The following is a 288,358-nucleotide window of genomic DNA, read 5'->3' as shown; positions in this document are numbered from 1 at the left end:
CCTTCCTTCACAGTCCTCAGAAGGAACCTAACCCTAAACCTTGCTAGCACCTTGATTTTGAACTTCTAACCTCTGGAACTGTGAGATAATAAATTTATGTTATTTAAGCCACCAGTTTGTAGTACTCTGTTACAATAGCCCTAGCAAACTAATACATCTAACGAAAACTTTGGAAGTATAGCTCAATATGATAAAGTTGTAGTAATAGACTAAAATTAATAACTAGCTTTCTGACTGAACCTAATGTTCTTAATATTTGCCTGCAAAACCTTTTTAGATGAAAAAATAATGATTAATTATAAATACTAGTATACTCTTAAGATATTTTTTATCTATACTTTTACTTATGTGATTCCCCCTTCCTGAAATGCTCCCACTGTTCTTCCACTTATTAAAATCCTATTGTCCTTTCGTTAGAGCAGGTTTGTAGTATTTCCAATCTATAAGGAATGCTAAAACACCATAGAGGCACTAAAATTATCTCTGGTAGAATACTGTATTGGGAAGAAGTATTTTGATAAACAGCTTAGAATAAGCATTATACTCTTAGAAGAATAGAAACTTGCCAAGCTCCAAAGGAAGATGGATCCAAGTGCTGAACTTTTAGATTACTGAGTGGGGTCTGAGCTGGAGAAGAGTTCATTGGATTATGAGTTACTTGAGGGCAGGGACTAATTCTTAGTCTTCGTTACAACTCTGTTTTATGGTGCTTTGTAGTTTCATGATGATAAGGAAGAAAAAGTGTGATGAAGTAAATAGAGCCACAGCACATTATTCAATATGACATTTAGGGTACGATTTAGACATGGTACTTGATCTTCAGTACCAGAGCATGTGGATATACTCTGGGGTATGCAGCAAATGGAAAGCTTACAAGTAGACTTTCATTTCCAGAAGGAGAAGGAACATGTCTGTTTTATTGTATCATTCTCAGCATCTTGAACAGGACTATGTACAATTTATGGGCAGTATTAAAGCGCTTTCATAAATGAATGTTAGCCACACAACATACCTTTGCTCCAAAGAAACTGTGATTGCTCCATCAGTGGTTTCCAAATTTTGGATATCACAGACTGGTAAAATTTCAGAACTACTTTTGGGTCAATCACAATATTGTCAACTTCTTAATTGGCAAGAGAAAAATGTTAAGAAATATGACTACCATTATCTTTGAAAGATGTTTTAATGCAAAAGTAATATAAAGGATATGTATCCCAGAATAAATGACAATCCTTTAAACTTAAATGCATATAATTTCATTTAACAAAAACTCACTACAGAAGCTGATGAGATGTCTTCAAGTGGTAATAATACCCTATCTCTAGTTTAAGCAAAGGTTAAAGAAATGAAACATGATGTAAAATCTTCAAACTGGAATGGAAATAAGCAGGTTCTGAAGCTTTGGGGCTACTGGGTTCTAGCATTGGAAACAAGCAGTGACTTCAGGCAATTCAAATGGTATAAGTAAATGAGAATTAAAAGTGCCCTACTTATTTCTGAGGATGTTAGCCAGACATACTTTATGAAACATAACACTTCAGAACTACAGTCAGAAGTTATAACAGCTGGAGCCAAAAATTTAGGGACCAGGTCAAGGCCTGCTCAGAGGTAGATTTTTGTTATTCCTGAGGAAAGAGAGCCCTGGTTTACCAACACAAAACCATGCTCTAAACTAGAAAACCTAGGATAGGTGAGAGGTGGTGTCAATGCCAAAACTGTTAGAGAAAGATTAACTCAGCAAAAGAGGGAAAATAAGACCTGTAATGATGAAAAAAAATCAAAAGTGCAAGGAAAACTGTTACTGTGAAAGAACAACCACAAACTCAACAAATTGAACAATTTACTTCCAAAGAAACTGAAATAATAGCACAATCAGTGTTTGATATCTTCAAAGTGATAATGGAAAGAATAGCACCAATAAAAGAAAAAATGAAACAAAAATAGAAAGAAGTGAAATAAATAGATGGATAATTTAAAAAGAACCGATCAGATATTCCAGAAGTTAAAAAAAAAAAAACATAGCCACTGTATTTTCTTTTAAATGGAAAAATATTGGAGAATCAACTCAGAACACAGCACAGGTAAATAAAGGGATGAAAATATAAGAGAAATTAAGATATGTGAGTGGATGGATTGAGAATTTCCTTTACACATTAATAGAAGCTCTAGAAATATAGACTAGAGAAAGTAACTGAGAATTTCCCAGAATTAAAATAAATAAAAAGCATGAATCCTTATATTGCATTTTTAATAGCTGCAATAAAGTTTCTTGCCCTATAACTGTTTCCAACCCCATTAATAGGGGGAATCTATGGTCCCTCCCCTTAAAACTGGGTGGGCCTTTGTGACTCTTCCTTGGTTAGAAGAGTGCAGTAGAAGTAGAGCTATGTGACTTCTGAGAACACGTCATAAAAGGCAATCATTTGCCACCTAATTCTCTCTCGAGATGTTTGCCCTTGAAATACAGTCATCACGCTGTGAGTTGGCCATGGAGAGACCAATATATGAAGTGGAATCCAGGCCCCCAGACTTAAGCCCCATCTGAGCTCCCAGCTGACTGCTAGTACCAACTGGCCAGCCACATGAGTAAACCATTCTGGACTCAGTTCCCTCATTGCTCAGTTAAGCTACCCTAGCTAACACTATATGGAGCAGAGATAAACCCTCCCCACCAAGCCCAAGCTACAGATTTGTGAGCAAAACGTTGTTGTTTCAAGCCACTAAGTGTTGAGCGGGTTGTTATGCAGCAACAGATAACTGCAACACATGCAACACAGATAATTTACGACCTGCAAACCTCCACTGAGAAAACTATTAAAGGACACATTGAGAAAGAAGAAAAATCAATCAAGACGAAAAGGGGGGATGCAAGGAGAAATGATAAGCAAAGAAGTTGGTATCATTTTCTGGTAAAGCTAATTAACTATTGACCAAAAAATTTAATGCCATCTGTTTATGTTGAGAAACAAAAATAGAAAACTACAGTGAAAGCAATGTAAAAGATACATTGTGGATGGTTAGAGTGCTAAAGTTCTTATTTTATTGAATAGTTCTAGAAAATACAAAGTTAAGTGTATAGGACAATATGTGAGTCAGCGAGATCTCTTATTCAATGCTGGTGGGAATGTAACTCAATACGACCACTTGAAAAACAATCTGGCAGTATTTTATGAAACTGTAGAACCACTCTAGAAAACAATTTGGTATAATCTTGTAGAATTAAACATGCTTATCTTACAATGCAGCACTTCTGCTCCTGAGTATATTTCAGGTAAATTCTATCTATGCTGCAAGAAATATGTGTTAGAATGTTCATAGCAGCCATGTCTGTAATAGCAAAACACTAGAAACAACTCAGATGTCCATGGGTAAATACGTTATAGTTTATTCTTATAGCAATGAAAATGAATGAACCTCAGCTCCCTGTACAACCTGTAATTAATATTAGTAACATAATGTTGAACAGAAAAAAGTAAGTCCCTTTTAATGCCCTCTTTATAAAATATGTTGCTCCTTTTATATGATTTCCTTTCTATAAAGCTCTCTTTCTGTATAAAGTCCAAGAAAATGCAAAACTAAAACATGTAACATTTAATTATGCATACATTTGTGATAAAATTATTTTCAATGTTTTTAAATATAATTATAAAATATATTTGTATACTTTTTAAAAGTAAAGAATGATAAATATAGACTTCAAGATAATAGCTACCTAGGGGGTTTGGTGGAGGAGAGGCAGGCAGGGAGATTGTATTAGTTCGTTTTCATGCTGCTGATAAAGATGTACCCAAGACTGGGTAATTTATAAAGAAACAGAGGTTTAATGGATTCACAGTTCTACGTGGCTGGGAAGACCTCACAATCATGGGAGAAGGTGAAAGCCACGTCTCATGTGGCGGCAGGCAAGAGAGAATAAGAGCCAAGCGAAAAGGGAAAACTCTTATAAAATTATCGGATCTCATGAGACTTATTCACTATCACAAAATAGTATGGGGGAAACCGCACCAATGATTCAATTATCTCCCACTGGATCCCTCCCACAACACATGGGAATTATGGGAGTACAATTCAAGATGAGATTTGAGGGGGGACACAGCCAAACCATATCAGAGATGAAATAAAGGAAGAATTTATAGGTAGATATAAATTATTGGTGCTTTTTAATTCTTGGCTTGAGTGGGTATTCATCATAACTTTTGTCGGGCAGTAAGTGAATATAAATTTTCAAAATAAGATAAAAGCAAAAGTAAATAATACAGATTATCCATGAACAAATGTTAACAATGTGTTATGATTAATTCAATTTTGTTTACCTGTGATGTAAATATAATATAATATGTAGATAAAAATCACTAAAGGAATAGCTTCCAAACTACCAGGAAAAAAGTAAAAGTTAAGTGGGAAAAGGCACCGCAAAAATTTATTCCTTTGTTTTTTTCTGGTATATTTCCCTTTTCACTGCAGATTAGAGAAATTTTCTTCATGCACTAGTTACTGGACACCACTGACCTACACTGAGCCTTACCAAGTAGTCAAAGGGTTCAAATCTTATCACTGGACTTTACATATTGTCTTTGGAATTAGGGCAAATGATTTTTATTTGTCTTGTCTGAGTCTGTATTCTTGAAAATGAAAATCTAGTGACCATAAGTATTAATGCTATTGCACTTAACAAACACATGGCTTAAGATGCGTGTTAGCAGAAACCAGTCTTAAGATGTCACTCAACAAAAACATTTCCAGAAGCTTAGCACTTAATTGGCCTTATTAACACCATCTGCTCTTCGTCTTGCTTGTAGAAAAGTGTTTTCATCAGATAGCAACAAGTTGAAAACACGGCAGATCACCACACTTTGCTTTGAATTTAACACTACATTTTGCCTGCCTCTTATCACAGTTTTAAATCATCACATTAAATAAGTGAGTCAAATCATAGCACTTACATGTTCGACTCTGGTTTCCTCTGTGATCCCTTGAGCATGTGTGTATGTCCAGAAGTCCTTTTCTCTTCAGACCTACATCTGTCAGACTGCTTAGCCAGACATTTGGGGAAATCCTGTCTAGTGACGATATTCAAGAAAACCTTATTCACGTAATCCACTTTTTTTTTTTTTTTTTTTTTTCATTCTACAACCCTGGATGCTCTAACACATCAGGCATAGAAAAGTTAGATCTGGGAACATGCAGAAATTAAAATCAGATACTGGGTAATAATTTGAACTAAAAATTATTCCTATTATAAAGGCATCCTTCTGAGAGCCTTTTGACAACTAAGCACTAATGATAAGAGAGTTTACTGTTTAGATTTACTACTCTAAATGTCTACTTTAATATTATTAATTTAACCATTGGTTATTTTGAAGATATTTATATGCTAAACTAAAGAAATATAGTTGATCATTACAATGTTCATTTCAGAAGTGGACTTAAAATTTAGGGGAAGTTAAAATTAAGTTTTCACTTCTTTAAATTTACATATACATCACTTTTTACATGGAAAAATTTAACATTAAAAAAATGATAATCTGCCAAAGTAGCTATTTAGCCAAAGCAAACATAACAGTAATTAAGGAAGAAAATATAAAAAGCAGTTTCCTTTCATAGGCATCTTGGCTGTTGGTATAATTTTTTATATTACACCAAATTAATACTTTTTATTTAAAAAATAAAATAATAAATAGGAAAATAAGACTATCCAGACGGGCGCGGTGGCTCAAGCCTGTAATCCCAGCACTTTAGGAGGCCGAGACAGGCGGATCACGAGGTCAGGAGAGCGAGACGATCCTGGCTAACCCGGTGAAACTCCGTCTCTACTAAAAATACAAAAAACTAGCCGGGGGAGGTGGAGGGCGCCTGTAGTCCCAGCTACTCGGGAGGCTGAGATAGGAGAATGGCGTGAACCCGGGAGGCGTAGCTTGCAGTGAGCTGAGATCCGGCCACTGCACCACAGCCTGGGCGACGGAGTGAGACTCCGTCTCAAAAAAAATAAAAATAAAAAAGACTATCCTCAGAGTTCTATCCAGAACATAAAAGACTCTGCCAGGTGAAAACAGCACAAACTAGTTTTACAAAGATGTAAATTTAAGTTTATTCTCTTTTTTCGTAAGAAAAGCGCACGCGCGCGCACACACACTCACCTGGAGTTTACAATATACTACAGAATCAAACATGGCAATAAAATATAGCATTTTTGTAGACTTATAAAGCCAGAAGGTTTTAATAAATGGTTAAAAGCTCCTTTGTTTCTGATTTATAAATGTTAATAATTATTCCTGCCTCCTGAAGTTGTTGTGTTAACTACAGGAGATACTTGTGAAAGATCTGGCACATAATAAACAGCAGCCATTATTATTTTAAAGCATGCATTTAAAAATCATAAATAAAGATTGTAAACAAATGGCCTATTTCAGGAGATTTTCTCTAATACCTGTTTTAATAACTAACAATATTGGCAATTATCACGAAACACCTTGTTAGTCTTATTACACTTTCTGGCAAAACCTTATTAAGACTTACTGAAAAGGGTTCATATTACTAGAACTTCATTATCACCTAGACAAAAATAATATAGTACATTTATTAGCCCTGTAAACAGTAAATACACAACTATTTTAAACCAATTACATTCACACATTTTAGGTTACATCATTCTTAATTTTAAAATTTGTCTATAAAAATATGTAATCTACTAATCAAAAAATTTCTTACTCATGACAATTAATACAGTATAACATTTCATCTCATATTTAACAGTTTGTATAAAATTACATTATAAGCACAGAAAATAAATATTTGAAAGGTACATGTGGTTTACTGAAATGAAAAAAATTTATATTAATACATTATCAAGATAAACTAATATCCGTTAAAACCAATCTCAACATCATCTATATAGTACTCCTGCCAAAAATGTTTAATGTGAATCTAACCATAAGAAGAAAAAAAAAAACACGTTAATTGAAATTGAAGGACAGCCTAGAAAACAATTGGCCTAGACTCTTCTATGAAATCTATGTCATGACAGACAAAAATGGATGAGCAAGTGTTCCAGATTAGAGAAGACTAACAAGACTTGATAACTAAATGCAAGAGAAGATCTGTGATTGGATCCTGAATCAGAGGCGAAAATGAACCATATACATGGGATATTACTGGGACAATTGGTAGAATTTGAAAATTGACTGTATATTAGATAATAATAATGGATTTGTGTTAAATTTAAGTGTCATAATTAGATTGTTATTATGTAGAATGTCCTTGTTCTTGATAGATACATGCAGAAGCATTAATATGTCTGGAACTAATTTTAAAAATGGACTGGCCGGCCAGGCACAGTGGCTCACACTTGTAATCCCAGCACTTTGGGAGGCCAAAGTGGGCAGATCACCTGAGGTCAGGAGCTCGAGACCAGCCTGGCCAACATGATGACACCCCATCTCTACTAAAAATACAAAAAATTAGCCTGGTATGGTGGCACACACCTGTAATCCCAGCTATGCAAGAGGCTGAGGCAGGAGAGTCACTTGAACCAAGGAGGCAGAGGTTGTGGTGAGCTGAGATTGCCCCACTGCACTTCAGCCTAGGTGACGTGGTGAGACTCCATCTCAAAAAAAAAAAAAAGAAAAAAAAAAAAAGGACCAGTCAAAGGAAAAACTATAAATCTATAAATATCCAGAGAGAAACAATTATGTCAAAATGGTAACAATTTTTGACTCTGTGTGAGTAATACATGGTTGTTCATTGCACTAACCTTTCAACCGTTCTTTAAGTTTAAAAATATAAAATTGATAGTAAGAAATCTAAACTACATAATTTTTAAAGCATACTGTATCTAACAATAAGTGAGCATTCCGTCCTGCTTTCTCATCCATGCCCTCTATCGATATGCACTCTAGAGGTACCAGTTGTCTGTTGGTGAAATTGCCCTGTCATTGCTCTAGGTCTCCAGTGTCATGCAGAAACCACTCACACAGTAAATCCACTGTAACCATTGACACATTCACTGTCATAAGATGGCGTGCATTCTGAAGTGCACATGATTTATTTAGTTCAGACCATCTGCATGCATGCTTTTTTTGTCTTTGAGTATTCAAACCAGAATTTGTATGTTATTCTAATTAAAATAAAAATTATATAAAGCTCATGGAGAGGGATTTTATTTAAAATAAAAAATTCTCTGTTTCTCACTTTTCTACCTGTAAGTTAAGAGAAAATCCTGCCTCACAGGATTGCTGTCAGGATTAAGTGAACAAATGTATGAAAACATTAAGCCCAGAATCCAGCATTCAATAAATTTATTGATATTCAATAAATTGTAGCAATTATTATTACCCTAACCTTAATTTAAGAAGAAGATTCTTATCTGTTTTTTTGGTGAGGAAAATAGCCAGGTACTATATGTAAGAATATATAATTAAGCTCAAATTTGTCATTTCTTGTGATAAAAAGTGTGAAAAGCCTTATAAAATGTTCTACTCTGAGCAAAATAGCCTCTATTATAGATGTAACCTGGTCAATCGAAGGCTAGTATTATGGAAATTCACAGATAATATTAAAGTATTATAATTCATTATATCTAAAGTCTTTAGTCCTTAGAGAATCTATGTTAGAGAAGTTTTCCTGTATCCTATAGGGGTAGTATGCAATGATTCTTTTTCCTTTTTATGCCTCTAGCACTAGTAGATGCAAATCAATAAATGTTTCCATACTGATGTAAAGATGGAAGAACAAACAAGTTTGTAAGCTTATGAAAATGATCATGGAGAGAGGAAAAATTGATAATGTAGGTGTCTTAGTTCATTTTTTTGTGCTGCTATAACATAATACCTGAGACTGAGTAATTTATAATAAACAGAATTCATTGGCTCACAGTTCTGGAGGTTTGGAAGTCCAATATCAAGGTACCAGCATCCGGCAAGGGCCTCCTTGCAGCATCATTCCATGGTGGAAGATGGAAAGAGGGCGAGAAAGAACAAGAGGGGTCCAAACACACTGTTTAAATTTTTTATTTTACTTCAAAAGTTTTGGGGGTACAGGTGGTTTTTGGTTACATGCGTAAGTTCTTTAGTGGTGATTTCTGAGATTTTGGTTCACCCATCACCTAAGCAGTGTACACTGTGCCTGACATGTAGCCTCTTTTTCTCACCCCCTTTCACCCACCCCGACAAGTCCCCAAAGTCCATTCGATCATTCTTATACCTCTGTATCCTCATAGCTTAGGTTATAAGCTAAGCTTATAAGTGAGAACAAATGATCATTGGTTTTCCATTCCTGAGTTACTTCACCTAGAATAATGGCCTCCAATTCCATCCAAGTTGCTGCAAATGCCATCATTTTATTCCATTTTGTGGCTGATTAGCATTCCATGGTGTACACATACCACATTTAGGTTGGTTCCATATTTTTGCAATTGCAAATTGTATTGCAAATTGTGCTGCTATCAACATGGGTGTGCATGTGTCTTTTTCATATAATGACTTCTTTTCCTCTGGGTAGATGCTCAGCAGTGGGATTCCTGGATCAAATGGTAGTTCTACAAGGAATCTCCATACTGTTTTCCATAGTGGTTGTACTAGTTTACATTCCCACCAGCAGTGTAAAAGTGTTCCTGTTCACCATATCCATGTCCACATCTTTTATTTTTTGATATTTTAAATGATGGCCATTCTTGCAGGAGTAAGGTGGTATCTCATTGTAGTTTTGATTTGTATTTCCCTGATGACTAGTGATGTTGAGCATTTTTTCATGTTTGTTGGCTGTATATCTTCTTTTGAGAATTGTCTGTTCATGTCCTTTGTGCAATTTTTGATGAGACTATTTGTTTTTTCTTGCTGATTTCTTTGAGTTTCTTGTAGATTTTCGATATTAGTTCTTTGTCAGATGCATAGTTTGAGAATATTTTCTCCCATTCTGTGGGTTGCCTGTTTATTCTGCTGACAATTTATTTTGTTGTGCAGAAGTTTTTGATTTCGTTGCATCTCATTTATTTATTTTTATTATTGTTGCATTTGCTTTGGGGTTCTTAGTCATGAATTCTTTGCCTAAGCCAATGTCTGGAAGAATTTTTCTGATGTTATCTTCCAGAATTTTTGTGGTTTCAGATCTTAGATTTAAGTCTTTGATACATCTTGAGTTAATTTTTGTATAAGGTGGGAGATGAGGATCCAGTTTCATTCTTCTGCATGTGGCTTTCCAGTTATCCCAGTACCACTGGTTAAAACAGGGTATCCTTCCCCAACTTTATGTTTTTGTATGCTTTGTGAAAGATCAATTGGATGTAAGTATTTGGTTTTATTTCCAGGTTCTCTATTCTGTTTCATTGGTCTATGTGACTATTTTCTATACTAGTACCATGTTGTTTTGGTAATGACATGCTCCCAGATTTGTTCTTTTTGCTTAGTCTTGCTTTGGCTGTGTGGGCTCTTTTTTCATTCCACATGAATTGTAGGAGTGTTTCTTCTTTTTCTGTGAAGAATGGTGGTAGTATTTTGATGGGAATTGTATTGAATTTGTAGATTGCTTTTGGCAGTATGGTCATATTTACAATATTGATTCTACCCATCCATGAACACGGGATGTGTTTCTATTTGTTTGGGTCATCTATGATTTCTTTCAGCAGTTTTGTAGTTTTCCTTGTAGAGATCTTTCACCTCACCAGTTAAGTATATTCCTAAGTTGTTGTTGTTGTTGTTGTTTGCAGCTATTATAAAAGGGATTGAGTTCTTGATTTGATTCTCAGTTTGGTCATTCTTGGTGTATAGCAGAGCTACAGATTTATGTACATTGATTTTCTATCCTGAAACTTTACTGAATTCATTTATCAGATCTGGGAGCTTTTTGGATGAGTCTTTAGGGTTTTCTAAGTTTATGACCATATCATTGGGGAACAGCAACAGTTTGACTTCTTTTCCAATTTGGATGCCCTTGATTTCTTTCTCTTGTCTGATTGCTCTGGCTAGGATTCCCAATACTGTGTTGAATAGAAGTGGTGAAAGTGGTCATCTTTGTCTTGTTCCAGTTCTCAGGGGAATACTTTCAACTTCCCCCCCCTTCAGTATGATGCTGGCTGTGGGTTTGTCATAGATGGCTTTCATTACTTTGAGATATGAACCTTTTATGCCAATTTTGTTGAGGGTTTTTATCACAAAGCGATGCTGGATTTTGTCAAATGCTTTTTCTGCATCTATCGAAATGATTATATGATTTTCGTTTTTAATTCTGTTTATGTAATGTATCACATTTACTGATTTGCATATGCTAAACCATCCCTGCATCCCTGGTATGTAACACACTTGATCATGATGTATTATCTTTTTGATATGCTGTTGGGTTCAGTTAGCTAGTATTTTGTTGAGAATTTTCGCATCTATGTTCATCAAGGATATTGGTCTGTCATTCTTCTTTTTTGTTATGTCCTTTCTTGGTTTTAGTATTAGGGTAACACTGGCTTCATAGAATGATTTAGGAAGTATTCCCTCTTTCCCTATCTTTTGAAATAGTTTCATTAGGATTGGTACCAATTCTTCTTTCAATGTCTGATAGAATTCAGCTGCAACCCCATCTGGTCCTAGACTTTTTTTGTAGGCAATTTTTTTTATTACTGATTCAATCTCACTGCTTGTTATTGGTATGTTCAGAGTTTCTATTTCTTTCTGATATAACCTAGAAGGATTGTATATTTCCAGGAATTTATTCATCTCCTGTATATTTTCTAGTTTATATGCATAAAGGTGTTTATAGTATCCTTGAATGATCTTTTGTATTTCTGTGGTATCAGTTGTAAGATCTCCCATTTCATTTCTAATTGAGCTTATTTGGATCTTCTCTCTTCTTTCTCTTCTTTTCTTGATTAATCTCACTAATGGTCTATCAATTTTGTTTATCTTTTCAAAGAATAAGTTTTTGTTTCATTTATCTTTTGAATTTTTTGTTTTAATTTCATTTGGTTCTGTTCTGATCTTTGTTATTTATTTTTTCTGCTGGATTTGGGATTAGTTCATGTTTCTCTAGTTCCTTGAGAGCTAGGTAATTTAGGTTGACATTAGGTTGTCTATTTGTGCTCTTTCAGACTTTTCGATGTAGGTATTTAATGCTATAACTCCCCTCTTAGCACTGCTTTTGATGTATTCCAGAGGTTTTGGTAAGTGTATCACTATTATCATTCATTTCACAGAATTTTTAAATTTCCATCTTGATTTCATTGTCAACCCAAAGACCATTCAAGAGCAGATTATTTAATTTCCATGTACTTGTGTAGTTTTGAAGGTTCATTTTGGAGTTAATTTCCAGTTTTAGTTCATTGTGGTCTGAGAAAATACTTGATATGATTTTCACTTTCTTAAATTTATTGAGACTTGTTTTGTGGCCTATCGTATAGTCTATCTTGAAGAATGTTCCATGTACTGATGAGAAGAATGTATATTCTGCAGTTGTTGGTCAGAATGTTCTATAAATGTCTGTTAAGTCCATTTGTTCTAGCGTATAGTTTGAGTCCACTGTTTCTTTGTTGACTTTCTGTCTTGATGAACTGTCTAGTGCTGTCAGTGGAGTATTGAAGTCTCCCACTGTTATTGTCAAACTTGTCCTTTTGTAACAGCACCACACCCACCTGTGAGAGTGGGGCCCTTGTGGCCTAGTCACCTTCTAAATGTTCCACCTCTATGTACTGCTACAATGGCGTTAGATTTCAATATGAGTTTTTGAAGAGACAAACATTCAAACCATAGCAGTAGGAAAGAGAGGGAATACTTGTTAGAGATGTACTTTAGTAAACAAGAAAGATTGAGATTGGCCTGTGACAGGCACCCAGATTGTTCATCTAAAAATAACACTCCTTTCAGTGAGATCACTTCAGAGATGTTGGAGGTTTGAGGAGATAAGAGAAGGTGCAAAACTGTCATTTAAGAGAGTGGGAAAGTAAATGGACTAGAAGAATACAGGACAATTCTCAAAAGTCATTAAGGGCCCACATGAGGATAATGAACATTAATTTACATTGATACCAATAAGCACAACTATGTGTTCTTTCACAGCTATGTTTGGTTATGCAGATGCAGACATTCACCAGGCAATAACTGAATTAATTAGGGTTGTGGTTTTGCCAAGGCAATATGATGAGGTAAGAGAGAAAGGCAAAGGATTTGAGGATGAAATAAAGTGAGTGATTATAGCGTTTGACTATTGAATTTAAACTGAGGAAGGAGGGAAAAGTGGTCAACAGGAAGAGGTGAGATAGCTAAAAAAAAAAAAAAAAAAAAAAAAAAAACCGGGTAGGATCAGTAGACTGTAGGTTCTAGCCAGATCCAAGGCTTGTTAGAGTCACAATATAGACAGACGAGTTAGAAAAGTACTTGTTGCCCATGGCTTATGCCTGTAGTCCCAGCACTTTGGGAGGCTAAGACAGGTGGACTGCTTGAGCCCAGTAGTTTGAGATCAGCCTAAGCAACATGGAAAAGCTCTGTGTCCACAAAAAATACAAAAATTAGCTGGGCATGGTGGTAATTCCAGCTACTTGGGAGGCTGAGGCGAGAGGATCCAATGAGCCCAGGAGGTTGAGTCTGCAGTGAGCCGTGATCAGGACACTGCACTCCAGCCTGAGCAACAGAGAAAGAGCTTGTCAGAAGGAAAAAAAGAAAGAGGGAAAGAGAGGAGAAAGGAGAGAGAAAGAAAAAAAAGAGAGAAATAAAGGAAAGAAAGAAAGAAAGAAAGAAAGAAAGAAAGAAAGAAAGAAAGAAAGAAGAGAAGAGAGAAGAGAGAGAAAGAGAGAAAGAGAGAAAGAGGAAGGAAGGAAGGAAGGAAGGAAGGAAGGAAGGAAGGAAGGAAGGAAGGAAGGAAGGAAGGAAGGAGGGAGGGAGGGAGGGAGGGAGGGAGGGAGGGAGGGAAGGAAGGAAGGAAGGGAAGAAGGAAGGGATGGAGGAAGGGAAGGGGGAAGGAAGGAAAAGGAAAGAAAGAAAGAAGGAAAGAAAGAAAGAAAGAAAGAAAGAAAGAAAGAAGAAAGAAAGAAAGAAAGAAAGAAAGAAAGAAAGAAAGAAAGAAAGAAAGAAAGAAAGAAAGAAAGAAAGAAAGAAAGAAAGAAAGAGAGAGAGAGAGGGAGGGAGGGAGGGAGGGAGAGAGGGAAGGAAGGGAGGGAGAGAGGGAAGGAAAGGAGGGAAAGAAGGGAGGAAGGAAGGAAGGAAGGAAGGAAGGAAGGAAGGAAGGAAGGAAGGAAGGAAGGAAGGAAGGAAGGAAGGAAAAGAAAGAAAAGTGGTGGTCAGAGAATAGTATGCAGCAAATTGAGATTATGAAACTGTTGCAATTATTGGCAATGAGAAGATCTAGGATATAATTACAAGAATGATGAGCTAAGGTATGGTGGAAGACAAGATTATTGGAGAAGAGATATCCAAGGAACTAAATGACCAGGTTTTTGGAAGGATCTTCCATGTGTTTATTAACATTACCAAGAATTAAGACAGGAGTAGTAAACAGTGGGTCAGGAAATAGAACCAAGAAATGAAGGACAAGGGAGGGGAAAATGAGGAGATGTTGGTCAAAAGGGTACAAACTTGAAGTTATAAGATCGGCAATTTCTGGAGGTCTAATGTACAACACTGTAACTATAGTTAGTAGTAATGTATTGTATACTTGAAATTTGCTAAGAGAGCAGATATTGAATATTCTCAACATACAAAACTACAAATATGTGAAGTGATGGATATGTTAACTAGTTTGATTGTGGTAATAATTTTATAATGTATATGTGTCTCAAAACATCATATTGCACACTTTGAATATACATTTTTATTTGCCAATTATACCTAATAAGGCTGAATAAAAAAAGAAAAAGAAAAGAAATGAAGGACAGTAACCCAGGGGGCTAGTAGACAGAAGCAATAATGGAGACAGTGTATAATATAGTCTGATGACCTGAGCCTCACATCTGAGTATTTTTTTTTAGGGAGAAGGAAGTAAGAAGGCTCTGAAAGTGGTGACAAGGAGCAAGGAGGACACATACTCCCACCTGGCCCCAATTGTATGGAAGAAGAAATATCTTACCACTTGATAGTGTAGGAGTAGGCTCAGGAGAGAGCTATGTTTCAATTAGAGCAAGTGAGGGGAACCTTTAGAGAGGGTTGAAGATATAGAGCAGTTTGTTGATGCTGGATCATGAGTTGCAAAGGACACAGTGTTAAAGGTTTTGGAAATTAGGGAGGGGTGGGAAAAACAAATAAAATAGGAGATATGCACCGCGTAGAAATTAGAATGGGAAATGAATGGGAAAGAGAGTATTGTGCTATTTGCAGATTTAATCTCAGACTAATTCAAGTGGGCTGAAGGCAGAGACTAGTGGTAAGGCTGTAAGCGTTGAGGAACAAGGAATAGTGGTGTTCCAGGAATTCCTGTTGATCCTACAGAAGGAGGCAAAGACATCTAGGAAGGCAGAGTCTTCATCAGGCTCAAGGAGTCCCCTCTTGGTCCTGACAACAGCAATTAGATCCAATGTACTTGGATGAGTCTTGACTCATGCCAGGAGAGAAGTCTTTCTACAAGTCTATGGGGCTCTCACTTGACCCTCAGCTGATGAAGGCAAGCTGATCAGGGGAGGCCAGATCTTCCTCCAACTATGTAACAACTTCCTTCTAGCCTCTGTTGATGGAGTTGAAAAGGCCTAAAGAGGCTGGAAGTAGGTCTCTGCATTAGGGCGTATGTCCAAAATTAACCCTGGAGTCAAGTTCCATGAAGAAACCCCAATGACATTTTGATTAGAATTGCATTCTATTTATAGAATGGCTTGAAGACAATACTAGGTGCTCAATAAATGCTGTCTGAATGAATAAGTGAAATATGAATGATAGCCTTCATTTCTACCTCCCAGGAGTGTTAGCATATTTACACCATCAGATATTTCAGTGCTTTCCCAAAAGCTACACCTCTGTCGTTACCATCCTTGGGGTCTCTTTCTCTCTCCCTGGAGGACTCAGAGATTGGTGAGCAGGTGGACAGCCCTTCATTTAACCAAACCTATCTCTCCTTTAAGTATAACGTAACTCTGAGAGGAGAGGAAAGGAGATTTTTGAGATTTCCCAGTCCTTTTTCATGAGAAAGTTAGATAGTAGTCACTGCCCTTCCTGCTTTATTTGTTCATCACTATCCTCAGTCAGGAACTTAAGAACCAAGCTGTCCATCAAGTTTTTGCTCACTAGGGAAGATACATAACTTATACTGCATCCCATGTCTTTGCTGTCTGAGTTCCTGGGTTTGTGAACAAGCCCATTAGCCAGAATTTTGTAGAACACCAGGCCACAGGCAATGCCTGTAGCAGAAGGCAGTGACATGTAGCACTCCAGATGCTGAGAAGCCTTCCTGGTACACTGGGAGTAACTTCCTGAACTGTTCAATCTCTCCTCACTGACCCCAACTGCTTTCTTGTCCATTTATCTCCTATAGCCTTCCCCATTTATCTCCATTAACCCTTGCCCACTTGTATAAAATGAATACTAATTCATACATCTATTTTTCTGATCATGTTATTCCTGTTGCCTAAAGACCAAGTGGCACAGTACAATTATGGCTACTATTACATGTATATCAGATAGGCTTTGTCATAAAATTAGTGTGATTATAATATTAAACTTCATGTATAACTAGACTTTGCTATATGTCTGATTTAATCATGTCAAACATTAGATAGAATAGTAATAAAACTGTTACTTCTGGCATGCTGGGCAAACCCCTCTTCAGCAAGCTCGTGATATAGTTTGGTTTGGTCTCTCCACCCAAATCTCATCTCGAATTGTAATCCCCACATGTCAGAGGAGGGGCCGGGTGGGAGGTGATTGAATCATGGGGACGGACTTTCCCCTTGCTGTTCTCATGATAGTGAGTTCTCACAAAAACTGGTTGTTTGGTAAGTATGTGGTCTTTCCTCTTCTCTCTCTCTCTCTTGCTTCACCATAGGAAGACGTGCCTTGCTTCCCCTTTGCCTTCCACCATGACTGTGAGTTTCCTGAGGCCTTCCCAGCCATATGGAACTGTGAATCAATTAAACCTCTTTTCTTCATAAATTACCCAGTTTCAGGTAGTTTTTAACAGCAGTGTGAAAACGGACTAATACACTCTGTTTCCCAAGTGTTTTTCCTCATTTCCTTAAAGTATAGCACTGTCAAATAACTAATAAAAAATAGCTATTCTTTGGTAACAGAAATATTGCTATCATCAACAATGTTCAATGTGTATATCCATAACCCAGAAGAACTGAATCTGCATAAGGCTCTGCTCTGCTGCCCTAATTAAATCACCTTATTAACTCATTTCCAATAAGTATGTATGTATGTATGTATTTATTTTGAGACAGAGTCTCAGTCTGTCACCCAGGCTGGAGTGCAGTGGCAAGAGCTCAGCCCACTGCATCCTCTGCCTCCCAAGTTCAAGCAACTCTCATGCCTTAGCCTCCCGAGTACCTGGGACTACAGGCCTATGCCACCACACCCTACTAATTTTTGTATTTTTAGTGGAGACAGGGTTTTGCCATGCTGCCCAGGCTAGTCTCAAACTCCTGGACTCAGGCAATCTGCCTGCCTTGGCCTCCCAAAGTGCTGGGATTACAGGTATAAGCCATTGCACCTGGCCTCATTTTCAATAAGTTTTTATTCACTGTCTACTATGTTGTGTCAATCACAATGGTATTTTTACCCTAGGTATATTTACCTGAGAGTCACATTAGATCATGAAGTTTTCAGGTTTTTTTCTCTTTTCAAAAATATAACTTCTGGGCTGGGCATGGTGGCTCACACTTGTAATTCCAGCACTTTGGGAGGCCAAGGCAGGTGGATCACTTGAGGTCAGGAGTTCGAGACCAGCCTGGCCAACACAGTAAAACCCTGTCTATACCAAAAATACAAAAATTAGCTGGGTGTGGTGGCAGGTGCCTGTAGTCCCAGCTGCTTAGGAAGCTAAGGCAGGGGAATCGCTTGAACCCAGGAGGTACAGGTTACAGTGAGCCGATATCGCACCACTGCACTCCAGCCTGGGCAACAGAGTGAGACTCTGCCTCAAAAAAAAAAAAAAAAATATATATATATATATATATATATATATACACACACACACATAAAAAATATACATATATAACTTCTTATAAAACTGTTGTATTTTGATAACACTACTGTGTAATGATAAATGTGATACACATAAAAGCCAATTTTGAAGAAAAAAAAGAAGATGGTACACTTTAGTGCATTTCTCACTAACATTTAACTCTCAACAATCACTGCTCAATCTAACCTTCATTTGCCCAGACTGGATTAGAATGCTCCTTTTTAACTCAATCCCCTTAGGTTAACTTTTTATACTATTTGATTTATGTGCTTTTGCTTTTGCCATCGTTAACCTAAATAATTCAAAAACTCTTGAATAAATGAGGACTAAGTCAGATAACTATTTCAATTAACTCACCTTTCAGTTCTTAAAAATTATATTTTGGCCAGGCGCGGTGTGGCTCACGCCTGTAATCCCAACACTTGGGGAGGCCGAGGCGGGCGGATCACAAGATCAGGAGTTTGAGACCAGCCTGACCAACATGGTGAAATCTCGTCTCTACTAAAAATACAAAAATTAGCCGGGTGTGGTGCCATGTGCCTGTAATCCCAGCTACTCGGGAGGCCAAGGCAGGAGAATCACTTGAACCCAGGAGACAGAGGTTGCAGTGAGCCAAGATCTCGTCACTGCACTCCAGCCTGGGCAACAGAAGGAGATTCCGTCTCAAAAAAAAATTATATTTTAAGTGACTGTGAAAAGTTTCTCAGATCATTCACAGATACACACACACATAGACATATATGTATACATGTACATTCATAATTGGCAAAACAAAAAAATATAATTTAGATTAAGCTTATTTTCTACTATAAAGTCTGGTATGAAGAATTTTATATTCTATTACAAATGTTTAAGGTTAAATTTTTTATGCCATTAACACAGGTGGAATGTTTTTCCTTTTTAAGAGAAAAGGAGATTAAAATCTTTGCTATTTTCTAATTGCTTAACTGAAAAAAAATCAAGAGAATACCTATTATTATGCCACTTTGCAGGATTTATTTTCCAAAGTTTAAGGCTTTAATTTAAAAAGACAATATTACATGTTGTTGTCAATTCCCTTCATATTTCAAGAAAGGATGAATCTTTATTAAAGTTGAAGAGCATTGCATTGCATTAATTATTTTGAAACAACAGCAATTTCCAATTCACTTCAATAAAATTTAACTTCCTCATAAAATGTCAGTGGATACCCATTTCTTCAATATTGTTCATATCAATTGTTTTTAAATGTTTAAAACATCAATAACTACTAAATATAAACTCTACTTCTGAAATAGAAATTCAGTTTTCATGAAGTAAAAATTTAAGCAATCATTAAGTGTGTTGACATGTAAATCAATGTTCAAATGTCATGTTTTGAAACTGTTACAAAAGAACAAATTCCTTCGTTTTAAACAATTTTAGTGAGGACATAGTTGAAAACCAAAACTTCTCAATTGCAATAACTTAGATTTTAATTTCAAAATAATAATCTTTAAAAGTCTAACAGTCAGAGAAAGGGTTAAATTTATTTTTCATCATTTTGCATTATGTATAATTAAACAAAAGCAAATTTGTATGCCTTAGGTGTTAGGTTGACATTTCCACTTCTGACTCTGTTTATATTAGACGCATTCCTTTAAGCTACTTCAAATATTTTTGGAACAAAGCAAAACACAAAACAAACAAATGCATTATGTTTGTTGACATTTCTTTTTCTAGCATATCTGAATATCTGTGTGATCTCTAGGATTGATGATAAAAATCAAACACTATACAGTATTATTTACTGTATCTTTCATGTAAGTGAGTTGTAAGAAGGTGAAATTATACTTTGTTTTGTATTCAATAGAAGCAGTAAGATACTGAGTTATTGCCATAAGCAGTCTTACAGATAGGTTCCAGAAATAACCAAAAGATCATTAGAAGATGTAACAAGCTTTCTGTCACTTGTATTTTATTATTCCTTGTGATAATACGAGCTTTAAAAACGCTTTAAGTTCTTACCAAGGCATCCTCAACTTAGGTGTGACTGAACAAAATACCAAAAGAGGCCAGCTCTTCCTCCAAGTTATCTCTCCCATGTACCCAGTCCCACTCTACCCTACCCTACCACCATTCCTAGAAGCTTTCACTTACTCAACCTACCACCCCATTCTCAATGCATTCCCAGGATTCTGCAACCACTAAAATCCAAAGGATAATTTCAAAACTGAGGTAGATATGGTTGGTTGCCTAACATTTCCCTAATTTTTCATTGTTTATATAACAATTTAAGGAACCTTGAATTATTTCTAGCAGTAGCATTTCAGAGAAGGTGGATTTTCCCTCCAGATGAGGAAATGAACCATAATTGGTCTAAATGAAGAGTGTAATCTCATCCTGCTTTGTTAATGGCTAATATGACTTAGTTTTGCCTAATTTTGACCAATGAGATATAAGGGGAAGTCTGCTGAGTAGATTTCTAGGAGGGTCTTACTCAAAGTAAAATAATCCCTTCTTTCTGCTTTGAATATATAAGGATGCAACAATCTTGTCACTGTGAGGTGATAAGTCTAGAACAATAAGCCAACAGTCTGATGAAGGCAGAGAAGAGGGTACCTGGCCCATCTGGAACCATCTACTTGCAGATTACTTGTTTTCTGAGATATTTGGATGTCTTTGTGGATTATGTAATTAATGATTGGATAATCTGTTACCTGTAGAAAATCTTGTTAACTAATTTTCAGAAAAGTAAAAGTTGATAGTTTCCCCATTCCATTCAACTTCAAGCACTATCTAACGCCTTTTAGTGATATCCCTTTTGGGATGAGCGTAGTGGCTGACACCTGTAATCTCAGCATTTGGGGAGGCTGAGGGGGGCACTGATTGCTTGAGCTCAGGAGTTCGAGACCAGCCTGGGCAACATGGCAAGATCTGTCTCTACAAAAAAAAAAAAAAAAAAAAAAAGGCCAGGTGCAGTGGCTCATGTCTGTAATCCCAGCACTTTGGGAGGCTGAGGTGAGTAGATCATTTGAGGCCAGGAGTTTGAGACCAGCCTGGCCAACATGGTGAAACCCCATCTCTACTAAAAATACAAAAAAAAAAAAAAAAAAAAAAAATTAGCCAGGTGGTAGTGGCGCATGCCTGCAATCCCAGCTACTTAGGAGGCTGAAGCAGGAGAATCACTTGAGCCTGGGAGGCAGAGGTTGCAGTGAGCCAATATTGTGCCACTGCACTCCAGTCTAGGTGACAGAGTGACAGAGCGAGACCTGTCTCAAAAAAAAAAAAAAGAAAGATACCCCTTTAGAAGATAAATGTTTTTCTCTTCCATCATTTATTCTGTCTTATGCTGTATAGCTATTCTAAAATTTTATTACTATACAAGAAGCTTTATGAAATTATAAAGAATTAGGTTTGCAAAAAGTCCCCATTTTATGTACCTTGTTCCCATCTTTATGATGTGTCAACTTTTAACACATACGATTTCCTCCCAAATCCCACCATCAACATTAGAATGTGTTTTCAGGAGAGGATGTTAGAGAGTTATATCCTTAGTATGATTTTAAAATCAAGATGCTAGAATGTCCTTAGGCAGTGATTTTTTAATATATATATACATATCACCTGCATCAGAGTTACCTGCAAGGGCTTCTTAAAAATGCAGAATCCTCAGTCCCATCCCAGAACTGGTGAAACTGGAGTCTCTAAAGGTAGGACCCAGGAATCTGCATCGTAATAAGCTCCCTCATTAAGGATTGAGAGCCACAGGCTTAAGGTGACTTATTTTGTATAGAGTTGGTTGGAGGTAAAGGAGACTTTGAGGTAGGATAAGTCAGATCCTTAAATCATCCTGAAGAAGTGGGACAGCTGGGGACTCTCTTGGCCATTTGCCATGTTACAACGCTTCCTTGTCAGTGAACATACAAACTTCTAAACTTTGATCAGGCACAGTGAGGCTTCCCCTTCTAATGAAATCACTTATGTAATTGATAGCAATAACAAAGTCCATAGACTACTAATGTTTTTGGCTTACACTGAGTTATCTCTGATAGAAAATCTCTGCTAAAAACTGGCTTTTAATATCCCCATGTGAGAAAGTAAAAGTATTAATCAACGATCATCATTGTCCATCACCTTGAGTATTAAAGGAGATCAGACCCATTAAGGAATGGAAACAATGACCAATTTCTGGATATTGCATTCCACCCAGATAAACCCCTTTTTATTTTCCCTTCCTTAACGAAGATAGCTGGAGTGGAATAGAGGGCAGGGGATCTCTACTTCCTGTTTGGACCTTTGAAATCATTCAAATATTTAGGAAAGACACTACACTACCAGTGGTTTGAGTAATTAGTATAAGTGACATTTCATTATTTATCAATATTATTTTGAGTAGAGAATAAAGAGACTTTGCTGAAAAGTATTTCTTACTGACATCTGAACTTTCCATTCAATGGTTTATAAAATGATCTATTATTTCCAGGATCTCGTAAGGAAAGGGAGTTTCCCAGATCACTAGCCAAGAATTCCCCTAAAACTGATGACCATCAATGAATTTGATTGTGTTTCACCTGAGACTTAACAGGTACTTGAATACTTAATCAGCTTACCTCCATTGTTCTGCCCCACCTGAATCTTCAGAAGATTCAGGAGCTAAAAAGAAGGCCTCTCAAAAATAAGAGACCCCTGTCCCCCAGAGATTGGTGGAAGACAAAGGGCAGACATGTATGATGAGTTACAGATATTGCAGATGCAAGTGCCCAGATGAGAACAGACTTATCTATCACATGAAAGAAACGGGCGGGGGTAATTGACCTCGTCAAAATAGCAAGAGCATGTCCTTCTCAAGTCCAGCTCAGCCAAAAAGTACTAGGCAGGAAGTTGCCCAGTGTGGACAAGTCTTCCAATTTTTTTTTTTTTTTTTTTTTTTGTGAGACGGAGTCTCACTCTGTCGCCCAGGCTGGACTGCAGTGGCGCAATCTCGGCTCACTGCAAGCTCCGCCTCCCGGGTTCACGCCATTCTCCTGCCTCAGCCTCCCGAGTAGCTGGGACTATAGGCGCCTGCCACTTCGCCCAGCTAGTTTTTTTGTGTGTGTTTTTCAGTAGAGACGGGGTTTCACCGTGTTAGCCAGGATGATCTCGATCTCCTGACCTCGTGATCCGCCCGTCTCGGCCTCCTAAAGTCCTGGGATTACAGGCTTGAGCCACCGCGCCCGGCCCCAATTTTTTAAAAGAAGCTAGAAAGCTGAATGTTTACATGAAAGCTCCCAATTTCTAAATGTTGTTTCAGAAAAATTTTAGACACTGTGTGAGCCAACAAAACACATCTTCAAGGTTGAATTTGGCCTGCAAGCACACACTTGCAACCACAGAGGTTTGCCCTCAAAGGTAAAATAGAAAAGTTAAAAGACTATTAAGGTTTCCAAGTTAACTGGGGAGGACAGGGTTAAGTATATTTTGAAAATTATTAAATTTTTCTCTGCCTTTCTGAGTGCATGACATTGGCCCCATTCTACTTGAAACATTGAAACATCCATTGGCTTGGGGAAACAAATTAGGAATTTTTCACTAAAGAGAAAGACTAAGATAATATTTAGCTTCTGATGTTTGAAAGTTATTTTCTTCTGTGTACTATGTCAGCAAGCAGGAAGTAGCCATAAGTGGATCTGGGAACCAGATAATAGTACTATTTTCCAAATAGTTGAGATTCCCATAGGTAAATTTAAAGGATCCACAAAGAATTCAGCATGTTCTTCCACTCGATGATATTTTTTCTATAAAATAGAACTCTCTTCTAATGCAGAAAAGCCTGAATAATTACTTGATGTCATGCCAAATATGTAACAGCAGGACAACGTTAGTCAGACAGGGAGTAGGTATGGAGAGAGCCAAGCAAAATGTCTATTCCTGGAATCAGCAATTCAGGAGTTAAAAGTTCAAAGTGAACAGTTGTCTAGAAATGGGAAGTCATGTCAGAGTCTAGACAAGGTACTTGCAGCACAGTCACTACAGAACAAGGTAGATTGGGATTGCCAGGTCTCAAAAGTCAATGGGGCTAAGATTTTGAACTTCCCTGTTCAATATGGTAGTCTCCAGTCACACGTGGCTAGTGAGAACTTGAAATGCGTCTTGTTTGAATTGAGATGTATTATAAGTGTAAAATATACAATGGATTTAGAGGACATTATTTTAAAAGAATATAAAATGTCTCATTAAAATTTTAAATTTTGATTACATGTTGAAATGATAGCATTTTAGATACATTGGGTTAAATAAAATATATTCCTAAAATTTATTGCACCTAATTCTTTTTACATTTTTAATGTGGCTACTAGAAAATTTAAAAAGAGCATATGTATCTCATATTATATTTCCAGTGGTCCAGGACATAAGCTATTAAGCTAAGAGGAAAATCAGGACCCCAGGAACATTCTGATGGCCAAGCATGCAGTTCACATTCTTCTGCACTTCCTGATGAAGTCAGGGAATGAGGAATGGGATGTGGTAGGGCAGCTTTAGGTCTGCACACATGAAAAAGGAAGTTAGAGAAATAGAGAACTCTGGTAATAACCAGACCTGCTGATGTTTGCCAAAATGAGAGAGCTAAGATAATAAAGATGTTCTTTAAAAATTGTTTTATCTAAAGCGAGATGAAAAGAAATGTAAACACATAAGTATAACCAGATACCTGTTTCACCAGTCTTGTACACTACCAAATCATTATTAGAACTAACCAATGCCAAGGCTTCCATACTTTATTTGTTCCCAGCTTATTCCTGGCTTCAAGATTTCTAACCACGCTTCTTCAAAGTTAAAAAACTGTTGTAGCCAGACCTCAGCTAGGATTTTTGTTCACCCAGATCTTCATGCCAACATGAAGCACCTGACTCTTTCCTACTGTATGCTATCAAAGAGTCAATATTTCCTTTAGAATAAAATCCAGACGTTTTCACCATAGTTTATATAATCTAGACCCTGTCTAGCTCTACCACCTCGATGTTCACCACTTGCACATTAGACCACTGACGTACTGGAATGAATGCATAATCATTCCCATTCAGGAATTTTGCCCTTCCTTTTTCCTCTACCTGAACTACACATTTGTCAAATCCTTGTGTGGTTTCCTCCTTATTTAAAGAGACTTTCCCTAGTCATTCTTTATGATCCTGCCCCCAATGTCACTTTCTATCTCATTGTGCTATTTTATTTTCTTCATAGCAATTACTGCTCCCTGAAATTGCCTTATTTTGTCCTTATTTATTACTAGTCTTCCCCACCCCCTGCTTTCCCCAAATGTGAGGAACCTGTTCACTGTTGTATCTTTATTGCAGGGTCATCGCAGACAGTTGTATTGATTGTGCATTGCACAATTGTATCATAGTCTATGTGTATATATACATGGTGGCCTGCTCTCTAGGTGCCTGGCACATATAGGTGCTCAATAAAAATCCAGTAAGTGAATGAAAAGCTGCCTTTGTCAAGTTTCCCCAGTCTTCCTTCAGCTCCTTTTGTTCATTTGTGACCCAAGAGGATAAGATTGAAATATTGATATAGAAAAAAACATGTTCTAGTATAGGTAAAATTCTTTACAAGTCTTTTTCAAATCAACAAATTCTCTGGCATCTATGTTACATTTGACCCTGTTTATTCTCCTTTGGAAAAGCCCACCCTTCAGATATTACTCCCAACCTAATCCAAGACACTTATGCTTCTCATTTTCTTACCGAAAATTTCATCTCTTTATAGTTGTTCTCCTTGCTAAGAGCCACAAGATCTTGGCAGATTTGAACTCATAGTACTCATTATAGATATCATTCATTTGGGAATTTTTTATTAGTTGACATACGAAATTTCTTCTACTTTTGTATTTATTCCTATCTAGCACTTATATTTATATCTAACTTTTTATAGTGTGCCCCTGCCTGCACTTCAACTATATGTTGTTGAGGAGACACACTGATATTTCTACTTTTAATTCTCTAGACAACTGTCAAGTGTCCAGTCTATAACAGGTCCTCAATGTCAAATGCTAATTTGAGATGATTCACTTTTTTAAGTAGCTGAATTTCTGATTCAGAATGAAATCTTTAAAAGGAACCAGGCTCCCTTTCTCAAGATATATCAATGAAAAACACTTAAAAGTATATATCCAGCTGTTAACATTGTTTATTGAGATATTATTAGATTATGGTGGGTTTTTTCCTTCTAAAGTTTCTGAAATTTTCTGATTTTTCTCACTGAGTATTAAAATTTTAATTGGAAAAATAATGGAAGTACATTGTGCTTTTGAAGGCAATACAACAATTAAATATGCCATAAATACGTTTTGAAGACATAAGTTCTGGTCAGGACTCGGGAGACTCTCTTCTCGAGTCCAGGCCCTCCCTCTTGTTGCCTAGGAAGGTAGTGCCTGCCAGAGCTTGCCAGAGGGAAAGAGAATTGGCAGGTGGTGCCAGAAGTCTAGAACCAGGAGCAATTATGGTAAGTCAGAGCAGACGTTGGCAGAGAGAGGTTAAAGAGACAGTTGGAAGTTGGAAACAAGGAGACCATTTTATTTCACTTAATCCATTTTATTTCATTTGAATTTTTTTACTTAGCATTTATCATACCAGCCACTTTCAAATTCATGATCTCACTTTAATCCTTTTATCACTTTGTGGAAGGTATTTATACACTAGTTTTCAGATGGGGCAAATAGCGTTCTCAGAAATGTAAATAATTACGTTAGTTCTCACAGTTAGTAGGTGGCAGAGACAAGATTCAAACTTCACAGTAATTCCCTGCAAGACTCAAGTAAGAGAAGATTGGTGGTTCAGAATTGAGACCACAACTGCTCAGTTTCTAGACTGATGCTTCTTGGAAAAATCCTGTTGCACTTGAACTTGCCTGGCTAGGTTCAGATGTTTTAAAGAAGCTTATCAAACCAGACGTTAATTAGGATCCCAAAATCTGGTCAGACACTAGCAAGAAAGTGGGAGATATATTTTAGGGATTCCTGGGATTCAGACTTCACAGACCTTGCTCAATCGCATTTATTAATATTTGCCCAAATCCTAGGATGGGAAATGAGAGAATGAGGAGCACACTGATTTGCAACTTTCAATCTCTGCTGACCTAACATTGTGTAATAAACTGGTCAAAAGTTTAGTCTTTGGAATAGAGCAATCACACATAAATTCTCAGTTCTGTTTTTTCCTGCCTGGGTGACACTGAGGCCAAGCACTTAACTTCTCTGAGACTTCATTTCCTTAATGCTGAAATGAACATGGCAGTGTAGGTATCCCTTTGATATACTGATCTACTTTTCTTTGGATAAATACCCAGTAGTGGGATTGCTGGATCATACGGTAGTTCTATTTTTAGTTTTTTGAGAAATCTTCATGCTGTTTTCCATAATGGCTATACTAATTTACATTACCAATACTGTATGAATTCCTTTTTCTCCATATCCTCACCAGCATCTGTCTTTTTGTTAGAAGCATTCTAACTGGGATACAATATCTCTGTGGTTTTGTTGATTTATATTTCCCTGATGATTAGTAATGTTGAACATTTTTTCATATAGCTGTTGGTCATTTGTATGTCTTGAGAAATATGTATTCACATCCTTTGCCCAATTTTTAATGGGGTTATTTGGGGGTTTTTTTGGTTTTTTTTGTTTTGTTTTTTTTGTTTTTTTTTTTTGCAGTTAAGTTTCTTGTATATACTGGATATTATTCCCTTGTCAAATGAGCAGCTTGCAAATATTTTCTCCTATTCAACAGGTTGTCTCTTCACTGTGTTGATTGTTTTATTTGCTGTGCAAATGCTTTTTGGTTTAATACAGTCACCATATTAGTTCATTCTCACACTGCAATAAAGAAATACCTGAGGCTGGGCAATTTATAAAGAAAGGAGGTTTAATTGGCTCACGGTTCTGCAGGATATACAGGATTCATAGTGGCTTCTGGAGAGGTCTCAGGAAACTTTTACTCACAGCAGAAGGCAAAGCAGGAGTAGTGTCTTACATGCCCGAAGCAGGTGGAAGAGGGAGAGGTGGTAAGAACTACACACTTTTAAACCACCAGATCTGTGACAACTCACTCACTATCATAAGAACAGCACCAAAAGCGAAATCGCCCCCATAATCCAGTCACCTCCCACTAGGCTCCCCCTCCGACGTTGAGGATTACAATTTGACATGAGATTTGAGTGGCCACACAGACCCAAACCATATCAGTCCATTTGTCTGTCTTTGCTTTTGTTGCCTCTGCCTTTGAGGTCTTTGCCATAAAATCTTTGCCTAGATCAATGTCTTGGAGTGTTTCTCCTATGTTTTCTTCCAGTCATTTTATAGTTTCAGGTCCTATATTAAAGTCTTTGATCTATTTTGAGTTGATTTTTATATATAGTGAAAGGGGTATAGTTTCATTTTTATGCATATGGATATAGAGTTTTCCCAATACCATTTATTAAAAAGACTTCTCTTTCATTAAATGATGTTCTGGGTGCCTTTGTCAAAAGTTAGTTGGCTGTAAACCAGGCTTGGTGGCTCAGACCTGTAATCCCAGTTAATTGGAAGGCTGAAGTGGGAGGATCACTTGAGCCCAGGAGTTCAAGGCTGCAGTGAGCTATGACTGTGCCACTGCAGTTCAACCTAGGTGACAGAGAAAGACTCCATCTCTAAAAACAAACAAACAAACAAACAAACACATCAAAAACTTTTTAAAATCAGCTAGCAGTAAATATATGGATTTATTTCTGGGTTTTCTATTCTCTTCCATTGGTCTATGTGTCTGTTTTTATGACAATACCATGCTGTTTTGGTTATTATAACCTTATAATATATTTTGAAGTCAGGTAGTGTGATGCCTCCAGCTTTGTTCTTTTTGCTCAGGATTGCTTTGGCTATTTGGGCTCTTTTTTGGTTCAGTACAAACTTTAGGATTGTTTTTTCTATTTCTGTGAAGAATGTTGTTGGTATCTCCACAGGGATTGTATTGAATCTGTAGATTGCCCTGGGTAGTACGGTCATTTTAACAATGTTAATTCTTCCAATCCATAAGCATGGGATGTTTTTCCATTTGTTTGTGTCCTCTTCAATTTCTTTCATCAGTATTTTGTAGCTTTCCTTACAGAGGTCATTCACCTCCTTGGTTAAACTTACTTCTAGAATTTTTTTATAGCTATTGCAAATGGAATTGCCTTCTTGATTTATTTTTCACCTACTTTAATATAGGTGTATAGAAGTGTCACTGATTTTTGTATGTTGATTTTGTATCCTGCAACTTTAGTGAATTTGTTTATCAGATCTAAGAGTTACTTGGTGGAGTTTTTAGATTTTTTTAAATATAAGATCATGTCATCTGCAAAGAGGGACAATTTGACTTCCTCTTTTCCAATTTGGATGCCTTTTACTTCTTGAAATAGCATTTCAACAGATAAGAGAGGCATTTACAGATGTTTTCTTTCACCAAAAAGTGTGGCATAAATAATTTTTCATGAAATATTAAAACTGTTTATTATGTAGCATTTCTCAGCAACAGAACAACAACAGAAGAAGGTCTCTTTCATGTTAGCTTAAAAGAAACTTACTACACTGTGTTTTACAGATATATAACTATGCATTTAGAAAGGGTCTACCTGGGTGGCAATTCTTTTTTGCTAATAGACTCACCAGGGGGCTGTCCTATGCTTTTACAAGCTCCAGAGCAGGTTGGCTGCAGAGCTGACCACTTTCCCGTCTACTCCTCAAGGGTCTCTGCTGCCACTCATGCCTGCAGCTTCTCATCATTTCTACCATTTCTAACCTCTGCTACTTCTGCAATTATACCACTTCCTTTACTAACCACTCCTCTTTCTTCTTCTGTTTTCCAGTTCCTTTCACTTATTCCCTGCTTCATGGATTTAACAAACAAAAGTTAGCAAGATGATTTTTATGAATAGTATTAACTAATTAAGGCATTGTTTTGTTTTGGTTAACACAACCATCATAATACAGAGGGCCTCTGCCTTTCTTAACCTCAAACTGAAGTGTCTGAAGCCTTTCTCTGCAATATTTATTTCATTTAATTATGAGTCCAGACTTGTTCTTGAAGATTCAGAGTTGTTAAAAATGGATGCTGGGTAGGCAAGAATTTACAGTAATTCTATCAGAATAACAAAATAATTCCAGATCTGCTTTAAAAAAAGAAAAGAATTGCACAAGTCTTATGAAAAAGTCAATGGTCACTCCCCCAGTATTAATTTGTTTAAAAATATATGTAAAAATAATGCACAAAATATGATTCAGAAGCATAACAGGCATACATTATAAGCGTAACTCCATCTTTTCATCCCTGAATCAGCATTAAAAAAAAATTGTTCATTGATTAGTACAGGCCAACAAGAATAAAGGACAGTTTAATTTTTAAAAAATCAATTCATTAAAAATATGTTAACTTTCATCTGTAATTTGGTAAAATAAACTAAAATTAGACTTGAATTTATCATAACAATTAGCTAAGTGGCACTAACAGGTATTCACTGAGGTATCATACATACAATTCTTTTTGTTTGTTTGTTTGGTGTTTTTTTATTTTTGTTTTCTGAGACAGAGTTTTGCTTTTGTTGCCCAGGATAGAGTGCAAAGGTGTGATCTCGGCTCACTGCAACCTCCACCTCCCAGGTTCAATCAATTATCCTGCCTCAGCCTCTTGAGAGGCTGAGATTACAGGCGTGCGCCACCACGCCCAGCTATTTTTTTGTATTTTTAGTAGAGACGGGGTTTCACCATGTTGGCCAGGCTGGTCTCAAATTCCTGATCTCAGGTGATCCACCTGCCTTGGCCTCCCAAAGCGCTGGGATTACAGGTGTGAGCCCCCGCCCCTGCCTAGTAATGGATTCTTTAGAATAATATACATATCTGGTCACTGAAGAAAACATCTAAATCAAGCATCATTAACTTGAATTAAATGTACACCAAAACTCCTTTATCATAGTTCATTATTACCTAACATAGATTTTATAGTAATACAAGGAGTCAAACTCTCATGAAAATTAAAATAATTTATAAATAAAGGTTGTAACAACTAAGACACCCTATAACGAAGCCCCACAACAGCAATAAGTGCTGTTATCCCGCAACAGCATTACAATAGGGAACATTTTTATTTCTAAAAAAATATACTGTGTAGTCGGGCACAGTGGTGCATGCCTGTAGTCCCAGATGCTTGGGAGGCTGAGGCTGGAGGATCATTTGAGCCCAGGAAATCCAAGGCCATAGTGCACTATGAGCCTGCCTGTGTAACAGTCACTATTCTCCAGCCTAGGGAACTTGGTGAGACCCACCCTCCTCACCCCTTCCCCTGTATCTAAAAAAGGAAAAATACTGTAATGTTATATGATTCTATGTTTCTGACACTAGCATGGATATTATTGTAAGAGTACCTACCAAAAAAATAATTAAACATGACTCCAGATTGAACTTTATTGATCTATGTCCTCAGTTCTTAGTATAGTGCCCAGCTTAACAAGTAGTTGGTGAATTTGTTGCCAAATGGTTTAATTATAAGTGTTACTCATATGGCCAGATGCCAAATAAAAGCTAAAACAAGACAATTATTTTTTGCCTTTTCCTTTCAATCAGATCTTCACATTTAAAAGAACTTACTTAAATGAATTCATCAAATCTATATTCGTGTTAATAATATCTTTGAATAATTAAGATGTAAGCATTTCAAATAATTGCATTTATAAATACTGCACAATCCTGTCTGAATTTTTGCAAATGCTTTCCAATTGGTACTTATTTTCTTATATCCCACAGCTAATCCATTTTTTAAATTCTGTCAGTTCTACATTCAAAACATATCCAAATGCTTACCCCTTTCTACTACACCTCTGCTACTCCAAAGGCCTTTGCCTCTCACCTGGGCTACCACAGTTAACTTCCTAACCATCCTCTTTATTTTTCTTCACAGCTCCTGGTTTCCACCCTTGTCCCCTAAACACAGCAGAAAGAATGATTTTTCTAAAATGTTAGTCATATCAAAGCTCAAAACTATCTACTGGCATCCCATCTCACTGAGAATAAATCTAAAGACATACAAGCCCCAAGTAGTTCTTCCCTTGGCTACAAATCTGACCTCATCTCTTACCGCTTTTCTCCTAGCTAATTTCACAGACACCTTGCATCTCTTAAGCATCTCAGAGCCTTTGCACTCACTGCCTATGACACTCTTCCCTACATATCTGCATGGTTCACTGACCCTCATTTTTCATTGAGAATTCTGATGAATGTTATCTCCTCTAAGGAGCCTTCTCTCACCAGTCTACCTAAAATAGCTCTCCTTTTTCTTCCCTACCTCTTCTCCTGATCTGCTCTTTCTTTTGTAGACCTTATCACCACCAGACATGTATTTATGTGATGGTTGATTCGTTTTATTTGTCTCCCTCCCCCTCGTATAATGTAAGTTCCAAAGAAAGGGATTTTCTGTTTGATTTGCTTTTCAAGAAACTTCATTCTTCCAGAAGCAAAACAGCCTTCTTGCTATTCTACAACATGCAAAGCTCCAACCCACCTTGGCCTAACCCTTGTTTTTCCTCTGTTTGGAAACTTTTGCCCAGACATTCACATGGCTCACTCTTTATTTCATTCATGTGTCTCCTCAAATGCTATCCGCACAAACAGGCCTTGCCCTGACACCAACAGCCATCATTAACCATCCTCTTTATTTTTCTTCACAGCACTTACTGCACTTCTATATTTGATATTTATTTATTCTTTTATGTATTGGCTGTTTCTACCTACTAGAATATAAACTGTTGTTCACCATGGCATCCTTAGCATTTAAAATGGTTCCCCAATAAATATTTGTCAGGTGTTCAATAAACGTTTGTCAAATAAATAAATAAATACGAGAAATACTTTGAAATTTTTGGAGTCATAGGTATAATGCTTAGTTATCATAAGTTTTTATAGATTCTCAAGATGAACGCCCATTAGAACTTTGTTTTATTTTGAACTACAAAATAGTTACAATAACTCTCCACTTGCATACAATTAAAGCAATTGCAAAGTAAAATAAGAAAAATATTCCATAAGAGTATAGAAAAATGATGTTCATCAATATGACCTTTGGTTCCAGAATAGCCCAAAGACAAACTGAAAAGTAAATGAAATTTGTCATCTTTCTTCCATCTCCTCTGCAAAAACCTATCCTCCTGCCTTTGGCTCACCCCACTTCCCTTATGTCCCTTCTCTATCAATTGAATCAAGTGATCAATTGAATCTCTTTTTTACAAGTATATATTGTAGTGAGTATCTCACAACTAATCAATATCTATTAATAACCAGAAAATTAGTCTTAATAGATCCTTCTTCTCACATATATTCATTTAACTACTTTTATTGAAGGATGACATGGTCCCATTAAAAGATATTTTTAAATACAATTGCTAACCTTGAGGAAAATTGTATTAATTCAAGAAAATGTATTTTTCTGGCCAATTTAATGTATAGTACAGATAAACTAACAGCCTCTAAAGAGTAGAATAGTCCATAAATTAAATGAACAACTGATTAGATTTGTTTGTCAACTTAGGTAATATTTGTCAATTAATTGAAGTCAAACATTTATTATTGTTCTCACAACAAGCAAAACATCAAGAAAAATGGTAACTGGGTACTGCTTTCAATTTCAGCTTGTTTCCAGATATATTACCTCTTTTGATCCTCATGACCTGTGATGCAGGTAAGAGAGACATTATTATAGCAAGAAGTAGACATTGTGGAGCTAAGTTTCAAGACCTCTGATTTACCTGAGACTCCTGGGAGAGACCTAGTCATGTGTTGCTGTATTGTTCTTCCTAACGAGATCTCTGTGTAATTGCCATATTTTAGAAATTCTTTCCCGGCCACCTAGTTGAAAATAAGTGATGTTTCAAGAGATCCCTGATAAATGACCTGTTGGGTGAGGTGGGTGCAGAAAAACCCTTAAGGCAGAGGAAACACCATACTGGGTACTAAAGACAAGAGATTATCTGAACTAAGAGAAGACCAGCATTAAAAGTGAGGGCTGTATGCAGGACCCTCACTGGAGGAGGAGACAGATGTCAGATCATGGAAGGGCTGAACAGTAATGTTAAGAATTTGGGACTTTTATGAAAACCATTTTAAGATTGTATTTTAAAAAGATCATTCTAACTCCAGTGTGGGAAGAAAGTATACTTTTGGCCCAATTCTAAATTTGATTACATGTGAAATGCTTTCAGAGATTAATGGAAAGTGAATCTAAGGATCTAGGACACAATGTATTATTTTATATTTTTACTTATTTTTCTGCTAAAAAAAAATGTATATTTTCTTTATTTTAAAACATGGGATTGTTCTAGTTGTTCCTACCTTTAAAAAATATCTAGAAATATGGAGCAAATTTTATTATGATTAATTTTTTTAATTAATACAAAATATACCGCAAAACCCAGGCAACCTAACGCATGTGAAAATTTTTTTTGAAAGTATTAGAAGTACAACAATTGTCCCTTCTATGCTTAGCAAGCTCATAACAACAATAATAATAATTTTTATTATTATTATTTTAATTGAGACAGGAGCTCACTCTGTCACCTGGGCAGGAGTGCAGTGTCGAGATCATGGCTCACTGCAGTCTCCACCTCCTGGCTCAAGCAATCCTCCCACCTCAGCCTCCCAGTAGCTGGGACTACAGATGCACATCACCACACCTGGCTAATGATTGCATTTTTTTGTAGAGATGGGGTTTTGCCATGTTGTCCAGGTTGGTCTCAAACTCCTGGGCTCAAGCAATCTGCCCACCTTGGCCTCCCAAAGTGTTGGGATTACAGGTGTGAGCCACCATACCTGACCAAAAATCATTATTAATAACATTCAAAATTAATAAAGCTGAGATGGAATAAATATAGAAACAGTGTTAGTGGTATTGCTCATTTGGAGAACAATATGGTGCTAGGTAACAAGAGTTATATAAATGTTTATATCCTTTGATTCAATAATCCTACTTTTGCAAAAAAAAAAAAAGACAATTTAAAAGAATAAAAATCTTTTCATAAAACAATGTTCATGGAGGTTTTATCTAAAACAGTGATAGTTGATAGTGACTATTATCATCCTAAGGCAATAAGTCACATACTTGATAATAGTTATTAGAATATAACATTTGTCAGGAAAGGTTCTAGAGCCTGATGTTCTTTTCTGGTATTCTAGGCTTCAAGGTAGAATGCCTTCCTTGGGCAGTCTAGAATCTGTGTGAAAGTTCTTGGTACCTGGAAAAATAGAATAATGGGAAAATGAATTGTCTCTTATTGTATGTGTGCAAACTCTTAGATTAGGTTTGAATTAGGGTTACTTTCTGGTTACAGTATTGCTAGGCTGTACTTTACATTTTACTTTTGTAAAACTGCTTTTGGAAGGGCAAGTGATAAGTAAATCAAATGTATTACTGACAAACCTCAGAAAATAGTGGAGCTGAAAACCTACTTTATAATTCTTTGTACTCTTATACTTTGAAATACAATTCCATACTTAAGTAGTAAGGTTTATAAAAAAAGATAGATTTGTTCACTTTAAATGAATATATGTACAAAATACACAATAAGAAAAATTAAAAGGCAGATAATAAATTGGGAAAATATGTTTATTAATAATAATGTTATTTATTGTTTGTTATTATAAACAAAAGGTTAATATTCTTAACATGCAAATTGTTCTTATAAATAATTAAGAGATAGATGGCTGCCACAATAGAAAAAAATGTAAATGACGTGAACAAAATCAGAAGATGAAATGCAAATGGACAGTAAGTGTAAGAAAAGATATTCAGGGGCGGAGCAAGATGGCCGAATAGGAACAGCTCCAGTCTCCAGCTCCCAGCGTGAGCGACACAGAAGACAGGTGATTTCTGCATTATCAACTGAGGTACTGGGTTCATCTCACTGGGGAGTGCCGGACAATCAGTGCTGGTCAGCTGTTGCAGCACGACTACCGAGAGCTGAAGCAGGGCAAGGCATCCCTCACCTGGGAAGCGCAAGGGGGATGGGAATCCCTTTTCCTAGCCAGGGGAACTGAGACACACAACACCTGGAAAATAGGGTAACGCCCACCCCAATACTGCACTTTAAGCAAACGCGCACACCAGGAGATTATATCCCACACCTGGCCAGGAGGGTCCCACGCCCACGGAGCCTCCCTCATTGCTAGCACAGCAGTCTGTGATCTAAACGCAAGGCAGCAGCCAGGCTGGGGGAGGGGCGCCTGCCATTGCTGAGGCTTAAGTAAGTAAACAAAGCCCTGGGAAGATCGAACAGGGTGGAGCTCACAGTAGCTCAAGGAGGCCTGCCAGTCTCTGTAGACTCCACCTCTGGGGATAGGGCACAGCTAAACAACAACAACAACAACAAAAAGCAGCAGAAACCTCTGCAGACGCAAGCAACTCTGTCTGACAGCTTTGAAGAGAGCGGTGGATCTCCCAACATGGAGGCTGAGATCTGAGAACGGACAGACTGCCTGCTCAAGGGGGTCCCTGACCCCTGAGTAGCCTAACTGGGAGACATCCTCCACTAGGGGCAGACTGACACCCCACACCTCACAGGGTGGAGTATACCCCTGAGAGGAAGCTTCCAAAGCAAGAATCAGACAGGTACACTCACTGTACAGCAGTATTCTATCTTCTGCAGCCTCTGCTGCTGACACCCAGGCAAACAAGGCCTGGAGTGGACCTCAAGCAATCTCCAACAGACCTACAGCTGAGGGTCCTGACTGTTAGAAGGAAAACTAACAAACAGGAAGGACACCCACACCAAAACCCCATCAGTACGTCACCATCATCAAAGACCAGAGGCAGATAATACCACAAAGATGGGGAAAAAGCAGGGCAGAAAAGCTGGAAATTCAAAAAATCAGAGCACATCTCCCCCTCCAAAGGAACACAGCTCATCGCCAGCAACGGATCAACGCTGGACGGAGAATGACTTTGATGAGATGAGAGAAGAAGGCTTCAGTCCATCAAACTTCTCAGAGCTAAAGGAGGAATTACGTACCCAGCACAAAGAAACTAAAAATCTTGAAAAAAGAGCAGAAGAATTGATAACCAGAATAATTAATGCAGAGAAGGCCATAAACGAACGGACAGAGATGAAAACCATGACACGAGAAATACGTGACAAATGCACAAGCTTCAGTAACCGACTCGATCAACTGGAAGAAAGATTATCAGCGATTGAGATCAAATGAATGAAATGAAGCGAGGAGAGAAATCTAAAGAAAAAAGAAGAAAAAGAAATGAACAAAGCCTGCAAGAAGTATGGGATTATGTAAAAAGAGCAAATCTACGTCTGATTGGGGTGCCTGAAAGTGAGGGGGAAAATGGAACCAAGTTGGAAAACACTCTTCAGTATATCATCCAGGAGAACTTCCCCAACCTAGTAGGGCAGGCCAATATTCAAATTCAGGAAATACAGAGAATGCCACAAAGATACTCCTCAAGAAGAGCAACAACAAGACACATAATTGTCAGATTCACCAAAGTTGAAATGAAGGAAAAAATCTTCAGGGCAGCCAGAGAGAAAGGTCGGGTTACCCACAAAGGAAAGCCCATCAGACTAACAGCAGATCTCTTGGCACAAACTCAACAAGCCAGAAGAGAGTGGGGGCCAATATTCAACATTCTTAAAGAAAAGAATTTTCAACCCAGAATTTCATATCCAGCCAAACTAAGTTTCATCAGTGAAGGAGAAATAAAATTCTTTACAGATAAGCAAATGCTTAGAGATTTTGTCACCACCAGGCCTGCCTTACAAGAGACCCTAAAGGAAGCACTAAACATGGAAAGGAACAACTGGCAGCAGCCATTGCAAAAACATGCCAAAATGTAAAGATCATCGAGGCTAGGAAGAAACTGCATCAACTAATGAGCAAAATAACCAGTTAATATCATAATGGCAGGATCAAGCTCACACATAACAATATTAACCTTAAATGTAAATGGACTAAATGCTCCAATTGAAAGACACAGACTGGCAAACTGAATAAAGAGTCAAGACCCATCATGAATCAAGAGTCAAGACCCATCAGTCTGCTGTATTCAGGAGACCCATCTCACATGCAGAGACATACATAGGCTCAAAATAAAGGGATGGAGGAAGGTCTACCAAGCAAATGGAAAACAAAAAAAAGCAGGGGTTGCAATACTAGTCTCTGATAAAACAGACTTTAAACCATCAAAGATCAAAAGAGACAAAAAAGGCCATTACATAATGGTAAAGGGATCAATTCATCAGGAAGAGCTAACTATCCTAAATATATATGTGCCCAATACAGGAGCACCCAGATTCATAAAGCAAGTCCTTAGAGACTTACAAAGAGACTTAGACTCCCATACAATAATAATGGGAGACTTCAACACCCCACTGTCAACATTAGACAGATCAACGAGACAGAAAGTTAACAAGGATATCCAGGAATTGAACTCATCTCTGCAGCAAGCAGACCTAATAGACATCTATAGAACTCTCCACCCCAAATCAACAGAATATACATTCTTCTCAGCACCACATCACACTTATTCCAAAATTGACCACATAATTGGAAGTAAAGCACTCCTCAGCAAATGTACAAGAACAGAAATTATAACAAACCATCTCTCAGACGACAGTGCAATCAAACTAGAACTCAGGAGTAAGAAACTCAATCAAAACCGCTCAACTACATGGAAACTGAATAACCTGTTCTTGAATGACTACTGGCTACACAACGAAATGAAGGCAGAAATAAAGATGTTCTTTGAAACCAATGAGAACAAAGATACAACATACCAGAATCTCTGGGACACATTTAAAGCAGTGTGTAGAGGGAAATTTATAGCACTAAATGCCCACAAGAGAAAGCAGGAAAGATCTAAAATTGACACTCTAACGTCACAATTAAAAGAACTAGAGAAGCAAGAGCAAACGCATTCAAAAGCTAGCAGAAGGCAAGAAATAACTAAGATCAGAGCAGAACTGAAGGATATAGAGACACAAAAAACCCTCCAAAAAATCAATGATTCCAGGAGTTGGTTTTTTGAAAAGATCAACAAAACTGATAGACTGCTAGCAAGACTAATAAAGAAGAAAAGAGAGAAGAATCAAATAGATGCAATAAAAAATGATAAAGGGGATATCACCACCAACCCCACAGAAATACAAACTATCATCAGAGAATACTATAAACACCTCTACGCAAATAAACTAGAAAATCTAGAAGAAATGGATAATTTCCTGGACACTTACACTCTCCCAAGACTAAACCAGGAAGAAGCTGAATCTCTGAATATACCAATAGCAGGCTCTGAAATTGAGGCAATAATTAATAGCCTACCAACCAAAAAAAGTCCAGGACCAGATGTATTCACAGCCGAATTGTACCAGGGGTACAAGGAGGAGCTGGAACCATTCCTTCTGAAACTATTCCAATCAATAGAAAAAGAAGGAATCCTCCCTAACTCATTTTATGAGGCCAACATCATCCTGATACCAAAGCCTGGCAGAGACACAACAAAAAAAGAGAATTTTAGACCAATATCCCTGATGAACATCGATGCAAAAATCCTCAATAAAATACTGGCAAACCGGATTCAGCAGCACATCAAAAACCTTATCCACCATGATCAAGTGGACTTCATCCCTGGGATGCAAGGCTGGTTCAACATACGCAAATCAATAAACGTAATCCAGCATATAAACAGAATGAAAGACAAAAACCACATGATTATTTCAATAGATGCAGAAAAGGCCTTTGACAAAATTCAACAGCCCTTCATGCTAAAAACTCTCAATAAATTCGGTATTGATGGAACGTATCTCAAAATCATAAGAGCTATTTATGACAAACCCACAGCCAATATCATACTGAATGGGCAAAAACTGGAAAAATTCCCTTTGAAAACTGGCACAAGACAGGGATGCCCTCTCTCACCACTCCTATTTCCACATAGTGTTGGAAGTTCTGGCTAGGGCAATCAGGCAAGAGAAAGAAATCAAGTGTATTCAGTTAAGAAAAGAAGAAGTCAAATTGTCCCTCTTTGCAGATGACATGATTGTATATTTAGAAAACCCCATTGTCTCAGCCCAAAATTTCCTTAAACTGATAAGAAACTTCAGCAAAGTCTCAGGATACAAAATTAATGTGCAAAAATCACAAGCGTTCTTATACACCAGTAACAGACAGAGAGCCAAATCATGAATGAACTTCCATTCACAATTGCTTCAAAGAGAATAAAATACCTAGGAATCCAACTTACAAAGGATGTAAAGGACCTCTCCAAGGAGAACTACAAACCACTGCTCAGTGAAATAAAAGAGGACATAAACAAATGGAAGAACATACCATGCTCATGGATAGGAAGAATCAATATCGTGAAAATGGCCATACTGCCCAAGGTAATTTATAGATTCAATCCATCCCCATCAAGCTACCAATGAGTTTCTTCACAGAATTGGAAAAAACTGCTTTAAAGTTCATATGAAACCAAAAAAGACCCCGCATCTGCAAGACAAACCTAAGTCAAAAGAACAAAGCTGGAGGCATCATGCTACCTGACTTCAAACTATACTACAAGGCTACAGTAACCAAAACAGCATGGTACTGGTACCAAAACAGAGATATAGACCAATGGAACAGAACAGAGTCCTCAGAAATAATACCACACATCTACAGCCATCTGATCTTTGACAAACCTGAGAAAAACAAGAAATGGGGAAAGGATTCCCTATTTAATAAATGGTGCTGGGATAATTGGCTAGCCGTAAGTAGAAAGCTGAAACTGGATCCTTTCCTTACTCCTTATACAAAAATTAATTCAAGATGGATTAGAGACTTAAATGTTAGACCTAATACCATAAAAACCCTAGAAGAAAACCTAGGTAATACCATTCAGGACATAGGCATGGACAAAGACTTCATGTCTAAAACACCAAAAGCAATGGCAACAAAAGCCAAAATTGACAAATGGGATCTCATTAAACTAAAGAGCTTCTGCACGGCAAAAGAAACTACCATCAGAGTGAAAAGGCAACCTACAGAATGGGAGAAAATTTTTGCAATCTACTTATCAGACAAAAGGCTAATATCCAGAACCTACAAAGAACTCAAACAAATTTACAAGAAAAAAACAAACAACCCCATCAAAAAGTGGGCAAAGGATATGAACAGACATTTCTCGAAAGAGGACATTCATATAGCCAACAGACACATGAAAAAATGCTCATCATCACTGGCCATCAGAGAAATGCAAATCAAAACCACAATGAGATACCATCTCACACCAGTTAGAATGGCGATCATTAAAAAGTCAGGAAACAACAGGTGCTGGAGAGGATGTGGAGAAATAGGAACACTTTTACACTGTTGGTAGGATTGTAAACTAGTTCAACCATTATGGAAAACAGTATGGCGATTCCTCAAGGATCTAGAACTAGAAGTACCATATGACCCAGCCATCCCATTACTGGGTGTGTACCCAAAGGATTATAAATCATGCTGGTATGAAGACACATGCACACGTATGTTTATTGCGGCACTATTCACAATAGCAATGACTTGGAATCAACCCAAATGTCCATCAGTGACAGACTGGATTAAGAAAATGTGGCACATATACACCATGGAATACTATGCAGCCATAAAAAAGGATGAGTTTGTGTCCTTTGTAGGGACATGGATGCAGCTGGAAACCATCATTCTCAGCAAACTATGGCAAGAACAGAAACCCAAACACCGTATGTTCTCACTCATAGGTGGGAACTGAACAATGAGATCACTTGGACTCGGTAAGGGGAACATCACACACTGGGGCCTATCACGGGGAGGGGGGAGGGGGGAGGGATGGCACTGGGAGTTATACCTGATGTAAATGACGAGTTGATGGGTACTGACGAGTTGATGGGTGCAGCACACCAACATGGCACAAGTATACATATGTAACAAACCTGCACGTTATGCACATGTACCCTAGAACTTAAAGTATAATTTAAAAAAATAAATAAATAAAAAATAAAAAAATAAAAAAGAAAGAAAGAAAGAAAAAAGATATTCAACTTAATAATAAAGAAAACAAAGAAAAATGTTTTGGCTCATCAAAGCTGGAAAGGATTGGTAACAATGATGTTGTGTGTTACAAATGGACATTCTCGGGGGGCATTCCAAGATGGCTGACTAGGAATAGCTCTGGTCTGCAGCTCCCAGTGTGATCAACACAGAAGACGAGTGATTTCTACATTTCCAACTGAGGTACCTGGTTCATCTCATTAGGACTGGTTGGACAGTGGGTGCAGCCCACAGAGGGTGAGCTAAAGCAGGGCGGGGCGTTGCCTCACCCAGGAAGCACAAGGGGTTGGCTGATTTCCCTTTCCTAGCCAAGGGAAGCCGTGGCAGTCTACCTGGAAAAATGGGACACTTCCGCCCAAATACTGTGTTGTTCCCAAGGTCTTAGCAACTGCCAGACAAGGTGATTCTCTCCCGTGCCTGGCTTGGCAGCTCCCATGCCCATGGAGCCTTGCTTACTGCTAGCACAGCAGTCTGAAATCGATCTGCAAGATGGCAGCCTGGGTGGGGGAGGGGCATCCACCATTGCTGAGGCTTGAGTAGGTAAACCAAGTGGCAGGGAAGCTTGAACTGGGCAGAGCCCACGGCAGCTCAACAAGGCCTAGTGCCTCTAGACTCCACCTCTGTGGGCAGGGCATAGCTGAACAAAAGGCAGCAGACAACTTCTGCAGACTTAAACGTCCCTGTCTGACAGCTCTGAAGAGAACAGTGGTTCTCCCAGCACCGTGTTTGAGCTTAGAGAATGGACAGATGCCTCCTCAAGTGGGTCCCTGATCCCCGTTTAGCCTAACTGGGAGACACCTCCCAGTAGGGGCCAACAGACACCTCATATAGGCAGCTGCCCCTCTGGGATGAAGCTTCCAGAGGAAGGAACAGGCAGCAATATTTGCTGTTCTGCAGCCTCCGCTGGTGATACCCGAGCAAAGAGGTCTGGAGAGGACCCCCAGCAAACTCTAACAGACCTGCAGCTGAGGGACCTGACTGTTAGGAGGAAAACTAACAAATAGAAAGGAATAGGGTCAACATTAACAAAAAGGACATCTACACCAAAACCCCATCTGTAGGTCACCAATATCAACGACCAAAGGTAGATAAAACCACAAAGATGGGGAGAAACCAGAGCCGAAAAGCTGAAAATTCTAAAAATCAGAGTGCCTCTTCTCCTCCAAAGGATCGCAGCTCTTCACCAGCAATGGAACAAAGCTGGACAGAGAATGACTTTGACAAGTTTACAGAAGTAGGTTTCAGAAGGTCGGTAATAACAAACTTCTCCAAATTAAAGGAGGATGTTCGAACCCATTGCAGGAAGCTAAAAATCTTGCAAAAAGATTAGACTAATGGCTAACTAGAAAAAAACAGTGTAGAGAAAGACCTTAAATGACCCATTGGAGCTGAAAACCATGGCACAAGAACTTTGTGATGCATGCACAAGCTTCAATAGCCGATTCGATCAATGGAAGAAAGGGTATCAGTGATTGAAGATCAAATTAATGAAATAAAGCAAGAAAACAAAGAGGAAAAAGGGTAAAAAGCAACAAATAAAGCCTCCAAGAAATATGGGACTATGTGAAAGACCAAATCTAACTTTGATTGGTGTACCTGAAAGTGATGGGGAGAATGGAACCAGGTTGGAAAACACTCTTCAGGATATTATCCAGGAGAATTTCCCCAACCTAGCAAGGTTTCTTAGGCCAACATTCAAATTCAGCAAATACAGAGAACACCACAAAGATACGCCTCAAGAAGAGCAACCCCAAGACACATAACTGTCAGATTCACCAAGGTTGAAATGAAGGAAAAAGTGTTAAGGGCAGCCAGACAGAAAGGTTGAGTTATCCACAAAGGAAAGCCCATCAGACTAACAGCGGATCTCTCAGCAGAAACCCTACAAGCCAGAAGAGAGTGGGGGCCAATATTCAACATTCTTAAAGAAAAGAATTTTAAACCCAGAATTTCATATCCAGCCAAACTAAGCTTCATAAGTGAAGGAGAAATAAAATCCTTCACAGACAAGCAAATACTGAGAGAATTTGTCACCACCAGGCCTTCCTTATAAGAGTTCCTGAAGGAAGCACTAAACATGGAAAGAAACAACTGGCACCAGCCACTGCAAAAACAGGCCAAATTGTAAAGACCATTGATGCTATGAAGAACTGCATCAATTAACGGGCAAAATAACCAGCCAACATCATAATGACAGGATCAAATTCACACATAACAATATTAACCTTACATGTAAATGGGCTAAATGCCCCAATTAAAAGACACAGATTGGCAAATTGGATAAAAAGTCAAGACCCATCAGTTTGCTGTATTCAGGAGACCCATCTCATGTGCAAAGATGCACATAGCCTCAAAATAAAGGGATGGAGGAAGAACTACCAAGCAAATGGAAAGCAAACAAAAGCAGGGGTTGCAATCCTAGTCTCTGATAAATCAGACTTTAAACCAACAAAGATCAAAAGAGACAAAGTAAGCCATTACATAATGGTAAAGGGATCAATTCAACAACAAGAGTTAACTGTCCTAAATATACATGCACCCAATACAGGAGCACCCAGATTCATAAAACCAGTCTTTAGATACCTACAAAGAGACTTAGACTTCTATACAATAATAATGGGAGACTTTAACATCCCTCTGTCAATATTAGACAGATCAACCAGACAGAAGGTTAACAAGAATATCCAGGACCTGAACTCAGCTCTGCAACAAGCAGACTTAACAGACATCTATAGAACTCTCCACCCCAAATCAACAGAATGTGCATTCTTCTCAGCACCACATCACACTTATTCTAATATTGACCACATAATTGGAAGTAAAGCACTCCTCAGCAAATGTAAAAGAACAGAAATCACAACAAACTGTCTTTCAGACCACAGTGCAATCACATTAGAACTCAGCATTAAGAAACTCACTCAAAACCACACAACTACAAGGAAACTGAACAACTTGCTCCTGAATGACTATTGGGTACATAACAAAATGAAGGCAGAAATGAAGATGTTCTCTGAAACCAATGAGAACAAAAACACAACATACCAGAGTCTCTGGGACACATTTAAAGCAGTGTGTAGAGGGAAATTTATAGCACTACATGTCCACAAGAGAAAGCAGGAAAGATCTAAAATCAACACCCTAACATCACAATTAAAAGAACTAGAGAAGCAAGAGCAAACAAATTCAAAAGCTAGCAGAAGGCAAGAAATAACAAAGATGAGGGCAGAACCGAAAGAGATAGAGACACAAAACCCTTCAAAAAATCAACGAATCTAGAAGCTGGTTTTTTGAAAAGATCAACAAAATTGATAGACCACTAGAAAGACTAATAAAGAAGAAAAGAGAGAAGAATCAAATAGACACAATAAAAAATGATAAAGGGGATATCACCACTGATCCCACAGAAACACAAACTACCATCAGAGAATAATATAAACACATCTACACAAATAAACTACAAAATCTAGAAGAAATGGATAAATTCCTGGACACAAACACCCTCCCAAGACTAAACCAGGAAGTTGAATCTCTGAGTAGACCAATAACAGGCTCTGAAATTGAGGCAATAATTAATAGCCTAACAACCAAAAAAAGTCCAGGACCAGATGGATTCATAGCCAAATTGTACCAGAGGTACAAAGAGGAGCTGGTACCATTCCTTCTGAAACTATTCCAATCAATAGAAAAAGAGGGAATCCTCCCTAAATCATTTTATGAGGCCAACATCATCCTAATGCCAAAGCCTGGCAGAGACACAACAAAAAAAGAGAATTTTAGACCAATATCCCTGATAAACATCGATGCGAAAATGATCAATAAAATACTGGCAAAACGAATCCAGCAGCACATCAAAAAGCTTATCCACCATGATCAAGTGGGCCTCATCCCTGGGATGCAAGGCTGGTTCAACATACGCAAATCAATAAACATAACCCAGCATATAAACAGAATGAAAGACAAAAACCACATGATTATCTCAATAGATGCAGAAAAGGCCTTTGACAAAATTCAACACCCCTTCATGCTAAAATCTCTCAATAAACTAGGTGTTGATGAAACATATCTCAAAATAATAAGAGCTATTTATGACAAACCCACAGCCAATATCATACTGAATGGGCAAATACTGGAAGCATTCCCTTTGAAAACTGGCACAAGACAGGGATGGCCTCTCCCACCACTCCTATTCCATATAGTGTTGGAAGTTCTGGCCAGGACAATCAGGCAAGTGAAAGAAATAAAGGGTATTCAATTAGGAAATGAGCAAGACAAATTGTCCCTGTTTGCAGATGACATGATTGTATCTTTAGAAAACCCCATCATCTCAGCCCAAAATCTCCTTAAGCTGATAAACAACTTCAGCAAAGTGTCAGGATACAAAATCAATGTGCAAAAATCACAAGCATTCCTATACACCAATAACAGACAAACAGAGAGCCAAATCATGAGTGAAATCCCATTCACAATTGCTTCAAAGAGAATAAAATACCTAGGAATCCAACTTTACAAGGGATGTGAAGGATCTCTTCAAGGAGAACTACAAACCACTGCTCATCGAAATAAGAGGACACGAATGAATGGAATAATATTCCATGCTCATGGATAGGAAGAATCAATATTGTGAAAGTAGCCACACTGCCCAAGGTAATTTATAGATTCAATGCCATCCCCATCAAGCTACCAATGACTTTCTTCACTGAGTTGGAAAAAACTACTTTAAAGTTTATATGGAACCAAAAAAGAGCCCGCATTGCCAAGACAATCCTAAGCAAAAAGAACTCAGAGCTGAAGGCACCATGCTACCTGATTTCAAACTATACTCCAAGGCTACAATAACCAAAACAGCATAGTATTGGTACCAAAACAGAGATATAGACCAATGGAACAGAACAGAGTCCTCAGAAATAATACCACACATCTACAGCCATCTGATCTTTGACAAACCTGAGAAAAACAAGAAATGGGTAAAGGATTCCCTATTTAATAAATGGTGCTGGGAAAACTGGCTAGCCATATGTAGGAAGCTGAAACTGGATCCCTTCCTTACACCTTATACAAAAATTAATTCAAGATGGATTGAAGACTTAAATGTTAGACCTAAAACCATAAATTACCCTAGAAGAAAACCTAGGCAGTACCATTCAGGACATAGGCATGGGCAAGAACTTCATGACTAAAACACCAAAAGCAATGGCAACAAAAGCCAAAATTGACAAATGGGATCTCATTAAACTAAAGAGCTTCTGCACGGCAAAAGAAACTACCATCAGAGTGAATAGGCAACCTACAGAATGGGAGAAAATTTTTGCAATCTACCCATCTGACAAAGGGCTAATATCCAGAATCTACAAAGAACTCAAACAAATTTACAAGAAAAAACAATCCCATCAAAAAGTGGGCAAAGGATATGAACAGACACTTTTCAAAAGAAGACATCCATGCAGCCAAAGACATGAAAAAATGCTCATCATCACTGGCCATCAGAGAAATGCAAATCAAAACCACAATGAGATACCATCTCACACCAGTTAGAAGGGCAATCATTAAAAAGTCAGGAAACAACAGATGCTGGAGAGGATGGGGAGAAATACGAACACTTTTACACTGTTGGTGGGGGTGTAAATTAGTTCAACCATTGTGGAAGACTGTGTGGCAATTCCTCAAGGATCTGGAACTAGAATTACCATTTGACCCAGCAAACCCATTACTGGATATATACCCAAAGGATTATAAATCATGCACATGTATGTTTATTGCGGCACTATTCACAATAGCAAAGACTTGGAACCAACCCAAATGTCCATCAATGATAGACTGGATTAAGAAAATGTGGCACACATACACCATAGAATACTATGCAGCCGTAAAAGGGATGATTTCATGTACTTTGCAGGGACATGGATTAAGCTGGAAACCATCATTTTGAGCAAACTATCACAAGGACAGAGAACCAAACACTGCATGTTCTCACTCCTAGGTGGGAACTGAACAATGAGATCACTTGGACACAGGGAAGGGAACATCATACCGGGGCCTGTTGTGGGGTGGAGGGCTAGGGGAGGGATAGCATTAGGAGAAATACCTAATGTAAATGATGAGTTGATGGGTGCAAGAAGCCAACATGGCACATGTATTCCTATGTATCAAACCTGCACATTTGCACATGTACCTTAGAACTTAAAGTATAATAATAAAAAAAATAGGCCTGGCTAATATACCCCATGAGAAATATAATGCTTCAGAAATACAGCTGTCAATCCCTATTTCATCAGATGTTTACAGGGTGCCTTACAGTTTTAAAATATTCTCATAAAATTATTATATTCTGAGTTTTTCACAATAAAATAATGTAGATGAGAAAAAAAGAAATGGACGTTCTCTTGTACTTGGGATTGTACATTGATATCATGTTTCTGGAGGACAATTCAAAAATATATACCAAAAGTATATAGTACTCAATACTAATACAATTTCTTTTTAAATATTTTCTCTCCTTTTTTCATTATTTCGATTAAAAAAAAATCTCTGTTAGGGTGAGCCATTTCTTTAATAAGATTGCCTTCGCTGTACTGTAAGGGATAGGCACATGCAGCTCCTGGTGCAGCCAGAGAGCTAAGTGCGGAGCCACCTGCCTAACCACCAGTTGAACTGATCTGAGACCCCAAGGAACGCCAGTGGACTGTTCCACTTTCCAGGAGTAGGGGGGATTTTCTTAGAAATGTAACTTATTTAGTCCCAAATTCAATAAAAGAACTTCAATGTTCCCAATCCAATCAACACAACAAATTACAATAAACAAATATGCGTAATAATATAAGTGAATCTGAGGTAGAATTTTGAACTTGAGCTTCTCTTTCTCTCTCCAATAGGAACTCACTTCGGAGAATGGTTTAATCCAGGAGTGTCTAATCTTTTGGCTTCCCTGGGCCACGTTAGAAGAATTGTTTTGGGCAACACTTGAAATACACTAAGGATAGCGGATGAAGTTTAAAAAAAAAATCGCAAAAAAAAAAAAAAAAAAAAAAAAAAAACTCATAATGTTTTAAGGAAATTTACGAACTTGTGTTGGGCCACATCCAAAGTCGTCCTGGGCTGCATGGGCCCGCGGGCCGTCGGTGGACAAGCTTCGCTTAATCCGAAGTATCCCTCGCAGGTAAGAGGCTCACTGTTTGTTTCACACTACTTAATAATTAGGTAATTCTGTAACAGCACCAAGACTCCAACCTCTGCCTCCCAGGTTCAAGCGATTCTCCTGTCTCAGCCTCCCAAGTAGGTGGGATACAGGCACACGCCACCACGCCCGGCTCATGTTTGTATTTTTAGTAGAGACGGGGTTTCACCATGTTGGCCATGCTGGTCTCGAGCTCCGGACCTCAGACGATCTGCCCGCGTCGGCCTCCCAAAGTGTTGGATTACAGGCGTGAGCCACCGCGCCCGGCCAGTGTATTGTTTTCAATGACGGTCACTCATTAAGTGTGTAATTAAATTCAGCTAAATGTAATTTAATTTTTTATAATGTTCAATGTTTAACATAAACAGAAAAAACGAATCGAGGTGCCCAGATTTCGGGTCATTGTAGTTGAAGCCAGCTCAGATGGAAAGCTGAGGTTTTTACAAAGAACACAGGAGAAATGTAGGTTTGCGAGGGAGAAATGAACACGTTTTATTTCTCACAGTATTCATATTTAGAAAAGTAATGGTTGAACTCCACTTAATTTGTACCAATTATGTAAAAAGTAAAACGGATTCGTTGTAGTTTGAGTATCTTAATACGCATACGATTTCTTTTTAAATATTTTCCCTCCTTTTTCATTACTTACATTAAAAGAAAAAGTCTGTTTTAGGGCGAGCCAGGTCTTTAAATAACGAGATTGTCTTCGCTTGACTGTAATCTACAGCCCCTCGCCCTTCCTCCCTAATGCACGGCACAGGCACAGGAAGCCCTGGTGCCGCCGGGGAGCCACCTGCAGAGGCAGTAGTTGAGCTGGGACTTTACATGCCTTATCTCATTTACTTTTTGTTTGTTTTTTGAGACGGAGTCGCACTCTGTCACCCAGGCTGGAGTGCAGTGGCGTGATCTCGGCCGACTGCAACCTCGACCCCCGAGGATCAAGCGATTCTCCTGCTTCAGCCTCCCGAGTAGCTGGGATTATGGGCGCGCACCACCATGCCCGCCTAATTTTTGTATTTTTAGTAGAGATGGGGTTTTACCATGTTGGTCAGGCTGGTCTCGAACTCCTGAACTCAGGTGATCTGCCTGCCTTAGCATCTCAAAGGGCTGGGATTACAGGCGTGATTTACTTTTTTACTCATGTACTTTTCACTGGAAAACCGAAGGACATTTTATTTCGGGAAATCAATTTGCTCAAAGATAACAGAACTAGTCGAAGTTAGAGCATGTGAGCCCAGATGGGACTCCTAAATCCATACTTCTTCTGCAGTCCCAAGCTGCTTCTAAAGTAAAGCACTTTGCTAGTTATTTAGGTCACCTCCCTCACTTTCAGTTGAAACCATTTAACCAGAAAGATAACACTTAAAATGGTCACCTTACTAGTTTGTGGTAGAACCAAAATGAAAAGGTTGACTTTGGGATTCAGGCTGCTTTCTCACTGTAGTGATTATGCCATTTTGTCTTTGGCTTTTAACCAATGTAGAATTAAAGATGCGAAAAATATTTTTAAAATTCTTTTTTTAAAAGCAGCTAAGGGCTTAAGAATATTAGTCCTCATTTTTGATAGCACATATAATAAGCAATTACCTATAATGTTATAGCATATGTACTACTTCTGTGATAACTTGGGTGTAAATCGCCGTACAGAGCCTGGGCTTTTTGTTTCACATGATGGTGAATTAGGTCTTGCACAGCCTATTTTTACTTTCTCATAAATTCTGTGTGACTTAGGCCAATTATTTTCAAATAGTTTATTCATCAGTGAAATAGGTACAATGTTATAACGCCTTAGTCACAGCATATTCATTTCTTAGTAAAGCCAATGATGTTTCTTAGATTCTAATATGGGTAACATGGAAAGTTTCAGAAAATTTTGTGAAAAGTTAACTAGTAATCTTTATGTTTTGGAGGAAGGCACAAATTAAAGAGGGAAAACATTTTTTTAAATGTTCAATTGGTATCTAAGGATTTTTAAAAATACTATTGGTAATGGGAGATCCTATCTCTACAAAAACAATTTTTTAAAAATAAGCCGGGCCTGGTGGCGCATGCCTGTGGTCCCAGCTACTTGGGAGGCTGAGGCAGGGGGATTCCTTGAACACAGGAGGCTGAGGCTGCAGTGAGCCATGATCGCACCACTGCACTCCAGCCTGGGCAACAGAGCAAGACCCTGTCTCTTAAAAAAATAAAATAAAATAAAACTATTGTTTTTCATTGCAAAATATTTACATCAGTCCTATGAGGTAGCGTTTTAAAACTGCACACTGGATTATTTTGGGTAATGTGCCTACTATCAGAGTCAGAATTGAAATTTCCCAATAATAACAAATATTTATTTAGAATTAATTATGTGCCAGGTGCTGTGGTAAAACTTTACAAGAATTATCTCCTTTAATTCTTACCCTTAGTCATATGAGTTAGCCACAACTATAATTTCCTTTTAAAAATGTTTATTTTATTCATTTATCTTTTTAGAGATGGGGTCTTTCTGTTGCCCAGGGTGGAATGCAGTGGCAAGATCATATTCTTGAACTCCTGGACTCAAGCAATCCCCCCACCTCAGCCTCCCAAGTAGCTAAGACTACAGGTATGTGCCACCAAGCCCAGCTAGTTTTTTTTTTTTTTTTTTTTTTTTTGAGACAGGATCTGACTATATTGCCCAGGCTCATCTTGAACTCCTGGCCTCAAGCAATCTTCCCACCTTGGTCCCCACAAAGTGCTGGGATTATAGGCATGAGGCCACCACTCCTGATCCACAACTATAATTTCTAATTTATAGGTGAGGGAACTGGGATTTAGAAAGTTAAGTGACATCCACATTCTTAACCATTATGTGCATTATCTCCCAAGTATCTCTGAGTAAGTGAAAAGGTAAAATTTTCAGGTCCTCCTCTCGGTACTCTTATCTGATACTTTCAGGTAGCCTAACACCCAGTAAAAGTGACGTGTCTAATCCAGAAGTACTGGTTTTGGAGTAGGCAACATATATAAAAAGGCAAATATCCATGTGAGGTGCCATCCCAGGGTATCACAATCCTTGGATTTACCTTATCTTTAATAGTGCCTGAAGGGGTTCTTTTAACTTCAACTTTTGTAATAAAATACAATGATTTAATTGGGAATTACTGAACTCCATAGTAAACTCTATGATTAAAAAAATAGTTAATATTGTGTATATATAAATATGCAAAGTACAAGTAATACAGAGTGTGGTTTCCATGTTAATCTCAATTACTTCTCACTGGGGAACTGGTGAAGGCTTCATCAAAGGTGATTAAGAGCAATAATACTGTTCTAATACTGTCCAGATCTTTCTTTCTTTTCATCCAGATTATTCTGTAAGGTCTGTTGATAGTGTGTGTGCATGTGTATGTGTGGGTGTGTGTGTGATTCATGTCAATCTATATTTGACGCTAGTTTATATTGGTTTCTTATGTCAAGAGTAGCAAACTAATAGGAAAGAACTTTAATTCTGCTTATAATTGTTCTAAGTTCATTTATCAATTGACAATTAGCAGAAGAGGAAGTGTCAGATTGGGGAAGAGAGCATTGAATATTTTATGCCTAAGGGGCCAAACTGAGATGGTGGTGGGAAGAGGAAGTGGGGCTGGTAAGTAGTTAGGTTAGTCATGAAGGCACACAGTAACTGGAGGAAGGAGGAAGTAACAGAGTGGAGAAAGGGAGAGTGCTGGAGGTAAACTGCCTTTTTCACTATTTGGTCTATAACCAGCCTTGCTCTTTTTGCCTGAAATGTTTGCAACCTTTCTGTTTTAGCTTTCTACATAAATGATTTTTTAAATGAAAACTTGTAATTTTTTCCTTATTATCAATGTGATTTATATTTATTACAGAGAAGTTAGAAAATGCAAATAGTAAAAAAAGAGAAAAATAAACTAAAACACTCATTATGATTTAATAACATTAAAATTAAAGTTAACATAATAACTTAAAATTACTCAGAGACAACTCATTTTACAGTAGGATGTCTACCCTTCTAGCACAAGTAGGTTTCTGATTAAGCGCTGATACTTGTGACTACCATCTCAAGTCATATCAATTACTTATTTAAATCTACATTTTCAATATTTGTTTTTCATGAAATTCTCTATTTTACATAGAAATGAAATTTCAAATTAACAATAGCAAAGCTTACACATAAAAATAATATAATATTTTAGGTGTAAAATTTGCTTCTATTTGACCTATTCCTGCAATATTGTATTTCTTCTTCCATATAAATCCTGCCACTTCATGTTTTTTAAAAATCTTGTTGATTTTACCCATATAAATTACTTATTTTGCACGTTACCTTTAAAACTTAAAGGTTTAAATTGTTAAAAGTATTGAAAAGATAAAGGTAATAGTTAAATATGTTGACTTATAAAATAGGAACTTCTGGCCGGGCGCGGTGGCTGAGGCCTGCAATCCTAACACTTTGGGAGGCCAAGGCGGTGGACCACCTGATGTTAGGAGTCCGAGACCAGCCTGGCCAACACGGTGGAACCCCATCTCTACTAAAAATTCAAAAATTAGCCAGGTGTGGTGGCGGGCACCTGTAATCCCAGCTAATCAGGAGGCTGAGGCAAGAGAATTGCTTGAACCCGGAAGACTGAGGTTCCAGTGAGCTGAGATCGCACCACTTGACTCCGGCCTGGGCGAAACAAGCAAGAGTCCATCTTAAAATAAATAAATAATAAATAGAAACTTCTTTGCATAACAAAAACTCAAAGAATGTAAACTCAGAGACTATGTAGAGAATGTGGACCTATTTGGGTTTAGTTAGAAAACAAATTTTGAACAATGTCTATTAATTCCATAACCAAAACATTTGAACAATTAATTATCAGTTCAATTTGAAATTAGGTAATGTGATTTTCCACAGAAAGGTATTTCCATAGGATATTAATAGAGGTTATGTGATAACAGGATTTCATGACAAAAAATAGGCTAAACAAAATTTAACAGATTTTTTCATTGAGGAACGTTTCATTGAGGAACGTTAATATGTTGATATGCATGATAAATCTTCAAATGGAAGAATATGGCCAAAGAATTCTTTATTTCTGGATCATTTTTCAACTCTAATGTTCTGTGAGATAATTTGGGAAATAGTGGTATAGTGACTCGGTCTAGTTAAATCATCTTAAAGTAGATTTGGTACACACAGTATCGTGTTGTCAATTTGTTTGTAAAAAAGTCAGTGATTTTCCAAAAAGTGTAATGTAAGTCCTATCTCATTTTACAGTCCACGGGTTTTATCCCTATGCTTTATTCCAATCTATAGGTTATTTCTTGCCCTGATAGTATATGAGAGGAAAATAAAAACCAGAAACCTTACATTTTTAATGAAATATGAACATTTTGTGGGGAGGGGAGTGTCATTCATTCGAAACACATTTATAGAGTGCCTAGCCAAGCACTGTGTTGCTGCTGAAACTACAAGAATAGTTAGGGGAATGGATTTTTTTTAAGTGTAAAATATATTAATATATTTAATATATTAAGTCCTACACAAACTAAGGAACAAGTGAAGAAAGTCTCCAGTTATTACTTCTTATAAAAGTCTGCATATTTTATCCCACTAGGATCAATTTTCCAGTTAGAATTTAGATTATATTTGATAATTAATTCAAGAAATGCTGGATTATTTGGTCTATAATTGTGATTATAACTAAATTTATATTTTCTCTTTATAACATTTTTTTCATATTTTTTAAAGCTTTGAAATCCTTAGTCATTAAACAATTTGATATAAATCTCTTATATTTTCTTCTAGATGTGTACTGCTGATTTTTAACTCTAACTCTTTAAAGTGCTTGGGATTTGGTAGATGATGAGACACTAAATAGGTTTTCCCAAATGTTCAGTCAGTTTTCACAGCACCATTTATTGAATAATTTTCCATCCCACCATCTTTCTTTATGAGAATTTATTTATTTATTTATTTATTTATTTATTTATTTGAGACGGAGTCTAGTTCTGTCGCCCAGGCTGGAGTGCAATGGTGCGATCTTGGCTCACCGCAAGCTCCGCCTCCCGGGTTCACGCCATTCTCCTGCTTCGGCCTCTACAGGTGCCCGCTACCACTCCCGCCTTTTTTTTTTTTTTTTTTTTTTTTAAGTAGAGACGGGGTTTCACCATGTTAGCCAGGATGGTCTCGATCTCCTGACCTCGTGATCCGCCCGCCTTGGCCTCCCAAAGTGCTGGGATTGCAGGCGTGAGCTACCGAGCCCGGCCGGGAGATTTTATATGAGATGAATGTTGAACACCTTTTGGGCATCTGTTGAAATGCTCGTATGTGTTTCCTGATTTCACTGACTGATATGATGTATTTATATTATCGTAATGGGTTCACAAGTTCGCAATTATGTTATGAACTTAATTATTATGGTATATTCCTTAAGTTACTGTTGAATTGAAATTTTTAGTATTTAATTGAAGATTTTCTTTAGTTTTCATTTTAATAATTTTTTGGTTACATTTTAGTCTCAGAATTCTATTAGGCTAATAAAATGAATTGGATAATTTTTAATGACGTTTAACTTCTGAATAGCTTATAAAGCATGGGAAAATGCCATTCCATAAAAGTTTGATGAAATGATCTGTCTGGACTTAGCAATATTTCAGAGTAATTCTTTAATAATATTGAAAGTGTGTATCTTTTAGTTGGTTGTTCTTGATCAACTATAAAAAGTTTGGATAAAAGAAAGTATGAGGAAGAGAAATTAATTACTTTCAAACCCATCTTTCAGAGAGAACATTTTGGTGTATTTCTTTCTAACCGATTTTTTAAATAACAAAATTGGCACTATGATGTATTTTTTTTCTGATTTTCTATACCATATGTGCTTTTACTCCTATAATCCAATATCATTTAAAACATACATATATTTAAAAACAAGCATTCAATTGGTAGACATTTAAGTTTTTATTTCTGTGCAATTAGAAGTAGTACATCATTTTCCTATGAGTCCCTCCAAAATATTTTAAGTCTGTTCACATCCGAGGTTTATTAACTTACCTGAATAACCTATAATTTTTAATGATGGATTAATTTTGCTTTTACATTTAAAATTTAGAATTTCATCTGCGCTTCACTTTAGTGGATGTAATGTGAGATTGCAGTTTTGCATTCATTTATTTGTTCAATGATTCATTCAGTGGATATTTATTAAGTACATACTCTATTATGTGCTGATAAACCAAACAGTCCTTGCTCTAGTGGAATTTACAGTTTAGGGAGTGAAGATAGACATAAATCAAATAATCACACCAATAATGTACAACTATAAACTGAGATAAGTGCCCAAAATGAAAGGAAATGTGGGTTCCTTGGCAGCAGGGAGCATGATACCATTTAAAGTATTAGAAAGAGGGGCAGAGTGGCTGGTGTTGGACTGCAAGGTGGAGATAACTGAGAGACGAGACTGGGGAAGCAGGCAAGGATACACCATGCAGAGCCTTGTGACTTATTAAGAATTTTAATCTTTATCTTAAGAGTAATGAGAACTATTTAAAGATTTTAACAGCAGGCTTACATCATCAAATTTATGTTTGGAAAAGATCACTATGGAAGCAGAAGAAAGAGTTGGGGGGATGAGTGTCTTTGTGGATGGCAGAAGCCTGTAAGCTATTATAGTAACACAGGCAAGAAATGATGGTAGCCATTTCTGGCTATGAATAATAATTGATGACTAAGTTGGTGTTGCTGGAGACAGAGAGAAGTAGGCGGATTTGATGGATATTTACAAAACAAAATGAGTAAGATTTGGTGATTGATTGAATGGTCGGGGGACAAGGGAGAGAGGTATTAAGGAAGACCTCTAGATTCCTGGCTTGAACAAAACTGGATTCACAAAAAGCCATTTCCCAATATCGTTTGTTAAATAGGCTGTCATTCATCCTTGGCTTATGACATACTGAAGTTTCTTCCAACTATCTCTACATTTCTATGGCAAATATGTTGCAACCATTTTAGTTTTACAATGTATTTCAATATTTAGAGAGACGAATACACTCCACCAAAACTCTTCTTTTTAAAAATATCTTTGTTGGCTGGGCATTGTGGCTCATGCCTGTAATCCTAGCACTTTGGGAGGCTGAGACAGGAGGACTGCTTGAGGCCAGGAGTTCAAGACAAGCTTGGGCAACACAGTAAGACCTGTATCCACTAAAAAAAAAAAACTATCCGGGGGTGGCGTTATGTACCTGTAGTCCAAGCTATTCAGGAGGCAGAGGCAGGAAGATTGCTTGAGCTCAAGATTTCAAGGTTGCAGTGAGCTATGATCATGCCACTGCACTTCAGCATGGGCAACAGAGCAAGACCTTGCCTCTAAAACAAACAAACAAAATATTTGTCTGTTTCCACCTATTATTCCATATGAAGTTTAGAATCTTTTTTCAATTGCTAAGAAAAAACCCTAGAAATTGAGAAGTTCTCTTTTAATTTTTATAGCTCTCAGTATAAAGTTTTATTCATTTCTTTATATAGATATCACATATTTCTTGTTAAAATCAATTTTTTTTTTTTTTTTTTTAAGATGGAGCAATCTCAGCTCACTGCCTCCCAGATTCAAGCAATTATCATGCCTCAGCCTCCTGAGTAGCTGGGATTACAGATGTGTGCCACTACGCCCAGCTAATTTTTGTATTTTTAGTAGAGACAGGGTTTCACCATGTTGGCCAGGCTGGTCTAGAACGCTGACCTCAAGTGATCCACCTGCCTCGGCCTCCCAAAGTGCTGGGATTACAGGTGTGAACCACGATGCCAGGCCTCTTTTAAGAATTATTCTACGTATTTTGTTGTTACTGTTATTGTAAATGCAATGAATTTAGTTTATTTTAATGCAATAAGGTGACAAGATTGTGGAAGCTTGTTGAAGAAAGCTACAATGATGCTATCTCAGATATAAAACTTTTGGTAATTAAAGGGATCCTTCTTTGTCTGAGCCCAAATAGCTAACATGATTATATTTTCTGTTTGATGTTGCAAGCAAGATATCTGAATGCACTGAACTTGAGACTGTAGAGAAAAAAATAAGAGAATGGATGAGTCTGTGAAGGAACTATAGTTATTAATATCAATACCAGTACCTGGGGAGTGGGTAGATGTTACTTGGAGTGTGCATTCATGTCCCGTATCAGAACTGTCCTGTGCTAAATGGAATCACAGAATTTGAAGAACAGCTGAGCTATTTGGTAGAAATAAAATCTGAATTTCAAAAAACATTCACTAGTTTTCATTAGCATGAATTATGCTTTAAGTTTCTGCAGCTGACTTTAGAGAGATGTGTTTGAATTTTGTAAGCATCTGCCTTGTCAACATGGCTGTACTTCAAGAGGAATTGATTGAGCTGAAAGCAAACCCACAGAACCTCTAGGATTTTTTTTAATGAATATATACATCGTATATTGCTATTCTGAAATTTCTGGCTCTGTAGTCAAATTCTTGCAACATTAGAGTCTTCCAACTCTTTTAATGTATATTTTCTTTCCTGAAACTATGGAAATAAAATCTAAGGACCACTTTCAATAATGTAAACCTGGACTGGGAATTGAGATAGGCCCTGTCTATATTCAGTTCCCCCTGCCTTTTTATTTTTTTTTTTAAGTTTCTTTGAAATAGAATTCACATACCATACAATTCACCCATTTAAAGTGTACAATTCAGTGGTTTTTAAGTGTATTCACAGATATGTGCAATCATCACTACAGTCAATTTTAGAGCATTTTCATTACCTCAGAAAGAAACTCTATGCCCTTTAGCTATTCCCCTGCCCACCCATGCTCCCACCCTCAGCTTTAAACAGCCAGTAATCTACTTTCTGTCTGCATAATTTCCATATTCCATTCATTTGAATGCAATCATATAGCATATGGTCTTTTGTGACTAGCTTCCTTCACTTAACATAATGATTTCAGGATCCACTCATGTTGCAGCATGTATCAGTACTTCATTCTTTTATATGGCCACATAATATACCATTATATGGATGCCATATTTTGTTTATGCATTTGTCAGTTGATGGACATTTGGGTTGTTCCCACCTTTTGGTGATTCTGAATAATGCTTCTATAAACAAATGTGTACAAGTTTATGTGTGGACATACGTTTTCATTTCTCTTGAGTATACACCTAGAAATAGAATTGCTGGGTCATATAGTAACTAGATGTTTAATCACTTGAGGACCTGCCAGACTGTTTTCCAACGTGGCGCACCATTTTACACTCCTATCAGAATGCATAAGGATTGCAGTTTTCCTCTATATCTTTGCCAATAATTGTTGTTGTCTGACTTTTAAATTCTGGCTATCATAGAACCAAACCTTGTAAGTGAAGAATGAAAGCCTTGTAGTTTCTTTATTTGCTTTTCTCTGGTGATGTTAAGCATCTTTTCATGTACTTATTGGCAATTTGCATTTCTTCTTTGGAGAAATGTCTATTTAGATTCATTGCCCACTTTAAGTGGGGTTTTTATTGCGTTTAAGAGTTCGTTATATATTATAGACATAGATCCCTTATCAGATACATGATTTGTAAATATCTTTCCTATTCTGTGGATTTTTTTTACTTTATTGATGGTGTCTCTTGAACCACTAAGGTTTTCAATTTTGATGAAGTCCAATTTACGGTGTTTTTGTTTGTTTGCTTCTGGGGGCTTGTGTTTTTGGTGTCATAGCTAAGAATCCTGTCAAATCCAAGGTTATATAAATTTATCCTTATGTTTTTTTCTGAGAGTTTTATAGTTTTTCTCTTACATTTAGGTCATTGATCCATTTTGAGCTAATTTTTGCAAAATGGTGTGAGGTAAGGATCCTAGTCTTTTGCATGTGGCTACCCAGTTGTCTCAGCACCATTGGTTGAACAATAGCCTTTGGTTCTTGAACAAAGTTTGATCTGTTATATACCAGTATTCTCGCTGACTTCAAAATTACTTGAAGGCTAGTACTTGGCCCATAATTTTACATCTTTTTATAAATAAAACTCATTAAACTAATGTGACACTACTTTGTAATACTGTAAAACTAAACACTTTTTCTGGTTGTTGAGATATGCTCTCACTCTGTCACCCAGGCTGGACTGCAGTGGTGCCATCATGACTCACTGCAGCCTTTACCTCCCAGGCTCAAGCGATCCTCCCACTTCAGCCTCTCAAGTAGCTAGGACAAAAGGTTCACACCACCACACCTGGCCAATTAAAAAAAAAATTTATTTTAGAGATGGGGGTCTCACTATGTTGCCCAGTCTGGTCTTGAACTGCTGGACTCAAGCAATCCTCCCATCTCAGCCTTCCAAATTGCTGGGATTACAGGCATGAGCCACTGTCCTTAGCCAAAAACTAAATACTTTTGAATAGCTAATAGGTTATAATTCTACTATTGTTGTAATTTAAAATGTATGTGGCCCACATACATATGGATTTCTGATAGTTGTGATTCACTACTGGAAAACATGCAAACCTCTGAAATATGGTATAATCTTCACTTCCACCCTGTCATGCTAGTTTCTATCTTGCCACTAGGTGACATGAACAATCAAGACTATATTAATCTTGATTTAAAGGAACCAAAATGTGTGGTGATGGTAGGAACCAATGGTGAGTGGATAGATATTATGAGAAGATTGGTAGTAAGATAAATATGTTAAGAAGGAGTGATGAAAGTGAAGCAGCAAGAATGGTTAGCAAGCATGGGTTGCATTGGAGTTGCACCTCGGGGCGAGAACAGACAAACTACTTGGAAAGTTTGCTGTAAGCTTTCTAGATGTGGGTTGAAAGTATTATTAAGTTGAAAGTATTATTGTCAAGGAGAATTTGCTACTAAAAATAAATTATTAAATCACTTGACTGATTACATTAACTTTCTCTTTGATTCACCTTTCTCCACCCTCTCTTACATCCCATCCTTCCTTCAATCAGTTGCCCAAGCTTCTGTTTTAATTGAAATTACAAAAGCAATATATAGCCACCTCAAGAGTCCGGATGAGAAAGTATTATGTCAATGAATATGAACATTTTTACAGCTCAATACATGTTTCTAAATTGTATGAAATTTCCAAGTTCACCACACCTTATCCCTTTTGTGGGGTAATGTTATAGGTACTTTTTTTTATTGTTAATTGTAGAGCTATTCTAAAATGCAAATTTTATCATGATATTATCCTGTATATAAAGTTCTTTCATATTTATTTGTTGAGTGTGGGATAATATCTGCCTCCCAGGTTCAAGCAATTCTCATTCCTCAGCCTCCCAAGTAGCTGGGATTATAGGCATGCTCCACCACACTTGGCTAATTATTGTATTGTTAGTAGAGATGGGGTTTCACCTTGTTGCCCAGGCTGGTCTCAAACTCGTGACCTCAAGTGATCTACCCACCTCGGCCTCCCAAAGTGCTGAAATTATAGGTATGAGCCACCACGCCCCACCTAAGAATGTTATCTGTCAATGTGTATATGCTAATTCAAAATTCCTTTAAGAAGCTCATACTCTGATACTCTTAGAATATAGCAATATTCAAAAAAAAAATAGGGAATTAGAGACTTACTTATATTCAGAGGCATACTAAACTCCTATCAGTGAATATAATAGCTACATTGTAGTCAGAATAGTTTTCAAACCAGTTTTCTGGTTAGCATCGCTTAAAAGGCCAGATTTCACAACTATGATGTTTTATAGCAATATTGTGTACAGAATGAAAATCCAAAAGATTTAATGTAAACACAAAATTAAACTTAAGCATGATCATTTCTAAGCTCCTAGCCAAAATGGACATTCAAAAGTTTTTACAGAAATTCTGAAAGATGTGCAATATGTTCTTTAAATTAAAAATACTTTTCCATCTATATTGTCGACTACTACTATAGCTCTTCTAAATTCATAATGTAAGCTATTTTCCCATACATCAAGCAAAAGTTACATCATTTGGCTAGTTATGATTATAAGGAATCATCTGACTGTATTGGAGAAAGCTGATGAATGTTGATGTTAGAATTAGGAAGAAGGCAATGCTGAGTGTTAATTGTACAGTTTTTGTAGAGTCAATTATAGGTGCTTTAGAAGCAGTACAGAATTCGACAGTGTAAGATGGAAAGAAGCTGATAAATCAGAAACATTACTATTAAATTTTGGTTTTGGTGCTTTTTAAAAGAGAAAATAAAATATTTCAAATGTCTAAAGAAAAATGTTAAAAGCAGTATTCATGTGTAGGTACCAATTCCTGACTAAACTTTTATATTTAATTTTTTAGCAAAAGAGAAATTATTTACTCAAACCTCCTGATTTTGTTCACTGAAAGTCACTTTTTTGATGCTTTTCCTAATCTGTCACCATTCCTTACTCTGGAATAAGACATGAGCTATTTTCTTACCAGCCTTTGTTTGGTTTTTGAGTTTATTGAGTTTATTGTTAGTCAGAATCTTCCTTTTTTTTTTTTTTTTTTTTGAGATGGAGTCTCTCTCTGTTGCCCAGGCTGGAGTGCAGTGGAGTGATCTCGGCTCACTGCGAGCTCCACCTTCTTGGTTCACGCCATTCTCCTGCCTCAGCCTCCCTAGTAGCTGGTACTACAGGCACCCACCACCACGCCCGGCTAAATTTTTTGTATTTTTATTAGAGACGGGGTTTCACTGTGTTAGCCAGGATGGTCTCGATCTCCTGACCTCATGATGTGCCTGCCTCGGCCTCCCAAAGTGCTGGGATTACAGGCGTAAGCCACTGTGCCGGCCAGAATCTTTTAGATTGTTAAATGAAAACTAGATAAAACAGGAATACCTATACTATATATCATAGATTCTGAAATGTTGACTTTGGTGACAAAGTTACTAGTTTTTATTGGACTTTGACATGAGTTAACCCATTATTATGCTTATCAATAAGGAATAGTTCATGGTAAAGCTATTGCCACTTCATTAATTTAATTTTTTAAAGTTCATAATAGCTATTTTTCATGGGTGAAAACATTTAAAAGCTTAGGCTGTTTATCCAATTCTAATAGCCCACATTCATCACAACTGGTGTGTAAAGGAAACAAATAATTAGAAGTAGTAACACTGGTTGCATTGAGGTTTCTTTGGTATTACAATGTCTCTAGGCCGGAGGCCTTTGCTCAGGCCTGTAATCCCAGCACTTTCCCAGACCAAGGCAGGGGAGATCCTGCAACTGCACTCCAGCCTGGGTGACATAGTAAGACTGTTTTAAACAAAAAAAATGTCTCTAGGACTGATGAGCTGTACATCTTGGATATGATCACTGTGATTAACTGACTTGACGCCAGATGCCAATATATAAAATGCCAGGATAATATAGCATTATAAAAGAATATACCCTTCAAGAAGTTTACAGTCTACTTTCTAGTACTCAAAATCAAATAATTTGCTTTTTTTTTGGCTGGAGATTGGAGTTTTATTATAACTCAAATCAGTCTCCTCGACCATTTGGGGATCAGTTTTTGAGGATAATTTGGTGGGTGGGGGAAGGCAAGTGAATCGAGTGCTGATTGGTTGGGTTAGAGATGAAATCATAGGGAACTGAAGCTGTCCTCTTGCTCTCAGTTCCTGGGTGGAGGGCCACAAGATCAGATGAGCCAGTTTATTGATCTGGGTGGTGCCAGCTGATCCATCAAGTGCAGGGTCTGCAGAATATCTTAAGCACTGATCTTAGAAGCAGTTTCAGGAGGGTCAGAATCTTGTGGCCTCCAGCTGCATGACTATTAAACTATAATTTCTATTCTTGTGCCTGATTTGTTAGTCCTACAAAGGCAGTCTAGTCCCATAAATGATTTGCTTCTATGAATCACTTTCTTGAAATTACTGGTTGCATATTGAATTTGTATGACTGTTCATATATCAATGAAATTAAATTTTTCAACAAAATTTAAGAAGTTTGTCTACTTAATAATGAAGATATGCTCCATGTCCTATGGAGATAGTGCTTAAGAAGTATATTTTTGGAAGGAATAAACACATGAATAAAAGTATACATGGTATGTTTCCACAAACCTTGAAACGAGTAAGGGGCTAGACTAGCTAATTCATTTGGTTATTTAACTAAACATGTTTGGGTCTTTACATTTTTTATTTTGATGCAGTTAGCTAACGCTCAGCTCTTAATAGTTTTACTTCAAATAATAAAGAGATCAAATCTATTCATTCAATATGCACCCATTCTATCAGGCATTTTAAAGTTCTTAGACAAAATTAAATAAACTGACACAATCACTTAGCTACTAGATTCCTCCAAACATCTCTCACAAAACAGATATTACTTTATTTGTTGTGTTAATAAACAGTGGTGGAAACAATTCTGTTCTCTAATTTTAAACTGAAAAATATTGTCCTTATTACTTCGCTATAATAATTTTTATTAAATTTTATCCCTTGTTTCTTAGATTAAATGCACATAAATTTGATGTACAATCTAGATATTTGTACCAACTTTATAGTTTTAAAATGTGTCTATTTATGGCCTAATTTCAACTTTAAGTGAAAATGGAATTATTAGGAAATATTCACTGTTACATTTGGCTAGCAATTCATCATGGCACTAAGGTACTGTTTTCCATGGTTTTTCCATCTTGGGTTATAATACTGAGACATTTCACTTGTATATTTCCACATTTGATTTTTCTTCCAATTTATTTCCTGCAAGGTAATTCTGAGTCATAATTGTCACTCTATCCTTATTTGATACATTGGTCACCTTTCTCTCCTTATGACTGTCTTTTTGGTAAACCCAAAAAGTGAGCAGGGGCCATATAGTTAAATTCAAAACAGGAAGTCATATGATGTTCCTTTATACTCCTACCTTTCATGATTGACTTGGCTCCCTCTGCTGGTTAGTAATATAATTCCTTTCTTAGTTCAATAGGGTATGTATTACATTGATGAAATATTTGGGGTGAATAAGCTTGGAGTTAGAGCTTCTTATATGTTGATTCTCTAGCAAATTTTGTGTTTAGCTAAGGTTTTAATCAACCTAGGCCTTACTTATGTATAATGGAAAGGGACTTCGCATCACATGCCTGAAAAACAAAATTTTTATTAATGCCCTTTTAAATAGACTTGCCAATATCACAATACTGAAATCTCCAAATAGCAAATAAGGTGAAAGAGTAATGAAATATTTAAATTATATTAAAATATTTCAGTATAATATAATCCTTATCTTATTTGCTTTCTGGTTAGATACTTTTCATTCTACTTATGCAATATAATGCCTCCTTTTTAAATTCTATACACAATTCCTTTCTTCCTAAGTTTCCCCCTTTTAAATCCTGTACACAAGTGTAAGTACATTTATTTAAGTACATAGAATCTTAAGTATATAAAATGAGTTGGATGGCAAATGAGAGTTACCTATTTAAGAAATTATTTACTTTGGCTAGAGAGAAAACACTTATTAAAGGTTTGTTTTTTGGAGGGAGAAAGGAGTTTCCACCATTTTCAGAGAGTACATTTGTTCCTATGATAATTACTCTGTGAAAGATAGAAATCTGCTTTGCTTTGACTTATTAATAAACACTTGTTTTAAGATTGAAGGGAAGGTGGGAAGAAATAGAAACAAACATATATTTTGCCCCATGTTTATTATTGTGCTGTACTGGACATTTTAGATTGGAAAATGTGCTAAAACAGATCAATAATTGTCACAGATCTACACACAACAAATGTAGGTCCACTAGGAAAATAATTCCTCCTCACAACTTTAACCATATTTGACATTTCTACTAACAACATACTTTATTTCCTACCCTTTGCCTTAAGATTACCTTTCTGAAACCAGTATCAGATCTCTAAAATATCCTAGTACTTCTTCTAAAATCCTTCACTAGTTCATAGGCAGTCAGATCTTTCTAACATTCCTTTTTTCCCCATTTTCTAAGGAAAATCTGAAGAGTAGACTTTTAAAAACAAAAATGGACACAATTTGTGGCCTGTAACCCACAATAGGGAATATATTTTACAAGGTAACCTAGCATACATACACATGAATAAATGTTTACTTAAAAACACATACCTTTACCATCTGTGATGTACTCTTCTATTTTCTATTCTTTTCTATATCTTAAATTAAAAATGCTAGTCATAATGCAATAAATTAATTTCATGATCCATAGTGGTACTATAATCCACAGATGCTTTGACTACAAGCTAACCTACTCAAGAATGCTGTTAAAATGAGCACCATAAGTCTATCTTCATACTTATTTTAGATGCTTTAAGTTTTTTAATAGATTTTGTATTCTTTCTTCATAAACAGTCATTTTTTAAATGATGTTTTTCCAGATTAGTTCAGCATTAAAATACTTGACTAGTTTAACTCCGGTTCACATGCAGAGTATGTGTAGGTTCCAGGAAGATTAGGCTTTCATGAAACTTTATAGTCTTAAATAATTTTACATTAAATATTTCAGAAGTGCATTTTTTGAGGCCCTTCCCTCTGTGTAATTATGCATTACCCAGTGAAGTAGTATAACATGGAACTGGTCACTTTGATTTAGGAACATAAGGCATAGATACATAAAAACATAAACAATAAGGCCAGGCACGGTGGCTCGTGCCTGTAATCCCAGCATTTTGGGCGGCCAAAGCGGGCAGATCACGAGGTCAGGAGATCTAGACCATCCTGGCTAACACGGTGAAACTCCGTCTTTACTAAAAGTACAAAAAATTAGCCGGGCGTGGTGGCGGGTGCCTATAGTCCCAGCTACTAGGGAGGCTGAGGCAGGAGCATGGCGTGAACCTGGGAGGCAGAGCTTGCAGCGAGCTGGGATCGCGCCACTGCACTCCAGTCTGGGAGACGGAGTGAGACTCCATCTCAAAAAATAAATAAACAAACAAATAAATAATAAACAATATAGGGGTGTCATAGGATTATAAATAGATGGCATGGATAATAAAATCTACAAGTTTAGAGAAAATTTGTAATTATAGGTGAGAAGTATTAATGAAAGGACAAAGCTTGTTCTTAAAGGACTAGAATAGGCCAAGATGAAAAAAGGTATCCATGGGAAAAGAACTATTCATTTCTATAATTTTAACAAAATAGATAAACTATGTTGAATAAACTCCATAAATACTATTTCCAAATTTGATTAAGATATTTACTTTGAAAACCTGAAACAGGAACATATTTACAGTATTAAGTGATTTGATAATTTTGTAGCTCTGCCCTAAAAATCAATATCCTTAATTAACTCTTCACCAGTTTGTCATCCATCATCCTAAAAGCAATTTGATTATTCTAAATGTGAAATAATTTTGGTAGCGTCTAAAGTAATCTATAAAACATACATACACTACCAGTTTTTTTTTCTACCTTTAACAAATTTGTTCCCATAAGAGACATTTTTATCACTAACAAAGGATAACTGGCAGGCATGAAATAGTGAAAAGAAAATGATCTTCTAAAATTTTTCATTTCTATCATTTTATAGCAAATTGCATTTATCTTAAAGATAAATATTCTTCAATAAAAATAACAATTCATAATTTTTCAGTTGTAGAAATTCCTGGAGATGACATTTGGTACAGACAGTTTATACTTGAAATCCATTTAAAATTTTTAATCAAATCTTCTGCAATTCATTGATCAAGAATACATATGAGACTATCCAGGAATATTCCTAGCAAAGAAAACTGAGTCATGTAACTCAGTTCTTGAAGCAAGGAGGCAATTTAAAGTCAGAATAAAGGGTTATTGGACTGTCCTCAATGGACAAGTCAAGGATGTAAGTCACCTGATTTGGAACATAAAAGACTTAAAAATGTAAGAGCGAAACAAATGGATGATATTGGGAGAAATAATTATTAAGAAAAAAAAAAACCCAAGACAATGAAATGAAGAAAACACTAATATTAGATTAACAGATTCTATGTAAGATCTCTACTTGGATACTTAAATTTATGCAAGCAAAATACCATTTGATTTAATAGTGAAATACTATGATATACATTGAAACAATTTCTTTGATTCTGTAATCTGGAAAAAAAATGGTACAAACTATATACAAGTTAAAGCCCTCAAGGCAGTGTTGTGCTTTCATTCACTACCATGTATGAGATGCCTAGCATAAAGCTAATTAGCACCTAATAAGTCCTCAATAAGAAGGGGAATAAACTAAAAAAACTTTAAAATTTTAAATGAAGTGGCGCAGTAATGCCAAGACTTTCCAAAGTAGATTGACCGTAGCAGCTGCAGTTACCTGGACATGCAAAATTACTAGTTTACCAGTAACATTTAAGAAAGCAGACAGGAAGATAATTGTGCTTCTGTTAGTGAACTGAAATAATAGTATTTTGAAACTGAGTGAAAAACACACTCTGAGCCATCTGTATTAACTTAAAGCTGTTCTGAAGATTAATGGGAAAAATAGTAATGAACAGACTATTGGATTTACTAAACAATGTTTAATTAATTGTATTAATGGTTATAAAATATCTATCAAGGCTATCTTTTCTTGTCCAAAAATTCAATACATGAAATAGGAAAATTTGTAATACCATAGCCGAAGCCTTACTGCATAGCTTCTAGCTTACTGATATATTTGCCTATTTTAATTTAAAAAGCCTATTTTTCCAGCCACTAGGAAATAAAATTTCCCACGTTTTATATACTCAAAAATCATGATTAAGTATATCTAATGCTACCCGAAGTGTAAGCAAACAGCAAACTAAATGGTGAATTAAAATATCCACACTAAGCCTGACCTCAGCTTTCACTGAATCTTTTCTTCAGAAGAAAACTAAAAATAAATCTCACTAGCATTTGCTTTGCTTGACAGCATCACTGAGTAGCAACCAAAGTAGCCATATGTGATCCTTTATGTAAGGCCTCCTAGCCTCAGAAACACACACCTTTTGAATTACCGTGCCTGGTACCCATTTGTGCCCGATAAATACTTGCTGAATGAACTTTTCCAATAGTGCTGGATTTGGTCTGAGCCAACGAAATTCTCACTTTTAATGTATTTTGCAAGACAGAGGACAAGATGAAGAATGCAGTTTGAGACTCAGAAGAGCAAAGATAATCGGCCCACTATGGATATGATCATTTGATGCACTATCCTCGGACATGCCTATTTACAGAAGCCTAAAAACAAATTTTATCCCGCGTTTGTGGGTTTCTGGTGTTGTGGAGGGCTTTCCAATGTTTAGAAGCAATATCTTTTTATAGAATTCTGTAATAAACTTTAAAAAAATCTTTTATAAAGCTCTCTGTAGCATATAAGTACATATTAAAGACAGAAATGGGGGAGTGTCAAGGCCCTTATAATCGTCATTCATTCATTAACCACATACTACGCATCTACAGTGTGGCATTCTAGGCGCTGGCCGTAACACCAGTGCAGAAAAACACAACCTCTTGTCCTCTTAGAGCTTACATTCCCCTGGGGAAGGAGAGAGAAGATAAACAAGTATGGATATGTAGACTGTCCAAAGGATAAAATGAGAAGGGGGCTAGGGCTCAGTTTAAAAGTGGCCGCGGAAGCACCGAGTGACACTTGAGCAAAATCCTGAAGGTGAAGGAGCAAGCCCTATGGACGCTCAGGGAAGAGCCTGGCAGAGGGAACGACGAGGGCAGGCCCGCCCCCACCCCCAAAGGCGCGCGGGGACTTCAGCCGCGGTCAAGGATTTGGCTCACTCCCCTCAAGAAGGGAAGCCATTCGCGGGGCCTAAAGAAAAGGAGTGACAGGATCTTGGCCCCCCCGCCCCAGACAAAAGGAATAATCTAAGCAAGTTTTCCTACTTACTTTAGCGCACTGGTACACACACAAATACACAATACAATTCATATAACAAGAATTTCGTCCCGGTTGAATAAAAATCCGCTTACCTACTGCACTTTTTACCGAAAATAGCCCCCTTTTAATTTACAAAAACTTAATAGAGAACTGTGGAACGATGGAGTTACTTCTTGTTTTACAATTTAAAAACTACAACAAGCATAGTACTGTACGTATAATCACATTTTGTATTCCAGCCTTGTCCAGCGCCTCAGTGTTCCAAACCTAAAGAGGAAAACGATGTTTGAAATTAGCTGGCCGCAGGCCCGCGGGTCGCCCGCAGTCGCCGGTGGCTGAGTCGGGGCCGGCAGTTCTCCCCGCGCGGTCGGCTCCACCCACACCTAGAAGGGGGCGCCGGGGCTGCTGCGGGCCACCTTCTCGCTAGCGCAGCGTCGCCTACAGGCCTTTATCCCGACGGTTAGAGAAGAACCCAAACCTCTGCTGACAAAAAGCAAGAGCAGCGGAGATCGCCTGTTTCCAGAAATAAACGCATCACAAACACGATTCCAATTCAATCCAGCCGAGAGTCGTCTTCACCTCCAAGGGTTGCGTTCTTACTCCGCAGAAACAATACGCAGTCGGGCGTAAGGTCCCGGCTCTCAAAAGGAAAGGTGTACGATCCATCCATCCACCCAGCTGCAGGGACACCATTTAAAACGGGCATTATCGCCGTCGAATCGCGGGCGTCCTCTGTGGGGCCGCCCAGAGATCGGCTCCCTAAAGCTAACGACGACCTGGGACAGCCAGCGCGGCCGCCGTGAGCGACCTGCGAGCCCCTCCGGACTTCAGTGCTCCCCACGCTCACGACCACTACCGAACTCGGGCCCCGCTCCCGTCGGCCTCCAGGAAAATAAAGACAGAGGAGAGCCGGCCCGCCTGTGTCGCAGGGAAAACGTCGCTCTGAAGCATCGACAATACTCGCAACATCCACAGCCGCCCTGAGGGGAAGGGCGTAGAGGAGAGCTGCCGCCGCCCGGCTGCTGGCCCCGGCTGGGCCCGGGTGCGGCGAGGCGAAGCGCGGCGAGACGAGGCGCGGCGTGGCGCGGCGCGGCGCGGCCGAAGACGCGAGCCCAAGTGGCGGCGGCGGCGGCGGCGGTGGCGGAAGTGGAGTGGGGAAGAGGGGGTGGTTGTTAGTGTTTGGCGCCGGCGGAGGGAGTCATTCCTGCAGCTGCACTTCCGGTCGGCATTTTGTTCTGAGAGGGAGAGACGGAACGAGAGAGAGACACACACAGGGCTCCTTCCCCCCGCCCTCCCCCCCCTCCCTCCGTCGGTACCGACTCACCCGACACCACCAAGCCGCAGGGAGGGACGCCCCCGCCGACAGGAGGATTGGTTCCCGGGCCCGCGGCGATGCCCCCCCGGTAGCTCGGGCCCCTGGTCGGGTGTTTGTGAGTGTTTCTATGTGGGAGAAGGAGGAGGAGGAGGAAGAAGAAGCAACGATTTGTCTTCTCGGCTGGTCTCCCCCCGGCTCTACATGTTCCCCGCACTGAGGAGACGGAAGAGGAGCCGTAGCCACCCCCCCTCCCGGCCCGGATTATAGTCTCTCGCCACAGCGGCCTCGGCCTCCCCTTGGATTCAGACGCCGATTCGCCCAGGTAAATTCCTGCTCTTTATTTCGGCGGCGGCGGCGGCGGCGGCGCCAGGTCCTCAGCGTCTCTCCTCCTCGCTCCCCTCCCCGCCGTTTCCTTAGCGGCCCCAGGTCTCTTCCACAGGCGAGTCTAGAGTTCGTTCCTCTCTGGTGGCAGCCGCCTTGGGTGGCGGTGGTTTTGTACCCTCTCCCGGCCGGCTCCGGTGGCGGGGACTGGGCTCCTGCTGGGCGGCCGGGGAGGCGTAGGCCCGGCGGAGAGTGCAGGCCGCGGGCCAGCGGAATCTACTTGAGCTCGGGGATTAGGAGAGCTCCGGGCTGAGCGGAGCGACTGCTGGTCGGTGACAGGCCTCGCCCGGGAGAGGAGCCGTAGCTAGTGAGCAGGCGGAAACAATACAACTAACAGCAAATGTGCCCTGATCGTCCCCATATTTACAACTTTCCCGGTCCGGGAGTGGGGAACGTCCCAGTGAAACAAACAACCCCCCTTCTTCCCCCTGTGACCCCATGAAGGGAGGAAGTAGTTTCAGTTAGTGAGACAAACGTAAATACTCAGACGCGGATCCAGTGGTAATTCTTTCTCTTTCTAAAACTTGTTTGGACGTTGGAAAGTTCATAAAGACTCATTTTCTTTTTTAAAGAATTAAATCGTCCACATGAATATTTAATACAGAAAACCACACTGTGGCAGACACTGCACATCTCCCCCTCCCCAAGAGCTTTTATCTTGTTGTTTGACAGTGTGTTGTCGCACATGGACTTTTTATTCAAAGACAAGTATAAAGTACTTGACAGGTTTACTCTGCCACTTTCTATTTGTATGCGTTATGTAAGGGCAGTTGTAAAAGACTATACATAAAAACCTCAGGTACTTCCTGACCAAAAAGTGTAGGAGCATACAAAGAATTCTAAGTGTTCTGAGAATTGTACTGAGATACGGGTAAAACCAATTTTCTTTTCTTTTCTTTTTCAAAAAAAGAAGAAGTTAAGTTATACTTAAAATCCTTGGGAGGTTAAAAAATTGTAGAAGGTGCCATCCTTTCATGTCAGGGCAGTTCTTCTTGAGGTCCCAGGATTGTCATTGGCTGTTTGTGCCATGATGTTTGACTGTGTAATGAGAGAGGTGTCATTTTAATAGGTCAAATGTATCTGTAAATGCTGGAGAAAAATATCAGTTCTAACTTGACAAGTTCTAGTTCATGAGTAAGTTAAGTGTTTCGAGCTTGTTTATGGAGGCATTCGTAATGTAGGTTGGTATAAGGGGGAAACACCAATTTAAAATTCCTCAGTCAGGCAAATTGCTAGAAAAATGTACCTGGGTTACACGTTTTGATACTTTGTTTCATATTCGCTGAAGGAAAACTTTCATTGGTTAAAATGAAGCAGCCCTGCTTGGCGAAATCCCTTGTTTTACTAGTGTATGTTACATTGGTTCAAATTTTTTGTGTCATTAAATTATTGTCACTGTAGAATAAGTTATTTTGTGGAGGTTATTTTTGAGTTTAGTGTCCTGCTTACAATAAATTGTTTCACATTTCCTGCAAACGTACGGATAAATGTTTAAAAGAATGAAGTTAATATAGCTGTCACGTACTAGGCATGTTTTTAATGCTATAAATCCGTGTAGTAGTCAGTAGCGTGTCCGTGATTTGTATTGGTCAGGGAGCAGTTTGAATTTTAAAAAGCCTGAAGCTCCTGCTGAGCCCCAATCCCGGCCTCCCTCCCTCCCACTAATCTCCCATTCCTGTCTTTGTGCTGCCTGCTCCTGTTAGACACTGTTTGCTACGGGGCCTCAGGCCTACTGCGGGTGGGGGGTGTACGAGTGGGGGGCATGCCAGGGAGGGAAAGCAGACGGGAGGAACACTTCACATCTTAAGAAAGCAGAGGGTTTGCTTTTTTCGGGATGGGGGTGGTAAGGGCTTCATTATAAATGTTTAAAAGGCCCTCATATATTCATGTGATTGTCTCTACAACTTTTATTTAATTAAAATACTAAGATGTATATCAAGGGATAAACATATGTTTACTAAAGATAATGGAAAGAGGAGTTCTGCTTGCTTAGTTTTCATGAACTGAAGCAACTTATTTTTGGAGGTTGTCTTATGCAGATGTTTGAGTAAGTGTGTTAGAGATGGGTTTATGTGATTGATTCTTTTTTTCTTGAGACTTTGCAATTAAGTTATAGTGAATTAGTTCTTCCCAACTTATTTTCCCAATTCTACATATTTAGTAATTTGTGAGTAACATAGGTTGTGTGATAGCTTTCATTATGATAGCGTAAACGTTTCTTTAAATTTAAAAAAGTGTTTTGTTTGGTCCAAACCAATTAAATACGTCATTTTTAAAGGAGAAAACATTGTGTAAAAATCAAATTGTAAAATTTAAACTTGAACTTTAAATCTCTGATAACCTAGTTGGAGAGAATAGTTTGTTTCCTTAAAGAGTGTAGTCTGTTCTGCTTCCCCTCTGTTGGTTGGAATATTCACCAGTGGCTAATCATCTATTTCCATTAAAAAAAAAAAAAAATTAAAATTCGGTGAAAGGAAAAATCAGAAGTGTTCCAGTAATCTTATAATCCTAATTATATTATTTGGAGAAATATTTTCTAATACACCTAAAGAAAATTTCAACAGTGTCGCTTATGGTTTCTCTTGACTCGGAAGAGTTGTCAATAACTTTTGTTACTTGAAAAGAGATTTCAAGTAAATAATGAAAGTAAATTACAGTTGAACATTAAATAGATAATTTTCAATGTTTGAGAAGTGTATATAGGATGCTTCCTTTTAAAGTCATTCAACAACTTGTTTACTGAAGTTATTTGAGAACATTTTTGAACCTGTTGTAGAGATCATTATAATATTTTCTGCTTTTAAGCAAAAGTTACACATTACTTGAAAAAAGAAAAACTGTCTACTTGGGATTCTTTTTAGGGATGAAAAGTGAAAGTTTTTACTGTGGCAGTAAACTTGGTTCTTCATAGTAATCATTATTAAATTTCAAAAATATGAGCAAAGCTATACCAATACAAAATTTTCTTTACTTGCAGCCAGACTACCCCACTGAAAAATGTATTTTCTAAGGCTTCTTCAACTAATTGCAGATTTAATTTTTTGGTACCAATCCATCATCAAACTGTCATAGAAATATTTGAACATATCTGTGTTACATGTTTGATATACCCCATTGTGATATTTTTACTTTCTCAAAATAAGGTGTAGTAATTGATAATATAAGAGTAAATAAAAACCAGGAGTTTTGAGTTTTGAGTTTTATTTAATTTCATTTAATCCTCCTTTCTGGTGCTTATTAGGAAAAGCATAATTTGGAAGAAATTCTAAAATTTTAAATTAAGATTTCAGTTTTATGTGAAGTGATTAGGGAGTCTGAGGTAAACAATAATTCCTTTTAGAGAAATGTAACTTTAATTCTGTTTATCACATTTGCTTGCCATAAAAATGAATGGGAAATAACTAAGTAGGAACCTTTATAGAAGCCTGACAATTAACTGTTCAGTTGAACATGCTTATTTTAATATCCTGAGCATACTAGGTTAGGTTTGGTGGTAATTTATGGTCTTATATAGCCTTTAAAAATTATTTTAAGATGGACTTTTTAGGCACAGTTTTTTCTTTTTTCAGCAGTTGTCATTTATAATAATTCTTTGTATTTTAAAACTAGTCCTTTTTCAAGATGATCTGAGTTCATTTAAAAATATTCTGATATCCCTGTGAGAGAAGTGACCAGCATGATTTCCGTTTAATGATGAAATACTTGACACTTAATAGACCATATGATTTGTGTAGATTCATGTAGTAAGTCAGCAGGAGAATAAGGGATTCCCTGACACTAGTGTTTTCTTAGATTACGTTGCTTTAAGAAATGTGTGAGCTCTGGTCTTGAAGCTAGGTATTGCTCAGCGCTGACACTGATACCATTTGTGACTTTTTCAATTATCTAAGTTCAAAGTGCATTTTCCTCTTCTTTTAAAGAGATGATACCTGTTTCTTGGTTGTATTTTCCTGGTGTGAAAATAGAGTGGGATTTTAGTGTTTCTGGTTGATTTAAAAAGAATTTTAAACTCCATGTCTCTTAAGGCCATCATTGTAATTTTAAAGAGTATTTTATGTGCGTAGAATATTTCACCCAAATAAATTAATAAAAGTAATTTTAGATAGATGTGTGTAATTTTTTTTTTTTTTGGTGTAAATCTGGAGTCAATTTTATTGAATTGAGTTTTGTCAAATTGCATTATGTTTTAAGACATATTTTTTTTCTATTCCCAAAGTTGTATCATTAGGAGAGATCATTTCTTGATGTAGCATTGCCAGCTAAGATTTTGTCACATAAGATTTTGAGGACTTACTATTTGCCAGGAGTTAAGTCTGCCCCCATAATATCTCATTTAATCTTTTAACAAGCCCAAAAGTAGAAACAATAATTATCTACAATTTACAGATGAGGAAACTGAGGCTGGAAAGGTTTAGAAAACTGCCCATGGTCCTATAATTAGTAAATGATCAGTCTGATTTACATTTGTTCTTATGGATTCAGGATTCTATATATCTAGTTTCAGTGAAATTTTAATATTATCCTTTGGGTATTGGTTGATTTGATACTTGCCAGTCATTTAGTCAAGAAAATTGTGTATTTCAGGCAAAGAAGCTGAAATAGAATTCAGGCTATATATTCTGTATATATAATACTTTTAAAAATCAGTAAGTCTTTACCATCTAATATTTAAAACAATTTTTGGTAAGCAGTCTGAAGCTTTTAGTTCGTTTAAGTATTTTATATTGAGTTGAAGTTGTTTGTCAAAGCATCTGTTGTTAGAAAGACAAAATTCAGCTTTAGAGTCATTTCATTCATAGAAATGTATATGACCAATTGTAGGATAGTAGCTGAATCTATAAATTAGTATGACTGATCATTTTGTAAAGTTTCAGTATTTTTATAGCCAGAGAATGTTGATCGTTACAGTCTTCAACTTGGGAGGTTGTGCACTTATTCCAGAACTGTTGCCATTACATACAACCTTATAGGAATTCCTTTAACGCATTTGAAATAGTCTTTTTCTCATCTTTATGACAAATCTTTATTTTCTGGAGTGAATTTGAGTTTTAGATACTGTACAGCATCACTTGAAACTTAGTTTAGGAAACTAAGATTTAGTAAGGGTTTTTTTGTGTGTCTGGCTCTATGTTGAGCGCTTTATGTTTGTAATATGTAATATTATTGAATGTTTCCATGTGCCAGAAACTGTGCCAGGGAAAAAGTTTTTAGTTCCTCAAGGTATTGAAAAGTTGAATATGAAGTTGAAGTTAGTTGTATGAGAAAACTGAGATATGGAATGATTACGTGACTACCCCAAGGTCACACAACTAGTAAGTTAAAGAAAGTGGAGAAAGGATTTCAGAGTTTATACTTTACCCGTAAGCCTTAACCACGATACTGTGTGTCATGATTTGAACCACCCAACTACTCAGTGAAGTGAGTGATACTGTTCTCTTTTTACAGAGGAAATTGAGGTTCATCATGTTTAAGAAACTTGTTCAGGGTAGCAAATCTAGCAAGTGTTAGAAGTAGGATTCCAGCTAAAATATATCTAATTCTAAAACCTCTATTTTTTACATTCTACCACCCTGGCTCTTCAAAATTTATAACACAATTTTTGGTGAAAGGGTAGTCTTGGTTATGAAGTTAGTGACACTGTTTTTCTTGTGGGGCTTACAAGAGTAATTCTAAAATGTTTTGGTCAGTTATAGCTGATTCATTATTTGATTATAGTCTTTTTTTTTTTAACCACCTTGTTACTTTATGTATAGTAGACAAAATGTTTGTCTATTCAAATATGCATATAAATAGGATACTGATTTTTAAATACATGTACTGTGGAATATATTGAACATAGGCATCTGTGGAATAGGTTGCTTTAGAAAATTTGGCAAAAGCTATTCTCAGGCTATAAAAATACTGAAATTTAAGAAAATGATCAGTCATGCTAATTTATACATTAACTGTATTTTTATGATTTTATTGTGACTCTTGTTACTTTTAATAATAATGTTAAGCATTACAAAAATTCCCAAGAATGCATTAAATTTTGCGAAATAATTCATGTAGGTAAATTGCTTTGCCATCTTACATGTGTAACATATCTCTTAACGTGGATATACCAAATTCCTTTAGAGTTGTCTTTTGTACGTATTTGCCGTTTGGCAGAAAAGAAAAACTTTTTCAGAAATTAGCAATATTAATTTATTAAAATAATTATATATGTACTTTTATCCTGAGAAATTCAGAAGCTGTGACATAATTTTAAAATGCTGGATTTCCTTTTGTTAGAATTAACATATTTGGGTCACTTATGCAGATGAAATGCATGGTTATTTTTATATGAGCACTATTGAAAAATACTATTCTAGATACATTAAAACTAGTAATGTCTAAAACACTAATAAATTATTAAATTCTGACTATAATTTACTTTTAAAATATTAGTCTTTATGATTGATATTTATGATATTTAATTTGGTATTTGTAAAGCACAAATGTCCTTTAATCCTGGCAAGGAAATACATTACAGAGTTTTCTCGACACTGCTACTTGTCAACCCTTTCAGTATTTTAAAACCTGCCTTTAGTTGTCTTTATTTGAATCAGATTGTGGGTTGCCAGTTTCCAGCTAAAGACATTGATCATCTGAGTGTATGCTCTGTGTAATTTGGTGTTTTTTATGGTAATGACCAAGTTGAAATTTTACATGGTGTTAAGTTGGGCATAACATCATTTATTATTTATTTATTTTTTATTAATACTATTCTTTGAAATTGATGTACATGAAAAAAATGTCTTCCTAGGATTCTGCTTATACCTCAGAAAGCTCTAAGATTGAAAGTTGAAATGTCATGACCTGAAAACTACTGATTCTTTCCCCTTTAAGAAAAGAATTCGGAAACTAATATTTATTCCATAAGCTTACCTTCAAGTTATCCTGAAAGACACACGTGACATATGCTTTTATTTAACTCTACTAATCTTTTTACTATTTTCTCTTTCCCTTTTCCTATGTATCTCTTCCTTTAACTATCAGTGTCCATTTCATCTCCCCCAAAGCAAATTTTTACATACTGTGGCTAATACAGGTATTTGTTGTTAATGTGGATGGTCTTGTAATGTGTTACTTTCTCTGATGAAACCCAGAGCAGTTTCAGAGGCCTCAAATTCCAAGATCTGCATAAGTTCAAAATAGATTACTGGTGGAAAAGCATTGACATTAGCCATGAAAATATCTATTTGTGTATTTTTCCCACTTTTCTTGTATAGACATACATTACTTTTCAGAATTTCAGCTCAAGGACCAGAAATTTTTTCTAAGGAGAAAAAACACTGCCTTTGCAAAAGTTTCCCTGATCATTCCATTTCATAGCATTTGTACAGTTTTTTACTTGTATCTCTTGATAAAATAATTTGTTCCTATATTTGTCAGCCATACTAAACCATCAGCTCTGTGAAAACAAAGAGATTTTGTATTATCTTCATCTGTATGTCTATAACATCATCACAGTGGTGCTCCTGTTTTAGGTATTCAATATATATTTGTTGTTTAGTTAGAATTGAGTCATATGGTGTTTCTTAAAGGTATGTTTTTAAATCTAAGGTTAGTGAATGGCAAGTATATTTCTCTTAATTTCAAAATATAATTTTCTTAGGTAGAACTGTGTCCTTGAGGGCTTCTTGCTTTGGGGGTAGGAATATTTTATTTACATATATCCCTAACAGTATATACATAACTTTATAAACATGAAGAAAAATTTAAAGCAGCATTCCTTTTTAAGCTGTTAGGGAGGATCGTGAAGTACAGGAAGAGTTTTTTGTTCTGTTCTGTTCTGATTTTCTGAACTGAAAAAAGAGTTTTTTGTTAAGTTCAGTATCCAGTAAGATACTGGAATATTGCAAGAGGTGAAGTATCTAAATACTTTCTTGTTTTAATCTTTGGATTTATTTTAGTTTTTATTTTCTTTGCCAATTTAAGTATTATATATAATCAGATAAGTTAACTAATGAGAAATACGTTACAGCACGTAAAAAATGCTATTCAGGGTCAGCAAAGCCTGAGTCCTGTCCTCTCACTCTCCTCCCCGGACAGCATGAGCTTCACCACTCGCTCCACCTTCTCCATCAACTACTGGTTCCTGGGCTCCGTCCAGCCACCCAACTATGGCGCCTGACCGGTCAGCAGTGCAGCCAGCGTCTATGCAGGTGCCAGGGGCTCTGGTTCCCAGATCTCCGTGTCCTGTTCCACCAGCTTCCGCAGCAGCTTGGGGTCCAGGGGCCTGGCCAAGTGGATGGCCCGGAGTCTGGCAGGAATGGGAGGCATCCAGAACAAAGAGACCCTCCAAAGCCTGAATCTGGCCTCCTACCTGGACAGAGTGAGAAGCCTGGAGACCAAGAACCAGAGACTGGAGAGCAACATCTGGGAGCACCTGGATAAGAAGGGACCCCAGGTCAGAGACTGGGGCCCATTATTTCAAGACCATCAAGGATCTGAGGGCTCGGATCTTTACAAATACTGTGGACAATGCCTGCATTGTTCTGCAGATTGACAATGCCCATCTTGCTTTCGAGTCAAGTATGAGACAGAGCTGGCCATGTGCCAGTCTATAGAGAATGACATCCATGGGCTCTGCAAGGTCATTGGTGACACCAGTGTCACTTGACCATAGCTGGAGACAGACATCGAGGCTCTCAGGGAGGAGCTGCTCCTCATGAAGGAGAACCATGAAGAGGAAGTAAAAGGCCTACAAGCCTAGCTTGCCAGCTCTAGGTTGACCGTGAAGGTAGATGCCCCCAAATCTCAGGACCTCGCCAAGATCATGGCAGACATCCAGGCCCAAAACGACGAGCTAGTTCAGAAGAACCAAGAGGAGCTAGATAAGTACTGGTCTCAACAGATTGAGAAGAGCACCACAGTGGTCACCACTCAGCCCGCAGAGGTTGGAGCTGCTGAGATGACACTCACGGAGCTGAGACATATGGTCCAGTCATTGGAGATCCACCTGGATTCGATGAGAAATCTGAAGGCCAGCTCCTGGAGAACAGCCCGAGGGAGGTGGAGACCTGCTATGTCCTGCAGATAGAGCAGCTCAACAGAATCCTGCTGCACCTGGAGTCAGGGCTGGCACAGACCCAGGCAGAGGGGCAGCACCCGACGCAGGAGTACGAGGCCCTGCTGAACACTGAGGTCAAGCTGGAGGCTGAGAGTGCCACCTACCACTGCCTGCTTGAAGAAGGCAAGGACTTCAATCTTGGTGATGCCCTGGACAGCAGCAACTTGATGCAAACTATCCAAAAGACCACCACCCGCTGGATAGTGGACGGCAGAGTGGTGTCTGAGACCAGTGACACCAGAGTTCTGAGACATTAAGCCAGCAGAAGCAGGGTACCCTTTGGGGAGCAGGAGGCCAATAAAACATTCAGAGGTCATTGGGGAGAAAAATGCTATTCAGTTAAAATACTGATCTGATGACTGAATTTTTTTTTAATATGTTAGGTGTGTTGAGGTATAATTTATACAGTAAAACTCAGTCTTTTAGGTGTACAGTTTGGTGAGTTTTGACAAACATACACCATCTTAACACCACCACCACAATCAGAGTATTTCTGTTACCCCAGAAGTTCCCATGTGTCCCTTTGTAATCAGTTTCCTGCCCCTACTGCAGCCCAAGGCAACTAGATCTGGTTTCTGTCTCTGTAGTTTTTCCTTTTCTAGAACATAAAAATGGAATTATATATAGCCCTTTATGTCTTTTTTTTAATTTAGCAGAAATCTTCTGAGATTCATTCATGTTCTGTGTATCAGTAGTTTGTCAATGACTGAAGTTTAAAATTGTTGACTTTGGTGATGCTCTTATGAAACAGTATTATCAAAAAGTAGTACTTTGAACAGTTGTAGATATTTCTCTCAGATTTTGGCAGCTGCCTTATTGAACATTTTAGTTGCTCGTTTTTACCCCTCGCCTCCCAAATTTTACTTGCCTGTTTTTACCGCTCACCCCCAAATCTAGTCTAATTGACATCATTATATGGCATTTATTTATATTATTAAATGCTGTTTAATGCTCTACCCGGCAGGTGAAACAGACCTACTCTCTTTTTCATCATAATTAAAATAGGTAGCATCTTGCATTTTGAACATGTAGCACGTAGAAACTAGAATAAAAAATGAGAGATGGTGCAATAACACCAAAAACTTGAGTTTACATTTGCTTTAGGTTTAGTGTTTGTAAGTTTGTACTAAAAATAGAGCATAGATTATAGTGAATAACAGTCACAGCCTCTCTTCCAATGATTAAAGTTAGAAAAGCAGTGCTCTTTTATGAAACTTGGGGACAGATAATGAGAAAAGAATCATTTTCTGGACATTTTATTCGACCACCTTTCCCCCAACCCCTTCCTTTTTAAAACAGCTTCATCTCTGGGATATTCTCTTCTTCTTGTTTCCTTATGTCTTTGACCTCCCATTTGTTAAGTCTTTTGCTAGGTCTTGGTCCTCTATCTACCTCTTTAAATATTTGTATTCTCCAGGAGGTGCTTCAGACTTATTTCTGTTCTCCCTTCCTGTTGATCTTATTTATTCACATGATTTGTTACATGCTACCTGTATAATGACGACTCACAAATCTATCTCAGAATGTATTTCTCTTCTGAGCCAGATTCAGCTGTCTACCAGGTACCTCCTGATGTCCCACAAATAACAGAAATTCCAAAGTATGTAAGTCTGAACTCATTCCTTAATTCTTCCTTACTCTGACCTGTCACCCAGAGAAATAAAACTATTCTTAAAAAATACATGAAGTAGGTTAATGTTTTGACTATCAACTCATTTGCGTAAAGTAGAAATTCGGGATAATCCTTGACACTTCTTTACCATACTTCCAGTTCAGTTGTTCACCCAGTTCTGACATTTGTAACACTTCCCTGAATATCACTTGAATCTACCCTTCCCCCAATGTTTTGATTCTGTGAGTGGGCCTGAACATACAGTTTTGTCAGATTTAATAACTTCCAGTATTTTAAGAAAGATTTAGAGGTAATTGTGAAAGTAATATGTATTTACTGTTGGATACTTTTTGCTTCTATGCTTGGGCTCTGGTATTTAAAATTAAGGTGTAATCTTTAGTAACAGTGACACTATATAGCCTAAATGTTACTGTGTTCTGTTATGTCTAAAATTTAGGGCTTTTGACTTACAGCCCAGTTTATCAGCCGGAAGACTTGAACTCGTTTTTTATCTTTCCATTCTTGCTTTTAGAATACTGCATTTCATGGAGGTGTATATTCATTTCAAGACTTTGTGTTTATGTGTTTTGGAGCAGGGTAGAGGAGAAAATGGAAATGTATAAGGAAAGTTAAAGGAAAGGCTTTTGAATTGACTATCCTATACTGTGGAAACAAGTTTACTTAAATAACATTTTCACTTTTATTGCAAACAACAGAAAACTAAAGAAATGCTGTGGGATATGATAGCATTCAGGTGCTAGGCATGCACATATTTTTAATGACAGGAATTAGATATGTTGTAACAGTATTACTTGTTTCTGAGTTTGGAAATTAATGTTCATGGTTTTGTATAACCTTATGATATTTCTTCCTTAAAATAAGAAATTACCCCTGTAGCCCACAGTTTGAGCCAAAAGGTCTGCTTGAAATTATTAGTTTAAATAATCCTGAGCGCATCTTTTGTAAAGGACATTTAAAAATGTAATGCTGCTTTGAAAAACAAAGCAAGCATTTCTTCGTTGTATCTAGAGTTTATAACTAAAGAAACTATGTGCTATATTTTGCTCTAGTGCCAAGTACCATATTTTGGAATGAATAGAATCAATCTAAAGGCAGTTTCCAAAGACTGAAGGGAGACCCAGTTTGGTAGTCATTGGATCCCTTTGGTGGCTTGCACATAGTAAGCACTCAACAAACAATTGTTGAATAAATGAATTTGAATATATTTCAATGTGGGGATATAGGACTAATTAGAGTGACAGAAGATGGGTGGGACTTGCCAAATACTGAGCAAGTTTTACAGAGGAAAGAAAACATGAAACCCAGAAATGGTGGACAACATTAACAGCAAAGAATTGGTGTAATTTAGTTAACTATTTTTATCTGGACAATAAGGTTTGTTTAATTGAATAAGAGAAAGATCTATATATGAAAGTGTTTTGAGTTCCTTCTACTTTTATTTCCACTCTGGCTCTATTTCTGGACCCCCATGTTCACTGCTAAAGAAGCAATTGTAGGCTTGGGGCTAAAGTGATCTGCGTAATCCAGATACTCATATTAAGAACTGGGAGGTGTTGTTGGGAAAGAGGTTTTTCTTACAGTTCTTCCATCTTTCCAGTTACTCATGTTTCTTGGTATGTGTCAGGGTGCCACTGCACTGTCCTCTTTGTTCATATGCGGGTGTCTAAAAACTAGACCTTAAAATCACATATAATTTGTAATAAGCTTATAACTGTCCCAGGATGAAGTTCAGTATCTGAATCTCTAATAATTAGTTACCTAGCTGTTGAGCCACATTGCCATCTACTCTGATTATCATATGGTTCTTATGATTCTGATATTTTAAACTGGAAGATAAACACCACAGTTTTAGTGTGTCTCATAAAAATTTTATAATCCAGTAACAATCCATTCCTTTAGTTTTCTTGGAAACCAAAACTACATATAGTTTTCTGATAAGTTTAAACTGTGGAATTTAGAACTTAAAAATTTTCAAGAGCTTCAAAGTTGAAGACTTCTCTTAATTTTTTTTCAATTGTAGAACCAATGTGAAAAAACAAACTACATGCTATTTGGGAAATGGGAAAAGTATCAAATTTTATGTTTTTCCTACTAAGTTTCCTATTAAGTTTTTACATAAAAATATGTATAATGAATGTAATTATGGTTAAATACATATATTCATGCTATAAATTTATTCCTCTTTTAACATTGGATCATGAAGATTTTACTGGTTTTCTTATAGTGTTTTGTAATTCTTCTTTTTTTTTTTTTTGAGACAGAGTCTCGCTCTGTCGCCCAGGCTGGAGTGCAGTGGCCGGATCTCAGCTCACTGCAATCTCCGCCTCCCAGGTTTACGCCATTCTCCTGCCTCAGCCTCCTGAGTAGCTGGGACTACAGGCGCCCGCCACCTCGCCCAGCTAGTTTTTTGTATTTTTTTAGTAGAGTCGGGGGTTTCACCGTGTTAGCCAGAATGGTCTCGATCTCCTGACCTCGTGATCCGCCCGTCTTGGCCTCCCAAAGTGCTGGGATTACAGGCTTGAGCAACTGCGCCTGGCCATGTTTGTAATTCTTTAAAATGTTGCCCAGTATTTTGTCAGTGGATGAACCATAATTTAGTCATTCTATTCTTGCATACTTTTTGCTTTTACTTTTTTTCTATATAAATGATGAGTCAGTGAACATCTTTATATGTACAGGATTTTCCCCCTGTAGGGGCTTTATTTACTTAGAGTAGAATCTCTTAAGTGGGAGTAATGCTGTAAGTGGAAGTTGGGCCAAAAGATTTGAACATTTTTATGGCCCTTAATATATATTTCCAAAACTGCTTTTATTCTGCTATAATCTTTATTTTCATTCACATATTAATTCAGTAGATTCATTGTATTTTTCATATAGAACACTTCCTATGAATATAATTAAATCATTTAAGTGCTCCCTTTTCCCACTATTGTGCTTATGGTCCCTTTACTATATTTTTTAACCTCTTGATGATAAACAATTGTGACTTTTCAAACTGTGTATATCATTTCGAGGTATTATGTAGTAAAATTAGCATGGGATCTAAACTGCTATTAGCCAAGTGATGTTTAGGCCAATTCTTAACCCAAGTCCATGTCTTCAACTGTAAACTGAAGAGGTTCTCAGCTTTTGAGATTTCATGGAGTAGTCAGAACAAAGCAAGAAAGTGCTTTCTGCAGAAATAAAGTGGTAAGGATATTGTAGATTGGCACGTAGTGAAAAGAAAAGTCAGTGTCTAGGTAAGACCCATTACTTAGTCTTAATATTTGAAATATGAAATACCTAGTGTGATGTGAACATGGTCATGATCTCATACTCATTCTCTTGTTCGTCAAACACTGAGTGATTCCTATGTCTTTTCTCTGGAACTATTAGACATTGCAGATGGTGAAATAAAAGACTTCAGCCCACCCATTTTATATGGTTTATAGACAGGTAAACAGAGATTATGTTACAATATCTAAGTGCTATGATCAAGATAAACAAGGTGCAATTGGAGCACTGGTGGTAGGGGTGGTCACCTAATTTAGACTAGTGAGGCAGTAAGTCAGGAGCCCTCCTAGGTGTGATGGTTAGTAGGTATGCAAACTAAGTTTTGAAGGCTGTTAGTCATACTGGAGAATCTGGGCCAACAATTTGATTTTTGGAAACTGATGATGGCTTAGATTATTAGAACATAGGCTGGAAAAGGGGCATGCCAAAAAGGTTTGAAACTACAGAGAGGGGCAGGCTACAGATTATGAAGGAATGGATATGCCTTACTAAGAATTCTGTGTTTTATTTTAAAGACAAGAAACCAGGAAGTTATTCAGTAATGGAGTACATTTTATGCATATGTAAAAAAATTTTTGGATGGTAGGCAGGAAAAGGGAAGCTCAGGAAGCCAGTAGGAGTTGAGGTCCTCAATTAAGGTAGGGAGAGTGTAGCGAAGGAAACCCATAACAAATACTAAGGAGTTAGTCTGGTTATAGTTTAGTGATTCTGTGTGGGTAGATTGGGTAAGAGAGAATGAAAACTGTCAAAGATACATCCTTGATTCCCAAGTTTCATAATTTGGGCATATGAGAGTAGAATATAAGTTAATTCAATTTTGGCTGCCTGTGAGTAAAAATATAGTCTACCAAAGCCTGTATCACCTTTCACACTTTAGAAGGAATGGATATTGAAAAATTTAGTGGCTTGGTCAAATTGTACTAATGATTATTTGGAAATTACTTTTACAGCTGACCTAGAAGATCTCTCCAGTGTTAAATCAGGGTTAAAAGTAGCGTGGTAGATTATAATCTTACTTGATTAAAGTACTAGAAGATAATACTATTTCTTTTTAAGGCTTTGTTTTCCAGTATATTGACTATATTATTGTGAGCTTAGAATAACATAATGAATGTTCTTTAATAACTATTTTCTATTGTGCAAAGCTCTCTTAGGGCCTTTCTGGTGTATTTGTTTATCCAGCCTCATCTGAAGACTGCCCCTTCAGTTAGTTTTATACTAAATCCATACATATACTATAATGAAATCTTGTAGTGAGAACTATGTTACTTTGTTCATGAGGGGATTATCTTTACAAATATAATTAAAGGGCTGCTTTTAAAATAAATCTTAAAATGGCAGTAGCTTTTCAGAATTGTTATATGCAGGAACAGTTATAAAGCAGTCAAACTGATGTATCCAAAATAACTGACCAGGTGACATACTGCTAAAATGAAAATTAGTACTTTCCAAGGTTCTAAGTATACTTAAACAAATGTACTTCATTTTGTTTTTTGGCTTAAGAGGTAGCATATCAAAATCACCTAGGTGTTTTTTTTCAAACTTTAATCCTCTTTTGGAGATGAAAGATATTTTTAAGTTTCTCTTTTAGCTGTGTTCCCTTAGACTTCTCAATCATTCAGTAAGAATTAATTGAATAACTGCAATGTACTCAGCAATGAATATTAGATCTTCGATGTGGACTTTCTTTTGAGTCTTCTTCCCGAATTTTACATGGCTACCTAAAAGATCCCTCTCTTTTTTGTATTCTATAAAAACATCATCTGTGAGGCATAAAGGAGCAAGGAATCATGTGAGCAGAGTTAGTGAATTAGATTTTTTTTTTAAAGATGATAGAATGGTGAGATGTGTTTAGTTCTGAAGAATGGAGGAGGAGTTGCTGGATACTAGAGAGGACATAGAATTGAGGAAAGAAGTTAGGGTAGGAGATAGTATAAATGAATTTGGTAGAAAAAATTCAGTACAACCTAGCAGTACTTCAAGTAAAATTAGAAATTGTGAACTGACTGACCTATCTGTTCCAAAAGGTGCCTTATATTTTAAAAGTTTGCTCAAAAGTCATATTGAATCTTGTATATGTTAGAAATACACTACTTAAAAATATAAACCATCACTGTATGTTTATACTAAGTCCTCAGCAAATATTTCTTCTTTATTAGTTCATAGCTGCCTTTCTACTGATTTGATGGAAAATATATCCTTCTCAAATATATTTCCAAATGAAAATCTGCTAATTTGTGACATTTCTAATGGATTATTAGGAAGGAAGGTATTTGATAAGAAGCAAAGAAAAAGTAATCAAATTAGCTCAAGTTCATCTGATATTGAAATATGATAAGTATTCCATACTAATACAACTTAGCTATATATCCCAGATAAAGTGAAGTATCCCAAAAAATAACTGTACTTATATGAGAAGTTTGATTTAACTTTTGCCTAATATCTAAAGTTAATTATGTCTTCAACGGTATTGTACTATACTGTCTGTATGTACTTTCAAAAATACATGTATACGTATAATACATTCATATATATAAATATATCCTATGCACTTTGATAACTCTGTTTTGATGACTTGTTTTGTATTTTCCTACCTTGCACCTTTTAATCAAAACATTTACCTCCTTTTTTGTCCATCTATCCAAATCATACTTTCTTTCTATCATGATCTTATGTTTTTTCCTCCCACTGGGGGGAGGTGGCATGTCTCTATCCTGTGGATTATTTTCAAGCTTAAAATTCTTTCCACCTTTTCTCCTACCCCAGTTCACGTGATCTTTTCCTCTTCTAGCAGTACACTGTGTGTGGGAGTTATAGGAATTATATGTTAACTTGTCACATTTTCTTACTGTATATCAAGCTAAAGTTTGTTTTATTTTCACCTTATTTGTCTTCTCAATCAGATTATAAACTCTTAGAGGACACAATCTGCCTGTGGTGCTTGGTGTCTTATCTGCAACAGACTTGTAGCAAGCGTTTGCTGATAACTGGTGTAGCTCTTCTGGACTGGTTTGAAGAGGTTTGAAAAATACCTCACACTCTTACAAACTAAAATTCACCCTTTTAAAGTGTAAAACTGAGAGATTTTTAGTATATTCAAAAAGTTATGCATTCATCATTACTTTCTAGTTTCAGAGCATTTTCATCACCCCTCAAAAAACATTTCGATTAGTGGTCACACCCTGTTGTCTCCAGTCAGTCCTTGGCAAACATTAATTTACCTTCTGTTGCTATGAATTTCTGTATTCGTATAAGTGGAATTAAATAATGTGCCCTTTTGTGTCTGGCTTCTTTTACTTGCTCATCTATGTTGCAGCATGTATCAGTACTTCATTTCTTTTTAGGACTGAATATACTCCATTGTATGGATATACCACATTTTACTTTTGCTTTGACACTTGATGGACACATGGATTGTTTTCAACTTTTGGCTATTATGAATAATGCTGTTATAAACATTCATTTGGAAATTTCTGTAACAATATGTTTTTACTTCTCCCAAGTAGGTACATAGGAGTAAAATTTTTAGGTCATATGGTAACTATGTTTAACTCTGAGGAGCTGTCAGACTGTTTTCCAAAGAGGCGCATGATTTTACATTTGTAGTAGCAATGTATGAAGGTTAGACTGTCTTTACATCCTCACCAACACTTGTTATTGTCTGTCTGATTGTATTGGTCCTAGAGGGTGTGAAGTGGTATCTCTGTGTGGCTTTGATTTGCATTTTCCTAATGACTGATGATATTAAATACCCTTTTATGTGCTTATTGGTCATTTATGTATCTTCTTTGGAGCAACATTCATCCAAATCTTTTGCCCATTTTTAAACTGGGTTATCTGCCTTTTTATTGTTGAATTGTAAGTTGTTAGACATATTCTAGATACAAGTTCCTTATCAGATATGTGATTTGCAAATATTTGCTCCCATTCTGTGGATTGTCTTTTCACTTTCTTGATAGTGTCCTTTAAAGCACATACATTTTTAATTTTAAAGATCTCTGTTGTTTTCCTTTGGTTTTTTATGCTTTGGGTGTCATAAGAAACCATCGCCTAATCCAAGGACAGGAAAAGTTACACCTATATTTACTTTTAGCACTTACATTTAATACTCTGATCCATTTTGAGTCAATTTTTTGCATAAGGTATGAGGTAGGGATCCAGCTTCGTTATTATGCATGTGTCTATCCAATTGTCCATTACTGTTTGTTGAAAAGACTATCCTTTCCCATTGAATGTCTTGGCATCCCTTTCAAAAATCAGTTGAATGTAAATTTAAGAGTTTATTTTTGGCTCTCAATTTTATTCCATCAGTCCATATGTCTATCCTTATGCCAGTACTACACTGTCTTGATTACTGTGGCTTTGTAGTAAGGTTTGAAAGTGGGACGTGTGAGTTCTCCAACTTTGTTCTTTTTCAAGATTGTTTTGACTATTCTGGATCTCTCATTTTCATATGATGTTTGTCATTTTCTGCAAAATAAGCAGCTGCAATTTTGATAGGGGTTGTATTAAATCTATAGATGAGTTTGGGGAGTATTGCCTTTACAATAATATTAAGTCTTAACAATCCAAGGGCATGGGAAAACATTCCATTTTTTTAATGCCCTAATGTCCTTTAGTGTTTTGTTTGTTTGTTTTGAGACAACTCACTCTATTGCCCAAGCTGGAGAGCAGTGGCATGATCTTGGCTCACTGTAACCTCCGCCTCCCTGGTTCAAGCGATTATTGTTCCTCAGCCTTTGAGTAGCTGGGATTGCAGTCCTGTGCCACCATGCCTGGCTAGTTTTGGTATTTTTAGTAGAGGCAGGGTTTCACCATTTTGGCCAGGCTGGTCTCGAACTCCTGGCCTCAAGTGATCCGCTTGCCTTAGCCTCCCAAAGTGCTGGGATTACAGGCTTGACCCACCACAGCTGGTCAGTGTTCTATAGATTTAAATGTAAAAATACTGCATTTCTTTTGTTAAATTTGTTCGTATGCATTGTATTCTTTTTAATACTTTTGTAAATGGAATTGCCTATTTTTTTTCTCTCTCTTTTCCTTTTTTTTTTTTTGAGACAGAGTCTTGCACTGTCGCCTGGAGTGAAGTGCAATGGCACGATCTTGGCTCACTGCAACCTCCGCCTCCCAGGTTCCAGTGATTCTCCTGCCTTAGCCTCTCAAGTAGCTGGAATTACAGGCATACACCAGCACACCTGGCTAATTTTTTGGTTTTTTTAAGTAGAGATGGGGTTTCACTATGTTGGCCAGACTGGTCTTGAACTCCTGACTTCGTGATCCACCTGCCTCGGCCTCCCAAAGTGCTGGGATCACAAGCGTGAGCCACTGCGCCCGGCCTGGAATTGCTTTCTTAATTTTACTTTCCAGATTGTTCACTGCTAGGGTATGGAAGTGCAGTTGATTTTTACACATTAATCTTGTATCCTGCAACCTTGCTGAACTTATTAATTCTAACTCATGCTCTTCTTTGACAGTTTATGTTCTTCAGTTTGGTTCATCGTGCCCTCCTCGAGTTTTCCAAATACATGTCAACAGTGTTATAAGAAAGAAATTTCTTTTTTTTTTTTGAGACGGAGTCTGGCTCTGTCGCCCAGGCTGGAGTGCAGTGGCCGGATCTCAGCTCACTGCAAGCTCCGCCTCCCAGGTTCACGCCATTCTCCGGCCTCAGCCTCCCGAGTAGCTGGGACTACAGGCGCCCGCCACCTCGCCCGGCTAGTTTTTTGTATTTCTTAGTAGAGACGGGGTTTCACCGTGTTAGCCAGGATGGTCTCGATCTCCTGACCTCGTGATCCGCCCGTCTCGGCCTCGCAAAGTGCTGGGATTACAGGCTTGAGCCACCACGCCCGGCCAAGAAAGAAATTTCTTATTTGCTCATCCCTGCTTTTTTTGTGACTTAAACAAAGTTGTGCACATATAAAAAGTAAGATTAGACAACTCAGAAGAAAAACTATGTCCACTAAAAACTATGTCAACATTTTCATTTACTTCTCTGGCTGTAGCATAGGATTAAAAATTTGAGAACTGTGGTTCAGTAGTGAAAGCAATAAACTTTACCTATAGTGAGGCATCTTCAGTATTTGTTGCAGAAATAAATAAATGCCTGCTAACAATGTGTACATAGGGATGCAAAATAAATTCTATTGGTCAGTAATTTCTGAAGCCTTTACTCCACTAGTCAGTAAGTGATTTTCAGTAGTGCATCTGGAAAGCTTGAGTCATACAGGGGGAAAAAAAAAAAAAGCAGGGAGGGAAGAAACAAGATAAAGTAAGATTAATAATTTGAATTTTGTTAATAGAGATAATATAATGATTTAAATAAACTTATTGATTAGGAACAAGAGAGGAAAAAATGGTAACAGATTACAGTATTATTCCTCAGGTTCCAGCTTCTGAGTTTTTTAATGTCAGAATCAAACCTAAAATGTCAAATATACATATAAAAAGATGCCCAAACTTACTAGCAGTTAGAGAAATAAAGAGTAAAAATCTGACTAGCTTATGTATTTTGTTGATCAATAAGGATAAATAAATGAAGTGTTGAAATTATGCTTGTTTAATAAGTTGTATCCTCTATTATCATTAATATTGTTCCTATCACTGACCTTTAGGTATTAAAATAGATATCGAGAAGGGTAGTGTAATCCTGCCTTTAAGAAAAAAATTCATCAAATGCCTTATGTCTTATTCATCGTCATATTTAATACTCTTGAAGAAACCCATGAGATAGATATTTTTGAGACAATTGAGGCTTAGGAAGTTAAATAATTTGCCTGAGCTTACACAGCTTGAAACAAGAGGAAGAAGAAATCAAACCTATGTTTTTCTGATTCTTTTTTTTTTTTTTTTTTTTTTTTGAGATGAAGTTTCGCTCTTGTTGCCCAGGCTGGAGTGCAATGGCGCAATCTCTGCTCACCGCAATCTCTGCCTCCCAGGTTCAAGTGATTCTTCTGCTTCAGCCTCCTGAATAGCTGGGATTACAGACATGCGCCATCACGCCCAGCCAGTTTTGTATTTTTAGCAGAGATGGAGTTTCTCCATGTTGGTCAGGCTGGTCTCAAACTCTCGACCTCAGGTGATCCGCCCACCTCAGCCTCCCAAAGTGCTGGGTACAGGCGTGAGCCACCACACTTGGCCTGTTTTTCTGATTCTAAAACTTAGTCTTAAACTTTTCTTTTTAATTTAGTCGTGAACTTTTAATTGGTGTACTATATTGCTTATCCACTACATTTTAACTTATTCTAGGTGGATTATATAATAAATAATATTCCTTGGATTTTTAAATTGTATTAAATAAGATTTAAAGCAGAATTTTAAAACTGGATTTTGATTTTATTTCAGAAAACTCTCAAGTCTTTTCTTTGGGAAATCAAACAAAACATTTGCCCTTTGTTGTAATGCTGCTGTATTTCCCAATTGTGATTTCCAGAATGTCTTTGATTCTCACTTTGGGAAATGGGGTCTTGAAACTCATGAAATCTGACTTTGGGTTCAGAAACAAGTAGATTCAGTGAAAGAGACAGTCATGGGAGAACCCCTTAAATAGTTTTAGGACAAAAAGTTACAGTTTAAAGAGACGGATGGGTCAATGTTGAAGAAAACTTAATAACTCTTAAGTTTTCTCTATGTTGAAGACTCGTGTTTTGCATTAAGTCTTGCCTGCATTAAAAAAAAAGTGTAATGTGATTGTCTTATGTACTTAAAAATTAATATGTATTGTATCTTTAATTGAATCTCTGTGGAATTTTTATATCATTTGCTGTCTTTATTTTATACCTTTCTTTGGGAATCTCATATTTGGTGCAGACTGTTGTATTGAGTTTGGTTTGTTGACCTGGTGAGCAGTAGGATTTTGTAAAAGGAAATTCAGCTTAAAGCATTCAGAACTTTGGCTGTTACGCCCTTTCAAAAGTGAAGTTTTAAATAGGTTTAAAATAACTGACTGCCTCCAAAGGATTGCTTTCTAAATTTGGTGTTAGAGACATGCTTGCCTCTTTTGTATTTTAGCCCCAAAGTGAATTATTGAAGCTTTTCTGCTTGAGTTGGTGACTATTACTTCTTAAGTACATGTATATACACAGAGTTAAAAACCTGCTAGTACTCAAAAATCAGTCCTGTGTTGTATAGAGATTTGCCTGCTGATGGATCAGGTGTTGTTTTCAGTATACTGTTCTTGGACTTTATGATAGACTAGGGGTACTTAATGCCTGAGTCGATAATCAAATTATCACTTCTTACAGTTTGTTTATAGAATCTAGAAGGAGTTAAACAGTCTTTTCTGTTCCTTCCTTATGATTTAGAAAATAGAAAAAATCTTCACTAAAGCCTTTAATTGCCTTATTCTTAGTGATGATGATGATGATGATGATTATATTAATAGCAATAATGGCCAATATTTATCATGAGCTCACTATTTTGAATATTTGGCATTATTTAGTCTTCACTACAGTTCTTAAGGTATAATCAGACCTTCATATTTGGGAGTCACACATTTGCAGATTCAACCAAGCACAGATTGGAAATATTCAGGAAAAGAAACCAATATAAAAACAATACAAAAAATTTTAAAGTGCAGTATAAAAACTAGCATTTACGTTGTATTTGGTATTATAAGTATTCTATTGATGATGTAAAGTATACAGGAAGATGTGCATTTTATACGCAAATGCTACACCATTTTAAATTAGAGACTTTAGCATCCATGAATTTCGTATCTGCAGCGATCCTGGAGCCAATCCCCCCAGGTTACCAAGGGGGACTGTCTAGCTATAATATTATCTCCACTTTACAAATTAGGAAACTGATGCTTACAAAGAACGTGACTTGCTCAAGGGATGAGAGAAGGAAGTCCCACGAGCAATTCAAAGTCAGCATAATTAGAATGAATGTGTGCTCTCCTTAAGTTGAGTTAGACTCCTGACCTCCTTGAGGTCAGGGACTTAATATGTTTACTTCTTTAATTCTAATTCTAGTACCAAGCACAGCACCCAGCCAGCATATGCTCGGGTTTGTTGTTTTTTTGTTTTTTTGTTTTAATAAAGAAATGAAGTTGTGAGAGGCTGATTCATTAGCTTTAGCTGTAAGTCTTCTGGAGGGACCCCATACCAATTTCATTTACATTGCATGATTTTTTTTTTCCTTTGCCTTGGAATACCACTTGGCAGGGAGCCTAGTAAGTTTCTGTTCATTCTTCAAGTTCCAACATAATGCCATCTTTTCTTTGATGCCTTCCTTGTCTCTTTTAGGCAGAATTTATTGTTCCCTTTTCTACCTCCACTCCTTTTTTTCCCCAGCCTTTATTTTAGATTCCAGGGGGTACATGTGCAGGTTTGTTATATGGGCAAATTGTGAGTCACAGGGGGTTTGTTTTAAATATTATTTTGTGACCCAGGTAATAAGCATAGTACCTGACAGGTGGTTTTTGATCTGCACCCTTCTCCCACACTCAAGTAGGCTTTGGTGTCTCTTGTTTCCTTCTTTGTGTCCATCTGTACTCTTATGTTTAGCTCCCACTTACAAGAGATAACATGCAGTATTTGATTTTTTTGTTCCTGTATTTGCTTAAGATAATGGCCTCCAGCTGCCTCCATGTTGCTGCAAAGGACATGGTTTCATCCTTTTTTTTATGGCTACATAGTATTCCATGGTGTATATGTACCATATTTTCTTTATCCAGTCTACTGTTGGTGGGCATCTAGGTTGATTCCATGTCTTTGCTATTGTGAATACTGCTGTAGTGAACATACACATCCATGTGTCTTTATGGTAGAATGATTTATATTCCTTTGGGTGTATATTCAGCAGTGGGATTGCTGGGTTGCATGGTTGTTCTGAGTCCTTTTTTTTTTTTTTTTTTTTTTTGAGTTGGAGATTTGCTCTCGTTGCCCAAACTGGAGTGCAACGGTGCGATCTTGGCTCACTGCAACTTCTAACTCCTGGGTTCAAGCGATTGTCCTGCTTCAACCTCCCAAATAGCAGGGATTACAGGCGTGTGCCACCACAGCCAACTAATTTTGTATTTTTAGTAGAGATGGGGTTTCACCATATTGGTCAAGCTGGTCTCGAACTCCTGACCTCAAGTGATCAACCTGCCTCTGCCTCCGCCTCCCAAAGGGCTGGGATTACAGGGGTGAGTCACCACACCTGGCCCATTCTAAGTTCTTTGAGAAATTGCTGAACTGTTTTCCACAGTGGCTGAACTAGTTTACATTCCCACCAGCAGTGTATAAGCATTCCCTTTTCTCTATTGCCTCACTAGCATCTGTTATTTTTTTGACTTTTTAGGCTAGCCATTCTGACTGGTGTGCAGTGGTATCTCATTGTGGTTTTGATTTGCATTTCTCTAATGATTAGTGATGTTGAACATTTTTTGATATGCTTATTGGTGTTATGTATGTTTTCTTTTGAGAAGTGTCTGTTCAAGTCCTTTGCTAGGTTTTTTTTTTTTTTATTTTTTAATAGAGTTGTTTTCTGCTTGTTACTTTGTTTAGGTTCCTTACAGATTCTGGATATTAGACCTTTGTTGGATGCATTGTTTGCACATATTTTCTTCCGTTCTGTAGGTTGTCTGTTCACTATGTTGATAGTTTCTTTTGCTGTACCGAACCTCTTTAGTTTAATTAGATCCAACTTGCCAATTTTTGTTTTTGTTGCAATTGCTTTTGAAGTCTTCATCATGAAATCTTTGCCAGGGCTGATGTCCAGAAGAGTTTTCCTAGGTTTTCTTCTAGGGTTTTTTTTTTTTTTTTTTTTTTTGAGAGGGAGTCTCGCGCTGTCGCCCAGACTGGAGTGCAGTGGCCGGATCTCAGCTCACTGCAAGCTCCGCCTCCCGGGTTTGCGCCATTCTCCCGCCTCAGCCTCTCGAGTAGCTGGGACTACAGGCGCCGCCACCTCGCCCGGCTAGTTTTTTGTATTTTTTAGTAGAGACGGAGTTTCACTGTGTTAGCCAGGATGGTCTCGATCTCCTGACCTCGTGATCCGCCCGTCTCGGCCTCCCAAAGTGCTGGGATTACAGGCTTGAGCCACCGCGCCCGGCCTCTTCTAGGGTTTTTATAGTTTAAATTTTAACTTTCAGTCTTTAATCCATCTTGGGTTGATTTTTGCATGTGGTGAAAGGAAGAGGTCCAGTTTCAATCTTGTGCATATGGTTAGCCAGTTATTATTGAATAGAGAGTCCTTTCCGCATTGCTTGTTATTTTCAGCTTTGTCAGAGATTAGATGTTTTAGGTGTGTGGCTTTATTTCCGGGCTCTCTAACCTGTTCCATTTGTCTCTGTATCGGTTTTTGTACCAGTACTGTGCTGTTTTGGTTACTGTAGCCTTTTAGTGTAGTTTGAAGTTGGATGGTGTGATGCCTCTGGCTTTGTTCTTTTTACTTAGGATTTCTTTGGCTATTCGGACTCTTTTTTGGTTCCATGTGAATTTTAGAAGTTTTTTTTTTTTTTTTTTTTTTTTTCCTAGTTCTGTGAAAACTGTCACTGGTAGTTTGATAAGAATAGCAATGAATCTGTAAATTGCTTTGGGCAGTATAGCCATTTTAACAATATTGATTCTATCCATGATCACAGAATGTTTTTCCATCTGTTTTTGGAAACCAATTTCTTTCAGCAGTGTTTTCTAATTCTTGTTGTAGAGATCTTTCACATCCCTGGTTAACTGTATTCCTAGGTATCTTATTCCTTTGTGGCTATTGCTAATGGGATTACATTCTTGATTTGACTCTCAACTTGGACATTATTGGTTTATAGAAATGCTGTTTATTTTTGCACGTTCGTTTTGTGTCCTGAAACTGTGCTGACGTTGTTTTTCAGATCTAGGAGTTCTTGAGTAGAGACTGTGGGGTTTTCTAGGAATAGAATCATTATCATCTATGAGGAAAGATAGTTTGACTTTCTCTCTTCCTATTCAGATGCCTTTTATTTCTTTATCTTGCCTGATTGCTTTGGCTAGGGCTTCCAGTACTATGTTGAATAGGAATAGTGAGAGAGGGCGTCCTTGTCTTGTTCCAGTTCTCAAGGGGAATGCTCCCAGCTTTTGCTCATTCAGTGTAACGTTGGCTGTGGGTTTGTTGTAGGTAGCTCTTACTATTTTGTCCCTCTTTTTCACCTTTAATGTATTAGTAATACCTATTATTATTATCATATTGTAATTATCTACTTCTTCTAGCCTGGGAACTCTTTATAGATCAGGGAGGGGTCAGTGGTAGGCTTTATCTAACTCATCTCAGTTATTGTCAGTATCAAGTATGATTTCTGGCACTTGGTAGGTGCTCACTAAATGTTTGGGCTGAATGAATTCATATAAACAAGCTAAAAATAGACTTGTAGATAAATGGTGGAGAACGTTAAACGTTGTCTTCTCTGAATTACTGTCATTTGCTTTGTAATTTTAGGCTACTTCTTAGTTTATGAACACTATTTCTCAAGGCTGCATTCTTTAAGAAATACTAATATTTGAGGAGATACTGCACCATCCAAAGATTGCCACTAGTATTTTCTAAGATGTTTTCTGACATCCTTATCCTTTAGGGAAAAAAATGTAAGAATGGAGGAAAGAACCTATTCAGTGAAAGATGTGATCATAAATAAGCAGACAGATTTATAGGAATAAACAGGTTTTTAAGAATTTGAATATACAAAGGAATATATTAAATTAAATTCTAGAGTCCTAAAGTAGAGTGTAGGCCAGAATTATATGTGCTGTTACACAAACCACATACTGTATAGGATTGTTTATGAGGTTCAGTTGAGGTAATATAAATAGAAGTGCTTGTAAATAGGATGTTTCTGCAAGATGAATTTTGTTAAATATGTAGCGTACTGTAAATAAAGTGATTCTTAAGAGTTCTTAAAAACTGGGCTGGGCACGTTGGCTCACACCTCTAATCCCAGCACTTTGGGAGGCCAAGGTGGGCTGATCACAAGCTCAGGAGTTCGAGCCCAGCCTGGCCAGCATGGTGAAACCCCATCTCTACTAAAAATTCAAAAAATTAACCAGGTGTGGTGGCGTGCGCCTGTAATCCCAGCTACTCGGGAGACTGAGGCAGGAGAATTGCTTGAAACCAGGAGGCGGAGTTTGCAGTGAGTCGAGCTTGTGCCATTGCACTGCAGCCTGGGTGATAAGAGCAAGACCCTCTCAAAAACAAACAAAAAAACTGTTAGTTATATATTGCCATGGAACAAATTACACCAAAATTTAGCAGTTTGGAGCAATGAATATTTATTATCTTACTATTCCTATGGGCCAGGAATATGGGTACAGCTTAGTTGAATGCCCTTTTACTCGTGGTATCTCAGGAGGCTATAGTCTTCTTACAGTTAGGGTCAGTGGAGGCTGCAGTCATCACAAGGTTTGACTGCCAGAGAATCTGTTCCAAGCTTAATCACTTGACTCTTAGTGAGCCATAGGTTGCCTATAGCTGTTGACTGGATACTTCAGTTTCTTGCCACCTGGGTCTCACCTTAAAGCAGCTCACAACATGGCAGCTGACTTCCCTTAAAGTGACTAAGAGAGGGTACCACAAGAGAAGCCAGTCTTTTTGTAACCCAATCTCAGAAGTGACATGCCAACACTTTTGCCATATTCTGTATTTGTTAGAAGGAAACACACAATAGGAGAGAATTACACAAGGTGGATGGCGTAATTGAAGGCTGTCTTAAAGGCTGCCTACCACAGTGCATTTAGTATGAAATTAGTATGAGAATTCCAGTGATGCAAAAGTGAAAAAATTCAACAAAAACAAGTACAGGAAGCAAGTTGAGGTTTGTTTGTCTGTTTTACAACTTTTAATGCATGGAGAGTAAATTGGCCAAAAAAATATTAGTCAAGAACAGAAATACGTAGCTTGTCAGCAGTTAGTTGGAAAGGGGTAATAAGCAATGAATTTGAATAATTTACTGAGATAATATTACTGTAATGTGTGTGTTTATGGAATCAGTTCATCTCTTCCTATATATTTCTCGTTTCTGTGTTGGTTCTGATGCAGGAGTTTTTTCCTGTTTGAGTGAGATCCACTAGTGGAGGATTGTTATTTGATGATTTAGGACTTGGGATTGAGCAGAAAACACTACTGTTTGCTTGTAAGATCAGAATTGGTCTTTTGAATATGGAATATACTACCTTCTTAAATTTAGTTTTACATGTGTAAGTGAGGCAGTTTCCCCTGTGCAGTTTTTCCTTGCACTTCTCCTTCTTGAACCAGTCTTAATAAGGAATGTGTGTGGCATGTACCAAAAACTTCAAAACTTTAAGATAGAGAAAATATTCTGAAGATGCCTATTCATAAATTATTTATTGGTTTAATTTATTTTCAATGAAAATTTCAGTGAGCTGTTAGGTAGGTGCAATATTTCTGAAATTTATCTAAAAAATAAAGTCAAAGAAAATTCTGAAAACTAAGTTAATGGGGAAGGAAAAACAGACATGGCTTACTACATATTAAAATGTCATTTCAAGCAGTAGTATCCAAAACATCAATATATCATGGTAAATCAGTGGATGAGAGCAACCCGAAAATAAAACCCTACCATTTCTGGGAATGAAATATATAATCGTTGTCTAATATAGCTAATATGTAATATGTAGTATATAACGTGTAATGAATATACATAAGATGCATAAAGGAATTCTTCATTTTTAGACCTCCCACAACAATTTTAAATAGTGACAGTGATACGAATAATATTACAATTATTTTGGGACTCTGTTTTAACATTAATTTTAACAAGAATGTATTTTGTGGTAAGTATAATCTTGGTTGCTGGGATTACATAATTTATCATCTTGTTAAAATCATTTTGTTGCCTTTATTAGTCTTTTCATTAAGAATATGTCCTTTTTTCTATCAAACTACTAATGCCTTTTAGAAGTTATTTCTGCTAACAGGACAGATTTTGTTTTACTTATTGCTTAAGATTGTTAATGAAACAATCTTTGCAAAACGAAGTGAAGTGAAAATTTAATCAAATGTATAGACTGTTCTAACTACCTTGATCAAGTAAAACAATTTACTTGACTTTGTTGCAATCTAAGCTTTCATTTTGTCAAAGTCTAGTTATCTTATTAAATCTTCAGCAGAAGATATAATTAATACTTAGTGATTTCTAAATCTGAATATTGGAGAAAAGGGCACCAAATTGAAGAATGCTAGATTTTTAATATTTTCTAGAACTTTAATCTATATGTTCCTCAAGGGGAATTGTTGTTGTTAAGCACTGTCTTGATGTGGGAAAACAGATCCGCAAGAAATACGAGTTTCTTCCTCCCAGCCCCTGAAGATACACTACAGTGTAACCTCAGACTTGACTGAATTTTTCAGTGTAGTGCTGTCTTTGCACAGGTGTATTTCTTTGCACAGGTGGTGACTAGTAGAATGTGGATTCCACTTCTGAGCCCATCATACTTGTTTGGTTTTTCCAGGTGAATATATAGCCAAGTTTTAAAAGCAATGCTCTGAGATTCTTACTCCACATCTTGCTAAATGGCGATTGTGAACCAGTAGATCTGGAGTAGGGTCTGAGAGTCTGCATTTCTAACAAACCCAAAGGTGATGTTATGCTCAGCAAGGTTCTAGACTGCTAAATTTCCTGTATAGACTTAGTTGTTGTGATGTCTTTATTCAAAAAGAACTGCTTTGTTCTTGGTCTTACAATTGTATAAGATATTTTGTTAGGTGAGTCCCGTATATTTTTTCTCACTTAATCTTCACAACACCCCTGCAAGACTGTAATACATGTTCGTTATGGAAAATTCAGATAAGCAAAAAGAAGAAAAATAAAAGTTATGTAGACCCTAGAAATAAGATAATATTTAATTATAAGTTTAAGACTCCAAGTGAAGATTAAAGCTCTAAAAGGAACTAAAGTTATAGCTTCAGGAGTATTATATGCATTTTCCCACCTTAAGTAAAGAAAGCAAAACATTGTGGGAGTAATATGACTGAAACTAAAATGTATTTACTTAGAAGAACCAGAAGAAAATATCAGAGCATACAGTAGTTGCGTTAGGGTTACAGGATTATAACAGGCACTTTCTCCTTTTATCTGCAGTCCAAAATATTTATAATGTGCATATGTTACCTTTACACTACAAATTTAAAAACCTTAGTCTTCTCAGAAATGCCACTGAGGAAAAGGTCTGAAAGGTCATAATAACTAGATAAATACTTTACAATTTAAACGAAAATCATCAAGATGGGCAAAGAATAATTCATACAAGTGAAAAATGGTAAATGAACAACTGGAAAGAATAAATCAAATACAACTTTAGTAAAATAGTAAATGGCTTTACACAGTAGTTAAAAAAAAAAAAAATGTAGCCAAGTAGGTATCTGTTTTTCCCGAAAAGAAGTATTTTAGAGCTAACAACCAATGCTGACAAGGCACAGCAAAACCAATATATTTGTTCATTTCTGGTAGTAGTATGCATCCTTTTGAAAGGTAATGCGGTTAACACAAAGATTCATAAATATTTAATGGCAATCGAATACAAAAATATACACACTCCATCTGTCACTATGTAACATGCTTACATGCTGAAAGACAATCTTTTGGGAAAAAAACTTTTTTGAGGATAAAGAGATGAGATTACAGAGTGCTTTAGTGTTTGCTTAAACATTCTTTAAGTCTTTTTTAACTTAAAAAAAGCAAATAATCAAAGTTGACTTTACATATGATAGCCCTCTGACTTCAAGTAAGTGAACCACATTTTGCATATTATGGATGTTTATGCTTTTTTGTTTGTTTTTAGCCCTCTTTGGACTAATTCTATAGAATTTTCCTAAATTAGAAACAAGTCTTGAGATTTGGTTTTAACTTTCCTAGTACTGAAGTCAACCACTTATTCAAAATTTATTGAATTCACCTGTATGTGATACAATATCTTGTTATGATACAGGGAATATAGAATTGGGACCACAAGGAAATTATGATTTTAAGAAATAGAAGGACTTAAAGATATTATTTCAGAAATGACTGGAGAACTTTAGGCATTAAAAGAAATCTGTAAGTTGTGGTTTCAGTTTCTTCTCTTCAGTGTCCAAAATTGTATCCAAAATAGCACAGCCACTGCCAAACATGTGCATTAGATCTTGGAAAGCGAAAAGAGAAATGGTCTGTACCAGTAAGCCACGGTAGTAAAAAGTTTCAGCAGAGACTTTCAGAAGTAATTGGTCAGGTGCAGGTTCTATAGAAACTTGAAGTCTTAACTAAGGAACAAGGTAAAGGAACATATAACATATACCATGTTACATGAATGTAACATTTAATATTGTAAATACTTCACAGAGCTATTATTTTATGTATATCTTCTTCTGAAATGATGTGTCTCCACTTGAACCTTGTTGACTGTCTTTCCGGACTTCTTAAAACTGAAACCAAACAGCATACCCTTATTATCTAGTTTAGTATTTCCCAGCCACATGTTGGGTGAAAGCTGTTGGCATTTTGGACAAGACACTTCTTGTGCTGGACTGCCCTGTGATTTTGTGTGCCACTCATTACTGCCAGTTGCAACCCTCAAGAATGAGTACTAGAAACGCCCTCACATGGGATTGGTGAGCAAGTACCTTCTGTTGAGAATTGGTCTAGTCCCTTGAAGAATGCTAGTTAGCTCTTTCTAAAATAGGTTAATTTCATGTCATAGTGGTTAGGTAAAAGCTTCACATTGGACATGAATAAAAAGGATTAGAGTTTAGTATATTCAGGAAACTAATATAAGATATTTGAATCTTACTTTGTTCCAAGATTGATGAAATTCAGGAGAGGACTTGCTACGGTGTTTTTGGAGGGTAATTTTGCACTACTGTTTGAATCAAAATTTTAAATTGCACATTTCTCATTAACCCCACTTCTAGGAATCAAGCCTATAGAAATCTTGGAGGGCATGAAAATTTATTTGCCAGGATGTTCATTTGCAGTATTATTGGTAATCGCAAAAATAATAAAAGCTAGGAAAAAAAAGAACGAAATAACCAACAACAATAAAACCCCACCTACCTAAAAGAATATTATAAATAGAGAAAAAGTCAAATGGGCATATAGTACATGTTATACATCTATTATTTAAAAGGAACTGGGACTCTATGTCCTGAATAAATTTTTGACAAACAATGTATTATTACAGGAAAAAAAAGAACAGTATGGGCCATGCACGGTGGCTCACGCCTGTGATCCCAGCATTTTGGGAGGCCGAGGCGGACAGATCACAAGGTCAATAGATTGAGACCATCCTGGCCAATGTGGTGAAACCCCGTCTGTACTAAAAATACAAAAATTAACTGGGCGTGGTGGTATACGCCTGTAGTCCCAGCTACTCAGGAGGCTGAGACAGGAGAATCACTTGAACCTGGGAGGCGGAGGTTGCAGTGAGCAGAGATCGCGCCACTGCATTCCAGAGTGAGTCTCTGTCTGGAAAAAAAAAAAAAAAAGAACAGTATGATTAGTATCATCTTCAGTTTTGAAATAACATGTGTGTGTATGGATAAGTAAGGTCTGGAAGGTGACTTCTTATATTGTTTTAAAAAATAAATGAAAAAGTATAACCAAGGCTTTCAAAGGTTGAAAAAGGGAATAATACTTCCTTTGTTTTTCTAGAACATGATTGGTCCTCCCATCATTTTCCTTCATTTCTTCCTTTAGACTGCACAATTGCACTTGTAGTAAACCCTACCTCTTGAATCCCTACCGAAAGATATTTTGAAAAGGATCTAGTAAATAATGGGGCGATAAGCAGCACTATCATCATGGGCACCTTAGGCTCAGAATTTGTCATGTTTTAACTGTTTCTCTGTCTTTGCTCCCATGTCATCTTCAGTTGTTGGGTCCAACTTGCACATCTTTTCCATATACCTTTATTGTTCTTCCTGTATTTATCCTAGTTCACTTCATACCTAGATTATTAGAGTAGCCTGTGAAGCTGGTCTCTTTTCAGCTTAAGTATTTCCAGCTGTGGAGAGTATACCTCAATGAAAGTATTGCTTTAGCAATTTGTACCTCTTTACTCTATAAATTATGTTTTATCTTACCTTTTTTTTTAGTGGTGGAGTAAGAAGGTAAAGAGAGATATAGGAGCTGATACTACTGTGTTTCAGTACTGGTGATCTATTGCTAAATGATTATGTAAGCTTGCACACTGACCCAACCCTTCTAGAAGGGAGAGTGTTAACAAAACTAGCGAGAGAGATTGTAGCCAAGAGTTAAAATGGATATATTTATGGGAGAAGCCTGCATAGTGAATTGTGTTTTAGGGTAGGAATTCTGTAATGAGTAAGCATGTCTGCCCTTTTTCTAATATCTGTTAAGTTTGGGGTTATTTTATTCCATGTCTTTTATCTTACCTTTTAGAAATTCTCAGTTGAATTAAGAAGAGAAAAGATCATTTAAAAAAATATATCTAGACTAGCATTGTATGAATGAAGACTGCAGAAATCTGTAGAAACCTGCTAGAAATTGGTCAGTTAGTAAGGTATCCCCTTGATAGCAATTTCCCATATGGAGGATGTAGTAGGGAGGTCATAGCATCTGGAGAGGTTTTTCCTAAGTGACAGTCATCACATTCTGAGATGGCATCCCACTTATTACCTTTCTCCCCTTGAGAATCAGTTTTAATGAGTCATTATTACTAAGGGAATGTGTTTTTATTTCTCATGTGCAGGGGCAGAAAACTAATTTGGAGTAGTTACCTTAGAGAAAGTGAGTTGGCAGTAGCAGTGATTATTTCCTTCACTCCCATGCCCAAATCTTTCATACTCTTTAAGGCTGAAAACTGCCACTTCCTCTAGGATACATTCCCTGATTTCCTGCTGGCCTTTCCTATTTAGAAATAATTTGTCCCTCTTCTGATCTTACTTGAATCATATTTATGACCCTTGTTATTTTCTACATTGTACTATAAATTATGTGTATGCTTATAAAAAATATATATTCTATACTAGAAACTCTTCCTAGGCCTCTTGTATTCTCACAGTACTCAATACAACATCTTGCACATAATATAGAGGCTCAGCAAATATTTCCTGATCATATTGTTAATTGTGAAGTTTGCTAGGCAAATTTAGTGAACCTCAAATGTCATTGCTCTTCTACCCCTTTAAAATGTCTTTTACCACAGAGGAAAATTAGCAAAAAATTATAAAGCTGATATCCAGTAACTGAAATTAGGAAAGCAATGTATTGAAGAAGGAGCTAGTATAAATCTGGAAGTGAGTAGAGATGTAGATAAGCAGTGAATGTTACAAAACCTTGTAAGTAATGCAAAGAGTTTGACCTTTTTCTGTACTTGAAGAGAGCCATTTGAAGACTTTTAAGAGGGGAGTCATTTGATCAAATTCGTGTTTTAAATAGTCTGATACAATGAGGAAGCTAACTGTACAGACAGTAGCACTAGAAGATGGGAACCCAGTTAGGTTATTACAAGAATCTAGGAAAGAATAAATCCTAAGATCTTACAACAGATGGAGTATAGTAGGATAAAAGAGAATGGATTTAAGAAATAGATAAAATTGATAGGCTTGGTGCCTTATTTGATGTGGAGTAAGGCATATGGAAGCATCTTGACGAGGCTTTAGAGATTGGATGAAGTGCTGACACATAAGTTGGAGAAGGAATATAGGGAAGAGGGAGAATAGCAGCAACTTTAGTGGCTGAGATGAGTTTTGAACATGGTGATATTGAATTGTCTGTAGGAGAGCCAGTTGAAGATGTCCAGCAGTCAGTTGGTTATATAAGACTCAGGTTTACGGAGAGATCAAGTCTTAGAATCATCAGCATATAGATTCAAAGTAAGAATGGCTAGAGCTTGTCCTAGAGAACATGTATGACTGATTTTTATTTTTTTATTTTTTGAGACAGATTCTCACTCTGTCGCCCAGGCTGGAGTGCAGTGGTGTGGTCTCCGCTCACTGCAAGCTCCGCCTCCCAGGTTTACGCCATTCTCCTGCCTCAGCCTCCCCAGTAGCTGGGACTGCAGGCGCCCACCACCACGCCCAGCTAAATTTTTTGTATTTTTAGTAGAGACGGGGTTTCACTGTGTTAGTCAGGATGGTCTCGATATCTTGACCTCGTGATCCGCCCGCCTCGGCCTCCCAAAGTGTTGAGATTACAGGTGTTAGCCACCACGCTCGCCTGTTTTTTTTTTGTTTTTTTTTTTTTTGAGACAGAGTTTCGCTCTTGTTGCCCAGACTGGAGTACACTGGCGCGATCTCGGCTCTCTGCAACCTCCGCCTCCCAAATTCAAGCAATTCTCCTGCCTCTGCCTCCCAAGTAGCTGGGATTATGGGTATGTGCCACTACCCCCAGCTAATTTTGTGTTTTTAGTAGAGACGGGGTTTCTCCATGTTAGTCAGGCTGGTCTCAAACTCCTGACCTCAGGTGATCCACCCTCCTCGGCCTCCAAAGTACTGGGATTACAGACGTGAGCCACCACGCCCATCGTATTGTTGATTTTTAAAACCTTTTCTTCACTGTTTTCTCTGATGTTTCCTTTAGCCAAGTATTTGTTATGGTTTACTTTCTGTTATTGTTTTTTTATTATAGAAACAGTGTCTTTCAACCTGAATTTAATCGTGGGGGGAAGTAAAGCAATCCAAATTGAGGAACACTGTGAAAAACAATTGGCATTAAAATATCTTCAACAATGTCTATCTTGAAATATTAAAAATATAGGTTGTGGAATTGTTCAACGTTAAAGGAGACTAAAAGAGACATGATAACCAAATGCAACCTCATTTGATTGATTGATTCCAGATAATCTTTTTAGAGGAAATTATTGGAATAATTGGAGAAATTTGAATATGGATTGTATTCTAGATAATAGTAACAATATTAAAGTCTGATAATTTATTGTTGTATAGGAGAATGTCCTTTTACGTAGGGTAAAGTGCCATAATGCAACAACTCCAGTGGTTCAGCACACACAAAAAAAGTACATGTAAAGTGATAAAGCAAATGTGGTTTGCATTGTAAGTACATCTTATTATGTAAATATGTATTTTTATAAAAGTGCCTAGGTTTCTTATTTCCTTCTTTTTCTCTTTCTTTTTTTTTTTTTTTTTTTTTTTTTTTTTTTTTTTTTTTTTTTTTGAGACAGACTGTCTTGCTCTGTCTCCCAGGCTGACATGCAGTGGCATGATTACAGCTTACTGCATCTTCTACTCCCTGGGCTCAAGCCATCCACGCGTCTCAGCCTCCTGAATAGTTGGGACTACAGATGTATGCCAGCAGAGCTGACTAATTTTTCTGTAGAGAAACTCCCAGTTTTTCTGGTCTTGAACTCCTGAGCTCAAGCAGTCCTTCTGCCTCAGCCTCCCAAAGTGCTGGAATTTCAGGTGTGAGCCACTGTACCCAGCCTGGTTTTCTTAATCTATTTTTGCATATGGTAGTATATTAGAGGTTGAATACAATTGTGTTTATTACATGTTTGTGCTTTTCTCCTTTAATTATGGGAAATTGTTAAGACAAAATAGCATTCACTGTATAGCAGCTGGTTTCTCCTGGGGTTCTTCTCTTTGCAGGCAAACTTACTAAGTAAATGGACCAGAATAAATTATTTGTATAATCTATTATTAATAAACTCTGTATTAGAATAGGATATAATCTCAGTTATTTAATACAACTAGGGTTTATTCTTGCTCACATTACCTATCCAACAGTTTGTCAGGGAATAGATCTGCTCCATACAGTAGCTCAAGAAATCACACTGATGGAATTTCTGACAGCGTATATCTGTACACCTGGAACATTAGGCCTCCACGGTGACCACCACATGGAAATAAAGCGCTACAGGGTCTTCTGTTGGCTGTTAAATATTTCAGCCATGAAATGACACCCAGGTCATTCAGTCACTCACAGCCTAGTAACCAGAACTAGTTACCTTACCCTGCTGGAAAGTGTCTGGGACATGTGGGAAGCACATGGTTGTTTGGTGAACAGTAAGTGTCTCTGTCACATATTGTAATTCATCTCAAGAAATATGTGTAGTCTTTACCTATGGCAAAGTTTTTGTGTGCCAGACGCCTGACCGGGAAACAAGGTATTTTCGTTTAAAAATAAACAAATAATCCTCAACTTTTTTTCTAACATACCAAATTGATCCATATGCATGATGAAAAACCTCTGATATTGAACATAGAGATTCTTATTAATTGTGGTGTTCACAGGATTAGAATTTAAGTGCACAAAAAGTAAAGAAATATGTATAGTCTTTAAAAGTATGGATAATGGCCATTGTTGCCATAATTCTGCTTATTAAGTTGTACTAAAAAAGTGTTACAGGCTGAGTATCCCTAATCCAAAAATCTGAAATCCAAAATGATCCAAAATACAAAACTTTTTGAGTGCCTACACGGTGCCACAAGTAGAAAATTCCACACCCGACCTCATGACAGGTTGCAGTCAAAACTTTGTTTAACGCACAAAAGTATTATAAGTATTGTATAAAATTAACTCTGGGATTTGTGTATGGGGCGTATATGAAACATACATGAATTTTGTGTTTAGACTTGGTTCCCATCTACAACATACCTCATTATGTATATGTAGATGTCCCAAAATTTGAAAATCCGAAATTTGAAACACTTCTGGTTCCAAGCATTGACACTCAACCTGAATCACTTTTAGTGACAAACAGTGGCTTTCCTCATATATTGACTATTTCTCACATAATCCGTTTTTATTTATTACTTTCAAAACTATATAATAAATGCAAACTGATTTTGAGAGAAGTTTAGTGATTTGCCCAGAGTTACAGAGGCTATCACTTGGAGAGCTTGTAGAGTTTTGAGATTTTGCTTTGCCATTTAAATTTAATGATAACTACATTTAAATACTATTTTAACCTAAAACTTTTGTTTAGATTTTTAAAAAGTTTTTTCTCAGATTTTAATTTTTTTCTTAAAATTTACATTATTTACATTAAAAAATAGCATTACATACTGTTTTTCAGAATGAAGTCTATTAGCCCTGTATATAATCATTCTTTTATTCTTGGGCACTTAATTAGTTAGACATTACTCAAAGGTATAAATTCTAACGTATTTCTAAACAAATGTCCAAAATGTCTTATATTATAGTTTATCTTAAACACATTTGAAATGTCTACATATAATAGATTGATGAAATCTATATAAACTTTAGTAACGTTTATGTCTCTAAGATATGGCACTACAATTAATTTCTAATATTAAAAATTTTAATAGAATCACAAACAACAGAAAACATTTTAAATTGTATTTAATTTTAGGATGTTTATTTTAAATCTAGTTATAAACAAAGTCAGTTAACCAGATTCTTCAGTTGACTTGATCCCTGTACCAACCCTTCCTGCACACTTCTTTTTATTGAATTAGGTAAATTGTAAACCAAAATCTCTTACTAGATGAAGTTCTCGGGTCAGTACAGGTTCAACAGTCTGTTATGCCCCTGTAATTCCTGATTGGAGTTTTGTTCTCAAAATCGTACTCTTATGAACAAACACCAAAGCTATATCATAACTATAGAATGAAGGGGAGAGAGTTACATTTTAATATTTAAAATGTTTAAAGCTTTACATGTTTGAAGCAGGTTTATTAGCTTAGGAGTTTTAACTTTTGTTCAATTATAGTCAAAAGATAGCTTTCATGTTTAAGTAATCTCTGACCTTTGTTTTGACATATAAAGATGTTATAAATTTTATCATAGTGATACATTGTAACACATGCCCAAGTATCTCCAAAACTGACTTCATCTTTTGTGGAAGTGATGCTACAAGTGACTTCATCTTTTGTGGAAGTGATCCTAAACATACCAGGAAGTCTTAGGCATTTGTATCAAACTGCCTAATAACCCAGCTGTTAGCTTATAAGTCAGTGAAATTATATTTTATCATTTATTATCATTGATAAAACACAAACTAAAAGGAAATACGTCTGAAGTCCATTTCTTTAATTCATCATTATCTCCAGTGGAAAAATATAAGAGGAACAGCATCACTCAGTTGGAAATGAACCATGTTTGTCATTTCATTTGTGGTAGTTGTCCATTCTTTCTCCAAAAAGCTATTTCTTGAAGAAAGGGAAAGTTAGTGAAATTTGTTTTCTCATTATATTTTACCCAAATTTGAAGTTTCCTAATAAAAGTAGGTAATTGCCTTTTGGCAAGTTTTCTCTTTATTACAAGTTCATGTAGGTGTTTGAGTTTGTTTTTCTTATTCATAAGTTAGGCAGAAGATAACCCCAATTTTCACAGTTATTTACTAACTCATTGCTTTAGTTTGAAAGAAACTGACAATTTTTTTTCTGAAACTTTTTAACAATACAATTAATTAAGCACCTGACTAAAATAAAGTATTCCTTTGGGTTTTTGAATTGGACATGCCAGGTTAATATCAGTTGTTTCACTAAAACCACAGAAGTGCCCTCAATTTTTACACCATTTTGTTTTTTAAGTGAATTTTACCAATCATTTACATTTTAATACAGGATAACCAGGTTTTTATGCTGCTAAGGACATTTTTGTAAAAATTATTCCCCCCAAAAATTATTTTAATAAAAGAGAGGACATTTTAATACCAAAAGGTAAAGTAGGAAAGGTGTATCTTCAGAATGAAAGACTGCCCTTCCATGTATTTCAGTTGACATTATTATGCTGATATAGTATGTCTCCCATTATCTTTATTTCTCTCCTACCTCTCTTTGTTTTAAGAGATAGGGTCTCATGAAACTGCCCAGGCTGGCCTTGAACTCCAAGACTTGAGTGATCCTTCCACCTCATCCTCCCTAGTGACTGGGACTGCAGGCATGTACCACTGCACCCAGTATTACTTTTTTTCTCTTTACCATGTGCTTCTGTGAACTTTATTTTAATCCTTACTTAAAAAGCGTGATTTTGAACACATCCTGTGATGGTTACAGTGCTTATTGCAATATTGCAATAGAAAAGGAGCTTTCAATTTTGTAGGCAAAGTTTTTGTGTGCCAGATGCCTGACTGAGAAACAAGATATTTTCATTTAAAAATAAGCAAATAATCCTCAACTTTTTTTCTAACGTAGCAAATTGATCCATATGCGTGATGAAAAACCTCTGATATTGAGCATAGAGATTCTTATTAATTGTGGTGTTCACAGGATTAGAATTTAAGTACATAAATAGGTATCTGCAGCTATCAATACCAGCTGACTCAGTAAGCTAAATACAGACTTTAATAGAACTATCTTGGATGCCTTTTAAAATATCTTTTAAACTTGTTGTCAGGTATTCTTTTTTATCCTGTGATTTCTAAAATGGGTTGTAACATTTGAGACTCACTGAAGTTTCTTTTGTATGTTTAGCGGTAATACTATTTTGCCATTTTCAGGATAGAAATACTCATTTTTTAAGCTATTACAGTAGGCAGCTTTTTTGTAAGGCGATATGAATATCAGAAAAATATAACTACATGTTATACTTCTGATTTCATGGGATTAAAAAAAGAAAAGCCTTCTCAAGTGACACAAATGTATGTGTTTTCACAGACCAAGAAAGCATAAATTGATGATGACAGAACTTGCAGTGCATTAAAATTTGTGTCACTTGAGAAGCACTTGTTACAAGCATCCTATCAATTTGTATATTTCAACAAATAGCCATTTTAAAGAAAAACGTAAGTAATAGTACACTGATGATACTCAGATATGGTGAAATCATACAGGTAGACCTTGAATGAGTAATGAGCATATTGCTTTAGGACAAATGTGACTCTCAACTTTTGATATTTGACTGTAAGTTTAAAGTTGATGCTTTAATTTTTTAATAGGTCAAACTTGGGAATCTAATGACTGATACTATTTTTGATAAGAAAGCACTAATATAGAACAAGAAACAATGTTCTGAAATGAATATTAATCAGACTTCCACTTTTTGTTCATACCTATTTCAAAGAGTGTACGTGGTGTATTATGTTCTTTGCTACTAGTTGCTATTAAAATGGAATCGTTTTATAAATATCTTTCAGCAAAGAAAAATGTTGTCTGCTGCTGTGATTACCCACCACTGACTACTGTGTTCCTCTTCTCAATAGCTGGACCACCTTGTATACTTTACGTGGCATCTTTAACCTGTGTCTGGCACCTTACATATCTTCTTTGTTCCTTAATTTTTTTTTTTCCAAAGACTGCCTGGACTTACTCTCTCATTCTCTCCTCTCTATTGCTACTATAGTTGTCACTTTCTTCTACATTCTTATTCTCTGCTTTGGCTGCTGTAATTATCTTTTGCTTTTGGTATTTTGATCTTGTCATTCAGGACCATACTATAAATTACATTTTACCACGGGTTAGGTTTACCTATCTTTAAAAAAATTTTCAGATTACCTTATTCTCTCCTCAGTACCAAATAATATACCCCAGTTTTCTTAGCTAATTTTTAAGTGTCTTCCCCATTCCTCCACATTCACCAAGAAAAATTCATCCTACACCATATTTTTACCCCGGACCTAAAGTGCGTTATATGTTCTTGAAAAGGAAAATTTCATCTGAAAAAATAAAAACCATTACTGATATTTCCGTGAGTAGATACTGATTGTGGTTTGATGACTATTTTGAAATAGAGTGGATATAAAAATCTAGGATGAAATCTTAAAACTAGTAAAATTATCATTAGAACTAGTATATATATAACTATTAGTCTGGTGACATAGTCTGTTATACTACTCACACTAAGGCAAAATAAAAAGTAGTGTCTTCACTTGGAACTGTTGTCTTATAATTCTATGCCTGCCTTCACCATAAAAATATTAATTATTGTTCTTGGCATACTTTTTCTTTAATTTATGTTCTTGCCAGGACAAAATCACAAGTGATGATTTAGGACTTGGAAATTTGTTGAGATAAGTTCATATTGTCACCACTTTCCCAGTTTTGAAGCTTACAAAAAAAGTAGGCAGGATTTTAGTTTGCCTTCAGTTAGAGAAAGGAGAATTCATTTGCCATGGGAGTAAAATCCTGTATTTTATAAAGCTATTTTAATGAAAATGCCAGCTTTCCAAAATGAATGGGACCAGCACAGAATTAATTGATGCTTAAAGACGTTAACTATATTGAGTTTTGATAAATGATAATTCAAAAATAAAATGGGGGAGCAAGAAATTATTAACTTTTTATTGTTGAAATACATTTTCCTCAATGTGTTTTTTTTTGTTTGTTTTTGGGTTTGTTTGTTTTTTTTTTTTTTGCAACGAAGTCTTGCTCTGTCACCCAGGCTGGAGTGCAGTGGCGTGATCTCAGCTCACTGCAACCTCTGCCTCCCGGATTCAGGTGGTTCTCCTGCCCCAGCCTCCTGAGTAGCTGGGATTATAGGCTCCCACCACCACGCCTGGTTAATTTTTGTTATTCTAGTAGGGGCAGGGTTACACCATGTTGGCCAGGCTGGTCTTGAACTCCTGACCTCAGGCGATCTGTCCGCCTCGGCCTCTGAAAGTGCTGGGATTACAGGCATGAGCCACAGCACCTGGCCCCCTCAATGTTTTTCTTAAAAATATGTTACCAGTTTCTATCACTGCCCATTTTCCACCCCCTTATTTTTTGTGTAATGACCTTGAATTTTGAGCCGTTTCTTAAAAATTGGATTTTTATCATAATTTTTATACTCTTTCCCTAAACCTGTTGGTTCGATTTTTCAATAAGAAAAATCGTGCTATTCATATAGGTGAAATCTCATCTGAGGTTACCTACTTGAGTAGTATATTCATAGAAAAAGTATTTTGAGTCCTTAAGAGCCATGTAGAAAAACAAAACGGCGGGGGTCAATTTTCTTTCGGCCATTGTCAAGTATTATACTTTTAACTTAATATGAAATGTAGGAAGTGTCAAGTGTACTGGATACTTACTTCTCTGAAATTCACTCTGGATGTCTATTGGTGATATTTGATATTACTGCACAAAGCACAGGTTTTGTTCTAGAAGGTCCTGGATTTGACTTTCTTACTCATTTTATGAAGTTGTGCAGTGATGAACTCTGAGGTTCATGTACTTATTATGACTTATAAAACATTTAAATTGTTAGGGTTGTTATGCCTAGACTTGACGATTTTATGTACCATTGCAATTTTGTTGAGAAGATAAATGCTGAAAAGCAAACCCTTGGAAAATTAGTTTACTTTTCCTTACCTTTGATAAAGGGAATGTTAAAGGGTGACTGATTTGAACTACATACTTCTTTTCTACCACCTTTAAGTACTTTTAGGTCCTTTCCAGTAATATCTCTGTAAACAAAGTTAAAGAAAAATACAGTTTAAAGAAAAGAGGAGTTGTAACTAAACCAATTAAAGCTGGCTTCTTGGCCAGGGCTGGTGCCTCACACCTGTAATCCCAGAACTTTGAGAGGCTGAGACGGGCAGATCACGAGGTCAAGAGATCAAGACCATCCTGGCCAACATGGTGAAACCCTGTCTCTACTAAAAATGCAAAAATTAGCTGGACGTGGTGGCACACGCCTGTAGTCGCAGCTACTCAGAAGACTAAGGCAGGAGAATCACTTGAACCCAGGAGGCAGAGGTTACAGTGAGCTGAGATCGCACCACTGCACTCCAGCCTGGATGACAGAGCGAGACTCTATCTCAAAACAAAAAACACAAACAAACAACAACAACAAAAATAATATATATAGCTGGCTTCTCAAGTTCAATAATGTTATTCTCTGAGATATATATTTATTTTTTCTTTTCATGAATAAGTTGAGGACATTATCTTGATAGCTCTTGATCTGATAACTGGAGTAATCTTTGAATGTTAGTTAGTTAGCTATTATTAAAAATACTTATTAAGGTCCTTTATGGAAATTGACCAATTTCTTGCTTTTATATTCATTCTTTTTTCTGTGGCCTGAAACGTTATGTGGTCTTTGGTTATTTACTTTAGAATTTAGTTATTCTGATAAATACTCTTACTTTAAAAATTTTACATCTAGAATAAGCTTTTTCTACAGGCAAAGAAGTAGTCTTGATTAACCTGTTTTGGCTTTCTGTGTAATGTCTGTATTAGATACCAACTGATTGATATAAATGAGACTCTTAAGGGGATAATAGTAAGTGTTAAGGCCCAATTAACACCCTGAGGCTGTAAAAATGTTTACTGCTGTTTGTAGGAAGTTCGTATATAATATGATATAAAAATTGCAAATTGAGTCCTGGCAATTTCTAGTCTTATAAATGGGTAGAGCAAGATGCAGTTTTGAGTGAATGAATTCCTTCTTTAAAGTGGTTAAGGATTATATTTGCAAGTTCCAAGTTATCTGTATTCTACTAATTGTCCTATAGATGACATTGTTATAATTTGTTCACTCACATTTTTGCTTTCCCCTAAGATCTGTTATTATTATCTCTAGAATTTTCTTATTTGTTAACATGATTGCTTAAGTGATTAACCAAACTAGATCAGATAACATAGAACTCAATGAATATAGCTCTTAACTTTGGATAATAGCTGTTTTCCTCTTGAACTAATACCCAGATTTTTAATCTTTAAATGTTACAACTACAGTAAGCATGGAATATTATTGAAATAAATTTAAATATAACTAATAAATTATCAATTATGGATGATTAAGAAAATGTTTAGTGTGTTATTGAATGTTTCTTGAGAAAATTTTTTATCAGTTCAAATAGTTTTGTAGCTTGTCAGCATTACGGAATTTTTATTTTTTTTATTGTGTCAGTAAGTGTAGTGGTTGAGAACGTAGGCTTTTAGAGTAAGATCTGAATTCATATTCTGATTCTGGTCTTTATTAGCTGTGTGAACTTAGGCAAATTACTGTAACTTCTTTGAAAAATTTCCATTTCTATAATAGTTTCCCAGCTGGTTTGGTCAGGAACACTGTAATATCTTGTGTATAGGTGTATCCACAATGTCTGGCACCTAGTAGGTGCTCACTAAATTTTTAATGAAATGAATGATAACTGCTTTGCATGATTGCCTTGAAAATTAAATGATGATATGAATGTAAAGCAGCTAGTAATGTACATAGCTGACACTAACTGCTCTTACTATCAACAGTGACAGAAAATCTCCAGTCTAGCTAATACAAGAAATAGATTTTTCCTCAGACTCTCATCTCACATTCCCTTTTAAGATTTCCTTGTTCTATCCCCACCTTAGATGTTTCCATTTTGCTTTTATTTTCTGTAATAATTCCTGGGGGCCTCTATTAAAGTCCTTTTTCTTTGACTCCTTACGTCCATTATACCAGTATCTTTGTCAGTAAAATTTTATATATCTTTTATCCTACTGTCATCGGGTTAAGAAACAATAATTGTATTTTTAAAGGAAAATATTTTACGATGCTACTAAGCAGTTACTTTGTCCACTTATGCAGTTATTTCATAAGTATGAAGTGGGGAGGTCAATGTCTGTGACAAGAATCTACTGAAGATTAATGTTTACTTAAAGTAATCTAGCAGAATGCCTGGCATATAGAAGGTACTCAAATGAGTGATGCTACCTATTAATGGTATTGATAGTAATACTTTAAAACACACTTTTTTCTAGTATATCATATCTCCAAACTTAATATCTATTGTCTTTTACACTTAATTTACATACATTAATTCATTAATTTTTTTTTTTTTTTTTTTTTTTTTTTTTTTTTTTTTTTTTGAGATGGAGTTTCATTCTTGTTGCCCAGGCTAGAGTGCAGTGGCAGGATCTTGGCTCACTGCAACCTCTGCCTCCCAGGTTCAAGCGATTCTCCTGCCTCAGCCTCCCGAGTAGCTGGGATTACAGGCATGCACCACCACACTGGCTAATTTTGTATTTTTAGCAGAGACAGGGTTTCACCATGTTGGTCAAGTTGGTTTTGAACTCCTGACCTCAGGTGATCCACCCACCTCAGCCTCCCAAAGTTCTGGGATTAAAGGTGTGAGCCACCGCACTGGGCCAATTCCTTAATTTTTAAAATAACTCTGTGAGGGAGGCACTATTATCCTCACTTTATATGAGAAACCTCCAGAGAGACTAAGTAAATAACTTAAAGTCATTCAACTAGTGCGTGGCAGAATTATAATTAAAAACCTGTTTTTGCCGCTATTGCATATTGTTAGAAGGCTGTTTCTTCTTGAGGCTGAGCTAAGAGAACATATATCCATCCTATATAACTTATGGTCCATTGTCTGTTCATTTGCCTATATTCTACTCACATTTCCTGGTTTCCATTCTTATTTATTTCTGTCCAACTAGACCAAGAACATAACATTCCATACCCTATCTCCCAAACTTCTAAGTCATAGATTTGTTTTAACCTCCTGCTATGCTCATTTAGCTAGGTATCATTTATGAATATTTTCTTCTCGTTTTCATACCCATTCTCACGTCTAATTCATTGATGACTCAGTCACATCAGTAGTTTCTCCATTACCACGGCAATACCTTCCTGAATATGAGAATAAACATATTTCCTGTCTTAATTCCTTTGGCTCACTCCGTGAATTCTTTACCACTTTTGCACACTGTAAATGTACCTTTGAAAACTTCTTTGTTGCCATTTTGATTTAAAAACAAACAAACAAAAAATGTTACTGACTGTTCCAGTTATCTGTTGCTGTGTAACAAACTACTCTCAGTACTTAGTGTGATTTTAAAATAACAGCCATTTTCCTATGTCTCACAATTTTGTGGGTCAGGAATTTAGGCAGGGCTTGGCTTTGTTCATGTGGTAGGGATGGAGGTTACTTGGAGGTATTCAGCTGGTTGATGGGCTAGCTATAATAGTTCCAGATGGCCATACCCATATAAGTGCTGCCTTAGTAGAGACAGCCAGAAGCCTGGGTTCAACTGAGACATCATGTATAGCATCTACATACAGCGTCATCAGCATGGCTTTTTCATGGTCATGTGACATTTAACATAGTGGATCAGGGTTCCCAAAAAGTATTGTCAACATGTTTGTTTTAAAGCTGTAAGGTTTCTTACCACCTAGCCTTGGGAATCTCAAAAGGTCATTTCTGCTGCATTTTATTCACCATGCATGTCACAAAGGTCAGCCCAGATTCAAAAGGAAAGGAATTAGCCATTACCTCAGTATGAGGACTAGCAAATAATTTGTGGTTTATATCTTTTATTTTTGTGGGTACATAGTATATGTATTTATGGGGTATGTGAGATATTTTGGTATAGGCGTGCAATGAGTACTAATGATGTGGTTGTTTTTAATCTGCCACATTGTATTAAACCAATTATTTTAGATTGTGTAAATTCAAGTGAAAACAATTGGTAATAGGGCAAATAGTTTTATGTATTTTTTTTACCGGGAACAAATTTAAACAATTATTAGAATCAGAGCACCTATAATTGGAGTCGATTTTTCCTGAAGCTGAAACAACATGTTTATTGGTTTGATTTGAAAGGAGAAGTTGGTTTTGTTGACATTAGAACTATAAACACTTTTTCCTATAAATATATATATTCTCCCTCTAATATTTGCTTTTTGATTAACAGTATGCTATCATCTGCTTTTGTATCACGACTTGAGTTCAAGAGTTGTAAGTGTATGAGATCTGAGAAAAGAAAGAATCCTCCACTCCATTTCACCTAATGTTATATTCTCACCCATTTGTGTAACACTTACATATTGCATGTATTGTTTTATCAAATAAGATACAGGCATATATTTTACTGAGAGGAGAAAAGAATATCAATGTGGATTTTTGGTTTAAAATGTTATTATTCATATTCAAAACTTGTAGATCATTATAAGGATTTTGCCTTTGCTCTGAAAAAGTCATTGAAAGATTTCAAAAAGAGCGACATGATCCAACCTGTATTTTAATAGAATCTCTGGTTGCTATGTTTAACTGCCAAGGAGTGCAAGAGTGAAAAAGACCAATTAAGAGGCTAGGAAGGGAGCATGGTGGCTTGGAAATGGTCGAATTTTGGGTATATTTTAAAGGTAGAGGCTCACAATCCAAAAATTGTGTAAAAAAGGTAGGAGTCAAGGATAATAACAAGATTTTTGGCCAAAGGAACTGGATGAATGAGTTGTCTTTAATCAAAATTAGGAGTATTATAGAAGAAGCATGAAGAACAGGATAAAGAATTTATTTTGGAAGTAAGTTTGAGATGGTTGTTAGACATCCAAATGGAGATATGAAATAGGTAGTTGGATATACCAGTCTGGAGTTCAGGAAAGAGGTCCAGGCTGGAGTCATTAGCATATACAGTGTTTAAAATCCTTGAGACATGGAAATCACCAAGAGAGAATAAAGTGGTAAAGGAGATGAAATTTAAAGACTTACTCCAAGGGTTTTGAAAGAAAGTTAAAAAAGCAAAAAGATTTGAGAAAAGAAAGATTGTGTTTGCGGTTTGTTTGTTTTTGAGACAGGGTCTCGCTCTGTTGCCTGGGCTGGAGTGCAGTGGCAAGATTATAGCTCACTGCAGCCTCAGTTTCCTGGGTTGAAGTGTTCTTCTCACCTGAGCCTCGCTAGTTGCTGGGACCTCAGGCATGTGCCAGTATACCTGGCTAATTTTTTAGATTTTTAGTAGAAATGAGGTCTAGCCATGTTGCCCAGGCTAGTCTCAGACTCCTGTGCTTAAGCATTCCTCCTGCCTCAGCCTCCCAGAGTGTTGGGATTAAAAGCATGAGCCACCACGCCCGACCAAGAAATGGCTTATTTAAAAAAAAAGAAAGAAAGAAAAAAGGAATGGCAATATTAATGCGAGACAAAGTAGTTTAAGTTAAAAATACTAAAGTAGTGAAAGACAAAGGAAAAAACTGGGTTACAGCTAAAATTTTTTATAAACCAAATAAATAGCTAAATATAAAAGGCAAGAAATATTTGAAATGTAGGTTTAACTTGATATATAAGTAATATAATATGATATATAAGTAATATAAGTAAATGTAAGTTTAACTTTAATATAGCATTTTCAATACTAAAATATCTAGTAGACACAGTAGGAAGATAGAGGTATGTAATAGAGTAGTTAAACTGAATAAAGAGAGATATACGTAAGTTCAAATAAAAATATGCTTCTTTTTTCTTTAGGGTAAAAATCTCCCCTTTGGTCTCAGAGAAAGAGTTCAAAATTTTTCTTTTAAATCATTCCTTTTTCTGTGATAGTAAGAATAAGCTTTTATTCCTTCCTTTAAATACTTATTAATGCCCATCATATGCCATGCTTGATTGGACTATAGTAGTGAACAAGATATACTCATTTTCTGCCCTTTTAGTACTTTAAATCCAGGGAGGGAATTTATTAAACAACTGGTTACAGAAATACTTATTTCATTATAGTTATGACAAGTGCTGTTGGGTAGAGCACTTGAGAGTGTGTTTAACAGAGTACCTAATCTAGTTTAGGAAAGATCATCAGATACTTTCTTGAGACAGTGACCAGCGTAGGAATTAGCTAGTTCGAGAGTTTTTGGGAGGAGTGGTTTACACATGAAGAAGTGAGTGGCTTTTCAGGTTAAAGGCATATAAAGACAGTGAAGCAGAAAGAAGAATCTCTGGGACTAAAAGAAAGCCAGTATAGTTGCATCATATTGAGAGAGAGAAGGAGTTGTGTAGAAATGAACCCACAGTAGGAAGCAAGGAGTAAATTTTAAAAGTCAGGCTGGGTAAAATGGCTCACACCTGTAATCCCAGCACTTTGGGAGGCTGAGGCGGGCAGATCATGAGGTCAGGAGATCAAGACCATCCTGGCTAACACAGTGAAACCCCGCCTCTACTAAAAATACAAAAGAATTAGCTGGGTGTGGTGGCTGGCACCTGTAGTCCCAACTGAGGCAGGAGAATGGCATGAACCCAGGAGGCGGAGCTTGCAGTGAGCGAAGATTGCACCACTGCACTCCAGCCTAGGCAACAGAGCAAGACTGTCTCAAAAAAAAGTCAAAGCATTATTTCAATTTTTTGAACCAAGCTAAATAGTCTGTCCTTAGCAGCTAAAAATGTTGCATTCTTTTCAGAGGTCACACACTGTTGCCCTACAGGCCAAATCCATCCTGCAGACTTGTTTTCCTTGACCTATGCAGTGTTTTTTAAAAAAAAAAAATGAGTGATTTAAAATCAAGAAACCATATTAAATTTAAAAAAAGAAGAAGAGGGGGCCAGGTGCGGTTGCTCATGCCTGTAATCCCAGCACTTTGGGAGGCTGAGGTGGGTGGATCACCTGAGGTCGGGAGTTTGAGATCAGCCTGGTCAACATGGCAAAACTCCGTCTTTACTAAAAATACAAAAATGAGCTGGGCATGGTGGCACACACCTGTAATTAATCCCAGCTACTCCAGAGGCTGAGGCAGGAGAATCACTTGATTCTAGGAGATGGAGGTCACAGGTGAGCTGAGATGGCACCACTGCACTCCAGCCTAGGCAACAAAGTGAGACTCCGCCTCAAAAAAAAAAAAAAAAAAAAAAAAAAAAAAAACAGAAGAAGAAGAAGAAGAGGGAAGAGCTGATTTCTAGCTTCTCTTGAACACTTAAAGATCTGGTCGCATGACCTGCATTCTAGAGTACCTGTAATCTCAAGTGAAGTTGCTGCTAACACTTAAAGATCTGGTCACATGACCTGTATTCCCAAGTACCTGTAATCAAGTGAAGTTGCTGCTTTGGGCAGTCTCGAGATTGCCACTTCTTTTCCTTGTTTTATATCTGTATTAGTTTGTTCTCACATTGCTATGAAGAACTACCTGAGACTGGGTAAATTATGAAGAGAAGAGGTTTAATTGACTCAAAATTTTGCAGGCTGTACAGTAGGCATGGCTAGGAAGTCCTCAGGAAATTTACAATCATGGCGGAATGCAAAGGGGAAGCAGGCACATCTTCAAATGGGTGGCAGGAGAAAGAGCAAAGTAGGAGGTGCTACATACTTTTAAACTACTAGATCTTGTGAGAACTCTCACGAGAACAGCAAGGGAGAAGTCCAACCTCGTGATCCAGTCACCTCCCACTAGGCCCGTCCTTCAACACTGATGATCACAACTCAGCATGAGATTTGGGTGGGGACACAGCCACACCATATCAATATCCATTCTTTCTTTCACTCCTTTGGAGTGACTTTGTGGTCATTGGGTATTTCAGTAGCAACCTCTACTTTAATATTAGTACATATATATATCTCAGGCATTATGAACTCTAAACACAGATAACTTAAGGAAAAGAGCTTTTCTTGGTCAGGTAATTCTATTTTGATAGAAAATTAGAAAAAGCTTCTCAAAAGTCAGCTTAACTGCATTATGTTTGTGTGCGGTCAAGTGTTTAGCAGGCCAGCAGTTGAGTTCAGCATGGCATTTATTCATTGTATTTATTTTCACACTGCTGAGACTGGGTAATTTATGAAGAAAAGAGGTTTAATTGACTCACAGTTCTGCATGGCGGGGGAGGCCTCAGGAAACTTACAATCATGGCAGAAGGTGAAGGGGAAGCAAGGCACATCTTACATGGTAGCAGGAGAGAGCAAGGGGGGAATGACCAAACACTTTTAAATCATCAGATCTCATGAGAACTCACTCACTATCACGAGAACAGCATGGGGAAACCACCCCCATGATCCAGGCACCTCTCACCAGGTCCCTTCGTCAACACATGGGGATTACAATTCAAGATGAGATTTGGGTGGATACACAGAGCCAAACCACACATTCATCGTGTAAAACTTCCTGGCATCGTGGTGAGCACTGAGAATATAAAAATAAGCGATAATGTCTTTGTCATCAAGCAGTTCATAAGCTAAATGTGAAACCCATCATTTTATAAATAACTACAGTGTAGTCCAAATGCAGAAATAGAAATGTACATTAGATGTAGAGGTAACATGAGATTGCCTAAACAAATCAAGACTTTAAAAGAATAACTCCAGCAGTGTTTTTTTGTTTTGTTTTGTTTTGTTTTGTTTTTTGAGATGGAGTCTCCCTCTGTCATCTAGGCTGAAGTGCAATGGTATGATCTTGGCTCACTGCGGCCGCCTTCTCCTGGGTTCAAGTGATTCTCCTGCCTCAGCCTCTGAGTAGCTGGGATTACAGCTGAGTGCCACCATGCCCAGATAATTTTTTGTATTTTTTTTTAGTAGAGATGGGATTTCACCATGTTTGCCAGACTGGTCTCGAACTCCTGACCTCAGGTCATCCACTCACTGCAGTCTCCCAAAGTGCTGGGATTACAGGTGTGAGACACCGTGCCTGACCCCAGCAGTGGTTTTAAAGGTAGAGTAGATAGAACAGGATGATCGGTTTGGAGACCTCTTTTATGATTGATGTTGCCCATGAAAATCTGTGTGGAGATGTCTGATAAGTAATTGCATGTACAGTAATAACCCAAATAAAAATTATCTGAAATAGATGAGTACTATATTGTAAACAATGTTGTTTCCTATTTATTCTACAAGTAGAATAACATTGTTGGAGTCAGATGGTTAGGCCACTAACAGAGAGGCAGTCTGAAAATCATTGGTTTGGACTTTAAGAATTTCCTCAGTGATTTCTTCCATTCCCGCTTTCTCTCTTTCATTAGATGTGGTTGTCTTGGGTTTTCCATATCTACAATTTATGGTCTTGAGTGAAGTTAGCACCAATTATTACAATAATCACTAATTTTGTTGCAGTTTCCAGTCCTCCTTTGCGTGTCTGTCTTGACAAACTCCAGTTCTGCCATTTCCGACTTTGCTTTCATTTTGTTCTATGCTTTAAAAATCCTATAGGAATTCATTTCAGGAAGAGGAACTTTTTGAAATTTCTTAAGCAATAGAAATAAGCTTTGTTTTCTTTATCATCAGTTTATCAAGTTATTTTTTAAAATAGGCTCCTGTAACTTTCTAATGTAAAGTTTTGTGAAAAATAATTTAGCATATCTAATTTCAGTGAGGGCAATATTACTCCCAGGAGGTGAGAATTAGTTGTGGGGGAATAAAATCATAGATAAACAATTAAGAAACAATGGTTAGGGAGAGTCCAAAGCCAGATCTATTTAAGCATTTTAAGATAGATAGAAATATTTTACAGCATATTTCTAATGAAGCATGATGTAAGTTTGTTGAAATCTAATGAAACATATGCTGTAACCTAAACTGATGTCATAAAAACTGATCAACAACTGTCTCAAGAATTTTTATCTAACTCAAAGAACAAATTTCACTTCTTAGTGAGGGTCAGAGATTACTTGCTGTTTACATTAAAAAGCCAATTTTAGGCTGGCCGTCATGGCTCATACCTGTAATCCCAGCACTTTGGGAGGCCGAGGAGGGCAGATTACTTTAGTTTAGGAGTTCGAGACCAGCCTGGGCAACATGGCGAAACCCCACGCTACAAAAAATACAAAAAATTAGCCAGGCGTGGTGGCGCGTGCCTTTATTCCCAGCTACTTGGGAAGCTGAGGTGGGAGGATTGCTTGAGCCCAGGAGTTGAGATTGCAGTGAGCTGAGATCACACAACTGCACTCCAACCTGGGTGACAGAGCAAGACCCTGCCTCAAAATTTTTTTTTAAAGTAAGCCAATTTTAATATAATAGAAATATCTCCTTTTCCCCCTGAGTTTTTCTTTCTAAATACTATAAACCTTTTGACAGAAAACTTTCAGTGTATCAGAAGACTTTCGTTTTCAGTTATTTGTATAATTCTTCCTTTCATTTAAAAAATCTCTAATTTTAAATAAGAATGTCCAGCATTCTTATTTGATGAGCTCCATCTTATTGATGGAACTATTTGAGACTTAAAGTAGATGTATTTCCAATTTCAAGAGCCTATAAATAGAAGAAAATAAGAATAACAAAACTCAAGTTTAACATAAGAATTAATGGAATTAGAAATGTATAGGAATTAAAGCTTTTAAGTGAGGGTAAAGTGTCAAGAATAAAATAATATTGCAAAGAAGGGATGATACTCAATTCTGAAAAAACAGCAGTATTTAGAATAATGATTTCCAGAGTTGTAGTAGGATGGGAAAGATGTAGTAGAATGTGACTGGGCGGTGTGCAAGATAATTTAGCTCATTGTGGAAAAGAAATTAGAACTTCGAGATGTACTTATTTTTATCTCATCCTTTTAAAATGTCTATTTTGTGATCTTTACAGTAAACATATTTATTGAAAGTGTAAACACAATATTTACTGAAAGGAATTGTTTTGGAGACCACTGCTTAAACTACCTGAAAGAACAATGAAAAAAAAAAGAGCATGGAAGGCAGATACATTTAACTTTTTAAATTCTGGCTTAATTGTTTACAAACTTTCTAACCAGGGCAAGTTAACTATTTTGAACCTCAGTTTCTCCAGTTATTAGTATTAGGTAATTCTTACTTCATGGGAATGTTTTGAGTATTAAATGAAATAATAAATATGTCAAAGGCTTTATAAAGTTTCCCTCCCTTTTTGTAAAATAAAAAGGAACCAACAAGTTGAGGTTACAAGAGATATGTTGATGGGATGAAAAATTAATCAGCTGTTAGCTGTTGCCTGGGTATTTTCCTTGTGATTATTTATTTTATTTACATATATTTTTGGAGACAGAGTCTGTCTCTCTGTCACCCAGGCTGGAGTGTTGTGGCGTGCTCTCAGCTCACTGCAACCTCCGCCTCGTCAGTTCAAATGATTCTTGTGCCTCAGCCTCCCGAGTAGCTCAAATTAGAGATGTGTGCCACCATGCCCAGCTAATTTTTTTGTATTTTTAGTTGAGATGGGTTTCGCCATGTTGGCCAGGCTAGTCTGGAAATCCTGGCCTCAAGTGGTCCACCTGTCTTGGCCTCCTGAAGTGCTGGGATTACAGCCATGAGCCGCCACACCCGGCCACAGTGATTTTTTTTTTTTCCTACCACTTTCTTCTTTCAATAAAACCATACTCGATGTACAAAAAGAGCAGGAAAGTCAGGAGACTGGGAAGCTTTGCTACTAACTTTGAATGTGTGATCTTGAACACGTAATTTCATCTTTTCACCTGTAGAACAAAGGGATTGAACTAGATTACTTGTAAGATGCTTTCCTACTTTAATATATCAGTGAATCTTTTCAAAACAGAGTAATTATATTGAATGTCACTGTCATCCTAGGGTAAGTGAAATAGTCTTTAACTACATGCAGGTGACAGTTTGTGAGCTTGCTTAAAAACATGATTGCTTTGCCTATTCTTCTCAAGAAATTTTAGTCAAGTGCAAGTTAGAGCTGATCAATACAACCAAATCACAGTGTTTTTGCATTCCCAGAAATTGTTAGTACTGTATGTGATCAGTATGTACAATAAATTTTTTTACCAACTAAAAAAATTTCTTAAGGAAAAAAATATTGACCTAAGGAAAAATGTTTAGAGCTAGATAAAGGAAATTAATATCTCTAGATGCAATTTTACTTTACAACTTTATTGAGGTATGATCCATTTAATATAAACTTCACCTGTTTAAGTATACAATTTGATGGTTTCTAGTTTTAGAACCTTTTCATCAGTCCCCAAATTTTCCTCAAGCCTATTTGTAGTGAGTTCTCAACTCCCACAACCCTCTCCAGTTCTGGCAACTACTGATCTGCTTTTTGTTTCTATAAATTTTTCTGGACATTTCATCTAAAAAGAATTATACTGTATGTAGTCTTTTGCATCTGGCTTTTTTCACTTTGCGTGTTTTGAGGTTCATTTATGACATGGCATGTATCAGTATTTTGTTCTTTTTTATTGCTGAATGGTGGTTCATTATATTGCGATATGTTGTCTATGCATTAGTTGGTAGATACTTATATAATTTCCAGCTTTTTACTTTTATGAATAATACTTTTTTGAGCATTCATGGAGAAATCTTTGTGTGGACATACGTTTTTATTTATCTTGGATACATTCCTAAGAATGGAGTTGCTGGACCATATGATAAATTAACTTTTTAAGAAACAGCCAAACTGTATTCCAATGTGGTTGTATCATTTTACATTTCTACCAGCAGTGTGTAAGGGTTCAAGTTTCTCCACATCTTCACCAACACTTAATATTGTCTGTCTTTTTTATAATATTACGGCAATTTAATGGATGTGTCTTGGTTTCGTGGTTTCAATGAGAGTATACCTAATGACTAATGATATTGAGCACTTTTTTTTGTATGTTTTTAAGCCATTCATATGTATGTGTTCTTTGGCGAAGTGTCTAAGTAAGTTCTTTGCCCATTTTAAAAGTTGCATTATCTTCTTGTTCACTAGTGAGAGTTCATTTAAATTCTGAATACAAGAGCTTCATCAGATTTGTGATTTGGCAATAATTTCTCCCAGTCTATGGCTCGTCTTTTCATTTTCTTATTGATATCATTTAAACTACGAAAGTTGTTAACTTTAATGAAATCCAGTTTATCAATTTTATCTGTTATGGCTCATGTTTTTGTTATCTAAGAACTCTGCCTTGTTTTTGTCATCTAAGAACTCTGCCTGACCCAAGGTCGCAAATGTTTTCTCCTATATTTTCCTTTAGATGGTTTATAGTTTAAGCTCATACGTTTAGGTATTTGATCCATTTGAATTAATTTTTGTGTATGGTATAAGATAATAGTGTGTTTTATTTTATTTTGCATGTAGATGTCTAGTTATCTAAAAATCATTTGTTGACAAGACTGTCTCTTATTCCATTGAATTTTCTGGGCATCTTTGTGAAAAATCTAACATAAATACAAAGATTTCTTTCTGAATTCTAAATTCTCTTCATTGATCAATCCGTATACCTGTCCTTACATTAATACCATACAATCTTGATTACTGTAGCTTCATAGTAAGTTTTGAAATTGGGTAGTATAAGTTCTCCAACTTTTTTCTTCCCCAAATTATTTTGGCTATTCTAGATCCTTTGTATTTTCCTATAAAGTTAGGATCCACTTATTTCTACAGAAAAAAAAAAAAAAAACAGCTGGGATTTTGAAAAAGATTATGTTGAGTCTGTAGATCAATTTGAAGAGGATTACCATATTAACAATTTTGAATTTTCTAATTTATGAGCATGGAATGTTAAAGATCTTTTTGACTCAGCAATGTCTTATAACAGTGTGCAATACAAATCTTGTACTTCTTTTTAAAAATTTATTCCCAAATACTCTTCATGGTCCTAGTTTGAATGGAATTGTTTTCTTAATTTCATTTTTGCGTTTTTGCTAGAATGTAGAAATACAACTGATTTTCGTATATTGAGTTTCTATCTTGTGATCTAGCTGAGCTTTTTTTTTATTATTATTCTAGTTGTTTGTTAGTGGTTTCTTAGGATTTTCTGCATACTGGACAGTGACATCTGATAATGCAGTTTCATTTCTTCCTGTCTAATCTGAATGCATTTAATATCTTTTTAAGTTTTTTTCTTTTTAAGATATGTTACTTTTTGGTGTTTTACTGTACTAAAACCTACAGGACAATATTCAGTGGAAGAAATAAGAACAGGCATCTTTGTTTTTCTCCTGATAGGGAAGTTAGCTGTAGACTTGTCATTGACACTTTTTTTTGGTTGAAAAAGAGCCTTTTTATTTCTAATTTTTGAGAGTTTTAAAAAAATAATGAATGGTTTTTGGATTTTGTCAAGTGTTTTTCCGTGTCTTTCGAAATGATCATGTAGCTTTAGTTGTTATTTCTATTAATAAGATGTTTTACATTAATTTATTTTTAGATAGTTAACCACCCTTGCATTCAGAGGATAAATCCCATTTGGTCCTAATGTATAGTCATTTTTATATGTTGCTGAATTTGGTTTGCCAGTTTTTAAAAAATAATTTTTGTATGTGTATTCATGAGGGATATTGGTCTGTAGTTGTGTTTTTTTGTTGTTGTTGTTGTTTTTGCATTGTCTCTGTCTTTGGTGATACCAGACTCAGTTGGGAAATATTCTCCTCTAGGTTATAAAACAGTTTATAAAAGTTTGCTATTCTTTCTTACATATTTCATAACATTCATTGGTGAAGATTGTCTGTGCCTAAGCTTTTCTTAGTGTGAAGATTTTTAATAAATAGTTCAATTTTCTTATTTGTTAGGGATCTATTCAGAGTTTCTGTTTCTTGTTGAGTCTGTTCTGGTAATTTGTCTTTTGAAGAATTTCTTTTTTTTTTTAAATATAAGTTGTGTAATTTGTTGGCTTAAAGTTCATATTCCCTTTTAATTCTTTCTTTTATTTTTTTGAAAAGGAGTCTCACTCTGTCACCCAGGCTGGAGTGCAGTGGTATTGGCTCACTGCAGCCTCTGCCTTCTAGGCTCAAGTGATCCTCCCACCTAACCCTCCTGAGTAACGAAAACCACAGGTGCGTGCCACCATGCCCGACTAATTTTTGTATTTTCTGTAGAGATGGGGTTTCTCCTTGTTGCCCAGATTTCTCTCAAACTCCTGGACTCAAATGATCTACCCGCCTTGGGCCTGGAAAGTGCTGGGATTATAGGCATGAGCCATCGCACCTGGCCTTCCTTCTTAATTTCTAAAGGATTGGTGATGATTTCCCCTCCTTCATTTCTGATTTTGGTAATTTGTGTCTGTTCTTCTCTCTTACTTTCCTGGTCTCTATTTAAGGTATTGTCAATTTTGTTGATTTTTTTTTTTAAGAACTAATTTTTGAATTCATTGGTATTTCTCTGTTTTTTTTGTTGTTGTTGTTGTTGTTGTTTTCTGTTTATTTTTACTTTAATCTTTATTTTTTTTCTTCTTCCTGTTTTTGATTTTGTTTGCACTTTTTCTAGTTTCTTAAGGTATGAAAGCAATAGATACTGATTTGAGACCTTTCTAATATAGGCATTTCAAGCTGTAAATATTCCTGCAAAACTGCTTTAGCTGTATCCAGTGAAGTTTGATATGTTGTGTTTTCATTTTCCTGCAGTTTTAAGTATTTAATTTCTCTCATGATTTCTTCTCTGACACATTGATTTTCTCAGATTTCTTTCGGTTATGGATTTTAATTTTATTCTTTTGTTGTCAGGGAACACCCTTTATATGATTTGTTGTAAATTTAGTGAGATTTATTTCTTGGTCCAGCATGTGATCAATTTTGGAGAACGTTCTTGTGTGCTTAGAAGGCATTGAGTATTCTGTGGTCTTTGAGTGGAGTGTTCTGTAAACTTAAGTTAGGTTATTTTGGTTGATAGTGTTGCTGAAGTTTTTTACATCCTTGTTAATTTTCTCTCTAGTTATATTTATCATTCAGTTCTGTTGGTTTGTGCTTCATATATTTGGCAGCTTCGTTGTTAGGTATGAACACATGTATAAATGCTATATCTTCCTGATGTACTGACTCTATCATTATGAAATATCCCTGTTTTTCTTTGTTACTATTTATCTTCAAGTCTGTTTCATCTGCTGTTAATAGCCACTCCAGCTTTTTTATTGTTTCTGTTTGTATGGAGTATATTTCCTATTATTTTACTTTCAATCTACTTGTATCTTTGAATCAAAGAGTGTCTTTTGTAGAAGTATATAATTGGGTCTTGTTATTTGAACCAATGTGATAGTTTTTTGGCTTTTGATTGTCATATTTAGTCTATTCCCATTTAATGTGATTTTTGATATGAGTGAATTTATTTCTGCCATTCTTCCTTTACCGCCTTCTTTTGTGTTAAATATTCTTTTAGTGTACTATTTAAATTCTTCTGTTGATTTGTTTTTTGGTTGTTTTTTTTTTTTTTTTTTAAAGAACAGAGTCTCATTCTGTTGCCCATGCTCAAGTGTAGTGGCTGTTCACAACTGCCATCATAGCATACTATAGACTCAAACTCTTGGCTCAAGTGATCCTTTCCCTTCAGCCTTGTGAGTAGCTGGGAGTACAGGCGTATAGGAGTATATTGGAGCACACAGTAGTACACTACTGCATGCAGCTCTCTTGATTTTTTTAAAAACAACTTTTTAGAGTTATTTCCTTGGAGGTTACTATAGGGATTATAATATGCTTCTTAATTTATCACAATCTACTTGTATAGTTAAATTTTTATTCTAGTATAGTAGTAGAAAAACTCTCCCTTTAATAAAGTTTAGAGTAGATAAGTTTTTAAAAACATACTGTTTTTTTTAAAATGTACTGTTTTTAAAATCCTAATTTTTATACTTAGTAAATTTTATACTTAATAATTCTATTTTATGATATTTCTAAACTATGATATCAGTTCTGGTGTTTTCTATATCAATTAACATTTAGCTAGAATTTATTCTATATTAATTAACATTAATTGTTAACATTAGTATTGACATATGTCAGCATTTAGTGAAATTCTAGCTAAATGCAGTGTCATATTGAATTCTGTTATGAGTTTCATGGTTACTTATAATAAACTCCCAGTTTCCCCATTACACAGTAGAATGGTATTTTTCCAATTTGAACTCTTAATTCTAAATTTTCTTCTACCTTTAAAATTCTGTGATTCTATTTGGTCAAAAGTGTCTATAGAAATAATACTTAATTTGATATGTTTATATAGCAGTTATTCAAAACTTACTCATCTATTATTTGCTGATGTCTGATGAGATATAGTTCTAGAGACATTTTTTATTTCTGGACTTTAGTCTTGGATGGATGAAAATTTGATCTGATTTCAGGAAAGAAAAAGGATCGTAAGTTAGAATCCATAACATGATGAAAGAAGTTTGTTTTTAATGTCAATGTAATGGTAATTTTTGATAAAGAATTTAATTTTTTAATTAACTAAATCTAATTAGTTAATTAGATTTTTCTGTATGATTTCAGACACCAATAGTGAAAATTACCCAATTCCATTTAATTTGGTAGCAGTAAGATATCAGTTGGCTTTTATTATTTAATCTTCCTTGCTCCTTTATGAACTATACCACATTTATATAAGTAAAAACTTATGTTGCTAGCTTTTTGTGGAACTGTTTTGGATTTTATTCTCAATTTTCCCAAGGATTTTACATTTTCAGTCCATGTAAAACTTCAACTCTTATTTTTCTTAATAAGAGTATTGCAGGGAGCAGTTTCTAGAATTAACTGATAGGTCTCTGTTAAAATGAGGTTCTCTTTCTAATAAAAAACAGATGTGACGTGGCTAATGTAAGCTTAACATGTAAAGATCATGGTATTAAGATCACTTGATATATGTTTGCATATAACCACCTGGTGTCATCATTTTAACTACATGAACTTGCTCAGCATCCTGATTTCATACTCTTTAACCTGGTGTTTGATTGTATAAGGCGTTGTTTTTTTCATCTAATACATTCTCTAGCAGTTTTGTGTTTCATTTCAACCTGGTAACCATACGACCAGCATTGTGCTAGGTATTATGGAGAGATTTCAAAAATTAATTTTAAAAAATTAATTAGACAAGATTCTGTACTTAAGGTGCCAATGAAATGATTAGAAAGAATGTAATTATGCATGGCTGGATGCTGACTTTGTGTGGTCTAATACAGGAATTCATTAAAGGAAAAGATTGTGAAGTAAAATGGTAGGTAGAGGATGGTTTCCAGGAAGAATTGGAACTTGAAGGATGGTAAGTGAAATGATAGAGGAATAGAGGATAGATAGATTTTGTCTAGGTGTAATGATAAAATAGCAACATTGACAGTCCTTGATTTACAATGGGTCAACTTTACTGTTCGGATTACTAATGAATGGGAGCAATGGTAGAAAATCTAAGATTACAGATAGTGATTTTTCATTTTAGAAATATTTGAGCAGTAACATTTTAAGGGGAAATGATTGTCACGTTGACACATTCCCACATTGGTACTATAAGAATTTGTAGTGCCAAAAAAGAATCATGAATGAATTCCCACATAATGAAGCAATAAAGAACTTTCAGAGGCCTTGGAAATAATTCGATTTTTGAAGAGCTATAGGTAGACCTGAGTAGCTAGAGTTAAGAAGTTATCAAAGATAATGAACCATTAGAGAAAGTGGAGTCAGTAGAGTCAATCTAAGGTACAAGAAAGAAGATTGAGTCACAGAAACCAAAGAATGAGTTGCAGGATAGGACTCACTCACCACGTGCGTTGAATGTTGCAATACTGTTTTTCTTCTCTTCAGTGTCCCTCTTTTCCTCCTTATAGCTTAAATTCAAAGGTCATTTAATCATTCCCTTGCATACAAATACCTTCAGTTCCTTCGCTCCTCTCTGTTTTGGCAAAACCACAGCTTTAGTTAAATCTCACCCTTGCAGCTAAGTGGTACTGGAGAAGAATTCAAAAAACATGATGACTGGTCTCACTTTAAAGGCAGTGGGCTCTTAATGTTACCCAGCAACTGTACCACACTTCTTTGAGCCGTTCACTCTCCTAGATGATTGTTTCATTCTTTTTCCTCTCCTGAAAACCTCCAACATCTCTTCCTCATCAAGGCAATCAGAAAAGCTTTCACAAGTACCCGACATCACATTTGTCCTCCCATTCTTTGTTAAACCTACCCTAAACAGGTTTCTGCCCTTCTGTCCCACCATTTTCAAAATGGGTCTTCTCTAAGTCACCAGTAACTTGCATCAAGTCTAGTGGTCAGTTCTCAGACTTTAGTATTCAATGACCAGTTGATGACTCCTCTGGTATTGGGGGCTCTCTTCATTTTGCTTCTAAGGTACCATATTGTATTAGAATTGCTGTATCAATCCCAGTGCCAACACAGAACACACAATATCCAAGGTTTCTTTTCAGTTCTTTTTGTTCTTAGGATATATTCCAGTATATTCGTTTCCTAGGGCTGCTATAACAACTTATAATACCATAAAGCTGGTGGCTTAAAACAACAGAGATTTATTGTCTCACAGTTCAAGGGGCCAGAAGGCCAAACCAAAATGTCAGTGTGCCGATTCACCTTCCAAAGGCTCTAGGAAAGAGTCCTTCCTTGCCTCTTCCAGCTATTGTAGTGGCTCCAGGGATTCTTTCACTTGTGGCTACATAAAAGATAGTCTCTGACTCTATCCTCATGTGGCTCCCTTAGTATGTCTGTCTCTTTCTTCTATCTCATATAAGGGTGTGTGTCATTAGATTTAGGGACCACCCTAAATCCAAGATGATCTCATCTTGAGATCCTTTATTACATTGGCAAAGACCCTTTTTCCAAATAAGGTGACATTTATGGGCTCCCAGTGGACTTATTTGCAGGGGGGTTGTGGGTTTTATATTTCAATAAACTACTCAGTAATTGTATAGTTATGGTACTGTCATCACAGTTACTTGAAAAATTTTTGTGTGTGATTATGGTATTATTTGATCTATAGTTGAGTTTGTTTGTTGCTGTTTGTGTTGAGTTTTAGGATTTGCTTTTTCATCCACTAATCAATAATATTGATTTTTGAGTATATGTAACATACACAGTCATGTACCATATGATGACATTTGGTCAACAACAGACCATAATGACTGAGGTCGTATAGGATTTTAATACCGTATTTTTACTGTACCTTTTCTATGTTTAGATACACAAATACTTACTATTGTGTTATAAATGGCTACGTATACAGTACAGTAACATGCTGTTTAGGTTTGTAGCCTAGGAGCAATAGGCTATACCAGTAGCAATAGGTGTGTAGTAGGCTATACCATCTAGGTTTGTGTAGGTACATTCTATCATGTTTGCACAGTGATGAAATTGCCTAATGGTACATTTCTCAGAACGTTTGTCCCTGTCATTATGTGACACATAACTGTGTGTGTCTCCAAGGTCAAAGTTACTATTAGGAGGATATGCCCAGAATTCTCACTACCATCCCATTTTATCTTCCTTGTGGATAACCATTTTATGATTACAAGTAAGTCTGATTAACCTCATCTTAATAATGGGACAAAAACAAGTGAACTGCCCAGAGTTCCTATCTTTAAAATGGTGGTAACAAGACTTATTCATTGGATTATATTGAAGATTAAACGGGGGAAAAAAACTAAAACAACTAGCACAGTGCCTGGCACATAGTAGATTTAATTTCCTTTTTTCCCCTCTGTACCTCATAATATAGGCTATGTATTGCCTACAATTAGGGAGGCTAATCAATTTGTTCACATATAACCTTTTCTTTCTATAAAGGAGAATTGGTGGTATATTAAACAGGCATTATAAAATATTGCCCAGAAGTTTTATCAATTTTTTGGCTTTCAGCTCCGGAAACTATAGATAGCATTTATCTATAGTTAGTAGCACTGGTTTGTAAATTTGGAATCTTGATCCTCTCATTCATTTATGTATTAGAGCAAAGTCAGACTTATTTTAAAAACAATTCTAACCTGCCTGAGGCTTCTGTCTAGAAGTGGAATGTATTTTAGGTAAGCTTCTTAAACTTCATAAAATCACCTTCTCATTTGTTCCTTGCCTTAATTGATAAAACATGTACTTCTGCTCTTAATGATATTCAGCCATATACTCTTGACATTCTAAATTTTTCTAACACTCAATTTTGAGAAATGTATTAATGGAGCACTGACTAAAGGTTGGCATTCTCTGCATTCCTGTGAATATTTCAAATTTTACTTTTAAGTTAAACCATACCATTGGAGATCTGTGTGCATGGATTGCATGATTTTGACCTCCTGTTAACTTTGCGTTTACTGGATTGTACTTTTAGGATGTGATTTCCCCCGCCCCCCAAGAAAAGAGAGGAAAAGGAGAAGTCACCTAAAACAGATCTTTAATTTTTTTAGGAACATTATTAAGGACCTTCTCCATTATGTCATCCAGCGTCTTTCTGAGGACTTACTAGTGAAGTTACTCTCTGATTTCTGCATCTTGGAAAAGCTGTACTTCGGAACAGCTACTAATTCACTTTTATTTTGCATACATAATACTTTCTTCTTTTCGTTGCTAACAAGGAGACTAAAGCCTTATTTTAGGACCAACTCTTGGAGTTTGGAGAACAATGTCTGTTTCTGTGTGCCATTTTTATTTATTTTCGATATCAAAATGTATCCTGTGCCCAGAATCTTTCCCCTGTTTATTTTTAGTCATATGTATGCATCAAAATTACCTGAAGCATTTATTAAATGCCAGCTCCCATCCCTGAAAACCTTGGGTTCAGCAAGTGTAATAGATTGCATTAATAGCACCAGTTCTTTGCCATGTGACTATACCATTTACCAGCTGCTCCTAAAGGGGCAGATTATATTTCCTTGCCCCCTGCTTTGGATTTGGTCACAGGACTCCCTTTGGTATTAGTGGGCATGACATGACCAAAGGCTTGAGTAGCACTGGCAGGATTGGGCTCGTATTTTTGTGCCTCTATCATCTCCAAAAGACCATGTCCAGCCTGGCCCACTGGTTCCAGGAGAAAGGTTGAGAGACTGTAGTTTTAGGCCAGTACGTATTGAAGTATTTAGGGGAATGAACTTTGATGTTGTCACCTCTTAAATGGTTCAAGGGAGACACATCACACACACACACACGCACGCACGCACGCCCACCCCTGACCACCACCACCACACCACGAGTGAGGAAGGGAAACAGGAGGAAAGAGTTTGTGATTGTTTAAGCAGATGGAGCAAAATGTAAACAATTGGTGAATCTGGTTAAAGATTACGGTAGTTTCTTGACTGTGTAATTTTTTAAGTTTGAAATTATATCAAAAGTAAAAGTTATCTCTTCCACCGAAAAATGTGAAAACATTTAAAACCCAAAGAAAATTGTTCTGCAAAGTTTCTAAATCAACTAATTTGAACATTAAACTTTGTTCAGTGATAAAAAATCTATACTAATGAACTATGTACTGTCCAGAATGCACAGAGTATTACTGTTTTTTAAATTTTTAAATTTTGAAATAATGTAGATCCATAGGAAGTTGGGGAAAAATGTACAAGGAAGTCGTCACCCAGCTTCTCACAATAATAAAATTTTATATAACTATATTACAGTTTCAAAACCAGGAAACTGACGTTGATACAATCCAGGAACTTGTTCAGATTTAACCAGGTGGATATGTACTGTTGTGTGCATGTACGGCAGGGGTGTGTGTGTACAGTTGTGTGTACATGTAGTTATGTGTAACAGTATCACACTCAACTTACTATTCTATCACTGTAAGCACTACTTTGGGTGCTATCTCTTCATAACTACACCTGCGCTCTTGTTTTTTTGTTTTTGTTTTTTCACAGGGTCTTGCTCTGTCACCCAGACTGGAGTGCAGCGGTGCAGTCACAGCTTACTGCACCCTCAACCTCCGTGGCTCAAGTGATCCTTACACCTCAGCCTCCCAAATAGCTGGAACAACAGGTGCATACTACCACACTTGACTAATTTTTGTATTTTTTGTAGAAATGGGCTTTTGCCATATTGCCCAGACTGTTTTTGAACTCTTGGGCTCAAGCTATCCATCTACCTCGGCCTCCCAAAGTTGGTATTCCAAGCTTGAGCCACTGTGCCTGGCCCACTTGGGAGTTTTCAGTCCCTGGCAACCACTAATCTTTTCACCATCTCTATGATGTTATTATTTCAAGAATGTTACAAAAATGGAATCATGTAGTTTGTAGACTTTTGAGATTGGTATTTTTTCTACTTGGTGTAATTTCCTTTATATCATCCAAGTTGATGTTTTTACCAATAATTTTTTTCCTTTTATTGTTCTAGCATTCCGTAGTATGGATCTACTGTGGTTGGTTTAACCATTTCTGCATTGAAGGACATTTGTTTCCAGCTTTTGGCTATTATGAAATTGTCTTAGTCCATTTTGTGCTGCTCTAACAGAATATCTGAGACTGGGTAGTTTATAAAAACAGAGATTTATTTCTTACAATTCTGGAGTCTGGCAAGTTCAAGGTAGAGGGGCCCACATCTGGGGAGGACCTTCTTGCTGTTTCATCCCATAATGGAAAGTGGAGGAGCAAGAGAACACAAGACATTAGTGGGGAGAGATAGAAGGGGACAGAACTCTTCTTTTTATCAGGAACTCACTCCTGAGACAACAACATTAATCCATTTATGAAGGCAAAAGAGTCCTTGTGAACTAATCACCTCTTAAAGGTCCCATCTCTCAACACTGTTGTATTGGGGATTAAGTTTCCAACAAATGAACTTTGGGGGACGCAGTCAAGCCATAGCACAAATAAAGCAGCTGTGAACATTCATTTGCAGGTTTTTGCATGAACATAGTTTTCATCTCATAAACACCCAAGAATATACAATTGCCCTTTTACTTAGCATTTAGATTTTTCCTTTAAAGTTTATTCTGAGGCAATTGTTTTCATACTTTATTAGTGAAAAACTATTGTTCTTTCCAAGGCCTTAAAGCTCTGACTAATTCTGTAAACATAGTTATTGTAATTTCAGGTTAATATTTTTAAGGAGTATACATATTTTATTACATGTATTTAAGAGAGAAATGGATTCAAAACTAAGCAACTTTTAAGTGTGCCATGCTTATTAACTAAGATATGTGTGGGAGTAACCAGTAGATTATTTTTTGAAGTAGCATGAGTCAAAATAAATCAAATTGAGAGTGCCTTCAGCTTGTCTGTCACGTGAGGAATGAACTAATTTGTATTTACCTTTTCTCCCTAGTCTGTGTCAGTCCATCACTGTGTACTAGTTAGATAATCTTCTTTCCTTAGCTAGGCTCTGTCCTTCTTCAGAGACTTGAACGTGCTAAGATCCTCATTTCTTCTTCCCCCTTTGCCTATTTAACTCTTACTTATGAGAATTCCTTCATCAGGCATTTCCTCCCTCCCTGAACATAAGTTTAATTAACCTTCTTTTCTTCTCTTGTAACAGTTTTTGTTTTGTTTTGTTTTGTTTTTCATATGAAAAACAGCTAGGACTCTGGAATGTTAAGAGTGGGGATTCTGGAATCAGACTTGGGCAAGTTACTTAATCTTTATGTGCCTCTGTTATTAATTATCTTAAAATGAATATAAAAGTAGTACCTAATTCATAAGATAAGAATTAAATGAATTAAAATATGTAAATCCCTTAGATAACAATGCTAGGCATATATTAAGCACTATGTTAGTATCATCAGATGTCGTTACTGTTATGGAATTTATCACAAATATGTAATTATATGTTTGTAGTGATTATTCAGTGCATCATCCCTACTGGACTCTTACAGTCTGTGAGGGTATGTCTCTTTGGTTTACCACTGTATCCTCAACAACCACTGACGGTCCCTATTGTAGGTGTTAGGTATTAAGTGCATGATAGTGAATACATAAAGGTTTACTTTTTAAAAGAAAATCTGGAAATCAGATAATCAAAAAGAAAGAAATTAATCACTTAGTTTCATCTCCCAGTGATAAGAAAACTTAGGTAAAGAGAGGTTAAACTACTCCTTCAAGTTCAGGCAATTCAGTATTCTAATTGAAAGTGTTGTGTTTCCTTTTTAAGTCTAGTTTTGCTTCTGTGTTTATGTGTCATAATTAATTGTGTTAAAACATAATTTTAGAAACCGATCTTTCTATATCCCTCTTTTCTGTACCTCCCAATTTTACTTCAATTTCTTAAACAACAATAAAAGTCCCCTGTAACATAAGATAAAGCTTTTCTTCCTAATTATCTTCTTTAGGTACTTTAAAAATCAATCAGCTATCACATATTCTGGACCCCTATTGAGTTAATATCCCAAGAGTTTCAAAACCCAGAAACAACAACAACAACAAAAAAAAAACCACCAAAAATGCTGTTTGGAGAGTTTCAGGTTTAATTAAAGAGTCTGTTCAGTTCTTTTGCTGTTTGAAATCATTATCTGAGAAATTACGCTATAACACATGGTCATTTGATTTCTGTTTCCATTAGCCTTCTACCCTGGGATATATGACTATTACATTTTCTTTTTAATAATCTGTGTTTCATAGTAAGTTTACTTTTGTGGAACTCTTATTAAATCAGAAATCTCACTTAAAATTTAAAAATTTATTTTTCTAACGAACAGTTGGTATTACAGAACTAAATTTTTAAAATTTTATGTGCAGAAAGGATCTAGTATTTGATGTTATCAAAACTTGCATGTTGTGATTGGTTCATTGACCATGAGTATATTAATTTAGAAAAAAATACATCCCTAATTTATATCATACTTAATTTGTATACTTGTCATATAATGCAGAGGTCCAATGGAAAGCCTAGAAAGGTTACTGTAGGTAATGAGTCACAAGTCACTTTTCTCCATTGATAGCTTCTTTTTCTGTAAATCGAACAACTTAAAATAATTTATAAACTTAGATCCTTAGTAAAAAGCTGGTTTTTATTGGTTTAAGTTGACTTTTTAAAAATTTATCTTCCCTGGCCAGGCGCAGTGGCTCATGCCTGTAAGCCCAGCTCTTTGGGAGGTGGATGGGGGGTGGATCACCTCAGGTCATGAGTTTGAAGCCAGCCTGGCCAACATGGTGAAAGCCCATCTCTACTAAAAATACAAAAATTAGCCGGTTGGGGTGGTGCATGCCTTAATCCCAGCTACTCGGGAGGCTGAGGCACAAGAATCACTTGAACCCGTGAGTCAGAGGTTTCCGTAAGCTGAGATCATGCCACTGCACGCCAGCCTGGGTGATGGAGTGAGACTCTGTCTTTAAAAAAAAAAAAAAAATGGCCGGATTCAGTGGCTCACGCCTGTAATCCCAGCACTTTGGGAGGCCAAAGCAGGCAGATCACTTGAGGTCAGGAGTTTGAGTCCAGTCTGACCAAGATGATGAAGCCCCGTCTTTACTAAAAATAAAAAAATTAGCTGGGCATGGTGGCGGCGCACGCCTGTAGCCCCAGCTACTTGGGGGCTGAGGCGCAAGAATCACTTGAACCCTGGAGGCAGAGGCTGTAGTGAGCCCAGATCGCACCACTGCACTTCAGCCTGGGTGACAGAGTGAGACTTTGTCTTAAAAAAAAAAAAAAAAAAAAATTATCCTCCCTAAAATGCTATTCCAGTATCTTTTTTCACATTCATTAGTTATATTATTTAGTGGTTATATGTAGTTCTTTTGAACTGTTTTCTGAGTTTTTGAAACCAATTGCAGAAATACAGCCTGAGGGAAACATGGTTTAGCAGTAGTAGGACTGAATAAAAGAAGGTTTTTTTGTTTTGTTTGTAGTTTTGTTTTGTTTTTGTTTGTTTTTTTGAGGTGGAGTCTCACTCTGTCACCCAGGCTGGAGTGCAGTGGCGCCATCTCAGCTCACTGCAAGCTCCGCCTCCTGGGTTCATGCCATTCTCCTGCCTCAGTCTCCTGAGTAGCTGGTAGTACAGGTGCCCGTCACCACGCCCGGCTAATTTTTTGTATTTTTAGTAGAGACGGGGTTTCACCGTGTTAGCCAGGATAGTCTCTGTCTGACCTCGTGATCCTCCCGCCTCAGCCACCCAAAGTGCTGGGATTACAGACGTGAGCCACTGTGCCTGGCCAAAAAGAAGTTTTAATTATTGCTAACCTCACTGTGAGACTGTAGTATTTTGTACCTAACAAAAAAGTTTCCATAGTAATCCTTAGTAAAAAAAAAAAAACAAAAAACAAAAAAAGCAAAACCTTCTATTACAGAAAACTATATAGTTGTTATACTGTGCTTTTAAATTTTTGTTGTGTTTTTTATTGTCGTATTGTTTTTTCTCACATATTTTCAGTCCACAATTGGTTGAATCCATGGATGTGGAACCTGTGAATACGGAAGGCCAACTGTACAAAAAAGACCCCAGAATTAATAAGTAAGGTTAGTAAGTTTTCAGGATACAGAATTAATATACAATATTCTATTGTATTTCTGCATCCTAGCAATTAACAATTGGAAGTCAAAAATTTGTCAATTATAATAACATCAGAAATGTGAACTACTTAGGAATAAATCTGAAAAAGTATGTGAAAGCACCATAGACTGAAAACTAGTAAACATTGCTGAGCGAAATTAAAGAATATCTAAATTAGTGGAGACATATACATCATTTGTAGATCATAATGCTCAATATGGTTATCAGTTCTACCCAAATTGTTACATAGATTAAATGCTGTATCTATCATATTCCAAGCAGCTTTGTAGAAATTAACAAGATGATTCTAAAATCCATATGTAACTATAAAAAAAAAAACCCTAGAATCAGAACAGTTTGGGGAGGGGGAATAAATTTGTACTAAAGCAGAGATATTGATTAGATAGTTGGATATGAGTCTAGTATATGGGGAAGAAGTCAGATTTAGAAATACAAATTTGGGAGCCATAAGCACAGAAGCACTGTTTTAAAATCATGCCACTGAATGAGGTCAACAGTAGAGTACAGAGAGGAAGATAAAAGGAACCAGAAGAGGATTCTGGAGTGGCCAGGTTATTCAGCAGAACTAGGAGAATATGTTGTTCTGGAAAACAAGTAAAGAATTATTCAAGGAGGAGAGAGTGATCAACTTTGTTGATTACTAGGTCACATCATATGGGGTGAGAGGCTTGCCCACTCAATCTAGCAATTTTAGTGCCATTGCTAACTGTGGCTAGATATTTGGTGGAATGGAGAATAAAAACACATATGATTATGGGTTCCAAGAGAAAGTAGGAGAAGAATTAGGGATGAATATAAACAACTGAGGTAATTTTGCTGTGAAAGGGAACAGAAAAATTAAGCCATTGTTGGAGGGAGATCATAGGGGTCAAGATAAAGGGTGGGGTTTTTTGGGTTTTGTTTTTATTGCGAGTAGGGAGAATTATTTGCATATATATGTTTTATGCTGATTGGGATTATTCAATATGTGGAAAAATGGATGATACAGGAGAGAGGAGAATTGCTGAAATGGTATTTTTGGATGAGTTAGAGCAGGATAGAGATCAGTATGCAGATTATGCATAAGTGATCCATGATTGTTTGCACCTCTTCCATGTATACCCCTTCTTGATTGCTCTTTCATGTGCTTTATTAATGATCTTACCTATTTAATTGGGAGAGTTTCCTAAAGTATCTGAAACATATTCCATGTTCTCATACTAGATTGTCTTGAAGAATTGAGGATCAAAAATCAAAGTAGCCAGAGTTTCTTGAAAAGATTCTTAAGGCAGCCAAATTCCAAATGGCTAACAGAACCAAAATGGCAAAGACTGTTGCATACTTTTATAATTTAATTTTAATATTAATATAGAAGTCTTGTTCACAAGTTTTTCTTATATTTCACATATATCTCAAAAAAGTTTCCATTTCGGTATTTAAACAAAAAAAACCCACACACTTCAGGATCTTTTGCTTTCTAATATTGTTGAATAATCAGTTCAGAAGAATCTGGCCAATCTTTGATGTGCTAGTAAAAAAAAAAACAAAACTGAATTTTTAATTTTTCCACTTTTTTACATTAGTTGAAAGTGTGCCCTCTTGTGGACTATTCAGTAATTTTCACATAAAAGGCTTTTATATTGCAGACTAAATTAATTGTATGTCACATATGTTTTGGTCAAAAGTTGAGATCTAGATCTTAATTTTATAGTTCTTTAAAACCTAAACCTCATTTGGAAATAAACAGTCATTGTTTGATTTTGCATTTCTAATACGATTGTATATGAAACAGTCTTATAACAGTTTCAACCTATATAAGGGACTTGGAGACAGGCTATTTTGCAGTGTAAAAGAAGATGAGGAATAAATTTTGTTTTGGTGTGTTGGGGGTGGACTAGGAATCCAAACAATTCATAGATGCGCTTGGAAATTTCCTCTGTAGCCTCTATGTAAAAATAAATTTATAATAATCAAATTCCAGAACACAGGACTGTATTTTTCCTGAGGTAGTTTGTAGTTTTGTATAGTTTGGTACAATTAAACTTTGTGTAACTAACTACAGGCGTCTGCAAATCCATTTAACTATATAACAAACTGGGACTATTTAAAGTTATGTGAAGTTTTATTGAAGTCAGTTCATAGAAGTATATAGTTTTACTCATTGTTTTATTTCTCAGCAAACGTGAACATATTTTATAAACTGCTTTTGAGAAACCCTACATCTCAACCTTATTTACTTAGTGGTAACTTTTCTTTCTCTGCATAATAGTACTCAGCAGTGTAAATATATCCTTCTAATACATGTTATAAATATATTATGTGATATAGCTACACTGTTGGGACACACATATACATTATTGGTATCCAGCATGGTGGCTGCAGAGAACTCAGTGTTCCAGAAGCAAAGCAAGTGTCTCAAGAGAGTTTTAGAACTTTGCTTTATTTTACATTTTAAAAATTTATTGGAAGTAATTTGGAACTTTAGAAAAGCAGAAATGTTTTAAAGAAAATGAGAATTTTTACAGTGCAACATATTGGGAACTTTTTGTTTTTGAACTAGAATTTGAGGAAGATCCTTTCAGAAGTATCTTAAATAGCATGTGAAAAATCTGTTCTTAAATAGCAGGCAGGGAAAAGGAATCTGAAGGTGGCTTGACTGAAGTGAAAGGATTCTGCTGGAGAGGTGCCACTCTCTAGGGACTCACTGACCTATTTAAAATAGTAAGTAGTACCACATAGATTTATTTATTTACTTAACCTGTGTAGCTATTTAGCATTTATATCCCACCTATTTTCTAAAAGGATTTTAGGTGGTTTATAATGTTAAATGTAATATAAACTAGGACAATAAAAATATACTGATTTAAACTTTTTAAAAAATTGTTTAATGTGAGAAGGCTGAGCAAAGGGCAAGGAGAACCTTTTCATTCTTGCCCCCAGAAATCTTGTTCCTCTCTTACTAAAGCTTTCAATCATCTCTCCAAGTGGTGGCGGGACAATTCTAAGGTCTGACCTTAGTTCTTAGCATAGTATGTTAGTTAACAGATCTACCCTTAGTTTCCTGGCCCACCAGGACTTTAGCAGACTTTTCTGTTACCCAACAGGCTGGGCTGCAGCCACACTATAACAAGGTCTGAATCTCAGCCTTGTGAGATGAGTATGCTTTTCCAAATTCTTATTTTCCTCAGATATTTTCCCCCCTTAACTCCATGGATGGTAGCTGCTTCCTGTATTTGCCATTCCTGTATTTTGTAGAATCCTTTTTATACCTTCCAGTTAACCATTTTTTACTACTTAATAATTCTATATATTAAATTTTTCCTGCTCAAAAACAGTGTGTGTGTGTATATATACACATATATCTGTGTGTGTATATATATGTACTTAGTTTTAAGCCTTTCTCCCACCACCAAAAAAGTTAACATTAGCAAAGAAGGTATTAATTAGTTAAATATTCCACGTATATGAAATTTCAGTTTATACAAAATAGTGTTATAATCACACAAGGTGACAGTATAGTATAAAGAATGCTGAACTGGAGATCAAACACTTATATTCTAGTCTTGGCTAGTGAATTACCAGCTCAGAGACCTTGAACAGACACTTATCTTCTCTGAAGAACTTTTACTGTTTGCTGTAGGTTTATCTTTTTTCCATAGCAGTGTAGATGTTTCTCAGTTTTATGTCCTTTAGACAAACATAAGAATATAAGATTTGGTTAGCAACACCTGAATTCAAATCCTATTTCTGCTGCGTGCTGCCTGTTTAGCTATAGACAGAGTTTTTAGGCCCTGAAACTTAATTTTTGCATCTGTGAAATAGTAATAATCTTTATAGTCCTTTGATATTGGAATGATTAAGAAAAGGGATGTATAAATATCTGACACATAACAAGTGCCAAAAAAAATTTCCCCCACAGCGTTACTTTATTTGTTGCCTATCTGATCTATTATAATGTAACTGTTATCAACCCTCAGTAAATCACTTCCATAACTATAGCTATAGTTCAGACCACTTTTGTCACATTGTGAATTTCCAACTTCCTGCTTTAGACATCTCCAACTAGATATTACACTGGCATTTTAATCTGAACAAGTCCAAAATCACACCATGGTTACATGTAAGTACTGCAGTATTCTAACAGAACTTTCTGCTTCCATCCTCTGTCTCTGTCTCTTCCTCCTCCACCCTATCTTCCTTATCACTATTAAATTAGTCTTAACTGAAAGCTTAAGGATGTGGAAAAAGATATCAACATTATATAAGAAACTCCCTTGCAGGCTCCGATTGACCTTTCTGGCCATATGCTCTAAAGTGTTTATGAATATACCTTGCATGTTATATTAGTCTTTAGCACCTAGCTCAGTATACTTCATAGAAGATGCTTAACATAGGTAATTATTTAAATATTCAGAGAAATCTATGTACATGTAGCAGCAACAGGAGACTTACTAATTTTTTTATTTTATCATAGTTTATATTACTGTTTTCCTGAATCATAAAGTAATATTCTAATCATAATAAAAGTCCAAGGATACAGATAAAAATACCACCAAAATAAGAATTCCCCAACATCTCAGAATATACACAACCCCTAATCATTGTTAAAGGTTTAATAATATTCTTTTTTTTCATGCATAGACTATCATTTTTGTGAAAATGTGTTTTAAGGAAAAGTATTTAGCTTGGTTGGTGAGCTTATGATGTGCACATTGATATTTTTGATTAGCAATATATCTTTAATATCTTTTCTTGAATTTTAAGAATCTTTGTCATTCTTTTTTATTTTAGTGCCAATTTGTGGAGAGATTAAAATATAGAATCATCACCGTAAAGTTGGTTCAGGCTTTAATTCAGTGATTCTTTCTCTTTTCTGCCTCTGAAATATGTACTCCCTTTACCACATTCTTGTGGCCAAACTCAAATTTTAAAGGGCAGAGGATGTTTCCGTCTTGTTAACCATTGTACTTTGCTTACCTAGCATAGTGTCTGACACAGTAACATAAGAGATAAACATTAATTGGATGCGTCATGAAGGACTAAATATTTTAGAAATAGTATGTTGTGTTGGGGTGCCGCTTGTAACTCAGGGGGTACTTACAGGGTTGAATGAAACTGTTATATAACCTGATATGGCATTTTAAACTGTTAACTATTAAGCATAGTAAAAGGAAAATACTTTAGTTGTGTAAAGACAAGATGAAGCAGATTTTTCTGGAAAACAACACAAAGTAGAGTTTAAAGCAATTTCAATTATTAAATTACTAAGACAGATTGAATAGTTGTTACGGGAAAAGTTACCAAAATCATATCTTAACATCCATCATGTATTTAGCTCATTATTAGTGTATTCAAAGATGGAGGAAATAAGGGGTTTGTGCTTGGTAAGATTTATTTGTTAAAATATCATTGTGCAAATTTTGAGAAGAAAGGTTATGAACTTAGCATAAAAAATATCATGGTGTTTACTTACTCATTGTAATCTTGTATCCAAAACTGATTTTCCTCAAAGTGAATTTTGCTTTCTGCTCAATAGTTCAGATCAAGAAGAAAGTTAAGAGTAATTGCAGTGCCATAGAAGTGTGAATCACATACTAAATGTGGTTATAAAGTAAGGAGCCTAACTCCATAAAGCCAGAGTCACCATACTTCACTGTCACATGGTACAGTATACTGACTAACAGTCTTTTAAACTGGATGTTTCAGTCAACCTGTAAAGTAATATTTAAAAAAGAATGAGACAGATCTGCATAAATGAAAGATTTCCAAGATAATATACATAGCAAAAGCAAGATGCAGAAGAATATATAACAACAGCTTACATTTAACGAACATTTACTACATGCCCAGCACAATTCTAAGAACTTTACACATATTATTTCATCCTCACAGCAAAATTTAATAATAATTACCTACCTCTTATATCAGAGATGAGAAAACTGAGGTGCAGAAATTAAATACGTTGTCCAAGGTTATGTAGTAAGTGGGGAAGCTTGGATTCAAACACACAGCCTAATTAATCTCTTTCTTTCTTGGCTATATATTTTGAGTATATTGATTGTGTAGGCATAGTAATCTCTCATGGATGTACCGTCATTTGTTATACTAATAATATTGTTATACATTTTAGTTGTTAGTTTAAGTGTCTATGTACCAGATAGCCTGGGTTTGACTCCAGCTGTATGACCTTAGGCAAATTATTTATCTTCTCTGTACATCACATTCTTCATCAAATAGAACTGTAATATTAGCACCTCAGGTTCATATAAGGATTAAATGAAAGTATATTAAAGTGTTTATAACCATTTTTATTACATAGTAAGTGTATTTTTTTTTGTTTGTTTTTTGTTTTTTTTGAGACGGAGTCTCGCTCTGTTACCCGGGCTGGAGTGTAGTGGCCAGATCTCAGCTCACTGCAAGCTCCGCCTCCCGGGTTTACGCCATTCTCCTGCCTCAGCCTCCCGAGTAGCTGGGACTACAGGCGCCCGCCAACTAAATGTAGTAAAAGTGTTGTGGGAGTATCTACATGTGTATGTTTTTCAGCATGTATATGATTATTTCTTTAGGATATATTTCTAAAAGTGAAATTGTTGAGAAAAAATTTGCATGTTTTTAAGGCTTTGTTTATAGGGTGCAAAGTGGCCCTCCAGAAAATTTATCTACCATCAGATAATAAGAATGCCTTCTATTCCAAATCTGTCCCAATTTTAATATTATTATAATCCCTACTGATACTGTTTTATTTGCATTTCTTTTGTTTGCTTGAGGAAGTTGTAAATTTGGTAGTGAAATTAAATGAACTGGAGTCTTTAAAAATCTTAGCAAATGCTTAAAAGTTCCCTTCAGACTCATTAGAATGGGCTAAATTGATAATTTACTATAGTATCTTACCCTAATTAAGCATTCTTTTAATTAAACCTCAAGCCATTCTTAAATTTAGTTTATAAATGATTTCTCACTCAATGTATTTTGTTTGATTTAGTTCTTAGTATTACAACAGTTAGATTTTTTTCTGCTTTCTGTCTCCAGTATTTATTTCTCCTACCTTATGATTTAAGTAATTGTAGGTGAGCAGGCCCAAGACTATGACTTGTGATACTGTGGTGAAATATATACTGGAATGCCAAATAATTATTTATAATAGATCTTTCAGAAGTAGGAATTATTTGTATTGAAAAGATGCCTTTCCCTCTATTTGATTCGAAAAGACTCCTTTTCTTCCTCTGTTCTTCCAAATCTATATAGTAATGCTGTTAACTTTCTGGATCACTTACTATGTGCCAGGTGGTATGTCAGATGATACATGTGCATTATTTTATTTTATTCTCATCACCACTTATGAGGTGAGCTACTTTCCTCACTCTTCCATTTTTTCAAATCAGCAGCTCTCAGATGGCTTTGCCTGGTGACCCACAATTTAAAAGACATTTTACCTGGACTCACAAAGCACTGTGCAGTATACCCTTATATTTCTATTCCCTCCATTCCTTTCAGTGTTCAACCCACTAAATTTATTTTATAATCTACTAATCGGTAACCAATCACAGATTGTAAAGCACTACCTTAAGTGACAGTTTTAAAGCCCTCATTAAAATCTTCTTTACAGTTTGGTTGCCATTTCATTCTGGACACGTGTCAGCTTCAGTTTTACAAAAAACAGTATACTTTCACAGAGCCAAGCAGTCCAAAACATTATTCAATCCAGAGCCAAAAATGTCATAGCTAGTTAGTTAGGGTGTGTTTGTTCATGTTTAGAATCCTAGGAACACTATTTCTTGATGGACCCTGGTCACCTTCCAACATAAAGTAGCAACATTTGCACAGATTACTTACATTTATTAAAAGTTGTGACTTTAGCTAAAATTGTGACCTCATTTCTACCAAATTCCTCTGCTGTTCTTCAAAATCTTGGATTCCAGTGGTATTAGCCATAGTTCAGCAGTGAAGATCAAATGTTTTTGTCAGTAATCATCTATCAGCATGTAATTAAAGCACTTTAAACCAAGTAAGTATTGTTGCTCTCCTGCCCTTTCCCCTTTACTCCCAGTATTTAGTTAACATCAGTATTCAGTGCATTTTTATATCACTGTGAAAAGCACAATCTTGTGGTTAGGCTTATTAATCTTCTAGTTCATATATGGGTAACTAAATACATAGTCATTTTTAGGCTAAAAATCCTAGCCTGGGGTTGGATCTGCTCTGCTTGTTACTCACCTGGGGCTTAAGAAAACAGTCAGGTAGCCCACAGTAGAATCCTCTAGCATATTACTCTTTTTAGGTTCCTAGCCTCTGAGTTAAATAATTAAATACAGTCATTTGTTACTTAATCTGCTTGAATATGGCAGTGTACATGTACAACAGTGAGTTGTATATGAATAACGATATTTTTGTGATCTGTAAGTCATTTTCATTCAATGATTTATTTCCATTAATTACTAAGCATAAGTTGGAACTTCCTTATTAGCATAAATTTATGAAAAATTCATTGTGTTTTGGTGACTTTTATCAGGAAATTTTAAATTCCAGCCAACTTTTTAAAGTGCTTCATGTGACTGCTAACTGTGCAATGTTGCATTAAATTTCTTTAGCAATTGTTAAAGAATCAAATTAATAATTTCAAAGAGTAGAGTCCACAGTGTAGCAAATGGACAAATATAGAATAGCTAGTAGTGATTATAGCTTTCCTATATTATTTCCTGTGCCTTTTCCTTTCAGTGGGCTTCTACTAGAAATTTTGTCAGTCATTCACCAAAGGAAAGTAACGTTTTTTCCCTTAGCTGGCAATTGGTAAAGAATGTACGTATAAAGGTCTTTAAACTGTAAAGAAAAAAGAGGAAGTGATTACCACAAGGACAAGATAGTTAATACCCCTAGAAGGAACCAGAATGCTAGCCTTTTGGATGGTGGTTCTATGGATGCTTACTTTATAACTCTGTTAAATTGTGTGTGTGTGTGTGTGTGTGTGTGTACCTGTTTAATGTGCCTTTGTTCAATAGATCTTATATTTATTGTACCTGTTTAATGTACCTTTGATCAGTAGGTCTGATATTTATAATAATCATGTTTGGGGCAAAGGAAATTCTTAATTTTAACTACCTGTATAATTATACATTAAAACAATTCTTATTTGCAATGTTGCATTCAGACATATAAGTAAGGGAAATTACTAGTATTATGTCATTTGAATGTTTGACGTTTACAACTCAAAAACTTAAGAGGTTCTCTTAAAAGTGACTAGCAAATACAGCCTTTAAAAGATAAATATTTAAGCTTTTTAAACTGGAAGCTACAATTCAGTTTTCAATCTTAGCTCTATGGCTTAGTTGATGTAGACTTCCATTTGCTGATTAATTTATAAAGTAAAAGTAACTTAATGAAAGTGTACCTTCCATTAATGTATACATTGGCAAAATATTATCTGCTTACAAAAAAGGGTTTACCAAGCACTGTTAAAGGAAAGATAAATGTTTTACAAGCCATATGTTGAAAATAAGAAGAGAAAAATGTGGAAATGTGGGGGCTTTGAAGAGAATAACAAAGTGCTCAGTTTTACAGAATGTCTTCATATATTTTTCTGTGTGTATAGAGAGAGAGAATTCCATCATGGTAAATACTAAACATTAAAGTCAGTTAAGTAATTTGTATGGGGAACATTAAAAATGTTAACACATGTCTTTGTCCTTTCTGTGGTTGCACATTGGTTATGTGACTTATAAGAAACATGTAGTGATAGTTGGAAAGACAAGCTAAGTACATGAACAGTAAGTAACCATGCAAGATTGAAACAAGTTTCAAAAGATGTCACAAAGGAATATATAATTATTTACCAAAATAATATTGGGCAATAAATGTCATAAGTTCAGAGTAGGTTAAGATACTCATTTGGGTGAATTTGAGGTTTCGTAAAATAGTGGGAACATGCTTTGGATCTTGAAGAATTATAGGATTTGGACGAAAGTAGGAATGGGCTTCCTAGGTAGGAAGAATGTCTTAAGGAAGTGTATAAAGATGGGAATACACAAGGGAGATTTGGGAGAATCTGATTAGATCAGGTTGGTTGGAGAGGGTGGTTTATGTAGGATAATGATAAAAGACACAGCTAGAAAGGCAAGTTGAAGCTAGATTATGAAGTTGAATGTTTAGTGTGCTTGTAGTGTGGAAACGAATTACAGTGCTTGTCGAGGTTGATCAAGTATTCCTATCTAGCAATCCAGCCTAGCAGTTAAGAAACAAACTCTGGAACCATATTGCTTTGGTTCTAATTCTTGCTCCACTAGTTACTTTAAACTCACTGTAAATTAATTTCCTCTTAGTAAAATGCAAAAAACAATAGTAGCTGTTGTACTGGGTTGTTGTGAGACTGAGTTAATGTGTGCAAAGCACTTTGCAATTGCTTAACATATAGTAAGTGGTATATAAAAATGATTATTATATAGGTTGAACAAACAAAAGCAGAAATTTTTTTTTATAGTGACTAAGCATTTTCCTGGTAGTAATATATCTGACATATTTCTACAAATAATTGTCTGTTTTGTGTGTTGCAGTGTTTGGGAAATGGGAAGTAATGACAGCTGGCACCTGAACTGAGTACTTTTGTAGGCAACACCATTCCAGAAATTCAGGATGAATGGGGATATGCCCCATGTCCCCATTACTACTCTTGCGGGGATTGCTAGTCTCACAGACCGTAAGTTTGGTTAATTTATCTAATTTAAGTTATACTGTGTGTTAATAATTTTTACAGTGACTGTTCTAAAAATTATTATAGGTTCTTTAAAACACATTTACAGAAAAAGCAACTGAAACTGCTCTTTAAGGAAAAAACAATTGACAGCCTAATTTATCTAACTTCTTAGTGATGTTTAATTTGGTTGTCATGTTCAGTAATCTGTTGAAGTTTGGTGGGGATATCAGCAGCCTGTTTTACTCTAAGGACTTAAGAATTTTAAAGAACGTTGCCAGTCTTTTGAGGTTTATTTAATGTAACTCAATTTTTCAGAGATTTATCCTTTTGTTAGGCATTTGTAACTATAATTCTTAGTCCTTGAGTAAAAAGCTCCCTACAATTTTAGTTACTGTGTCATCCTACCTGAATAAATAAAAGGAAAAAGATATGAGAGGGAAGGGTAGAAAGTGAGAGAATGGCATACTTTTCTTTGTATAGCATTGTGCAAGATTTGGAACTTCATAATAAGGGAGCTAGGAGAAAGTATCTTCAAGAAATGTTTTTGTCCATGTTCAGTATCCTCCAAATACAATTTTTCTGGCTTTTGTTTTGTTTTGTGAATTTCCAGTTGGTTTTAGTGGGGTAAAATAGATAACAGCCTATATAGCTTTGAGCTTAGGAAACTAGCATAACTAGTTTATGAGGTCTAAATTAACAGGGAAGTGCTGTAGGTGATTGGGTTAGCATTAGGTAAGAAAACTTTTTGAAACTGGCATTAGTTTTTATTATCACTTTGTTGTAGGTAAGGCATAAATACTTCAGGAGTACAAAATCAGATATACTATAAGGAATTTCTTTTTGGTTTTTCTCTCCATGATCTTTGCTATACCTCAATATTTTGTCTTTGCAGGAAGCCCTGTTTATTAGGTAATAATTTGTTTTCTGTGTTTTTATTAATGAAAATCCTGTTAGTACCTATTGGGGCTGAGCACCATAATAATTATACTGTATAGGTGATTAGAAATTAAGCCAGAAACAGACACCTGACATTTTAGTTAGCTTTCTTAACTTTTAGATAAATGAACAAATTTCTGTTAGGTGAACAGAGATTAAACAGCTGAGTTTAAGCTACTATAAAACATTTATGTTCTTTTGTTTGCTATTAGAGAATAAAGAGGAGATAATTATTTAGGAATTTGGAATTTAGAAGAATATTTTAATATTCTTACAGAATTCTATGCTATGAATGCTTTCTTGCTAAAGTGAAGTATTTATTTGTATATTCTTAAGCTTTTAAAAAATGTTACTTGTGTTTTATGAAGAGTCGGATACTGTTATTTGATTTATTTGTATGAGCGTACTAGTGATTCTGATAAATCTTATAAACAAGAACAAATGAAATTAATGAATTGCTACATTGGAAGTTAGTTTGTAACCATGCCCTTTTCGCTAGTCATTTGTTTAAGAAATGAAAAGCAAGGATGAATGTAAGGGAGCTGAATTTTATTCCTAGAGACTAGTATAATCTATTATGGTCCAAGTGATGTTTTGGGAGTTTTGTAGGGTTGATTGAGGTGTGTTAGGAAGAGGAGGAATGCTTTTTAATAATTTGTCACATTGATATTTATAACTTACTTTTAATCCCAAAATACAGATAAACACTAAAGAGACTTCTTACAGTCACTCAATTTCTAATAATCTGATTTTATTCCAAATAGTCCTGAACCAGCTGCCTCTTCCATCTCCTTTACCTGCTACAACTACAAAGAGCCTTCTCTTTAATGCACGAATAGCAGAAGAGGTGAACTGCCTTTTGGCTTGTAGGGATGACAATTTGGTTTCACAGCTTGTCCATAGCCTCAACCAGGTATCAACAGATCACATGTAAGTATGATCAATTTTATATCTAATATAAGTAAAAAGTTTTGGTCTAAGAGAATCCATATTCCTGGTTTTATTTCAAAAATTTTTAGATGCATAGTTTATTTTTAAAATATATCAGTATCCAAGGGAGAATATAGTCTTATTGCGATAATAGATTAATGAGATTTAAATAGGCAATTTTTAGATAACTCTGACCCATGTAGCTCTATGGATATTTTTTCAGCTCTTTTGAACTTATCTTGGGGGATCGATCATCTTTGCAGAGATCTGGTCATGAAACTATATCCCTGGCTGGGCGCGGTGGCTCACGCCTGTAATCCCAGCCCTTTGGGAGGCCTAGGCAGGCGGATCACAAAGTCAGGAGAGCAACACCATCCTGGCTAACACAGTGAAACCCCGTCTCTACTAAAATACAAAAAAAAAAAAAAAAAAAAAAAAAAAATTAGCTGGGCGTGGTAACGGCCGTCTGTAGTCCCAGCTACTCAGGAGACTGAGGCAGGAGTATGGCGTGAACCAGAGAGGCGGAGCTTGCAGTGAGCCGAGATCGAGCCACTGCACTCTAACCTGAGCGAAAGAGCGAGACCCTGTCTCAAAAAAAAAAGAAAAAGAAACTATATCCCTTTTTCCTGATATTGCTGGAGTAGTTAAAATTCACAGACTCTAATAGACTATGCTACTAGCTTTTTTTGGAGTAGGCTTACATGCTTTTCAGGAGAAGTATGTAAGAATTCAAGGGCTAACTCCATGAAAGGCTGTTATAGAGTTTGGGACTAAGTTTTCCTAGAATTTACTCTACTATCTAGTTATAGGTATGTATTTTCACACAGTAAACTTTTTAAAATAAAATTGATTTAAATTATATAGCATATTTACAATTTTTTGCACAGGTATACCTTTTAAAATTTATTTTTCGGCCAGGGGCCGTGGCTCACACTTGTAATCCCAGCACTTTGGGAGGCCCAGGCAGGCAGATCACAAGATCAAGAGATTGAGACCATCCTGGCCAACATGGTGAAACCCTGTCTCTACTAAAAATACAAAAAGTAGCTGGGCATGGTGGCGCATGCCTTAGTTCCAGCTACTTGGGAGGCTGAGGCAGGAGAATCACTTGAACCCGGAAGGCAGAGGTTGCAGTGAGCCAAGATCACGCCACTGCACTGGGGAAAAAAAAATATTTTTTTCACTACAAAACCAAATCATATTTATAACAACAACACAAAAATGTGTAAAAAGTAAAATTTCTCATTCTTATCCCTTCATATCCCACCACACAATGTTACTCATGTAACCTCACATTCTTTATTTTTTTTTTTTTTAATTTAAAGATTCATCATGTAGGGGAATGAGGATAAACACATTATAATGGACAGGTGTCTGCATTAGATGCAGTACATACTTTGGGGACATTTTTAAAGCTGATGACGCTAAGGCGAGATGCTTACTAAATGGATTTTCTAATAGAGAAGCTGAGAAATGATTGGTTAAAATCAGAAAGAAGTATACTACTACTACTATTTTGTCACTCCCAAAATTCAGCAATATTTAAATCACCTTTTTTTTTTTTTTTTTTTTTTTTTGAGGCAGAGTCTTGCTCTGTCCCCCAGGCTGGAGTGCAATGGTACGGTCTTGGCTCACTCAACCTCCACCTCCTGGGTTCACGCCATTCTCCTGCCTCAGCCTCCTGAGTAGCTGGGATTACAGGCCCCCGGCACCACGCCTGGCTAGTTTTTGTATTTTAAGTAGAGACAGGTTTTCACCATACTGGCCCGGCTGGTCTCAAATTCCTGACTTCAGGTGATCCCCCACTTCAGCCTCCCAAAGTGCTAGGATTACAGGCGTGAGCCACCACGCCCAGCCTCTAAATCACTTCTTATGTTTGTACGTACTTATTCAGTAGTTTTCACCAAATATTTAAAGATATAAAGGAAATAGCACACATAAAATAAGGACTTATTTTATGGAGAGCTCCCTTAAGATTGCCCTAGAAATGTAGTGAGTCTTATCATTGGACAACATCTTTATAGGTCTTCATGGTTACATCCAATGAGTAGAACATTGACATGTATAATGTAAAATTAAAACACTGCCTATGCTTAGTTTTATCATCATCTCCATGGTTGTAAATTTAATTTGCTACTTACATTAAAGTTTATTGAAAATTGCTGCTGTGGAGGTATTGAAATTTGCTGTTTGGTTTCTGCTTTCCCCCCACCATGACATTGTTTGAGAAAACAATATAAGATGGAAAAATTACATAACCTCTGGCTCTTGTCTTAATCAGTGTGGCAACAATATCTTATTTGTAAGACATTCCCAGAAAGTCAGAGTCACTCATATTCAGATGTAAGAAAATACATTTCAATAACAAATATCAACTTTTTGTATAACTATCACTTCTCTACCCTTCCATTATTTTGAGTAGTTTAGAATAGAATATATTTGTTTTCTATTCTAAAACTACTTGGAAATTATTAGACTCTTAGTTCAATAAAATAGTGTTTTGGGCTTTTTTCCCCGACTGTGTAAAGTAAAATGAAGAAAAAAGAGTGTCCTTAGAAGAATCCCTCTCTGTTATTTTTGATAATTATATTTCTCCCAGGGATAGCATATTTGAAAATTCATAACTGTTGGGCCAGTTGTGGTGGCTCACGCCTGTAATCCCAGCACTGTGGGAGACTGAGGTGGGCAGAAACCTGAGGTCACCAGCCTGGCCAACATGGTGAAACCCCACCTCTACTAAAAATACAAAAATACAAAAATTAGTTGGGCGTGGTGGCAGGCACCTGTAATCCCAGCTACTCAGGAGGCTGAGGCAAGAGAATCACTTGAACCTGGGAGGTGGAGGTTGCAGTGAGCCAAGATTGCACCATTGCACTCCAGCCTGGGGGACAAGAGCAATACTTCGTCTCAAAAAAAAAAAAAGAGAAAATTCATATCGTTGGCCATACCAGTATGATTTACTTTTATACGATAAGTCTTCTTAAGAATCAGTCACCATTTTAATTTTTGATATTTATTTTCTCAATGCCAGAGAGTTGAAAGATAACCTTGGCAGTGATGACCCAGAAGGTGACATACCAGTCTTGTTGCAGGCCGTCCTGGCAAGGAGTCCTAATGTTTTCAGGGAGAAAAGCATGCAGAACAGATATGTACAAAGTGGTGAGTTTCTTAATAACTGAATTCCCATATCAGAACTTGTTTTATACATATTTAAATCCAGGTGTCTTATTTAACAAGCTGGCCTATCAGGAATGCCATGTTTATGCCTTCAGTCAAGCCAAGAACAAGGAGGAAACTAAATTGATAAGATTCTTGTAGTTTAATATGTAACTAAATTCCTTGAGAATTAGACAAAGCTTTAAGTGTATTTTGTTAAATATTTTGGAATATATCAGTTTACTCAGCTTAAAAATTTTTTTTTGTTTTGGAAAATCAGAATTAATTTGAAATAAGTCTTTCATTAATCAAATATTTGCAAAGCTTTTGAACATGTACATTGTAGCAGGTATATAGAGTTTTAATACTGATTGTGATTCTGTATTCATGGTTTTCTAGTAATTGATTTAATACTCCTGTTGCCTTAGCAACAGAAAAATTGGTTAAGTATTTTTAAAGAAAAATTGATTCATAGTATTATAAAATAATAAAAATATTACATCCAACACAGATATAATTTTTATGTAGTCACGGAGTACCTTTGGGTTAAGAGCATTTTTCTGTTCAAGTTTACCGAATTTGACAAGCCCAAGTGCCTGTTTGGCTCTCAAGATTAAAATAGTCAGGGAGGGAATAGCTTAGACAACTTCAGAAAGTTCAACTTTGTTAATTAAATAACTGTATTTGCCGGGCATGGTGACTCACACCTGTAATCCCAGCACTTTGGGAAGCTGAGGCAGGTGTATTGCTTCAGGCCAGGAGTTCAAGACCAGCCTGTCTCTACAAAAAAATACAACAATTAGCCAGCTGTTATGGCGTGCACCTGTAGTCCCAGCTACTTGGGAGGCTGAAGTGGGAGGATCGCTTGAACTCAGGAGGTCAAGGCTGCAGTGAGCTGAGATTGCACCACTGCACTCCAGCCTGAGCAACAGAGCAAGATCCTGTCTTCAAAAAAAAGAAAAAAATAAAATAATTTTGCCAAATTCATTCTTGTTTACTTTGTTGGCAGCACCTCCATGATGCTTCCTATTCCATTTCCTTTAAATAATGTTACTTTGCTGATTCTGTGTATTTGTGTTGTTTGAATGGTATTTTGAAAGCAATTGCATAGTTACTGTCGATTCCTCAAAATGCATAATGGGGATGCTTCTGACTGACTTGCCTTTTAGCAAGTTGAAGGTAGGTATGCAGGACAGTGTTCTGTCTTCACCAGAACTAATAAGTTAGATTGCAGTAGTAGGAGACAGATATAAATAATGGAGGAAGCTAGAGTTATGAATACTTTCTGGAAAAATGTTGGAATTGAAAGAAATTATGGAAAGAGTTGATTGGAAGAAAGACTAATAGAGTGGGAGTATTAGTTACATGAGAATGTGAGTAAATCTAGTATTGGATAAATGGATCTAAGGTTACTAATACTACATTTTTGCAGCTTACATTTTTGAGTATTTGGGTGGTAAATCACTCTAATAAAAACTTTTAGAGTATTCACCTCTCAGTCACATATTTTGTGTTTTATACTACATACACTTGTTTTTTAGTCCAAAACATTGATTTCTATATACCCTACATTGTAAAAGCATAAACTAGTGTTTAAAATTAATCGATTAATTGCATGGTTTTTTTTTTATTAAAGCATTTTCCTGGTGATGTATGGCTTTGAAATTTTAAAAGCTGGCTGGGCGTGGTGGCTCACGCCTGTAATCCCGGCACTTGGGAGGCCAAGGTAGGAGGATTGCTTGAGCCCAGGAGTTCGAGACCAACCTGGGCAACACAGAGAGATCCTGTCTCATTAAAAAATAAAAAATAAAAATAAAATAGAAATTTAAAAAGTTGATTTTGGGATTGGTAAGTTTAAATACGAGTCATGCATATGGAGAAAATTTAATAAAATGCAAATCACTTTAATCATAGTTCTTTGGAACTTAGAGCTAATTGAAAAGGACTGTAAGAATTTCATTTATCCCTTTTATTTAGAAAGCCATTGCTTTCAAACTAGTAATTCCAGTTTGTCCCAGTGATGACTGTTAATTCAGGGGGGAAAAGCTTTTTAACTCCTGTCTCATTGAGTATTCATCTCCCTCCGAAAGAAAAAGAAAAAAAACCTCCAGCAACAATAATTATAGTAATTAAGCTATTAAGCTATGGAGCAAAACAATTTTGTGCTGAGTTTGAGTTGGAAAAGAAAAGTCAGAAGTTGAAATTTAGACTACATACTTAAGAAAACACCCTTCAATGGTAGACTGAGAGGTGATTTTGAAACCTAATTTCTTTCAGCTACAATCCCTTTTGTAGTACTCTTAGCAAATGAACTTCTGTATGAATATTTCTAGTGAAAGGCACTTCTTGTAACAACAGCAGGAAATGAAATTTGGAAATATAATTTGATGTTTGCAGCTCCCAAAAAAGAGTTTGGCTATAGAAATCATAAGAAAATTCAGGGTGTTATTTATAGATTTTTATCTCATTCTGAAATGTCTAAATAAGTGAATTTTTCTGTGTCTCCTGTATAATGAAATGCCATTTGCATAATAATTGAGAAATAATGTCTGGCTTGAAAATAAATGTAAGAACCGGAACGCTGTTCTCAAGTTTTTATTTTTTAATCAAATATTCTGTTAATCCCTACTATGTGACAAAGAGTTATTGTGAAAGAAGGAATAGGTACATTCTGTTTTGCTTCAAAAGACATTCAGATGGAAATTGCAGGAATTCAAACTTTTGACCCATAAATAAAGTACTTTTCAAAACCTATGTCTGAACCATAATACAAATAGCTTTGTGAAATTAAGTTCCCAAGCATGAAAGGTGTATATGATAAAATATTCATGTAATAAAAACTACCCTGAGTCCTGTTGTAGAAGGAAGTGTATTGTGTTAGGTGCGAGGTTAGATAAGACAACTTTTTAAAAAATCTTTTGAATTCTAAGGCTAAATGATAGAATATTGAGTAAGCAAGTAAAAATTTTAAAAATATTGTAATCTCTGTTTCTAGTCCTGAATTAGTTTTATGGAAAATGGTTCTGTAATAAAATTGTTCTTGAAATTTACAGTTTTACAGTGTCTATATTTTGCTCTTTGAAATGAAAATGTTGATCAAAAAAAATCTCTGGCATGTTTGTGAAAGAATAACTGATTTCAGTTATTTAAAGGACACTTTACTGCTAGAAGAAAATAACATTCTATATTTTTGTGTTTTGCATAGGAATGATGATGTCTCAGTATAAACTTTCTCAGAATTCCATGCACAGTAGTCCTGCATCTTCCAATTATCAACAAACCACTATCTCACATAGCCCCTCCAGGTAATATGTGTATATATCATTTATTAAATGTCTTCTGTGGTGAATATGCTGGTGAATATATGGTTCATACATTTAGGTAATGGTGGATTATTTAGAGTTTAAATAGTTGAAATACTTAAATAGTAATTAATTCACTTGTGCATTTGCCTTAAAATGTTGTATATGGAAATAGTCTAATATGCTAATTGAAGTAGCTACCATCTTAGTAATGTAATTTCATACAGACAAAAGAATGTTAAAATAACTAATGTGTTTGAGGTAAGATTTAGGGAGCATGGCTTTAAGTACCTTAAACAGATTGGTACTTTTATATAAGTAAACAAATTACCTGCTTTTAAAAACTTTTTTATTGTAACTCTTTGATTATGAATTGCGAACAATTTTTGTATATTATTTGACTATTTTGCAAGATTCTTCTATTTGCATAGGTTGTACATATATAAACTAGAGTTCAGAGGACTTTGTGACAGTCAAATTTCAAGGAATAGCATGTTTATTTTATTTCCTTATATTTTTTATTTGGATTTTGGGTTTTAGCCGGTTTGTGCCACCACAGACAAGCTCTGGGAACAGATTTATGCCACAGCAAAATAGCCCAGTGCCTAGTCCATACGCCCCACAAAGCCCTGCAGGATACATGCCATATTCCCATCCTTCAAGTTACACAACACATCCACAGATGCAGCAAGGTAAGAAAATTGTTTGTAACTTTACTGGGAATGTCCAAGTGCTTTAATTCCAAGCAAATTTGTTTTTCAAAATATAATTATTAAACACAAACTAAAATACTATACTGTATACTTATTTGTCAGTGAACTTTTTTAAAGATATGGTTTAAATAATTAAAACATGTTACACTTACCATTTGAAAATTTGTCATTTTAGGAGGTGAAAGGAGCAATGTCATTTTGGCTTTTTGGATTCAGTTATTATATAACTAACTATATTTAGGTATGAAATTAAGAAGAATTGCGTTTTTAAAAATTGCTCCTTCTTCTTACATTAGCACTAAGCCAAGGGACTATTACATTTTAATTGGTAAAGTAGATACAGTCAGCCTTTCACATACATGAGTTCTGCATCATGGATTCAACCAAATGCTGAGTGAAAATATTTGGAAAAAAAAAATTCAGTCTGTACTGAACATGTACAGGCATGTTTTCTTGTCATTATTACATAAACAATATAGTATAGCAACTGTTTACATAGCACTTACATTGTATAGGCATTGTAAGTAATCTAGAGATGATTTAAAGTACTATATAGTGCATAGGGCTATATGCAGGTATTGTGCATTTTATATGAGGGACTTTTGAGCATTTGCAGATTTTGGTATTCACAGAAGATACTGGAACCAATCCCTCATGGATACCGAGGGATGACTACTATGAAAAACTTACTATACTGTAAAAATTTACTATAGTACAGTAGAGGAAAATTAATCTCAGATGCAAAAATTTGAGATTAAATTACCAATTCTCACTTGATTATTAGTTCTTAATGTCATAACGTTAATATTATGATGTCTTTTTAAGGTTATATTGCCTTGAGATATATTTCATGGTTATTAAATAATTGATTTATTATTAGTATAAATTTGTATGTTTTAAAGAAATTTTTTAAAGCAGAAAAGTGCAAAGGATAATACAAAACATCTTTATTTTTGTCCTCCTTAATTAACAGCAAATTTTAAAAATTTGCTTTCAGTCACTAATTTCTACATGTGTGTTCTTGTTTATTATGCATGAAGTTGAAACTTTATTCATTAATAAACTTATTAATTTATAAACTTTTAACTTTGTCATCCATCAAAACAGCTAACTCTGGTTTCCCAAAACCAGATAATGAAATATTAGGTTGAGCTTTTTTTACGCACGAACTCAAGGAGAAGCTGGGAAGCAAATTTGACACATTTGAAATAGACACAACCAGGTGCAGTAGTACTCGCCTGTAATCCCAGCACTGTATGAGGCTGGGGCAGAAGAATCAATTGAGCCCAGGAGCTCAAGACCAGCCTGGGCAACACAGTGGGACCCTGTCTCTACAAAAAAAAAAAAAATTAACCAGGCATGGTGGCAGTTACTTGTAGTCCCAGCTACTCAGGAGGCTGGGGTAAGAGGATTGCTTGAACCCAGAAGATCAAGGCTACAGTGAGCCATGATCACACCATTGCAGTCCAGCCTGGGTGACAAATTGAGATCTGTCTCGAAAAGAAATAGACACTTAGAAAATTACTGAATTGAGTGTGAGTGCCATACATACATATCTATGTGTATATGTAGATGCTTAATATTTGTAATATACTGGTATACTCTGGTACACAAAAATCTGAGGGACATTTTACATGTAATTAATTAGAGGAAAAATGTCAGAAGAGCACATCTGTTTCTTATGTAAATGTCCATATATACATGAATGTGCATAAAAAAGAATGTAAGTTTTTAACTCTAAGAAATGTGTTGTTTTTTAACAAAATTAACTTAGCTATTTAATATAGTTTGAGGACCTATTTAGTATTGTGTCATTTCCTGGAGACGCTCAGATAAAGAAATAAAAACCTTAGTTGGGGATTAGCCTCACCCAGATATTAAAGTTATTCTAAATAAAAAAATTTAGTCAGTACTACCCGAAACAGTTTGCATATTCAGTGTAATCCCTATCAAAATACCAATGACATTCTTCACATAAATAGAAAAAATTTACATGGAACCAAAAAAGACCCCAAATTGCCAAAGCAATCCTGAGGAAAAAGAACAAAGTCACTACCTGACTTAAAAATACATTACAAAGTAACCAAATACATTATAGTAACCAAATCGGCTTGTTGCTAGCATAAAAACACACAGACCAATCCCAGAGAGAATCCAGATATAAATACAGATATTTACAGACAACTTAGTTTTGACAAAGGCACCAAGAACATAAAAGGAGGAAAGGACAGTCTCTTCGATAAATAATGCTGTGAAAAATAAACTCAAAATGGATTAAATACTTAAATCTGAGACATGAAACTATGAAACTACTAGAAGAAAACACTGAAGAAACACTCCAGGATGTTGGTCTGTGCAAAATACTTTTTGTTTAAGATTTCAAAGCACAGGCAACCAAAGGAAGAAATAGACAAATGGGAATTACATCAAGCTAAAAAGCTTCTGTACAGCAAAAGAAACAATCAGCAAAGTGAAGAGACAGCCCACAGAATGGGAGAAAATATTTGCAAACTGTTTGACAAGTGATTAATAACTAGAATATCAATAATATATAAGGACCTCATTACCAAAACAATAATAACAAAAACAAATTAAAAGATAGCCAAAAGGTGTGAGTAAACATTCTCAAATGAAGACATACAAATGGCCAGCAGATACAGCAAAAAATGCCGAACATCACTCATCATCAGAGAAATACAAATAAAAAGCACAGTGAGATATCATCTTGCCTTAATTAAAATGGCCTTTTTCAAAAATATAGGTAATAGTGAATACTGGTGAAGATGTGGAGAAAAGGGAAGCCTCATATACTGTTGGTGGGAATGTAAATTAGTACAGCCTTTGGAACACTGTATGGCAGTTTCTCAGAATACTAAAAATAGAGCTACTGTATGATCCAGCAATTCCATTAGTAGGTATATATCCAAAAGAAGGGGAATCAGTATACTGAAGGGATGCAAGCCCATGTTTATTGCAGTACTATTCACAAAATAGCCAAAATATGGAATCAACATAAGTGTCCATCAGTGGATGAATAAAGAAAAGGTATATGTATACACAATGGAATATTAGCCATAAAAAAAGAATAAAGTCCTGTCATTTTGAGCAACATAGAGGGAACTGGAGGTCATTATGTTAAGTGAAATGAGCAAAGCACAGACAAATATTATATGTTTTCACTCATATGTGACAAAGTGGATCTTAAGAAGATAGAGAATAGATTGGAAGTTTCCAGAGGCTGGGAAGGGTAGAGGAGGGAGGCGATGAAGAGAGCTTGATTAATGGGGACAAATATACTGTTTGATAGGAGAAATAACATTTAGTGTTGGATGGCTCAGTAGGGTGACTAGTTGACAGCAATCTATATTTCAAAATAGCTGGAAGAAGATAATTTGAATGTTTTCCCATACAGAAAAGACAAATATTTAAGGTGGTGGATATCTCAATTACACTGATGCAATCTTTACAAATTATATCAATGTATTTAATTACCACGTGTATCCCAGAAATCTATGCCTCTATTATCTATCAATAATAAAACATAATTTTCTTTGAAAAGGAAAACAATTAGTCTGGCAGGGAACAAGTGGATAGGTCAGTAGGACAGAGAGAATGCAGAAATAGGACAATTTAGACTATTGAGAAAGGTTGCATTTTTTTTTCAACTTTATATTACAAAAATTTAACTGTGCAGAAAGTTCTAAGATTAGCACAATGAACCCCTTCACCAACAGGTATCCTGCCACTTTGTCCTTAAGTATATCTGCTAAGAAGGATATGCTCCTATATAAAAACCAAAGGTAATAATTGTAAAAAACTTAAGGTCAGTTCTGTGGTATCATCTAATATCCAGAATATATTTGACTTTTACTAATCCACTTGTCCTAAATATGATTTTAATATCTTTTCAAAGCATGTTCAAATCTAGCTTTTTACACATTGCATTTGATTTTTGCATCTCTTATGGAGGTTCTTTTAATCTAAAGCAGTCTTATACCTTTTTCCCCCCATGACACTAATTTTTGGTTTTTGAAGAGTTTGGCCACTTTCGTTGTAGAATATTTCATATTCTAAACTCCACTCTTTTCTGCTGGTGTTGTTTAATTTGTTTTCTGTATTTCCTATCAAGTGGAAGTTAGCTTTAAGGTTTTATTAGTTTCCAGTTACACATTTTTGGCAAGAGTACTTGATAAGCAATGTTGTGCAGTTTACATTGTATCTTATCATTATCATAAAATGGTCTCAGTATATCAGTGGTGTTTAGGTGGTGAACCTCTCTTTATTGTAAAAGTACATATTTTTCCCTTTGCAATTCATAAATAATCTGTGGGATGATACTTTGATATCATGTAAATATGCAATTTCCCATTAATCTTTTACTTAAAGGGGGTAACATTCAGTGAATCTCATTTTATCAGTTTTTACACAGTCATTGGAAAAATGATGTTTAAAAATTCTATCATTCTAAAGATTACATTTTAAAATCAGCATATAAGAATGGATTGTTTAATAAATGATGTTGGTGATTGTCTAGGTATTTTGCAATTTTAGCTGGATTTCTGGATCACCGAAAGCAAAAGTGTTCTAGATTAATAAGCTGTTTATATTTTTTAAGTCATAAAATTATAAGAAAAACATTTGGGCAAAGTTTTGGTATTCTAAGAGTTGAGAAGGCGTTATTTCTAAGCAGACCAAAAACCTGGATTGTAGAAATGAAAAAAAAAAAAAAAGATTAATTATAAATTTGTGTATAAGAGAACATAAATATATAAATTACATAAATATAAAACAAATATGGGGAAATATGCCACATTTATTGTAAACACAAAGTATTGATTTTTTTTATATACTGAAATCTCATACAGATCTGTAAGAAGACAGAAACGAAAGAAGTAAACAGGCAATTTACTGGAAATGAATAGCCAAGTCGATACAGAAAGATTTAATAAATATATGAAATTGTGGTCACCTTAGCTCATAAAGGGATGCATTCAAAATTAAGATGAAATAAAATTTTATTTCAGATTGATAAACATTTCAGTCTTCATAGTGATATAAATTGGTGCAACTTTTTTAGAGAACCATTTGTTTGACAATATCTATCATATAATTTAAAATTCATATACCTCACTCAGTAGTCCAAAATCTACCTCCCTTAAAAGAAAGGGAAAGAGATAAAAACATACTCAGACTGTTTAACAAGTTCTATCAAACATCAAATGAAGAGATATTCTAATCTTAATCCATTCCAGAAAAAAGAAAAACAGCAACATTTTCTCAACTCTTTTTATAAAGTTAAATTACAATCTGGATACCAAAATCAGATGAAGTGAGGGGAGTATGAGAAAGCAAAATTATAAATCAGTCATCATACGTGAACATTCATGTCCTGTTCCTGAATTGAAATAAAATGTTTCTAATTTTTTCTACCACTAGGTAAGATTAAATCAATCTCTTCTCTTTTTTTTTTTTCCATACAGATGGGGTCTTGCTGTATTGCACAGGCTAGACTCAAACTCCTGGGCTTAAGTGATCCTTAAGCCTTAAGGTGAAACAACATTTTTAAACAAATATTAAGAAACCAGGCCAGGCATGGTTGCTTACTCCTGTAATCCTAGCACTTTCCGAGGCCAGAACGGGCAGGTTGCTTGCAGCTGAGGACCAGCCTGAGCAACATGGTGAAACTCCATCTCTCTCTACAGAAAATTAGCCAGGCATGGTGGTGTGTGCCTGTAGTCCCAGCTACTTGGAGGCTGAGGTGGGAGGATGGCTTGAGCCTGGGAGGCAGAGGTTACAGTGAGCTGAGATCACGCCACTGCGCTCTAGCCTGAGCAAGAGTGAGACACTGTCTCAAAAAATAAAATAAAATAAAATAAAATAAAATAAAATAAAATAAAATAAAATAAAATAAAATAAATAAGCAGTGTTATCAACCAATGTGACAAAATTGGATATATATATGAATTGGTTAGTAGAAGACAGTATAATTCAGATTATCGGGCTGGGGTCCTGTGAGCCTTTTAATAGGTCTCAAAAGAGCATTCAGAAAGATTCAATTTCCATACATGTCATTTAAAACTTTTCACTGAATAAGACTACATTAAGCACTTTGGGAGGCCGAGACTGGTGGATCACGATTTCAGCAGATCGAGACCATCCTAGCTAACGTGGTGAAACCCCGTGTCTACTAAAAGTACAAAAAAAATTAGCCAGGCGTAGTGGCAGGCGCCTGTAGTCCCAGCTACTTGGGAGGCTGAGGCAGGAGAATGGCGTGAACCTGGGAGGCGGAGCTTGCAGTGAGCTGAGATTGCCCACTGCACTCCAGCCTGGGCAACCGAGTGAGACTCCGTCTCGAAAAAAAAAAAAAAAATACATTAAGCTGGGTGTGACGGTACACACCTGTAGTCCCAGCTACTCAAGTGGCCAAGGCAGGGGGATCGCTTAAGCCCGGGAGTTTGAGTCTAACCTGTGCTATGCAGCAAGACCCCATCTGTATGGGGGGAAAAAAAAAGAGAAGAGATTGATTTAATCTTACCTAGTGGTAGAAAAAAATTAGAAACATTTTGTTTCAATTCAGGAACAGGACATGAATACCTATAATCACATTTATTTAGTGGGTGTCCCAGCCAATACAGGAAGAAAAGAAGCGTTAAAACTATGTATAATTATTAGTAAGGAAGAAAAAAGTGTCATTTTCAGGTGATATAATTGTCTTCATAGAAAATCTGAGATAAGCTGCAGACAAGATACTAGAATTAATAAAAACATTCCACTTAGTTACTGGATACAACATCATTATAATGAAATTAATTGCATTTTTGTGTACCAGAAATAAGCAGGTATAATTATAATCTTTTTTGATATCATTAACAATTTAAAAGAACACCACAAGATACCTAGGATAAATTTAATGAAAGATTTAAAAGACTTTTGTGGAGCAAATTACAAAACTTTTGAAAGAGATAGAAGAAAACTTAAGAAAATGAAGAGTTGTGCCATCTTCATGGATAGGAAGACTCAGTAGGGTAAAGATTATTATTATACCCATATCTGTAAATTCAGTATAACACTGATAAAAAATCTCAAGAAAGGTTTTTGTGAAATTCAACCTGCTTCTAAAAATTCATATAGTAGAAGTTCAAGAATAGACAAAATAATAAGGAATGAAGTGTAGCAGCTCAGTCTAACAGCAGTCAAGATTTGTGCAGGCATGGAAAAATAACACACAGTGAAGTGGAACATGATGAAGAGCTTAGGAACATACCCATGGACAAATGGAAACTTGGTCCCTATCACATCGTATCTTAATGGGGGAAAGAATGATTTCTTTAATTAATGATGCAGAGACAGCTAGTTATTCATATGGAAACAAGTAACATTGGATCCCTGTCTCACACTTAAAAATGAGTTTTACATGGGTTAAAGACCTAACTGAAAAACCAAAACTGTAAGGCTTTTAGAAGATACAAGTGACTATTAGAAATGTTTCCTACCCTTAGAATGATGAAAATTATTGGCAAGGATATAGAACAGTGGGAACTCTCATATGCTACCAATGAATACAAATGGTCATAAGTAATCTGTTATTTGATAAGGTTTAAAAATATGCATACCCAGCAATTTCACTCCTAGGTATTAGCACCCAGAGCTCTTACACATTTATAAAAAGAGTCCAACATACATTGCAGCATTGTTTATGACAGCAAGCATTTTAAGCAATTTGAACATCCACGTAAGAAAGAACAAATAAATAGTGTACATCATACAGCAGAGTACTGTATGAAATGAGTACTGTACAAAAGAAATGAATTTAGGCCTGGCACAGTGGCTCACATCTACGTGTAATCCCAGTGCTTTGGGAGGATAAGGCAGAAGGATCATTTGAAGCCAGGAGTTTAAGACCAGCCTGGGCAACATGGCAAGACCCTATCTCTACCAAAAAAAAGAAAAAGCCAGGTGTGGTGGCAGGTTTCTGTAGTCCTAGCTACTCAGAAGGCTAAGGCAAGAGGATCACTTGAACCCAGGAGTTTGAGCTTACAGTGAGCTATGATCATGCCAGTGAACTCCAGCCTGAGCAACAGAGCTGTCTAAAATAAATAAAAGAATTTAAAACTGTATATTTAAAAAATATATATAATATATAATCTCAACATAATATTAAATGGAAAAACAAGTTATATAAGGATAGATACATATATCATCTATATAAAATTATAATGTAAAAACACAATGAATTACTTAGGAATATATTCATGCATAGCAAAGGTATAAAGATAACACATAGGTAAAATAAACCCAAGTCAAAATAGTGGTTACCTCTAAGGAGTAAAAGGAAAGGAATAGAGGAGAGAAATAACAGATAAATGGAGATCTTTAACTATATTTGTAATGTTTTAGTTCTTTTCAAAAATAGATCGGAATCTGGCAGAGTGTTAAGATTTGATCAAACTAAGTAGTCAGTACATGAGTATCTGTTATATTATTCTCTGTAATTTCTATGTGCTTAAAATATTTGTGAATAATTACTATTCTCCAAGAATGTTAAGAATTTTTTAATAAACCTTTTTTTTTATTCTTATTAATTTCAGCGTCGGTATCAAGTCCCATTGTTGCAGGTGGTTTGAGAAACATACATGATAATAAAGTTTCTGGTCCGTTGTCTGGCAATTCAGCTAATCATCATGCTGATAATCCTAGACATGGTTCAAGTGAGGACTACCTACACATGGTGCACAGGCTAAGTAGTGACGTATGTAATATATTATCATTAAGGTGATAAAATAGTTCTAATATTTGTCATATAACCTATTATTTCCATTTCAAAATTTGAATGATACCTACCATATATCATTATACTAGCTACTGAGTACAACATGGCTCCTGCACATACAGAGCTTAGTCTAGAGTAGGATTGGTCAAGTGTGACCAGTAGCCTGAACCACAAAGTGAGAATGGTTTTTACGTTTATAAAGAGTTATTTTAAAAAAAAAAAAAACAAAAACAAAAAGCAATATGTGACAGAGACTCTGTGTGGCCCACAGAGTCTGAAATATTTATTCTCTGTTCCTTTATGTAAAAAAGTTGGCTGGCTGAACACGGTGGCTGACGCCTGTAATCCCAGCACTTTGGGAGGCCGAGGCAGGTGGATCACAAGGTCAGGAGATGGAGACCATCCTGGCTAACACAGTGAAGCTCCGTCTCTACTAAAAACAGAAAAAAATTAGCTGCGCGTGGTGGCAGACACCTGTAGTCCCAGCTACTCGGGAGGCTGAGGCAGGAGAATGGCGTGAACCCGGGAGGCGGAGCTTGCAGTGAGTGGAGATCAGGCCACTGTACTCCAGCCTGGGCGACAGAGCGAGACTCCCTGGAAAAAAAAAAAAAAATAGTTGGCTGACCCCTGGCCTCGAGGTTTAGATTCTTAATGAAATATTTCAGTTTTAGGTTAATACTGCTCACACTAAATTTTTTTTTAAGATAATGAGCCTTTATTTATTAGTACTTGACTCCTTTTCCCTCTAATACTTGTACAGAGTTTTGTGTCTGAAATTTAATGTTGTCTTGATGTTATTAAAATATTCCATATTCTGGAAATTTGCCTTGTTATTGATTTGTTGTATTTTATGTAAGCTGCATGTGTCTAAGGATAATACAGATGACAATAAACTCTGCCCTCAAGACATTTACCAGCTGGTAGAGTACTCATAGCTCCTTTGGTAGAAAAAAGCAAACAAAAATGGAGCATACTAGTAATACAAATTTTCTTATTCATTGCCATGCTTAGGCTGTTGATTCTTTTGGATACAATTTCAATTCTTCTAAGATATACCAAGAAGAAAACAGGAAAGTGCAGAAGAATTATGCTTTTGAATTCCAACACTTTACCTGTCAGTAATTTATGTCTCTTATTGGTTCTCTTTAAGATTTCTATAAAGCCTCTCCTGTCATTCAAAAGATAAATTGTATACTCTATTTTTAGGATGGAGATTCTTCAACAATGAGGAATGCTGCATCTTTTCCCTTGAGATCTCCACAGCCAGTATGCTCCCCTGCTGGAAGTGAAGGAACTCCTAAAGGTACTACTGTAACTAAAATTTCCTTCTGTATATTTTATATTTCAAGTTGAATAAAGAACTCAAACTTCCTAAAGCAGATACTAAAAAGTTACTCTGTATTTTTTTTTTCATTGTAGGAAAAAAATAAACCTGTACAAGCAGGTCTAGATCATGGGATTTAAATCTGTCCCTATTCATTGATTCATTCATCTTCCACTTACCCAGTATTCTATTGATAGTATTCTCAGATATATCCAGTATCCATTCTCTTTGATAAATCTAGTGGTCTTTTCAAACCACAACCTTCTTCTCTTTAACATTTGAAATTTTTGATCAGCCTTCCTCTTTCCTCCAAAAGGACTTACTTCATATGAGCCTATCTGTTTTTCTCCTACTTCTTTCATTGATACCTTTTTTCTTCATTAGCTCTTCTCCTTATTCTCGAGATTTCTATTATTAGACCTTCTATCACCCATTATACTTTTTCCCCCAGCCATTTTATTTAATTTCATTAACGTCATTGTTTACTTTTATGCGTAAAACTCCTAAATCAATCTTTGGCTCCAGTCTTGTCTCCCAAGTTGTAATTCTTCATTGCCAGACAAAACTTCCTTCATACCTAGCGGATATTTCAAATTCATGTTTGAAATGGTTTTCACTGTTCTTTCTGTCATCCCATCTCTCTTAATGCTGTTTCAATCCTGAATCATTGTACCTTAAAAATTTTAAGTTTTATCACGAAGTCTCTTCTCAACTATTTAGTCATTTATCAAATCTAACCTGTTCTATGTTACATTCTTAAATCTCTCACGTCTACTTTTATCTCTGCCTTTTAAAATTCTATCTGTTATTCCAGGTCTAAGTTAAATGGGTGATCTTCCATGGGCCCTCCCCTAATCTTCTCAAGCTATTAGTTTATATTTTTTCTAAGAACTTATACTACTTTATGTACATGAATTTTAGTTTGTTTATCTTTGAATTCTCAAAGAACTTTGCATGGTCTTCTATCTGTAACAGTTTCACAAAATTGTGAATTTAAGTCCAAGTTTGAGCCAGTTTTTAAAATACTTAAAATTGTAGTCAAATAGTTTTAATTATCAGTTTGTTGGAAGAGAATACTGTATTCTACTTTTTAAAATTAGCTTATAATTAATTTTAACATAGCTGGTAATATATTCTCTCAAGTCATGGAAATTTCTAATTATAGCCATCTAAAGCATAAAGATATTTTACCTCGTGTCTGCCTGATATGGTAAAGATCTTTTTTTCACTGATTGCATTCCTACTGTTTATTAAGGACATTTTTCTTTTTTTTTTTTTTTTTTCCAAAAATTTTTTTAAATTTTATTTTACTTTAAGTTCTGGGATATGTGCAGAACCTGCAGGTTTGCTACATAGGTATACATGTGCCATGGTGATTTGCTGCACCTGTCAACCCGTCATCTAGGTTTTTTTTCTTTCTTTTGCTTGAGACAGAGTCTCGCTCTGTCACCCAGGCTGGGGTGCAGTGGCGTGATCTCAGCTCACTGCAACCTCCGCCTCCTGGGTTCAAGCGATTCTCCTGCCTCAGCCTCCTGAGTAGCTGGGATTACAGGCGCGTGCCAACATGCCCAGGTAATTTTTTTTGTATTTTTAGTAGAGATGGGGTTTCACCATGTTGGTCAGGCTGGTCTTGAACTCCTGACCTCGTGATGCACCTGCCTTGGCCTCCCAAAGTGCTGGGATTACAGGCGTGAGCCACCACACCAGGCTTGTCATCTAGGTTTTAAGCCTCACCTGCGTTAGGTATTTGTCCTAATGGTCTCCCTCTTCTTTCCCCCTTTCCCCCAACAGGCCCTGGTATGTGATGTTCCCCTCTCTGTGTCCATGTGTTTTCATTGTTCAGCTCCCACTTATGAGTGAGAACATGTGGTGTTTGGTTTTCTGTCAAGGACATTTTTCATAGGGTAAAAGTTGAGCTGTTATGAGCCATTTAAATTCTGTAAATTGTATGAATTTTCGGGGATAAAAACCCAGCTTCTGAAAGGGAGAAAAACTTCCAGAGTAACTATTTGTAGGTTAGATACATATCCCACAAATGTTGTCAAGGTGAGAAGTTATTTAGATTGCCAGGGAAAGAGAACAGGGAGATAGGTGATTGATCTAGATAACTAGCTTTTTTTCTTCTGACTCTTGAGATTAGATAGATAAATAGTAGATAAACTTTAGATAGAAATGGAAAACTTTAAAGCAAATAACCTCACTAATATATTATTCATCAAAAGCTTGAACTTCTGTCATGAAGTTGTTTTCCAACTAGTTTTGAAGGGTAAGTCAGTCTATCTTGATTTTTAGATTAATTGTTAGAATTTGAAGTCTGTTCTAAAATGTAATTTGCCACATAGAATTTAAATACAAAGACATAATGGCATATTACAATTCAGACTTAAGACAAATCTTGTTTTAAATCTTCAAGTTTGTTAACAACATAACCTTGGGCAAATTTGTTAACCTCTGTAGGCTTCATGTTCCATTTCTGAAAAATTTTAATGATAATACTCAAGCATGTTGTAAAAATCAAGTGAACTGATATGTAAAGCACCTTTTACATGGTTAAAATGTTAGGTTCATTTCTTTTTAATGTCTAATATAAACTGAGTCTAAAGGGAAAAACGAATGATTGATATGACTTCAGACTAACATTTATAGTTAATTGCTCCCATATCATCTTTATCACACTTGATTCAATAAAGTTGTATGTTTATATATAACATTTAAAATACATTAACCTTACTAATTGAAAGTCCAGATTTATGTATCATGGAAAAAGTATAAAAGCGGTGAAAGCTTAATTTAAGGCAATTCTAGGTTTAAGTTCTGTCTGTAAAAAAAAAAAAACTTTTATCTTGACCAATTTTTACAATTTCCTACAAGTTTTTAAATATTTTATAGTTTAATGATAAGAAATGTATACATTATTAGGATGCAGTTATACTATTATCTCTGAAGCATATCAGTGCACTTTTTCCTTCATGTCTGAAGGAGAATTTTTGTCTGAAGGCTTATTAACTAGGATAATTTTTCCATCTGATTATTTTTAACACTTTCCTGTTTCATATAACATTGGTTGATTTAATGGACTCTGGGCTCAGTATATTTTGTTGGGCCTTGAAATTTACTGAACTTATTTATTTTTCTAATAAAAAGAGGATTAGCAAGCTGAAGCGAGTATGTGAATGATGTTAAGGGAGAAAGAGAAGACCACATAAAAGTATAAATCAATACTTTACCACCAGTTTTTGAAGTAAGTAAAGGCTTTAGTAATTGTAAATTGACCGCTTGCTTTTTGTTATCATCCCAGTAGTATTCATGTGAGATGATCTCTAGGATTAAATTGTTATTTTTGTGTAATTTAACAAAAGCATACTTATTCTTTCTTTAATCAGGATATATCCGTTTTCCTAGATAGTCCATGAAAGAACAGAGATGGTCATGCCCAAAATATTTGTGTTGTATCATCTTTAGAAGCAATGAACTTTTTACCCCTATAAAGCTAAATATTTATACATTATAGGCACAAAAATTAGAAATAATACTGGTCTGAAAAATTGAATACTCATACTTAGATTCAAACGTTTTAGATTATCTACTAGCAAGTTAAACAACTGTGTGGGACAAGTCTTTAAGCTTTCTTTTCATCTTTTGTGAATAAGTAGCTTGAATCATATAATTTCTTATTTTTTCTAGCATTACTATATTGTCACTCATTAATATTTCTATCACATTGTAAGAAAATGTGAAACCCGCACAACTATTATTTCTATCGAATTTTTTTCTAGGCTCAAGACCGCCTTTAATCCTACAATCTCAGTCTCTACCTTGTTCATCACCTCGAGATGTTCCACCAGATATCTTGCTAGATTCTCCAGAAAGAAAACAAAAGAAGCAAAAGAAAATGAAGTTAGGCAAGGATGAAAAAGAGCAGAGTGAGAAAGCGGCAATGTATGATATAATTAGTTCTCCATCCAAGGACTCTACTAAACTTACATTAAGACTTTCTCGTGTAAGGTCTTCAGACATGGACCAGCAAGAGGATATGATTTCTGGTGTGGAAAATAGCAATGTTTCAGAAAATGATATTCCTTTTAATGTGCAGTACCCAGGACAGACTTCAAAAACACCCATTACTCCACAGGATGTAAACCGCCCACTAAATGCTGCTCAATGTTTGTCGCAGCAAGAACAAACAGCATTCCTTCCAGCAAATCAAGTGCCTGTTTTACAACAGAACACTTCAGTTGCTACAAAACAACCCCAGACTTCTGTGGTACAGAATCAGCAACAGGTATCACAACAGGGACCTATATATGATGAAGTGGAATTGGATGCATTGGCTGAAATTGAGCGAATAGAGAGAGAATCAGCTATTGAAAGGGAGCGCTTCTCAAAAGAAGTTCAAGATAAAGGTAAAATAATTCATTATTACCACTTCATCATCTGGGCAAATATGTAATTATAGTGTCAAAAATTCTTTTCATATTACTTTTTTTCTCATATTTTGTATAATTTATGTCTACTCAAGTATATATTTTTATTCCTAATACTCATAACACAGAAGTTAAATTTGTAACAATTTCATTTATTGTCTGAAACAACTATATGAGATTTGGTAATTCTCTACTGCAGGTCTGTTGCTCATTATATACTATATGATTTTACTTATTTGTGCTTTTCTGCTGAAATGAACATTAGCATTTCTATATGACATGTATACTTCACAAGTTATGTTAATATTGTTGTGCACCTTCAGATTTTTTTCTGCTGAAACAAGGTTAAGTACTATAGAATTATTTTGAACAGGTACATTTAAGAAAAGCTTATGTGTATGCTTATTAGGCAGTTAGATACTTCACTTGGTTTATGATCCTACTGGCTTAATAATGTCAATTTTTTTAGTAAACAAATCATGGAAAGTTAATATTAAATAGCAAACCTTAGAAATTAAGGGTCTTTTGGTGGTAATTACAGTGAAGTGTTCCCTTTTATCTGACTAGTATGTTAGTATGGAGTTTCAAGATATACCTGATCTATGAGTTTATGAGCTTTCCTTGTGCTTCATAATCAAATAAAAATAAATCCCTAGTAAGTTCTTAGTAATTTGGTATACACTGTGTACAAAATTTCTTTCATGTTTTAAGAGACTGATGAATCAGTGGTTGAAATTAGCAATATAATTGATGAATTTGATTGCTATATAAATGCGTATACACATTTGATCAGACCAAAAGCATGCTTTATGATTTAATTTTATGATTAAAATTTTCTAGGTTGATTTTCAGTTCTTATATTTTATTTCTTGGTAATGATAAAACTTCTTGATATTGGGTAGAGCTGATTTTTATATATGATGTGTTCAGTGTTTGACAGGATCATGACTAGATAATTGTGTTTCTATGCCAAGAAACACGCTGAAGATTAATATTATATCTCCTGCCTGTCATGATGGCTCATTCTAATGTTACTGAAAAAAATGGACTGTATTTAGTAATTGTTGTACTACAATGTTTGCAACATATGTAAATCAGAAATAGATGCAAATAAAGAGATTGCTAGAAGTCTTCATTTTACGGGCTAGGGAGCTGGGATTTTTTTCTTTGTCTTTTTTTTAAAAAAAAAAATATATAGATTCAAGGGATACATGTACAGGTTTGTTACATGGGTATATTGTGTGATGGTGGGGTTTGGGCTTCTAGTGAACCCATCACCCAAATAGTGATCATAGTACCCATTAGATAGTTTTTCAACCTTGGCTCCCTCCCTCTTTCCTCCATTTTTGAGTCCCCTGTATCTGTTGTTTCCAACTTTATGTCCGTGTGTACCCGTTGTTGAATTCTCACTTATTAGTGAGAACCTGTAGTGTTTCATTTTCTGTCTGCATTATTTCACTTAGGGTAGCTAATGGCCTCAAACTGCATCCGTGTTGCTGCAGAGGACATGATTTCACTCTCGTTTATGATTGTGTACCGTGGTGTATATATACCACATTTTATCCAGTCCACTCCTGATGGACGCCTAGGTTGATTCTCTAACTTTGCTATTGTGAATAGTGCTGTGATAAACATATGAGTTCAGGTGTCTTTTTTATAAAATAGTTGGATAGAAACTATTATGGATAGAAACCCAGTAGTGGGATTACTAGGTCAGATGGTAGTTCTATTTTTAGTTCTTTGAGAAATCTCCATACTGTTTTTCATAAGGGTTAAACTAATTTACATTCCCACCAACAGTGTGTAAGTATTCCCTTTACTCTGCAACCTCTGTTATTTTTTGACTTTTTAATAATAGCCATTCTGACTGGTCTAAGATTGTATCTCATTGTTGTTTAATTTGCATTTCTCTGATGATTAATGATGTTGAGCATTTTTTAAAAATATTTGGTGGCTGTGTGTACGTCTTCTTTTGAGAAGTGTCTGTTCATGTCTTTTGTCCACTTTTTAGTGGGTTGTTCTTTTCTTGTAGATTTGTTTGAGTTCCTTATAGATTCTCGGTATTAGACCGTTGTTGGGTGCATAGTTTGTAAATATTTTCTCTCATTCTCTAGGTTGCCTGTTTACTCTGTTATGGTTTCTTTTGCTGTACAGAAGCTCTTTAGTTTAATTAAGCCCCATTTGTCAATTTTTCTTTGTGTCGTATTTGCTTTTTAGGTCTTAGTCATAAATTCTTTAATTAGGACAATGTCCCAAAAGAGTTTTTTGCAGGTTTTCTTCTAGGACTTTTATCACTTGAGGTCTTAGAGTTACGTGTTTAATTCATCTTGAGTTAATTTTTGTATAGGTGAGAGGCAGGAGTCCCATTTCATTCTTCTGCATATGGCTAGCCAGTTTTCCCAGCACCATTTATTAAATAGAGTGTCCTTTTTCTGTTGTTTATTTTTGTCAACTTTCTTGGAGATCAGTTGTTTTTAGGTATGTGACTTTATTTCTGGGTTCTCTATTCTGTTCCATTGATCTGTGTGCCTGTTTTTATACCAGGACCATGCTGTTTTGCTTACTGTAGTCTTGTAGTGTAGTTTGAAGTTTCCTAATATGATGCCACCAGCTTTGTTCTTTTTGCTTAGGATTGCTTTGGCTATTCAGGTTCTTTTTTGGTTTTATATAAATTTTAGGATAGTTTTTCTAATTCTTTGAAAAATTACTTTGGTAGTTTGATAGGAATAGTGTTGAATCTGTAGATTACTGTGGGCAGTATAGTCATTTTTAATAATATTGATTCTTCCTATCCATGAACATAGAATGTTTTTTGATTTGTTTGTGTTGTCTTTGATTTCTTTTATCAGTGTTAGTTGTCCTTGTAGAGCTCTTGCACCTCCTTGTTTAAATGTATTCCTAGGTATTTTATTTTGTGTGTGTGGCTATTGTAAATGAGATTGAGTTTTCGATTTGGTTCTCAGCTTGAATGTTATTGGTGTATAGACATGCTACTGATTTTGGTACTTTTATTTTGTATCCTAAAACTTCCCTGAAGTTATCAGGTCTGTGAGTCTTTTGGAGGAATTTTTTGGGTTTTCTAAGTATGAGATCATTTCATCAGTGAACAGAGATCATTTGACTTCCTCTTTTCCTATTTGGATGCCTAATATTCCTTTATCTTGCCTGATTGCTCTGGGTAGGACTTCTGGAATTTTTTTTTAAACTAGTGAAGTTTTGATACTAAGGATGAAATGTTGCTTGTACCTTTTCTCTTTAGTTTGCCGTGTGAGGTTCAGGAAATAAATACATAGGTTCCAAATTACATCTCTTCCTCTAACCTTTTATAAAAGTATATGCATGTCAAATGAAAAAAGTAATATTACTCAGCTTTTCTTATTAACCTGTTCAAAATTCCTGAATCTTAGGATAGTCAGTTTTGCAAGAAACATACAATATTACAGTTCCCTGACCAAGAAATGTTAGTTGCCCTGATAACTGAATTTTTCCATAACCTTAAATCTTTATTATGGAAAAATGTATTCTTGAAAAAGAATGTACTTTTTAAGTGAATTTTAATAGTTGTTGATAGTAACAAAAACAGAGGAGGAATGGTGACCTTTTTTTATGTATCATATTTGTTGAATCCAAAGTTTCTACTTATAAAAATGGAATTAAAATAAGGGTCATGTATAGTTCTAATTGTATATTAGCAAACTTCTTTTATACTACTAACTTTCCTTTGGAAAAAAAGAACAAAGTCAACAGATACAACATACTGTTCTTGTAGAAACTTGTATATTTTATTTTCAATTATTTAAATAGTTTTTTCTGTAATCTATGATGACATAGTTACAGATAACTGAAAAGTTGAATGAGCAGAGTTGACATTCAATTTTGGTGAAAATACAGATATGTGGTGATATCCTGAGGATTAAAGTAGGTTTTGCTGATTTCATATTATTGTTGTCATTTCTAACTTGTTTTCTGAAAGCCACTTTCCTCTTATTTCGTGGATTTATAGTCATGTATCACATAATGATGTTTCATTTCACACTAGACTTTAAATACAGTGGTGGTCCCATAAGAATATAATATTGTATATTTACTCTACCTTTTCTATGTTAGATATGTTTTAGATACACAAATACTTACCATTGTGTTACAGTTGCCTACAGTATTCAATATAGTAACATGCTGTACAGGTTTATAGCCTGGTAGCAATAAGCTATACCACATAGCCTAGGTACATAGTAGGCTATATCATCTAGGTTTATGTGAATATATTATATGATACTCACATAACAGAGAAATCTCCTAACAATGCATTTCGCAGAATGTATCCTGTTGTTAAGCAATACATGACTGTATTTGAAAACTTTTGGAACTTAGATGCCACCTAACCCTTTTGATTTGAACTTGGCATATTGCATTCAGTTTCTGCATTGCGTGATGGGATGGTATTTGTGATATAAGAAGTTACCCTGAGATTTTGCGATGATTAAAGGTGTATATATTGATCCAAGGGTGTAGGTGAGGTCATAAATAAAAGCAAAATTCTTCTGAAGTGGTGGTTTTAGAGTCCTTAAGAGATGAAATACTTCCTTGAAATTAATTTGTCCCTAGTTACCATTATTTTTACTTTTAAAGACTAAATGTTAAAATCAACATTTAATGTATTCAAACATTTGGCACTGAGGACTTTTTTACAACTCTTGTGTTACTGGTGATACGGAACAGGCAGGACTATTTGTCTGGCCTACTAGTTTTACTTTAGGGTATAAGTTTGTTTGCCAAAATATTCATTTACTGTGAGAGAAATATTCCACTCAATAACCAGGAATCAAAAACACTATACCTTATAAATAAGATTAGAAAATTCAACAAATGTAGAATATTTGTGGAATTCAAGTAAAGGGATAGAATAGTCTTAAGAAATGTTTTACCTAGGCTGTGGCAGACCCTATTGTACCCTTGTTCTGCACAAGAAGGATGTTTTTCTAGCTGTTAGGTATTTATGTCCCTTTGTCCTGTTCTCTCTTCTTTGAGCAATTCTATATATACACTGATAAGGCAACTTTGTAACCTAATATTTTATAATATTCCAAAAGGACCGTTTTCTCAATCTTTTTGCTCATACTTTTAGTGTCTCTAATTACATAAATTAATTTTTAAAGGCTATTCATCTTTCTTTGCTTCTGGGATGACTTATCATTAGATATTAATACCTTTTTCATGTGCTGAAAATTTCTGCTTTCCTTTGTCAAAGAGGGGGTTCCTTTGTTCATCTTTGCCTATTTCATCTTTTCCTAAGGTCCACTTTCCATGTTAGCAAGTATAAGGAATGGCTCAGCTTCACTAATGTTTATATAATGTTACAATATTCTTGCACTATAGCCCTTGTTAAAAGTCAGTTATTACCTACTGTCATTTGGAATAAGACACTGGGATTTGGTATAAGGAATAGGACAATTAGCCACTCAGCTTGTATTGTGGTTGAGGGGTGATGTGTTTTCATTGTACTTAATTGGCCACCATGTATACACAATTATTGTGCTTTCTGCTTTAAGTGTTTTCATATATCACTTGTAGATTTAAGTAAGTGGTATAGTTTGTTTTTCTTGTAAGCATAATTGAGTTCAGAATTTCTGTAAGGGCTGGATCTTATTTTGAGAATATCAGCATCTGGAGGACAAGTGTTGGTTTTGAGATTATGATAATCCTTTTGTATGTATTTTCTTTAGGAATATATGTATTCTAATAGCTAATCTTATGGTTCCCAGTGCTGAAGAGGGCTTACAGGTAATCACTGTCCTAAATACCAGAATGATTCTTCATAGAGATGGCTTTCCATGATTATTAGGTGGTTATGATGTAATGAAGACTCATAACAAAAGTGGTTGAACAAAAGTGACCTGTACAGATTCAGAGCCGCTTTATAAGGAGTAAGCTCATGGTGGAATTGAATCAGACCAAGTGAATCAGAACATACATCCTCTTAACATATCTAAGAATCCTTGCCACAATAATGAAAATTTTCCAGGTTTCACAGGAGTAAAGTACTTTTCAGTAGTTGAATGATTAAAATTTTGTATTTAACAGCATTTTATATATAGTGGAAAAAAATGGTAAGATGTTTCCCAATCTTAATTACTTGTGTGCAAATACTTTCATACATTTTTTGTTATAAATAATCATAGGATTCAGTTTAAATAAAAATATATCATTTCTTTGAAATTAAGATATTTGTTATTGTATTTGCTAAATTTTCATTTTAATGTCTTAAGATAAATTGGATTGAGGTTAATAATATATAAACTCTTGAGTATTTTGTAATCCTGTAAAAGTCAGCCCTCTAAGTTATGCTAATGTTTTTCTGAAGACACTGCATAAAAGAGTGAGCCATAGATATCTTAAATCTTCAGATGCCAGAGACCTATGTCGTTGTACATCTTAAGTATGATTAGGCTACCATTTTAGTTACTTTTACAAAGCATATTTCATCAAAAATATAGAAATCTTAGGTTATACTGTTTGAATTTCTAGATTCTTATAAAAGTTTAAGGGATAAGTATAAATTGATAAAGCATCTTATTCATGAGATATCAGTTGGTTTGCCCTATGACAAAACATAAAGATGATTTTTGAATGGCAGAACATTCTAAAAGAGGATTCGATAAACATAAATTTAGTATTCTGATTTCTTTTTTAAGGTATTGATGTAGAAAGCTTCCTATAAATTCTTACCATGTTAGTTTTAGCTGGTGGAAACAATCTAATGATAATATATTATACTTTAGAATTGTTATGGTGGTGGTTTACAAATGGAGCATGTGTGGTGTTAGATTTGACTGGATAACTGAAGGAGCAGAAGGACTTAGTTTTACAAACTATAACTAACAAATATCTTAATTAAATTGCAGTTACATTTGATTAGATTTTAAACTGGCAAGAACTGCTACTTCCCACTTTAAAAAGAAAACAGTGGAACTTTGCTATATAAAAGAAGCATTACCATTAGGAAAAAAAAAATCGCAACTTGGTTCTCTTAACAATAAGGAGCCATTTTTCAGTTGTCAGTTTGACTTTTAATCTTATGATACCATCTTCCTTATATTCACATTAGTGAATATTACAAGAGAATCTAGAGATTGTCTTGTTAAAATAACTAAGAGTGATTTTTAAAACATACTCAAGCTTAGCAAATAAACAAAAGGAAGCCAAACCTCAAGGTACTATAATGTAACCATTCCCAAGCCCTAACTGGAGATTTAATTTACAGAAAATGACCTAGCACCCTCATAAGTCAGAAATGGAATCATACACAGAAATATATAGATGTTAAAAATACCTTCACATTTTATTGCAATGGTGAATTTGTGTTTGTGTGTGTGTCTTTACATTTAATAGTACTGTAAATTATTTCTTTCCGAGACCAGAATAGACCTCTAGAACATTATAACTTTATGTCGAAGAGTAGGAACAGTTTTCTTCAGTGGAAGTTGCTTAAGACAGGATTCTAATTTATACCTGTTGCTTCTTGATTTTAAATTTTCTATTCCTTTGATATCTGTTGCTTCCTTATTTTAAATTTACTTCTATCTAATATTGTGGTTAGCTTTTAAACTCCTTTCACTCTTTTAACACTTTAAAGAATTTGAATTATTGATTAAAGTTAAATGACAAATTACTAAATTCATTTTTTAAACTCATTTTTTTCCAATGGCATGGTATCTATTTTATTTCTTTTTTTCCATACTTATCTGAGATACAGTAAAAGCTTATGTTTCCTGTTTGGTATGTTGGCAGATTTGGAGCTCTTTATAGTTTTTCACTAACAGTTAAAATTAACCTGAGTCAGACTATGATTTATAACTGGTTGTTTTATTCTTAGGGAAAGAATCTGATTTATCTTTAACATCTATGAACATAAATATATGTTTGTATTTGGTACATTATAAGTTCTATTCATTTTATATTCTTACACTTATTTATATCCTTAAAGAGTATGCAGTTAAATTCTTTTTACTGTATTTATTGAAATCTCTCAAGCATATTTCTTCAAACCTTGGTTTTCGAAGTATTGTGTCATTCATGCTTACTATTTTATGTATGCATATGTGCATTTGCATTTACTCCATTTTTAAAACATAACCTTAAAAAAGATAAACAACATCCATAGGGTTTTTAATAAGATAAGAATACATGTCTATTACTGATATCGAATATTTATCTTTAAATTTCAGATAAGCCTTTGAAAAAAAGAAAACAAGATTCTTACCCACAGGAGGCTGGGGGTGCTACAGGAGGTAATAGACCAGCTTCTCAGGAGACGGGTTCTACGGGAAATGGGTCAAGGCCAGCATTAATGGTTAGCATTGATCTTCATCAGGCAGGAAGAGTGGACTCTCAGGCTTCTGTAACTCAGGATTCAGACTCCATAAAAAAGCCTGAAGAAATCAAACAATGTAATGATGCACCTATTTCTGTTCTTCAGGAAGATGTTATTGGAAGTCTTAAATCTACACCAGAAAACCATCCTGAGACACCTAAAAAAAAGTCTGATCCTGAGCTTTCAAAGAGTGAAATGAAACAAAGTGAAAGTAGATTGTCAGAATCTAAACCAAATGAAAACCAATTGGTGGAGACAAAATCAACTGAAAATAAGTTAGAAACTAAAGTTGAGACCCAAACAGAAGAACTTAAACAGAATGAGAGCAGAACAACTGAATGCAAACAAAACGAGAGCACCATAGTTGAGCCTAAACAAAATGAAAATAGACTGTCTGACACAAAACCAAATGACAACAAACAAAATAATGGCAGATCAGAAACAACAAAATCAAGGCCTGAAACCCCAAAGCAAAAGGGTGAAAGCCGGCCTGAGACTCCAAAACAAAAGAGTGAAGGGCGTCCTGAAACCCCAAAACAGAAGGGTGATGGAAGGCCTGAAACTCCAAAGCAAAAAGGTGAAACCCGCCCTGAAACTCCAAAGCAAAAAAATGAAGGGCGACCTGAAACACCAAAACACAGGCATGAAAATAGGAGGGATTCTGGAAAGCCATCTACAGAGAAAAAACCTGAAGTGTCTAAACATAAACAAGATACTAAATCTGACTCACCTCGGTTAAAATCAGAACGAGCTGAAGCCTTAAAGCAGAGACCTGATGGGCGATCTATTTCTGAGTCACTAAGACGTGACCATGATAATAAACAAAAATCAGATGACAGGGGTGAATCAGAGCGACATCGAGGAGATCAGTCTAGGGTTCGAAGACCAGAAACATTGAGATCCTCTAGTAGAAATGAACATGGCATTAAATCTGATAGTTCAAAAACTGATAAACTAGAACGAAAACACAGGCATGAATCAGGGGACTCAAGGGAAAGACCATCTTCTGGGGAACAAAAATCAAGACCTGACAGTCCTCGTGTTAAACAAGGAGATTCTAATAAATCAAGATCTGATAAACCTGGTTTTAAATCACCAAATAGTAAAGATGACAAAAGGACAGAAGGTAACAAGAGTAAAATAGACACTAATAAAGCACACCCTGACAATAAGGCAGAATTTCCAAGTTATTTGTTGGGGGGCAGGTCTGGTGCATTGAAAAATTTTGTCATTCCGAAAATCAAGAGGGATAAAGATGGCAATGTTACTCAGGAAACAAAGAAAATGGAAATGAAAGGAGAGCAGAAAGACAAAGTAGAAAAAATAGGATTAGTTGAAGATCTAAATAAAGGAGCTAAGCCTGTAGTTGTTCTACAAAAACTGTCTTTGGATGATGTTCAGAAACTTATTAAAGATAGAGAGGACAAATCAAGAAGTTCCCTTAAACCTATCAAGAATAAACCATCAAAGTCAAATAAAGGTAAGAATACTGATGTCATTTATAATATAATCGATTTTAAGTGCTAAGGTTACTAAGTATTAAAAAGGAAATTTACAAAAATTAGAAAGCTACTACGTGAAAATATAACATCTTTGTCAAACAACAGTAAATTTTTTTCAGAAGTATAGATAAAGGTTTCCAATGAATTTTTTTTCCCCCACAGTTTTTTTCTTCCCACCCACTACTCAAGGTAGTTATGAATCTTACTGCTATTTGGTTACACGAGATAAGTTATTTGGCTGTTTAATTATTTCTTATATTCGTTATTTCTTATGTTAATCAAGTGAATGTTGTATTAAAATAGCTGTCTTTAAAAACTATAGTCTTACAATACTATATTCTTACAGACCTGTGTTTGAGCTAATTATCGATGAATAGTTTGTATAGTTTAGAAAGTTATATAAAAGGTTATTTTTCATTTTGTTGGGGAGATGGTTAGTTAAATATGTTTTATATTTTTAAAACATATCTTTTTGTCCTTGTTTATGCAAAGGTAATAGGGAATGGTACTTACTTTTTAAATTTGGTTAAATTGTAAGTTTGTGGGAGGCGGGGGGACTGGTGTTATTTTTGCATGGTTCCTGAGTTAAATTCTCTGGTTACTTGAGTAAGATTATTTCCAAAGGGAGAAGAATGTCTTAAGTGCCAAAAAATAATGACCATTTGTGCAGAAGATATACTTTTGTATCTGTTTGTACACAAGTATTTAAAATAACTTTTTTTATTTTTAAATAGAGATGAGGTCTTCTTGCTTTGTTGACCAGGCTGGTTTCGAACTCCTGGCCTCAAGCGATCCTTTTGTCTCAGCCTCCCAAAGTGCTGGGATTACAGGCGTGAGCCACCATGTCCATGCAGTCTAAATATATTGAGGTGTAGTGAAGGCAATAGAACTGAGAGTTTATTTGATTTTGAGTTTTCCTTCTGTGAAAGAGAATTATTAAGAATTTAGATTTATACTTATATATAACCAAGTATATGAAATCTGGAATTGCATTGGCTAAGATGGTAGCCATTACCTTTTTTGGCTATTTAAATTTAAATTAACTAAAATTGAAAGTTCATTTCATCAGTTGTCACACGTGGCTATTGGCTACCATATTGGACAAAACAGAACATTTGCATAATCACAGAAAGTTGTATTGCATAGCACTGCAGTGCATTAGGAGATATGAAAAGTGTGTGGTTATTGTTTTCATAACATGCTGTTGTAACTTGTCTACCAAGAAAACTCTTTGAAAACGTATTATAAAGAACTCTTTATTCAAAGAATGACTTGTGGCTAATCTGTTGTTATTCTTGCTTGGTCTTCGTCAACATTCATTTCTTCACTGTTAATTTATTTGATTTTGTCTTACAAAAATGAAAAAATATTGCCTTCTGAGTTACTAATATTTGTGTTCTTTGAGTGAAGCTTTTAATTTTTAATTATAGCAATTAGACTTACCAAAAATCAATTAAGACATCAACCTCAATAAGTAGCCTTTTTTATTTAACTGGAATGTGTCTTTTCAGAGTTACTTGTTAATATGAAAGAGGTTGTAGAATGCGAGAGTTAACACTAGATTTGTTTTCTTTTAGGTAAAGATTTTCTTTAAAATTTTTTAGTGAAAGTTTGGGAGTAGCTTATATTTGTAAACTAAAGAGTATGGCTATACAATTTTAGAAGAGTCAGGTGAAAGATGGAAAGTGGTACCCTCTTGTTCCTTTGATCTGGACCATCTTTCTCTCCCTCCCCTCTCAGCTTACCCTAGCCTTGCTTTCTAAACTCTGTTCTAACAAAGAGTCTTTTGCAACTCCTTAAAGAACATCCAGAAGTGAATATAGCTTTTAGTTAGTAATTGCTATATTATTTCACCTGGTTTTTTCACATGCAGTAATATGGCCTATGAATAAGTTTTTAGCACCAAAATGCGTTTCTGATAGTATACTTTTAATGCAGATGTATATACCTGATATGGTCATGTTAGTATGTAAGTAAGCTATCTGGGTGTCTGAGTGGTGTGTATGTATGTGTACATGTGCATGTTTATGTATATATACACATATATTAATGTAACTGCAATTACAATAACAGTCCTTTTCATCAAAAAATACTATGTCAGTGCTTAAATTCATTTCAGGATGCCGTGTAGCTATCTTTTGGATTAATTTATTTATGTCTTAGGATCCGTATCTTTTTTTTTTTTTTTTTAATAATGTTCTAATTTTGGTTTTATTTTAGATTTTTGCTACTCAGTTTAAATAGCAGAGTTGGTTAACTGTGGATTTTTTTAATTGCATGTACATGAAGCACAGTTGTAGATTACTTACCCTTTGTAGTATATATTGGGATTTTCTTTGGAGATTCACAGAAAATCACATTTTGATGTGTTGATGATTTTCTGAGTAAAGGAATTAGTCTGAATATTGCTGGGATACTTTTATAGTTGGTTCCTAGGGCCAAAATTGAAAAGCCATAAATTTCCATCTTTTAAATATTTTACCAGTTGTTCATATAGAAAATATTCATTCTTTAGGATATATTTTAAGCTGATAAATTTTGAGTGTGTGATAGAGGTACAGATTTATTACTCCTATTTTAGATTACTTATTTTTGTCTTTTGTATGAGCATGTTAAATGTAAAGTGGCATTGTTACATTTGATTTGATTTCTGTGGCAATATGTCTGTATCCCTGGTACCTAACAAAATACTTCATACGTAATAAAATTATACTTAATGCCTATTGAATGGAGACGATGTTGTCACCATTTTCAGGAAAAGCTTTTGTGTACAGATTAAAATTAGATAGTCATCTTTTATGTTCCCATCAATACACCCTAGCTCAAGAGCTACTTATTTGTCGAATCCTGCTTCCTAAATATTGTAGTAACTTTCTTCACCTTGTCAACTACCTAGATATTTTGTTAAGATCCAAAGAAAACCTGCTTATAGTATTATGTGTTTAGTTTTTCTATCACACTTATTTTGATCTACAGCAGTTACAACATGGGATTAATATTATTCCCATTCTTATCCTGCTTTGTCAACTTCCCTATCTTTCCATCACCTTGTTTATTCCTTGTGTGGGAGGGGTGGAGGGGGCAGTCACGCAACGTAACCCTTTGTAGAATTCTTTTTAAGTTCTTCAAATATCTTCTACTAAAATATACTTCGATCAGTATGTTACATGCCAAAAAATATTTTATTGTTAAAAATTTTATTAGAATACTACCCTAATGTATAGTGTCTCTAAATTAAAATAAAGTTATGAGATCCTTTAAGATTGACATAATCTCCCAGCATTTTGGGAGGCCAAGGTAGGTGGATCATTTGAGGTCAGGAGTTAAGACCAGCCTGGCCAACATGGTGAAACCCCACCTCTACTAAAAATACAAAAATTAGTTGGGCACAGTGGCAGGCCCTTGGTAGTTCCAGCTACTCAGGAGGCTGAAGCAGGAGAATCACTTGAAACCAGGAGGAGGAGGTTATAGTGAGCTGAGATTGTGCCACTGCACTCCAGCCTGGGTGACAGAGCAAGACTCTTATCTCAAAAAAAAAAAAAAGATTGGCATAATCATCAACTAACATGTGCCTTCGGTGTTATTAACAGCTTAGTATCAGTAATTACAAACATTTGATTTTGTTTTGGGTTTGTTTTTTTTTTAAATTCCAGAGTGTCTCAAAATAGCTTTATGTCTAAGGAAACCATTTTTCCTTCTCTCTCCCCGTTCTTCTTTCCAACTAGTATATCATTCTCCATTATGTGGACTCAGTGCTTTCGAGAAATATCCGTATTACTTGTTATTTGACATCATCCTTTAAACTGAAGAGTAAAGCAGTTTCTGAAAGTAGTCTTCACTGGGAATGTATCTGGCGGCTTTAATAGTCAATAGTGATTAGCCTATATTGCTCACTTGATGAGCTAATGATTGTAGGCCTTACTAGCGACAGTTATGTCACCTCAATTATCTACTGTTACAGTTACACTACTAAATGCTGATCACTGTCATCAGCTGGTTGCCTTTTACTTAGCACTGAACCAGTCTAGTTAGATTGTGTTTAGGATCCTCAGCTTCTTCAAGTTTTAAAGTATTGTGTCTGAGAGTGAATTTATAGCATAGTTTATTAATTCCTAAATTGAGGATTTTCAGTGTGTTTTCTTTAAGGTAGATTGCAATATTGAATAATATTTAATGATGCTGCAGTGGGAATTTATTTTACTTCATTTGCACAGTTTTATAAAATACCTTTCTAAAAAACTCGAATTTTCAATTTTTATAAAGACATTCATATGAGTGATATCTTTAGGAAATGTTTAGAGAAAGTTTATTACAGAAGTTGGCATAATCCATATCTAGCTCTTGTGACTTTAGAGCAGTATTTTGAAAATTTGTACTCATGATTTCCATTTGTAGAAATTTTTGTTCCAAATTATGCTTAATAGATTGTTCATACAAATATTGCTTAAAAGAAATGCATTACGTAGAAACCTTTTTATAAAAATTAAAGTTTGCTGGAGCTGTTCTCTCTCCTTTCCATTCCGTCTCTTAAGCCAGCCCAAAAATGTAGTTTCTATAGGGTTCTTGTATCTGTAGAAATAGGTGTATAATTGACAGCTAAGGAGCTAGCAAATACTAATTCTGAAAGAACCTGTGTCTGTTTATGAAGAAATTATCTTTGACATACTGAATTCCCTCTTATATCCTAAAAAAAAATTAATGAAACCCTTCTTTACAAGGGCCTGATGTGAAATTAAAGAGTATGAATACCTACTAGTATTATAATACCAATAAAATGGGTTTTTTAATATGGATCTCTCTGTCTTGCCTATAAAAATATTAGCATTTTCTGGCTTCTGATGTGTCAATTTTTAAAAATTCTCCTTTAAACTTATTATAAATTATAGTACAAAGAGAACTGATATCAAAACCTTGAATAAGTGTTAACCTTTCAAAGCTTGATTCATTCACTTTTAAAATAAAGAAACCAATTTCCCTCCTGCTTTATACAGTTATAAAAACCAAAATGAATGTTGTTATAGTAAAAGTTAATTGGTCTGATTTTTTTATATAAAGGAATGTACAGTCATTCCGTTTCTAATTTAATTGAATTTATCTAAATGAAGAAAGCAATTTTTAAAAACAAATCTTTTTATGTATCTGCACTTTATATTCAGTGTAGATTTAAAGATATTACTGCCACAATTTGTTTTTCTCACCGTGTATACATATCAAGGAAAGAATCATTTGATCCCTGCCCCCTACTTTTCAGTAATGAGTAGTTAAGTTGTTACTTACATAATGAGTAGTAAATTGTCATTTATATGCAGTATTGAAATTTTTTTTTTTTTTTTTTTTTTTTTTTTTTTGCCCCCGCTTACCTGTAATTGAAGTTAAAGATCCATTTGGTGCTTCTGTGTTATATGGGTAGATTAATGGAAGAATTGTCACTGAACTGTTACATTGTGCCTGCCCACGATTTTTTTGTTTTGTTTTTTAGGATTTATAATATTTGGAGGTTTATGTAAGGCTCTTAGTTTTTTTTCTGAGCATGACTTGTTTCCATTCACCAAAGCTTCAGCCCCAAAGATTTTATTAGTTTAGGTGATTTGTTTCTATCTCAGAGTTGTTTTCCTGTTTTAAAAAGAACACAAAATACTTTGTTATCAAATCAATGTTTGGGACTTTAAATCTTTTGATGATTTCTGGTTTTAATAATCTGGCAAGTGCTGATTTGTGTGATTTATAATAGAAATCAAAGATTGCTTAAATGTAGCTTATCTAGGAGTAAATGTATTCTTTAGCCATATTAGAGCCAGAGTATAGAGTGCATTGTATTTAATGGAATATATGTACAGAAGCTGAAAACTTGGTATCTCACAAAATTGTGACTAAATGACATTATTCATCAAGCCAATAACATAAAGTTTTATGGGAATTCAGACATCTGATTTAAAGAATAAAGCAGGACAAAAGAAATTAGGGGAGAGACAATCATAAAGCACTAGTAGTCTGAAGTTTTTAGGAACAAATAACTTGGCAAGCAACAATAATCCCTAAAATCATCAATCCCTAAAATACATCATCGTATGTTAAGAGATAGCAAGACTCTATGTTTGTATTTAATGGATTATTAACTAATTCAGGAGAAATAACATAACCAAGTATGTCATGCAGATAATTTTAAGTACTTGCTATTTATTCATTTTTTTTTAAACTGAGTTATCCAAATCAGGATCCTTTCGTTTTTTTAAAGACAGAGTCTCATTCTCTTGCCCAGGCTGGAGTGCAGTGGTGCTAATGTAGCTCACTGCAGCCTAGGACTCCTGAGTTCAAACAATCCTCACCTCTCAGCCTCCAAATGGCTGGGTTATCCAGATCCTTGATGTCATATTAAAGATCCCAGGCCTGAATATGGGAAAGTCATGCATTTTATTTGTTATCTTTGCAATCAAGGGACCTGGCAGAGTCCATTTATAAAGTGCTTCATGAAATGGAAGAAAGGATGTGGTTAATTCAGAAAATGTGTGAAACCTGTGGAATAGACAATTCTGTTCAAAATGAAACAGGGTTCACTTTTGGAGGATGATACATGTAGAGACATTGATTCCTGGATTTTTTTTCTTTAAAGTTGGGTCATCTTCAGAAATAAAACTTTTGGCCTTTGAATTATGTTGTTTAAACTTTCAAAGTTTTACAGAAGTTAAAATGATCTGGAGAATACTAGAGGTCTTAATAGTATTCTCGTTAATGTAAGGAATAAGAAAGGGTAAACTACTGTTAATAAATGTTGAAACTTGCTTTATCGGATATAAGGCACAGGTTGTCTGTGTTTGGCTATTGTGAGGAATTTTTTTAAAAAGAAAAAGAGCAGAGTCCTTGCTCTGGGAACATAATAATCCATTGCAGAGAGAGCACAAGAACTAGTACATATTTTAACCTTTGATTATTGTGTGTTTATCTGCAGGAAAATATTCTGGTATATTAGTATCAAGTCAGTATGTCTGTGATGTGAACTTAATCTAAGCAGAACAATCACTTAGGTAACATTTGCTTTAAAAAAAAAAAAAATTCCGTGATGGATGAAAGGTCAAATACTTTGGGTTATCTGTATTTATAAACCCATAAAGATCATAATGTTTCAAATACTGCAAAAAAAAAATTTCTATTCTTAAAAATTCTGGAAATGTACTCATTTGTCTCTCAAATATAGCAACTCAGGAACTATCCAGCAAGTACATCTGTAAGTGAACATGAGAAATTGTGAACCATAGAGTTAGGCAATCAAGAAGCATCTATTGACCATCCATATATGTACTTAATATTATGTAGATCATGTGGAAAAGGGAAGATATATACTCTGAAACATGATGTTCCATCAAAAAGACACATACTGAAGTAGAGATATTCATTCAAAGACTTTTAAATGAGGTGCAAAATGTGTTCAGTTTGGGGCTGAAGATACGCAATGCAAAGCTAAAGTTGACTTCTTTTACTTCTACCAGTATTCTAAAAAAAAAAAAAAAAAAAAAATGACCCTCACTGATAAAACTTAACTAGTTAAATTAAGAAAGCCAATACAGAGAAATATTACCTGATTTCAAAATGACACAGAAGTTAAACTCAACATTAGTTAGAATTCTTAGCAATTGAAGTCTGGGATATTACCAGTCATGAGTATTGCATGTTTGTTGGGTAAAATTATTGCTGTGCATGTCCTTAGAAGAACAGAAGCCTGAAAGTTACTGAAATAACTCCTTTGTGATACTGAATAAAAGTTTTGAAAGAATTAAAAGGTTATTCTTCCATTAAGATTAATGTTTTATATCTCCATCTTGAGTTAGTTGATTGTATTGTCTTAATCTTCTTGATAGCTATTTACTTTTCTGTCATGATTAATTTTTATTCTTTACATAAGCGCTATTATCATTTGCATGTTATAAAGGATAGTATTAATGTTGATTGTAAGTTACTAATATTTCCTGCTATAAACCACAAAGGTACTCTTTGCTCCCAATTCATAAAATTTATCAGGTAAGATTTTTCTTTTTATACTTCCACTCAAAGTAAGTAAAGGAAGCTAAAATTGCCATCTTTAGTAATCATTAAGGACAAATAATCCTGAATAAGTAGCTTTTTCTACTTCTACTTTATTTTTTAAACTGTCAGGAAGATAGTCACAGTTTATTTCTTTGTAAGAACTATTTGTGTGTGTTTGTGTGTATGTGTGTAGGATTAAGTAGTATAATGGCTCTTATTGTCTTATTTTTTATTGTCTTGACTCTTTCGTGGGAAGATATGAACTTGAATTTTCTAAAAGTACTTGAAATGTACTTTTCAGATACAGACATTTATATTTTAAAATATTTGTCATCTATTTATCCTATGTTACATGTTTCTCTTGTCTTCAGTTAAATTGTATATATTGATTTGTCTGTTTGAAGAAGTTCTCCATAATGCTAAAGGCATTACCATGCCTTCAAATAGACAGTGATAGGTAAAAGCATATGTAAAGCTCTTGTCTCAGCCACCATACACAACTGCCAAGATCATAGAAAAGGAGGAGGAGTGGTAAGTGTCTTCCAACACTTCTCACTTGTATTGAGGGGTAACATTAGATTCAAACTACTGCAGACCTACACAAAACAAAATTTATGTATTACCAAGAATGTGAAGTATACTTCTTACTGCAAATCCATTTGCAAATGTCAGTGAATCTCTAGTTTCAGAAAGTTTTAAGTCAATGCAGACAAATTGAAGACATTATATCAAAAATTTATTATATAATTACTTTTCATTTTTATGGTGGTATCATGTTTTTAAAGTTGTTACATAATTATATGTATATATGTACACATACATATATATTAACTATATTGTCACTTTAGGGTTAAGAGTATTATAGTTGTGTTCTATTAAAATAAACAGGTGACTTAGAAAACATAAATACTAATATTTTTATTGTGCTAATTTAGTTAAAATTTTCCTTTTATCTTCAGATTTACATTTTTTTTTTTTGTTTACCTTTCATTAATAGGTAGTATAGATCAATCAGTGTTAAAAGAATTACCCCCTGAACTCCTGGCAGAAATTGAGTCCACCATGCCACTTTGTGAACGTGTGAAAATGAACAAACGCAAGCGTAGCACAGTTAATGAAAAGCCAAAATATGCTGAAATCAGTTCAGATGAAGATAATGATAGTGATGAAGCTTTTGAATGTAAGTATCACAGAACTCTTTGTTATTATTTTAGAGTTTAAAAGCAGGTTGATGTGTTTTTCTCATTTATAATTTGGGGGTTTAGCAAGAGCACAGTCACCTTAATTCTTAATAACACAGTATAGTAAGTTTTTTTCTCTATACTTTAAAAATGCGTGAAAGATGAGATCAGTTGGCACCAAGAAAAAATATTAAATGAGCTACAATTAAGTTTAAAACACAGGTAGGTATGTGTCTGTATGCATTCAGCAAACATATATTGAGCTCCTATTATATGCTAGACACTGAGAGTAAAAATACAAATAAGATATGGCCCCTGTCTTCAAAGAGCCTTCAGTCTAATGGGGGAAGTATGTAAATAAATAATTGCAGTATGCTGATAAAAGTACAGTGATAACAGTTAATCCAGGGTGCTATGGGAACACATTGGATTGGCATCAAAATCAGAGTGGGGGCTCAGGGAATGCTTACTGGAAGAGGTGACACTTGAGTTGAGTCTTGAAGGACACGTAGGAGATAGCCAGATGAAGAAATATTTAAAACCATACTATCACTAAATTATGAATGGATTAGCCACATTGCAGATTATCTCTGTGGTTTGGACCTGGCTTCTCCTTTTTGCCCAGCTGTGTCCTGGAATTCCTCCCTTGTTTCACTGTTTTCCAGAGCTGGCTTCTTCACTACACAGCTACCTCTCTACAACACTGTGATCACCTGTCTTTGCACTAGACTTGCTATACCTCGCCTGTCTTCCTACTGGTCCACTGAAAAAGTTCTTCTCTTTTATCCCTATCTTCCTTCTTCTGGAGCAAGAGAATTGAGCCTAGCCAAGAGGGGTCAGCAACCTTGTTTGACTTAAACGGCATTCAGTGGAAACAGACTATGGGAGATCTTCACTTGTGTGCCAACTGACTTAGTCATAATGACCAAAAGAAGTGGGAAGACCACCAGTGTTCTACCTTTTCCACCTAGTGTCCATAGATTGAGGTGTGACAAGCAAGGGCAGGAAGGACAGATGCATGCCGCCATTTTTAAATGTATATTGCTGATGGAAGCCCTTCACCTCCTCCAAAGTTTTTAATGTTAATTTACTGATTTTTTTTTAATTGTGAGCTCTTGAGCTATGAGCAGTAGACTATGAATACTGAACAAATCTGAAAAAGGTTTTAAAAGTGAAATAAAATATACAGCAAACTTAATCAACATTTAATCATGTATAATTGTTATAATTTGTATTATGAAATGTATTGATACACAGTATATTAAAATGGCTAAAGTTAATTTTTTTTATTACGATCAGACATTTTGGTCATATGGGGATGTGGTTAGCTCTGGAAGGTGAGAAGATAAAAGAAACATGGGGCCCAGGAACTCACTCCCTTTAATATACATGCCTTACCACTCTGCCTCTTTCCCTCTAATAAACATATCACCCATATCTAGAATAGCCAAGAAGGAGGAGTCCCTGAATTCCAGTTTGATTTCAAATAACATTTCAAATCCAGTTGACGGATAGTGGCTGCCTCCATTACTCAATTGCAAAGATTTCTGAAGCTGTCTCATAGTTAAGTGGAAAGGATAACATCATCAGAAATCTCCATGAAATATAAAATAGTGGAGAGTAGAGCCACACATCCCTCATGTTTGTCACCAATGCAGCCACCATTCATTTCCCCTTGCTTTCTATCATGAAAGCTTTTGTCTCGTCTTATGGAGGCATGTAGCTTTGTTGTAAAGCCATGGATCCTGTTATATCTATGCCCAACTATATTGAAAGGTAATATTTATTTTAAAGAACCTGAGCTTCACCCACTGCTAGAAGAAAGGAAAGTTTCTCTAGATTTTTAAAGAGATGTCAAGAGTAGCTTCCTGTTTTTCTTCACTTATTTCTATACGAGTAACTATAGAAAAGTGGACACTGGAGCCACTGATTTGAGTAGTGAAAGAAGTCCAAATGGTTGTTCACATAAACAACCAATTGTTATACCACAACAGAAACAGTGTAGTGAAAATATAGCACAATACAAAATGTGAAACTATTATGAGAACATTAAGTTGCAAGCATTATGCTGCTTCGAGAAAGAGAGAGAGAGACTTTTTGAAACTTAACAGTTTAATCAAATTGGTTTCTCAAAATCTAAAACCAAGGAAATAGTTTTGTTGAAGGTTAGGGGAAAATGTTGAAGGATAACTTTGGAAGTTGGACTACACAGATTTGGATGGCCATAGCACAAATGTAAGGTCACTGGGTACCTGGGGGAAATGGAGAGAGGGACGATGTAAGAAACTCAAGAGGTACATAGGTGAAATTTGGAAAGAGAGGAGAGAGAACACCCAAATCATATTTTACATACCTCTCTTTTGAGTCCTTTCCCCTCCCCTGCTTATTCCAAGGTAATGAGAGAAATGGAGAAAGAATAAACTAGCCACAATGAGTTGGTATCCTGATAACCTCATTATAACACAATGTGTTATGGAAGTTGTTTGTTTTTTTTTTAATGTCACCCCATTTTTATCTAAATTGTCTAAAATTTGATGAATGTGAAATAAAGATTTACAAGATCTGTGGATAGTTACCACCAATACAGCATATTCTATGTAATTACAAACCACTATAAGATTTTTCAAGCATTTTCTACTCATAGGATTGAATGCTTGAAATGGATTTATGAAATTAATTAAAATGTACAAAGACTAAAGCAGGTCATATTTGAGGTTGTAAAATACTAATTTCTGGTGCGGTAACTCATGCCTGTAATCCCAACACTTTGGGAGGCCGAGGTGGGAGGATTGTTTGAGACCAGCCTGAGCAACATAGCAAGACCCCTTCTCTGCCTCCGTGAGAAAATAGTGCTTTCTGAAGTAGTTTGCTTATTAGTTGCCATCCCTAAGTACTGAAATTTAGGCATTTCAGTACTTGTGAAAAAAAATCTGAGGAATTCTATATAGAAATGACATGTTTCTCTCTCACAAATACATACACACAGCCTACTTATATTAGTGTATGAAACAAGTTGTCACTAAAGGAATATACTAGAGCATACTATAATCATAAAAGAGGAACAGTCCTATCACTCTTCACATACCTCATAACCAAATTCATACCTAATTATGAAGAAAATCCCAGATGTTTATATCCATTTACATTTGTGGTTTATATGAACCTTTTTGCTCTCCAAGCCTGTGACCATAAAGAAGAGGAAACATAATGACCTTTTCCTGCCATGTTGTTCCTAGATTGGCTAGAAGAGTCCAGAACCAGAAACCAAACTAGATTCTTGAACAAGAATAGATAGGGTAGCATTTAAGAATAAGATTAGCCAGAGTGTAGACATTTATTACCCACACATGAAGACACTGGCACAAGCATAGAGTGCCTGGGCCAGAGGTTGGCATCCTTACATCTAAGCCAAGTAGGGGAGTTAAGCAAAACATTTGTCTTAAGTATTTGTGTATTTATCATAGTTAGGGATTCAGAAAAGAGCAGTTGCTAGTCAAATAACAGACTAGAAAGTTTATCATTGTCAGCAGCAAGTGGTCACAACAACAACCAGTATATGATCTCAAGGTAGGACACATTGCTTCTCTACGCTGGTTTTAACTTGGTGGTACCTACTACATCCTAGAACAGACATGGTAAATATTTGTCACTTATAGTGCCCCCCAGCTCTTACTGCAGACATTTCTAATCAGTCTTTCTTGCTGAACTATGATGCTTTCTCAGAGCTCAGAGTTATTTTCAACATAATATTCTAGGCAGCTATTGCCAATTGATGAGAGTTGATGTGTCAGATGAAATCTGTTTGCCAGGTCTGCCTAAAGGCTCCTGTCAGTACGGGTGATTTTAGCAGAATGCTAAAATGATGGGGAAAAGATTGAAGGTAACATATATAATCATGCTTATGAAGCATACATAAGCTTAGAAACTTTTCTTGGGTTTAAGCAAGCCTTTTGTTGGAGAACTGAATTCATTATGTGAGTATTTACAACTGTACAGGTTTATTCTATCTCTGTAGGCTTGTCTTGTTAGGTCACCAGGGCTTATGGAATTTATCACTGTGAGTTGTGGGTTTAAGTTAGCTATTAATTGATGGTGTACATGGTTACCCATATTCTGTAACACTTTCTCAAATTTGACTTCTCCAAACCCTGCTCCCTATCAGTAATCTACATGCTTTAAGGTGGTTCTGTTTTTCATCCAATTCCTAAACATAGTTTGTTTTACAGCCTCAATTAATCTTGAAGTTTAGGTATAACCCTTACTGACTTGCTGAATAAATGTCATTGAAATGAACACCATAGTTTAATTTTAAGAACCTTTCTATCTGTATTTATTAGGAATAAATACTGAGTTCGTGTAAAGATCTTAAAATCTGGGTAGATTGTGCTAAAATTAGTGATACTCTTTCTATATCATAACTTAAACTTCTGGGTAGACAAAATCACTCTGAATTTCCTAGACCCTATGGAATGAAGATTTTTTTCCCCATGTGGTTCATTTGTAAAGTACAAGTTTTAATCATCTTTTTAAATGAGGTAAATTATTTGTCATGGGGATTTGCTTCTAGCCTCTAGGAAACGACATAAAAAAGATGATGATAAAGCTTGGGAATATGAAGAGCGTGACAGAAGAAGCTCTGGGGATCATAGGAGAAGTGGCCACTCTCATGAAGGAAGAAGGAGTTCAGGTGGTGGTCGTTATCGAAACCGAAGTCCATCAGATTCTGACATGGAAGATTATTCTCCTCCTCCCAGCCTTAGTGAGGGTAATTCATCAGTGTCAACGGATTTCTTACATAAACCAATTTAAATTTAGGGCTTAGTCAAAATATTTTTGAAGAATATTTTATATCTTTTTATGAGTTAATTAACAACTAATTTTCAATTAAGACAAAAATACTTAGTTTCTATGTGCAGTGATTATTGTTTAAGTCTTTAACATTCAGGAAAAAAACTAGAAACAAAAATGGAATTATTTTAAGTTGTCATTCCTGCATTTCAGTACTTCTTCTTGTTCATTTTAGTTGCTAGGAAAATGAAGAAAAAAGAAAAACAGAAGAAAAGGAAAGCATATGAACCAAAACTAACACCTGAAGGTAACACTTTAGTTTATTTAATTTGTCTTTATTCATATTCTTCAGCTTCACATGTCTACTTGGAATGTGAGAATAATGAATGTATTTTTCTCTCTTGCAGAAATGATGGACTCTTCAACTTTTAAGAGATTCACAGCCTCGATAGAGAATATTTTGGATAATTTGGAAGATATGGATTTTACTGCATTTGGTAAAATCAACTTAAAATACATTTACCCATACTCTAAGTGTCTAACTTTCTGTCAGTTACTCCAGAGGATACAGAGGCATGCTCCGTGCTATCAAGAAATGAAATCTAGTTGTGAAGTCAAATCTAGTCTGTTACCAAGAAATTAAAAACTTTAGTACAAATCTCAAGTATAGATTAATCAAGTCTGAATAGTATCTAAAGAATCCTGAATAAGTTAGAGTAATTAAGAAAGTCTTTATGCAGGTGAGGAGGCTTGAATAGGCCCTGGATAATGAAGGTACGGATAGGAGCAAATATGCAGAAATAAGCATCTATTCTTCTGTTCATTTATTCTAATGACCAATATTTATTGAATACTTACTGTATGCCAGTAGTATGTTAAGTGCTAGAGATGCAAAAATAAGTAAAACCCAAACACCTGGCTTTAGGGAATACAGATTCTAATATGGAAACCAAAATAGTAAACCAATTAGAATACAGTAGGATTAATGTTATATTCATATATTACTTTTACAATGACATAAAGATTACATCTATAAATATTAAAATATGTTTATAAAAACACTGCTTACAATGTATAGAGCTATTCTTAACAATCTTATGCCACCTTCAGCTGGTAAAATAAGTTATTTGTTTTGTGAGAATTACTTGCCTATCATTTTGTTTGCTGATTATTTAGAATGTCAGTTTCATCTTTTTTAAAACTTTGCAATTCTATGCTAAGAAATTGTCTTCTGTATCATTTAGGGTCCCAAAAGGACAAAGGGCACTCTCAAATTAGGATAATATGAGGAGGAGTTATTTACAAAGAGACCAGTTAAAAAGATGGAGGCAAAATAGTACCAGAACCCAAGGTTAACAGTCTTAAACCAAAAGAGTGAGGCTACAGAAAAGTCACCAGAACTCATTCTGCAAGAAAAAAAGTTGTAGAGTAGACTGCCTGGAAAGAAACAATACCTTTTGGTCAGGGGACAGAGCCAGCCTGAGGAGACCTTGTAAGCAAAGAGTAAGAGATACAAATACTTGACCTTACACTCTTTAATCTTCTAACAGGGCACCCTACTGGCCAAACCCAAACAAAAGCCAGAGGGCATGGGAGACTCTTGATGTAGTCCGATCAGGTCAACGTCCTGAGGCAGAGTGTGTGGTTGAAAAGAGTCAAGAGTGTATCTAAAGTAATAAAGATAAGATACCTATCTCATGTTCCCATTTTTGTCATAAATCTGACTTCAATTTCTGTCCTTTTTCATTTCGGGTTTACTTGAGGTTTATATATAGAGGCCTCTTAGGTTGTTATTTGTTTAGTTTGTGTGTCTAAAAATTTTATTAGAAAGTTAAGCTTGACATTTGGAGCTATTTCGTTTACCTAAACTTGTTTATTTGACTTGATTTTGCAGGTGATGATGATGAAATTCCTCAGGAACTGCTATTAGGAAAACATCAGCTTAATGAACTTGGCAGTGAATCCGCTAAAATAAAAGCAATGGGTATAATGGATAAGGTATCTCACCAAAATAAAAATGTATACATTTACTTCATAGAAATATTTGAAATTAAAGTTTTCAGGGTAAATTATAAAATTTATGTAAATAGTAAAAAGAAAACTCATTGACCTCTGAGAGTCTAAATGAATTTTTTTGTTTTTTACAAAAGAATAAAAGAAGTATTCTGCAAATTATTCTAAAGAGAATCATATTCCTGCATTGAAAGAGGGCATGGACTTTAATTTTTTCAGAGTTTTTTTTTTTCGTTTTCTCAAATATTTAGATTATTTAAATGCAGAAATACATTACATTTTTCTTTGACATTTGCTTTAGTCATTTAGGGTCGTGAGTAGAAGTTCTAAGTGGGAAAGTTTTCTTACTCTTTAAGAGGGTAACAATGCTATTTCCTCCATAGCTCAAAGGGAATAATTGTACAGATTGTTTCTTGAATAGTATATAACTTTTACCAGTGATTGATAAAAGAATTTATGTTGCTATTTTAGCTTTCAACTGACAAAACTGTGAAAGTCCTAAATATCTTGGAGAAGAATATTCAGGATGGGTCAAAGCTTTCTACTTTGTTAAATCATGTAAGTTTAAGATCCATACTGTTAATTTTACCCTTAATGTTATTAAGATCTATAGTAGTCCCCCACTTCTCTATTGTTTCATTTTTCATGGTCTCAGTTACCTACAGTCAACTGTGAGCTGAAAGTAGGTGAATGATTTTTATTACAGTCTATTGTTCTATTTTTTATTAATGTCATTAATCTCTTCCCATGCCTAATTTATAAATTAAATTTTATCTTAGGTATGTATGTATAGGAAAAAACATAGTGTATATCGGGTTTGATACTATCCATAGTTTTAGGCATGCACTCGAGGTCTTGGAATCTATCATCTGTGTGTTAGGGAGGGACTAATGTGAATTTTTTCACAAATGACTTTCATGTGCAGGGGAAATTTCACATTTTGTTAATTTGAACATGTTAGCATGAATTACTAGTTACATTCATTAGCATTGCTAATAAAACTTCACTTTTAGTAATTCAGAATTAATGTTACATATTGTCAATTCACAGCTTTGCCATAAAGAACAGTAAAGACATGAAAATTTTTGTCAGTTTCAGGGACCATTCTTTAGTTTATGCTCTTCCTTATGTAATTGTATGAATGTTTAAATTTTGTTTTTGATTTATGAGATGATAGGTAGTAATTCTTTTTGTTGACCTTTCCTGAAGAAATAATATAGTTAGAAACTTTATCATGATTTCTGAATGTATACTAATTTTTAATTAATATGCATTACTCCTTATATACCATTTTTATACCTACCTCAAAGGGTTGTTAAAAGGATTAAAGAATTAATTCATGTAAAGTACTTATAACAGTGTCTGGCATACTTTAACTTCTCAGTAAATGTTAACTGCCGCTGTTACTATATTTTAATATGTTTATATCAAAAGCAGTAGCAACATGGTTGCAATGGTTTATTGAGTGAAGTAAATTTCCTGGGATTTGCCTTCCTAGCATTGTAGTGGACTGTAAATTATATGTGCATTCAAATTGATCTTGATATCTCTGACATTAATGAATGCAAACACTAATGCTTATAGGCATTTAATAAGTTCTGAGTTGATAAATTTTCTTTTTTTTTTTTTTTTTGTTCCTAATAGAGCCAGGGTCTTGCTTTGTCTCCTGGGCTGGAGTGCCGTGCTGCAGTCATAGCTCATTGTAGTCTCGAACTACTGGGCTCAGGTGATCCTTCCACCTCAGCCTCCCAAGCTACTAGGACTACAGGCATGCCCCACAATGCCTGGCTAATTATTTAAAATATTTTGTAGAGGCAAGGTCTCACTCTGTTGCTCAGACTAGTCTCAAACTGCTGGCTTCAAATGATCCTCCTGCCTTGTCCTCCCAAAGCTCTGGGACCACAGATGTGAGGCACTACACCTAGCCAAATTTTCTTTATTTTTAAAGGCCTGATTATAAAAGTAACATATTTATTGCAGAAAATTTCCAAAACGAAAAGCACCAAAAAAGCCATATTCTAATCTAGCAATAACCATTTTGAACACTTTTGATATATATGCTTCTCATGTATACATATGTAGTATATATATTTAATACAAACACTAGATTTCATTTTGTCTTATGAGGGAAATGCTCTTGGTGTTTGCAAAAGCCACAGGATTGCTAGGAGATCTATCTCCATGGAATAAAACAAGCTTGTCCAACCTGTGGCCCACTGGCCCATGTGGCCCAGGACAGATTTGAATGCAGCCCAACACAAATTTGTAAACTTTCTTGAAACATCAGGAGGATTTTTTGCAATTTCTTTTTAAGCTCATCAGCTATCGTAATTGTTAGTGTATTTTATATGTAGCCCAAGACAGTTCTTCCAGTGTAGCCCAGGGAAGCCAAAAGATTGGACACTCTTAGAATAAAATATGTAGAAAAATAATCTCAGATGGTAGTTTTCTGGATTATTAAGTATATTTATATTTTTAAGTGCCCTCTCTTTAAACTACTTTTTGCATCATAGAAACAAAGGACTTAGAGAAACCTAAAGTAACAATCTACTCGATTGTTAGTCTACAAGTTACTTAGATACTTCACCAAGAAACATCATCAGAAATCTAGAGTTCTGGAGAGCTGGCTGACTCAGTCTTAAGGAAATTACTTTCATTCCTAAAAAACTGTAACAGTATTTAATATTTTGTAGATAGCCTTAACGTTTGGCATGAATCATGAACCTCCTTAACTGATTCTTCCAAACAAACAGCAATGTCTGCATCAAAGACAAGCTATTTTATCTTTCCTTTGTGAGTTTTTAGGCATTACTGAACAGAAAGCCCTGTCTGCTTTACATATTATACATTGTGTTTTTGTTCATTTTCCCAGTGTATAAGCTTTGAATAGGATATATCTGGAAGTAGTCCTATAATATAGTTTATATTTCATAACTAAAGATGTGATAGAAGGATTTTTACTTTAACAGTGAGATTACTCCTAATTGCAGTGTCAAGTTACTGATGTGTAGATTAAAATAAGGTCTTCTCTCAGTTCTTAAATTATCTGTTTTAAAAAATGTCTTCATTAGTCTGCATATTACTACTTTTTAATCTCAGTTTCAGAAGCAGTGTTGTTGAAAAGCAGGTGTTAGGAATGATTGTCAGTAACATTTTAGTACTAAGTAAGTCTTTACCCTTTGTCATTAACTTTTGCTTTGTCATCACAGCAGCAAGCAGAATTTATAAAGTTTTTAAACTATCATAATGTTTATACCCAAAACACAAAATTAATTTATATACAGTTAAAGTGATAGATAGATAAAGCACACAAAGGATAAAGATAATTATAACTTTGTCAGTAGGGTGTCATCTAGTGGTGAAATGAGGTAGAGTATATAAAGTTTGAAAACATTGAAACACAAATTGTGCTCAAAGTAGTATCAGTATTTGTACCTCATTCTGGATATTCTTTAAAGAATTAACACACATCATAACACTGTTTTCCACCAGTGAAAATCAAGTAAATCATAATTTTAATGTATATTTTAAACCTATAAATGTGTTTATTTCCATTTCATTAACAATGTACTGTTTTACAGAATAACGATACTGAAGAAGAAGAAAGGTTATGGAGAGACCTTATTATGGAGAGAGTTACAAAATCAGCAGATGCTTGTCTTACAACTATCAACATTATGACATCCCCTAACATGCCAAAAGCTGTGTACATTGAGGATGTAATTGAAAGAGTTATACAGTACACTAAATTTCATTTGCAGAATACACTTTATCCTCAGTATGATCCTGTTTACAGATTAGATCCTCATGGAGGTTAGTTCGTATAATATCAAAATTATTGTAAATTTTTGCCATGTTAGATGAGTCAAAATAGGACTTAAAATGGCACCAAAATTTTTGAATCATATAAGTTGTAATAAACACTGATTTTGATTATGGATTTGACTAGAATATAGTACTTGTTCAGTCATAATTTCTTTAGGAACTACTTATATATAATAGAAGTTATTTCTACTTGTCAGGGAAAATCTCAGAAAATACTACCTTCTGGTTTCATTTATCATTTCCCCCTAATTTACCCAAAAAAGCAGTTGTCTACAAAATGGATTGATTGAAGATAAATACTCCTTTTGTTCTTAACCTTTATAAATTAACAACGAAATGTATACATTTGAAGGGAGTAAGGTCAAACTTGGGTTCCTGAATAATGAACTTGATGATTTGTTGTATAATTGAAAATTAATTTAAAGGGAAATATAATCTTACTATCCTGCTGCAATGGAGAAAAGTAGAAATCAAGATAAAATAATATTTTAGATACAAGGATTTAATAGCCCCTGAAGATTATCTGTTGCAAGAATGTTTCTAATAGAATATCTCTAGAGAGTAATTTTCTATTTTAATAAATAAAAAGCTTTATCTTCCAGATTCTGTTTTTATGTAGCTTAAAAATTGTGTTCTCTTAATTCAAAAACAGTTTGAGTACTGTTTATTAAAAATTATTAAAACTTGATGTTTTCCTTGTCTTGAATTTGTTTCATTTTAGGAGGCTTATTAAGTTCAAAAGCAAAACGGGCTAAATGTTCTACCCATAAGCAGAGAGTAATAGTAATGCTTTATAACAAAGTTTGTGACATTGTTAGCAGCTTATCAGAACTGCTAGAGATACAACTTCTTACAGACACAACAATTCTTCAGGTAAGTTTTTTTGGTAAGCATTTCGTATATTTCTAAACTAAATGATTGAGTCCAGTATAACCTAGCACACTCAATAATAAGACCAGCACTATATTATCAGTAATTTTTCCTATTAAGAGTATGTTATATCTAAATTGAAGAAATAAAACTTCAGGAGTTATAAAAAGACATTTTATCAGGAGACAGATAAATGTAGTGTAAATTCCAGACTCTAAATTCTTTGAAAGGTAGGTTATATTTTCATGCAGATATTAATTGTTTGTTATTTCTTTATATTCCTATGACATTTATAAACTCAAAAAGTAGAGATTAGAGTACTGATAGCTATGAAACAATGTACCTGCTGTATGTGCTAATGTGCTTTGAGGATGAAGAGGAACAGAGAAAAGAATAGATGCTGATTCGGTGGCGGGAAGAAAAAATGCCGCCTTAGTGTTTTCCAGTAAGCTTATGAATGTATTGGAATTAAGTAAGATAGAATTACTGAAATCAACTAATGTTGTATACTACTTACTCTTTTCTTTTAAACAGGTTTCATCTATGGGAATAACACCATTTTTTGTGGAAAATGTCAGTGAACTACAGTTGTGTGCCATTAAGTTAGTCACTGCAGTAAGTATAATCAATTTGTATTTTTAGTTACCCCACAAATAAAACAATATTGGTGTCATTTAATCCAAACTTCCAAAAAGTTATGATGGTACCTGGTTTTCAGTACATTCATTTCAATCTAAGGACTGTTTTACTAAGTCTTATTAGACTTTATGAATTGAGGATTTATTTTTCTGTTTTGTTAATGTTTTGAGTTATTCTGTTTCTGTCACATTTGAAACGCTTCTAAATATTTGCAAATATTTCAGCTAATAATTCCTTGATATTTATAATAAAGTTAGAATTGTTTAAAATCATTTAAATCTTGTCTGTCTATAGCTAAGATATCATAGTCCTTTAAATGAAACTAGTGTACTCTTTGACTTCTATAAGAATGTTATAATTAATGATAGGAAAATTGAGCAACTTACCTTAGATACTGAAAACATTTTCATTCTAAATGGCAGGTAATTTTTTTAACCGCATGATATTATTTTTTGGTTCGTTTTCTATTAATTATAAGTTTAACTTGGAATCTTATAATTACTAAACAGGTATTCTCAAGATATGAAAAGCATAGGCAGTTAATTTTGGAAGAAATTTTTACTTCACTTGCAAGATTACCAACCAGCAAGAGGAGTTTAAGGAACTTCAGGTAATTAATTACAACAGAGGTCAAGTATAATGAAGAACCCCCATTATATTGAACTGTCGTACATTTATTCTTCATTCTGTCTGATTTATACTTTAATAATTAAAAACTAGGCAGTTACATCAGAACAACATGAAGAATAGCTTAGATGTGTGAAATAACATGGCATATTTAGGGGGCTTAGAAAAGTTCACTGATTCTCAAAGGTAAAGATCTGTGGAAGGGTCTTTCATAATTGGCACTGTTAACATTTTAGGCCATATAACATTTTGTTATTCTTAGCTGTCTAGTGCAATATAGGATGCTTAGCAGCATCCCTGATCTCTACCCATTAGATGCCAATAGACACCCTTCCTCCTTCCACTTGTGGCAACCAAAATTATCTCCAGGCACTGGAGAGCAAAATCATTCCTTACTACAAACCACTAGTCAGTGCTATTGCAAATATGGCTCAAAAGAATCAGATCAGTTCAAAGAGGATTTTACAAGATTTTTTTGTCTCAAAAAAAAACAAAGATTACTCTAATGGCAGTATGGAGAATAATCATGGGGATTAAATGCTCTTTAATCACTAAGCACACTGTTAATAAGGAATGTTATCCACTGCTATAGTCAGTATTATTGTCTTTGCCATTATAGATAATCACCGGAATTATCTTAATATTCCTGAGTGATTAAAAGTGTTGACGTGGTATATAGGATTATTTTTAAGATTGCTTTGAAGACTTCTTCTCTAAAATAATTATTTTATCTTAATCATTTTTTGGACTAATTGTATACTGATAAACATTTATTGTCTGTTAAACCTGAAGAAAAACTATCAACATATAAAAGAATGCTTAGATTTTTACAATATCTATAGAACAAAAGATGTGGACATTAATTTTTTATAATCTATACTACCAACACTAGCACAGATGATCAAGAGCTGTAGCAGATTTTAATACCAAATGAATAACAGATTCAACAGATGAGTAGCAAAATATATGGGCATTTGGAAACTTTGAAGACTTTTATCATTTTCAAAATCATTTTGAGAAATGTTTAGTATTTTATTATGAATTTTTATCTGCAGTGTAGGTAAAGCATAGAAGTTTTTATTAATACTGTATTTTTCCTTTGACTGTTTTAATTATCTGAGCATGCCTAGGCATTTACTTGATGTTTTTGCTAACTTATGACAAATAATTACACATAAGAACACTATTATAAACGCTAAAATCATGCCTAGAAATATTGGCAAACAAAGTATCGTGAAACTTTCAGACAATAGATGACATCTAAATGAGAGTATCTTGATACTCCATACAAGTTTTTTTTCTTCATTAAAGGTTAAACAGTAGTGATATGGATGGAGAACCTATGTATATTCAGATGGTTACAGCACTGGTTTTACAACTTATTCAGTGTGTGGTACACTTACCATCATCAGAGAAGGACTCTAATGCAGAAGAAGATTCAAATAAAAAAGTAAGGAATCTATTAAAGGTTTACAACTGTACTTTATTGAAGGAAACATCTGTATTCTCTGTCATTCTCATAAAACGGAAATTCTTTTTTTTTTCCTTCTATCTTTTTGAGATGGAGTCCTGCTCTGTCACCTAGGCTGGAGTACAGTGGCACGATCTCAGCTCACTGCAACTTCTGCCTCCCAGGTTCAAGCTCCTGAGTAGCTGGGATTACAGGCACACACCACCACGCCCAGCTAATTTTTGTATTTTTAGTAGAGACGGGGTTTCACCATGTTGGTCAGGCTGGTCTCGAACTCCTGACCTCGTGGTCCACCCTCCTCAGCCTCCCAAAGTACTGGGGTTAGAGGCGTGAGCCACTGTACCTGGCCAAAACTGGTGTTCTTAAGTAGAGGTTCATGGCTGGGCTTTAAGGTTCTTTTGGAGCACTAGACGTGGTGTTGGAAGAGTTGAGTTCTGGTTCTATCTACCAGTCATAAAACATATAAATCATTTTAATCTTTCTGAGTTCATTCTTCAGCTGTAAAATGGGGGTGATAATATTTATCGAAACTACTATACCAGGTTGTAAGGGTCAGTGAGATACTAAATGTGAAACTGAATAAGACACTGTAATATATGTGCATGTTGAGTATCCCTGATCCAAAAATCTGGAATCGGAAATGCTCCAAAATCTGAAACTTTTTGAGTACCAAAATGATACTCAAAGGAAATATTCATTAGGGCATTTTGCATTTCAGATTTTCAGATTAGGGATGCTGAACCCGTATATAAATGCATAACATAGGATTATAATAACATTAAATTCATGTGGAAAATGAGTTTCTTCCCTCCCTAATAGGTAGCTCATGCTGAAGATTTGCTTTTGGTTTTATAGCTTTTGGAGATGTTTAGAATTTTTCCAAGTGTATACTTTTACCTCAAAAAAAGTTTAAGAGAAACAGATAATTTTGTTTATCTACTGTTAGAGCCAAGCATATGTGTGTATCTTTTGGGGAATAATGATAAATATATAATAATTATTAATAACTGGACAGGCACTTTGGCTCATGCCCATAATCCCAGCACTTTGCAAGGTCAAGGCGGGCAGATTCCTTGAGGCCAGGAGTTCAAGACCAGCTTGGGCAACATGACAAAACCCTGTCTCTACAAAAAATACACAAATTAGCTGGTCGTGGTGGTATGCACCTGTCATCCCAGCTACTCAGGAGGCTGAAATGGGAGGGTCGATCGAGCCTTGAGAGATCGAGACTCAGTGAGCCAAGATTGTGCCACTGCACTCCGGCCTAGGTGACAGAATGAGACCCTGTCTAAAAATGAATGAATGAAAGAAAGAAAGTCAAATATTACCTGAAAAGTTCAGATCCTCTTTATTTCTCCCATCCCAATCCCATTGTTTGTCTCTAGTCTTCCTTTCCTAACCAGTGGTGACAAGTATGATGAATATGTTTGTTTCTTTCTTTTAATTCTTTTTATGTAAATTTGATATACAAGTATTTCATTTTTAAAATTTACGTAAAGGACAGTGATGACATATTTACAGCTAATTTTTTTCACTCAACATCACTTTTAATACATACAACTCATACTAGATTGTTTTTTTACTTGAATTAAAAACACCATATCATAGAATCACAACTTAGAGCAAAAGTTTCTCTAGATATACTTAGAAGTAGAATTAAGATAGTATACAGGCATTAACTTTACTGGAAGTTGTCAATTTGCTTACTAAAGGGGTGTTTCAGTTTATAGCCCTACTTCTTACTTAAAATTATGGTCGTTGAGAAATACTCATGTTATTTTGCATTTTCCTGGCTATTAGTGAGCTTGAGCCCCTTTTCCTGTAGTTATATGAATTGACTATTTATATCCTAATCTTTAAATTTCTGATGAAGGCGTTGATTTTTTTTTTTTTGATTGTATGGATTATGTGTTTCTTAAACTTTGAGGTTGATATATGTTTTCTAAATTCTTTTTGTATTTTCAATCCATTTCTTTCTGTTCTGACCAGAAACAACTATTGATATTAAATTTGTTAACCGCATTTGTTACTGTTACATATTTTAATAACACTCTATCTGTATTTTTATTTCTTTCTATAAAGTTTTAACATATGCTTAGTGTGCTAATTTTGGCTTCTGTCTATATATAATAGAATATTTTAAGCATTTTAGTATTTAAATGTATTACCCCTCTTCAGTAATAACATGACAATAGCAACAGGGCTAACTTATTATTTCTTGTATCTTTATAAACTCATTTTTTTTCATTCTAGGTTGACCAGGATGTTGTCATTACCAACTCTTATGAAACAGCTATGCGAACAGCCCAAAACTTCCTCTCCATCTTCCTTAAAAAGTGAGTAACATTAATATAAATCTGGTTTTTCTTTCCACAGTATAGAGCATAGTTCGTTTTTTAAAAAAAGATGAATCCAATTTCCTGCCATAATCTGAACCTTGAATACATCTTCCTGACCCTTGGTTTCTTCATCTTTAAAATGAGGCAATTGGAGTATTAAAAATCTGAAATTGGTATGGGACTACGGGGGGAAAAAATCTAAAATTTTGTGAATTTGCTTATCTGTTAGACTCCAGAAATTAAAGTACTAGATTAAAATTCTGTAATTTGTCTTCAGTAAATTTTGGAGAATTTTCCTATGGTACCTGAATAGGAAAGTTTGTGAAGAGATGTTATTTAGCCTCCATCAGAATTTTTTTTTTTTTTTCTTTTAATGAGACGGAGTTTCGCTCTTGGTGCCCAGGCTGGTGTGCAATGGTGCGATCTCGGCTCATCTCAACCTCCACCTTCCAGGTTCAAGCGATTCTCCTGCCTCAGCCTCCCAAGTAGGTGGGATTACAGGCATGCACCACCATGCCCCGCTAATTTTTGTATTTTTTGTAGAGACGGGGTTTCCCCACGTTGGTCAGGCTGGTCTCAAACTCCTGACCTCTGGTGATCCACCCGCCCTGACCTCCCAAAGTGCTGAGATTACAGGCGTGAGCCACCGCACCCAGCCTAGCCTCCATAAGAATTTATGGTGATCTTGGCCGGGTGCCGTGGCTCACGCCTGTAATCCCAGCACTTTGGGAGGCCGAGGCAGGCGGATTACAAGGTCAGGAGTTCGAGACCAGCCTGACCAACATGGTGAAACCCCATCTCTACTAAAAATACAAAAAATTTAAAAATTAGCGAGACATGGTGGTGCACGCCTGTAGGCCCAGCTACTTGGGAGGCTGAGGCAGGAGAATCACTGGAACCTGGGAGATGGAGGGTGGCTGTAAGCCGAGATCACGCCACTGCACTCCAGCTTGGGTGAGAGCGAGACTCCATCTCAAAAAAAAAAAAAAAGAAGAATTTGTGGTAATCTTGTAGGTAGAAAAACAGTGGTCATTTTTTTTTAAATGTGTTTCACTTGCAAGAAAGTAGTATTAGTTTTGGTTAATAAATGAATTCCCTTTAATTAAGGAGAAAGTGGAGTTTGTGAAATAGACTCATTTAAAGCCATATTTTATTTAATATATCTTGTTACTAAACATAGAGAAAAGAAAACTTAGCTAACAATTTCAGTCATGTTGGTAGACAGATGACTGATATGTTGTCACCTAAATTGACATCCTTTTCATTGTTTTTGAACAGATGTGGTAGTAAGCAAGGTGAAGAAGATTACAGACCACTGTTTGAAAATTTTGTTCAAGACCTTCTTTCAACAGTCAATAAGCCTGAATGGCCAGCTGCTGAACTACTCCTTAGTTTGTTAGGGAGACTGTTGGTAAGAGTATAGCATTTAAAGATTATTAGATTACTAGAAGACAACATAATGAGGATGTACTCTGATTCACAGATGATGAATTCTTTAAAAATGTGTAAGGAAATATGAACATTGCATCTCTTTTTGCATGTGCGTAACTGTACACAATATTGTCAGTACCTTGTAGAAAATTTTCAAATGTTGTGAAGTTTGGTGCTTTCATTTCATTACATAAGATAAGAAAACAGTGCTTTAACAATTTTTTTTGTGAGGGGGAATGTTATATTGTTAAAAGCATCTCAACAGTGAGTCATAAGTTACTCATTTCAAAGCATGAAAATGATTAATGTAGACTCCTTATCATCTTTAAGAGTATTTATACAAATACATGACATTTTGTAATCCTCATGTAATGCAATAGGTAAATGCAAAGAAATACTGTGACTCTCTTTATTTTTAAACTACATTTGAACTTGCACAATACACATTGTTACAAAGCTTCTGGGACCTTTTGTGGATGGGAAAATATGTTAATACTATTCTGAAACTATAATAACTTTTTATGGGCATCAGAATTCCACCCTTAGAAATTTGTATTCAGTAATACCACATTTTGTGCAAATATACAGTTGAGCCTACATATTTAAAGAGTTATGTTGTTCTTAAGGAAGTTTAATCTGTAATTTTTTTAGTCACATGAAAATGTTCAGATTCCAGAAAATCAAAAGGCAAAAATGACTTTATGGGACAGTATCACAGGGGAAAAAAAAAGTTTAAATTTTAAATTATACAATTTAGATTGGGAATTTATATGATAAATTGCTATTTAAAATATATTGTTATAAATTATTAAATCAAAAACTATTTTGATATTTAGGTTCATCAGTTCAGTAACAAGTCAACAGAGATGGCTTTAAGAGTGGCATCTCTTGATTACCTTGGAACCGTTGCTGCACGACTGAGGAAAGATGCTGTTACAAGCAAAATGGATCAAGGATCTATAGAACGCATTTTAAAACAGGTACTAAGATACAGGATTAAAATTGTGAGAATAAATAATAGTTATTTTCTTTGGATGTCCTTCTATTACTTTTGCATTTCATTTTGTGGATTCAAAGTAAGATTTTTACTTCTAAAAGTGGACTTTTCAAAGCCCCAGTGAGAAATTTTAAGACCCGAGAACGAATTGTTTAGTCTAACAGGGACTTCTGAATGGTTCATATAAATCATTTACTTTCTTTTTGTGAAGTACTCTTAATAATGTATAATGGTGTTTTATATTTGATTTAACATAAATTTTATTAAGTTTTTAATTTACTGAATGGTGATTTAGCATACCCAATAAGATTGTTTTGTACTTTTGAATGTTATGTATCTTCTCATACCAAGGAGATGTGAGGAGAGCTTTTTTATACTTTATTAGAGAGTTTTCATATGGGGGAAAAAAGTGTTTTATTGCTTTTTTTTTTTTTTTTAATGTGGATAAGGTGGTAGTAATAAAGTTACGTGAGAAAACTGGTGAGGAAATGATTTCTAATCCTACTGTATACAACTTCTGTTTTCATTTTTTTCTAGTCTTTTTTTATGCTCATAATCATATCCATGTTGGTAGAAATGCCTCTAATTTTTTTTTGCTATAGTTCATGTTTTGAAATAATTTCAACCTTAGAGAAAAATTGTAGGAATACTACAAAGAACTCCCGTAAAAACTTCTTGCAAATTCCTCAATTATTGACAATTTACAAAATTTGCTTTATCATCTTTCAAAATATAGATGTATGTGTGTCTGTATATGCATTTATTTAAAATTTTGTTTTGAACCACTTGAAGTTGCAGACGTGATTCCCTCTTTACCCCTGAATTCTCTAATGCAGTGATTTTCAAAGTGTGATCCCCTTGACAAGTAGCACCAATATTAAAATCACCTGGGAACTAACAAGTACATTTCTAACAAAAATACAAATTCTTAGGACCCTCCCTGGACCTACTGAATCAAAAACTCTTGGTTTAACAAGCCCTCCAGGTGATTCTAATGAGTGAATGCTGAAGCTTGGGAGCCACTGCTTAGTGTATATTTCTGCAAACAAGAGCTCTCACTTAAATATCTATAGTACAATTATCAAAAGCAAAAAATTATCATTAATATAATATTAACATCTAATATAATACTACAGTACCTACTCTGGTAAATTATAATTTGTTGCTGTCATTATTTTAATGCTCATATCATCCTAGATTTGATCAATGAGAACCCTTTGAAGCTGGCTTTTATGTCCTTTTGATATGTTCCCATCATAATTTGAGGGCTTGCTTTCTAGAACAAAAAGGTGTTTCAGGCAGATCTTTTACCTTCCCTACCCTAGCACTGGGATCAGCTGTTTCTCCTAGGAATCTTGGTTCCTTTTATTGGTGAATTGTAATGTAGAAACAAAGATCTAGTTACTGGATGACTTACTGTATTTCTTAAAGTGGGCCTGGAACCTCTTATTGCCATGTATGGCTATATTGATTATACATTGTGCAACTCAAGGGGAAGGATCATTTGTAAATTTTCGTGACTCTCAACGCGTATTTCCAAAAGCAAATTCTTCCTACCTCTGAAGATTTAACACATTTTTCTGATCATTTTTATGTCAACTACCTATGAGCTCTTTTTTAAAAAAAATGACATGTAGGTCATAAAAACAAAGGCTGGTTGCAGCGGCTTAAACCTATAATCTCAGGAGGGTGGATTATTTGAGATCAGGAGTTCAAGACCAGCTTGGTCAACATGGTGAAACCCTGTTTCTACTAAAAATACAAAAATTAGCCAGGCATTGTGGGCCATGCCTGTAGTCACAGCTACTAGGGAGTCTGAGGCAGGAGAATTGTGTGAACCCAGGAGGCAGAGGTTGCAGTGAGCCAAGATAGTGCCACTGGACTCCAGCCTGGGCAACAGAGTGAAACTCCATCTCAAAAAAAGTAAAACAAAAAAGGCAAACTTCAGCTACCAATATATAATATTTTTCAGAAATACTATTTTTCTGTTTCCTTTTAGTTAACTGTGGTTGTATTTTCATTTTTAATATCAGTTTTTCCCTGAGATTTGTGTTTACAATTAGATTATTTATAAAAGCACACCAGTAATACCTTTTTTTGTTCTTATTTGGTTTATTCTATAGGTTTCAGGAGGGGAAGATGAAATCCAACAATTACAAAAAGCCTTGCTTGATTACTTGGATGAAAACACTGAGACTGATCCTTCACTAGTGGTAGGATTGTTTTCTACCTTTTTTGGAGATATTAAGTGTTTATTTAAATTGGGTTTAAGAAAATTGGGAGGTAGGATGATGAAGAGGAAAACTTAAGTTGTTTGGAATATTTATCTTCAAAACAAAGGGATACTTGATAATCTAAACAGAAAAGAATGCTTTGGGTTGATTTGTCTTATATGGAATTCTGGTTAAGGATACTGCACTGTCCTAAAATTGTGTGACAAGAGAAATATTTGGAAGTCTCTCCATAAGTGATCTTTGAGACTAGGCTAGGTCATTGGTTCTCAGAGTAAGTATGGGCCAAGTGGTACACGAGATGATCTATAAGCCTGTAAAAATAAACCATTGGATTTTTATATATATATTTTTTAAATATAATTTTACTTTTATTTCATGTATGTTACATAATATAACCAAAATATTAGTATGAGAGGTTCATGTACAAAATTTATGAACTGTTATTTGAGAACATTATACATAGAGGTATTTTATTTTATTTTTTAACTGATGGGATATGTAATTGAAAGAAATGGGATACCACTAAGCTGTTCAGCCAAATACTGCAGGTTTTCAGTTTGTATTCAAATGAACAGATTTACAGGTGTGTCTCAGTGTTAAACTATTTCAGTGACAGTTGTCTTGTGTGTTTCTTGGAGAACTAACATTTGAAAACAGATGAATTCTTCTACCTTCAGCATTTTATCCAGTTGATATAAACTTTCCTAGTTGACCCATCATCTAATTTTGTCATGATATTGTCCTTGATTAAGTAGTTGATAATAGTATTCTATATTTAATACACTTGTGTTTATCAGATTATCTTGATATCATTAAGTATTGGAACATAGTAAAATAATAAGTTTTCTAACATTTAGGATATTCTAAATTTTCTGGCTTTCTTAAAATCTGTTTTTATCACATGGGAGTTGTTATAAAGTAAATTTTAATATTTGTATTCCTGTAATGTGAGCACTCCAACTTTATTACTTAACTTGGAAATCTTGTTGCTAATTTCATCAAGCTCAAGTCTGTCTAATTTCTTTCCAGTTTTCTCGTAAATTTTATATAGCCCAGTGGTTTCGAGACACGACTCTGGAAACAGAAAAAGCAATGAAATCACAAAAAGATGAAGAATCATCTGAAGGAACACATCATGCAAAGGAAATTGAGACAACTGGCCAAATTATGCATCGAGCTGAAAACCGAAAAAAGTTTCTTAGAAGCATTATCAAAACCACACCTTCTCAGTTTAGCACATTAAAGTAAGATCCAAGGAGAAAACAGTTTACATTTATCTCCTTGATATCTAGATACCTAAGTTACAAAAAAGAAAAATAAATTTTTAATGACTTTTTGTTGCAGGATGAACTCTGATACTGTGGACTATGATGATGCTTGCTTGATTGTTCGATACTTGGCCTCCATGAGGCCGTTTGCCCAGAGCTTTGATATTTATTTGACACAGGTAAACTGGACAAGAATTCCTTATACAGTGATGTTGATTTTTCTGATTCTGGATGCTTGTGAGTAGTATATAATGTCATTCATTGTTGAGTACAGTACTCAAAAGATCATAGATGTAGTGTTTGTTTTAAGGTTTTGTATTAAAATGTCCGACCAGGTGCAGTGGCTCAGGCCTGTAATCGTAACACTTTGGGAAGCCAAGGCAGGTGGATCACCTGAGGTCAGGAGTTCGAGACCAACCTGACCAACATGATGAAACCCCCGTCTCTACTAAAAATACAAAAATTAACTGGGCGTGGTGGCACGCATCTGTAATCCCAGCTACTCAGGCGGCTGAGGCTGGAGAATCGCTTGACCCTGGAAGGTGGTAGTTGCAGTGAGCCGAGATCATGCCATTGCACTCCAACCTAGGCAACAAGAGGGAAACTCCATCTCAAAAAAAAAGTCCTTGTTCTACATCCCTTTTACATATTCTTGTTTTACAAATAAACTGATACATATATATTTGTATGAATGCACCACACATATGGTGTCAGTAGAGTAAGTGACATTATAAAAACATTTAACTAAATCCCAGCACTTTGGGAATCCAAGGCGGGCAGATCATGAGGTCAGGAGATCAAGACCTTCCTGGCTAACACAGTGAAACCCTGTCTCTACTAAAAATACAAAAAATTAGTTGCCGTGGTGGCACGTGCCTGTAATCCCAGCTACTCAGGAGTCTGAGGCAGGAGAATCGCTTGAACCCGGGATACGGAGGTTGCAGGGAGCCGAGATCACGCCACTGCACTCCAGCCTGGGCGACGGAGCGAGACTCCATCCCAAAAAATAAAATAAAATAATAAAATAAGATACAAAATATTCAACTACCAAATTATGATTTAAATGACACTAAATATCTTTGATTCAAGTTACACATAGCAAGGTTTTAGTGGGGCTACAGGTTCTGCAAATGAAGCATAACAATTAAAAAACAGGTTTAATTGGATAAAGGAAAGGCTCCAAAGTATGGACTGTATACTTAACACCTGTACTGATCTTTAAGTTACACTTTTAATCAGTAGAAAAGATTCTTTACTCATTTATATACAGATTAAAGAGAGGTAAATAATAGATTTGTTTTCTTTTGCATGTTTTCATGCTATTTTTAATTATATTTTATGTATTCTAAAATTTACGAAAATGTCAATGTTTGCTTGGCAGATCTTACGAGTTCTTGGTGAAAATGCCATTGCTGTTCGAACAAAAGCCATGAAGTGTTTGTCTGAGGTTGTTGCTGTAGACCCCAGTATTCTAGCAAGGGTAAAGAGCAAAAATGATTCTTTCTTTTCTATTCAAATTGGAATATTCACTCTATTTAGGTATAAATTGCTTTTTTTTCTTCTTTTTTCTTTAGCTTGATATGCAACGAGGTGTTCATGGACGATTGATGGATAATTCGACTAGTGTCCGAGAAGCAGCAGTAGAATTACTAGGTCGATTTGTCCTTTGTCGACCTCAGCTTGCTGAACAGTATTATGATATGCTGATTGAAAGAATATTGGTATGTTTGTCATTTTTATAATGATTCATGAATATAATTTTGCCGTTCAAGTATCATGTTTTGTTTTAAAGTGTTAAGCTAGAAAAATAAATGTACCAATTATATATTTATATTGTCTAATTTATGAACTATTGCCACTTTCTAAACAAGTGCATATTTTCAAGAATAGCCCTTGCAGTATCATAAAACAAATCATTGGCAATAATTGGATTCCTTTTTTCAGTTGCTATTTCTTTTTAATTACACCAGTTTACAATGAGTAGATGATAGGGACCACATGGGATAGTTAAATGTTTTTGAACAAGAATCTAGAGTGATTTTATGTATATATGTATGTATGTATATATATAAATAAGAAGAATTATTTCAGTGAGAGACAAGTACAGAACGTTGGTATCTGACAATATTTTTGGATCCCTTATGTGCATCTTCTTGTTTCCTTAAAGCTGAGTAATGATGAGCTCAGATATCTACAAGTTAAGCCCAAAAGTTCTTTGAGGTTTAAGAGCAAACTTAAGAAGTTCTGCATACATCATGGAATTCTCTGGCTCTGAAGCATCTTTCTGAAAAATAAAAGGAAACATTGGCATTAGGAAATATCTGTGGAATCTCCACACTACCCACTGCAGGCATATTGACTTACTGTAGAACTCAACATAGATGTACTAGTGCACAAAATCAAGTATTATCTCAATGACAAGAGTTTATTTTGTCACCCTTGGCCTAGTATCAGAACATTGTGTGACAGAAGTATAGAGTAATTTTTAGCTTCAACTAGGCATAAATCTTGGTTAAGAAACAAATAATTTAGAGAAAGGCTGGAAAATTTTTTTTCCTTCTTAGGGCTTCCATCACAGGATTCCCAAATACCTAATGAACTCTGGTATTGGTAACCCTAGTAAAATATCCTAAAATATTTTGGGAATTGCTAAAATCACATAATGGAGATTAATAATTTTGCACACTGCATGTCTGATGCTTTTTATTTTTAAAACTCTAAATATGAAAGTTTGTTAAGGAAAAATAGTACAGTGAACACCCTTGTACCTACCTCCATACTTCATCTGTACTTTCTGCTAAATTATTTTAAGTCAAATATTTTTTACTACTTTTCTTGTGAACACTTCAGTTTGAATCACCAAAAAAATGATACTGTGCTGTATAAACAAAACCATTATCTCACCCAGGTTAACACTCTCTATTATTATCTGAATACTAGTTCTTAGATCCTCCGATGTCCTAAAAATGTTTTTTCGTTCTCCTTTTTTAAGAATCAGAATTCATTCAAAGGTAATATGTTGCATTTGGGGGTCATGTCTTAAAATTGAAGACTATATTCTTTTTTTTTTTTTTTTTCTTTTTTGCATACTTCCCATATGACATTGACTGGTTAAAAAGGCCTGATCCTTTGTTACCTTCCCATGCTTTGTTTAATTTAACTTGTGTTTTGTATCTCTTACAAACCATAAGATAGGCCAGGCGCGGTACCTCATGCCTGTAATCCCAGCTCCTTGGGAGGCTGAGGCAGGTGGATCATCAAAGATCAGGAGTTTGAGACCAGCCTGGCCAACATACTAAAAATACAAAAATTAGGTAGGCATGGTGGTATGCACCTGTAATCCCAGCTACCTGGGAGGCTGAGGCAGGAGAATCACTTGAGCCTGGGAGGCAGAGGTTGCAGTGAGCTGAGATCACACCATTGTACCCCAGCCTGGGCGACAAGAGCAAAACTCCGTCTCAAAAAAAAAAAAAGAAATAACCATAAGATAATGCCAAAGGTTTGATTAGATTCAGGTTAAACATTTTTATGAAGTCACTTTATAAGTGATACTTCGTGTGCTGTTTAAGTGCCAGACACTATATTAAAGCTTATGTTTGTTTTCTCATTTAATTTTTACAAGCGTATACTTCTAGTTTTGTGTCCAGGGCTTAACTATAAAATATGTTTCTATATATTAGATATCATACTTTAAAAGTAAAGACAATATAATAACACATTTATAGTAGCAGTAAGAAAGCATGTAAAGAGCAAATATGTCAAATGTGTTTATCATGTTAACAAATAGCGAACATACTGCGTGTGGATACGTATTTTCTAATTTCACACACGAGGCATCTCAATTTTTCTGACACTTAAAAATACCTTTCTGTTTTTAGGATACTGGTATCAGTGTCAGGAAAAGAGTAATAAAGATTCTCAGAGACATTTGTATTGAACAGCCAACATTTCCAAAAATCACAGAAATGTGTGTAAAAATGATTCGCAGAGTCAATGATGAAGAGGGCATTAAGGTAATGTTGACTTTTAAATTTATTTTTCATTAATGTTTAAAATAAGTTAAATGTTTATTGCATCTAAATGTTGATTTTAAATATATCCAAAAACTTTACAGTGAATCGTTTTTAGTTTATAAACTTAAGAAAAATACTTTAATACTTTTTTGTTTCTAGATTTTTATTTTAATTATTATAATCTGATCTTAACCAACCAGTTCCACGATGGTAATATCTATTTAAGACTGGCCATAGTAGCTCATGCCTATAATCCCAGCACTTTGGGAGGCCAAGGCAGGAGAATGGCTTGAGGCCAGGAGTTGAAGATCAGCCTGGGCAACATAGTAAGAATCCTATTTCTATAAAAAATAAAATAATGAAAATAATTTTTAAAAATTTCGCCAAACATAGTAGAGCATGCTTGTAGTTCCAGCTACACTAGAGACTGACACAGGAAGATTACTTGAGCCCAGGAATTCAAGGCTACAGTGAGCTATAATATTGCTGCTGCACTCCTGCCTGGGCAACAGAGTGAGACTCCATCTCAAAAAATGTGCATGTGTGTGTTAATTGACTTATTGATTGTTATTATAAAGATTGCATTATATTCAAAGGTTTCTCATGGATTATTTTAATTTTCAAATGTTATGTTTTTACTTTTCTAAATTATTAGATACTTTGTTTCATTATGTTAAGTGAAATAAGCCAGACACAGAAAATAGCACATATTTTCACTCATATGTGGAAACTTTAAAAAAATTTATCTCATAGTGATAAAGAATAGAATGATGGTTAGCAGAGGGAGGGAAGGGTTGTGAGGGGTTGAATAAAGAGGGGTTGGTTCACGGTTATCAAAAATACACCTAGAAGGAATAAAATTTAGTGTTCAGTAGCACAATAGGGTGACTATAGTTAACAATAATTTATTGTACATTTCAAAATAACTAGAAGAGTGGAAATGGAATGTTCCTAACACAAAGAAATGATAAATGCTTGAGGTGATGGATACCCCAGTTACCCTGATTTGATCATTATGCATTGTATGCTTGTATCAAAAGGTCAAATATACTTCATAAATGTGTACAGCTATTATGTATACATAAAAAAAATTTTAGTCCTAAATTCATTAGTAAATTTACATTTATATGTAATAATATATATAATTGTCCCTTTTTTTAAGTTTAGCAAACACTGTAACAACTTCCTCTCCAAAAGCAGTAAATATATTTTTTAGTTTGATCATAAACATTTGAGTGTATAGTATGAAGAAGTTCCAGGCTAGGGATAGTATCACCCATTCGTATTGTTTAAAATCTTTACCAAATTGAAAAATTGTATAGTTTTGAGAAATTGGTAGTTTTAGAAAAAACTGAGGATATTAATACCAGAAATTCCTGGCAATTTCTGTTTTGATTAGTTATTTATAGCTTTGTGTTGGGCCTAATGATAATTTGGAATTGTGAAATTGCCATATTTGTTATAATTAGTGAATTTGAAATTTCTGTTTCTTCTAGAAATTAGTAAATGAAACATTCCAGAAACTCTGGTTTACTCCAACTCCACACAATGACAAAGAAGCAATGACAAGGAAAATTTTAAACATTACCGATGTGGTAAGAAGGACTGGAACAAGGGTGTGGTCACTGTTGATCCAGACCTAATTGAGGCCTACGTGTCTTATGAAGGAAGAGACAATAATGAGATATTTCATTAATCTTGACATTTCGTACTGCTGCCTTTACTTTATATTTCTGGAGATGCTCAAGGGATGCAAGTAACATGTCGTTGATGTTTCCATATATTCCTACTTCTTGGCATTAATTGATGTAAACACTGATACTGAGATTTTCCTATTCCTCCAGCAATTAAAAACAGGGAGGGAAAGGAGAAATGGAAGAACAGATACAATCGCCCAAGGGTAATAATCTGCAAAGATAGTAATGCCTACTTTTTTCAGAAATTATGAATATAGATTAGCTAAATTTTTTTATTATGCATAAGCTATACATTTTGTGTTTTTAATATAAGAAATTTTTGCCAGTCACAGTGGCATATGCCTATAATCCCAGCTGCCCAGGAGTCTGAGACGGGGGATCAGGAGATCCTTGAACCAGGAGTTCAAAGCTGCAGTATACTGTAATCATGCCTGTGAATAGGCGCTACACTCCAGCCTGGGCAATATAATAGCAAGATACCTCAAAAAAAAAAAAAAGAAAAGAAAAGAAATTCTGTATATTCAATTACATCATCTTCTAAATTTCTATTGATGTCTTTAAAATGTGCCATCTAATCTAGAAGGGTAATAAGAAACAAATATTTTTGTTCTTAATGTTTAAGATATTACAGATTTTTCTCACAGACTGTAGTTCAAGTTATTGTGCCATTTTAAACTTGTGCCACTTTAAACATTTAGTGCCATATTAAACTTCAATATATTAAACTAATTTCTTCAATGTTTTCCAAGATATTTTTAGAATAAAGTTCTACAACATTGGTAAATGGTTGTGTTACTGAAAAAATAGTTTACTTTAAAAATAAACTTTTGAATTGATAGAATTGAAACATGTTTCAGGCTAAAGCATAACAAAAGTATATGTTATTCAGATTTTTAAATATATTTCTAACTTTGATACTTTTCATCACCCCTTAGGTTGCAGCATGCAGAGATACTGGATATGACTGGTTTGAGCAACTCCTTCAAAATGTGAGTGTTCTTTTGACTCCTGGTAACATAAAATTTAATAGGTTATTTTGTTGTGTTTTGTTTTGTTTGACTATGATTTAAAAGAACCTTTTGAGTTCTTTTGGTAGGGAAAATTTATTTCAATGTGTTAGGCTGGATGATTTTGTTAATTTATCTAATTCAGCTGCCTAGTTTTTTTGTTTGTTTGTTTGTTTGTTTGTTTTTTGAGATGGAGTCTCGCGCTCTCACTGTCGCCCAGGCTGGAGTGCAGTGGCATAATCTTGGTTCACTTCAACCTCCACCTCCTGGGTTCAAGCAATTCTCCTGCCTCAGACTCCAGAGTAGCTAGGATTACAGGTGTCTGCCACCACGCCCGGCTAATTTTTGTATTTTTAGTAGAGACGGGGTTTCACCATGTTGGCCACGCTGGTCTCAAACTCCTGACCTCAGGTGATCTGCCTGCCTCGGCCTCCCAAAGTGCTGGGATTATAGGCATGAGCCACACTGCACCTGGCCTTCAGTTGCCTATTATAGAAGTAAGTTTTCTGAATCATTAACTAAAATTCTATCTTTCTTTCTTTCCAGATAATTTTTTTCTTTAATCTCTGTACATAATAGATGCAAGATTTATAAATGTATCAATATATTGCATTAGAAATATAATTACATGATTTGGTGTGTTATGCATAGAATTTCCTTTAGTAGTACAGAGTCAAACCACAACTAGTGTTTTTTTTTTAAGTTTCATAAAAGGAACTGTTTGTCTCCCTGTGAGTTGTTAAATTTTTTATTTTAGAAAATTTCACATAGGCAGAAATATCCATCACCTGCTTCAAAAATTATCAGCATTTTCCCAGTCTTGTTATAGCTATCCTTCCCCTATCTGGTTTTCTCCTTTTCTTTCTTTCTTCTTTTGTTTTCCATAATCCGTTTTTTGTTTTTTGTTTTTTTTTTTTTTGGGAGACGGAATCTCACTCTGTCGTCCAAACTGGAGTGCCGTGGCACCATCTCAGCCGGCTCACTGCAACCTCCACCTCCCAAGTTCAAGGGATTCTCCTACCTCAGCCTCCCAAGTAGCTGGGGTACAGGCACTTGCCACCACACCCAGCTAATTTTTGTATTTTTAGTAGAGATGAAGTTTCGCCGTGTTGGCCAGGCTGGTCTCAAACTCCTGACCTCAGGTGATCTACCCACCTCGGCCTCCCCAAGTGCTGAGATTACAGACATGAGCCACCATGCCCAGCCTGTAATACTTTTAAAACAAATGCCAAACTTTATATTATCTCACTCATAGATACTTTAGCATCTATCTAGCTCTAGCAGATAATGACTTTAAAAAAAAAACAGAATATTATCATTTATATCAAAATAGTAATGCATTATTCCATAACTAATACCTATTCAGTGTTCATATTTTCCTGTCTCAAAAATGTATTTTTATAGTTGCTTTGCAGTTACTTTGGTTGATATACTCTTAAGTCTCTTATAATAGTTTGCCCCTTATCTCCCTTTTCTCATGCCGCTTGTATGTTTTTCTGTAGAATCTCCCACATTCTGGATTTAATAGGTCACTTTTTTTCTGGTGTCATTTTAAGTTGTTCATCCACCAGTTTTCAAGTAAACTCTTAGTGAAATCTAGAGGCTTAATATAATTAAAGTTCAATTTTTAATCTGGGAGACAAATACCTCATAGGTGGTGGTGAATATTATTGCATCACAGCAGGAAGCACATGTCTAGTTGTCCCATTTTCAGTGATTGATCTTTGATGAATTTAAGTGATGATATACAGTCATGTAACCTCCAACACAATGAACATACAGGATATTACCCTAAAAAACTTCCTCATGCCTTTTTGCAGTTGATCCTCTCTTCCCGGCCCTAGAAAACTATTGATCTACTTTTTGTCACTATAGTTGTACCTTTTTAGAAGTTCATATCAATGGAATCATACAGTATGCAATCTTGTGTTTGACTTTTTAAACTTTAGAATGTTAGTTCATTCTTGTTGCTAATATATTAATACACCTTTTTATTGCTGAGTAGTTTCAATGGCATGGATATATCATAATTTCATTATTCACCATTTTGTGGACTTTTGGGTTCTTTCCAGTTTGGGGGTGTTATGAATAATGCTGCTGTGAATATTGGTGTGTAAGGTTTTATGCAGTTGTATGTTTTCATTTATCTTGGGTAAATTCCTAGGAATGTGATTACAGGGTCATATGGTGAGTGAGAAACTGCCAAAATGTTTTTCCAAAATTACTAAACCATTTTTCATTTCCACTATCAGTGTGTGAAAGTTCCAGCTGCTCCACATCCTCACCAATTCTCGTTATTGTCAGTCTTTTTTAAAAAACTTTAGCCATTTTGGTGTGGTGGTAAAAGTAGTACATTACTTTCTTAAGATGTCTGTTTTAAAAAACCTTCATGGTGTTTTCAATGTGTAAATCTTAGACTGTCTTCTTAAATCATTTTTCATTTCATATTTTTACATGATATATTTGGCATCATTTCTTTCCTAAATCAAATAATTAGCTCTATATCACAGAGCCTTATGACCACCTTAGTTAAGTTTATGTCAGCCATCCCAAAAGGTACATCATGATTTCTAAAAGGCTCTAAATCATATATTTCATTTGATAGTTATTATAAATGATCAAGTAAGAATTCAGTGTAACTATCAGAAATGTCACTATTTAGGATTACTAAAAAGAATCTAAAATAATATCCTCCTGTATTAGCAAATTAGAAGCAGAAGGGACATGACCATTTTTATAATCTCTTAGCAATGATAGTTTTACTTATACATTCTTTGTATCTTTATTCTCTAGTCCCATTTATTTAGTTAGTAAGTTTATCCATCCTATTGATGCTCCCTATTCTTTGCTTTCCTACTTTAGTTTCTGCCAACAACTTAGTTTACCAATGATACTGTAACTTTGTGATATATTTCCTTATACTAGCAGAGTTTGCTTTAGTGAAAGAAAGCAAACTCAAATATATATATACACACACACACACATATATATATGACAGAAACATAACTCCTCTGAGCAATTATAACGTATGCATAAATGTTAAGAGAAGCTAGGAAGGATATAAAGAATGGACTGCTGTAGTTATTACAAATTCCTGAGTCCAGAATAATTGACATGCTTACTGTTTTTACATGAGCACATTACATGCATTGCATTCAGTCCAATTTCAGATATTTCTAATTTTTATTTTTGGATTGGGTTTTGGGGGTTTTGTTGTTCTTGATTGTTTTTTGTAGATCATTGACTCTCCCCAATTACTGAATATGTTTTTCTAGGGAAACTTGAAGTACTACTGAAATAGCTTCAAATTCCCACATGTACTAAACTCTGTTCCTTGTCTAAATAATTATGTTAGTATATCTTTTTTTTTTTTTTTTTTTTTTTTTTTTTTTTGTGGAGACAGTCTTGCTCTGTCATGCAGGCTGGAGTGCAGTGGCACCATCATGGCCCGCTGTGACCTCAACGTCCCTGGCTCAAGCAGTCATTTGTCCTCAGCCTCCCATTTAGCTGGAACCATAGGCATGCCCTACCATGTTTAGCCTCTTTTGCTTCTTTTTTTTTTTTTTTTTTTTTTTGAGACAGGATGTCACTGTATTACTCAAGCTTAGTATATCTTTTTTGTTGTTGTTTTTGTTTTTGAGGCAGAGTTTCAGTCTTGTCGCCCAGGGTGGAATGCAATGGTGTGATCTCTGCTCACTGCAACCTCCGCCTCCTGGGTTTAAGCAATACTCTTGCCTCAGCCTCCTGAGTAGCTGGAATTACAGGCACCCACCACCATGCCCGGCTACTTTTTTTGTATTAGTAGAGACGGGGTTTCACCATGTTGACCAGGCTGGTCTTGAACTCCTGAGCTCAGGTGATCTGCCCGCCTTGGCCTCCCAAAGTGCTGAGATTACAGGTGCAAGCCACCGTGCCCGGCCAGTGTATCATTTTTAAATGTATGGCGCTATCATTCCTTTATAACCTTTAACAATTCATAGTTTTTTTGGCATTTTTCAGTAGGATGTGGAAGAATAACTTCTGTCATGAAGGTCCTCACATTTTTTTTATTTCTAAAATGTACTCCAGTTAGTTTAAACCACTACCATAAATTGAGTAGCTCTTCATGACAGTGTTCTTCAAAAAACACATCCATAGCCCTGTGATGGGTACACAAAAATTAAATAGATTTTACAATGCCATTCATTTTACTTACTTATGATCTGAGACTGACCCTTCTTTAGTTTGTAAGGAAAATACAGGCAATGAAAAACAGTTAAGGGTTACCCATGTTTCATCTGTTCCTATCCTTTGTAATCCAGAGCAAGATCTTTCTGAGTTTACAATGAAATATTTTATCTCTATCAACCAGTGAATGGATAAACTATGATGATTCCATACAATTTAATAGTATTCCACATCAAAAAGGAACAGACTATCAAAACATACAGCAACATAGATAAATAATGAAAACATTGTGCAGAGCAAAAGAAGCCTTACATAGAAGAGTACATAATATAATTCCATTTATACGAAATTCTAGGAGAGGTAAAGCTAATCTATACTGGAAAAAATCAGAAGAGTGGCTGCAGGGAGCTGGGGATTGACTGGGAAAGGACATGAGGGAACTTTCAGGGATGATAGTAGTCGTCTCTATCAGTGGTTCTAAAAGTTACCAGCATTACCTGGGGATTTATTAGAAATGCAAATTCTCAGGCCCTACTCCAGACTTAATTCATCAGTAACTCTGAGGGTAGAGCCCATAATTCTGTATTTTAACAGTCTCTCTCCAGATGATTCAGATATAAGTTAAAGATTGAGAACAACTGTTCTGTATCTTGGTGAACTTGAATTACAATGGTAAATGCATTTGACAAAACTGAGCAAATATACACTAAAAATTTGTGCATTTTATTGCATGTACGTTTTATCGCAAGGAAAAAATGGGTAGTATACTGAAGTCTCCAGTTTACTTTGAAATGCGTTGGAAGTAAAATGGATATAGGTGTGTGTGTATGCATATGCATACATGTATACACACGTGTGTGTGTGTGTGTGTGTGTGTGTGTGTGTGTTCATCCCAGCAGAATAAAGTCTTAAAGGCAGGATCCTGGAGCCAGGCTCAGTAGCTTGCACCCGGAATCCCAGCCTCTCAGAAGGTTGAGGCAGGAGGATCATTTGAAGCCTGGAGTTTTAGACCAGCCTGGACAACATACTGAGACCCCATCTCTAAAAAACATAAATAAATAAAATTAGCTGAGCATTGTGGCCTGTGCCTGTAGATCCAGCTACTTGGGAGGCAGAGGCAGGAGGATCACTTGAGCCTGGGATTTTTAGGGTGCAGTGAACTGTGATTATGCAACTGCACTTTCTTCTGGGGAATAGAGTGAGACCCTGTCTCACACACAAAAAATGTTTTTAATGGTAGAATCTAGATGATGGTGGTTAGAGAGTGTTCATGATAAAACTTCTTTCAACTCTTTTGTATGGCTGAAGTTTTTCATAATAAAATGTTAAGATGGTGTAAAAATGTACCTATATCACTGGGAATGTTGGTACCTTTAAAAGGTATTTTTTAAATGAGCAAACTAAATTATACTTTAAAAAAATTTTATGCACTTTGATTAGTTCTTTTATATTATGAGTGCATGGCAAATATATGTGTGTAGGTTAACGTTAAAGTAGAAGAAATCATTTCAGAGTGGGCAAGAAAAAATTTTGATAAAATTCAATATCCTTGAATGATTACTTGTAATAAACGAGGATAAAATGTAAATTCCTTAATCTGACAGATAAAACTATAAAACCTAAAATGAAAATAATGCAAATTGGGAAACTGAGCTTTCTTCAAAATCATGAATAAAAAAATTTAAATATATCAAGGTGATTGTGAAATGTATATGGAAAAGCAGAGAAAAGATAAAAATAAATAATTTCTGCAAAAGCTGGAACACTGACTTGCCTTACAAAATATCGGGACTTATTTTCAAAGATACATTACATAATTAACAGCAGTAATAAGTAGATCAGTACTAAATAGAACAATGGAACAGGATAGAGAGCCCAGAAAACAGGCTTACACAAATAGAATATGCTTGCTCTAAAACGGAAGTGGCACTGCAGATGATGGAGAAGAGATAGACTGTTTAGTAAGTGGAGTTGGGCTATTTGACTGTCCATAAGAATTAAAAAAAAAAAAAGAGAAACCACTTCAACTGAAAAATCAACTCCATATAAATTAAAGGAGAACTTTAAAATTTTAGAATAAAATATAGGAGAAAATTTTTTTTAATTATATATATGTAATGGAGTTACATATTTTTATTTTTATATTTTATATTTATTGCTGAGTACATATTTTGTATAAACAAAATAAAATATATATAAAATAAAATATTTTTATATATATATATATACATATATATATTTTTTTTTTTTTTTTTTTTTAATGGCGTGGTCTTGCTGTGTTGCCCAGGCTGGACTCAAACTCCTAGGCCCAAGTGATCCTTCTACCTCAGCCTCTTGAGTAGCTGGGACTATAAGCATGCACCACCATGCCCAGCCTGAATATATTTTTGGTCTCTGGATAGGAAAGCATGTCTTAAACAAGTCACAAAACCCATTAACCTTAAAAGATTGAAGTGAAAATACAAGTCACAAAATGGGAAAAGATATTTGGCACATATGTAATCAACAATTAATACCAAGAATAAATACATAAAAACTCCTCTACTACAAAACCAGTATAAGTCAAGAGTCCCAGTAGAAAAATAGGTAAAGTTCATTAATAGGCATTTCATGGAGAAAATAGCATATAGGGCGTATACTGTGTTCAACCCCATTAGTAAAGTAAGAAATACAAATCAAGACCACTTTCTATACCATTTTATTGACCAAAATGGAGAAGTCAGACAATCACAAGTGATGGAAAAGAGGGATCAGATAGTGTCTTTTAATACAGATGATAATTGAGAAAATATTACAGCCACTTTGAAAAACAAGGATTTCATAAAATTATCTCATAAAAGCATTATCTTGTGAAATTGAACAATGCATATATCCAATGACCTAGCAGTTCGACTTCAAATATATATACATACAAAAGAATCTTGCATATTTGCATCAGAAGGCATATACGAGAATGCTTAGTTGTACTAAAATTGGGATTAACCTATCTACAAAAGAGTGGATAAATGAATTAAGATATAGGCAGACAGTGGGGTGTTGTACAGCAGTGAAAAATCAGTAAAATACAGCTGTATGCAACAACCTAGATCATAGTGGCATAATGTTGAGTGAAAAAAGCAAATCTCAGAAGACTACATCAAGTATACTACCTTTTTAGAAAGTGGAAAATCAAAGAAAACTATAAATAGCATACAGCTTATACTTTTTTAAAAAACAAGGAGATGATAAATTTTCTGATAGCGGTTACCTTACATGTGAAACAGGAAAATGGGATAAGGGAAGGAGCACATTGGGAGATACGAGATATTAAAATTGTTCTTGATTTGGATTCAAATTATGCCATTATTTATTAGTAAATTAAAAGGGCATATACAAGTGGCAATGGTGTGTCATGAATCAAAATTTATGGTTAATTCTTTTGTGTGTACCTGAAGCCTTGGAAATGAAAAAGGAAAACCAAGGATGAGAGAGGGTAGTTTTCTACTCCTGCCATTAAATGAAAGACCAAGCTAGGCCGGGCGTGGTGGCTCATGCCTATAATCCCAGCACTTTGGGAGACTGAGGGAGGTGGATCACTTGAGCCCAAGAGTTTAAGACCAGCTTGGGCAACTTAGAGAACCCCATCTCTACAAACTATACAAAAATAAGCCGGGCGTGTTTTCTCATGCCTGTGGTCCCAGCTGTATGGGAAACTGAGCTCGGGAGGTCAAGGCTGCAGTGAGCTTTGATTGTGCCACTGCACTCCAGCCTGAGTGACAATGAGACCCTGTCTCAGAAAAGATCAAACTAGAATGTGATATTAATAGCTGCTTTAAGGAAATTGGAGAATGGGACAGGAAGAATTTGCAGTTCATAGTTGAAAGCTAGTACATTGAAGCTGTCTGCTTTATTTCTTTAAATTGGAGGAAAAGGGGCAGTGTGTGTGTTATGTTACTCTGGTTGCTGTCAGTTGTTTTAATCATTTATGTATCTTACAGGGAAAGTTTCAGCTTGTGCTGCCCAAGCTTGTGCCCAGCTATAAGCCACATGCATTTTTTTAAATGTTAATTTCAATTTTTATTTTATTTTATTTTAATTCCTCAATCACAGTAGGTACATTGCAAGTGCTTAATAGTTGCATGTGACTCTTGGAAACCATATTGGACAGCAAGGATATAGAACATTTCCATTATTGCAGAGAAAGTTATATTTAACAGCAGTGGAACTCTTCACAGAAATCAAATACACATTTAGATTCCTTCAATATCCTCAGAATTATATTAGCTAGCTTTTCTTAGCGAAACAGATATACCTTATGACTCTTCTGTTGACCTTTGATTATGAAAGATTAGACTGGTTTTACTTTTTAGCTATATTTAGAATGATCTCTATCCTCATCTCATTATTCATAACACTTTTCTAGCATTGTTTGTGATTTTGCAAAGGATAATGCAGAAATCTACCCTTATGTTTTATAATTGCCTTTTAAGGTGCAATTCAGATGCAGTTATTAATTATTTAAAATAATTCAGCTAGTGTTGTGTGATACTATGTTTTTGATTGGAATAGGGAGAAAGGGAAGTTCATCTTTTCTGCATCTTTCACATCTTACCTTAGGTCTTAACACAGCAATTTAAGTACTTTGTAGTAAAATTGAAAGTATTGGTAAATTACTGGTTTATATTTTTAAACATATATATTTTTGTTTTATTAATTTGCACTTTGAGTACTAAATTGTTAATGACAAATTGAAAAGTATATTACTTATGGACACTTTTAATGTGTTTATCTTATTATTGCCTAGTGAATAATTATACCGGGATTTTTTTTTTTGTATATATATATGTATAGTTGTTGAAGTCCGAAGAGGATTCCTCATATAAACCTGTGAAGAAAGCTTGTACTCAACTTGTTGATAACCTAGTTGAGCACATTCTTAAATATGAGGAATCTCTAGCTGGTAAGACATTTTATATATATATTGATCTTTAGTTGATTTTATAAGATATTTTTAAATATTTTGAGCACATTTCTCATTTTTCCCTCTGGCTCTGCTTGGCTAATGATTACTTCACTTTTAAATGAAATACATTTTTGTTTTATAAATATCTGTTTGATGATGTATCCTAGATTATATTGTTATGATTGACTAAGATTATGTAGAGCATTGTAATAAAAGCGTGGGCCTCACCTCTTCCACGTATCTTTTAATAGCATATTATAATTTTAGATGTCATTGAATAGGAGTAAAAATTCAGGGGCTAATATGTATCTAGCTAATGATACTCATCACAAAACTGGTATCTTCTAAGTCATATAAAATTATCTCTCGAAATTGTTTTAGCTATTATAAAAAATGTTTTTTAAAGATTTGTATTACATTCCTAATATTTATTATTTATATTTGTTACATAAAGTTTGCTTAATCTTGAGCTAGAAATTTATTAAAATGTTTAAAATCACAAATTAAGTACTTAATATTTTATATTCCCTCTCATGTTATTTACCAATCGCAAATCTGAAATTTTTAATCAATTATAAATAAATGATTACTTAAGAAATATAAAAATTGGTCCAGGCGCGGTGGCTCACCCCTGTAATCCCAACACTTCGGGAGGCCAAGGTGGGTGGATCATGAGGTCAGGAGATCGAGACCATCCTGGCTAACACAGTGAAACCCCGTCTCTACTGAAAATACAAAAAAATTAGCCTGGCGTGGTGGTGGGCGCCTGTAGTCCCAGCTACTTGGAAGGCTGAGGCAGGAGAATGGCCTGAACCCAGGAGGCAGAGCTTGCAGTGAGCCAAGATCGCGCCGCTGCACTCCAGCCTGGGCAACAGAGCGAGACTCTGTCTCAAAGAAATATATAGATAGATGGATAGATAGATAGATACCCATTGCTTGAAGCACACAAAGACTAGCATTACTTCCCATCTAACGCACATTAATGAGGAACAACGTCAGCTTCAGTTGTTCTCCAAAATTGGGAGCCAGTAGCCTCTAACAGCTGTCCATTTATGGCACCTATGGAAATTGTTGATATGCTTTTATTGTTAATATTTTAAATTGTTGATAATTTTTATGCAGTCTTTTTTTTTTTTTTCCATGTGTACCTCTTTTTTTTCTTTTTATCTCCTTGTTCCGATTTTTTATTTTTCCCCATCCTGGAATTTAGGGGTGATACTGATGTCCCTTAATGTTAAAAAGTTGCTAATTTCCTCTAAAAATTTGTTTCCTAAGAACCAGTGTATTTCCTAATTAGCAACATTTTCTTCCCACCTGAACAGCATTTTGTTTAGAGCTGTCTTACAGCATTGTTCCAATTTCTGTTTGTTGCTCCCATTTTTTAACATTCCTCTACCATAGCATCATCTCTTTTTTTCCCAGTACCCTTAAACAGTTTCACCTCAGCTAAATTGCTAGCTTTTTTTCCCCACATTCACCTCCTTTTTTTTTTTTATTTTAAAGACAGGGTCTCACTCTGTCACCAAGGCTGGGTTGTAGTGGTGTAATCATAGCTCACTGCAACCTAGAACTCCTGGGCTGAAGCAATCCTCCCACCTCGGCCTCCCGAGTAACTGAGACTACAAGTGCACATCACCACACCAGGCTAAATTTTTTATTTTTCTGTAGAGCTGAGGTTTTCCCGTGTTGTCCAAGCTGATCTCAAATTCCTAGACTCAAGCCTTTTCCCTGTGATGGCCTCCCAAAGTGCTGGGATTACAGGTGTGAGCCATCACACCCAGCCCATTGATTTTAGATATAACCAATACCACATGTATTCCCAAAAGCCCATCCCTAAACTTCCCAATTTCCATTAGTATAAAACTTGCCTTTTATAGAGAGCATGGCCTCTTGTTCTTTATCTTGAGAATATGTGATTTCTATACCAAAGAAAAAATGAGATGGAGAAAGTCTAGTGTCATAAGAACTACTAATTCATTATATTGAGGACTATACTGGACCTATTTAGGGGATAATATTAACTAATTTAAATAATATTCTGTATAATTTCCACTACCTTGTCATATTTTAGTGTCTTATTTCTCTGTTTGTTTTTCCAGATTCTGACAATAAAGGTGTGAATTCTGGAAGATTGGTAGCTTGCATAACCACTTTGTTCTTATTCAGCAAAATAAGACCCCAGCTCATGGTTAAACATGCAATGACTATGCAACCATACCTTACCACTAAATGTAGTGTAAGTATAGAGCCGTCTTATTCTTGTGTCTTACATAAAACATTAAGTGCTTTAAATTTAGAATTCACATGCGTCAACCACATTCTCACTGACAGATCAACTGTGTCATTTACTTAGATATATGTTCTATTTGTAGCAAGTGATCTATAAACATCAAGTCTGACATATTATAAATAAAGTTCAGGTTCCATTTTGCTGTAAACTTCTCAAGCCAAACCCTCAGTAAATGCTTACTAAATGTTATAGCTGTTGTTAAGATCTCAGAATGAATGAAGCAGAGTTCCTGTCTTTGAGAAATTTACTGTCTTTTGGGTCCTGAACATGTCTGTCATTTATAATATAATAAATATAAAAATCGATAACATTGCTCGAAGCACACAAAGACTAACATTACTTCCCATCTAATGCACATTATTGAGGAACAACAGTCAACCTCGGTCATTCTCCAAAATTGAGAGCAAATAGCCTCTAACAGAGGTCCATTTATGGCACCTAAGGAAGTTGTTGTTATGCTTTATATTTTTCATACAGTCTTTTTTAATTTATTTATATTTTATAAATATATTTTATTTTTATAATAGAACAATATTAAATATGGAAAATCTATAATATCATACCAGAGATGTTAGGCTGTTGGTATTAACATACACTATGTTTTTCTAAAATACGGTGTGAGTAGTAAGACATTGCTTAAGTAAAATTATCTAGCAAATAAAGATTTTAAAGTATATATGACAGCATAGTGAGTTACGTGGTTTACATATATAATCTCATTTACTTTATGAAGTAGGTACTATTATCTCTATTTTACAGATAAGGAAACTGAAGCTTAAAGAGTATAAGTAACTGCTAAAAATGCAAAATTTTAAAATACTCTTAAAACTTAACAAATATAAAAGGCTTCTCACATGCTATGATCCTAATGTTCCTAAGGAGCTAATTTTAACTTTTCTCTACTACATTTGTTTTGCTGCTATGGTCAGTTTTTTTGATGATCTAAATTGCAAGCTCTAGGTGAAAACCTCAGGACTTCCTGAGAAAACTTTAAGAACTGAGGAGAGTAGTAAAGGATAATAAATACCTAGAAACAACATGCATTTACTTCTGAGACACTAATTCTATCTTTAGGGTTTCTGTTAGATCCAGAAATAAATTGGTTAATATTGTAGCTAATAATAATAGCTAATAATTTTTTAGCAAAGTACCAAGCACTGTGAAAATTTTACATATATTTTATCTCATTTACTTTGTGAAGTAAGTACTATTATGATCTCAGTTTTACAGATAAGGAAACTAAAACTTAAAGAATATCAATAACTGGCCCAATGTCACATAGCTAACCAGTCCCAAAGCTAGAATTCAGCCCCATGTCTACCAGTAGAATCTGGACTATAATGAAACCTGTTATTTATTATTTATATTATAAATCGTCCTTGCATGATTTTGAACCAGTAATTTTTTAAAACAAAATCACTTTTAAAATGTCTTGTACATCTTTTATGTATGTATGTACACAAATATTAAGTTTTATATAAATAAGAGTATCTCATACATGGTAAACTTTTTTTTTAACGTTTTGTGTTTTTTGTTTTTGTTTTTATGTCGTATCTCCATCTTTATTCATCTTCCCTTCAGAATAAACGTCTTACAGTATCCTTAACATACCTTTATAGTTGTGGACACACAGGTATATATAAATGGTTGACCAGGTTTTGTAAAAATTGAATCATATTATATAGATATTTGTTAGGCATATTTGGTAATCTCATATTACCTGGTATATATCTAATTCCTTGTTTTAGATGGGTGTATATTATCCGTTTTATGGATGTCCTATGATTTATTTAATCATTTCCCTGTTTGGCAGGTGTTTACATATTTCCTTTTAATCACCACTACAAACAATGTTTAAATAAACATTCCAATTTAAATACCCTAGCCGGGCACGGTGGCTCAAGCCTGTAATCCCAGCACTTTGGGAGGCCGAGACGGGCGGATCACGAGGTCAGGAGATCAAGACCATCCTGGCTAACACGGTGAAACCCCGTCTCTACTAAAAAATACAAAAATCTAGCCGGGCGAGGTGGCGGGCGCCTGTAGTCCCAGCTACTCGGGAGGCTGAGGCAGGAGAATGGCGGGAACCCGGGAGGCGGAGCTTGCAGTGAGCTGAGAGCTTGCAGTGAGCTTGCAGTGAGCCTGGGCAACAGAGCGAGACTCCACCTAAAAAAAAATAAAAATAAAAATAAATAAATACCTTTAAGTACTGACGCCTTTATTTTGTTGGAACAGTTGCTGAGGGTGGACTTGCTAGGTTGAAACAAGGTTATTTTGGTTTTCATTTTTAATTGATCTTGCCATTTTGTGGTGGATGGGTTTTATACAACCTTTTGGAAAGCTGTATGTGACAATCATTGTCATTATTTTAGTACTCTTTGCCAGTCTAACAGGTGGAAAGGAATAATTCATTATTGCTTCAGTTTCCTTCCCTGACTGCAAAGAAGGTTGAGCATCTTTTCATGGTACTGACGAGTTGGGCTTGCTTTTCTGTTAATTCACTATTTATATCATTTTCATATCGTTCGTCCATTTTACCTTTGAATTGTAGGCCTTTTTTTAGGAGAACTCTTTAAATAATTTTAATATTTTAGATATTAAGCCATCTTATAGTATATTTATTACAAATACTTTTCCCTGTTCTATTCTGTTGCTCTTTTACTTAATAGTTTCCGTCTTTCTTTAAATTTTTCTTCTGGAATTTAAGGTATTTCTTTTACGTGATTTTCCAGGCCAGTATGTTAAGGGAAGATTCAGAAAATGCTACTTTTTTTGAGATTGAGGCTCACACTGTCACCCAGGCTGGAGTGCAATGCGCAGTCTTGGCTCACTGCAACCTCCACCTCCTGGCTTCAAGCGATTCTCCTTCCTCAGTCTCCCAAGTAGGCGGGATTACAGGTGCACACCACCACACCTGGCTAATTTTTTGTATTTTTAGTAGAAACGGAGTTTCACTATGTTGGCCCGACTGGTCTTGAACTGCAGACCTTGTTGATCTACCCCGCCTTGGCCTCCCAAAGTGCAGGGATTACAGGCATGAGCCACCGCGCCCGGCCCTACTGTTTTTTGTTTTTTGTTTTTTTTTTTTAACCACACAGTCTTGCTCTGTTGCCCAGGCTGGAGTACAATCCTGCAATTTTGGCTCACTGCAACCTTCGCCTCCCAGGTTCAAGCGATTCTCATGCCTCAGCCACCCGAGTAGCTGGGATTTTACAGGTGTGCACCGCCACACCCAGCTAATTTTTGTATTTTCAGTAGAGACAGGGTTTTGCCGTGCTGACCAGGCTGGTCTTGAACTCCTGGCCTCAAGTAATCTGTGCACCTTGGCCTCCCAAAGAGCTGGGATTATAGGCATGAGCCACTGTGCCCAGCCACTACATTTTTTTTTTTTTTCAGGTAAAATGCTGGCACTGGTTCTCAAATGAATTTATCTTACCCAACAAAATTTCTTCTATCCCTAGACCCACTTTAACTCATTACAGGAAACAACAGGATTTCTATGTTACTTAAAAATAATTTATGTTTTCTTTTTAATCCTGTAGGGATCTTAAAAGGAAGGATGAATATGATGTGGGAATTTCTTTCTTTTTTTTTTTTTTTAATTAATACTCCTGCAAGCCAAGTGGTGGGAATGTTTTTAACTAGTGTGTTAATGAGCTCAAAAAGTCCAAAATGGGCTGGGTGCAGTGGCTCACACCTGTAATCCCAGCACTTTGGGAGGCTGAGGTGGGCAGATCGCGAGGTCAGGAGTTCAAGACCAGCCTGGTCAGCATGGTGAAACCCTGTCTCTACTAAAAATACAAATATTAGCCAAGCATGGTGGTGCGCACCTGTAGTCCCAACTACTCGGAAGACTAAAGCAGGAGAATCGCTTGAACCTGGGGGGCGGAGGTTGCAGTGAACCGAGATTGCGCCACTGCCTCCCGCCTGGACAACAGGACAAGGCTCTGTCTCAACAAAAAGTCCAAAATGAATGCCGGTAATCCATTACTAACAATGAGGATTAGTAGCTTAAAAACTAGATTAAGGCTGGACATGATGGCTCACACTTGTAATCCCAGCACTTTGGGAGGCTGAGGCAGGCAGATCACAAAGTGAGGAGTTTAAGACCAGCCTGGCCAATATGGCGAAACCCCATCTCTACTAAAAATACAAAACTTAACCGGGTGTGGTGGCGGGCTAGTTGTCGGTCCATATTCCTGACATGCTGATGCTTCTCCCTCCATACCTCTAGCTACTCTGGAGGCTGAGGCAGGAGAATCACTTGAACCCAGGAGGCGGAGGTTGCAGTGAGCCAAGATCATACCACTGCACTCTAGCCTGGACGACAGAGTGAGACTCTTGTCTAAAAAAAAAAGAAAAGCAAAAAAAAAAAAAAAAACTAGATTAAAAACATGCATTGAAAGCCTTACTACACAAACACACACACAAACACACACACACACGCACACATAACTGATTGCCTTTGGGGAAATAAACTGGGTGGCTGGAGGATAGATAGAAACAAGACTTTTTATTGTAAATCCTTTTCTACTTTTTGGTTTTTTTAAAAAAGTCTCTACCTATTTTTTTTAAACATGCTTATTACTTTTTCTAATCAAAGAAATACACATTTAAATTTAAAGAAGTCCCAGGCTGAGCATGGTGGCTCACACCTGTAATCCCAGTGCTTTGGGTGGCCAAGGCAGGAGGATCACTTGAGGCCAGGAATTCACAACCAGCCTGGGCAACATAATGAGACCCTGTCTCTACAAAAATGAAAATTAAGGCCAGGTGCAGTGGCTCACACCTGTAATCCCAGCACTTTGGGAGGCCAAGGCAGGTGGATGACGAGGTCAGGAGTCCCAGACCAGCCTGGCCAAGATGGTGAAACCCCATCTCTACTAAAAATACAAAAATTAGCCAGGCATGGTGGTGGGCACCTGTCATCTCAGCTACTCGGGTGGCTGAGGCAGGGAGTTGCTTGAACCCGGGAGGCAGAGGTTGCAGTGAGCCAAGATCGTACCACTGCACTCCAGCCTGGGCAACAGAGCAAGACTCCGTCTCAAAAAAAAGAAAAAAAGAAAATTAAAAAATTAACTGGGTGTAGTGTTATGCATCTGTAGTCCTAGCTACTCGAGAGACTGTCAGGAAAATTGCTCAAGCTCAGGAATTCAGGATTGCATTGAGCTATGATTGTGCCACTGCACTCCAACCTGGGCAATTGAGCAAGACACTGTGTCTTAAAAATAAAGAAGCCTTTTGCGTAGTTCTGGGATTCTATGTTTTTTTATCTATCAGAAAATTTTAACACAGGGTTTCTCAACCTCAGCACTATTGACAGGACTAGATTATTCTTTGTTGTCAAGGATTGTTATGTGCATTACAGGTTGTTTAGCAGCATCCCTGACCTGTAGCCACTAGATGCCAGTAGTGGCTCCCATTGTGACAACCAAAAATGTCTCCAGACACTGCCAAGTACTCCTGTGTCAGGATACAGGGGAAGAAGCTTATTCCTGATTGAGAACTACTGGGTTAACATACACAGCTCGGAAAATACTAATCGTAAAAACTTTCCCAGTCTTTGTATAATGCTGTCAATATGTAAATACCCTTGTTTAGAATTGACTTGTGTTACATTTTAGGAAAAAAAATATAACTTTAACATTGTGATTAAGTGACCCCAAGGTCACATTTTGGTAAGTTAGTTGTTGGTCCATATTCCTGACATGCTGGTGCTGCTTCTTCCATATCTTGAAAAAAAAACTCGAATAGACTTTTTTTTTTTAACTGGACCTTTACGTGCAAAATGCCCTATTTCTGCCCACAAATACATAAAACTGTGTATAGTTTCTTTTAAGGTTTTGGATATTCATAAAGCATTATTTTTATTCTTATAGACACAAAATGATTTCATGGTTATCTGCAATGTTGCAAAAATCCTAGAGCTAGTTGTACCACTGATGGAGCATCCAAGTGAAACTTTCCTTGCCACTATTGAAGAAGATCTGATGAAGCTCATCATCAAATATGGCATGACTGTAAGCACTCAGTTTACCATTTCTTTATTCATTAGTGTAAAGTTATAATGTATTTTATTATTAATATTTTTAAAGCAAATATTTGTAAAAAGCTAAGTTTTTAAAATAGTATATTTTTAACTTTTGTCTAAACAAACATTTTCTATATCTTTTAGGTAGTGCAACATTGTGTCAGCTGTCTTGGGGCTGTTGTAAATAAAGTGACACAAAATTTTAAATTTGTGTGGGCTTGTTTCAATAGATACTATGGTAAGTTCAGTACCAGGGTTTTAAAATTATTCTGCTAGGTCCTGCAGTGTGTCAGCTCATTTTAAATGCATTTGATAAAAGGCTAGAATCAAGGAAACTATGAGGTGTGATTATCCACTGTGGTCCTCTCAGAAACAATATTGTCTGGTGTCTTTTGTATTCCCTTAAGAACCCACTGTGATTACTTCAGAAATTTATCTCCTGATAAGTAAAGGTTGGTAAATTTTTTGCACACCGTGAAAAGTAAAATTTAAATTTTCTTACGTTAATTAGTTTAGACTCTAAAAGAGCGCCCTCATAATTCTAGACATATTTAATATTTAGAACCATTAGTAAAAAGTAATTGGCCGGGCACAGTGGCTCACACCTGTAATTCCAGCACTTTGGGAGGCCAAGGCGGATGGATCACCTGAGGTCGGGAGTTCGAGATCAGCCTGGCCAACATGGTGAAACCCCGTCTCTCTACTAAAAATACAAAAATGTCCCAGGCGTGGTGGCACAACTGTAATCCCAGCTACTTGGGAAGCTGAGGCAGGAGAATCACTTGAACCCGGGAGGCGGAGGTTGCAGTGAGCTAAGATCACGTCACTGCACTCCAGCCTGGGTGACAGAGTGAGACTCCATCTCAAAAAAAAAAAAAAATTGTAATTCATTAGTAGTAATTACTTGAACTGAGTAATTCAAAGATAAATATTATAAATATTACTTATCTTTATTAGGTGCCATTTCAAAATTAAAAAGTCAACACCAAGAGGACCCAAATAACACTTCACTTCTAACAAACAAACCAGCACTTCTTAGATCCCTTTTCACTGTTGGAGCACTATGTCGGCATTTTGATTTTGATCTGGAAGATTTTAAAGGCAACAGCAAGGTAAAGATAGTAATACTTAAAATGCTATAAAACATAGAACTATATGGCACTGTAATCTGAGAATAACAGTAATGACCCAGGATGAAGGCAATATTAGTCTGGTTTAATGAAAATTCTGAAAACAGTGCTACTCAAAGCGTGGTCCTCGGACTGACTGCTAATCCATGAACTTTTTGTTACTGGTATGTAACCAGATAATGAAATTTCTCTGACAAGTTATATCAGCTTTGTAACTGTAGGCACACTGTTGACATCAACAGCTGATTTTTTTTTTAAATTTTTTTCAATGAAGGGAACACACTGATTCACATTCCGAAACAAGCTGCTTTGTCACACACTGATACTTTGAATGCCACTGTTCTAAAATAAATGGAATTGGTTACTTATTTTTTTAATAAAGTTCACATACAGAAATTCTCATTGTCTTTAGGTATTTTTTTCCTTTATAGTTGAAAATTAATCTAAGTTACTCTTCATGAATACTTTAATGTGTTTTCCTTCCCTTAGGTTAACATAAAAGATAAAGTACTTGAACTATTGATGTATTTTACAAAACATTCAGATGAAGAAGTACAAACAAAAGCTATCATTGGTCTAGGTAAGTCTAAATTTCTTTATAAATTGTAGCTATTTGAGAGGGATAGAGCACATTTTTAAATATTGTGAATCTAAATTGTTGGTTTATTTTAATATGTTTCTATTAGCAGTAGGATTTGGTGTATAGAATGTAGATCTGGGGATTAAAACAATTGGGTTCCATTCTTGTTATGGCCATTGACTTCCTGGGTAAACTTGAGCGAGCCACTTGTCTTTTCATCAGTTTCTTCATTAGTAAAATAGAGATAACAATACTTTCTTCTACCCCTCCTCCATAGGGTATCTGAAGAACATTCATTAAAGCCCTTTGATAAAGAAAAATAATGTAGAAGAATTCTGTGCTCTTTGCATTTTTGTAATTGTTCTTTTTCATTGCAAGGCTTTGTCACTACAGGAAGCTGCCACATCTAGTTAAAACAATGATCAGTCTACACTGACTTATTTATATAAAAGCAAATAGTTAGCAACCCAGGAGGAACAATTTGGATATATACATGTTTTATATTATTTTTCCAGGAAGCACTGATGTAATAAAAACATGTTTTGCAATTGTTAGGCAGGTCTGTGTGGCTTATATCTAGGAAGGAATTAGAATATGAGGAAATAGGAAACGAATGGCATTAAAGTACCTGAATTGAATGCACTTCAAAAAAATACAAGAACAGTCTGTCCAGGTTTTTGGTTTTTGTTGTTGTTTTTTTTTTGTACGGATACGGTTGGCCTTCCATATCCATGGGTTTCACATCTGTGGATTTAACCAAGAATCAAAAATACTGAGAAAAAACAATTACACCTGTACTAAATATGTACAGATTTTTTTGTCATTATTCTCTAAACAGTACAACAGCAATTTACATAGCATTTACATTGTGTTAGATACAAATAATCTAGAGATGATTTAAAGTATACGGGAGGATGTGAATAGGTTATATGCAAATGCTACCCCATTTTATATCAGAGACTTGAGAAACCACGGATTTTGGTATCCCTGGGAGGTTCTGGAGCCAATCCACCATGGATACCAAGCAACGACTGTACATGAAAAGCTACCCAATGAGATTAATAACTTATTTGGAAATTTTATTTTAGTATTATGATTAAGGTTCATACTTTAATATGTATGAGTAGTTATTTATATTAGTCTTTTGAACAAAAATGAGTAAGAAAAGATTCTAAGTTACTTATTAAATCATGTTTATGATATCTGTAAATAAATTGAAACCTTATCATTTTATTCCTCCTCTATCCCTTTTTGAAAATTACTTGTAGCACATAGAGTAAAAATTCAGACATCATTTACTAAGGAGTTAAATTGGTGCAATATTAACTTCAAGCCAGTGTGTACCTTTAAATATTCAGTCTGGACATAATTTATATGGAGTGGCAAAACTAATAGTGTTACAAGTATTTCAGAGTACAAAAAGATGAAGTTTTAACTTAAGCAGCGCTATTCAGAAAATATTGCCTCTAGACCAGTTAATAAAAGACATCTTGCCTGGGCCATAGTTATCCTGAGTGACCTTGGGCTAGTTATCTGATCACTCTATGCTTTGAGTTTAGTTTGTTGTTTGTTATCAATAATACTTGCTGTCATGAGAGATCTTCATTTTTTCCTCAAATAAACATTATAAACATGGATGATATATTGCTACTTATTAACCCGTGGTTATAGGATTCAGCATTGTAGCCTTATTATAATGCCATATGAGAAAGAAGTGGAAGATATTTTTGGCTCTGGTTTATTATATTGTTTCATCAAATGAATATATTTTAATTTTTTAAAAAAAATAATGTCAATGTAGTACCTTCTACTGGGGATCTGAAAAATGTTTGCAGACATTACTTCTTAAATCCTGAAAACATCCCTGTGAGGTAGGTGGGTGGTAAATATTATTATCCCCATTTTACAGATGGAGAATTGAGGCACAGAGAGATTATGTGACTCACCCAAGGTCACACTACAAGTCAGTGGTGGAGCCAGGAATAGAACCCAAGACTCCTGACTCCTAATCCACTCCCCTAGCCACTAGGCCCTGCTCCCTCCTCAAGGTTTCCTCTTGTGTGAAATTCTCCTTTGAAATGCAATTTCTTGTTTTTAATTCATGGGGAAAGAAGTACCTGCTCTAATGCTTCTCTAGGTAAGGCCACCAGCATATTCTTCCAGTCATTTTAAGTTTTAACTTTTTGAAATAAGGAGCCATTTATATAATTTATTAACATATTTATTAAATTTCGTTTAATTTTAATATGAATATATGATGAGATTTTCCCCTCTCCCATAGGATTTGCCTTTATTCAGCATCCAAGTCTAATGTTCGAGCAAGAAGTGAAGAATCTATATAATAATATTTTATCTGATAAGAACTCCTCAGTCAATTTAAAAATACAAGTATTAAAAAACCTTCAGACCTACCTACAAGAAGAAGATACACGTATGCAGCAGGCAGATAGAGACTGTAAGTGAAAATATATTTTTAAATTTCATAGCTATGGTTATATTATAATGGCTTTATCTCCTTTGATCTAAATATCTAAATTTCCTGATATGTTAGACGAAGAAATTCAGTTAAATAGCAGTCCTTATGCTGAGGTCTATAACTAGGCTTTAGCATATTCTTAAATTCTCTAAAATAGTTTTAAAATTGTATATGTGTGTAAACATTAACATTTTGAGGGAGGAGAGAGATTATACTTCTCATTGGGTTCTCAAAGGGGCCTCTGACACAGACGCAGACACACACACACACACACACACACATTAAGAACCATTGAGCCAGAACACTAGCTATAACGTTTTGTGATTTTGCTTATGGCCTAATTTTGAAATATTTAGTAAAGTTAGTATAGGTGCTCTTAATATGTGTTTATCCTTTGCTTTCTTTTGTAGGGAAGAAAGTTGCAAAACAGGAAGACTTAAAAGAAATGGGTGATGTTTCCTCAGGGATGAGTAGTTCCATCATGCAGCTTTATCTCAAACAGGTGCTTGAGGCATTTTTTCACACCCAGTCAAGTGTACGCCACTTTGCCCTAAATGTCATTGCATTGACTCTAAATCAAGGTCTTATTCATCCAGTTCAGGTAAGCATGTTTTGGGCAGCAGCAACTTACTAAAAGAGCCAGATTAGTTGTCATTTGATACATTGTGATTATAGAGAATAAGTAGTTCTTTGTTCCTCTTACTCTTCTTTGTACTAAACTCTTAAGAATCTAGAAGTTTTAGATAATCTCTTGGGTTATGATTACTACAAAATACCCATATATTCATAATATTGTCTCTGTTATAAACCAACTTGTAATTTCTATTGACAGAACATATACTCAAATTATTTTTCTAAGTAGGGATATTTGTTTTAATTCATACTTACTTTTGTCCCTAAGATCCAACAATCTATGTGAAGAGAGTTCACTGGGTTAAAAAGTATAATCTGTTCAACAGGGTGAGTCTTAGTCCACAGAAGAGTAAATTATGTAATCCCAATTCCTTCATCTTTAAGTTGGGGATGGCACCAACTACCTGACACCTCATAGCATTGATATGAGGACAAAACGATGTGATAAAAGACATTAGTATTACTGAAGATTGGCAGCCAATGCTGATGTAGTAGTATATACCATCTGATGGTCAAGAGAGCGCCATAGGCTACAAAAGTGTATGTATTAAATAAGCAGAGTCTATACCCTTCAAGATTTTTATTTTGGGTATTTTTCATGGAACTTTTTGAAAATATGATATATTTAAACATACTGTGGTCTTCCCTATGTCCTGAAACAAAACATGTTAACAAATATTTATCCTGTTCTTCATGACTCCAGGTTATTATCATAAAGAATCATACATTATAATGTAACAGTAATACATTGAGACTGTGACCTTTTTGAACTACCGAGGGCTCTTTTTTGGGTGCTTTTTATTATATATGCTTTTTAAACTTTTTTTTAAATTTCACACAAAGGAGTCAGGTGCAGTGTCTCCCACGTGTAATCCCAGCACTTTGGGAGGCGGAGGTGGGTGGATCACTTGGGTCAGGAGTTCAAAACCAGCATAGCCAACATGGCAAAACCCCGTCTCTACTAAAAACACAAAAATTAGCCAGGTGTGGTTGCGCATGCCTGTAGTCCCAGCTACGTGGGAGGCTGAGGCAGGAAAATTTCTTGAACCCAGGAAGCGGAGGTTGCAGTGAGCGAAGACCGTGCCATTGCACTCCAGCCTGGCGAACAGAGGGAGACTCTATCTACAAAAAAAAAAAACAAAATTCACACAAAGAAATTACAAAAGTGATACAATGAATTCCTTTATAATACTCTTCACCTGTATTCACCATTTGTTGACATTTTGCCACAATTGCTTTCTCTCTCTCTCCCTTTTATACATCTGCTTTTTTCTGAATCATTTGGTAGGAAGTTTCAGGTAATTATAATTCTTTACCACTAAATACTTCAGCATATATTTTCTAAGAACAAGGGCATTGTCTTACAAAACCATATTATAATCATTAAATTTAAGAAGTTTAACATTGATACAATATTATCTAATATATAGTCCATTTGCAGATTCTGCTAGTTAACCAAGGGCATTCTCTATAGCCTTTTTTCTTTTTTCTTTTTCTTTTTTTTTTTTTTTTTTTTTAGCTGGAGTGCAATGATGCAGTCTTGGCTCACTGCAGCCTCTGCCTCCTGGACTCAAGCAGTCTTCCCACCTCAGCCTCCCAAGTAGCTGAGACTACAGGTGCACGCCACCACCTGGCTAATTTTTGCATTTTTGTAGAGACGGGGTTTTACCATATTGGCCAGGCTGGTCTCAAACTTCTGAGCTCAAGTCATCTGCCTGCCTCAGCGTCGCAAAGTGCTGGGATTACAGGCATGAGCCACTGCACCCACCTTACAGCCTTTTTTCTTTCCTGATTTGAGATTTAACATGATCATTTCTTTCATTTAGTGCCATGTCTGTATTTTAAAGTTATAAGTTTGTTGTTTTTCTGGCCTTCACATTGCTTTTTGATTCAGACTCGCTTAACATAGTAGTACTGTTTTTTGACTCTAGAAGTACAGTGAATATGACTGTTACCAACTATCTGATCCTCAAAGCCACATCTGAAATCACTTTGAAAAACAATTATATTTTCCTAGCTTTGAGTATGGAAAGCAAATTACTGTTTGCCCTATATTATCTTTACAAGGCAAATCTAATCAAGCTTTAAAAACTACTGGATTATACATTTGTAGTCTATATCATAATCTTAAATAGATATTCTTAGTGTGGGAATGCTTTATGTTTAAAGAACCTTAAATTTACAATGAAATTGTTTAAATTTTACCACATTAGTATTTTTGCTGGTGCTCCAGTGCTTTCTGGATTTAAGCTGAATCTCAAAGATTTGTCACTTTAAAAAGAACACTAAATCATAGCCTTTATAGGAAAGCCTATAAGGTTAAATTCATATATCTCAGATATACAGAAAGTTTTGATGTATGTCTAAATAGAGAGTTTTTACTACCGTGATATCTCATAATTTTTTTTTTATTTCCAGTGTGTGCCATATTTAATTGCTATGGGCACAGACCCAGAACCTGCTATGCGGAACAAGGCTGATCAGCAACTTGTGGAAATAGACAAAAAATATGCTGGATTCATTCATGTATGTATTTTAACATTTTATAACCTAAATTTAAGCATTTTTCTTGAGTAAAGCATGTCTTTGATAAATACCCTACCCACATTCATAATTGGGATAAAATGTCTTACTTAGTACCTATCTTCTAAACATGCAACTAAGTTAGTCTCCCAAGGTGTTTATTCTAGTTTAAAGTTAAGATTGGGCTAGAGGTGACAGTACCAAGCACACCAGACTAAAAATCCGGAAACCTGGATTTTATATCCTACTCTGTGAACTTGGCTGCAATGACTCTCCTGGGCCTCTTTTTTTTTTTTCTTCTTTGAAATGAGGGAATTGTAAGAGATAATCTCTGATGTTCCTTCTAGTACTTCATTCTGTGATTCGTATTATTTTAATTAAGAAAACCAAATAATGAAGCTAGCCTCAGGATGTAATGCTCTAAGTATATTTTTAAGTTGTGTCTTTTAATTTCCTTGACAAAAATGAGACTTGTATTGATTTCAGATGAAAGCAGTGGCTGGTATGAAGATGTCTTACCAGGTACAACAGGCAATCAACACATGCCTAAAAGATCCTGTAAGGGGTTTCAGACAAGACGAGTCCTCTAGTGCTTTGTGTTCACACCTTTACTCCATGATCCGTGGAAACCGCCAACACAGACGAGCCTTTCTTATTTCTTTACTCAACCTCTTTGATGACACAGCAGTAAGCACAAAAACTTATTATTTTAAGAAAATAAATGCTCTAGAAATTTTATGGATAAAGTAGTCACCATTTTTAAAATATTACCATTTTATTAGTATATGATAGTAACTTCATCAAATGTTTTCTTAATCTTCTAAGTTATTTACAAAGTACACAGTCAGAATTGAAGGGGAAATTTTGTATAAGAATAAGTATAATGAGGAATAATGTATAACTTTGCCTCCATACTGAATATCCCATAAACTTTGATAACAGATTCTGTAAGCATGTCTTTAAATAAGCACCGTCACTAAACTAATCACATTGGGAATCGATTACCTCAAATATTGTTAGAGAATAACTGTTATAGGTTTTTGGTTGTTGAGATCCCTAGTTGTTCAACTTGACTTTCCTTAATGAAGGGAAGTCAGTTTTGTGTATAGTAGTCCACTTTTGTGTATAGTAGTCCTCCCTTATCCTTAATGATACATTTCATGACCCCCAGTGGATGCATGAAACCATGGATAGTACTAAATCTTATATATGCAGTCATGCATCACTTAATGACAAGGATACATTTGGAGAAATGCATAGTTAGGCAATTTCTTTGTGGGGTGAATATCTTACTTACACAAACCTAGATGTTGTAGCCTACCTAAGCTATATTGTTCCTAGGCTACAAACCTGTACAGCATGTTACTGTACTGAATACTATAGATAACTAACACAATCATAAGTATTCGTGTGTATAAACATATCTAAACATAGAAAAGGTACAGTAAAAATATGATAGGGTAATCTTGTGGGACTGTCATTATATATATGGTTTGTCATTGACTGAAACATGGTTATGTGGCACATGACACTACTAGCTTTTCCAGTACCTAAAAACCTATGTTAAAGTTTTAATTTCTAAATTAGTCACCGTAAGAGATTAACAATGATAATAAAATAGAGCAATTATAACAGTATACTGTAATAAAAGTTATGTGAATGGGATCTTGCTTTTCTCTCTCTCTCTCAAAATACCTTGTTATAGTTTACTCACCTATTTTTGGACTATGGTTGACCAAGGGTAACTGAAACTATGGAAAGCAAAACAACAATAAGGGGGGATTACCATAATTACAATTTTGACACTTCTGGCTGTTGCACTAGTTGCATTAGCCAGGACCATAGGCCAAGAAAACTGAATATTCTTTTAAGTTTACCTTTTAATTTATTTATTTTACACAATATTTATTCAGCATCTGCTATGTACCAGCCATTGTGCTAAGAAGTTTAACAAGCATAAAATATAAAGACAAATATGGTTTCTGCCCACACAGAGCGCCCATGAGTCTATGTGTATAGCAACTTTTAAAAGAACAAAAGAGGCCAGGCATGGTGACTCACGCCTGTAATCCCAGCATTTTGGGAGGCCAAGGCAGGTGGATCACAAGGTCAGGAGTTCGAGACCAGCCTGACCAACATGGTGAAACCCCGTCTCTACTAAAAATATGAAAATCAGCCGGGCGTGGTGGCACGCGCCTGTAATCCCAGCTACTCAGGAGGCTGAGGCAGAAGAATTGCTTGAACCCGAGAGGCAGAGGTTGCAGTGAGCCAAGATCACGCCTCTGCATTCCAGCCTGGCCGACAGAGCGAGACTCCGTCTCAAAAAAAAAAAAACAAAAAACAAAAAAAAAGCAAAAGAAAAGAACAAAAGAAATACTTTAATTACTTGTTAGCCTGACAGCAGATTTTTGCAATAAAGCAAAATTATAATTACCATAGTGTAGATATCTTACTAGACCTCTTCTTTTTAAGTACTGTGTGAAATTTATCATCAACATTATCATCATATCATCAGTATTAAGTTTGCATTGTGTATAGGACACTATACTAGGAGTGCCAGATGATATAACGTGCTTTTGCCCTGAAAGGATTTTCCCTCCAGTTGTGGGATAGGACACAAAATTAATAGTGATTATGGTTAGTATATCCTGAGTGCCCTGATGGTTTGTATTGATAATATTGTTCCAGTCCTTGTTTCTCTCCAGAAGAACTTCATTCCTATGTGGTTTCACTGCCTGCTTTATGTCATTGACTAGATGTTCTATCAGCTCAGCATTTGAAATGCTAAACTGGAAACCCAGCTCTCACAATGCAATGCTTTCTTCTACCTCCAACAAAGAATGTCAGAGAAAGAACAAATGCCTGAAGGCCCAGAGGGATAGAATGAGAGGGATCTGCTATATAAACCAGGGAAGGAAGATGTTCCAGTAGGGGCCAAAAATGTAAAAGATAAGAATGTGTGGTTAATAATGAATAGTTTGTTATTTGACTGGGGCAGAAAGGTCATAATGAGGAATAGTATATAGAGGATCCTGTAGATGAAAAAAAAAAAAACCTTGGAAGTGTGCGAATAAAATAATGAGGACAGTTGCCAAAGAGCAGTTTAGGAAGATGAAATTTTTTAGCATTGTGGTCACACTGGAGGTAATAAGAAATTAACCTATTGTGACAACAGTAGGGGAGAAAAAGAATGGATAGTAGAGATCGGGTGCGGTGGCTCACACCTGTAATCCCAACATTTTGGGAGGCCAAGGTGGGCGGATCACCTGAGGTCGGGAGTTCGAAAACAGCCTGTCCAACACGGCAAAACCCCATCACTACTAAAAGTACAAAAATAATTAGCCAGGTGTGATGGCGCACACCTGTAGTCCCAGCTACTTGGAAGCCAGGGCATGAGAATCACTTGAACCTGGGGGGCAGAGAGTGGCAGTGAGCTGAGATCATGCCACTGCACTCCAGCCTGGGCAACAGAACGAGACTCCATCTCAATTTAAAAAAAAAAAAAAAAAGAATGGATAGTAGAAAAGAAATTTGAGGAAAGAATTAAATGAGACTGTGTGAAAAGAATAGTAAGTGGACAACTGGAGTATTTTTATCTTGAGCACCTGAAAGAAAAGGATTGTTGCCAAAGTCAGATGCAAAGGAGTTGGCTTGAGTAGTACATAAAAAGGGAGTAGTCAAAGAGCTAGGAAGAGAAAACTTAGGAAGTAGATTTCGTGAAGGAAAGTGTGGATGATAGTCAGATGCTACTGTGAAGGCAAGGAGAGTAGAAGTGAAAAATAGAGTAGAATGGTGAACTTCATGGACAAAAACAGTCAAGCACTGAGGGACAAAAGCAGATTGTAATTGAAGAGGGAGGGCCAGGTGAGATGACTCATGCTTGTAATCCCAGCACCCAAGCCAGATGATTGCTTGAGCCCAGGAGTTCCATACCAGCCTGGGCAACATAGTGAGACCCTGTCTCTACAAAAATTAAAAAATAAAACTTAGCCAGGCCCTGTGGCATGCACCTATACTCCTAGCTACCTAGTTACTTGTGAGACCTAGGCAAAGCGATTGCTTGAGCCCAGGAGTTCAAGATGGCAGTGACTGATATCATGTCTCCTTTGAAAAAAAATAGTGGGGAAGACATGGGAGGAGCAGTCTAAACTATTCTTTGAAGAACTTTGAAAGGAAAGAGAAATACAGGGCTTTTATGGATGTTGAAGAAAATATTTATATAAATATAAATATATAAAAATAAAATATATATGAGTTTTGAAAATATATATATAAATTATAGTGTTAAACTAATAGATGAGGTAGGGTTTTATGTCCACATTTTTTCGTCTGTAACATGGGTGTTGATACATAACCGTAAAGTAAAAATAGAGTGAGAGTGATACTCTTTTACGAATATTAATAGCAAGGTTATTCCATCTGTGCTATGGGATCTTGTTGCTGCTGCTGTTGGGTTTTATGTTGTTTCCATGGCAGGGGAGGGTAGATGGTAGGAGGGAGTGCTTTTTAGTTGTGAGCTTTTTTTTTTTCCTTGAGCTATAAATATTTAAAAGAAATTTGAATATTAATATGCCCTTCTGTTTATGATCATGAAATGCTTGAATTCTCTGTATTACTTCTTTTTAAAGCAAGCAAATAACAATAATCCTCTTAAATTTTGCCTACCTCAGAGTACTTATAGTGTGAAACTGATAGCATTGTCAAAACAACTCTGATATTCTGAATTACATATACACAGGAAACTGACAAATGTTTATGAGTACGTGGATTTGGGTTTTTTCTTTTAACCTATGTATTAGTACTATAATTAGTAGTTATTTTGAGGGCAGAATAGTAACTGTGTGTAACTGATCTCCATATAGATTAAACTCTTAGTAGCACAATGATTTAATTAACTTTCATGTATACTTTCTGATATGGTATGGATTTATCATAAAGATTCCATATACTCTGTAAGAAAACCTCAAGGAATTTCACATGGATGCAATAAAAAATTTCATCTCTTGAGATAGCATAGTGTAAGTCATTAAAAAATAAAAAATGGGCCTAAGATTATTTTATAAAATTCTATTTATGTTCCCCCTTCTCCATTTTTCTTACACCTCTCTCCCTCTCCCTTTTTCCTCCTCTATATTTCTCTCCCTCCTGCTGTCTCTCTGTCTCTCTGTGTCTCTGCCCACTCTCCCCATATGTGTGTCTGCTTATCTCTCTCTCTAACATTAAGTGAAGTGAAAGTGCCCTGTATTTTTTCTAAAAAAGCTTTTTTGGATGGGTTTCTAGATTATCCGCTAAACATATGTGCTTTTTCTTAAAATTTACAGAAAACAGACGTGACTATGCTCTTGTATATAGCAGACAATCTAGCCTGTTTTCCATACCAGACACAGGAAGAGCCGTTGTTTATAATGCATCATATAGACATTACACTCTCAGTTTCTGGTAGTAACCTACTGCAGTCATTCAAGGAGGTAAGTTACACACATTACTATTCTTAATCCATCTGTCAAAGTGCAGACATGCTGTTTTCACTGTTTTGTTTCTCATTCTTTTTATTCTCTTCACGAGTATATAAAATCTTTCTAAGTGAACTTAATGAAATCTGGGCAGTACTTGACTTGGGAGAGGATGTACATTGCCACTTTACTTCTATTTAGAAACATCTAAAATACATATATGGATTGTTCTGTTGATAAGCCATCGCATTTATATTCTCTCACTTTAAGCACTGACCTTAAGTGTTTTATGTCCGTTCATACGTTCATTTAAGCCCCATTTTAAAACATTATTCTGTAAATCTTGTAATGCTGTAATCACATTACACATGAAAATATATAGCTTATTTACACTTATACCAAAAATTTATGACACCATTGACTTTCTTATCGCTCAACTACAGCACCGTAATAGAGTTGGCATATGTGTGCCCAAAATCTTTACTAAATTTCTTGTTGAACCTTCCGTCATTTCTGTCATGACTTTTAGGAGGAATGTAATTTATTTAATTATAAAAGTACCTGGTGTAGCACTAGGCACATAGTAAGCACTCAGTAAATTCTTTACAAATTAAATATTCTCATGTATCTAATGATCCAAGTAGATCTCATTTGGTAAAATTGTATTGCTCAAAACTCAGCCTTGTCAGACTAGTAAATCAGACAGATTATTTTAGATGCCTCCCAAGGGCTGGAATTACAAAGGTGTCTAAATCCTTACTACTTGAAGTGTAGACCACACACCAGCAGCAGTGGTTTCACCTGAGAGCTTATTAAAGCTCTAGAACCTCAGGCCCCACCCAGATTTGCTGAAACAGAATCTGCATCTTCAACAAAATCCACAGATGTTAATGTGCACATTTAAGTTTGAGAAGTTAATAATTTCCCAGGAGCTTTAGCCCTCATGTTCTCTTATTTTACCTACTTACTGGTATGGCTGTCTTTGTAAATGTTTCTTCCAGTTTTGAATAAATGTTGTTATAATGTGCCCCCTACACACACACCACACAACCTGCTTAAATCCAGTTGACTTTGTTTCTAAGAACTAACATTTTCATAAAGTACAAAGAAACAGGATTTAAGTCTTCAGAGAAAATTGCGTATTATCTTGCTGAAATGTTCTTGAAAAGGAGAGTTTGATAGAAGCTCGGGATGTCCAAGATTACTTGATTCCCCTCAGTTAAATTATAATTATTGCTTTTCCTCTATAATGGCTTACCTATGCACCTAATTGATACTTTTATAACTATCTTTTATTACTATCCTTAGAAGAAAATTGTTTCCCTTTGAATGATATTTCACAAGGATTTTTTTGAAGGAGTGGTTGTGGGGGAGGGGGTGGATATTGTATATAATTTTATTTAGTTTTAGAAACTATCCCCTAACATTACATACCAGTTGTTGATATCAAGTCAAGAGGTTTATAAAATAACTCATTTAAGGAAGCTTTTTCAAGCTGTTGAATGGAGAATACTTATATCTACTAGTGGCATTTTGTTTTTATTGTTTATCAAACAATTTTTTCTTTCAGTCTATGGTAAAGGACAAAAGGAAAGAGAGAAAATCATCACCTAGTAAGGAAAATGAGTCCAGCGACAGTGAAGAAGAAGTTTCCAGGCCTCGGAAGTCACGGAAACGTGTAGATTCAGATTCAGATTCAGATTCAGAAGACGATATAAATTCAGTGATGAAATGTTTGCCAGAAAATTCAGCTCCTTTAATTGAATTTGCCAATGTATCCCAGGGTATTTTATTGCTTCTAATGTTAAAACAACATTTGAAGAATCTTTGTGGATTTTCTGATAGGTAAGGTTACATAAGCAGTGAGAGAAAAAACTTCACTCTGTTCAAATAATAAATATTTGGGCTGGGCGCAGTGGCTCTTGCCTATAATCCCAGCATTTTGGGAGGCCGAGGTGGGCAGATCCCCTGAGGTCAGGAGTTCGAGACCAGCCTGGCCAACATGGTGAAACCCCCATCTCTATTAAAAATGGAAAAATTAAGTGAGCGTGGTGGTGCACACCTGTGATCCCAGCTACTCGGGAGGCTGAGGCAGGAGAATCACTTAAACCCGGGAGGCGGAGATTGCGGTAAGCTGACATTATGCCACTGCAGTCCAGCCTGGGCAACAGAGCGAGACTCCATCTAAAAAAATAATAATGATAAATATGAAACCCAGTTTTGTTTGCATGTTTAATGTTAGAAATGTTCCTTTTTATAAAGGAGTTTATTCTCTTCTATTGCTGTATAGTATTCTGTTGTGTAATTTGCCATAATTTATTATTTTATTAAAGGGTAAAAAACATATTCCTGTACTTGGTGATAATGCATTACAAATTGAAGGGCTTATTTTGTTGATTTCCTTAAAAAGAATCAGGCTAACCTTAAAATAGATTACAAGTTTAAGTTTTTAAAGAACTCTGAAGTAACAAATGTAAACCAACTAAACTGAGCTCCAATAGAACTCAAATAGTCTTTAAAGTACTCTATAAAGTAAGAGAGAGAAAAGGTACACTTATTATAAATATCCAGTGGTTTTACCCACCATTAGTCATTAAAGATATCTCTTCCTGCCTATACCCATGGAATTTTGGTCATTTTTTACATTCATTGAAATCCAAGATTAGGAATCACAAAGTCAAATGTTAATAGGCCACCTGTCAGTGGCCAACTGGAAAGAGTGTTTCATGATGAAAGAGATGTCATTTAAGTGGACCTGTCTCAAGTTTCCATAAGCTTGTTACCAAAGGAAAGGGTGGGCATAATGTGGTCAGAGCTCCCACTTTTTCAGGAGACACCAGAAATCCAGATTTTTAAGAGGAATATCTCTGTATTTGTTTGAAACAGGGTCTCGCTCTGATGCCCAGGCTGGAATGCAGTTATGCAATCATGAACTCCTGGCTCGAGTAGTCCTCCTACTTCAGCCACCTGAGTAGCTGGGAGTACAGATGCATGCCACCACACCCAGCTTTTTTTTACTTTTTACTTGTAGAGATGATGTCTAGTTGTGTTGCCCATGGTACTCTTGAACTCCTGGCCTCAAAGTGATCCTCCCACACTGGCCTCCCAAAACTCTGAGATTATAGGCATGAGCCACTGCTCCTGGCCTTATAAGGAATATTTTGATGTTAAATGTTGGCAACATGCAAAATAGTTTAAAACTTAGTAAAGTTCATTAGGCAATGCTAAGGAGTTGGAAAGATTTTTAAGCAGAGTTGTTAATAACCTGAGACAAGTTTATAAACAATCATTCTGGCCACTGTATAGAGAATGGATAGGTTGGGGGTGGGGGAGCAACTAGTAGAAAGAGGTAAACCAGTTAGATGATATTAAGTAATTGTATTGAAGCTGTCCTAGGATCACAATAGTATTAAAAATAGACATGAGAAACTAATTTCATTAATATGATGCTTCCTACCTATAATTGGATTTCTCCAAATATGTTGCATCCATAGTTTTAAAGTTTTTGGTTTTGTTTTCCCAAAACAGTAAAATTCAGAAGTACTCTCCATCTGAATCTGCAAAAGTATATGATAAAGCGATAAACCGAAAAACAGGAGTTCATTTTCATCCAAAACAAACACTGGACTTCCTGCGGAGTGACATGGCTAATTCCAAAATCACAGAAGAGGTGAAGAGGAGTATAGTAAAACAGTATCTAGATGTGAGTAGTAAACCAAAAGTTTTTACTTCTCATAAGGGCTTTTTTGACAAGTAAATGTTGGGGGCTGGTGGGGAGATAACTATCTCCTTTACATTGAATGTAAGCTTCATGAACTATCGAGATAATTTTTCTCTATGTGGTTTTAATGAGTTACTTTAAGCTTGTCTTTCCCATTGCACCTATGGCATCCTAATTATTTTTTCTTAGGAAACAACAGCCCACAAATAGTTTTATTTTAGTGAAAATGAAAGATAATAGGAAAACCCGTGTGTGTGTTTTGTAGTTGTCCCCTGGTTTCCACAGGAAATTGGTTCCAGTCCCCCCATGGATACCCAAATCCTCCGATATTCAAGGGCCTGATAAAAAGTGGCATAATAGGCTGCGTGAGGTGGCTCACACCTGTCATTCCAACACTTTGAGAGGCCATGGCAGGTCAGAGTTTGAGACCAGCCTGGGTAACATGGCAAATCCCCATATCTACAAAAAAATACAAAAAATTAGCTGGGGGCAGTGGTGTGCACCTGTAGTCCCAGCTACTCAGGAGGCTGAGGCAGGAGAAGTGCTTGAGCCTGAGAGGCAGTGGTTACAGTGACCTGAGATTGCACCATTACACCCAATCCTGGGTGACGGAAGTGAAACCCTGCCTCAAAAAAATTATTTAAAAAATATAGTATTTGCATATATGTACATCCTCCCATATACTTTAAATCATTTCTAGATTACTTATAATACCTAATACAATGTAAATGCTATGTACGTAGTTGTTATACCACATTTTTTTAAAGTTGTATTTTTTATTGTAATGCTGTTTTTTTTTGTTTTGTTTTGTTTTGAGACGGAGTTTCACTCTTGTTGCCCAGGCTGGAGTGCAATGGCGTGATCTCGGCTCACCGTAACCTCCGCCTCCCGGGTTCAAGCGAGTCTCCTGCCTCAGTCTCCCAAGTAGCTGGGATTACAGACATGCGCCACCACGCCTGGCTAATTTTTGTATTTTTAGTAGAGATAGGGTTTCGCCATGTTGTCCAGGCTGGTCTCAAACTCCTGACCTCAGGTGATCCGCCAGCCTCCCAAAGTAGTGGGATTAGAGGCATGAGCCACCACACCCGGCCAGTGCTGTTATTTTTGTTGTGGCATTTTCCAAATAGTTTTTGATCCGCTGTGGGTTGAATCCGCAGTTGCGGAATCCGGGGATACAGAGGGCTATGTTTTTAAATCAGAAAAATACATGACTTATATGTCATAAAAGGTAAAACTGCAAGCAGTCATCCTCTTACCCTGTTTGGCCATTCTGTTCCTTTCTTTTCTGACAACCAATATTATTACTTTTTCATATGTTCTTATATGAGTAATGCCAATATATATTTGCATACATTCTCACTTACCAAGTATGCAAATGTATGTATATAAAATGTGCTTTTAAAATAGAGACAGAGAATAGACTAGAAGTTACCAAGGACCAGGGAAGGAAAGAACAGGGAGTTATTGTTTAATGAGGACAGAGCTGTGATGTCCAGTGATTTAAAAAAACAAAGAAAGAAACAGCTCTGGAAATGGATAGTGGTGATAGTTGTACAACATGCCAATGAATTATACATTTAAAATGGTTAAACTGGTAGGTGGGCATGCTGGCTTACACCTGTAATCTTAGCACTTTGGGAGGCCTATTGTCGGAGGTTTGCTTGAGTCCAAGAAGTCCAAGCCAGCCTGAGCAACAGGGCGAGACCCTGTCTCTACAAAAAATACAAACATTAGCCAGACATGGTGGTGCACACCTGTAATGCCAACTACTGGGGAGGCTGAGGTGGGAGGACCACACCTGAGGTGTAGGCTATAGTGAGCCATGATCACGCTGCTGCACTTCAGCCTGAGTGACAAAGTGAGACCCTGTCTCAATTTAAAAAGAAGAAAAAAAAAGGTTAAGCTGGCAAATTTTATGTTATTTCTATTTTACCACAATATAAAAGTTGTTTAAAATGTTTTTTAAATTAGAAGACTGTCCTAAAAAATAAAAATAAAGTTTTATATTTTAATCTACTTAGTGTGCAGTGGCTCCCAAGCACTTTGGGAGGCTGAGGTGGGCAGATCACTCGAGGCCAGAGGTTTGACACCAGTTTGGCCAACATGGCAAAACTCCATTTCTATTTTTCTTAAAAAAGTTTTAAAAATCTACTTTAAAGCAAGTAGCTGAACATAGAAATAAGAATTTTTGAGCTAAGAATATAATCTACACAGTGGCTTTCATATTATTCATTGACTTTGCAAACCTTACATACACTAAAATTTAAAAATATTTTAGTTCTCATTTAAAATTTTTCAATATTCTCTGCTTTCTCTTATATCCTCTTAGCAGAGAGCAAAGAGGGGAGATAACTAGAAAATGTCTGTCAGTAATTGTCACCTGGTTGCTTGGTGTCTTGGACCAAGGGTCTGAAAACTCTGGCTGTTTTTGTATCTAACCCATTGCCTATTTTTGCAAATAAAGTTTTACTGAAAACATTCATGTCCACTCATTTATTTGTCTGTAACTGCTTTCATACTACAGTGGCAGAGTTGTGTAGTTGTGACAGACTATATGGCCTTCAAAATGAAAAATATTGACTACCTGGCTGTTTACAGAAAATGTTTACCAGCCCCTAACTTAGATGATGGCTAACGTCTGTTTCACACACAGCAAACTACTGCCATAGAAAACATTTAGGAATTTAACAATCTTGCTTGAAATATTTACTTAAAATTCTGAAATAATATCTATTTTTTATAGTTCAAACTTCTCATGGAACATCTGGACCCTGATGAAGAAGAAGAAGAAGGGGAGGTGTCAGCTAGCACAAATGCTCGGAACAAAGCAATTACCTCACTGCTTGGAGGAGGCAGCCCTAAAAATAATACAGCAGCAGAGACAGAAGATGATGAAAGTGATGGGGAGGATAGAGGAGGAGGCACTTCAGGGGTGAGGCGGAGGAGGAGTCAACGTATTTCGCAGCGTATTACGTAAAATGATTTTTATGTGCTTATATATGTCAGTCTATTAAATGTACAACCAAGTAATGTAATACTTAAAAGAGAAAACATTTTGTAGATAGAGATTCTCTACTTACCCATTTATACATCCTTTTGTAGAAAGTTTAACATAAAAGACAATAAAAAAAACAGAAATGAGATTTATCCAGCATAAAGGGTTAATTTTTCTTTGAATTGTATTAATGTGTGTTATTTTTATTGTTGCTAAGTTTTATGTAGCTTTATGGTTCATATGTATATATAATTTTATATATCAATAAGAGTAAAGACACGGGTACAAATTAAGAGTTATATGGTTTTACAAGTATATGTTAACCCCTTGGCGCTGGCGGTCACGGTGCGTCTCATTGCCGGCAATGGAAGTGTGCCGGGAAATCCCAACTCCCGGCGTCAAGGGATTAAAAGCAATAAAAACAATAATTTCACTAAAATTCTTTTGTGTAACACTTGGTCTTTTTTCCCCCCTCCCAATGTTTTAGTCATTGAGAAGGTCAAAACGAAATTCAGACTCTACGGAGTTGGCAGCACAGATGAATGAAAGTGTTGACGTCATGGATGTCATCGCTATTTGCTGTCCAAAGTACAAAGATCGACCACAAATTGCAAGAGTAGTACAGAAAACCAGCAATGGCTTCAGTGTTCAGTGGATGGCAGGCTCCTACAGTGGCTCCTGGACTGAGGCTAAGCGCCGTGATGGCCGCAAACTGGTGCCTTGGGTAGACACTATTAAAGAGTCAGACATTATTTACAAAAAAATTGCTCTAACGAGTGCTAATAAGCTGACTAATAAAGTTGTTCAGACTTTACGATCCCTGTATGCCGCCAAGGATGGGACTTCCAGCTAATGAATTTGTACATGCAGCCAAATTTACAGGAATTTTTTTAAAAGGCAGAAAAACTTGAAATACCAACATTCTGGCAAAAAAAAAAAAAAAAAATCAGTTTTATGAAGAGTAAGTGGAACCTGGGATGCAGGAACAAAAGAAGGAAATGTTGGGCAAACATTTTTGTGGGAGCTCCCTTCGCTGTTGTGCAGCAGAAACAGATTCTCAGTTCATTTTTACTCCCACTGTATTATAGTTTAACAAAAATTGTTTATATCTTGGAAAAAAACTTTCTGTTTAAAAAAAATAAACAAGTGAATGTTGGAAATTAGTCTGTTAATGTTCTTAATAAAGTGTTCTTGGAGTTTAACCTAGCAGCGGATGGCTTTCTTTAGCTTAGCCCAGTTTCCAGGGAAGCGTTGTTTTTTCCAGGCTGTAAAATGGCAGAATCTCCTGGATATATAATTTATTCTGTTGAAAAAAAAAAAAGCATGCAGTATCTATGACCTATCTGCAGAAGGAGTTTTTGTAAATGTAGATTTTGATGTATTAGGTCACCCTGAAAACAATACAAGAAAAGGGATCCCCAGGTAATCTGGTGGAGCGAATACTGCAATAAATTTTTTTACTTCTCTTTGTTACTTGTCTGTTTCCATTTGAATTTCTTATTGTAAAAATCTGTTTAAATCCATTTATATTATTTTACAGTCTTTTATGTAAAATTTATTATATCACTGGTTTTCAAAGCAAAACATAAAATATTGTTTATACAGTTTGTATAGGCTGACTTCTGAATAATTGGTATCTATTATTTTCATTCCCATAAGAGGGTGTAAACAATTAACTCCAGGGTTTTATTGTATCCTGCAATATTTAGTATTAACTATATATGATTTAGCACTGTGCCAAACACATTTTCAAGAGTACATTTTGATATAAAAAGAAACTATAGTTTATTCCTTGTATGCTTCAATTTCTTTCTAGTGATGTCATGATGCTGATACTTATTCTTTAAACCTCGGGTAAAAGGTAACCTGCTATTTGGAAAACCAGCATTTCTCTTAGTTAAAATGATGTCGTGTTATTTTAGAACTAGAGTTGAGATGAGTATGCCACTTCATAATTACACTCACTACATTTTTCACAAATTATTTTTTAATGCTGAAAAGAGTAATTTACTTGTTGAGATGTTTATTCATTTTCTATTCTAAAAGCTTTATCATAAGTCTTTTGGGAACAGTTGTCATTTACACATTGCTTACTGCAGATATCTTGACTAGATCAGGAGGGAGGTGTTTAATCATTTGATGTGTATAGTTGACACTCAGGAATAGTAATGCCTAAAATTTACAGTGGAATGAGGTCTGTTTCAAGTTTAAATCTTTTTAAAAATGTTTTACTCATTTTTAAATCACTGAAAAAATTGACCTCCAGAATGCTGTTTTATGAAATTGGCAAATGAATGAAGGTATTCAATTTTTGAGGAAGAATGACATTGCCACAAAATACCTTTTTGTGACACCTATTAAACCACTATGAAAATAACTTTTCAGGATCTATTTCCTATGTGGAATTCTTTCAAATGCTTTCTTCACAGAAATGTTCTCTCACTCTTCATTTTCTTCCCCTTACTTACATATTTCTCTTTTCCTTATACTGTGAACTCTGGAACAAAACTAGATTGGGTTGGTTGGTTTGTTCTTCTTGGAGTTTATGTATATCAACAAAGGATTTGAGGTCACTTCTGAAAATAATATATCGAAAAGAGTAAAATACTGGTTAGAGAAAATACAAGAATAAAATCCAGCCCAGAGAGAGTACTAAGAATATAAATATGAGTAAAAAGCCAGTTTTGAATGCTATTTACCTGACAGCGATGCGTGCTGTCATTTAATTCTCACAAAAACTCTAGTTATATATTTTATCCTCATTTTGTAGATAAGGATAGCAGGCTTAGAAGGATTTCATAATTTAGTAATGTCATGATAGGGATTTAAATCTGGAATTGAAGTAATTGTGTCTCACTAATTGAGCATCAGACATTAAGGGAGATCTTATTGAAGTAAACCAGTTCCTAAAGAATCCTTGTGGTATACATACTTGGGAATTCGAGTAATTTTTAGGAAGTAGGTACACAGTAGTAAGTCTTCTGTTGCCTCAGTTGGCCATAGATGGAATTCTGTGTTTGCCATTCATTAGAAATTTAGGAATTTTAGGCAAGGCGCAGTGGCTCACACCTGTAATCCCAGCACTTTGGGAGGCCGAGGAGGGCAGATCACCTGAGGTCAGGAGTTCAAGACCAGCCTGACCAACATGGAAAAACCCCATCTCTACTAAAAATACAAAATTAGCCAGGCGTGGTGGTGTGTACCTGTAATCCCAGCTACTCGGGAGGCTGAGGCAGGAGAATCGCTTGAACCTGGGAGGCAGAGGTTGCGGTGAGCCGAGATCACGCCATTGCACTCCAGCCTGGGCAACGAGCGAAACTCCGTCTCAAAAAAAGAAAGAAAAAAAAATATTCAGGAATTCTAGGAATCAGTTTGGGGAATTTTTTGTATATTCTATGCTATTAATTTTATGCATTAATAGATGCCAAATGTTGATATAGGCCTTAACTCTTAAATATACAAACCAAAATTTTCAGAAAGTTGAAGATTGTTCAAGATTAATTTTTACGTCTTAATACTAAAATAAGTTAAAGCTTTGTCAGTCAAATATACAAAATCAAACTTTAAGTATATTGGGGACTTACAAAGTTCTATTAAGTATTTAGATTCAGTCTTACTCTATAGTGTGTTGATTAATTACTATAGATTAATCTTGTTATATTGACCTGAAAAGATAGGTTATATGTGATATAAAAATTTTCAAGTATCTCTTCACTTTTTAAGTACATTAATATGAAATGTTAGCCTTATTGAAATTGTTTATTAAGAATGGCTAGTTTTCAAAATATATTCATACCAAAATACACATGGCAGAAAATTCAGTGATCGCTAGAATTTTCTAGCTGTAGTAATCTCTAATGGAAGAAATGCTGAGTTTTTAGAGAGAAATGTATAGCTTACTCTGTTGATACATTGAGTGTTTGAATTATTCAGGTAACTGAAGCACACAGGCGATTTTTGATGACCATAGTCTGTCTCATGAAGACAGGTAAGTCAAGCTGATGTTTGTTCAATACAGATTTCATGATCAGCAATTAAATTTACCATATTTTTATTTAGAAAGAAATTGACCAGGGAGGTATGTGGTTCTCCCTCCCCTACACACCACTTTTAGTTGCACAGAAAAGTTCATCCTTGTCAATACCTGTGTCCAGGTGGTCTGCATCTTCAGAACTGTGGATGTGGATAATTGGAATAAGATTACTTTTGCAAAATATAAAACTCATCAGATTACCCACTTGAAATAATGTAATTTGAAACACTTGATAGTAATTTTTGCCCCATAAAAATCCTACGTGTTTGAACCTTTTGCTGTTTGCCTTGCTCATTTTAAAACCAAAGTTTTGTTTAGTCGTGTAGCTAATTTCTGTCCTAGGCATCATTTATTACGAATTGATTATACTAATTTTTCACTTGAATTTTTTTCTAAAATACACTCTTCGTCCTATTGGTGCTAGCCGAGGAACAATTACATGCAGATTTGGTGTAATAGAAAGTCACTGACCAAACAAACTCAGTTTAGTACTCTGTTGACTAAGTGGTAATAAAGTTCCTGTGCGGTTTGCATGATGATGTGAGTACCACCAACCCACCCTTCCTATTTAAGACCCCAATTGTATATGGCTTCACTGCTGAGAGTGGTACAGTATACACAATTATTTTTCTTCTCATAACAATCATTTTTACTTTTTTTAAGAGAACCTTCATTTACCCATTGCTCAGTTTCAGTGATTCTGAATTTCTGACCAAACTTATTTGAGCTGTACCCCATGCACCTCTTTCCACCCTTATCTTTTTGAAACAAGTCTCAGGCATAATTTTATTTTATCCATAAATAGGTTTTTTGTGTTTTTGTGGGGTTTTTTTGTTTGTTTTTTTTGAGATAGAGTCTTGCTCTGTCACCCAGGCTGGAGTGCAGTGGCCCGATCTCGGCTCACTGCGAGCACCACCTCCCAGGTTCACGCCATTCTCCTGCCTCAGCTTCCCAAGTAGCTGCGTCTACAGACGGCCGCCACCATGCCCAGCTAATTTTTTGTATTTTTAGTTGAGATGGGGTTTCACCATGTTAGCCAGGATGGTCTCGATCTCCTGACCTCGTAATCTACCCAACTCGGCCTCCCAAAGTGCTGGGATTACAGGCATGAGCCACTGCACCCCACCCCATAAATAGGTTATCTTTAAATATTCTCCCTTGACATCAAATATCCAGTAAGTGTTTAAATTTTTTATTTTCTCATAAATGTCATATTGTTTAGGTCCTATTCTGTAGGCTTTCTCATGTCTTTTTATTCCTTGCAAATTTTTTTTATTGAAAGCACAAGTATTTTTCCTTGGGTTCTTAAGAAAGTAGGGGCCGGGCACGGTGGCTCACGCCTGTAATCCCAGCACTTTGGGAGGCCTAGGCGGGCGGATCACGAGGCCAGGAGTTGAAGACCAGCCTGGCCAACATGGTGAAACCCTGTCTCTACTAAAACTACAAAAATTAGTTGGGCATGGTGGCGTATACCTATAGTCCCAGCTACTTGGGAGGCTGAGGCAGGAGAATCACTTAAACCTGGGAGGTGGAGGTTGCAGTGAGCCGAGATCTCGCCATTGCACTCCAGCCTGGCGACAGCAAGACTCCATCTCAAAAAAAAAAAAAAAGGAAAGTAGTTGATTCTAAATGGAGAGTCTAGTTGTTTTCTGATTTTTAATCACTTTTCTTACCTGAAGTTATTGTAGGCTTGAGAGATACTAGATCTCTTTCATATGCGTAAGTAGCTTGAGCCTACATAACTAGAACAGAGGACCACTACAGAGATAATGAAGTACGGAGATAGGTACACTTTTCAGGAAGATGGTGATAAGCATTGTTTAATCCTTTGATTTTGAGTTGGCAAATAACCATGCAGGCAGTTGGAGATCTAAAGTAAGGAAATGGAGTTGAGCTAGGTGCTGGAGGATGCCATATAATCAGAGTTCCTTTTGTTGGTCAGTAATTTTGTAATACATACTGCTTGAAATAAGTGGACTGCAGGCTATGTTTTTTTTTTTTGTTTTTTGTTTTTTGTGTTTTTTTAATGATAGAGCTTTCAGGGTGTTACAGTTTTTGTTGAATGGAATTTTGCCCTTTTGTGACTTTTTTCAGTCATTGTTTAAATCTCAATCACATAGAACTTGAAATGAAGTTAGTGTTACTTCATCAAACATAGTAGCCTCACCCTTTACATTGACCTTTCATCTGCTAAGAAATAGCAGAGTAAGTTTTTCTTGATTATAACATGCCTAGAATTATAATTTAGCCTTAACCTTATTAGATTTAGGTCCTGAAGCAAAGAACAGAAAAAGGTCTGTCATTATGGTCTAAGTATGTTATAAAATGTAAACCAATAATGGATCTCCAATTCCATAGTTTTAAAAGTATTTATACAGTCATATGAGAAATGAGAAATAAGTTAATCTAAATGTTTTTAATCACTTTGGAATTTACTAACCCTTTCAGAATATAATGAAAGCTGAGAAATCTCTCCTTAGAAAATAGAGTGAGTTCATATTTAGAATTGTGTATAAAATTTCAAGGGGTTCATGGTCATCCCCATCCCATTTCCATCTTTGGCCTATCTAATGAATCTATGGACTGAGTACAGGTTAAGAAGGTGAAATTAAGGCTCAAAGAGGTGAATTGATATCACCAAGCTGCATACTTACTTGTTGCTAGAGTCAAAAGCAAAACTGGGTTCTTGTCTCCCATAAGGAAGATTTAATCTTGGGAAGTTATTATTCAGTCTCCTGTTAAGATCTGAATGTAGGCTACTTAATGACTACATTTCACTGATTTTTTTTTTTCTATGCCTTTTCAAAAGATCCACTCTTTGTGTTCTCAGAGTTTGTGATGCCTACCATCCTGTTAGGTAGAGAAGGGAAAGTAGAGAATGGAAAATATAATATTTTATTGTGTTTTAATTATTTTCTACGTCACCTGGCTTGACGTAGAAAACTAAAACTTAGGTTAGTGAAAAAGAGTATTAACTTTGAAGTCAAAAGACATAGTCATAGTCTGAAGCCATGGGTTTCTGAAACAAGTATGAAATGAAATGTAAGCAAAATCACTTAGCTTATTTTGTGGAATCTTATTTAAAGAAGTCTATACTTATGTTTTGTGTAGATAGAATCAGAATGTTGGGTTAAGTGGGGAGATGGGGGGTGGAATTCTGAAAGCGGGAGCAGCATAGTGAGTAGAGGAACTGGTGTGCGTGTAGTACAATGTCAAAAGATGAAGCTATAGAGAGGAGAGGTAAGTATGCAATTTTGATAACTAGTAATATAGTGATATAATTTGATCATTTTAATGTGTAGGCAATTGAAGGGCTCAAGGGGTTGGTGAACGCTCACTCTGCTACATAGAGGAAAGACAAGGGTGTCAAGAAGAAAACTAATGCAATAGTCTCAGAAATGGAGACTGAACTGGGATGATGATGGCAGTAGGGATGAAGATTGGAGTGATTTGCAAATGCATTTAGGAAATAAAAACATCAGGACAAGGATAGCTATTAGGTTTCTCTGGCTTAAGTTACCAGGTTCAATTTTAAATATGTTGATAGTGCCTGTGGGACATTCAGGTGATGTCCAGAGGTGGGAATATACACAAGCATAACACTTGAGTAGGGAAGCCAGGGTGGGGACTCAGAGTCAACAGCATGTAAGCTGTAGAATAGGAGCAGCACAGAGCAAGGGGAGGATCTTGGAGGCTACCAACAGCTAAACTATGACTATATAGAGCACTGAAATTCTGAGAGGGGAAGCTGGCAAGGGAAGCAAATAATAAAGCATTTAAAATGTCACATTCAAGAATTTGGAAGGGCTTTAAATGGGGTAACATAATACTAAGGGCAGTTCAGAAAGATCAGTAATTGGCTACAATGTAGAGAATTGTGGTGATGCCAAACTGCATGATTGTATTGTTTTTCTCCAGTGGTACTCAACTCCCAACAAAGAATTGAGTATGGTATCAAGCCAGGATGCGGAGATTGCCGAGGGTATAGTTGAAGAACTAGATTCAGAGAAAATGGAAGAATCAAGGTTCAGAAGTCTCCATGAAGTGGGAGAGCAAGTATGAGTACGAGCAGCAGATATGGAATAATCAGATGATATGGTCAGAGAAAGGGATGTAAGAGATTTCCGAGAGCAGTTCTGGGTGCAAGGTACAGTGCATGACCTTGGGAATGAATTAGTAAAGTGAAGAGGTGACTTGAGGAGATCAAGGAATCACAGGCTACGTTCTATACTCCTTTCCTGTGAGCTAAAACATTGGTTTATTCTTTCTTTGGTATTGACACTGGTTTATTATCTTTAGTTTTTGCAGATTCCATCATTTGACAAGTATTTGCTGAGTGCCTACTATAAGCTGTGCTGGACCCATTGGCAGTAAACTTGCATTCCAGTAGTGGAGACAGGAAGTGACCATAAAGTACACAATTTAATAACAATTGAGATGTGTGCTTGAAAGGAAAAGTCAGGAGAGTATGTAGCACTGACATAGTCTGGATGGTTGAGGGAGATCAGAAAGGCTTCCTTCTCCAAGTGAAACATTCTCAGATAAAGCAGGACATGCAGGCAGGGCGCAGTGGCTCACACCTGTAATCCCAGCCCTTTGGGAGGCTGAGGCAGGTGGATCACAAGGTCAGGAAATCGAGACCATCCTGGCTGACATGGTGAAACCCCGTCTCTACTAAAAATATTTTAAAAATTAGCAGGGCATGGTGGTGGGGGCCTGTAGTCCCAGCTACTTGGGAGTCTGAGGCAGGAGAATGGCGTGAACCTGGGAGGCGAAGCTTGCAGTGAGCCGAGATCGCACCACTGCACTCCAGCCTGGGAGACAGAGCGAGACTCCGTCTCAAAAAAAAACAAAAAACAAAAAACAGGACATGCAATAGACATAATAGATACCAAATAATGTCTGAACTATTGAGAAATAGAAAATGATTTTTGTTTTAAATTGCAGGCTGGGTGCAGTGGCTCACGCCTATAATCCCAACACTTTGAGAGGCCACGACGGGCAGATCACTTGATCTCAGGAGTTAAAGACCAGCCTAAGCAACATGGCAAATCTCTGTCTCTACAAAAAGATACAAAAATTAGCTGGGCATGGTGATACGCGCCTGTGGTCCCATCTACTCGAGATGCTGAGGTAGGAAGATCACTGGAGCCAGAGAGGTTGAGTCTGCAGTGAGCTGTGATGTACCACTGCACTCCAGCCTACCTAAAAAATAAAAATAAAATAAAATTGCTCCCACATTTTATTCCTTAGGGACATGGTGGTTGAGCTTTAAAGTATGAAGGGGAAAGAGTTGAAGGGAGGGGGAAGCAGGGAGAGTGTCCCAAACAGATGGCCAGGCACTTACAAAGTCCCTGGATAAAGCAGCACTTGGCCCTCAGAAGCTTCACAGTTCCTATGAATGGCAGAGAACAAATGAGAGAAGAATGATGAAGCCAATGAAAAAGGGGCCAATTCATGCTTTTGTAGGCCGTGTTAAGGATGTCCTCTGAACAACAGAGCGCCGTTAAAGAGATTAAGATACTGGGGCTGAAATAGTGATTTGTATTTGTAGAATTCAATTTGTGTTTCTAAAAGATCACTGACTACAATCTATAGAATGATTGGAGCAGGGTCATAGTGTTCCATGTGAGAGATGATGATAACTTGGGCTGGGGGGTGGTAGTAGTGGAGGGAGGGTAGTGGCCTCATTTGTTTGGAAAGTTAAATTAGTCACATATCTTTGGTTATTATAATTTAAATTGTAATAAGGAGATAACAAGTGTGAACTTCCTTAGTAAAATTAGATGAGTGAAGCAAGCTTTCCTGGATTGCATCCACCTAGGAGATAATATGACTTACTCCTCGTTCTTCTGGAGAATGGCCCATGAGGGAATAACCATGATTTTACGTGAAAAATCTAAATATATTACATTATCCAGAAAGGAGAAAAGTAGTCCAGGTGGATTCCTGCATAACTGTAAAAAGTCAACTGAATCTTTAACAATCTGCCATTTGTACAATTCAAAGTAATTTCAAGACAATTAATGAAGAAAGGTTTTAACTCAATAAAGTTTATGTTATTTAACAGTATGATTTTGCTGATTAAAGAAAGAATGCCTTATTCCACCTTTCTCCATCCAGGCCTTTGTAGAGGCAACCACTTAAAATTCTTTGCTCTTTCTTTGGGTCATTTATATTTCTAAAGAATCTACTGTTAACAATTTGCTAACACTAGACCTTACATATTGAATTATATTATGATCTGTTGATTTTTTTATGATAGATAAGGACTTGGCTCTCATGTCCTTCCCCTCTCCTGCCAATATGGCTATCATATTTAATGAGCGTTTATGTAATGTAAAACTATGTAAATATTGTTGAATCAGAGCCAACACATAGTGTACTATAAATACATGTTCTTGTATATGTTTTCTTATGTACTTTAACTCCTTTGGAATGTCCTTTATATCATTCACTCTTTGGAGTCTTCCCCCACCCTCTTCCTCTATCCCAGCCCCTCCTCCCCATTAGTTTTGCATCAATGTGGATTCGTTTTCCAGGGCTGCTGCAAAGTTGTTCCAGACTTTTCCTTCCCCTTTTCTAGCTGGATCCAGAGTCCATCTCTGGAATCCATACCTTTCTCCTTTTAGCTTAAAATTCCCCGTTTGCTTGAGCATATCCTGCCATAGCTTCCTAAGAATAGGTTCATGGGGACAAACTTTTCCAATTATTGGATGTGTGAAAACATCTTTTTTCTCATAATTGATAGCCAGGTCTAGAATTCTAAGTTGAAAAGTTTCCCTTTGAAAGCTTCTCAGAATCTCCTAGCCTGTGCTGTTGCTGTTAAGTGGACTGATACAATTCTGATTTTTGTTCTTTTTGATACAATCTGTGTTTCCTCTCTCTAGAAGCCTTTAGGATATTTTTTGTATTTCTAGTATTCTAAAATTTCACAATGATGTCCCTTAATGTGAATCTTTTTTAAAAAACTCATTTTGCAGCTGGGCACCATGGCTCACAGCTGTTATCCTAGCCCTTTGTGAGGCCGAGGTGGGAGGATTGCTTGAAGCCAAGAGTTCAAAACCAGCCAGGACAACAAAGCAGGATCCCACCTCTATTGTTTTGATAAAATTAATAAAATTCATTTTGCAGGGCATGTTGTAGGCTTATTTAATCTGTATCCTTAGCTCTGGAGAATTTTCTTTACTAATTTTCTCCCCTTTAGTTTATTTGTCCTCTTAAATCTGTAGATATTGTTCCTTTTAGACTTTCTCAGCTATGTTTTTTGCTCTTTTTTTTTTTTTCTTTCTTTCCTTTTTGGCTCTGTCTTCTTTGAGAGTTTTCCAACATTATCTTTTAACTCTAATATTAAATTCATAACTATATTTAAAATTTTGAAGGTTTTTTCTTGTTCTCTGATTGCCCCCTTCATACAGCAACTTATTTTATGAATGAATATACCACCTTCTCATATCTGTTTGTTAGATTAGAAAGCAGAATTCTCAGCCAGGTGCGGTGGCTCACGCCCATAATCCCAGCACTTTGGGAGGCCGAGGCGGGTGGATCATGAAGTCAGGAGATCGAGACCATCCTGGCCAACATGGTGAAACCCTATCTCTACTAAAATACAAAAAGTTAGCCGGGCATGATGGTGTGTGCCTGTAGTCCCAGCTACTCGGGAGGCTGAGGCAGGGGAATTGCTTGAATCTGGGATGCAGAGGTTGCAGTCAGCTGAGATCACACCACTGCACTCCAGCCTGGTGACAGAGCAAGACTCCATCTCAAAAAAAAAAAAAAAGAAAAGAAAGAAAGTAGAATTCTCACTTGCCATTTAGGGGCCTGAGCTCAAGTCACAGCCAACAAACATATCATCATGTGTTCAGGATTAAGTAGGCTGAGAAATCACATGCCTTATTCCTTAGAGATCTGTTTCAAATTATAAACTGGAGCCAGGCAGATGGAGGTAACATTAACAGCTTTATTGTCAGTAGAGTCAGAATACAGAACACATTGTAACCTGGACCTGCAATCACAATCAAGCTTACTGCCATCTTCCCGGAATCTAGACCTTGCAATGCATCTGCTGGGTCGAGTATTTGGCAAGGCAGATACTTATCTACTTAACCAGACTACCGAAAGAAAAATTGCTTACCCCTCACTTGTCAAGCCCCAAATGTTGGGAAAGAATAGAGTCACATACACTTGGTTTTTACTATATGTATTGCATTCACTTAAGATATGGAAACAGGCTGGGCATGGTGGCTCACACCTGTAATCCCAGCACTTTGGGAGGCTTAGATGGGAGAATTGCTTGAGCCAAGGAGTTAGAAACCAGCCGAGGCAACATAGTAAAACTCCTATCACTACAAAAAAAAAAATACAAAAATTAGCCAGGCATGTTGGTGTTATGTTGGTGTTTACCTGTGGTCCCAGCTACTCAGGAGGCCAAGGCAGGAGGATAACTTGAACAAGAGGTAGAGGCTGCAGTGGGCAATGATCACACTACTGCACTCTAGCCTCGGCGACAGAACAAGATCCTGTCTCAAAAAAAAAAAAAAAAAAGAAAAAGAAAAAGAAGAGCTGGGCTGGGAGGAGCAATTGATGTCAAACTCTTTTTTTTTTTCTTTTGTTTTTGTTTTTTGAAACAAGGTCTCACTCTGTTGCCCAGGCACGATCTCTGCTTAATGCAATCTTCGCCTCCCAGATTCAAGTGATTCTCGTGCCTTAGCCTCCCGAATAGCTGGGATTACAGGCACATGCCACTCTGCCTGGCTAACTTTTGTATTTTTGGTAGAGAGAGGGTTTCACCAAGTTGGCCAGGCTGGTCTCAAACTCCTGACCCCAAGTGATCCACTCACCTCAACCTCCCAAAGTGCTGGGGATTACAGGCGTGAGCCACCGTACCTGGCAATGTTGAACTCTTGCCACTCACCAATCAGAAACGTAAATTCTCTTTTTTCCAAAGAAATAACCTTATAGAAATGTGAGAATAGAGCTCCCTTTGTCATTGAGCATACCAATTAGTTTTAAAAACCATTTCTTTTATCATGAGTTATTTTCTCTATTATTTTGCCTATTTAATTTGGATTTTCCCTTTCATAATGAGGATTTTCTCCATGCATCTAGGATGCTTAATGGTCTATTTAGGTTTAGGGAAAGATACTAAAACATTTATTGAAGCTCTGAGTGTGTAGGTGAAGCTCCTCTGGTAGGCTGTATTCTGGGCAGTGGTCAGCAAACTTTTTCTGTAAAGGGCCAGAAAATATTTTAGGCTTTGCAGGCCATAAGGTCTATGTTGCAACTTTGCAATTCTACCATAGATAATACATAAACGAATAGACAGAATGCATTTCAATAAAACCTTATTTGTAAGAAGAGGGACTGAGCCACTTTGCAGACCTCGGCTCTAAGGTGAATCAGATGAGAAGTTGGACCCTTGCTTGGGGTATAAGTGCTAGGAATTCTTTGCAGAAGTTTCCAGAGATGAAGAGTTGCAGCTGTTCTACATATGGACTAATAAACCATGAGACAACCATATGTAGAACAGCTGCACACCCCCGTTCAAAAAGCTGGTATGCCCCTTTTTGTGCTTGTCAGCTCTGAGTCTCAAGTTCACTTTTCATCACTATCCTCTTTTGCACAAATTACATCATGGCTTTCTCCACCCTGTTACATCTGTTGCTGCTGCTTTTGCTTTCTGTCTTCTGAAAATTTGTTGAAATCTTTCATCTAGAATTGTCTACTTTCCAATTATCTTTATTTGCATTGATTTATATATTTTTAAAATTTATTATCCTTTCACTTGGGTCGTAAGACCCAATATACTGTATCAAGAAAATTGTGTGTCCTTTTTTTATATGTATATACTATATCAAGAAAATTGTGTGTCTTTTTTTTTTTTTTTTTTTTTTTTTTTTTTTTTTTTTTTTTTTTTTGAGCCAGGGTCTCTCTCTGTTACCCAGGCTGGGATGCAGTGGCATGATCATGGCTCACTGCAGCCTTGACCTCGCAGGCTCAAGTGATCCTCCCACCTCAGCCTCCCAGGTAGCTGGGACTACAGGTACGCACCAACACACCTGGTTGATTTTTAAATTTTTTTTGTAGAAACAGGGTCTCACTATATTGCCTAAGCTGATCTTGATCTCCCGGATTCAAGCGATCCTCCCACCTTGGCCTCCCCAAATGCTGGGATTACAGGTGTAAGCTGCCGTGCCCAGCAATTTTTAATTTTTTGTAGAGGTGGGATCTCCCTTTGTTGCCCAGGCTGGTCTCAAACTCCTGGGCTCAAGCGATCCTCCTGCATCAGCCTCCCAAAGTGAGATTACAGGTAGAAACCGTTAAAAAACAATTTTTTATCTTCAGCTTTTAAGGGGTACATGTGCAGGATGTGCAAGTTTGTTACATAGGTAAACGTGGGGAGTGGTGGTTTGCTGTACAGATCATCCCATCACCTAGATATTAAGCCCAGCATCCATTAGCTATTCTTCCTGATGCTCTCCCTCCACTCCTCAACAGGCCCCAGTGTGTGTTTTTCCCTCCATGTGTCCTTGTGTTCTCATCATTCAACTCCCACTTATAAGTGAGAATATGCAGTGTTTGGTTTTCTGTTACTGCCTTAGTTTGCTAAGGATAACGGCCTCCAGCTCCATGCATATCCATGCAAATGACAAGATCTTGTTCTTTTTATGGCTGCGTAGTATTTCATGGTGTGTATATATATATATACACACAGTATTTTATTTGTCCCATCTATCATTGATGGACATTTGGATTGATTCTGTGTCTTCGCTATTGTGAATAGTGCTGCAGTGAACAAACACATCCATGTATCTTTATAATAGAATGATTTATATTACTTTGGATACATATACCCAGTAATGGTATTGCTGGGTCAAATGGTATTTCTGCTTCTAGATCTTTGAGGAATTACCACACTGTCTTCCACAATGGTTAAACTAATTTACACTCCCACCAACAGTGTAAACGTGTTCCTTTTTCTCCACAGCGTTGCCAGCATCTGCATTTTTTTGTTTTTGTTTACATTTTAATTATCGCCATTCTGACTGGTGTGAGATGGTATCTCATTGTGGTTTTGACTTGGATTTCTCTAATGATCAGCGATGTTGAGCTTCTTTTCATATGTTTGTTGGCCGTATGTATGTCTTCTTTTGAGATGTGTCTGTTCATGTCCTTTGCCCACTTTTTAATGGGGTTTTTTCTTGTAAATTTGTTTATTTGTAGACTCTGGATATTAGACCTTTATCAGATGGACAGATTGCAAAAATGTTCTCCCATTCTGTAAGTTGTCTATTTGCTCTGGTGGTAGTTTCTTTTGCTGTGTAGAGGCTCTTTAATTCAATTAGATCCCGTTGGCCAACTTTTGCTTGTGTTGCAAGTGCTTTTGGTATTTTCATTATAAAATCTTAGCCTGTGCCTATGTCCCAAATAGTATTGCCTAGGTTTTCTTCTAGGGATTTTGTAGTTTTGGGTTTTACATTTAAGTCTTTAATCCATCTTGAGCTAATTTTTGTATAAGGTGTAAGGAAAGGGTTCAGTTTCAATTTTCCGCATACAGCTAGCCAGTTCTCCCAGCACCATTGATTAAATAGGGGGTCCTTTCCCCATTGCTTATTTTTGTCAGGTTTTTTGAAGATCAGATGGTTGTAGGTGTGCTAAATTCTTAATACTGGGGTAATATTAATTAGTTTACTTTTACTTTCACTAGCTTTGAACATATTTAAAATATTTGTTTTTAAATTAGTATCATTTTTTTTATTCCTACATACAAAGTTTCCCTTCAGGTAGGCAACTCCTACCACAGAAGTTGATTGCAGGCCCACATATAGATAGGCACAAGCTGGGTCATTCCCAATTTCCAAACCAATCTTACCTAAAAGGCTTTTTTCCTCTAAGGTGTTCCCTAGATTCAATATTTTCATGAAAACAGAAACATTAGCTTTCATCAGGGTCTTTATGCCACAGGGCCAAGTTCAGATGCTGAACACACATGAATGGTGAGAGTGTGAACAGTGTCTGAAGGCAGTAGAGCTCTGGTGGGCTGCCACTAGGACATCTGCCCAATTATTAAGTGTTTTCCTCTTCTCAATAAGGTCCAAAGTTTTCCTACAGAAAAGCCAAACAAGACATAAAGCACAGTACGTGGTGATTATTTGAATTGCTGAGAAATGGAAAATGGTATAAGTTATAATGTCTTATCATTAGTTTATCAAATATTTACTAAATATATACTATGTTTATACTTTATAAGCATTGCATCTAAAAAGCACTCATTGGATGTTTCCTCTGTATTCAGATACTTTGAGCAAAGCTGGCAGATGATCTTCGTGTCTTGAAGATGAGCGGATATTCAAGCTAGAGGCTAGATACCTCCTAGGATTGTCAGCTTTCTGCTGATATTCTTTGCCCTCCTTCATTATTTTCAGGTTTGTCGTATGTATATAAAGTTCAGAGATTAAGACTTCCACTTCCAGTTATAACAGAGTAACTACAACCTGACTAGCTTATCTACCTTAACCATAAAATTGGACAAAATACATGTAAGGCAATTTCTTTTAGACATTGGACAAAATGCAGCACAAGACAGTCACCCCCCAATAGAAGGGAAGTTCCTGAGGTAAGTCGCATGAATTCCTGGCTGTCTGCTTAAGGACATTCCCCTGACTCTAGCACAGTGAGTGGCATCCAGGCAGACCACAGTGTTCCCACTGAGCTGAGCGGGGAGAGATCAGAGTTCTGGGCAGTCACAATGGCTGGAATCTACAAGATCGAGAGGGAAAAAGCTGTACAAAGACTAGCTCATTATTCGGGTTTTTTTTTTTTTCCATCACTTTATCATAATAACTCAAAGCAGGGTAGATGCAGATACACTGAAACTGGATCTTAAAAGAGATCCATTTTTTTCTTGTGAGGCTTGACATTATCTTGCAAAAGCCCATGTGAGAGTTCCCTGTGAGGTCTTTGCCAAGGGCTTATGTACAGTGCAACACTATATGCAATTTGCCAGAAAGCAGTAGCTACTACGTTGAAAGAGAACAGAGATACTAGAAGCTAAGAAGTGCTCGAGGATGCTGGAGTCCCAGCCCAGCTAGAGTGGAGCACCAAAACCTGATACTCCAGACATCCAGCTTAGACACCAGAAAAGGCCCCCTGAGAATGAAGAACTGTGCCCTAGAGTAAGGCCCACAAAGCCTAAAACTAAACCCATACGATCCACAGGGGGAAATTTTGGAGGTTATGTTCTACTAAATTAAACTCAGAATAAACCTGGCACTTACCACATAGTCAAGATGATTATCTTTGAACTGCCTACATGAATAAAAACTATCAACTTTTCAGAACAAGAAAACAGAATTCAGAATCTATCACAATTCACCCACTATATAAAGAATACAATAAAAAAATTACAAGCTGGGTGTGATGCCCCATGCCTGTAATCCCAGCTATTCATAAGGATCACTTGAAGTTAAGAGTTCAAGACTAGCCTGGAAAACAGAGCTAGATCCTGTCAAATAAATAAATAAATAAATAAATAACCACTAGACATGCAAAGAAAGGAAACTATGCCCCAGAGTCCAGAGAAAAAAGTCAATAAAAACTAACCTTGAGATGCCCCAAAGACTTTAAAGCAGCTATTTTAAATATGTACAAAGAAATAAAAGTGTTTAAAGAATTAAAGGAAAATGTATGGTTTTGTTTGTTTTGAGACAGTCTCTCTCTCTGTCACCCAGGCTGGAGTACAGTGGTACGATCTGGGCTCACCGCTAACTCCACCTCCTGAGTTCAAGTGATTCTCCTCCTTCAGCCTCCGGGTTAGCTGGGACTACAGGCGTGCACCACCAAAGCTGGCTAATTTTTGTATTTTTAGTAGAGATGGGGTTCCACCATGTTGGCCAGGCTGGTCTCCAACTCCTGACCTCAAGTGATCCACCCACCTCGGCCTCCCAAAGTGCTGGGATTACAGGTGTTAGCCGCTGTGCCCAGCCTGAAAATGTGGTTTTAAGGAGAACAGAGAGACAATAGGGCAGAAAAAAAATTTTGTGAATAAATAGTGCCTGAAATTTTCCCATATTTCATGAAAAACATCAACCTACAAATCCAAGAAGCTTAGGGAACTCCTACAAGAATACATCAAAAGGAAATCAAGGGAGCGGAGCAAGATGGCCAAATAGGAACAGCTCGAGTCTCCAACTCCCAGCACGAGCGACACAGAAGACCGGTGATTTCTGCATTTTCAACTGAGGTACTGGGTTCATCTCACTAGGGAGTGCCAGACAATCGGTGCTGGTCAGCTGCTGCAGCCCGACCAGCGAGAGCTGAAGCAGGGCGAGGCATCGCCTCACCTGGGAAGCGCAAGGGGAAAGGGAATCCCTTTTCCTAGCCAGGGAAACTGAGACACACAACACCTGGAAAATCGGGTAACTCCCACCCCAATACTGCGCTTTAAGCAAACAGGCACACCAGGAGATTATATCCCACACCTGGCCGGGAGGGTCCCATGCCCACGCCCACGGAGACTGCCTCATTGCTAGCACAGCAGCAAGGCAGCAGCAAGGCTGGGGGAGGGGCGCCTGCCATTGCTGAGGCTTAAGTAGGTAAACAAAGCCGCTGGGAAGCTCGAACTGGGTGGAGCTCACAGCAGCTCAAGGAAACCTGCCTGTCTCTGTAGACTCCACTTCTGGGGACAGGGCACAGTAAACAACAAAAGCAGCAGAAACCTCTGCAGACGCAAACGACTCTGTCTGACAGCTTTGAAGAGTGCAGTGGATCTCCCAACACGGAGGTTGAGATCTGAGAAGAGACAGACTGCCTGCTCAAGTGGGTCCCTGACCCCTGAGTAGCCTAACTGGGAGACATCCCCCACTAGGGGCAGTCTGACACCCCACACCTCACAGGGTGGAGTACACCCCTGAGAGGAAGCCTCCAAAGCAAGAATCAGACAGGTACAATCGCTGTTCAGCAAAATTCTATCTTCTGCAGCCTCTGCTGCTGACACCCAGGCAAACAGCGTCTGGAGTGGACCTCAAGAAATCTCCAACAGACCTAGAGCTGAGGGTCCTGACTGTTAGAAGGAAAACTATCAAACAGGAAGGACACCTACACCAAAACCCCATCAGTATGTCACCATCATCATCAAAGACCAGCGGCAGATAAAACCACAAAGATGGGGAAAAAGCAGGGCAGAAAAGCTGGAAATTCAAAAAATAAGAGCGCATCTCCCCCGGCAAAGGAGCGCAGCTCATCGCCAGCAACGGATCAAAGCTGGACGGAGAATGACTTTGACGAGATGAGAGAAGAAGGCTTCAGTCCATCAAACTTCTCAGAGCTAAAGGAGGAATTATGTACCCAGCGCAAAGAAACTACAAATCTTGAAAAAAAGTGGAAGAATTGATGGCTAGAGTAATTAATGCAGAGAAGGTCATAAATGAAATGAAAGATATGAAAACCATGACACGAGAAATACGTGACAAATGCACAAGCTTCAGTAACCAACTCGATCAACTGGAAGAAAGAGTATCAGCGATTGAGGATCAAATGAACGAAATGAAGCGAGAAGAGAAACCAAAAGAAAAAAGAAGAAAAAGAAATGAACAAAGCCTGCAAGAAGTATGGGATTATGTAAAAAGACCAAATCTACGTCTAATTGGGGTGCCTGAAAGTGAGGGGGAAAATGGAACCAAGTTGGAAAACACTCTACAGGATATCATCCAGGAAAACTTCCCCAACCTAGTAGGGCAGGCCAACATTCAAATCCAGGAAATACAGAGAATGCCACAAAGATACTCCTCGAGAAGAGCAACTCCAAGACACATAATTGCCAGATTGACCAAAGTTGAAATGAAGGAAAAAATCTTAAGGGCAGCCAGAGAGCAAGGTCGGGTTACCCACAAAGGGAAGCCCATCAGACTAACAGCAGATCTCTCAGCAGAAACTCTACAAGCCAGAAGAGAGTGGGGGCCAATATTCAACATTCTTAAAGAAAAGAATTTTCAACCCAGAATTTCATATCCAGCCAAACTAAGTTTCATAAGTGAAGGAGAAATAAAATCCTTTACAGATAAGCAAATGCTTAGAGTTTTTGTCACCACTAGGCCTGCCTTACAAGAGACCCTGAAAGAAGCAATAAACATGGAAAGGAACAACTGGTACCAGCCATTGCAAAAACATGCCAAAATGTAAAGACCATCGAGGCTAGGAAGAAACTGCATCAACTAACGAGCAAAATAACCAGTTAATATCATAATGGCAGGATCAAGTTCACACATAACAATATTAACCTTAAATGTAAATGGACTAAATGCTCCAATTAAAAGACACAGACTGGCAAACTGGATAAAGAATCAAGACCCATCAGTCTGCTGTATTCAGGAGACCCATCTCACACGCAGAGACATACATAGGCTCAAAATAAAGGGATGGAGGAAGATTTACCAAGCAAATGGAGAACCAAAAAAAGCGGGGGTTGCAATACTAGTCTCTGATAAAACAGACTTTAAACCATCAAAGATCAAAAGAGACAAAGAAGGCCATTACATAATGGTAAAGGGATCAATTCAACAGGAAGAGCTAACTATCCTAAATATATATGCACCCAATACAGAAACACCCAGATTCATAAAGCAAGTCCTTAGAGACTTACAAAGAGACTTAGACTCCCATACAATAATAATGGGAGACTTCAACACCCCACTGTCAACATGAGACAGATCAACGAGACAGAAAGATAACAAGGATATCCAGGAATTGAACTCAAGGATATCCAGGAATTGAACTCATCTCTGCAGCAAGCAGACCTAATAGACATCTATAGAACTGTCCACCCCAAATCAACAGAATATACATTCTTCTCAGCACCACATAGCACTTATTCCAAAATTGACCACATAATTGGAAGTAAAGCACTCCTCAGCAAATGTACAAGAACAGAAATTATAACAAACCGTCTCTCAGACCACAGTGCAATCAAACTAGAACTCAGGACTAAGAAACTCAATCAAAACCGCTCAACTACATGGAAACTGAACAACCTGCTCCTGAATGACTACTGGGTACATAACGAAATGAAGGCAGAAATAAAGATGTTCTTTGAAACCAATGAGAACAAAGATACAACATACCAGAATCTCTGGGACACATTTAAAGCAGTGTGTAGAGGGAAATTTATCGCACTAAATGCCTACAAGAGAAAGCAGGAAAGATCTAAAATTGACACTCTAACATCACAATTAAAAGAACTAGAGAAGCAAGAGCAAACGCATTCGAAAGCTAGCAGAAGGCAAGAAATAACTAAGATCAGAGCAGAACTGAAGGAGATAGAGAAACAAAAAACCCTCCAAAAAATCAATGAATCCAGGAGTTGGTTTTTTGAAAAGATCAACAAAATTGACAGACCGCTAGCAAGACTAATAAAGAAGAAAAGAGAGAAGAATCAAATAGATGCAATAAAAAATGATAAAGGGGATATCACCACCGACCCCACAGAAATACAAACTACCATCAGAGAATACTATAAACACCTCTACGCAAATAAACTAGAAAATCTAGAAGAAATGGATAATTTCCTGGACACTTACACTCTTCCAAGACTAAACCAGGAGGAAGTTGAATCCCCGAATAGACCAATAGCAGGCTCTGAAATTGAGGCAATAATTAATAGTCTACCAACAAAAAAAGTCCAGGACCAGATGGATTCACAGCTGAATTCTACCAGAGGTACAAGGAGGAGCTGGTACCATTCCTTCTGAAACTATTCCAATCAATAGAAAAAGAGGGAATCCTCCCTAACTCAGTTTATGAGGCCAACATCATCCTGATACCAAAGCCTGGCAGAGACACAACAAAAACAGAGAATTTTAGACCAATATCCCTGATGAACATTGATGCAAAAATCCTCAATAAAATACTGGCAAACCGGATTCAGCAGCACATCAAAAAGCTTATCCACCATGATCAAGTGGGCTTCATCCCTGGGATGCAAGGCTGGTTCAACATTTGCAAATCAATAAACATAATCCAGCATATAAACAGAACCAAAGAAAAGAACCACATGATTATCTCAATAGATGCAGAAAAGGCTTTTGACAAAATTCAACAGCCCTTCATGCTAAAAATGCTCAATAAATTCGGTATTGATGGAACGTACTTCAAAATAATAAGAGCTATTTATGACAAACCCACAGCCAATATCATACTGAATGGGCAAAAACTGGAAAAATTCCCTTTGAAAACTGGCACAAGACAGGGATGCCCTCTCTCACCACTCCTATTCAACATAGTGTTGGAAGTTCTGGCTAGGGCAATCAGGCAAGAGAAAGAAATCAAGGGGATTCAGTTAGGAAAAGAAGAAGTCAAATTGTCCCTCTTTGCAGATGACATGATTGTATATTTAGAAAATCCCATTGTCTCAGCCCAAAATCTCCTTAAGCTGATAAGCAACTTCAGCAAAGTCTCAGGATACAAAATTAATGTGCAAAAATCACAAGCATTCGTATACACCAGTAACAGACAAACAGAGAGCCAAATCAAGAATGACCTTCCATTCACAATTGCTTCAAAGAGAATAAAATACCTAGGAATCCAACTTACAAGGGATGTAAAGGACCTCTTCAAGGAGAACTACAAACCACTGTTCAGTGAAATAAAAGAGGACACAAATGGAAGAACATACCATGCTCATGGATAGGAAGAATCAATATCGTGAAAATGGCCATACTGCCCAAGGTTATTTATAGATTCAATGCCATCCCCATCAAGCTACCAATGAGTTTCTTCACAGAATTGGAAAAAACTGCTTTAAAGTTCATATGGAACCAAAAAAGAGCCCGCATCTCCAAGACAATCCTAAGTCAAAAGAACAAAGCTGGAGGCATCACGCTACCTGACTTCAAACTATACTACAAGGATACAGTAACCAAAACAGCATGGTACTTCCTCAGAAATAATACCACACATCTACAGCCATCTGATCTTTGACAAACCTGAGAGAAACAAGAAATGGGGAAAGGATTCCCTATTTAATAAATGGTGCTGGGATAATTGGCTAGCCATAAGTAGAAAGCTGAAACTGGATCCTTTCCTTACTCCTTATACGAAAATTAATTCAAGATGGATTAGAGACTTAAATGTTAGACCTAATACCATAAAAACCCTAGAGGAAAACCTAGGTAGTACCATTGAGGACATAGGCATGGGCAAAGACTTCACATCTAAAACACCAAAAGCAATGGCAGCAAAAGCCATAATTGACAAATGGGATCTCATTAAACTAAAGAGCTTCTGCACAGCAAAAGAAACTACCATCAGAGTGAACAGGCAACCTACAGAATGGGAGAAAATTTTTGCAATCTACTCATCTGACAAAGGGCTAATATCCAGAACCTACAAAGAACTCAAACAAATTTACAAGAAAAAAACAAACAGTCCCATCAAAAAGTGGGCAAAGGATATGAACAGACATTTCTCAAAAGAAGACATTCATACAGCCAACAGACACATGAAAAAATGCTCATCATCACTGGCCATCAGAGAAATGCAAATCAAAACCACAATGAGATACCATCTCACACCAGTTAGAATGGCAATCATTAAAAAGTCAGGAAACAACAGGTGCTGGAGAGGATGTGGAGAAATAGGAACACTTTTACACTGTTGGTGGGACTGTAAACTAGTTCAACCATTATGGAAAACAGTATGGCGATTCCTCAAGGATCTAGAACTGGATGTACCATATGACCCAGCCATCCCATTACTGGGTATATACCCAAAGGATTATAAATCATGCTGCTATGAAGACACATGCACACGTATGTTTATTGCGGCACTATTCACAATAGCAAAAACTTGGAATCAACCCAAATGTCCATCAGTGACAGACTGGATTAAGAAAATGTGGCACATATACACCATGCAATACTATGCAGCCACAAAAAAGGATGAGTTTGTGTCCTTTGTAGGGACATGGATGCAGCTGGAAACCATCATTCTTAGCAAACTATCACGAGAACAGAAAACCAAACACCGCATGTTCTCACTCATAGGTGGGAACTGAACAATGAGATCACTTGGACTCGGGAAGGGGAACATCACACACCGGGGCCTATCATGGGGAGGGGGTAGTGGGGAGGGGGAGGGATTGCCTTGGGAGTTATACCTGATGTAAATGACGAGTTGATGGGTGCTGACGAGTTGATGGGTGCAGCACAGCAACATGGCACAAGTATATATATGTAACAAACCTGCACGTTATGCACATGTACCCTAGAACTTAAAGTATAATAATAATTAAAAAAATAAATTAAAAAAAAAAAAGGAAATCAAACCTATACACATCATAGTCAAACTGCTGAAGATCAAAGATAGAAAATACTCAAAATACTCAGAAGAAAGTGACATTGGCAGGGCGCAGCAGCACACAACTGTAATCCCAGCACTTTCGGAGGCTGAGGCAGATGGATCACCTGAGGTCAGAAGTTTGCGAGCAGCCTAACATGGTGAAAGCCCGTCTCTACTAAATATAAAAAAATGAGCAGGGCATGGTGGTGCATGCCTGTAATCCGAGCTACTTGGGAGGCTGAGGCAGGAGAATCGCTTGTACCTGGGAGGCGGAGGTTGCAGTGAGCCCAGATCACGCCATTGCAGTCCAGCCTGGCCATCAAGAGTGAAACTCCATCTCAAAACAAAAGAAAAAAAGAAAAAAAGAAAGTGACATGCAATGTATTAAATGTAGAGAAATAACAGAGGTAATGGCTGACTTTCCAATTAGAAACAATGGGAAAAAGAAGACAATGTAACAGCATCTTCCAAATACTGAAATAAAAACTTGTCAACCTCAAATTTTACATCAAGCAAAAATACCACTCAAAAATGGATGACTACACATTCAATGCAATCTGTCAAAATTCCAATGACATTTTTCAAATAGAAAAAAAATAAAAAATTTTTGTATGGAACCACAAAAGACTCCAAATAGCCAAGGAAAATCTAAGCAAAACAACAAAGCTGGAGTCATCATACTACCCGATCCCAAGATCCATTATAAAGCCAGAATTCAAAACAATGTGAGAGTGACATAAAAACACACACAAAGACCAATGGAACAAAACAGAGAGCCCAGATGTAAACCCAAGTATATACAGTCAACTAATTTTCAACCAGGAAGACACCATTAGGAAGGGACAATCTCCTTAATAAAAAATGAAAACTTCCCAAGGACCGTTTTTCCTCTCTACCTGCCTAAAATAATTTCTTCATAACTTCTACAACATAACTATATGTTACCTATAAGAAACTTACTTCACCTATAATGACATACAGACTGAAAGTGAACGGATGGAAAGAGAAATTCCATGTACGTGGAAACCCCCCAAAAAAAGAAAAAAGCAGGAGTAGCTATACTTAGATAAAATAGACATTAAGTCAAAAACTTTACAAAGAAACAAAGGGCGGAGTTGTCAGATCGTGGCAGACGGGCCGTAGCACTAGATTGCAGCTCCGACTCAGATGGACAGAGCAGCATGTGGAGGCTCGAATCATTAATTTTTGCTCCAGAACAACTGCAGAACTAAATCAGGAATCCCAAGGGGACCCACAGACTCTCTGAAGGAAGCAGATTACTCCTGCAGGACCCAGGAGATACCCCAAGTATTGTGCTGGTATCCCTGGCTGAGAGACCCACAGACAGTTCATATCACAGGACTCTGTGCAGACAACCCCCAGTACCAGCCTGGAGCCTGGTAGACTTGCTGGGTGGCTAGATCCAGAAGAGAGATAACAATCACTTCAGCTCAGCTCTCAGGAAGCCACATACATAGGAAAAGGGGAAGAGTACTACATCAAGGGAACATCCTGTGGGACAAAAGAATCTGAATAACAGCCTTCAGCCCTAGACCTTCCCTCTGACAGAGCCTACCCAAATGAGAAGGAATCAGAAAACCAACTGGTACTATGACATAACAAGGTTCGTTAACACACCCAGAAAATCATACCAGCTCACCAGCAATGGACACAAACCAAGAAGGAATCCCTGATTTACCTGAAAAAGAATTCAGAAGTTTAGGTATTGAGCCAATCAGGGAGGCACCTAAGAAAGGCAAAGCCCAATGTAAGGAAACCAAAAAAATTATAGAAGTAGTAAAGGGAGAAACATTCAATGAAATAGATAGCATAAATAAAAAATAATCAAAACTTCAGGGAAACAATAGAAACACTTATAGAAATGCAAAATGCTCTGGAAAGTCTCAACTGTAGAATCGAGTAAGTAGAAGAAAGAAATTCAGAGTTGGAAGATAATGTCTTCAAAGTAACCCAATCCAACAAAGACAAACAAAAAAGAATAAGAAATGTGAACAAAGCCTCTAAGAAGTCTATGATTATGTTAAATGAATCCATTCACCTAAGAATAATCAGCATTCCTGAGGAAGAAGATAAATCTAAAAGTTTGGAAAACATATTTGAGGGAATAATTGAGGAAAATTTCCCTGGCCTTGCTAGAGACCTAGATATTCAAACACAAGAAGCACAAAGAACACCTGGGAAATTCATCGCAAAAGATCATCACCTAGGCACACTGCCATCAGGTTATCTAAATTTAAGATGAAGGAAAGAATCTTAAGAGCTGTGAGAAAAAAGCACCAGGTAACCTATAAAGGAAAACCTGTCAGATTAA

At 35.9% G+C, this 288,358-nt stretch overlaps 1 protein-coding gene and 1 pseudogene across 5 annotated transcripts; both read left to right on the top strand.

Annotated features, from left to right (window-relative positions):
* Positions 1-71,144: 71,144 nt before the first annotated feature.
* On the top strand, positions 71,145-264,037 carry NIPBL (NIPBL cohesin loading factor). 5 transcript variants are annotated; one of them, XM_073014794.1, is made up of 48 exons: positions 71,310-71,659; positions 137,635-137,752; positions 152,735-152,877; positions 154,575-154,740; positions 157,772-157,899; positions 161,102-161,201; positions 161,739-161,890; positions 170,500-170,660; positions 171,888-171,984; positions 175,782-176,408; positions 184,655-186,280; positions 195,319-195,501; positions 200,070-200,267; positions 200,526-200,597; positions 200,698-200,787; positions 202,185-202,288; positions 202,775-202,861; positions 205,885-206,116; positions 206,850-207,001; positions 207,533-207,613; positions 208,147-208,247; positions 209,576-209,714; positions 211,989-212,071; positions 213,353-213,485; positions 214,342-214,485; positions 216,626-216,715; positions 217,766-217,980; positions 218,081-218,183; positions 219,386-219,484; positions 219,579-219,725; positions 221,883-222,017; positions 223,514-223,612; positions 224,650-224,703; positions 233,719-233,827; positions 235,930-236,066; positions 242,000-242,140; positions 242,296-242,389; positions 243,109-243,263; positions 243,771-243,861; positions 246,143-246,316; positions 246,748-246,938; positions 249,389-249,496; positions 249,980-250,180; positions 254,815-254,961; positions 256,517-256,791; positions 258,475-258,649; positions 261,411-261,599; positions 262,150-264,037. In XM_073014794.1, exons 3-48 carry the CDS (start codon positions 152,814-152,816, stop codon positions 262,513-262,515), a joined length of 8,415 nt encoding a protein of 2,804 aa, XP_072870895.1. In that variant the 5' UTR covers positions 71,310-71,659; positions 137,635-137,752; positions 152,735-152,813; the 3' UTR covers positions 262,516-264,037. The 5 variants fall into 5 exon arrangements, with proteins under 5 accessions (XP_007959589.2, XP_007959587.2, XP_007959590.1 ...); XM_007961398.3 differs by lacking the exon at positions 137,635-137,752 and having other exon boundaries at positions 71,145-71,659; positions 261,411-261,640; positions 262,150-262,262; XM_007961396.3 differs by lacking the exon at positions 137,635-137,752 and having other exon boundaries at positions 71,147-71,659.
* LOC103215144 (keratin, type I cytoskeletal 18 pseudogene) lies at positions 74,917-82,496 on the top strand (annotated as a pseudogene).
* Positions 264,038-288,358: the final 24,321 nt, after the last annotated feature.

Source organism: Chlorocebus sabaeus, chromosome 4, assembly GCF_047675955.1.
Source record: "Chlorocebus sabaeus isolate Y175 chromosome 4, mChlSab1.0.hap1, whole genome shotgun sequence".
NCBI lineage: Eukaryota > Metazoa > Chordata > Mammalia > Primates > Cercopithecidae > Chlorocebus > Chlorocebus sabaeus.
The sequence above is the reverse complement of the archived record's forward strand: the minus strand, read 5'-3'. Positions and strand labels throughout refer to the sequence as shown.

Bases quoted from the DNA above. Each gene is read 5' to 3' on its own strand.
- NIPBL (XM_007961396.3), top strand. From the start codon at position 152,814: ATGAATGGGGATATGCCCCATGTCCCCATTACTACTCTTGCGGGGATT. The intron at 250,181-254,814 runs GTAAGCACAAAA...TAAAATTTACAG, and splicing joins ACCTCTTTGATGACACAGCA to AAAACAGACGTGACTATGCT. The intron at 256,792-258,474 runs GTAAGGTTACAT...TTCCCAAAACAG, and splicing joins CTTTGTGGATTTTCTGATAG to TAAAATTCAGAAGTACTCTC.